Source organism: Mustela nivalis, assembly GCF_964662115.1.
Source record: "Mustela nivalis genome assembly, chromosome: 9".
Lineage (NCBI taxonomy): Eukaryota > Metazoa > Chordata > Mammalia > Carnivora > Mustelidae > Mustela > Mustela nivalis.
In genome coordinates this window covers 112,575,591-112,826,766 of record NC_139028.1, presented here as the reverse complement: position 1 = coordinate 112,826,766, position 251,176 = coordinate 112,575,591, and the positions used below count along the sequence as shown (strand labels likewise).

Genomic DNA, 251,176 nt, shown 5'->3' with positions numbered 1-251,176 from the left:
TTTTGTGGCCCAGGAATCATGCAGGTGGGGTTAGGACCCCGAACGAAGGGATTCTCAGCCAGGGCACCCCTGCCCCACCCGGGATCTCACCGGGCAGCCAGGGCCTGGGAAGGGCCAGCCACTCACTGCGCTATAGACACAGTCTGCTACGAGCTGTGTCCCTGCCCACGCCTGGGGCTACCTCCCTGCCCCCAGCTGTTGCCCAGGTATCAGCGCGTTCCATCAGGCCGGCTGCAGAGTACGGGCACCGTCCGCAGGCTGGACTCGGGGAAGATCAGCCTGTGTCCGTTTCACCAGTACTCCCAGACGGCCTCCTGAGCGCCAGACCCTGGGCTCACAGAGGGTCGGTACCAAGATATGGACCAGCTCCCAGTGAAGGCAGCGATCCTTGCCGGAGCCTGCATCGCAAGGGTACGTCTGTCTGCCCATGGCGGACCTTGGGCTTTGCATTGTCATTCTCGTACTTTTTCCTCTTAGAGGGCTCTGTATCCTTAGGCCAGGGTGCCCCACCCCGCCATTGCACTGACCAGGCTGCTCTCGACTGCTGGAGCCTCTGGGCAGGTGAGGCCAAAGAGGCAGGATGGCGGCTAGCCTTGAAGGAGAGGTCAGGTGCCCACACAGGACCCTGGCTGCCTAGGGTAGGAAGGCCCTGGGTTTGGGGAAGAGCTTGAGCAAAGGCCCAGCGGTCGGGTCTCCAATGTGGCCCAGTTATCTTCTGATATTCCAGACAAGTGTTTGAATGAAGAATTCCTCTCCACCCGCTGGGTTGCTGGTATTTGATAAATGGATGCACGGGGCAGCTTACGTGAAGAGCCTGCAGCAGCCCAGTCCCTACTGCCCTGCCAGGGGGCCCAGGCCATCCCAGGTTGTCCTGTCGTCCCCTTGTCCGCCCTCCTGCAGAGCCCCGTCTGCTCTAACTCCTAGGGTTTTTTTTGGCTGAAAGAGCTTGTCAGACCGGGAGGGAGACAGAGCTGGACATGGGCAAGCATGCCTACCCTCTCCCTGAGACCCGAAGGAGAGTAACAGGCACCTCCCAAGTTCGGACAGTCTGCGCCTGCCTGCAGGACGTCTCATGGACCAAATGGTGGAGGGACGTGATAGATCCCTACCTTCCCATTTTCCAGATTTCTTGGTGGAGGTGTGGGACCGAGTTGAGGAGTGCCAGGGATGGAGAGGTGGGATCCCACTCAGCAGAGGCACCTGACCCTCAGGCCAGGTGCCTCTCCAGAGCGGAGAGGATGGACCCTTCCCCGCCCCCGACAAAGCAGCAGCCAGCAAAGAGCGCCACCTTGTGGCAGGTTTCCCCAGCCTGTGGCGCCACCGGGGTTTGCAAAGGGGGTTTGGGGAAGTCGAGCGTGTAACATGCCAAAAAGTGGGACATTGGGGCTGGGGGAGGCAGGGGGCGGAACCAAGGGCTTCTGATAAAGTAGTCACTGGCAGCACAGGCTGCCACAAGCCAAAGAAAGGCCAGGAGGCTAGGAATTTGCACTAAAAAGACTAAAAGTGTTATTTTATTTATGTATTTTTTAAGTAGGTAGCCTTTGTCTGTGGCACACTATTTTTAAAAAAAAAATAGACACAATGAACTAGGTCTCAGTTACTTCGGAATGCTTGTGGAAGTATTTAAGCAGTTCCGTATATTTACTCTTCTCCCCCTTCTATGCGTGCAGTAACATTATTCCACACGCTATTCTGCTCTTACCCTTTTAAAGTCTGTCCTGGAGAGCTTTCCATCATCGGTGCCGCCCACCTTTGTCGTTTTCACGGCCAGGGGCGCTCCGCCGTATAGCTCTGCCGTGACTCCTGTTCACTAATTGCGATTAGATCCCTGCGGATGTAACTGTGTTGCTACGGCTCTGAGATTACGAGGGACACTGCAATAAATATCCTTGTGCAATAAACGCCATGCCCGTGCCACCCTGCGCCTTTGAGCATCCTGTAAGGTGACTTTCCGGAAGTGGCATGGCTGGGTCAGGGCGGTGGTGTCTGTTCTTGTAAGAACAAGACAACGGGCGAAGCCTCGGAGATGGGGCAGCTCAGCCTCTTGGAGCCATTCTGTGGGCAAGTGGAAGACGCACCCGGGAACTGACTCATAGCCAAGTGAGGGTCAGAGGTCAAGGCCACAACCCAAATACGCACTTCTGCACTTTGGAGTGGGGAGGGCCTGGCCGTCCTCCTGCGGCATCCTAGTGAAGGGTCAGTCACTGAGCTGTTTTCCCTATAGAGCAAATGCTAAGTCAGCCTGCAGGGCCACAAGGAGGACTGAAAATACCATAAAATACACAGAATGCCACAACCCAGAGGAGCCTCCGAGATCGAATAGCAAACTCAAACAACTAATTGCATGAAACTCCACACAGTACAGTCGCATTTTCAAAAGCTCAAAAAACCAGCAAAAGGAAACCATTTCTTGTCTGGTATGTGGGCTACAACTCTATTCGATCAGGGAAAGAAAAAGTACAAAATTCAAGATGATGGTCTCAGATGAGTAGAAGCACGATGGAGGAAGCACCCCAGGGGTTTGCAAGGGTTTGGGTCCAATCTTGGTTCTCAGGTTGGGAGATGGGTTGGTGGGCATTCGATGTATGTCGGTTGCTAACTCAGACAAGGTGCTGAACGTCCTTTCGTATGTATCAAAAAACTATATAATAAAATGTAAGTTTAAATATAATCACTCAAGGGGTGCCTGGGTGGCTCAGTGGGTTGGGCCTCTGCTTTCGGCTCAGGTTGTGATCTCGGGGTCCTGGGATTGAGGCTCTCTGCTCAGTGGGGAGCCTGCTTCCCCTCCCCTCTGCCTGCTTCTCTGCCTACTTGTGATCTCTCTCTCTCTGTGTCAAATAAATAAATAAAATCTTAAAATATATATATAGTCAAAAAATAATCAAAATACAAAACCTTGTGATGGGTTAAAAAACAAAGACAAAAAGCCAAGATAATCCTTTCCTGGATTATAATAATCAGTGTTGTGAGTAGAACTATGGGAGATCGCTCTCTCTCTCCAGTTTCCTCTATTGTTTCTTAAAACAGCTTTATTGAGGGGCACCCGGCTGACTCAATCACAAGAGCATACAACTCTTGATTTCAGGGTTGTGAGTTTGAGCCCCATGTTGGGTGTAGAGATTACTTAAATATAAAAGCGACGCCTGAGTGGCTCAATCAGTGAAGCAGCTGCCTTCGGCTCAGGTCATAGGCCCAAAGTCACAGGATCGAGCCCTGCATCAGGCTCTTTGCTCAGCGGGGAGCCTGCTTCTCCCTCTGCCTGCTGCTCCCCCTCCTTGTGTGCTCCCCTGGCCCAGAAAATCTTAAAATCTTAAAAATCTTTAAAAAATCTTAAAAAAAAAAAAAAAAGATCTTAAAGGGGCACTTGGATGCCGCAGTTGGTTAAGCATTTGACTTTTGGTTTTGGCTCGGGTTGTGATCTCAGGTTTGTGAGATTGAATCCTGGGTCCAGTCAGGCTCCGCACTCAGCTGGGAATCTGCTTGAGCTTCTCTCTCTCTGCTCCTCACCTCTGTGCACGTGCACACTCTCTCTCTTTCATAGAAATAAAGCTTTCAAAAAAAATAAAAATGAAATCTTAAAAGCCAGCTTTATTGAGGGAAAATTGGTATCCGATACACCGCATGAATTGAAAAAGTACTATCTGTTGAGGACACATGTGTATACACCTGGGAAACCACCACCACCCTGTTTCCCCCGCGTCTTTGGAACCCTGCCCTCCTGCTCAACGTATCCACTGAACTGCTTTCCATCACTATAGATGAATTTGCATTTTTCAGAATGTATATAAATACGATCGTAGAGTATACACTTTTTTCTCTGCCTCTTTCACTAAGCAAATTATCTGAGATTCACCCGTGTTGTTCGCCCATGTCGTCGCATTCATAACCGCTCTACCATTGCCAAGTACAAGTCTATTATTTCACAGATGTCCCATAGTCTGTTTGGCTAGTCACCTGTTGGACATTCAGGCTATTTCCAGTTTGGGACCATTACAAATAAAACTGCTACGAGCATTCACGTATGTGTCTGTGTCTTGTGTGTGGGCATGTCCTTTCCTTTCTCTTGGGTAAACACTTTGGAATACAAGGGCTGGATCATGCAGTGAAACATGGTTGAATTTTTTAAGGAACTGCGAAACTGTTCCAGAGTGGTTGTACCATTTTCTTTTTTTCCCCCCAAAGATTTTATTTGACGGAGAGAGATCACAAGTAGACAAGAGAGGCAGACAGAGGGGAAGGGGGAAGCAGGCCCCCTGCTGAGCAGAGAGCCTGATGCGGGGCTCGATCCCAGAACGCTGAGATCACCACCTGAGCTGAAAGCAGAGGCTTAACCCACTGAGCCACCCAGGCGCCCCTGTACCATTTTCATTTGGCATTCCCACCAGCATGCAGGAGAGCTCTAACCTCGCCACTTCCTCGGCAACACTCAGTACGGTCGGTCTTGGTTCATTTTAGCCACTCGGACAAATGTGTAGTGGAGCCTTACAGTGGTTTGCATTTGCATGTCCTTCACGACTGATGAACATGATCCTGCGTGTCTTTACCATCTGTACAACTTCTTTGGAAAAGAGTGTTCTGGGCACCTGTCTGGCTTGGTCAGTGGAGCGTGTGGCTCTTGATCTCAGGGTTGCGAGTCTGAGCCCCACGTTGGGTGTCACGATTACTTAAAAGAAGAAAAAAGGGGCACCTGGGTGGCTCAGTCGTTAAGCATTTGCCTTCAGCTCAGGTCATAATCCAGGGTCCTGGGATTGAACCCTGCATCAGGCTCCCTGCTCTGCAGGGAGGCTGCCTCTCCCTTTGGCTGCCTCTCTCCCTGCTTATGTGCTCTTGTGCGTGCTCTCTCTGGCATATAAATTTAAAAATCTGTATAAAAACGAGGTTGGGGGGGCCTGGGCGGCTTAGGGGGTTTAAAGCCTCTGCCTTTGGCTCAGGTCATGATCTCAGGGCCCTGGGATCAAGCCCTGCATCGGGCTCTCTGCTCAGTGGGGAGCCTGCTTCCTCCTCTCTCTCTGCCTGGCTCTCTGCCTACTTGTGATCTCTGTCTGTCCAATAAATAAATAAAAATCTTGAAAAAAAAAAGTGAGGTTGTCATCTTGCTGAGTTTCGAGAGTCTGGAAAGTCCTTCATCAGATACGTGATTTGCACGTACCTATTATCCTGTTATTTCTAATCTATGTACCTAAGTCACAAATTCCACTACTTCCCTCTCCATGGTTCAAATTACCTTTAACAAGGAAGTGGTAAATAAACATACTTTTCCAGGAAAAAGAAAATGATGAAAAGTTCTTAGTGCACACTGGATCCTTTGCTCCATGGTAGATGCTACTCCTAATTCACGTAATGGAAGCACGAGTGGGGCTCTCCCAAGTGTGGACACGGAGGCAAACAGCCACGGACTAGCTCCCTCTGTAGCGTCAACTAGCACATGATACTACTAATCAGTCTTGCCTACGGCTGGGGGTTCTGAACTATCAGAGGGAGTTAAAAGATGGAAAATGCCAAAGATCAGTAGGAAGGGCTGGGACTTTGTACCTTTTACATTCCAACACCAATTCTCTGACACCAATCGGATGTCCTACAATTTTATTCAATTCTGACATGAACTGCCCTGAGTTGGTGAAGACCCCACAGGTGAAGGAATTCAGCCTTAAGTCCTGGGTCTCCAGGTTACCCCCACACTTCTGTCCAACCTGGCTGCAAATTCAGGGTTCCCACGACGGCCCTTCAGGCTCAGAAAGTTGCCAGGATGACACACACAACTCGGGGAAGCACTGCGTTTATGATCGCCGTTTTATTATAGAGAACACAAATGACTAGCGAGAGGAAGAAATGCAGTGAGGTCTGGAAGGGTCCTGAATCCAGAAGTTTATGATGTCCCTGCGGAATTAGGGTATGTACCACATCCTGCCATATCAGTCTGTTCACCAGTCCAAAAGCTCTCCAAACATCATGGTTCAGAGTTTCATTTTATTAAAAAAAAAAAAAAGATTTATTTATTTAGATGAAAGAAAACAGAGAGCATGAGCAGGGGTAAGAGGCAGAGGGAAGGAGAGAAGCAGACTGATGCAGGGGCTCCCTGGACCCTGCAATCCTGAAGCTCTCCCAGGGCTCTCAGAGATGGCAATGAGTCACCTGTTAGCTTAAACTCAGTCATGACCCAAAGGGGCTTGTTATGAATAAGGAAGGATGGTCTTATCACTCAGGAAATCCTAAGGGTTTTTGAAGCTCTGTGCCCGGATCTTGGGACAAAGACAAGTTATATATATATATTTTTTATTGTACGGCAGCCTTGTAGAAAATCAGGAGGCATCTGTGTCGGAAATCTGCGTGTAGTTCTTGACCCTGTAGCTCAAGAAGTATCCTAGACAAAGCCACAGTGCTCTGATCTCACTGAATCAGCACTGTATCCTGTAGAGGCAGCATCCATGTCCGTGCTCTGCAGAAAAAGAAACTGAACCATGGAGAGATTCACTTACTTCCTAAGTTGCTAGCTGGTGGATGGCTGGCCTGGGTCTGTAAGGCTCCAACTTGCCTCAGAACTGGGAAGAGTTAGCCTGAGGGCCCTCAGCCAGAAAGTGGCATGGACTGAACTCCAATCCTCTTCGGAACAAACAGGGGTCTCGGACTGGTAGATGATACTGGTAGACTGTGTGACCTTGGGCTGGTGGCCTTAACCTCTCTGTGCCTCCGTGTTCTCATCTATAAATTAGAGATAATAACCATCTCTGAAGGTGGTTGTGACGATGAAATGAACTACTACGTAAGAAACCCAGAACAGAGCCTGGAGTAGCCAACATCCAGACTCTTAGCTTTTCATTGGTCCTTGGAACACATATAAAAATCGATCACGGGGGTGTCTGGGTGGCTCAGGTGGTTAAGCATCTGCCTTTGGCTCAGGTCAGGTCCTGGGACTGAGCCCCGTGTGAGGTTCTCTGCTCAGCACGAGTGTCTGCTTCTCCCTCTCCCTCTTCCCCCATTCCCTGCTTGTGCGTGTACTCTCTCTCTTTCTCTCTCTCAAATAAATAAGATCTTAAAAAAAATAAGAGGAAATGCAATTGAAATGACTAGAGAGCAGTGAGAAAGACTGCCCCATCAGACGTCAGGAGCTGTAACTTTTACCAAGTTTTGTATGGTAGCATCATTATGCTGGTCTAAGCCAGTAGAGCATGTGACTCTTGACCTTGGGGTTGAAGGTTCAAGCCCTGTGACAGTTTTAGAGATTACTTACAAAAAGAAAGTCTTGGGGCACCTGAGTGGCTCAGTCATTAGGTCTCTGCCTTTGGCTCAGGTCATGATCCCAGGGTTCTGGGATCAAGCCCTATGTTGGGGTCCCTGCTGGGCTCCCTGCTTCTCTCTCTCCCACTCCCCCTGCTTGTGTTCCTTCTCTCTCACTGTGTCTCTCTCTCCATCAAATAAATAAGTAAATAAATATTTTTTAAAAATAATAAAATCTTAAAAAAAAAAAAACAGTACATTTTCATTTGTGTGCTTGTCTTTCTCCTTTACTAGACTGATTTTCTGGAAGGCAGGAACTGTGTGTCATTTACTCTGGTACCCACCAACCTGTCTTGCACTCAACAGTTGCTCACACATTGAATGACTCCTTTCTCTCCTCCTCCAGAGAAATTGTATTTACTGAATAAATTAACTTTTCCTTCATTTTCAAACAGATGATTTGAACAGCTTGTATTTTTCCTTTCTTGTCCATAATATTAGCTTCATTTTTATTATACAAATACTTGCTCAGCATAAAAAATTTCAAGTAGAATACAGAACATATAGAAATAGGAGAAAAAAAGCAAAAAACTACCTGAGATCCCACTGCCATTAGAAATTTGGTGATTTTCCAGGGCACCTGGGTGGTGCAGTTGGTTAAGCATCTGACTCTTTGATTTCAGCCCAGGTCACGATCCCAGGACCCTGGGATGGAGCCCTGTGTCCGGCTCCGTACTCTGCAGAGAATCTGCTTCAGGATTCTCTTTCTCCCTCTGCTCCTCCCCCTACTCATCTCTCTTTCTCAAATAAATCTTTTTTTTTTTTTTTAAGATTTTATTTATTTGACAGGCAGAGATCACAAGTAGGCAGAGAGGCAGGCAGAGAGAGAGGAGGAAGCAGGCTCCCCGCTGAGCAGAGAGCCCGATGTGGGGCTCCATCCCAGGACCCTGGGATCACCACCCGAGCCGAAGGCAGAGGCTTTAACCCACTGAGCCACCCATGTGCCCCCAAATAAATAAATCTTTTTTTTTTTTTTAAAGATTTATTTATTTAACAGAGAGAAATCATAAGTAGACAGAGAGGCAGCCAGAGAGAGAGAGAGAGGGAAGCAGGCTCCCTGCTGAGCAGAGAGCCCGACGCGGGACTCGATCCCAGGACCCTGAGATCATGACCTGAGCTGAAGGCAGCGGCTTAATCCACTGAGCCACCCAGGCGCCCCCCAAATAAATAAATCTTAAAGAAAAAAGAAATTTGGTGTTTTCCTATCGATGCATTTATGTTTATAGTTATATGTTAAAAAAATAGGATTGTCATAAATTTTTTAAAAGGATGAAGCACACTTTATTATTTTTATTTAATGCTTTTTTCCCCCTAATTTTTAATTTAAATTCTAGTTAGTTAACATACAGTGTAATATTAGTTAGGATATTTATTTATTGAGGCACCTGGGTGGCTCAGTGGGTTAAAGCCTCTGCCTTCAGCTCAGGTCATGATATCGGGGTCCTGGGATCGAGCCCCGCATTGGGCTCTCTGCTCAGCGGGGAGCCTGCTTCCCCCTTTTTTGCTGCCTGCCTCTCTGCCTACTTGTGATCTGTGTGTGAAAAAAATAAAAAATTCTTAAAAAAAAAAGATATTTATTGAGAATGAGAAATATGTAAAGTGTGAGCGTGGGGTGGGGTAGGTGGGGGGCAGAGCAGAGGGACAGAGAATCCTCAAACAGACTCCCTACTGAGTACAGAGCCCAGTGCTGGGCTTGATCTCATGACCCTGAGATCATGACCCGAGCAGAAGTCAAGTGTTGGACACTTAACTGACTGAACCACCCAGGGGTACCAAGATTTTTCTTAAGTAATCTCTCCACCCAATATGAGGCTCTAATTTACAACCCTGAGATCAAGAGTCATGTGCTCTGAGTCAGCCATGAGCCCCATGAAGCACATTTTTAAAAAAAGGGGTGCCTGGGTGGCTTAGTGGGTTAAAGTCTCTGCCTTCAGCTCAGGCCATCCTGGGATGGAGTCCAGCACTGGGCTCTCTGCTCAGCGGGGAGCCTGCTTCCCTCTCTCTCTCTTTTTTTTTTAAGTATTTTATTTATTTGTCAGAGAGAGAGAGAGGGAGAGAGAGCACAGGCAGATAGAATGACAGAGGGAAAAGCAGGCTCCCTGCGGAACAAGGAGCCTGATGTGGGACTCGATCCCAGGATGCTGATGGGGATCATGACCTGAGTCAAAGGCAGCCACTCAACCAACTGAGCCACCCAGGCGTCCCTTCCCCCCTCTTTCTCTCTGCCTCCCTTGATCTGTTAAATAAAAAAATAATAAAAATAAAAATAAAAATACATTGAGTTCTTAAAACGTACTGAACAATGTCCAGGTAACCTGATTCCTCTCCAAGGTCCTCACTAATAACATGGGCTGTATACCCTCCTATAGCTTTGTCTGTCCTCAAATGCAGACATGCACATTCGCAGATACATGGGGTTTTACAGAAACAAAATCATGGAATATACATTTCTCTGCTTTTCTTATCTAATGACAGCACAGAAGTCCCTCTTGGTATGAATTAACTGATTTTCAAGTCTGCCTAATAATCCTGGTTAGGGATTCCAGTTTGCTGAACCCTTCACTTATTTTTTTTTTTTAAGATTTATTTATTTATTTGTTTGTTTGATAGAGACACAGCGAGAGAGGGAACGCAAGCAGGGGGAGTGGGAGAGGGAGAAGCAGGCTTCCCCCTGAGCAGGGAGCCCAATATGGGGCTGGATCGCAGGACCCTGGGATCATGACCTGAGCGGAAGGCAGACGCTTAACGACTGAGCCACCCAGGTGCCCCTAACCCTTCACTTATTAAAGGAAACTCACTTTGTTTCAAGATTTTCACTACTACAGAGAGCGCTACAGTAAAGGCAGTAGAGGATCATGAACGCAGTACATTACATAATTGCATGCCTTGTGTTGGGGCAGATTCCCAGAAGTGGGGCTAATATATTGAAAGCGCTTATTTTTAATTTTTCTTGAAAGGGATAGTTTTAATAGATGACAGAATGCTTTCCAAAAAAGAAATTCTCAGTAGAGTTAGCACATTTGTTGTTTGCTGTTTTGGTGGTTATATAAAGAGATTCCTCATTATTACCTTAATTTGCATTTCCCTGCAGAGGGCGGGGGCTGGTGCGGTTTCATGTTTTTTTGCTATTTGGATTTGCTCTTCTTAGACTAGCCTATTCAGTCTTGGCTCATTTTCCATTGTTTTTGTCTTTTTTTCTAACTAGTTTTTAAGACTTATTTGCATATTAGTTTTTTTTTGTGTGTGTGTGTGTTTTTAAGATTTTTATTTGTTTGACAGGCAGAGAGGCAGGCAGAGAGAGAGGTGGAAGCAGGCTCCCCACTGAGCAGAGAGCTGGATGCAGGGCTTGATTCCAGGATGATTCCAGGACGCTGGGATCAGGACCTGAGCCAAAGACAGGCTTTAGCCCACTGAGCCACCCAGGTGCCCTGCATATTAGCTCTTTATCATGTGTGGCAAGTATAGTTTCCTAATGTGTTACTGTCTGTTGACTTTTACAGTTTTTAATTTTTTTCTTTTTATTTTTTAAAGATTTTATTTATTTGACAGAGAGATCACAAGTAGAGAGGCAGACAGAGAGAGAGCCTGAAAAGCAGGCTCCCCGCTGAGCAAAGAGCTGGATGTGGGGCTCGATCCCAGGACCCCGAGACCATAACCCGAACCGAAATGACCCCAAATGAAGGCAGAGGCTCAACCCACTGAGCCACCCAGTGGCCCCTATCATACAGTTTAAAAAATATATATTTATTTATTTGAGATCGAGCGACCGAGCATAAGAAGGGGGAAGGTCAGAGGGAGAAGTGACTCCCTGCGGCGCAGGGAGCCCAATTCCGGCCTCGATTCAGATCCTGGGACTCCAGGATTAGGACTGACTGAAAGCGGTCGCTTAACCAACTGAGCCACCCAGGCCCCCTTATCATACAGTTTTAATTTCTTTGATGATCAAGTATATCTTTTAATACTCTCAGTTTCTTGTTTTCCTAAGTCTCTACCTCTAGATGATCCTGACAGTAGCCTACATAGCATTCTAGGTCTGTTTTATTGTTTAATTCAGGACCCTATACCATTTGTTAGCTCAATTTCTTCTTTACTGAATCTACTTACATATGGGGAATCTATTTCCAGTCTCTATTCCCACAACAAAATCACTTTGTGTCATTATCATGTCTTGTATGTTCCTATTGTTTGAAAAGCAAGTTCCTCTTCAACCTCGTTCACAAGTTTCCCCACTATTTAAAAAAAAAAAATTTTTTTTTTTTTTTTTAAGCAGACAGCCAACCAACTGAGCTACCCAGGATGTTACTTTTTTTTTTTTTTAAGATTTTATTTATTCATTTGTCAGACATATCACAAGTAGGCAGAGAGGCAGGCAGAGAGAGGAGGAAGCAGGCTCCCTGCCGAGCAGAGAGCCCGATGTGGGACTCAATCCCAGGACCCTGAGATCATGACCTGAGCCGAAGGCAGAGGCTTTAACCCACTGAGTCACCCAGGCGTCCCCACTATATTCCGAAATTATAGGATTTTAAGATGATGTAATCAACCCCCAATCCAGTTGATTTTAATGGAATGTAATGTATTTGTAAATTAATGTTGGTATTGACTTTATATTGTTTTCTGCCTAAGATTACGTGTTCTTCTCCAGGCTCAGATATTGCTTTGATCCTTCACAAAGACTATTTTACACCTTTTAATTTTTCTTCCTTTTTTTTTTTTTTTTTTTTAAAGAAAACAGGAAGTCCCTTTTTACCTGCGGCGCGTCAACGGATCCGGTTTACGGACGCGCGCCGGCCCCTCCCCCGTACCTCGGTTCCGGGTTACCATGGGAATCGAGAATTGACGTCACTTAGGGCTTCCGCGCCATACCCTGCGGTCGACCATGAAGCGAAGGGCGGAGAGGAAGCTTTGACCCGTCTACGCATGCGCGCCCTGCTCCACTCCTCCCCGGCGGCAAATCTCGTTCGGCCTGGGTACAGCCGCGACCTCTCGCTAAATCCCAGCGAAGCTGCTCCCCGTGGGAGGGGAGTAGAGGAAAAAAAAAAAAATCGAACAAGCGACAGCCAATCCCATGACACTACAACGCAACCGAGAATGATGGACTCAAACAGCATCAGCCAATGAGAAAGCCCGTTGCTCTCACGTCACAGTTTGCCCCACCCTATCCCCCTCCTTTCTGGACTCCAAGCTCAGTTCGCGCAGTAACAAATGAAGTGCGCGCAGCGCCACCTCCCAGCTCGCCAGGCTCGGCCGCCATTTCTTCGCCTGGCCTAACGGTCCGGCCAATCCCAGCGTGCATCGAGGAGAGCTAAAGCTCCACCAATCGCAGGCCGCCGATTCCGACCCTCTTGCCTTGGCTCGGCCCAATCCAGGCCTCGGACCCGTCGCCCCCGGCCCGCCCCCGCGGCGCCCTCTCTCCTCCCTCTTTGTGCGTCTCGCGCCGCCGCCGCCCGCCGCGTGAGAGGACGGGCTCGGCGCGCTCCGCGGCAGCGCAGTCGGGTCCCCTCCCCCCGGAAGGTTCGCGAAGAAGAAGAAGCCGCCGCCGCCGCCTAAAAGGAGCCGCCAGTGCCGGTCCCCGGGGGCGCCATGGCGACCGGAGCGAACGCCACGCCGCTGGGTAAGCTGGGCCCCCCCGGCCTCCCCCCCCTTTCCGGGCCCAAAGGGGGCTTCGAGCCGGGGCCACCGCCTGCTCCCGGGCCTGGGGCGGGGCTGCTGGTGCCCGGGCCGCCGCCACCCCCGCCCGTGGGCTCGGTGGGGGCCTTGACCGCGGCCTTCCCCTTCGCGGCGCTGCCGCCGCCGCCACCGCCGCCGCCCCCGCCTCCCCAGCAGCCGCCGCCGCCGCCGCCCTCCCCGGGCTCCTCGTACCCGCCGTCGCAGCCTCCCCCTCCGCCGCCGCTCTACCAGCGCGTGTCGCCGCCGCAGCCGCCGCCACCCCAGCCGCCCCGTCAGGACCAGCAGCCGGGCCCGGCCGGCGGCGGAGGAGGTGAGTCGGGCCGAGAGAGCGCGAGAGGCGTCGCGCGGACGGGCCCGGCCGCCTGAGGGGTGCGCGGCGGCGGCGACGGCGGCTGCACGCGGCAGGGGCGCGCGCGCGCACGGGGAGGCCCCGGGCGGAGGCGCCACGGGGCGCGCGGCCCGGTTCTTGGGCCCCGAGTGCGCACGCGCGCTGGCATGGGGGGTGGGGTGGGCAGAGAGCGGAGGCGCAGGCGCACTGTGGCGGCCGCGCTTTGTGGCCCGACTCTAATTTGGCGGGGGTCTGTGTGGCTCACTGGACCTTGGTATAGGAGAGGGGTGTCCAGTGGGTTGACTCGGTGGACGGGGTGGTGGGTGTGCATGTCTGGAGGGCGTGAAAGGGTCTACTGATGACGTGGAGCACTTCCTTCCTGTTTCTAGATAAGTCCAAAAAGCAGAAAAGTAGCAACTGTAGCTTTTTTCCCTCTATAGTAAGGCAAGGTTTTCACTACGATGAAATAAAGAGGTCGAAAATTCTCAGGTCGTGGTTGGGTCCGATGCACTTCTGGAGAAAGGAATTTTTTTCCTTATCTCCATTTATCTTAGAGAAGTCTGATAAGCCTTCTCTTGTTGGGGCTTTCCGGGTGGGGGTGGCAGTTATAACTGACATGGGTACCAGAATGTGTAGGGAGTTTATGCCTCTGATTCGGAGGAGACTTTGGCTGCTATTGTATGCATTTCTGTTTGTCGGACTTTGATACATTCCCTAGGAGTTCAGATGTTAATTGCCTAGTTGGCCAGGAAAATTGAATCCTTATCTCGGCTAAATTTCTGAAGAAAAAAAGTGATCTTGTTGAAGAACTGGGCTTTTTCACTTAGTAAATCATAGGTTTGGTTGTGTTCTGGCCCATTTGGAAAGGTGACTGGTGGGGAGCGGAGGTGAGAAGAAACAGCAATTTCCCGGGTCTTGCTTTACCAAGGTCTGAGTATTCAATGTACCTTGCCTCCGCTGGGGCTTTTCACACAATTATGGTTGATGTCACTTATCTGACGCTTCAGGCATGAAGGTGTATTTGCTCGTTCACATACTTTGCGGTTTTCTTGGATATGTGTTATAAATGTGAAATGTTACCTATTTGGTTCCAGAACCAGGTAGCCTTGTGGTGGCCGTTTGTCTCTGACTTCTCCGGTTTGTGTTCATTTTTTGCCATTTACATTTTAGGTCAAGTTCTCATTTTCCCAGTCTGTGGAGGTTGTGTCTAGTCCCATAAGTATCCTCAACTGCCTGTTGGTAGTTAATTTGCTGGTTTATATTTGCATTTGATGGACTTTATCTGCCTTTAGACTTCCCAAGTAAGAAGCGAAAGAGGAGCCGCTGGAACCAAGATACCATGGAACAGAAGACAGTGATTCCAGGAATGCCGACAGTCATCCCCCCTGGACTTACTCGGGAACAAGAAAGAGCTTATATAGGTAAATACACGTTCTGCATCCAAATACGTTTTCAGATGGTTAACGGTTTATTCTGAGCAACGTTTAATGTGTCTTAAGTTTGAGACCATAAAGTCTTGTTCTTTTAAGGTGAGGTATGGTCAGGTGTAATTTCACGACTGTAACATAACCTATGAGTTTTTACTCTCTTAAGTCCTGCATTTCAAGCTCCTTGTTCTGGTCTGTTCCGTAATAGAGTGTTCTCCATGAGTGCCAGGAAGGTAGGGGGACCCGCTTAGTGAGGGCAGTCCCCAGTCTAGCACCCCACCCCACCCGCCCTTTTCAGCTGCTGCTCATTGCCAGTTGGTGAGGTGAGTGTCTTCTGCCTCTCTGGACACGGCCCCAGTGGAGAACACCGCAGGTATTATAAACTAAGTACCTTTTTCACAGCATGGCCTTTCACCATTTTACATTCCTCCCTCCCCTTCAAAATGTGGTCTTTTACTTTTTATAGGTACTTTCTGAAAAGAAAAACTCAGTTTAATCAAAGAGTGGTCCTGAAAGTGTTGAACAGTGCACCCCTTCTTACCATTTTGTTGAATTTAACCTTTCCTTCAGCATCTTTTCTGGTTTGGTCTTTGGAGAGCTGTCTTAAAACGAGGGCTCTTTTACTATTTATTGTCAAAGAACTCCGCTGGGAAAGGGGTACTATTTGGATATGGAATGAGTGGTAGGATAAAGGATCTTAACTGTTGCGATAATTCAAGAATTAACGATAATTGTCCACAGTGTAAATGAAGTTAACCTCAAAATTACCTTTTTTTTTAAATACAAGGTTTTTAATGCAAGTTTCACCTTTATTCATGTATCTGCAGCTGTCTCCAAAAAGTTCACTTGCTAAACATTTCCTCCTAACTAAATAAACAATCCCTTTGGAGTAAATTAGGGCAAAGGCCGCCTAGGCCTCTGAGGCTGTATCCTTCACAGATAAAAAGCTTCAAGGCTGGCATGTGTTATTCTTGAGGATCGTATTGCTGAGAGGTTTTGAGGTGTTGGAATGGTTTATGTTGTTTTCATAGTACTAATATTTCTTCTTTCCCCGCTGTCCAATTTACTTCCATCCACCCCCTTGTCTCATTAGATCGGCCTGGGTCTTTACAACCTTGTGGAAATGTCCTTAGTGGAATGACTTTCCAAGAACACACACAGACTTAGGGGGCAAAACAGACTTACTCTCTAGGTCTCCAGTCCTCTTCCTGTGCAGGGAGTTAATGTACTGAGCCCTGAGGGTATCTCTAGTTATAAGCCAAAGTGGAAAGAGCCAAAGGCCAGTGTAGATCTCAGATCCAAGAACGAACGATCCATTTGATTGAAGTACCAGCTATTTCCTCGGGTCAGACCCCACACCCCTACAGTTCATGCCTGCCACCATGAAGCTGACTTCCACCTTGAGTTCTTGACCTTAGTACTTACTGTCAAGTCAGAAATTTTCTGGCATAGAAGAGGTTAGCGAGCCATGTAGTTTAATTCTTTGTCTCTCGTGGTACACACTGCTTTGTACAATATCCCCAGTATCTTCTCTTGTGGAGTGGAATGGTGTGTGGTATAGCCCTGTGAGATATATTTAAAATTAGAAGGCTGTCTGGGGTTAGACTTGCAGTAATCCTATTTTGGAGCCAGCTCAGCTTTAACCCAACCCAGTAAGACTTGCCCTCACTAGAGGTGCCTGCTCACAACTCTCAGATGCCACAAAGGTAAGAAAACAGGTGGTTCTTCAGCGCGCTGAAGGCCGTGATCTGGCTCTACAGTTGCCATTATCTTAAGTCACCGGGGTAGCATTTCCCTAGAGTCACTGAACTTTGGTGAAACCCTCTCTCTCTTTCATATACAGCCTCCTTTTGTCAAGGTCCGAGGGCCACACACACTGTCCTTGACCCACACTTTTTATTCTCTACATCCCTTACTTTTACTCCCTCATGAGGAGCAAGTCTGAGAACAGACTTCTTAACGTCTCACGGTTACTGGTTTAATTAAGGTATATGGATTGTCACCTCAGACTGGAATAAAAGCAACAGGTATCGGGAGATCCTTAATAATATGGATCTGGTTGTACAGAAAGAGTATGTATAATGGGCTTTTGAAGAGGTGTCAAACTGGTTATTAAATGTCTTAAATGTTTAAGGAATTTTGAACCTGGTATCAATGAAAATGATCTTTGCTCAGCTGGTATTTTTCCTTGTCCCATGTTAATTGGGTTTCATTTTGGGCTATGCTTAATATTTAATGAAGAAAAATAAACTCTCAAGAGTCTTGCCCTCAAAGTAATTTGGTTGGGAATAGGGTGTTGGCAATGACAAACATGGTCTGTTCTGGGTGCCAATTGTCTAGCAGGCCTTGGCGGGGCGGGAGAGGCGAGACTCCTGGTAACTGCTTTGATGTTAGCCTTAGGGGACAGTCTATACCGCTAACCCCTCTTCCAGCAAACTGTTTGCTTCCTTAAGTGATAACCATTTTGAAGTGAAAAATCCCTGTAGATGTAAGTGGACTCCTGCCGGTAGGTGGCTGGGGGTTGCCTCAATGTGTTCACTGATCAATCGTCCCTTTCAAAGTCTCCGAGTTCTTCATGCTTGTTATTGAGATTTGAGATGTTTTTTGGTAACATTGTCTTTTTTCCATCCTTTTTTTTCTTTCCTAACCTGGTTTCTTCCAGTGCAACTGCAGATAGAAGACCTGACTCGTAAACTGCGCACAGGAGACCTGGGCATCCCCCCTAACCCTGAGGACAGGTTGGGAAACAGTTTTAACCAGCTGACAGTAACGCTTTTACCTTTTTCTCAATACGTTTTACTGGTGGCAACATATTGTGTCAGTTCAATGAAATCCTAGTGAGTCGACTGGTAATACTCTGACCATTCTGGGGCCTAGGGTTTGATTAGCAATCTGTATGGTCAGTGGTCAGTTAGAGAATTGGAGTGGAACTTTTAATTACTAGCAGAATAAAAAGTTACGGGAAAATGCACACCTGGTTTCCAGTTGGTAAGCATATGCAGATTTCCACCTGACTTACCCGCCCGTAGGGACAGTGAGGTGGCCCGGTAACCAGCCTTTTCAGTAACTGCTTGGGTTGAAAGCCGAGGGGGTAGAGCTTTTCTCACAGGTACATGGGTGCAGGGATTAAGAATACTTTTTGAGCATCACTGAGTTTGAGCAGACCAGAAGCTCGGTCTGGTTAGCTCTTTGCTGCAGTCTCCTGCTCCTGGTTTTGAGATGGTTTTAAAATAGATGAGATTTCTAACCAGCTTCCTTCACTGCCAGTGAATTTTCCTGCCTTGGCCATTGCCTGGGGGTATTGGGAGGGGCCAGAATATTCTCGCCTGTTTTGGGAAGGCTAGCAACCAACCCAAATCACTTTTTTTTTTTTTTTTTTTAAAGAGTGTGGTCTTCAAACAACTATGGTCACATCCTTTCAGTTTATAAGTTCTCTCACCTTTGAAAAGGAAAAAGTCTGAGGAAAATGAACTTTTTAACCAGGAATTAGCTGGTTGAACTTTGAACAGCTAAAATCTGGTCCATTTAATGAGGGCAGTATGCCTCCCTCTCTGTGAAATTGTTCTTAATGCATGCAGCATAATTGAAAATATTTTCACTTTAAAAAGTAGTGTTTTTAGCTTTTATTACCCAGTTAATGGCTTGTTAAATCAGGAAGATGATGTAATGGTTTTAGAAGCCACACACTTATGCATCTTTCTGCTGCCCTTTGCAGGGAACAAGTTAACTTAATCTCTCCATATGGGCTCTATAATTTTACTTAATGAAATTTAGTAAATTTTTTACCTGTAGATTTCGGTTGGAGGGATGTGTTGTGTTTTATAAATACATATTTTTTTCTCCCCCCAAAGATTTGCATTGTAGGTTGTAGACCACAACTGTATAGTGCTTTTTTGGCCCATTTCCCTTTAATAATAATGTCTAACAGGTTACCAGGCAATACTCAAAAGGTTGAATTTTTAACAAACCTTTGCTTCCTGGAGAAACAGGATTAGAGTTTAGTTGATATATACGATTTGAAGTGAAGAAGTTGGGCCAATCTAACCTCTAGAATATTAGCTTTTGCCTTTTCACATCAACAATTTGGGAAGAGTTTTGTGAGGCTTTTAAATGACCAATTTGGTACTGTTAAACCTTGTTTTGTTGATTAGCCAGAAATGTTTAATTCTAGACAGCTACGGGGTGGGAATTAGAAATGTCAGTCATGTCAGAAATAAAATCAGAGCAGTTTTTTTCCTCCCTGTATTCAGTTTGAAAGAGGGCCTAATGCCTGATTGGTTTTGCTTTTGAGCCCAGGTTGGAGGGAACTGCATGGGTTTCGTACCTTTACTAAGGTTATTTCCTAAGAAGGTGTATTCTCAATATTAAGCCACTATGCTATTTTGATGTTGCTTAAGTTGCACAGTTAAAAATGTTATGAAAATACCTTGTAGACTTAAATGTATAAGATGATAGTCTAATGATCTAATGAGCTGGGGTATGTTTGTTTTTGTTCACTATTATTGGATTGTGTTAACAGTTTATATAAATGCTAGAAACGGAGGTGTCATTTAGCCGTCATTAGCCATGAACAAACCTGACCTTTTATTCCATCGTGTGTGTAACGTGGTATGACATGGTTCCCTTTAGGCTGAAGACAGTGGGAGCAGCCGAGTTCAGTCCTTGCTCTCCAACTAGGCAAGGTTCTCTCAACTAAACCAAGGGTGTAGGAGTCTTGACTACTTTCAGGATGTTTTTTTAATAACCTGATCCACATGGTCTCTTCCCTTCTTGCAGCTGCTACTAAATTTTCATTCAGAATATCAAGCTATGGTCCTTTTTGTAATCTCAACTCAGAATTCTAGGAGCGTAACTTCTCTTTTTTTATTACCGCAAAATCCAGCTGTGGTAAACTGACCATTTTATCATTACTATTTTTTACTTGTAGCAACAGCATTTTACTCCTTAAAAAAATGAGAGAGAGAAAATCTGCTTTCTGGACTTGTAAACATTGGTGGAGAATCCTAGGTTTTCCCCTTGCCGTTTGCAGGTCCAGACCTTAGACAAGTACTTGACCAAATCTGTATTTGCAGCCTCTAGCAGACGCTGCTTTAGCACGTTAACGTTTTTCTCTACCCAGACTCCCCAACCTCGAACAGCCAGAAAACAGGTTGACTCCTGGGCCTTGGACACAGCCAGCCAGGCCATTGAAGGAAAAGCAGAGACGAAGCCTTGAACCATCTCTCTCCATTGTGGGGCCAAGTAGCTGCAGCAGCCTTGAGTCCCAGTGGCATTGGGTTGAAGAGCTCATCCTTACTATGTGGCAGGGGTGCAGACACTCTTCCTGATAGGGCACGAGCTCTGCAAGAGTTCACGTTTTACCTAAACTTGGGGTTTCTGTGGTTCATAAAGTTGTAATACTGTATAGTTTTTTTTTTTTTTTTAAATGAAAAATCCATATTTGGCAAGAAGACGCCAGAGGATGATACTGTCCTTGCCATCTACAGTCCAGATATTCCCCCCAGCGGGGCAGACTTTTTTCTTCTCAACACTTAGAAGCAAGACCTTTTTTTTTCCTTTCTCACACACACCCCAGTCCCCCTAATGCTAAGCCAGCTTTCATCTCCCCATTCCACACGATCTTGAGTAGCACACGTTATGGTCGGTTCCTCCGAAGAGTGTTGTGTTAGGGTCTGAGAGGCAGAGGGGCTGGGGAAGACTAATTTTAGCCCATGTGGGATGAGAAAAGTGAAGGCAGAGCAGTAACGGTGATCTGTTTCCCACAGGTCCCCTTCCCCTGAGCCCATCTACAATAGTGAGGGGAAGCGGCTTAACACCCGCGAGTTCCGCACCCGCAAAAAGCTTGAAGAGGAGCGACACAACCTCATCACCGAGATGGTTGCCCTCAACCCTGATTTCAAGCCACCTGCAGATTACAAGTAAGCAGAGGGGTGGGTTGTCCAGGCCAAGGATTGGTACAGGTCACATGTCCTCTGTACAAATAGAATTGTTTTGGTAGTAATGTCGCACCTCTTAACCTCAAATCATGTATGGTTAATACGTGGTAGGGAGGTTGGTTTTGGAAGAGCTCTGGGTTGTGTCCTCTCTGAAATATACGCAGAGTCTGTGAGTCTTGTCTTTTTTAGACCTCCAGCAACACGGGTGAGCGATAAAGTAATGATTCCACAAGATGAATATCCAGAAATCAACTTTGTGGGGCTGCTGATTGGGCCCAGGTGAGTAACTGCTACCCTATGGGATATTGATTTCTAAGAAACTATGAGCAGTATCAGTCCCAGCTGGGTGCCATTGATGGCTTATCTTCCTGGTGTTCACACTTTCCTGTGAGAAATTCTCTTTGACCCTGTTTAACTGCAGAGAGCTCAAATCTTGAGGATTGGTGTGGCTGCCCTTAGAGATCACGGAGCTCTTGGTGGGAAACCCCAACTCTCTGCACTCACAGTTTCCTGCCAGTGTGATCAGCCTGCTCTGTTCCCTCGGGCATGTGAACTTGCTTGTCAAGTCTGTCAACTCATTTTTTTCTGCCCCTGATAGAGGGAACACCTTGAAAAACATAGAGAAGGAGTGTAATGCCAAGATTATGATCCGAGGGAAAGGGTCTGTCAAAGAAGGGAAAGTTGGCCGAAAGGATGGCCAGATGCTGCCTGGAGAAGACGAGCCACTTCATGCCCTAGTTACTGCCAACACCATGGAGAATGTGAAGAAAGCTGTGGAGCAGGTGAGGTAGCCAGAGAGGGAGCTTTTTGCTAGGAACCTAGTGGTGGTCCCAGCGCTTTATGTAACTGCCCATTGCATCTCCACTAGATAAGAAACATCCTGAAGCAGGGTATTGAGACCCCTGAGGACCAGAATGATCTACGGAAGATGCAGCTTCGGGAGTTGGCTCGCTTGAATGGGACCCTTCGGGAAGATGATAATAGGTGTGTGATTGGTTTGGAGTAGACAGAGTGAAAACCTGAAGAAATTGTGGAAGGAGGAAGCTTGGCCATAGCCCTTGATGTGACTTTTTTCTCTCCCTCTTCCATGACAGAATCTTAAGACCCTGGCAGAGCTCAGAGACACGCAGCATTACCAACACCACAGTGTGTACCAAGTGTGGAGGGGCTGGACACATTGCTTCGGATTGCAAATTCCAAAGGTGAGGGCCTGGGCTTGTGGCTTCTTTGGTAGCCCATGGGGCTCAAGACATTTCTTGAGCGTGTCGGTTGGTTGCTGTTAACTTTTGGCCCCAAGAGCAGCTTGTTTTCTGTGAGTGTGGTCTGTAATAGTGTGATGTTAAAGCCGAGGGTGACTAGAAGCAGCTTGTGCATATTTTGTGCTATATTTTGTGGATCATGTTGAGTTCAGGAAAACTAGAAATTTCCATCTTGAGTATAAATGTGTCCATTGGGGCTCATATTAACTATCTTTTGCTGCTTAGGATTGGTTTCAGAAGTCATCTGAATTTTTGACTATTTTTGAACCAGCCCTTGATAGCAACATATTTTTGCTTTTTTCTCTCTTGGAAAACCTGGCAGGTGCTCTAGTCTTGCATAGACTTTTCTGCCCTCAAACTGGGAATGTAGGGTTTGATGAAAGTTTCCTCTTTGGAAGAGCCTGTGCTTTCCTGGCTCGTGGCTGGCTGGGTGCTCTCGGTCTTCTCTGTTGTGGCAGAAAGCCACGTGGTCTCCCAGATGCAGAGGTGGGCATGGAACTGAGGACTTACTATATTGAGGAACAGTTAAAAAGGATGATTGAATTTCTCCAAACTCCTTGTCAGTTCTTCAGGATAGAACTTTCCTTCTTTTTTTTTTTAAGATTCTTTTCGTTTATTTATTTATTTATTTGACAGACAGAGATCACAAGTAGGCAGAGAGGCAGGCAGAGAGAGAGGAGGAAGCAGGCTCTCCGCCAAGCAGAGAGCCAGATGTGGGGCTCGATCCCAGGACTCTGGGATCATGACCTGAGCCGAAGGCAGAGGCTTTAACCCACCAAGACACCCAGGCGCCCCTAGAACTTTCCTTCTTAATAATGAATTTTTTCCCCCTCCTCTCTCTCTCACGTCCCTTATCCCACTTCAGGCCTGGTGACCCCCAGTCAGCTCAGGATAAAGCACGGATGGATAAAGAATATTTGTCCCTCATGGCCGAACTGGGCGAAGCGCCCGTGCCAGCATCCGTCGGCTCCTCCTCTGGGCCCGCCACCACGCCCCTGGCCAGTGCACCTCGGCCTGCTGCTCCTGCCAACAACCCACCGCCTCCGGTGAGTTTGGGGGCTGGTTCTTAGGGTCTGGCCCCCCCATTCTCTTCCGCAGAGATTGGGGGTTATGGCCAGGTGCTTTGGGTAGAGCACACTGACAGACATGGCTGGCAACATTGTTCTTCCGGTTGTCAGGATGTTCAGGGATCTTTCACTTTAGGAAGATCCTGTCCTTGCGTGTTTCCTGGTCCTCTTGGCACAGCCGGAAGGGCAGTGTTGCCACCAGGGGGAGCAGGCCGGGACATCGGCGGGAAATGCTCTCACATAGTCTCTCATGTCCACCACCCAGAGCCGCCCACCCTGGATGAATTCCGGTCCTTCAGAAAGTCGGCCCTACCATGGCATGCACGGAGGTGGTCCTGGTGGGCCTGGAGGTGGCCCCCACAGCTTCCCACACCCGTTACCCAGCCTGACAGGTGGGCACGGTGGACATCCCATGCAGCACAACCCTAACGGACCCCCACCCCCTTGGATGCAGCCGCCTCCACCACCGATGAACCAGGGCCCCCACCCACCTGGGCATCATGGCCCTCCTCCAATGGGTAAGTAAGTGTCAGACCAGAAACCTTGGGGCTTTGGGATAAGCAAGGGTGATACCTGGTTGCTGTGAACCGGAAGCAGCCTTCCACAGTGGCTGGATATCGCACCAGATCTCTTGCCAAGGCTGGGGCTCCAGAAGGAGCAAGACTTCATCGAGATTTAGGAAATGGTTTCTGTGTGGGGTTAGACACAGGCCTCCCTCTTAAAGGTCAGGGTTCCAGAACCGTTCATACTAGGGTATTGTATGGTTTCAAGCTGTGTGATCCGAATCAGCTGTCAGTGGGGGCATCTTTCCCGGCCAGTTCAAATGTCCTGCTAAGTCCCTGCTCTTTCCTTCCATCAAGATCAGTACCTGGGAAGTACGCCTGTGGGCTCTGGGGTCTATCGCCTGCATCAAGGAAAAGGTAATGTGGCCTGTCACCTGCTCGTTCTGGGCTGCTCATTCTGCACCTGGGAGTGGGGTCTCCGGCCCGGGTCCCTCTCCCCCGCCTCTCGCTGCCCAGGCCTCAACCTTGTCTCTGCGCACCTGCAGGTATGATGCCGCCGCCGCCTATGGGCATGATGCCGCCGCCGCCGCCGCCTCCCAGTGGGCAGCCCCCGCCCCCTCCCTCTGGTCCTCTTCCCCCATGGCAGCAGCAGCAGCAGCAGCCTCCGCCACCCCCTCCGCCCAGCAGCAGTATGGCTTCCAGTACCCCCTTGCCATGGCAGCAAAGTGAGTGCACTATTTTGGGCCTGTGGGGGTGGGCGGGATGGGGAGGTGGGGCTGAGAGGAGCAGGAGCGAGCACCTCCTGGGCGCCGGGAGGCAGGCAGACACCCCGGGAGGAGCGCTGCTCTCTGCCCCGGGGTGTATACGGAAAGGGCCTCGTGGCCCCTAGGGTTCTGGGGGAGGAGAGCTGATGTTTGGCGTGGTTGTGTCTGGGGAGTGGTTTTGGGGGACCTGGAGGGAACCTGCCATTGTAGGTGGGGTGCCAGAAGTGCAGGCTCGCGCCGGCTGGGCAGCTTAGCTGGGCTGTGGGAGCTGCCGGCTGCCGGCTGCCGGCCGCGGGCTTCGGGCCGCCCCGAGCCTGTGTGGAAGGCCTGGGTGGGGAGGGCGCTTGCATGCTGCGGAGAGGGATGTGACTGGGGCCTGAGAGACTGCAGGGATGGGAGTGGGCTGGCGGGGGAGTAGCTGTGGCCTTGAGGTTGAATGTGCCGTTCGGTGGTGGCGGCGGATGGGCGGAGGGATGTCAGAGCCGGTTCTTGTGTCTGGTACCTTCCCCTCAGCCCTTCCAGGGGCACTGGTGACAAAGGGCTTACTCTGCTAAGCCCAGAGACCTCGAGGCTGACCCCAGGGTAGTCCTGCCCACCCCTCCACTCCCCATCACCAGGACAGCCCCGCCCGCCCGCCCCCCACCACCGTACCGCATGCCAAGCAAGGAGCAGGCGCCCCTCGCCCCCCCATCCCAAGGCAGCCGCCGCAGAGAGCCGCGGTGTGCCCCCGCGCGTGTGACCTTGGGCTTCTTTACCACCCCAGATACGACGACTACCACCACGAGCGCTGGCACAGGGTCCATCCCGCCATGGCAACAGCAGCAGGCGGCTGCCGCAGCTTCTCCAGGAGCCCCTCAGATGCAAGGCAACCCCACTATGGTGCCCCTGCCCCCCGGGGTCCAGCCGCCTCTGCCGCCCGGGGCCCCTCCCCCTCCGCCGCCTCCGCCGCCTGGTTCCGCCGGCATGATGTATGCCCCGCCCCCTCCTCCTCCGCCTCCCATGGACCCTTCTAACTTTGTCACCATGATGGGCATGGGGGTGGCGGGCATGCCGCCCTTCGGGATGCCTCCAGCTCCCCCACCGCCTCCACCACAGAACTAGACTCGGTTTTTTTAAGAAAATATATATTATATATAGAGAGAATTGGTCTCGTTTAAACACACGCCGAACCTCACCATATGGAGCCAGACATTGGGATGCACGCATGTGATTTGTGTGCACGCATGTGTGTGTGTGCACGCACCGGGCTGGGCCAAGCGACTGAGGACTCGCTTGGGAACGGGCAGGTGGTAGTAGGGGCGCCAGCTTGGGCTCTCCTGGCGCCCCGTAGCATCGAGTGTCTTCTTTGTCTTCTTTCTCTCCTCACCCAACTCCCTTTGCCTCTCCCCAAACCGGGCCGCCAGGATCCCTCCCCGCAGCGGCGATGGCCCGAGCCATGAGAGTGAGGACTTTCCGCGCCCATTGGTGACCCTTCCAGGCAGACAGCCTCAGCAGCGCCCCTGGTGGACAGGATGGTTCGGCAAAGCAGCCTGAGTTATTTTTGTGGATGGATTCGGAACACGCTGGCTCCATATCGTGAAATTTTTATTAATTTTTTTCTTTTTCCTTTGTTGTTTCCTTATCTCTTCCTTTCTTCAGACTCCGTCCAAGGAGATGCTCTTCCCTGATCTTCTGCTGCAATTAGATTCCTTTCCTTTTTCTCCATTCCTTGTTCTTCTCTTCCCAAGGAGAGGAGGGAGCACATGGTTTCAGGCGCAAGCTTTGGCCATTAGTGTCAGTCTGTTTGTGGGGGGAGAGGGGCCTTTGGCTCTAAGATTTTCAAGGTTGCCATGACCACCCCAGAGTTGTTGAGTTTTGTTTTTTGTTTTTTTGTAGTGTAACATTTTGTCTTTGCCACCTTTATAGGGTAGTGGGTTAATTTCCAGGTCCGGGGCCGAAACCCATCCTGGCACCCCTGCCAGTGATAGGTGGGGCCACCTAAGCCACTTCAGGCTTGTCTGCCATCCTGGAGAGTCCTTTCCGTGCTCCTTGAGCACCTGAGCTGCCTCAGATTCCATTTGTTCTTCTCCTTCCTGGAAGGTTTCCTTTCAAATTTTATTTTAATCCCAAACATCTGAATGTTTTGCAGTGTCTAGGGGTTCGAGCCCCTTGTTTTTCGTTCTGCTTTTTTCTTCCCTTCCCTCTTCGTGGAGTGATTATGTTGACAAGAATGTATAACGCGCGTTCTCCTCACTGGTTTATCTGCAGAAATTTCTCTGGGCTTTTTTTTTTCGGTGTATGATTCAACACTGCGTTAAAGGGGGATGTTCCATTGAATAAAAGAGCAGTGTGGTTTTCTGGGTCTGTTTCTTTATTTTCTTTTCTCATCAGACTTGTACCACAGCAGCAGCTCCAGAGTTCCCTCACCTGCCTGCATTCAGCACCTGGCCCCAGCCATCCCGTTCTCTCTGGGGAACCCCTGGGACGTTCATTAAGGAGCCTCCCGCCTGTGTCCCTGTGTGTGGCTTTGCTCGGTGGCAGCCGAGTGTGTGGGTGGTCCCCCCCATCTCCACCTTGTTTACTAGTTCACAGCTGACAACCGGGTTCTTCACAACCACCCACCCCCATCACTACTCTATCCCCTGGTCCCTGTTGTTCTGAAGGCCTTTTCCTGGGCTTAGACCCCCCACATCTGCTGAGCTCTGGTTGCGATCTCTGTCTGGAAGCTGCCACGTGACTAAGGCCCTGGGCCTAGGGCGGCAGCAGCACTAAAGGTCAGGCCAACTGATCCCGCCTGCCAGGCACAGAGAGCTAAAATTAAAACCGCCAAGTGGCTTTTTCTTTTCCTGCGGGTGACTTGCAGCCTACCAGCCCCGCGGGCTTTGGGGATGGGTGGGGGCGGAGAAGAAAGTGCCCCGACTTGTGCTTTGTTAAGTGCTGCTTTGTGGAGGGTCTCAGGCTGTTGGGTTCTTTCATGTCTGGGGCAGTGCTGGTTCTGGCACCCAAAAAATCCACGTTTAGGGTTCCAGGAGGCATGAGGTACTGACCCAGCGGTTGCTGTGCTGCTCCTTCCCAGGGGAGAGCCACACTGAACCTGCCCTTCCCCTGGGGAAGTTTTCCTTCCTTTGGGGAGGTTAGGGGACAGCAAGCTCCTGCCGCCGCCAGCACCTGGCCAGTGGGGCCAACTCTGGCCTGGGCTGCTTTCCATCTTCAGGTGGGGTCTGACTACTGCTCTGTGTCTGGTGCAAAAGCCAGTTGTGTGGGCCAGGTCCCAGATGTCTGTCCTGCTCAGTGGGTTTCCCTAACCAAGCCCAAAACTTCAGTTGACTGAAAGAAGAGAATGATCTTTTTCTCTTTGTCCTTAACTGATGGGATGGGGGCAGGGCCTGGGGCCTAGCAACCCTCTTTGACCTTGGCTTCACCTCATTGCTTCCCCCACAAGCTCTGTTTCCCTGGTGGGCTCATTGGGCGGTTAATTAGCTCTTTGAAGCTCTGGAAGAGGCAAAGTGGCGCTCTGTGGGTTTTAGAAATAAAATCAATAGATGACTTAACCACAGCCCAGCTACCTCCTCTGTCTCTCTCCCCTGGGGCCAGCTCCATTCCTGTGCTAGCTCCCTCCCTGCTCCCTGCCGTCAGCTTTTGTTAAGGTTTTGGAGAGTAACAAAGTGGCTAACTAAGGCGCCCTGTCTCAGGCCTTTCTCCAAGCAGCTCCAGGCCCTGGGATGGAAGAGAGACAGCAGGAAGGTTTGGTCCTCAGAAGTGCCTGGAGCACCTGCCTTTGTGGCCGAGTGGGGGGAGAGGAGAAACACTCACCCACCTTGAGACGCTTGGGGTGGAGGAAGAAACCTTTGCTCAACCATGACTGTTCTGTGCCCCGCAGCAGCGCTGGCTCCTTGCCCCCACGCTTGCTTGGTGACAGGAATACCAGTTGGGAAAGGTCAGCATTAGGGCTCCGGAGAAACCCAAGATTGGTCCAGAGAAGGAGGCAGGATTTCTGGTCAGAAACCTAGTCAGACATAAATAACCTTGTTGTTCAAGCTGGTCAAGGGCTTCCAGGGTTCAAGATTGATCTGCCCATGCGGTACTGGGGAGTGAGGGGATTGGAGAGGACGTGGGGACACGAGGTGGCTCAGTTTGAGCCTTCAAGGTCTCATTGCTAGGCCGGGGCTTGCAAAATAAAAGGAAGGGCCCCAGGGTGTTGTCACCTCTGGAAAAAGCCTGGAAACTGCTTGAGTGGGGGGCACGGACAACCAAGATGGAAGGGACCCACAAGGGAGGTAGTTGGAGAAATCAAAAGTAATTTCTGAGTGCCTGACTGGCTCAGTTGGTAGAGCGTGAGACTCCTGATCTCAGGGTGGTGAGTTCAAGCCTCAAGTTGGGCATGGAGCCTACTTTAAAAAAGGAATTTCTGTTTCCTAGTAGAAACAGGCCAAGTCCCAGCTGAGCAGGTCCCTTGAGCACCAAGGTAGGGCGAGCACAGTGCTGAGGCACAGGAAGGGGCATCACAGCCAGCCAGCTGGAAGAAAATTGGATTCATTTGGGGAGTAGGATGAGGATTTGGGAATGGTTTTGGAGCAGGTCTTTACTGGCAGGAAAGTAAACTGGCCGGCAACTAGGGGTCTGTGCAGAGAAGGGCTGTGGGTCCAGGGCACTGCCACAGTGAGGGTGTGGGGCGAGAGCACAGGTAGCAGGCCCCAGGGAGCACTGCACTAAGGAGACTCAGCCTGGCTCAGAGCAGCCTCTTGAGAGCAGGTCCAGGCCCAGCAGCCCCAGATGCTTAGCCAAGTCCAGAGAGCAGCTTCTCCGAGGGTGGGTGACCCTGCAGAGGCACAGCCCTGGCGGAGGGCCCTGAGGACGGGAGCTTGGGAGAGACGAGGGAGCCGCCGGACACTACTGAAATAGAACGTACAAAAGACCAAAAGGAGAAATTGGAAAATACTGAGAAATTTCAAGTATTCTATATTCCCACTACATCTGTGTAGGCACACTTGGGTGTTTTCCTGATCTTTTTTCTCACTTTGAAGCATGGCAGCTATGGGAGATGAACACCGACCGTAATGTCGTCTGGGGGCAGGGGAGGGCAGTGCCCCCCCACTAAGACTGTTCCTCCAGGGCTGGGTCTGCTGTGGCTCAGAATGTCCTCCCAAGACAGCCCGGCCTTCCCCGAAACCAGGCTCTCAGTAGCACCCCACAGCTGTCTAGGCCTCTGACCTGCTTCCTTGGTCCTCAGACCAGAACACCCAGTTCCTCTCCACCAGCCCACTGCCCAGGGAGGCCCAGGCATCCTCTGAAATAGCACAAAGCCCTGGGCCCCTTTTGCTCAAAGAACAAAGCAGGAACCAGTCACCTCCACAAGAGTAGGAGGCAGCCGCTGGAGGAGGCAGGAATTTATATTCTCATTTGAGAGTATAAATTGGATGAAGGCATTCCCAGAAAAGTAAAGCAACCTGCTTGAGGTCACACAGCAAATCAGTGCTGGGGCTGGGGCATGAGCAGTGGACTGGGGACAGTCCCATACCTGCCCGGCCATGAAGATGAGTGGGTGGTGGTGGTCAAGTCCCAGGTGCAGAGGCTCCCATTTTACAGGTGAGGTCACAGCTGTGAATCCTGACCCATATGTGGCCCCGAGTGGGAGGGAGGTCTCCAGTGACCCAGCAGCTGCATCACAGGGAGACCTCATACCACTGGCCGTTTTCAGGAGTTGGTGGAGGATGCTTGTGTATTCTGCCACCGCAGGCCCAGGACTACAGTTCCCAGAGGCCCCTGCTCTAGGCTGGCCGCCCCTAGCCAAAACTGGCCTGTAATCTGACTATCAGCCCTCTCAGAAGGTCACTACAGAGCTCCTTGAAGGACAGCAACAGGGGCAACTCTGGGAGGCTCGACTTTGGTGGGGGTGAGGGGAGCAGGAGCCTTGTCCCAGGCGACCTCTTCCATACCACCCCCCGGAACCCAGTGTCCTGGTCCCCCTTCTCTCGGGCGCCCAGTGTCATTTGCTGGCTACTCCTCTTCTGTTCAGCTGACCCTCAGCCCCTGGCCCTTAAGCCTACATGGGGGTGTCGTGGTCCCCAGTGCCACCGCATAGGACCTCTCCTCCCCTGGGGCGCAGGCCTCCCCCCTTCCCTGGGGAGGGCCACCCACCATGGAAGCTTGGCCAGAGGTCTTCTGGATTGGAACTGGCCGGCTTTGGGCAAATGTCTAAAACAGCAGCCAGGCTGCTCCGAGGATGGCTTCGCCTCCTGCTGCCTGTCCCCCCCCCCCGACAACCCTCCTTGGCTTCTCCCGGAGCCCAGAACGAGGCCGAGGCCGCAACCTGGCTTCACTCTTCCTCCACAACCCAAGGAAAGGATCCTTTAGCCTCCTGGTTAAAGGCACAGTCCCCGAGCTCCAGAGAAGCCTCAGGCCTCTCAGGGGTGACAGGCAGCTGTACCCAGTCTCTGACCCCGCAAGAGGCAGAGGCGGGGGCAGCGGACCCCAGCGTGCGAGGCCTGCAGGAAGTGGGTCAGCACAGGGCTGTGAATGAGCCAGGCTGCCCGCTCTCCTGGCCCCTTTCCCTTCTCCCTCCCTTGCCCCCAAAATAGCTCCCTAAGCAGCCAGGCCAAGACCCTCCCATCGCAGGGGGAGGCAGGGCGGGCCTCCGGGGAGCCAGGCTTATAAAACCCCAGGCAGCCGGGGGATCTCCACCCCCTGGCTGGAGGCACGGCAGAGGCCGCTTGTCCACCCCCCCCCACCGTCAGTCCGGCCCGCCCTCCCGCAGCCATGTCCCGGCCCCTGTCAGACCAGGACAGGAGGAAGCAAATCAGTGTGCGCGGCCTGGCCGGCGTGGAGAATGTCACCGAGCTCAAGAAGAACTTCAACCGGCACCTGCATTTCACCCTCGTGAAGGACCGTAATGTGGCCACCCCCAGAGACTACTACTTCGCGCTGGCCCACACCGTGCGCGACCACCTCGTGGGCCGCTGGATCCGCACGCAGCAGCACTACTACGAGAAGGACCCCAAGGTGCTGCTTGGGGCGCCTGGGGGTGGGGAATGGGCTGTGGGAGGAGCCCAGGGATCTTGGCAAAGCAGCGGCTCTCTGTGGGGTCAGGGGTTTTTGCGGTGAAATAAAGGGGCCTTCCAGGTTGCTGACGTTGGAGGCGCAGGAGTGCCAAGGGGAGCTGGGGCTGGGACAACCCCGGGCCAAGAAACCTGGGTGGGGGGTGGCGGAGACAAGTTTGGGGAGCTCAGATCAGGCTGAGCCAGATCAGATCAGAGAGCGAAGGGGCTTCTGGTGGTCGGGAAGATCCCTGTGGCCTGGGTTGGACCTGGAGTGGAAGGCCAGGTCGTTAAATTTGAGAGTGGTGTCCCTGTGCCACCGGTGGGGCTGGTGCGCCGCTGTGGACAGCTGGGGTAGTGAGATCAAGTGTCTGCTGGGGTCATGGTAAATGTCAGCAACCCGACACTCCTGGGCAGGGGAGGGGGAGGGCCAGGCGAGTGGGCCAGGGAGGGGACCTAGGAAACCAAGAGGCCAGGCACCCTCAGCATCCTCTGTCCTCTTCTTGGGGCCGAGGCTCGAGGATCAAGGGGAACGGGGGAACCTCAAGGACAGGAAGTGGCCCACTCTAGCCATGAGTGAGTCACAGCGACCTTGAGCAAATGACTGGTTTCTCTGCATCTTGGCCTTCCCCTCTGGTGGAGGACTTGGAGGGGCTTCTCTGCATCCTGACTCCCCTGTGGGTCAAGGGGAGGCTTGTGTGCGCCGGTGGGGGTTCTCACCTCTTCTACGCACCTCAGTCACCGAGGTAGCTAGGGCAGCCCCATTTTCCAGGGCAGGAGACTGAAGCTCAGAGAAGAAAAGCGAAGTGTCCCAAGTCAGAGGAAATGCTAGACCGGAACTTTCCTGATGGGTTTGGAAGCCTGTAATGAAAAGAAAATAAGTGGAGACAGGGCTGGCACATGCTGGGCCTGAGGAGGGGACTTAAGGGGTGAGAGGCCTGGGCAAATGCCACTGGGCTGCCCTGATCCTTCCCCGCACCTGTGTCTCCGGGCAGAGGATCTACTACCTGTCTCTAGAGTTCTACATGGGACGGACACTACAAAACACCATGGTGAACCTGGCCTTGGAGAACGCCTGTGATGAGGCCACCTATCAGGTGTGGAGGGGGCTGGGAGTGGGGCAGGGAGGGGGGCAAGCTGAGGAATTGGGGGATTCACCTGCTGGCCCTTGGCCTTGACCACTGCCACACACCACCCCCCCCCCCCAGCTGGGCCTGGACATGGAGGAGCTGGAGGAGATTGAGGAGGACGCGGGGCTGGGCAACGGGGGCCTGGGCCGGCTGGCCGGTAAGCAAGTGGGCAGGGTGGTGGGGGGGGTGGACAGAAGAGCTGCTTTCTGCCAGGTCCCTGACACCCACCTCCCTACAAACCCCTAGCCTGCTTTCTGGACTCCATGGCAACGCTGGGCCTGGCTGCCTACGGCTATGGGATCCGCTATGAGTTTGGGATTTTTAACCAGAAGATCTGCGGGGGCTGGCAGGTGAGCAGCCTTGGGCCCTGGCCTTGTGGGGACCCAGGCATGATGGAGAGGACTCCCAGTGGGTCATCCACCTCCAGAGAGATCCAGAACCAAACTCAGCTTTGACAGAAAGCATCCTTGTCCCTTCTCCCTGGCACCCCCTAGCCCCAAAACCTGCTGGTCACTCTTGGAACGGGTGGTCCATGCCTGTGGACATGTCAGACTCCCATACACATGCTGCGTCCCATCGGTTACCCCACCAGTCCAGGGACCCACTCCAGGGCCCTTAATTTACACTTTAGAGAGGGCACACCAGGGCCTGGCTCCTGCCCTACCCACTATCCCCTGTGATGTGAGTCTGGGTCTGAGCCTGGGTCTGACGCTGCCTCCCTTTCTCCCCAACCTGCCTTGGGCTCAGATGGAGGAGGCTGATGACTGGCTTCGCTATGGAAACCCCTGGGAGAAGGCCCGACCTGAATTCACGCTGCCGGTGCACTTCTATGGTCGAGTGGAGCACACCAGCCAGGGGGCCAAATGGGTGGACACACAGGTGAGGGAGTGGGGGGAGCCCCCAGTGAGAAGAAAGTGGGGAGGAGGCGGCTCTGGAAGAAGTCGAGGAGATACAGGGCAGGAGCCTGGAGGCTCCTGGGCCCAGTACTATTTAGTGTGGAGGACACTGAGGCTCAGAGAGGTTAAGTGACTTACTCGAGGTCACACAGCTGGAGCCAGGAGAGGCGTGAGACAGGATCACAGAGGGGCCAGGCCAAGCACAGAGCCCAGGAGGAGGACAGAGACCACTCTGCTCCACCAGGACCCTTCCCCTGACCCAGCTCCTTTCTACCCCACAAGACTCATCCAAGGGTAATCACAGTGTCTTGACTCCTCAGCACCTTAAACCTGGTAGCTTGATGGGGAGCAAAGCAACAGCCCAGAGAAGGGAACAGGGAGAAAATGAAAACCCTGAGAGAGGAATTGACTTGTTCAAGGTCACCCAGGTTAGAGGGAGCCCAGAGCCAAACCAGGTATCTGAATCCCAGGCCTGTCAGTTCTCTCGTGGTGGCTGGCTGCGCAGAAACCTCTGGGCTTCAGACTCGGGCACCAGTTCCACTGATACGGTTCAGCAGGGGCTCCGGCAGCCTGCCTAGCTCTGTGCTCTTGGGTCAGTCCCTTCCCTCTCTGAGCTGCAGCTTCCGCTCCAATCAGGGGCTCAGTGACTTAGTGCTGGGGAGAAGGGGTGCCACCCCTGGGGGACGTGATGTGCCCCCCGCCCTGTGGTAGCAGGAGCCATTGGCAGCAATTACTGACATTGGCTCATCACGGGAGGTGGGGCCGGCCTTAGTCACTGCTGATTAGCCCTGTGGTCAACCAGGCATAAGCCCTTGGGATGGACTTGACATCTGTGTCCCCTTCAGCCGGGCCCCAGGCTCCTCCAGCCTTCTCATGAGCCCGGGGGCGTCCTCTAGGTTGCGCTCAGGCCAGACGGGCCAACTCATCCCCAATCCCTTCGGGGTGGCCCCCAACAGAGCCCACCTCTGGAATCTGGGCTCCTCACTGCCCCCTGTAACCCTCACAAGCAGTCAGGCAAGATGGGATGGGCGGGTATGGGGAGGTCCTGGGGGGCGTCCTCTACGGACAACATCCAGAGAGGTTCAGAGGCTTGTTCACGGTCACCCCGAGCTGGCACGAGAACCCGGGGTTAGGAGTTGGCAGAGCACAGGGACAAAGACTGGAACTCCAGCTCTCAGAGCCCCACGAGTCGCGTGGCCGAGACCCAGCTCCTGAAACCAAGCCCGACACCCCTGCAGGTGGTGCTGGCCATGCCCTACGACACTCCGGTGCCCGGCTATCGCAACAACATCGTCAACACCATGCGCCTGTGGTCGGCCAAGGCCCCCAATGACTTCAACCTCAAGGACTGTGAGTCCAGCCCCAGCTGCCAGCAGCCCCCCCCACCAACCCTGGCCGCCACTCAGCTCCAGCCTGACGCTGTCCCCACTGTCACCCCTTAGTCAACGTCGGTGGCTACATCCAAGCTGTGCTGGACCGAAACCTTGCTGAGAACATCTCGCGTGTCCTGTACCCGAATGACAACGTATGTCACCTCCTGGGCTGCGACAGGAAGCCTGAGGGCCTGGGAGAGGGCGAAGACCGGGAGGGACCGTCTCTGGGAGCCCTAGTCACACCCAGGACATATTTTTTGGTTTTTAAGTTTGTTTATTTTATTTTAAGTTTATATTTTAAGTTTGTTTACACCCAATGTGGGGCTTGAACTCGCGACCCAGAGATGGAGAGTCATGTGCTTTTCTGACTGAGCAAGCCATGTGCCCTGCACCCTGGGACCTGTGTGTGTCCTGTTTCCCTCCCCTACCTCGCCGAGTTCTTTAAGAGGACACCTAAGTCCTGGGGACAGCGAGTTAGGCAGGGCACTTTGGAGGGGCCGCTCTTGACCAGCGATGGCGCTGACAGTGCGCTCGGTCCTTGTGTGGCCCCTCCTCCTAACACCGTCCTCCTCACCACTTCTTGGTGGGTGAAAGACCCTGGGCGCCGGAGGTGCGGTTGTTCACGGCTCATGGGTCTCGGGGAGGGCAGGAGGCTCCTGGCCACGCCCACCGCAGCATTAGCAGCATGGCCCCCCAACCATCACCTCAACTTGCTTAGCCTTGCCTTGAACTCTCCCCAGTTCTTTGAGGGGAAGGAGCTGCGTCTGAAGCAGGAGTACTTTGTCGTGGCCGCCACCCTCCAGGACATCATCCGCCGCTTCAAGTCCTCCAAGTTCGGGTGCCGCGACCCTGTGCGCACGAGCTTCGATGCCTTTCCAGACAAGGTGCCAGGGGCCGGGGAGGGTCCCTCTCTACACCTCCCATGAAGTGTGCGACGCCACCTCTCCCCTCCAGTCTCGGCCTGCCCCACTCACTTTGTAGGTGAGGCAGTAGAGGCTGAGGGTGCCCTGCCCAGGATCCTCAATCCATGGGCACATAACCTGAGGACTGCCCCTCTCCTCCTGCCCACAGCTGCCCCTCTGAGGGCTTCTACCCCCAGCTCAGCCCTGGGGCCATGGGGGCCCTTAGAGGGGTGCGCTGAGGGGACAAAGCACAGGGATCATAGCCAAGGTTTGGTTCCCAAACTGACCCCCAGGCCCCCTCGCCACAGGTGGCCATCCAGCTGAATGACACCCACCCCTCCTTGGCCATCCCTGAGCTGATGAGGATCCTGGTGGACCTGGAGCGGCTGGACTGGGACAAGGTAGGCTTTCGGACCCCTCCTCCCCTGCGACTGACCCTCACTCTGTCCCAGGGTTCCCTTCCTGGTCTGGGAGGTGGAAAAATGCGAGTGCAGACCCCCCGGAACAGAGAGCAGTGTGAGGCCTCGAGGGAGAGTGTCCTAGAACCCAGGCTCCGGGCTGCATGCTGTATGGGGAGAGCCATGGTGGTTAGGCCCTGGGGTTCCTGACTCCCCCAATCCTGCCCATCAGGCCTGGGACGTGACGGTCAGGACCTGCGCCTACACCAACCATACTGTGCTGCCGGAGGCCCTGGAGCGCTGGCCCGTGCATCTCATTGAGACGCTGCTGCCCCGCCACCTCCAGATCATCTATGAGATCAACCAGCGCTTCCTGAATGTGAGCGAGGAGGCTTGGAGTCGGGTGGGGGCGGATCGAAGGGGAGGCATTGGGGAGGTGGGCTGTGCAGGGCTGCTGCCTCAGGCATCCTGACATTAGCTCGGAGGGCTGTGGGCGGAGCTCTGGGGGTACTGGGCTGGGGACCTGGGTTCCATGTCTGTACCTGAGCTCTGGGCTCTCCCGAACAGCGGGTGGCAGCTGCGTTCCCAGGCGATGTAGACCGGCTGCGGCGCATGTCGCTGGTGGAGGAGGGCGCAGTGAAGCGCATCAACATGGCCCACCTATGCATCGCCGGTTCTCACGCGGTCAATGGTGTGGCTCGCATCCACTCGGAGATCCTCAAGAAGACCATGTGAGACACCTCCCTTCCTCCCCCGGGCCCCGCCCCTCTGGCCCCGCCCCTCCCTCTGGCCCCTCCGTGAGATTCCCGCCTCCCACTGGCCCCACCCCCAACTGGTCCCGCCCCCGGTCCACCTCCTTGGTTTACAGGCCTGGCTCCCTTGCTACCTGACCCCGGCTGGCCCTTTGCACAGGTAGCACGGTTTTTTAGAAGGGTCATGACCCCGATGTCCAGAACAGTTCTGTCCCCAGATGGCCTCTCTCAGCAAGAAACCAGGGTAGGGCCTCAGGGAGGAGGCCTTCCTCCCACAGGGACCAGTACTGACCCTCCAACCCCATCCTGCAGCTTCAAGGACTTCTACGAGCTGGAGCCTCATAAGTTCCAGAATAAGACCAACGGCATCACCCCTCGTCGCTGGCTAGTTCTGTGTAACCCTGGGCTGGCAGAGGTCATTGCTGAGGTGAGAGGTCACTGTATGGCCAGGAGGGGTCAACACCGGTCACTGCAGGGATCAGTTGTGTATGGACCAGTCACTGTAGGGGTTCCCCCACCCCCAGAAGGGCTGAAATCTATCCTGCTCTGCGTTCCCCAAACCTGCCATGTGCCTGGAGGAGGGGGACCATTTTCTTTCTTTTCTTTTTTTAAAGATTATTTATTTATTTGACAGAGAGAGAGAGAAAAATCACAAGTAGGCAGAAGTAGGCAGAGAGGCAGGCAGAGAGAGAGGGGGAAGCAGGCTCCCTTTTAAGCAGAGAGCCCGATGTGGGGTTCAATCTCAGTCCCCTGAGATCATAACCTGAGCTGCAGGCAGAGGCTTAACCCACTGAGCCACCCAGGTGGGGTGAGGGATGGGGGACCATTTTTTTGTTTGTGTGAAGTTGCTCTGTGGGCTAGTGGAGGCCTGACTGTGGCCAACAAGGTGGGAGTTCCTAGTCTAATGGAGAAGGTCGTCAGCAGGTCCCATCTGAAGTGAGACTGGCAGGCGGCAGAGACAGTGAGCAGAGCCTCAAGGTCATTGCCCATCTAAGGACAAGGCCAGGAGGAAGACCTCCTGGGGTCAAGTGGGGTCAGTCATCAGAGGTCAAGGTCCGGAGGGAAGAGGGCTGTGCACACACCAAGACCCTGCTGGGAGGCTCTAGAAAGAGGGGCTATCTGCAGGGGACAGGGCTCCATTGACCTGGAAAGGGACCCCTCGATGAAGGTGGATGCGGCAGGGACAGAGGCCTGACTGCCCTCTCCCACAGCGCATTGGGGAGGACTATATCTCAGACCTGGACCAGCTGCGCAAACTGCTCTCTTTCGTGGATGACGAAGCCTTTATCCGGGATGTGGCCAAAGTGAAGCAGGTAGGCAGGGTGGCCCCCTGGGACGCTCACGCCGGGGTGGGAGGGAGCGTGCCAGAGGTGCTGCGTGCCTGGTTCCGGGAATGGCCAGTGGAGCCCATCTCTCCTGCAATCTCAGGCTCCTGGTAGAAGTTGCCTGGAGTCCATGGCAGGAAGGCATCATCTGATCGCCCTGGAAGAGTGCTGACATTGATTAGTGATGTCTGCTGTGGGGCAGCCATGGAGAGGGGTGGCTAGTGAGCCTCCCATCCTCTACCTTTCTGGAAAGGAAACGACACTGTGGGGTTTCCTGAGGCTGAGGCCTGTTGGTGAGCTCGTCCCCCTCCCTATCTTCAGGAAAACAAGCTAAAGTTTGCTGCGTACCTAGAGAAGGAATACAAAGTCCATATCAACCCCAACTCGCTCTTCGACATCCAGGTGAAGCGAATCCATGAATATAAACGCCAGCTTCTCAACTGTCTCCACATCATCACCCTGTACAACCGTGAGTGGCAGGGTGTCCCTCTGTCTCTTGGGGTTCCCCTCTGTGTGTACCCCATCCTTCCTGATCCATGTCTCTCTTTCGGCCTTGGGACACCTCTTGGGACATGGGATTATCCCCATTTCATAGATGGGCAAACTGAGGTTCAGAGAGGGGAAAATGGTGGCTCTGAGGTCACATAGCAAATGGTTGCCCAAATCAGGTCTACTGTGTCCTAGCCAGGGCCCAGGCTGGATGGGTGCTGTCCGGAGGTGTCACCCAGAAGGACGACCTGGCCCACTGACCTCTGTTTTCTCCACAGGCATCAAGCAGGATCCCAATAGGTTTGTCGTGCCCCGAACTGTGATGATTGGAGGCAAGGTGAGAAGCCAGGATGCAGACTGCAGCTCTGGTCCTTTGACACCCGGGCTGAGGTTGGCCTGGCTGGGTTGCAGGCTAGGGGGTAGGGGGCCGGGCTGTGGGGCTGAGCCCTGACTGTGCCCCCACAGGCTGCCCCTGGATACCACATGGCCAAGATGATCATCAAACTCATCACAGCCATTGGGGATGTGGTTAACCACGACCCAGTGGTAGGAGACCGCCTCCGTGTGATCTTCCTGGAGAACTACCGAGTCTCGCTGGCAGAGAAAGGTGGGGTGCCACCAGAAGGAGGCTCTGATGAGTACAGTGCCAGGAAGAGACATTGGGCACCTGTTCCTAGCCTACTGGCATTTGGAAGAATCTGGAGAGGACAAGGCTCAAATCACAAGGATGGCCCCCTCTCATGGTGGAATTTCAGGCAGATTTGCCCTTCAAGTCACACACACATAGTAGGGTGGGCGCGGGGATCTCCAAGCGGTGACAGGGGGCGGGTGGTAAGAAGGAGACTTGGACAGTGACTTCTGAAGGGTTGGGGTGGGGGTGGTGCTCGGAATCTGGGTAACTCCACAGTCCCCGGCTGAGGTGGGACTATTCCGGGAGCTGAACTAGTCCCCTGCTGTTGCCCCACAGTGATCCCAGCTGCTGACCTGTCCGAGCAGATCTCCACGGCAGGCACTGAGGCCTCAGGCACGGGCAACATGAAGTTCATGCTCAATGGGGCTCTGACTATCGGCACCATGGATGGGGCCAATGTGGAGATGGCAGAAGAGGCGGGAGAAGAGAACTTCTTCATCTTCGGCATGCGGGTGGAGGACGTGGAAAAGCTTGACCAGAGAGGGTATGGTGTGCGGGGGAAGGGCTCCAAAGTTCATGGTATGTGGGCAGGAGGCACCGAGGTGTGGCTACTGGAGGGTAGGGCTTGGGGGCCAGAGGGCATGCCTGGAAAGGCTGGCCCAGTCTGCGCAAGGTCTTGGTTTTGGCCCTCAGGATTCTGGAGAACTTTTGCAGTAACTTATGTGAGGTTAATCACGTTGGAAAAGAAAGGAGCCACACAGAACTGAAGGCAAAGGCAAAGAAAATTCTATCAATCCTAGGATATGATATTATTTCCAGAATTTCTGGAAGTAAATTTCAATTCTGAGCTCCCTGGCAGTGGTGGCAAAAAGGGAAATACGAGCAGAGTACATACAGCAGTGCTTGTGGTCAGAAATGCCATTCTTTGAAGCAGATATTTTCCTGGCTTTACATTACTTAAAATTTATTTCAAAAATATATTTTTTCCATATCATAAAAGCAAGACATGCTCCTGAATTGGAAACATACAAACTACAAAGAATAAAATAACTGTCATTCATCATTTTGTCACCCATTTTTAAAGCCACAGCTCTTTTTCTACGTACTTACATGTGTGGGGGTATCTGAAAAAGTTGGGACCCACGCCTGTACAATTTTGATGTCATCACATAATTTTGACTCCTGATGTCATTAAATAGTTTGTGAAATATTTTGAATGTCCGCATAGGGCTCCATTGTAACGGAGGTACCATCACTTACTGAACTGGTTCTATAGTGTTGGACATTAAGGTTGATTTCTGCTGTTCATCCTTGTAAATATCACTGCGTTGATCATCCTTTTATACCAATGTCCACATCTTTATTTCCTTAAGATAATGATCAGAGGAGATATTCCTGAGTCAAAAAAAGTATGAGTTCTTTTTTTGTTGTTTTTTTTTTTTTAAAGTATGAGTTCTTAAGGCTCCTGGTGCATGTTGCCAAATGGCTTTCCAGAAAGTTTCTACCAGTATACACTCCCACCAACTGCTTCTGAGGGCTGGCGTGAACTATGGAAAGGAAATTCCCCTTTTGGGCTTGACTAGGAAGTTCAGACTCTGTCCTTTGGACAGGAGGGAGACAGGACATGTTTTGAGCAAGACCCAACAGGCTCAGAAGCAGAGTCCCGATGGACAGTTTTGGCCATGAGGTGGACACTGGGTGGCAGGGATGTGGGGGGCGGGCAAAGTGCAGGTGGGGGCATGGAGGGGCTGACACCGGAACCCCTGTGAAGAGAAGGGCGGTGTCAGTGCTGGGATGGGGCTTAGGGATGTCCTCTGGCTCCCCACCCCCTTGTATTTATGGCTTCTGACCCACTGCACCCACTCCCTGGCCTGGGTGGCTGGACGGACGTGTGGAGGGAAGGAAAGAGACGAGGCTGGCCTTGGGGAGGGTTTTGAGCCCAGGTGGCTGAGGGGTCTCGTGCTGCCTCAGAAAGTGGCCCACAGGAGTCAAGCGGGTGCGGGGCCGGTGATGATGAGCTCAGCTGGACAGTGGGTTTAAGGAGGTTCCCGAGGACGTGCCTGGGGCCAGAAGGCAGGTGGACTTGGGAGAGGGAGGGAGACCAGCCATTCAGGAATGAAACACACGGGTTAGTAGAGGTAGTGTGTGTGGGAGGAAGAGTACTTGGTTTAGGGCCTTGGCTCTGCTGCTCTGCAGGATGAAAAGCTGAGCAGAGAAGGGGGGAGGCCTCCAGGGGAGGACCCCAGAGGCCTGTGGCAGCCCCAGGGAGAGCAGCAGCCGCGGGGCCTGGAGGAGGAGCCAGGAACTCCTTTCCAGGTGCAGACTCTGCTCTCCCCCCCCACCCCCACCCAGATACAACGCCCAGGAGTACTATGACCGCATTCCTGAGCTTCGGCAGATCATCGAGCAGCTGAGCAGTGGCTTCTTCTCCCCCAAACAGCCGGACCTGTTCAAGGACATCGTCAACATGCTCATGCACCATGACCGGTGAGCGGACAGTCCAGGGAACGTGCAGCAGGAGCTGCCAGGCTGAACCCGGCTTGTGCGCCATGTGGAGAGGCTGTGCAGGGGTCCTGGGCAGTGGGGGCTAGGCTCTTTTGGAAGTAGCTCCATTCTCCTGGCCCCCAGATCATCACTGGGACAGGATGGGCTTGGCCTTGACTTCCTGGAACTTCTTGCCTCTCTATTCCTTTCTAGGTTTAAAGTCTTTGCAGATTATGAAGATTACATTAAATGCCAGGAGAAAGTCAGTGCCTTGTACAAGGTGAGGCGTCCTGGGCCAGGGGTCGGCCAGGCTTTGGTGGCCCCGACTGGGCGATGGTGGACGTTGGGGCACCCACTGGCAGGATGAACCAGAGCTCTCTTTTGGCCTGTAGAACCCAAGAGAGTGGACGAGGATGGTGATCCGGAACATAGCCACATCTGGCAAGTTCTCCAGCGACAGAACCATTGCTCAGTACGCCCGGGAGATCTGGGGCGTCGAGCCTTCGCGCAAGCGCCTGCCAGCCCCGGACGAGAGCATCTGAGCCTCCAGACCCCGGACTGGCCCCTGAGTTTGTTTGCAATCCCTTGCGCCACCCCCAGTTCTTCATCTGGAGGGTGGTACTGGAGTTAGATCTCCCAGCCTTTTCCTGGAACCCCCCCTATTCACCCCCCTCGCCGGCATCAAGATCCTAGTGTCCGGTGTGACTAAGGGCACTGCTCCCATCCTGGCCTCTGGCTCCCTGCCCCCTCCTATTTATGGGTCTGACCGACTGCAACCACTCCCCAATAAATTGATTCTCCTTGGGAGCCTCCTTACTCCCCTGTCTGTTGGGAAATATTTTTAGCTCTGGGCAGGCATCACAGCAGCTGCGCAGTCACCACGCCTTACCGACCCCTCCACCCGCAGGTGCGTCCCTTGCGAAGGAGGGGGCAGCCCATGGGGGCGGGGCCCGAAACTCTCCAGCCTCCTTTCGGGAGTCACCTTCCACGCCTCTCTTCCCAGAGCTGTGTCCATACTAGGTCAGCGGCCTGCCAGGCTGGCCGAGGGCGGGGCCTCTCCTGGGTGGGGCCCCCCGGGGCCGGGAGCTGGGACTCCGGCAGAGGCCTCCGGGACTACCGAGGATCCACGCTGTCCCGGGCAGGACTTAGGAGGGGGAGGAGCCTGTGGGTGGTTGGCGCCTTTTTGACTCCGCCCTTAGCCCCGCCCCATTGCGGTGTTTAAGGGTCTCTAAGCAGGTAGCTACACTTGGTCTAAGGTCGGGGGAGTTAGGGAGGAGGACACTCACAGACCGTCTAGGCTAGGCCAGTGTTGCGCCCCCCCCCCACACTTTGGAGAAACTGAGGACCGGAAAGGGCCTGTTTCTGGGCCTCGTATTACCAAGATTGAGGTGTGGGGGAGGTACTGCCTCCCTAGCCCTGAGGCAGGAAAGGGCAAGCCTCGAAAGGCAGGTTTGGGGCCCGCGGTTTCGCAGTGAGTGTGTTTGAACCCAAACCGCCGGAAATGGTTACTGGCTCCCCTAGGCTCGGCTTGTGGGGACCCCAACTGCCTGTGGCTGCCCCTCCCAAGTTCCTCTCTGCCGGGGGGAGGGGCGACCCGCACACAGGTCTCCAGTCTCCAAGCTGCGCAGGACCCACCCGTGGCTTGCAGCTGCCCCTTCCCATCTGGCCCCGTGGGGAGCCAGGCTTCCAGGGCCCGTCCCCACTGTGTGAATTGGAACCCCCCGTCCCCATTCCCGAGTCATCGAGGCCACGTTTTCAGGTAGCAGCATTTTCATTCCCCTCCCACAGGCCCCTGTCCCCAAAACGTTCCTGGCCCCTCCTCCAGGCTATCACAAGGACCCGCTCTCCCCACGCCCCCGAACCTCTACCAGGTTTCTGCCCCCCTCTGCCCGCAGGAAGACGCCCAGCCCCGGGTCCGGGTAGCCCCGTGGGAACGGTTTGTCTCGAAAACAGGAACCCGGGCCGGGGGCGGGGCGAGGCGCCCCTTCCCCACCGCAGTCCGCTTCCTGCCCCTCCCGGCTTCCTCTGCCCAACACCAGGCAGGGCGGGGGGCATAGGGGCATCTGGGTGGGGGGAGAGGGCTCTCGGTTTGGCTCCCCCCTCCAGGAACCGCGAGGCCCGCCCTCCGCTCGCCCACCCTTGGCGCGGCGGGTGGCTCAGCCCCAGCCCGCGGCCCTGGCCTTCCGGGCGGCGCGGCAGGGGAGGGGTTAAGCTGCCGCAGGGACCGCCGCGTGCGGGGCGACAGGGAGCCCCCGATGGGGGTGGCGCAGCGGGCTGTGCGGAGCCCCGCGCAGGGGCGGGAGGGGCGAGGAGGGGAGGGGGCGGCCGCGGCGCGGGGGCGGGGCGGCGGGAAGCGGGGCAGCCGCGCGGAGGGCGGGCGGGAGCCGCAGCCGCAGCGAGGCCGGCGGGCGGGAGCGCACGGAGGTGGCGCCGGCCCGGCCGAGAGCGGGCTCCGTGCCGCGGGTCCCAAGAGTGAGTGAGCGAGAGCGGGCGGGGCGCTGGGCAGAAGAGGGCCCGGCCCCTAGGGGTCCCCCCGCGGGCGATACAGGCGGGCTGGGGGCAGCGGGTATGGATTGGTGGGTGCGGAGTCTGTGGCCGGGTCCGGGGTGGGAGGGAGAGAGCTGAAGCGCCCTGGACAACCCGCGAGAGAGGGCGGCATCCGCGGCGCAACCGGCTCTTCCCAGCCACGTCTTAGCTGGCCCTTCTCCCGCGGAACCCCCCATTTGACAGATGAGAAAATTGAGGCTCCGAGAGGCCAAGTGACTCTCAAGGTCACACAGCGAGACAGCGGCAGGGCTAGACGGGGTTGGCAAAGGGTGGCTCCTAGGAAAAGTCCGCCAGAGAACTCGGGAGAGGAGCCCCCCTCCAGCCCAGGGCAGTTTGTGTAGGGGCGGGGTACCTTTTTGTGGGGCCAGGCCCTGCCTGAGCCCGGGGATGAGGGTTGTCAGGGCGTTGTGGCCGCAGAGCTTTTCCTGGACTGCGGATGAAAGGGGGGGCGGCGGCGGAATGGGCGTGTGTGCTCACCCACGGGGGTGTGTGCGTATGTGGGAGTGTGCATGCGTGTAGGTGTCCTGTCTTGTGTGTGTGCACACGTGTGTGATTCCAGCGCCTCTGTGGCCGCGGAACTCCAGGCTGACCTGGCTTTAGTGAGCTGCAAGTCCGGGAACGGGCCCCATCAAAGGGCTGGCCGCATTCTGGGCTGGAAGGCTGGGTGTGCGCGCCGGAGGGTGCCTTCCTGCAGGTGTGTGCTGGCTGTGCGTGCCATTGTGTGTATGAGACAGAGGATGGGAGACCAGTGCCAGAGGCTCGGGTGTGTGTGTGGCGGGGGAGGGGGTCTTACACCCCAATGTGGGCCCCTGGCCTCGGGTATAGAACGAGTGTATGTCCCTGCTTGGGTGCGTCTGACCCTGCTGATGGATACCGCCAGGCATTCTCCACCCCTCACGGCGCTAGCGCCCCCTTCTGGGCACCCTGCTCAGTGTGCTTGAATGTGGTCGGCCTCTGTGTGCGCTCACAGTTGGACTGTGCAGTATGGGGGCCTGGAACTCGGGCTGGGGATGAAGATGGTCTGCTAAAGGGCTGAGCCTGGACCCCTGGGGCCTTCACTGAGGAGGTGGCTTGGGAGCGCGAGGTTCCCAGGCTCAGGCTTCCCGCTGACGCCTCCCGGCCGCAGCGGGCTACCCCCACCCCTACCCCCCACCCCGCCCCAGGAATGTTCTTCTCCACTACAGCACGCCTCCCCAAGGGCAGGCCCCTGGGGGCTGCCACAGCCCCGCCTCCCCTCCCCGGGAGCCCGGGAGGGGGCGATGCGGGCAGGACGCCTGGGTTCCTCCCTCCCTCCCATCCCAGGGAGAAATTCCTCCGAGGTCCCCTCAGGCTCTGGGTTCCCAAAATAACCCTGCGGGGGAAGGGAGGCTGTGGCGGGAGGGAAGCGGGAGGGGCGCGGAGCCGAGCCGCGGGGTGCTGCAGGTGCCTCTGGTGGAGAGGACGCGAGGGGAAGAAGGCCTAGGAGGGGCTGGGGCAGAAACCAGTCCCCGGAGTCCTGTCTCGTCCCCTTTCCCGGGGAGCCCCTTCGGCCTTCCCGTGACTCCGAGGGTGAGCCGGAAGCCTCTCGGCCGCTCGGTTTCCCAACTGGTGGGTTGCACCATCCGGGGCCAGACCGTTTAACCCCGGGAGTGGCCGCAGTGGACTACTCCGCCCCTGCCCAGCAGGGGGCGTGCCCGCCCCGCCCCGCCCCGCCCCTGCCCGCCCCGCGACTCGAACCTCCGCCCCCCCGCCTGCCCCTCCGCAGACTCCCTCACTGCCTCTCCTGGGACAGGGGTCCTGTCCGAGCCCTGTGGGAGGCTCCGGAGTGCAGCTGGGCCCAGCCTACCCGCTCCGGCAGTCATGGCGGGCACCCTAGACCTGGACAAGGGCTGCACAGTGGAGGAGCTGCTCCGCGGCTGCATCGAAGCCTTTGGTGAGTGGCACGCGAGGGCACACCCAGCCCGAGCCCAGCCCCGAGCCTGAAGCGGGGTCCCTGCCTCCCAGGACAGACCGCCAGCCTAGACCCACCCGGTTTCGCAGGCTGCAACCTTTTTAACGAAAGCCTGCTCTCCATCACAGGGTGGAGGGATCCACAGGCTTCAGAAAGGTTGTTCCCCTACCCTAGCACGCCGGCGTTGAAGGGAGTGGGACGGGGTCCCCAGACTCTGGCACATGAGGCGATTATCTGTCTCCCCGGAGATTCCGGAGGAACTCTCTATCTCCGGCCTGGGAGCTGTTTCCGGCTGATGGGGGGCGGCTTATCTGGTGAAGGGGTGCCCCTTCCCCCAAGCACACAGGAAATGACCTCTCGATTCCTGACTCTGGGGAACCCAGGCTTCTTCCGCCCCAGCTGGTTCCCCTCGGGAGGGTGGGCCGGATCGGACAGTCCCCTCTTCCAGGTCTTCGGATCCTGCCTTATCCCTCTCCCACTCTCCCTTCTCTCCCATATCTGCCTACTGGTTTCAGAGTCCCGGGAAAGCAGGTGATGGGCGGGGAGGGGGAGATATCCGGCGGGCGGTGAGGTAGGCTTGAGGGACCACAGCTGCGGGACGAAGGGTCAATCCCTCTCCTCTCTGACCCCTCGGAGTTAGATGACTCCGGGAAGGTGCGGGACCCTCAGCTGGTGCGTATGTTCCTCATGATGCATCCTTGGTACATCCCGTCCTCTCAGCTGGCGGCAAAACTGCTTCACATATATCCTTCGCAGGCCGCGCCATGGGCCCCGCGGTCCGGGTCCATGAGGGAGCCTGGCTGCCCGGCCCAGCCCAGGCCGAGACTGGGCTTTACTCCTACAGCGTGAGCCCCTCCTGTGTCCTAAAATTCAGGCTAGGCCCAGCCTCGCTCCACGGCCTAGGCTCCGCCCCTTTCCTCTTCTAGACTCAGGCCCCGCCCCCTCCCGCCCCCTCCCCAACCTGGGCTTTGCTCTCCTGCTCCCTACAGTCTAAGACCTGTCCCTGCTCCCAGCCCAGGTCCCTCCCCTGGCCTCTCTTCTGGAGCCCAGGCCATGCTGTCAGCCACCCCCAGAACCTAGCCCCCTCCCCATCTGTACACCCACCCAAACCTCACCCCTCACCCCACCCTTCAGCCCCTTTCCGACCGGCCCCGCCCCAGATCCCGCCCCCAGCATTTCTCCTCGGACCAGGCCCGGCCTTCAGCCTCCCTTCTGCAGCCTCCCTTTCTAGAATTCGTCTCCATTCTCGATTTCCTTAACCCCCCTTCACCTACCAGCAGTCCCGGAAGGACAACTCCAATTCGCTGCAGGTGAAAACATGCCACCTGGTCAGGTGAGTCTTCCTTTTGGGGCTCTGTCCCCTCCTTTTGCTCCCTTCTCTCAGGCTTCAGATTGGCCTATTGGAGTGGAAAGGGCCCGTTCTGGAAAGTCAGTCGTGTGGGTTCGAGCTCTGGCTCTGTCCATGGTGGGCTTGCTGCCCCCCGCTCGCCCCTTGCTCGTCTGGGTCCGGTGTTGGGATCTGCCCAGAAGGGATGGGGAAGGAATAAACCCGGAGGTAGGGGGACCACAGTCTTGGGGCTCTTTCCCTCTCTCTGGGGAGTTCCAGTCTCTGGGGACGGAGGGGGAGGCCTGCTTTGGGTGACTCGAAGCTTCTAGCAGGTACTGGATCTCAGCATTCCCAGCAGAGTTTGATTTGAACCCTGAGCTCGCTGAGCAGATCAAGGAGCTGAAGGCTCTGCTTGACCAAGAAGGGAACCGGCGGCACAGCAGCCTCATTGACATCGAGAGCGTGTGCGTGGGGCGAGCTAGAGGGCTGGGGAGGGCGCTCAGCGAACCACACCATCTGTCCTTAATAAATGTTTGTTGAATTGAATGAGTGAGGGTCATGTCACTCTCTTGCTTGAAAACCTGTGGCTCCCTGTCACCTTCACAATGTCTCGGCCGGGGATTAAGGCCTTTGGTAGTCTCCGGCCAGCTTGGCGTTCCTGCATCATCTTCCACAGCCCGCTCTCATCCCATGCCCTTCATACCGCAGCTGCACGCCGTTCCCCAGCCTTCCCTCCCTTCCCACCATGGCGCTCTGCTCATCTGGGTCCCCTTGCCTGCCTCTCTGGGTTGTGGAGACTCCACTCAGGCATGGAGCGTCCGTGGGCTCGGAGGGCTCAGAAGGCTTCCGGGGAAGAATCTGTCATTCCCTCCTGTGTCCCCTGCCACCAGGCGCTGTGCGGAGACCCCCCCCTCCCCCCCCCCCCCCCCCCCCACTGCTCCATGCAAAGACTTGCATACGTGCTACTCTGTTCTGTGGTTGTTTCTGTGTCTGTCTCCCGCAGTAGACTGTGAGCTCCTCAAGGGCAGGAACTGTGTGTTGCTCCTCTCTGTACTCCCCCAGTGCCTAGTACAGTGCCTGAGTGCATGACGAGGGGGGAGACTGTAGGAGTTGTGGGGACGGGGAACTCGGGTGTCCATCTGGCATAGTGCTTCAGATGGGGTAGGTCCCCCGGTGAGCCTGAGTGGTGCGTCTGCATGAGTGCGGGGGCCGCAGCGGATAGGGCGTCTCCAGCAAAGGACTCACGGCTCCTACTCCACCTCCCAGCCCCACCTACAAGTGGAAGAGGCAGGTGACCCAGCGGAACCCTGTAGGACAGAAAAAGCGAAAGATGTCCCTATTGTTCGACCACCTGGAGCCTATGGAGCTGGCCGAGCATCTCACCTACTTGGAGTATCGCTCCTTCTGCAAGATCCTGGTGCGGCCCGCGGGCCTTGGGGTAGGGTGGGCTGGGAAGAGTGTCCCAGGAGGGACAGGGTCCCTGGGATTAGGCAGGGTCACAGGGCCGGATGGGGGTTTCAGGGTCACCAACCAAGGGCAGCCAAAGGGTGAGGAGGGGCCATCTGTGAGGGGAGAGGCCTGAAGGGGCTGAGGCCACTCCTACCCCCAGTTCCAGGACTATCACAGTTTTGTGACTCATGGCTGCACGGTGGACAACCCGGTCCTGGAGCGGTTCATCTCCCTTTTCAACAGTGTCTCCCAGTGGGTGCAGCTCATGATCCTCAGCAAGCCCACGGCCCCTCAGCGTGCCCTGGTCATCACGCACTTTGTCCACGTGGCAGAGGTGCCTGCCCCGCCCCTCTCCCAAGCCCCGCCCCCTCCCAAGCCCCGCCCCTCTCCCAAGCCCCGCCCTCCCAAGGAGGGTGACTCCCTCCTTTCTGCTCACTCACTGCCTCCTCTCCAGAGAAGCCTGGCCAAATCTAGGGCCTTGTCCAGTGACTCACTGCCTCGCTCCTCCTCGTTTGCCCCCCCCCCCCAGAAGCTGCTGCAGTTGCAGAATTTCAACACGCTGATGGCGGTGGTCGGAGGCCTGAGTCACAGCTCCATCTCCCGCCTCAAGGAGACCCACAGTCATGTTAGCCCTGAGACCATCAAGGTGCCTGGGACCCCGGGGTTGAGGGGTGGTGTCAGGGGAAGAGCCTCGTCAAGCCTGGGGTCAGCCTTCCCATGTCTGGCCTTCCTGAGTAGTGCTGGGAGCTGGGCACTCCTGTCCCCATTTGACAGATACAGAAACTGAGGCTCGGAGGGGTTCAGTGCGCTTCCTAGGTTACACAGTGAGAGTGGCAGGGGGGCTCACAAGGTCTGCCTGACCCCAGAGTTGGCACATTTCTCCTCTCCTTATATTTATCTTCTCACATATCGGGTGATGTACATATAGAGACATATAGAAAGCAAATGTAGAGATTAAGGAAAAATTATAAAGAAAATGCCTGTGTAACTACCACACAGGTCAAGAAATAGAACATTGCCAGCCCCCGAAGCTCCCAGCACCCTAGAGCATAACTCCCTCCCCATCAGAGGTAACCCATGTCATGACTTTCGTAATGATGATGGCCTTGGTTTTCTTTATAGCTCTACCACTTACGTATGAATCTCCAAACAATGTGGGTTTTTTGTCGCCCGTTTTTGGATTTTCTATGAATGGAATCCTGTTGTATGTTATTTTATGTCTTGCTTCTTTCATCCTCACATTCTGTTACTTGGAGCTGTTGTTCATGCGGTTCTGTTGCCGTATGATATTTTATTGTAAGTCCTAACCACGGTGTGTGGATCTGTTCTCCTGCTGAACATCTGGGGGTCTTTCCAGTGTGGGCTGTCACAAACGGCGCAGCCAGAAACATTCTTCTGGATCTTTCTCCTGTGCTCTTTGCCTCCCTGAGCCTCGTTTTTTTCTCTTATGAAGTGTTGGTGGTAGTCCATGCTCTGCTGGTGCAGAGGTGTGGTGTTTGCCTGTGGGTGTTCCCTTGAGCTCATGACCTACGAACTCTGACCCCCTCCTGGGGCTAAGGGAGACAGTTCTGGGGGACAGTGAGGGAGGATTTTTAATCTTTTGCCCATTCCTGACTCTGACTCCTCATCCTCTCCCACATTTCCTGGGTGGGTGGGAGGGTAGTTGAGCCAGTGACGTGTGTGTGTGTGTGTGTGTGTGTGTATGTGTGTGTGTGACCATGAACCTCTGCCTTCTGCCCCCCCCCCCCCCAACCTCTCAGCTCTGGGAAGGTCTGACAGAACTAGTGACAGCCACCGGCAACTATGGCAACTATCGGCGCCGGCTGGCCGCCTGTGTGGGCTTCCGCTTTCCCATCCTGGGCGTACACCTCAAGGACTTGGTGGCCCTCCAGCTGGCACTGCCTGACTGGTTGGACCCTGCCCGGACCCGACTTAATGGGGCCAAGATGAAACAGCTCTTCAGCATCCTGGAGGAGCTGGCCATGGTGACCAGCCTTCGGCCACCAGTGCAGGCCAACCCCGATCTGCTGAGCCTACTCACGGTGAGCGGTGGGGAGCAGGGATGCTGGGTGGCTGGGCACCAGGGGTGACAACCATACCTGGTCTTGGGTTTGTGCAAGGCTGCAAATGTGGCCTTGAGTTTGAGGTCCTGATCGAGGGATGGAGGTCCAGCTTGGGCTGCAGGGTCTGGAGTGGACTCTGAGATGAGTTCCGGGCTCTGAATGGGGCTAGGGATGGAGGTCTGTCTCAAGGCTGCCATGTGGGCTTGTTTGTGTTGGGCCTTGCAGCTGGGCCTGGGTCCTGGGTTGAGTTCCTGGGACTGGGTTGTATTCAAGGCGTGGGGCCCAGCGCTGGGTTCTGGGTGTGGGAGTGGTTTCTAAACATAGCCTTGAGCTCAAGTCCAGACTTGGACTTAGTTTTGGGGTCTAGGATAAGAGTGAAGTTCTAGTCCAGATCTGGATTAGATTCTAGACACAGAGCTTGGGCTTGGGTTTTGGGTTTAGAGTGAATTCTTAGCTGTTTCTAGGCTCTGGACTGGGATCAGGATTGATATCTGAGCTGGACTGTGGACGCTGGGTTCTAGGTTGGGACTTAATCTCAGAGCTCTTGGCTGTGTTCTGACCTAGATTCTTGGCCAGATTCTTGGCAGTGCCTTCTGCTCCAGGATTGGGCCAAGATGTGGTCCATGTGCGGGGCTGGTGTGTGGTTGCTGGCTCGATCTCATGACAGCGAATCATGACCAGAGGCAAAATCAAGCCTCAGCCACCCAGGCGCCCTGCTGGGGTGTATTCTAAGCTGAACTTTGTCCTGAGTCTAGCTTCTAGACGGGGTTCCAGGCTGAGCTGTGGCCTCTAGGTGGACCTATGACCCTGGGCTTTGGACAGTGGACTCCTTAGGGCATCAGGGGGCAATGGGTATGATGAGACCTGTGTGTGTCCCAGGTATCTTTGGATCAGTATCAGACAGAGGACGAACTCTATCAGCTGTCCCTCCAGCGGGAGCCGCGCTCCAAGTCCTCGGTGAGATGCGGAATGACTGCTTCCCTACTCTGCCCAACCTCTTCCTCCCCTACCTCTGCCCTTCCTGAGAATCCCAGGATGTGAGGGCAAGCAGAGCTCTTAGAAACAACTTCACTTCTTCAGCTTGCTGGGCGGGCTCCCTTCTCCCCGGGGCTCCCCCCTCCTCTGCTCCCCTGGGCCCGGGGCTCCTTCCCTATGGCCCTCACTCAGTCCTGACCATTCCCATAGCCAACCAGCCCCACAAGCTGCACCCCACCTCCCCGGCCCCCAGTGCTGGATGAGTGGACCTCAGCTGCCAAGCCCAAGTTGGATCAGGCTCTTATGGTGGAACACATCGAGAAGATGGTAGAGGTGAGACTCTGTGGCAGCCCGCCCTGGCTCCTGAGGGGCTGGGGGGCAGGTCTGTAGTGGTCAATCAAGAGTGATTTTGCCAGGCCACTACCCTTGGAGCCATACCAGTGCCGTGTTCACGGGCCAGCGCTCTGTCTCCAGAAGGCAAGGGGCATAGCCAGTGGGTAGAGTTGGAGTGGGGGTCTGGAAGAGGGAGACAAAGGAGAGATGGGGAGGCCGCCGCAGCCGAGCCACCCTTCGTAACACGGGCTGGGAGATGGGCGTTTTGTTTTATGCTCTTGCCCCTGTATGTCCTTCTATGTGTTCCAGTCTGTGTTCCGGAACTTTGACGTCGATGGGGATGGCCACATCTCACAGGAAGAGTTCCAGATCATCCGTGGGAACTTCCCTTACCTCAGCGCCTTTGGGGACCTCGACCAGAACCAGTGAGGAGGGCTGGGGGCTCTGGGAGAGGGAAGGCAGGCTCACTTCCCCTCCTGTTTCAGCTTCCGGCTGTGCAAGAGAAGGCCATTGAACCAGATGATCTCTGCAGAGGAAGCTACCAGTGTGGGGAGGGCTCTTATTTGGGTGGGGGAGGCTGTCAGCTGTGGCAGCGCAGCGTCACCTCACTTCTTCAGGCAGATGGGGGGGGCTCCACCTGACTCTTACAAAGAGGGGGGCCTGGGGACAGTGGAGCTCGCAGCTGGCAAAAAGTGTGGGCAAGTTCAAGTCCTGGGTAGCCTGTTTTAATGAATAGAAAAGAAAGGCCTGTAATTAGCAGCACCCACTTGCTTATCAACAGTTCACATCCTGACAATTTGGACAAACAGCTGGTTTTGTGAAGTAGGTTAAACATGCCCCCCGCAACCACGTTCAGATCCCCATTTTGCTGAGCAGAGACAAAACGCTTTACAGTCCAGCTTGGGTTGAGTTATATTTTAATGTTATTCATGTTTCAAAACTCTGTTTTTTTTTTTTTTTAATTTTCCATACTGTAAAACTCAATGGTAAAAAAGAAATCCAGGTAGTGAAATAGATTTATTGTGAACAAAGCCTATGAATTAAGAAGCAGAAGTTCCCTTCTCTTCCCCATCTTTCCCATCAGAAGAGGTGCTATTATCCTTAGCAACACATTAGCAATGTTCCTGGTTTGACTACAGTGTATCCTTCCAGTCTTTTTTTTCCCATGTCCTGTATGAGTTGATCCAGATTTTGTCTGTCTGGGTCTGTTCCTTAGACAAACAGGATTACTGTATAAATCTGCCTCTGCCCATGGCGCTGGTTGTCATTGCCTTGTTTCTGCTCCCAGAACTGAGACCAAGTTCTAGGTTAGGTCTCTGGGTGGATGGGTGGATTTTTTTTTTTTTTTTTTCCAGGTCACACGTTCAGTGAGGGTGCAGCCCTTGGAGACCTTGGAAATAGCTTCACACAGGGGTCTCAAGCCTTAACCCCCCACCTTCTCCACACACCAAGCCTTGTGCCCAGCCTGTCTGGGTATCAAAACCAGCACCCAGCTCACTGGGGAGACCAGCAAGCCCCTCCTGGGGCAGCCTCAGCATCTGGTCCCCCCCCACTCCCTGCGTTAGCTTGAAGTTCACCCTTTGTTTCTGCGCCTTGGGGGGCATCCATTTGTTTCTGGCAAATTCACCTTTGCCCTTGAAGCAAGTGGATGTATTTTAATGCCAGAATCTATGTATTCATAGCAGTAGGATTGTCAGGTTTTTGTGTTGTTGTTCTTGTTGGTTTCTTTTTTTTTTTCTTTTCTTTTTAATCCCTGTCTCGATGGAATTGCACATCTTGGCTTTTTGCTTTTGTTTTTGTTTTCCACTTAACCCTTTATCATGGACAGCTTCCCATGCTGCTTCATGCAGAACCCGACCTCGTTGTTTAGAAAAGCTGCAGCAGAGCTCCACAGTGTAGCCGGGCTGTCACTGGCCTCCCTCTTCTCCTGCCGACAGACATGGAGACTGTTCCCAGTGTTTCGCTATTAATATACGCCGCGCTGCTGTGAGCATCTTTGTACCCATGCACTCAGGCCACTATTTCAGTAGGAGAAATTCCTAGAAGTGGGATAATTGGATCAAAAGATATGCACATTCTAAATTAGGAGAGAGACTGCCAGAGTGACCTCAGGCAAGGTTGTGCCAGCTTGCACCCCGATCAGCAGTGAGCAAGTGCCCATTTCCCAACTTCCTTGCCAACAGTGGACGCTATAATAAGCTTTACAATTTTGTCAGTCTAATTGGCAAATGGTGTCTTGGTTAAATCTGGATCTCTTCAATACTAGTGGGGGTAGGATATCTTTTCATATGTTTATTGGCCTCTTGTATTTCTTCTGTGGATTGCCTGTTCATAGTCTTTCTCCATTATTCCACTGGATTCATTGGTCTTTTTCTCATCAATTTTCAGAATCTCTGTTAATGGATATTAACCCTTTGCTGTTGAATGTGTTCGCAAATATTTCTCCCAGTCTGTCATTTATGTTGTCTTTTGCCATATAAAGTTTTTTAAAAATGTCGTGTGCTCAATATGTCAGTCTTTTCCTTTATGGCTTCTCGGATTTGTGTTATGTGTAGAAGGGCCCTACTCTCCTGGAAATTACAAAGTAATTCTCTTACACCTTTTCCGAGACTTTGATAATATTTTTTTTTTTTTTACATTAGTGTTCTCAGTTCAGTGAGGATTTTAGTGTTCATGCACGGTGTGAGATAGGGATCTAGGATGATATTCTTTTCTAGATGGACAGTGGACCCCATGCCCCATTGAACGGAAGGGTTGGTCACCGGATCATGTCACAGAACCCGAGATATAATGGACAGGAGTTTCCAACAAGGACCAACCCTGCTGGGAGTAGCTCCTGGTGGCCCAGGACCCACTAACTACAAAGACACAGTTGTAAATGCTTACTGTGTACCTGACTCACCAAATCCTCACCAAAACCCTCTGAGGGGCAGGGATGATCACAGTCCCCATTTGCAGAAGCAGAAACTGAGGCACAGGGAGATTAACTAGCCCAAAGGTCACACAGCCAGGAGTAGCAGACCAGAATTTGAATTGAGGTCTGTCTCCAGATCACATGCTCACTCTTGCCCTACAATACACTGATGGGTAAGAAAAGTGTTCTGTGGGCAGCCCTGGATTATGTGGGCTTCTCCTTCTCGCAGTCAGTCACATGAGAGTGAGATGCAAGTGGCTTTTCCCCATCTTTGCCAGTCTCGGAGCTCCTCAGAAATCTAATTCTCAGGGCTCCCCACTGGTGTTCCAAGGCTAATGATCTTGTAAGCAGGTGTACAGCCCTTTCAGTTAGTGTCCACCCCTTCTATGTGAAGTGCCCGGGGCAGAAATTCGATCCCCATTTTTCTGGGAAGGCGGCTTGGGGGTAGTGATTTGCCCAAGACCACACAAGTAGTTGGTAGTGGCCTGCGCGCCTGCCTCGCTCCAAGGCTAGCGTCTCCCTGCTGCACCAGGAGTCCCAAATCAGGAGTTGGGTGAGGAACTTTTTCCTGGTAGGCTGCTTGGTGGGTCGTCCCGGGGAGGGCCCAACCTGAGGCGCTCCCCCTCCCCCGACAGGGATGGCTGCATCAGCAGGGAGGAGATGATCTCCTACTTCCTGCGCTCCAGCTCCGTGCTGGGCGGCCGCATGGGCTTCGTGCACAACTTCCAAGAGAGCAACTCCTTGCGCCCGGTTGCCTGCCGCCACTGCAAGGCCCTGGTGAGCCCCCGCCCAAGCCACGCCCCCAGTCCCGACCCCTCCCCCCACTGGCCCCGCCCCTGCTGGAGCCTTCTCTACCATATTAATCCCGCCTGCTTCTCCTCCTGCTGTTCTGCGCCTACCCAGCCCTGAGGGGGCCCCAGAGAGGGCCAGCCTCAGACCCTGCCCTTGAGAAGGAAGATGGAGAGCCTTTAGCTCTAAAGACCTCTTCGCCAGCACGGCCCCCTTCTCTATTTCAGATCCTGGGCATCTACAAACAGGGCCTCAAATGCCGAGGTGAGCGGGGCAGGTGGGCTAAATTTGGGGGGAAGAGTTACTCCCTGGGTGGTGATTCTTACTTAGGTGGGGCATTTGAGGAGCAGTGAAGAACTTCGCAGCTCCAGAGGCACAGTGATTATATTGAAAGAGGGGGTACCCATCCAGTGGGCTTTTATTTTGGTGAGACAGCTGCCCAGGGAACCCAGCACTTTGGAGAGGGCAGGGACTGGCAAGTAGGATGAAGAGAACACTTTGGAAGGGGGTTCTTATTTTGGTGGGGCAGCTGCTCGGGAGCAAAAGAAACTGGGGAGAAGTACAGGCCTGGAGATGGGGATGAGGGTGTTCCGACCCATGGCCCTGGTCAGGGGGACCCCGCCAACTGCCTATCCCCTCACCCCGCCATCTGCCTCCCCCAGCCTGTGGTGTGAACTGCCACAAACAGTGTAAAGACCGTCTGTCAGTTGAATGCCGACGCCGGGCCCAGAGTGTGAGTTTGGAGGGGTCTGCGCCCTCTCCCTCCCCCACCCACACCCACCATCGGGCCTTCAGCTTCTCCCTGCCCCGCCCTGGGCGCCGAGGCTCCAGGCCTCCAGGTAAGAGGGGATCTCATTCTGTGCTGGTCTCTGAAGGGAGGGAGGCAGCGCCATGCTGGCAAAGTGCTCACTTACCCAGGATCAAACCATAATGAAGCTGTAGTTCTCTTATTTTGGTGGGGCGATCTGGCAGGGTTGGACAGGTAAGGGGGCCAGAAGGTGGCTCAGGAATCCTTGATCTTGGGAAGCTCAGAGAGGCTAATACATAAAGAAGAGTAAAAGGGATAGAGGTTTCAAGATTCCAGTTGCGGGGGCACCTGACTGGCTCAGCCAGTAGAGTATGTGACTCTTGATTTCAGGGTAGTGAGTTCAAACCCCATGCTGGGTATGAAGCTTACCTAAAAAAAAAAAAAAAAAAAAAAAAAAAAAAATCCAGTCACACTCTAATTTTGTTAGGGGGATTGACAATGGATCGGAGAGGGAATTGTGTGAGCCATTTGACTGTATTTTCCCTTTTTGGCTGCTCCGGAGGCCATTCTGAGACAAGTCCCTTGCCCTGAACATCTCCAGCGGCTCTCTTGGGGTCTCTGGTGGCTTTAGGCCAGTTTGCTGAATGACAATTCCCCCAAATGATTATTTTGCTGAGAACAGTCTGAACAGCCACGCTAAACGGGGGCCTAAGGCAGTGACCACAACCGTTTGGATTGGCATAAGTCCTGAAAAAATAGAGGCGGGCACCAGGCATGAGTCCTCAAAAATTGAAAAGATGAAACCATTTGCATTGAGCCTTCCAGAAGTGCTGGGGTCTAAAATGTGAAACACACACAAAATTGACATTTTAAGCAAACTGCACTGACAAATCTGCGGCTGTGGAAAAGCTGCGGCAGAATGAAAACTTAGAGAAAGAGCCTCAAAAATGGGGCCGATTGGTCATTCAGTGAATTGATTTTTGGTGGATGGGTCTGCTTCCAGGATGGGGTAGGCTGTCTCCTGTGAGTGGGGGAAGGGCTGCCCAAGGCACTGGGGACCCAGGAATTGTTCCTTGCCCCCCCCCCCAACTTCCCTGCAGAGATCCGAGAAGAGGATGTGCAGACAGTAGAGGATGGCGTATTTGATATCCACTTGTAATGGATGGTGAGTGCCATTGAGGGCTGGGGCATGGAGGGAATGGCAGGAGGGATCAGGGAAACAGGTGCTCTGTGCAAATGGCCCAGTTCAGGTGGACTCCTACTTTGGGGGGGGAAGGTCTTCCTTACAACCTTTGCATTTTTGCTTTTTTTTTTTTTTTCTTTCCCAGCTGTGACTGGATCAAACACTCATATCTGCCTTGGAGAAAAGACTTGGACCAGAGCAGAAAGCCTGGGGTGCTGGGGCAGCAGGCTGGGGCTGGGTGGGCGGGGTGTGAGGGTGGCATGCAACGGAGGGTTGGGCCAGGGCTGGCGTCCCTAAGGTTGTACAGACTCTTGTGAATATTTGTACTTTCCAGATGGAATAAAAAAGGCCCATGTAATTAACCTAGACCATCAGAGCCTAGAATCTTCACATGGCTGGGGGGTGCAGTGCGGGGTGGGTGGGAACTGTAATCATAGGGACTAGAGTCTTGGAGTCTAGAACTTTGTAGTCAGAGACTCTTGGGAATCTCATGTGCTGGGAATCGGAGGGGGACTAGAATTGGGGGCTGGAACTGTAGCGCCAAAAAACCTTGGAACATAGCAATTTGGGGGAGGGTCTAGAACCCCCAGGAATCCAGAAACTTGGGCATCTGAAACTTGAAGCTTATGCTTCCTTGCTCCAGAATTACTGGGTCCAGTGGTCATGGATAACCATAGCCTTCAGCCCATAGCCAAAATTCTCTTGCTTGACAGGTGACCTCTTAGCTCTAGCTTGAATCCTTCCAGTGATGGGGACCTCACTGCAGAGAATCATGGAGGAGAGAGGGTGGGACCCTGGGCAGCTCAGGCCCCATTAGCTCTCACTGGGCTTGCATGCCTCAGGGTGGGTGTGCACTCTGAGCTTGTAGCCTCCTGGCCTTGTGCTGCTGCCAGCCGGAAGGACAGTTACTTCCAGAGGAAATGCATATTGATCCTGCTGTCAGCCTCCTGTGGCCTCTCCCAGCCCAGCCCTTCCCTCCTGAGTTTACAGCACGGAGGTTTTGGGGTCACTGCTACCTGAGGAAGGCTAAGGCTGCTTCTAAGGCTGGTCTGGGTGAAGAGAGGGGCTGGGGGGTCTTCTAAAGGTTCTGAAGCTGGGCCAGGCTCCAGCAGCCGCCTTTCCCCCCAGAGAGTGGGGGAGATACCTCCTCACCCCTGAACCTAGGGTGTATCCTACAGCAGCTGTGGGTTGTCCTGGGGGGTGGAGGCTTGGGCGTCCCAATTTCCACCTGTGAAGCAACAGCCTCAGCCCCTCCCTCCGGGTTCCCTGACCTCATGCCCACCTCTCCCCTTGAGACCCCGCTCTTCGACCAACTCCTCATTGAGGTCACCCCCCCACCCCGCCCAGTTACTTCTCAGCCACAGCACCGCCCTCTATCAGGCCCCCCAGTAATGTCCCTGTGTCCCCCATCGGGTCCCTCGCTCTAGCGGCCTCAGCCCCCTCCTGGCCCTTCCCCCTCTGAAGGCTGTAATATCCGTTTCACGATTTGGGGGCTGAGTTGCTATAACAACAGACGGGGATTGTGTTGTGAAAAGCGGCTCGCTCTCTGTGCCGCCTCCACCCCTGCAGCCTGGTCGGCTCCCCTCCCTGCAGCCCTCCGCCCCAGCCTGGCCTATTCCCAGCATGTGTGTGTGTGTGTGTGTGTGTGTGTGTATGCAGATGTGTGCCCAAGGTCTGCCCTGCCCAGGGAGGGTCACGTGTGACTGTCGTTTCACGGTTGCATGTGTGAATGTCATGTAGAAGCTTCCACACTGCGTGTGTGTGTGTGTGTGTGTGTGTGCGTGCGCACAGATGCACACGCTCTGTTTGCTGCATTTTCCCTCCACCCTGGGTCCCCACTGGACTGTGCCTGGGTGAAGGGCCACACTGGGTGGGTGACTTTGGGGAGGGGTGCCTTCAGGTGGTGGGTCCCAGCTAGGTTGGGTCGCCTGAACCTTGGACCTTGGGGGGAGACGGTCCTGTAGCTGGGAGGAGGGGCTGGAGGTGCAGCAGCTACCAGGTGACCTTTCCTGCCCTTGATGGGCAAAGGTGGCCCAGGGAGCTTGGGGTGGGACAGGAGACAAATGCTCACTCTTCCATTCTCCCTGCCCCTGCCCTCCTGTCCCTTTTTACACCCATCTAAAAGGGTCTGTGAGAGTCTCTGAGTCACTGCCCCTGTCCGCCTGTCTCTCTGTGTCCTGGTGCCTGGCTGGACACGTCTGTGGATGTGTGTATGTGTGTGAGGATGTGGTGTGTGGGGATGTGGTGTGTGTAGGCTGCGGGGAGAGGAGCAGTGGGGGATGGGTAGGGCAGTGGGCTTTGGGGTCAGAGAGGCTATTTCACATCTACAGACCCTGACTCAGCAGTGCCCATTCTCTGAATCCTCTAGTGGCCTTGGTGGAGCCAGCTTGAGGGTTTTTCCACGGTCAGCGTGGGCCTCAAGTCTGGGAGCTGGCTTAGGGATAGCTCTTCCAGACCCCTAGAAATCGCCCCTTGCAGTCTGGGTCCCCTGCTCCCCCAAACAGTCCAGAGAGGAAGACCACTTGTTGGGGGGTATCCTCGCCCATCTATTCTCTGTAACTGGCCACTTTTGTGCAAAGTGCTTTGCGGGGGCGGAATGACCCTGTGAGCCAGTCCTCTATGAGCCCTGTTCCCCTGGCCCCGTGCATTCACCTCGGAGTGTGCTGGCGCTTGTGTGCTCAAGTTTGTATACATATGTGTATGTTCTTGGGCAAGCGTGTGCTTCCTGTGGGGATCTTGCCCACAGGAGATGAGCAAGGGGATTACTGCCCATCTCGCAGTGGGGTGTCCCTGTGGGTCTCTTTGGGAATGCCTGTGTGCACATGGATAGGTGCGCATGGCCGTGAGTGTGCTGCGCTGTGCCTGTGCATGCATTACCTCCGGCTAAAGAAACACCACCTACTATGGGCTATGCAAATCATGGTCCCTGCGACAGAGATCGGGGTTCTGGGTGAGGTGGCAGAATGGTGTGGTACGCGCACACACACACACACACACACACGCACACACAGCCTCATTCAGAAGCCCAGTGTCCAACTTTGTGGTACACACACTAGGTGCCAGGTCCACCTTTGATTGGCTGAGTGAGTGAAGGGGTGTCCCCTTCCTCCACACTCATCCACGCGCACATTCAGGGTGTCCTCACAGGGAAGGCCTCCACCCAGCGCCGCGCTCACTCTGAAACTCCCGGTTGTGGGGAGGAGCACAGAGGACCCGGCTGCTGCCAGCATTCCTTCAGGGATCCAGGCAAAGTGCAGCCTCGCCTCTGCCCCCAGACCTGCTCCTACCCACGTCCGGAGTTCCGGGCAGGACCGGGAACCAGGCTCCAAACTAGGATTCCCATCAGGCAGCGCTGGGAAACCCCAAGCCCTTAGGTCAAGCCCGCCATCATCGCTGCCTTTCCCTCTCCGACTGCCTCCTTCCTTAGAGACCCTCACGCCTCAGTTCTAGGGGAAGCCAGGGCGTCCTCGGGCGGTGGGAGGCGGAGGCCAGGCTAAGGGCTTGAAAAAAGCCCCCCACGGCCTCGGGCTGGTCTTCCTTCCCTGGGCTCCCGACAGCCTGGGCCCGCCCTGGGCGTAACCAGTAGAGGGCGCTGCGACCCGGGTCCCTCACTGGTCCTGCTCCCTCCGTGCCCCAAGTCCGGGCCCACAGCCTCTCCTTGGGCACGTCCCAGTCCTGGGCGCTGCTACACGGGGCGGTCGGCCGAGGGATGCGGGAACGGAGAGCCGGACCCAATAAGGGAGAGGCTAGGGCGTCTGGGTCGCCAGAAAAGACTTTGGGGCTGGATTGGGGGTCTGCCTGGTTGGGAGCCCCGGCGCCAGGGCTAAGGACCGCGAGAGGCGGGGAAGAGCTCGGATGCCCTGGGGCCGGGACGCCTGGGTCCCTGGCAGGGGAGGGAGGTGGGCCCGTGAAGCCGCGGGACTGGCGGCTTCTGCGCCTTCGCATTGGCTGCGCCGCTCGTCCGTTAGCGCAGCGTGGCCCAATGCGCGTGTCTGGGGGGCGGGCACTGGTGCTGATGCTGCCGTCAGTCGGTGTTGCAGGGATGCGGCGGCGGGAGCAGCCGCCCTGACTCGCAGAGCATCTTCCTCCGAGCGGCACCGCGGCGGGGCGGGCGGGCGGACGAGCCGGCGGGCGGGGAAGCGGCGGGGAGCGAGAGAGGCGCGAGGCGGCCGACACCGCTGGCCCCGGCTCTGCCACCCGCTGGAGACGGGGCGACCGTGGGGCTCTGATCCCCACCCTCCAGCTCCTGCTGCCCCCAGAACCAGGTACAGGGGGGGGGGGCTGCGGCGGAGACGGGCGGGGGGCGGGAGCGGATCGGGGGAGGGGAGCGATCGGAGGGGCGGGGGAGGCAGGAAGGATGGATTGGGGGGCGGGGGCGCTGCCGCGCTGAGAGGGCTGGCTGGGTGACAGCGAGGAGGCTAAGTGGCTGGGGAGGGGATTGGGGGTCGGAGGCTCCCTGTGGAAGGGGCACTGGCCCTGAGCAGGGGTGAATGGAGAGGGGTGGGATGGAGGGTCGTTGGGGGAAGGGATGGGGCAAAAAGGAGGGGTATCTGGAGGGCTGGGAGGGAGGCTCTGAATGGGGGTCCCCAGTCTGAGCTAGCCCCAAGGGCTGGAAGCAGTGTTCGTCCAGAGGGGCTGGGAAGCTGTTGTGCTCTGAAGGGTCTGCAGGGGAGGAACCAGTGAGGAACTGGGCTTGGTGGGCGAAGGAGAGGGCGCTGGAGAGGGGAAAGAGAGAAGTGGAGAGGCAAGGAAGGAGCAGGGGCCAGGCCAAGGGCTTCATACTGGGGGGCACCACGGAGGACCAGGCTTTACTGGGGGATGGGAGCCAAGGGGAGAGGAGGTTATCGGGAGGGAGCAGAGGGGAAGGTGCCAAGATGCTCGAGGCGGAGATGGGTCTGTGCTGGTGGAGAGCCGGGAAAGATGGGGGGGGGGCTGAGGGAGAGGAGCGGAAGCTTGCGGGGAAGGTTGGGGGCGATGGAGAGGGAGACTGGGAAATCAGTAGGAGGGGGCTGTGCTGGGGTGGAATGCGCTGGGGGCTGCGACGGGGTTATGGTCAGAGAGCGCTGCAGGGAGAGGCAGCTGCAGGGCCCTGGGCTGGCTCCCCCACCCCCAAAGAGAAGGGGACCATTTCTCATGTCCCAGCCTCTCCCCCAGCTGAAGGAGCCATCTGCCCTGGGTTCTTTGGGCTGGGTGTGAGCCCTTGAACCCTTGATGGGCCCTTGGAGGCGAAATGGGCTTCTCAGAGGGCGGCTGTCTTCTTTACTCTTAACCCCCACCTGAGTCCTGGGTGAAGGCATTTGGTGCCTCATTGAACGAGCCAGGGCTGGGAGGCGATTGTTCCTTGGTGCCTGGAGGTGAGAGGGGTAGTCGTCCAGACCTGGAGGGATGGAATAAGCCTCAGGGGGTGGGTCTTGGGTGTCCAGTCCTCTCCACTGCTTTGCGGGTTTCCATACAACCCTGGTTTTGTATGTGTTGGGGGTGGGGTGGGGTGGGGTGGGCGATGGCCTCCCACTCACTCCTGCCCCTGCCTCTGGCCACCTGCCTTGTGTCTGGGTATTCGTTTTGGGGGGCTTGGGGGTTTTGCATTCTCTATCTTCTGCCAGAGAAGTAGAAAGAGAGAAAGGAGACAGAAGGAAGAAAGAGTGGAGGGAGGTCGGGTGGTCTGTTAATTGTGAGGCCTTTGGATTTGTGGGGTGCTTCGGCCACTCCAGTCCCTAAGTCCTCCTGCCTCCAGGGACGCCCCTGGGGATGCTGGCATCTGAGGCTGGGTTGGATCATCCCGAGGGCAGGGCAGAAGGGTCTAGCTGGGGGTGCCTTCATTCCCACTGGAGGAAGTGTTCTCAGACCCCTCCTGTCCTCAGAGCCACAGGGGTGGATGGGTCTGACAGACAGGCAGAGGCCAGTGGTCACTGGGTGGCTGGGGAGCCCTCTCCAGGAGAGGTCCTGTCCTGGCTTCTCCGCTTGGGCTGAATCCACACTACAGGCTCCTGAGAGGCTGGCTGGGCTCTGGGGGTGCTGTTAGGGACCTCTCTGGGCAGTTCTCCGTCTCTGCCCAGGTCCAGCTGCTCCTTCCTGCCCGCCCTTGTCAGTGACACAGACAAGCTGACACTGATACATACACTCGGCGGCACCCACCCAGACACACACCTACACAGGCACACACACCTGCGTACACAATACGCCTCCCGGCAGCACCCCGCCTACACTCCCCACCCGGGGAGACTGCCACCTTGCTGCCTGCCTCCGAGACCTCCCCCAGGTGCCCTGCGCTCCTGTACACGACACACGCCTGGCCCCTACCTGGTCCCAGAGCCCCAGCTCTGCACTGTCAGCCCTCATCCACACACACACACACACACACACAGAGCCCCCCGCCCACCCATTCACCTCCCCAGGATGACGCAGCCGAGTCAGCGCACCTGCGCTCCTCCCTACACACCCTCGCCCCCGGACACACCCTCCTGGACACCCCCCTGCTCCAGTCAGCATCACATGGGTCATGGTGCCACTTTGCCTCAGGCCTTTGTGTGTGTGTGTGTGTGTGTGTGTGTGTGTGTGTTTGTGCACCCTGGCACATACTTATGCTCACTAACACCCTTTATGCCCTGGCTCACCCCCTATGCTTCTCCCCCACTTTCATTCACTCGCATATCTTTGTTCCTTGAAAGAGAGCACCGCCCCCTCCCAAGCCCCAGGGCCTCCCACCCGTCCCGGATCAGGACCGCAGTCCTCCCTGTCACTCAGCTACACCTGGCCTTCCCCAGGAACTCCCAGCCCACCCCTTCCACTAATCCTCGGGGGCCCTACTCCCGCCTGACACAGGGGCCACGCTGTCCATTCATTCCCAGCTCTGAGCTCAGCCCCCAGGGGGATGCAGACCATGTGTCTCACACGCCACCCACCCTGCCGCTCCATCTGTCGGGGCGGCTCCCCGCCTGGCCCCATCCACACCGGCAGGCAGGCCCGTGGGGCTCAGAGACTCACTCAACAGATAAGCCAACATAGTGGCACCCAAGCCATTACCAAGCCTTCTTGCCACCACCCTGGGGGGCCATGTGGGCTCCGCTCTGCCCCTCAGTGAGCCTCCGCTCCTCATCTGTAAAATGGGGAGGGTCCTTGTACCTATCTTGTGGGGTTCTTGCAAGGACCAAATAAGGGAGCAGTAATGGTAACAACTTTATGCATCGCGTTCCTACCCTGAACCCGCCTCTGGGCCAAGCACTCTGAAATTCACCTCCTGTATTTGTCAGGACCGGAGCGAGCCTCCGGCAAGCGGGGGCTGATTCCATCATGATCATGTAACCTTCCACACACCCGTGTGCACACACCTGTCCTGGGTACCTTTAGGAACTGACCCAGGTACCTCCTGCTGACTCACAAGGCTGCCCCTGGAAACCATCTGTTCCCTCTGCATCACTGGGGTGTGCCCACCCAGGTCGGTGTCTCCCAGCTGTGCACAGCTCAGGGATGGGCGTAGAGGTGAGCTCAGTGCTCCCACTGTCTGCCCCAGCCTCCTAGGCACCGGTGCCCCAGCCCCCACTTTGCCGAGTCATTCCAACGGACCTCCGCCCCCAGCCCACCCAACTTCTCAGCCCCACACCTGACAACAGCCTCGTTGTGTGTGCCTTGAGCTGCCGCCTCTTATGCCCAGCCCCTGATGCTTCTCTCCACGTGCACAGAGACCCACTCAGGGGGCCGCCATGTGTATGACATTCACTTCAGGCGGTGCCACTATGGGGGACTCCCTCTGGTCTTTAGACCTTGTCCCACCTTCCTAGGCAGGAAGAGGTGCCCAATAGAATTGGGGAGGGCCCAGGGAGCAAAATTTGAGTCCCAACTTTGCCACCTCCAAACTCTGTGACTTTGGGCGGGGGGTCCCTTTCCTTCTCTGAGTGTGTTTCCCCATCTGCAAAAGGGGGGAGTGAGAAGCCCTGTCTTGATTGCTTCCCTCACTGGGCCTGGTGGAATCAAAGGAAACAGGAGACACGTGGAGTTTTGCAAATTGCAAGATGCTGAGATGAGATTTAAATGTAATCATTAACACAACACATCCAGGCTACGCCAGGCGCTGTCATGAAGTGCTTTACATATATTAACTCTTAATTTGGACAACACCAGTCTTACCGTTATTTTACATGTAAGGAAACTGAGGCCCAGAGGGGCTAAGTAATTTGCCCCAAGTCACACAGCCAGAAACGGGTAGGGCTGGTATTTGAACCCAGGCTCTGGGGTGAGTGCCTCTGATCACTGCTTTGTTCCTGCAGGTTGCTAAGGTGAGGCCAGATGCCAACACACTCTAAGTCTCCCCAAAAAAGTCACCAGGGCTAGAAGGAAGGAGCGGAGGAGGAAGATCAGAACTGTTTGTGGCCCACCAAGCCTGCCTGTGGTTTTAAGGAGGAGAAGGGATCCTCCAAAAAACACATTGGGACTGAAAGGGACCTTAGGGCTCAAGTAGTGTGATGGCCCCTCCCATAGGATCCAAGGGCCCCCTCCTGAGCCGCTCTGAGCAGTAGTCATTCTGCTCAGAGCACACACCTCCACAGAAAGGGAACTCACCACCACCCCCCCGGAGGCAGCCTACTCCACTGTTGGAGGTTCTAAATTGCCAGCAAGCCTCTCTTTAGCTCGAGCCAAAATCTCCCTCCCCCTAACACGCACTTCTCCCACCTGTCCACGGGCTGCCTTCTGGGGCCACCAGAATGTGTGCAAACCCAGCTTTTCCTCCCTGGCGCCTGGGGGAGGCCCCTGCTGTCACACTCCCAGCTGGCATGAGAGGAGCTGGCGTGAGGCGCAGAGAGCCAGAGGGAGGCTGGCATTCCCATGGCTGGAGGTGTGTGTGCGTGCGCACGCGCGCGTGTGCTATCGAGGTGGCCTGAGATGGGGTGGGTGGGTGTGGGGAGAAGGCCCCTGGCCAGGGGCTCTGCCAGAGTGGGCACAGACTCTCTGTCTTCCTGGAATTTGCCTCTATTCGCTCAGGTTGACCTGATGGTCATGGGGAGGTGGGGGGGGGGAGGGAGCTGAGGCTTTTGGTCAGGCTGAAGGCCCAGGTCTGGAACAGTGGGTACAGTGGGAAGCATCTAGAATGGAAGGCCAGGGACCTTCGTTTTAGTCTCGCTCAGCTGGGTGGCCCCGGGTCAGTCATTGCCCCTCTCTGGGACTCAGTTTCCACCTCAGAGAAGCAAGAGGGTTGAACTCCAGGAACTCTGAGTTCTGTGGTTCTCATTCCCAGGGGCAGGCTCAGTCTGGGTTGTCTGAAGAGGGCAGTGGCCCCTGTGAGGTCCCCGTCAGAGAAAGGGGGACTCCGAGCTCAACACTTCCTTCCCTGTGGCCTGTGGAGCGGACCAGGTGGCAGGAAGGCCATAGGCATTGGAAACCGTCCACCCCTTACTTGCACTCACACTTGCGCGAATGGATTTATCTTGCTATGCTCTGGAAGCCTGGGGTGATGGGGTGGCCCATCAAACTGCCAAAACAGGGTGAGATGAGACAGTGTGTGTGGTTTCCAGCCAGGCGCTGGACGCAACTAGAGAGCCCAGAAGTTACAGCCCACGTGACACTGGCCTGGCCGTGGGAGATGAGAAGGCGGCTGTCAGCCTAGAAAGGCCTAGAAAGAGTCTGTGGGAGCGGGCTCAGTGGGTGAGAGAGTAGGCCTCTCAGAGGAGCCTAGTCACCCCACACCCCCGGCCCCCACGCGCCTCCCCTCCCCACCGGCTCCAGGCTCCAGGGGCCATCTGTGGGTAGGAGGCGCTAGGAGGCTGACTGGGTGCAGAGTCCCAGGGAACATGGGAGAGGTCAGGTCCCCAAAGGAACAGTGGCCGGGGGCCAGCCGTGGCTGGCAGTGTGCACTGCGCTGACGTCAGTCAGCCGACAGGATATCCCGAGGCTGCTCTGGCCTCTGTCCCTGCACTGACAGTGGGCATTGGAGAAGAAAAGTAGGTCTTGGGGAGCAGGGCCTGGATGGTGGGGGCAGGGGGCTCCCAGTGGGGGGGGGGCCGTTGCTCTGTACAACTCCAGGGGAACCATTTACTTAATGTAGTTGTGCAAGGAGATCTGAGGCCAGAGAGCCGTGTGCCAAGAGTAGAGGAAGGTTAGTGGGTCCTAGGTTTGCAGGAAACCCCTGCATCCTGGGCGGAAGGGGGGGTTGGAGGCTGGGTCAGCAGAAGCTTCATCCAGGGGAGGGGAGGGAGGGCGCGGCGGGTTTCCCAGGGAACTGTGGGGTGGGGTGGGGTGGAAGGGACCCAAGTGTCCGCTTAGCATATCCTCCTTCTGGGGTCATCTCTGTCTCCCGAGCCTGCAGCTGCCCCAAGGGTTTCTGGGTCCCTGCAGAGAGGACCCGGGGAGGACTGGGGCTTCCTCCTGGCCAGCCCGGCAGCCCCTGTGCCCGGCACTGAGCCAGCCTGGCCTGGGCTGTGGAGCTGTGGGCTGTGGGGAGAATGAGTAATGAGTCTTGAGGGGCCCTGGTTCCCAGACCCTGCCCTCACCCCTCCCTGGAGACACCGCCCAGGCCCAGTCTCTGCCCCCACAGCTGCCTCTCAGCACAGTGCCCGCTCCCTACTCACACTCTCCCTCCACAGCCTGGCACACACGCGCCCTGTGGAGTCATCCCCTCCCGAACTCTAATGCATTTTACCTCCCCTCACCCCCACTGGCCTCCAGGGACATTCCTTCTGGCTCCTAGGACCCAGGTGTCTACCGCCCAGCCTCTGGGGGCCTCCTCACCAACCTCCACTGGATCAGTGCTCTGCCGGCCTCCCGAACAAGGGAGACCCGGCCCCGGAGGCATTTTCAGTAAGAAGCCCTCTGCCCGCTCCCTGGAGGGTGGGGGATGTGAGTATGACAGGGGGACTGGGTTTCGGGGTGGGGCAGGGGAGCTAATTCCCTCCCTCTCCTGAGCTGAGGGGCGAGTGGACAGCAGCACGAAATCCTATTCCCTCTGCTAGTGGAAATCGATAGCTAATTAATTCCCTCCCCAAAATGTGTCCGGAGGTGGGGGTGGGGGTGGGGGTTGGGAGAGAGGCAGAGAGAGGCTGGGCCAGTCAGAGACTGAGACCCCTGCACGGGGAGGGAGAGAGGAAGGACCAGTCACTTTTCTGGTCTTCTGGCCTGTGCCTCCGCTGGGGGTCTCCCTGCCCCCTCTGGAGAAGAGGGGGTTTGGCTTTTCCCTTCCCCCAAGCCCGAGGGTCCCCTTCCCCTGCCCTGGGCCAGGGTGGGGGTGTATGTGTGTGTTGGGGGGTAAGGGCGTCAATCAGCCTGGGAGCAGGTGCTGTATTTAATTTGATTGGCTAATTAGCCCGCGCATGTTAATTATCTCCATTACCCAATGAGGAGAGGCAGTGACAAAGCTATATATAACCCGGACAGTGTTCGCAGGGAGAGGGGGCTGTCTGCCTGCTCTGTCCCCTGCTTGGGAAGGAGCAGCCCTTTGGCGGGGGCCGTGAAGCAGGACACTTGAGTCCCCACTGATGCCGGTGGGTCTGGCTGGGGAGTGGTGGTGATGGGGTGGTGGGCAGCAGTCAGAAGAAGCCAGAAGGAAGGACCTGAGAAGGGGGGTTTGAGGGTCTCTTGGGGATGGCTCCCCAGACTCTCCCGCTGTTCTCCTAGGCTTTCTGTGCCCCTTCTTCCTTTGGCAAACATGTCACTCCAACCATCCCTGCCCTCCCGTGACTCACTCCTCACTCCTCTGCTATTGTTTTTTTAGGGGTCTCCTAGCTTTCTCTGTCTCCCTTCATACCCCAGCTTTCTCCCATGGAGAAGGGAACGGCACCCACCCGAACTTCTGCCTCACCCCTCTTCTCTTGTTCGGGTTCCCGCTGCCCTGAGCTACACCCGAGGCTGCCCCACACTTTGTGTCCTTCGTGGGGAGACTGGAGTCTGACACATGAGGATCTAAGTCCCAGTTCTCTGCTGACCAAGCTGTGTGACCTTGGGCTAGTCTCTAGTCTTTCTATGAGGGCTTCCCCAGTGGTTAGTGGGAATAGCAGGGCTTCTGAGAGTGATTAGTAAAATGCTATTTGTAAAAAGGCTCAATATGCAGGGCCTTGACAAATGCTGTTAGGATTAATTTTCTCTACGGTCTCTTTCCCCTTCTCCCCTCAGGCCTCCTTTCTCCTCCATTACTCTTCTGTCTCTGTCACTCTTCCTGTGATTTCCACCCCTCAAACTTCAGTTTTTCCCTGTCTCTTCCTAAACTTTGGGCCTTCCCTGCTGCACTCCCAGGCTTCTCCCCACCTCCTTCCCTTCCTCCCTCCCCAAAATAAAATCAATGCAATATTCAGGAGGGTTGTTGGATATAAATAATTACGACTCGGAGTTTAACGAGATGCAAATTCCCCTCCCCGGTGTGGGGTATAAATTGCTCTCTGACAGCCCGTTACAAGGGTAATCATTTCAGAAAGGCAATTTTATGTAAATAAGGCTGCCTGCCTCCTGGTGGCTCCCCCAGCCCTGAATGGGGTGGAGGCCGAACTGAGGGGTGAAGAGAACCCAGGTACCTGGCCGCGCCTGAAGCTGAGGACTGGGAACTGGAGGTTGAGTGCGATAGACGTTTAGGTTTTGGAAGGATCTGGGCTGGTGAGCAGTGGGGTTGGGGCCCAGGAAGAGGTGAGTGTTGTTTGGGGGCATTTGGAGACATGTGTCTTTGCATGGATGGAGAGGGTTTGGGGCCTGGGTGCCTGGGTCCTAGTTGGCTTCTCTCCCTTGCCCCCTTCTCATCCAGGTTACCCAATAATCCCATTGACGAATTGCCATTTAATTAATCCCAATGAATTATTTAGCAACTTCATTATCCAGCATCAGGAGCTGATGAGAGAGCCCCCGACTGGATGGTTGGTGGTGGGAGCATCACCAAGGCCTTGGGTGGTTCAGAGAGAAAGGGGCGGGGGCGGGGCGGGGGAGTGGCGGGGGAGTGGTCGCCACCTGGTGGAGCCTCTCCAGGCCTCACCCACAGGAACTGGCCCTGGTCCTGACCGGAGGCGAGGGTGAAGGCGTCCGACTTGGGCTCCTACCGGACTTTAAGATGCTACTACCCACCCGCCCACATCTCAAATTAATAATTACCTTAATGAGCGCCATAACTCTGCAAGGGCTGGGCCCCCAGTCCTACGGTCTTCGGTGGCGGTGTCTCTTGCTCTGGGACCCTCTCCGGGTAGGGTAGGGCCGGCTCCTCGAGTCCTAAAGGGAAACAATTGAGTGCTTGCTGGTGTGATGGGGGAGTCAGCACTGCTGATCCCCTCCTTAACCCTCTCCCCTCCTCCGAACCCCTCATTAACCCTTTCCTCTCTGTTTCCCCCGCAGGCATCCCTCCCCCATCCTTCGTTGGAGCCCGCAGCGGGGGAGGGGCGCCGCCGCCGCCGCCGCCACCGCCGCCCGGGGAAGCCGGTACCTGGGCCTCTGCGCCTCTCCCCACGGCCGGGCCCATGGCACTGTGAGCCAGAGAGGGAGCCCCGCTCGGTGCGGGGGGCGCCCGGCCCCCTCCCCGCCCCATGCGCCCGCGGCTCTGAAGCCTGAGCGGGGCCGGGGGCCGGGCGGGGCCGGGGCCGCCGGAGGCATGGCGGCCGAGAGCCGGTGGCGGCCACGGTCGCCGCGGTTGCTGCTGCTGCTGCTGTTGGTGCTGGCTGCGGGCGCCGGCGGCCTGGAGTTCGGCGGCGGCCCCGGGCAGTGGGCTCGCTACGCGCGCTGGGCGGGCGCGGCGAGCAGCGGCGAGCTCAGCTTCAGCCTGCGCACCAACGCCACGCGCGCGCTGCTGCTCTACCTGGACGACGGTGGTGACTGCGACTTCCTGGAGCTGCTGCTGGTGGACGGGCGCCTGCGGCTACGCTTCACGCTCTCGTGCGCCGAGCCGGCCACGCTGCAGCTGGACACTCCGGTGGCCGACGACCGCTGGCACATGGTGCTGCTGACCCGCGATGCGCGCCGCACAGCGCTGGCGGTGGACGGCGAGGCCCGCGCGGCCGAGGTGCGCTCCAAGAGGCGTGAGATGCAGGTGGCCAGCGACCTGTTCGTGGGCGGCATCCCGCCCGACGTGCGCCTCTCGGCGCTCACGCTCAGCACCGTCAAGTACGAGCCGCCCTTCCGCGGCCTCCTGGCCAACTTGAAGCTGGGCGAGAGGCCCCCCGCGCTCCTGGGCAGCCAGGGCCTGCGCGGCGCCGCCGCCGACCCACTGTGTGCGCCCGCGCGCAACCCCTGTGCCAACGGCGGCCTCTGCACGGTGCTGGCCCCTGGCGAGGTGGGCTGCGACTGCAGCCACACAGGCTTCGGCGGCAAGTTCTGCAGCGAAGGTGAGCCCGGGGGAGCCACTGCTGGGCGCCTGGGCTCTGGAGTCAGGGCTTGCCCGCGCTGGGTCCCAAGGTCACTCATGGCCTTGGGGGTTGCCGGCGGCCAAGGACGTGTGAGACCGTGCCAGCCCACGGGGTCGCGAGGCGTGTCCTTGCGAGGGGTGGGTGAGGACGCCCGTCCTGAGGAGAGGGGGCGTGGCTAGCCAGTGACCTGTGTTGACGTGGCCTCTGGGTAGTACTGTGCCATCTGTAAGAGGTCCTGTAAGGGGCTGGCCGGAGCCTGAGGGTCCGAGGGCTTGAGGGTCTGTGGGTCGGGTGTGTGAGGGGGTGTGCCGACAGGATGGGTGCCGGCGGGCTTTTGTGGGCGGGGACTATGGGGCTGTGAGATCTACTGTGGGTGCAGCCTGGAAGGCTAGGCGTTGTGCAGGTCTTGTGCAGGTCGGGACGGTGAGAGGTCTGTCCGTGGTGGTGGTGGGGGGGTGGAACGGAAGGGCTGCGGGTGGGGCCGGTATGGGCGGGGCCTATGGAAGCGAGGCGTTGCCGGGCCAGGCCCGTGGAGCAGGTGCTGGCAGGTGCTGTCTGCCGGGGCCATCGGAGAATTTGAGAGTGAAGCCTGGGAAGTATGGCTGGTGAGGCCGGGGCTGGACGGGACAAAGAGGACCTGGGCATGGGGAGGAGGGCACGCAGCGAGGGCAGGTGAGGGACAGTGGGGATGGCCAGGTTGTGCCTGGAAAGGGAGATTTCAGGGAGGGAGAGCTTCCACCAGCTCCCCAGCTTCGAGGGGAGGAGCTGAGTGAGATGAGGGGACAGGTCGTGGGGGTGGCGCCGGTCCTGGTCCCTGAGGGCTGTGGTTCAGGGGGACAGGGAAGGAGGGACTTGAAGGCACCTGTTGTACCTTGGTCTGGCGGGGCGGTGGAGGAGGCGTTCCCCATCAGTTTGGGGACTAGGATGGGCATCTCCTTTGACCCTGGTCTGTGGTGGCAGGCATGCTTTCCTCTGCCCCAGACCCCTAGAAGCTGTTGGCCACCTAGCCACTGTGTGTGTGTGTGTGTGTCTGCCCCCTCCCCGGAGAGTTGGAGACTTTTGGGGAGTGTGTGTGTGTGTGTGTGTGCCCTCAGTGTGTGTGTGTGTGTGTGTGCCCTCAAACTAGTGCGGCAGTGGGACTGTTTTGGGGATGGGTGTCCTCCTGGCTGTCAGCATGTGCGCAGCCATGGGAGGAGCCGAGGCTGCCATGTGGCCCTGGGTTTGGGATGCGCTATATTTTGACTGTGTATCCATGGTTGTGGTAGAGGAATCCTTAAGGAAACGGTTTGGATTGCTTTTGTGGGGTTATTTGCATAAGGCGGTGGACTGTATCTTCAGGAACTGTGTGTATTAAGTTAACCTGACACCTTCTCGCCTTTTCTCCAAGGAATGCAGGTGCTCTCTAAACTGTGAAAATGTGTGTCTGTGTGTGTTCGGCTGCACACAGAGGCTGGGAGTCTGGCAGTGTGTATTACGTGTGAATGGTCTGCTTGTCTAGAGTGGGGTTTACAGACAGGAGCTGCAGGGCCCAGGAGAGTAACCAGTACACAAAAGAATACCCGCCTGCATGTATCTTAATGGGAGACCTCAGTAAGAGCCTGGAACTCCATAAGAAATCTTTCTTTCCATGACTTTGAATTTGATCCTCTGATCTCCATGACCTTTCCCCTCCAAGTCTTTCTAAGAAAACAGAATGAAGGGGCACCTGGGTGGCTCAGCGGGTTAAGCCTCTGCCTTCGGCTCAGGTCATGATCTCAGGGTCCTGGGATCGAGCCTTGCATCCGGCTCTCGGCTCAGCAGGGAGCCTGCTTCCCTGTCTCTCTCTGCCTGCCTCTCTGTCTACTCGTGATCTCTTTCTGTCAAATAAATAAATAAAATCTTAAAAAAAAAACCCCAGGATGAACCACCCATCTAACTTGACGGAAAGGGAATTCGAGCTATGGAGAGGTTGTAGTAGCCGATCCTTGGGCTCACTGGCAGAATCGGGCCTGAGTGTTTGAAAGATACAGCCAGAGGCACTTTGGTCAGTCAGAACCTCGTGTCCAGTCCCCAAAAGGATTTACTGGCCAGAGGCTCCCAGTGAGCCAAATAAGGTTTGTGCTTCTGAATACGGGTTGTGCGGTTGTGTGTCTGAGGTGTGTTGGAGTACCTGTGTGTGGGAGGGACAGTGTGTGTATCATATGTGTGTGTTGGGTGTGAATGAGAGGAATGTTTGTGTTAACTGTGTTGGAGCTGGGAGAGACAGCTGCCTATTTGACCCATTATGTATGTGTGTGTGTGTGTGTGTGTGTGTGTATGAGAATCATGAAGAAGAGGGAAAGGGGGCATTAGGTGGGTGTCAGATAGCTGGTTAGGGCAGCGTTGTCTCTGGGCATATGCGTGTGTGTGTGTGTGTGTATGTGTATGTGTGTGTGTGTGTTGGGAGCTCTTGAGGGAGGGGCGGCGCGTTGTCTGTGATAAAGGGGCGGGGATATGCCTCTCCCTATTCCTTGTACCTAATTATAGTACCAGGCACTTAGTGGGTGTTTAATAAAAAATTTGCAGGATCAATTAAGAGATATTAATAAGTATTGGGGAAAATAAAGGCTTGGGTGAGGCTGAATGGGCATCTGAAAATGCGTATTTTTCAGATATGTGCTGTGGGTGGGCGCGGGGTGGTGAACACTGACGGTGTCCGGAGGTGACAGACACAGTGACGGCCCTGCTGATTTGCATCCCTCTCCCCACCCCATGACCTCATTCCCTCTCCTTATATTTGTTCCTATTTGCTGGGCAGCCTTTGTAATATCTTGTGCTCGCTACACTTCTGGTACATTCCCATCCAGCCGAGGAGGGGAGGAATGCATACTCCCACCCTTGGGCTTGGGGTTGAGGAGAAAGACTTTAAGGGGAACAGGCCTGACTGCTCATTCCTGAGACAGAGCTGAGAGACCCAGAGTCCCTCTGAAGTTACCGTCATTTGGTGATTATCTTCTTTGAGGGAGGCTCAGCTTGTTTGAGATTGTGGGCATTTAAAAATGTCAGTAATTCATAATACCCTTTCCAAATAGGAGTTATTTTTATATCTGTCCGTTGTGAAAAGGGACGACTCAAAGCTACTATGAATTCAGGAAAGCTTTTAGAGGACTTCGATGTTATATTTGCCATTGTGGTTAATCAAATATACATTAGAAAAAAGTTTTCTAGCCTTACAGGCAAGACATATCAATCTGCCTTCAGCATCTGGTGTGCATATGGATTTGTGGGTGCTCTGGAATCACCCCCCCAACCCAGGCCTTCCTGGGTCTGGGCCTACCCATTGACTGAGAACCTCCCTGTTAGGAAATGTGCTTCTTTTTTCTCTGGGGCAGGGGGGAGGGAGAGTTGTCTGGCCACAGGTAATTGAAGAGAGAGCCAAGTTGGAGCGACTGAGCGACTGAGCGTGTGGACCCAGTGCTGATAATCTGTCAAAGCCAGGCTGAAGTCCACGGGGCACCGGGCAGGGATTTGCATGGGATCTCCGCCCGTCCCCCTCACCCTCAAGTGGAATCGGGGCACAGGCGTGTGGGACGGAGTGGCAGGGGTACACGTAGCCTGGGAGAGAAGAATGAAGCCAGGAGACAGAGAGGTAGATGCCCATTTATTTATGTGGGTCTCTCTTATGGTGGTTGCTGACTGAATTCAGTAAGTAGTTATCAAGGCCTCCTTTGTGTGAGGCCTCGTGTTGAGGGCTAAGGGGGAGGGTCAGAAATGAATAAGATGGAAAAAAAAAAAATGAAGAAGATGCTGCTCTGGGTGGTGACTGTTTACTCGGGGAAGCCGATAAAAAAGCAGTCCAGTGCATGGGAAAGAGCATGGATTATGTAGCCCTGCCTGGGTCAGTGACCTTGGACTTTAGCTCTCTCTGCCCTGGTTTTCTTTTCTGGAAAATGGAGGCAATAATAGTGTCCACCTTACAGAGTTATGGGAGCTAAATCAGCTAATTCATGTCAAGTGCTTAGAATAGTGTCTGGCATATAGAAAATGCTCAATAAACACCAGCAGAAGAGCAAGGCACAAAATCGTGTGGTATCGGCATGCCTGGGCTGCTCAGTTGGTTAAGTGTCTGCCTTCAGCCTAGGTCACGGTTCCAGGGTCCTGGGATGGGGCCCCACGTTGGGCTCCTTGTTCAACGGGGAGCCTGCTTCTCCCTCTGCCCAATGTTTCCCCTGCCTGTGCTTGCTTCCCCCGTCCCTGACAAATAAATAAATAAAATCTTGAAAAAAAAAAAAATAGTGTGGTATACGCCCAAAGAGATGCAGCAAGACGGTGCAGCTCAGTGGTCAAAACACAGACTCCTGAGTGTCAGGTCTGCATTTCAACCTGACCTTCTGCCCTCACCAGGCCCGAGCCATCAGGTGAGTGCCTAACCTTCAAACACGTTTTTCCTTACCTGTAAATGGAGATAAGCAGGCTTGTCTCGCAGGTCTGTCGTGGGAACTAAATGAATGTCTGATACATGAAAAGTGGTGAATAGTTGGTAGTTACTATTACCAGCAGGGTGCTACCGGTGTTGCAAGGAAGGGGATAGCTTTACAAGTTGGCGGGGATTGGTAATAAAAGGCATGCTTTTGAGGATTGACCTTGACCGTGGATGAGTAAGCTTGGTTTGAGGGCGCCGCTGCATGCACAGGCACTGGTAGGAGTCAAGGCATGGGAGGGAGGGACATGTACGGCCCGTCCATAGAGGGGGCTCCAAGAATATAAGGAAACAAGAGCAATCTAACACAGGAGCAGCAGGCCGAAGCCAGGTCTTGGAGTTTTGACTTAAATCATTCAACCAACATTTGTTGGATGCTGTGTCCCAAGTAGGGGCAAATGTAGCCACTAAGCCGCCACAGTTTTTTAAAAAAATATTTTATTTATTTATTTGACAGACAGAGATTGTAAGTAGGCAGAGAGGCAGGCAGAGAGAGAGGAGGAGGAAGCAGGCTCCCCGCTGAGCAGAGAGCCCGATGAGGGGCTCAGTCGCAGGACCCTGGCTGGGATCATGACCTGAGCCGAAGGCAGAAGCTTAACCCACTGAGCCACCCAGGTGCCCCAAGGGTCCACAGTTTTGAGCAGATATATGAATAAAAGCTATATATCAGAAGCTGGGAGTCTACTGTAGAAGGATTATGGGTGGCAGAGTTATGCAGTGGAGAAGTCAGTTGGGAGACAGTTCAGGAGAGAGGTTTGGGGCCCCCACATCTTGCTGGGCTTGGGGAGTGGCGAGGAAGGGTGGTGGCCTTTGTGACAGCAGGAGGAGCAGGTGCTTGGGAGCTGTTGCTGGGATGGAAGCTCTGGGACTCAGAGGGGATGTGGTTTCAGGTTTGCTTGGAAGGACGGTGGTGGCGGCGGGCCAGGCCGTGGCAGCGGAGGGGTGAAGGGAAAAGGGGAGGCCGTGGGAGAGGAGCAGCCTTGGGCCCCCGGATCGTGCACGTGTTGAACTGCGGTGTCCCTTGGTGTTCTTAGACAGAGACACCCAGGCTGTTGGAAAGGTGAGACCAGAGCTTTGCATTGAAGGCGGGGCTGTGGATGGAGACCTGGGTGCCACAGGGGTGTGCGTGGAGAGAGAGAATGTTTGTAGTTCTGGAATCAGAGGAGGTGGCCAAGGAGAAGGTGAGGAGACTTCATAGGAGCCCACAGGTGGAGAGGAGTGGCTGCAGACATTATGAAGGGGCAGTTAGAACAAAAAGAGACCAGATCACACAGTCAAGCGGGGGAGAGCCTGGGGCCTCACAGCTAGTGAGCGTTTGCTGTGCCTTGGGTGTTGCCGTGTGTGCCAGCAGCTGTCCCAGCGCCGAGAGAGGGCAGTGGAAATCGATCAGTAAAATCTCAGTCTTCCGGGGCCCTGGGGGAGAAACTCACCCTGGAAAGTGGAGCATTATCCCATTAAAATCCACAACTCACCAACACTGAAAGCATTTCAGACGGAAATCTTCCTGAGATATGTCGCACACCTCTCTGCCTCCCCGAGCACAATATTTGGAAAGTGATTTAACCTTTTCCGGATGACTCAGGATGTCGTGATTCCCCTTAGGTGTTGGACTGTCATACTGTGGTTCCTTCACTGAGGTTTGTCCCTGCCTGAAATGATGCCTGACTGCCGTATTTGGAGAGTTCTTAGATTAGCTTTTCCCGAGTTTTTCCACCTCCGTCCTTAGGAAGGGTTGTCATGCGGCAGCCTACATCTCCTCGCATTCGTGAACTTGGAAATCAGCATTCCCAAGTGTGTTGGGGTTGTGGGTCACCACCGGTAAGTGGGTTCTGGGTAAGGTCTGAGGGGTTCTCCTAAGAGGATATAATAGGTTTTTTTTTTTTTTTTTAAGAGTTTATTTATTTATTTGACAGATAGAGATCACAAGTAGGCAGAGAGGCAGGCAGAGAGAGGAAGGGAATCGGGCTCTCTGCTCAGCAGGGATGCAGGGCTCGATCCCAGGACTCTGGGATCATGACCTGAGCTGAAGGCAGAGGCTTTAACCCAGTGAGCCACCCAGGCACCCCTATATAATAGTTTTTAATGCATCACCATCAATGATGTTCATTGTGGCCGCTCAGAACTTTTTCTTTTCTTTTGTTCTGGTCTTTCTTACTGTCCTTGATAATGAGTCTAGTCTGTTGGAATCCCGAGTTCATGTTAGGCAAGACAATACCAGCTCCGCCCACTGGTGGGGCAGATAAGACTTCTGTGTGTGAAAGTTGAGTAAATGAGGTCACGTATGTGGAACCACTGTGTCAGCTGTTAATATCCGATGCCTGTGGGCCTGACAGTTTCTGCTGTGAGAGAGATGGCTCCGGGCTCAAGAGAGTGGTTCAGGGAGTGGCTGGTGTGAGAACCCAGAGATAAGACAGATACTCACAAGGAAAGCCTCAAATGGTGGAGTGGTTAAGAGCAAGGGGGGCCCGAGGTCTAATCCAAGTTTTCTACTTGCTGTGTGTGTCAGCTTGGATAATTTACTTAATCACTTTGTTCTTCAATGTCCTGCTCTGTAACATGGAGATTATGATGTCGTTACAAGGACACAATGAGCTATATGGAAATCCTTTACAATGGGCTAGGCACTGTTCTTTTTTTTGTTTTTTTTTTAAGATTTTATTTATTTATTTGACAGACAGAGATCACAAGTAGGCAGAGAAGCAGGCAGAGAGAGAGGAGGAAGCAGGCTCCCCGCTGAGCAGAGAGCCCCGTGTGGGGCTCTGGGGCTCGATCCCAGGACACTGGGATCACGACCTGAGCTGAAGGCAGAGGCTTTAACCCACTGAGCCACCCAGGCGCCCCTAGGCACTGTTCTAAATGATCCATAAAGGCGACTCTGATCATCAACCCTAGTGGTCAGAGAAGGCTGCAAGAAAGAGGCGGGACTTGGCTAGATCTTGAACGAGGACTGAGTGAGATTTGTGGAGGTGGAAAGGAACGAACGGGCAGGGCTTTCCCTCCTGGAAAACAGCCTAAATGCGAGGTCTAGGAGATGGGAGTTGGGTGTGTTGGGGTGCATGTGAGGAGACCAAGATGGTTGTACTTTGGGGGAGATATGATCAGAACTGTAGAGTCAGGTCAGCTTCTAAAAGTCTTGACTTCCAGCCAAGAATGTGGATCAGGGGAAGTTTTAAAGCAAGACAGATTCGGGTTCAGATTTTGACTCTGTCCCCTCACTGGCAGTGTGACACGGGTCAACTTTCTCCTGCTTTAGGAGGCTCAGTTTCCCCGTCTCTGTGAGAGAGTGATGGCAGCATCCCTTGACAAGGCAGTAGTGGCGAGAGATGGGAACAGTGCATGGAAAGAGCCCGGCACCCTTGAAGTACTCAGTATGTAAGAAGTGTTTTTGATTATTCATTCAACAAACATAAGCATTCCTTTTTCTGAGCCAGGAACTGTGCAAGCAGCTGGAGGTAGAGATGAATGAGACATTGTCCTTGCTTTTGGATATCACACAGTCCAGCCAGGAAGCAGAGATGGAAACGCAATTCGCCTTGGAGATACAATAAAGTGAAATAATGATACAATGTACATATTGAGAGCGGGCACAGAGGAGGGGCGGTTAGCCCTGCCTGTGAGGCCAGTTGGGAACACAGAGGTATACTGACCTGGTCTTAAAACAAGAGCTGGCTTTCTCAGGGAGCTAAGGGTGGGAAGAGTGGGACTAGGGAAGGGTCTTTCAAGCCAAGGGAACAGTACGTACAGAAATGTGGGACAGTAGGGAAATGGACAGCCTCTGGGTGTGGCTAGAACCCGGAGTGTCCCAGGAAAGGAGGTTGGAGGGAGGCATGGCCGAATTTCCAATGGACTTGCTTGAGAAGATCAGACTGCATCCTGGAGGAGTGTCCTGGGAAATCTTGAAGGGTTTTAAGCAGGGTTGTGACTTGGTTGGACCGCTTTAGTGGTGTGTGGACTAAGAATTGTAGGGGAAAAGACTGGTGTGGGGGGAGATCATTGAAGAGGCTTATTAATGTTCCGGGGAGAGGATCTGAGAAGGGTCTGGCTTTGGGGCCATGGTGGGGGGAGGGATGGAAGGATGAAAAACATTTCTAGGAGTTGTGTTTAGTTTTTAGGGGTTTAGAAGGTGGAATTGACAGGACCTGGTGATTGGTATGAAAAAAAAAAAAAAAAAAGAACAAGGCTGATTTCTGGTTGCTTACATTGACCAGGGAGAGCAGGTAGGAGGAGAGGGAAGGGTTAGGAGGTCCATCTTGGGCATGTTGAGGGGCGAGAAGCCCAGGTAAAACTCCTCTGAAAACAGGTGGGGACATAGGTTGAGAACAGAGAAGAGAGGTTTGAGCCACTGAAAAGTTTCGAGTGTGTGTGCAGGTGCACATGTGCCTCTGTGTGTGTGTATGTGTGTGTGCATGTGTGTGTGCATGTGTGTTGATCACAGCAGTATTTCGTCAGGTGTATCTGGCCCCTGGGCCATGAGAGCCTAGTTGTAGATAGGCAGGGCACCAACGAGCAGGAGGCTCTTGGAGGAAACCGGAGGGGAAGGGTGGTCTAGGATGACCCAGGAGCACAGTGGTCAAAGTCAGAGGTGATTCTGTGCTGCTGGGCCAGTCCGCTTCCTGCCCCCAGGAAGTAGGTAACACCACCGGTCTCCTGAGGTTGCTGGAGGGTAATGTGTGAGCCCCCTGCTGACGGCGGGTAGGATGTCGGCCACTTGGCTAATTAGCAACATCTCTAGCTTGGCTGAGTGGGGGGCACCTCGCGGGGGCTTGAGAAGCATTGGTTGAATGCAACCAACAATGCCTTTGCCAAATGCAGGGCAACGGGCCTTTGGTTGCAGAGGGTGGAGAGAAGCGTGGCTTTCGTGGTGGACTTTGGGTGTCAGGGAGCTGTCTGAGTAATCGCTGCGCAGGTAGACAGGGACCCACCATGGGTACCCAGGGGAGAAGCCCAGTCTACAAACACAGGCTGGGGAGTCCTTAAACCTCAGAAGTGAGCTATTGCCAAGGAGGGCAGGGAGAAGGAAGGAGTGTGGAGGGCATAGGACCCAGCCTGGAAGGGTCTGTGATGACAGGTGAATCAGCAGAAAGCAAAGAGCCACACAGAAGGAGAGGTCAGTGAGTCTCCAGGAGCTTTGTCCCGGAAGCCAGGAGAGGCAAGGCGCGCGCAGCCCACAAACCTCGCTGGCTCGTCGCGTCTTCGTGGGTATAGCGCAGCCCACGTTTGTGGCAGGTGGGAATACTTTTTGAAAGACCAGCCATGTTGGATTTTCTAGAACATCACCCTGCCTCTTTGTTTGTACAGGTGCTGGAGAGATGATTGCGCTGACTGCCTGGGTGTTTGCACAAAACGGGGCCAAAGAGGTTCAGACGCGCGGCTCCTCGTGAGAGCCCTGGGATTTTCCTGGGGGCCCCTTTCTAGCCCGCATAGCAACCCCTGCCTTCAAAGCAATGCGATCCAGTTTATTTAAGAACACTGTGTAGACACAGTTTTGGGGGGTTGCAGCTGGCCGGTGGAAGCAGTTCTGTGTGTGTAACACGCGCAGATAGGTAAAGGCTTGTGAGAAATGCAGATAGATGGTTGACGGACAGACAAAAAGGGGGCTGTGTTCATCACAGAGTCCTCAGCGGGCGGAGGGAGAGCTGGGCGTGGTGGCGGGGGGACACATCTAATATTAGCTCTTAGATCACCGTGTGGGTATTGATTCTGCATTCAGCCCCCGCGTGTGTATTAAGGAGGTGGGATAAGGTCTGATAAATGACAGCGTATGTGTTTCTGGAGAGACCTAACCCCCTAAGAGCCGCTGAACAAATGACACAAAATGACGCCGGAGGCCGGTGACAGTGCAGGCCTGCGGGAGGGCGTGTGCTCCCAGCAGCTGTGTGTGTGTGTCCTGTGGCCTGCAGGCCTATGTGCATGTGCATGCGTGTGCGTGTGTGTGTGTGTTTCTCCATCGGGTCTGTGCGTTTGTAGGCTGCGCTTTTCCTCTGCCACCTGTTGCTTCCTCCGAAGTCTCCCAGGAGGTGGGCGCGTGAGAAATGTTCAGGGAAGGGGGTGACCCAGCCTCACCCCGGGCAGACTAGAGCTCTGCCTGCCTGGGCTGCTGTCGCTGCTTCGAAGGAGCTGTCTCCAATTTCTCTTGATCCACTGGGGTCAAGACCCAGGCCCAGGCAGAGCCCCTAGGTGAGGGCTGGCGACCCAGAGGCTGCGGTGGGACTTAGGGACCGGTCCGGTGTGGCCCACTGTGTTCTGATCACCTCCCCCAGCTGCTTGTCCCTAGAATCACAGAACCGGAGCCAGAGGGGCCTTGGAAACATTCGAGTCCGCCTGCCTCATTTTTACAGAGGAGGGACAGGTGGCTCAGAGAGGTCCAGCGACTGGGATAGGATAGGAATCACGTGGCACTTTGAGGCAGAACTGGGCTTTCTGACCTTCTGACTGTGTGGGGGTGACTTTTCTCCCCTGGGGGTGGGGTGTTGCGGGGGGGTGGGTGGTGGCATCCGTGTGTGCAAAGGCTTCGAGTGTGGGTTGCGTGAGAGATGACACGTGTCTCCGGATCGCTGAGCGCCTATGTGTGTCAGTGTGTCACCGAGTGTGAGTGTGTCTCGGGTAAGCCCTATGTGAGCGTGTCCCCATCTGTCTCCGAGGCACCGTGGAATGAAGGGGAGGAGCGTGCCCGGGAGAGAGGCAAGCCGGCCTGCCTGCCACTCCAGGCTCTGCCTCCCGAGTCTCTGTGTGACCTTGAGGGTCACTTCCCTCCCCTGGGCCTCAGTTTCCTGAAATGTAACATGAGATGTGGGGCCTCCTGGACTGAGTGACCCCGTGTGTGAGGCCTTGACTCAGATGGCCGCTCCGTCTCTGTCCCCTTTCAGCCTGGGTGGGGCTCAGGGACCTTGAACTCCTCACCCCCCTGGGAGCTCTGTCCTTGGTACCCCCACTAACCAGCCCTCCTTTCTTCTCTCTCTCTGCCTTTCCCTTTCCTGAACCTCGCCGGCCTACAGAGGAGCACCCCATGGAAGGTGAGTGATGCTTTCTTGTTTTTGGGGCGGTGGTCAATCACCGCAGGGTCCTCTGTGAGGGGGTGTCGTTGGCCCCCGGAGGGCTCCCTCTCCTGCCCATGTTTGGGGAACCCCTAGGGGAAGGATGTCTGGGGGTCCTCTTGGCTGCCTCGGCCCCACTTCTCGCCTCTTCTTTATCGGTTTGCTGGGGAGAGCTGCCGGGCAGAGAGCAGGCCTTCCCGTGGGCCGGTGCACCGTCTGGCATGTCCTCTTCTTTAGGGAGGAGACGCGGCAAGGACGAAGGGGTGGGGCTGGAGGAGCTTAAGTGCCCAGAAGGGAGCGAGGAGACACTCTTGGCCAGCCCAGCGCGGGGAGCTTACAAGGGCCATGCAGCTGGGGGTCTTGGGGCTGCTTGGGTGGGGTCCGCTCTGAGTCTGGAGGAGGCAGGCAGAGGGTGGGGGGCCGTGTCCCCAGGTCCGTGGGTGTAGCTGGGTGGCAGCTTCTCCGCTCTGACGGACACCTGGGCTGGACGGCAGGGGCGGTCTGCTTCTTCTCTGGGCCCCGGCCAAGGGCCAGCGCTAGGCCCGGAGGCTGCCCCTCTTTGCAGTTCCTCTGTCCATTCCTCCCCTGTCCTGTTTCGTCTGCCTTTCCTTTCTCTTTCTCTCGTTCTCTCCCACTCTCTCTGGTTTCTGTCTTAACCTTTCTTTTCTCCAGGGCTCCATCTCTGGGTCTCTTTCTCTGTTTCTGTCTTTCCCCAGGCTCTCTCTCGGGGCTCCTGTCAGTCTCTGAACCGCCCCTCCCCTCTCGCGTCACGGTGTGCCCTGCTCCTTGCCCTCCTCTGGGGTGCACGGGAGACGGGAAGACTCGGTGGGCTGGGCGGGTGTGGAGCCTGGGTGGCAGGGCAGCTCACGCGGCCACCAGGAGGAAGGCAGGCAGCGAGGCGGGCGGGAGGTGGGATCCGGCCCCCAAACCTGTCCCATGTTCTTTTCCTGGAGAAGCAGGAAGAGGGCGGGAGTGGGAGGGATGCCGCGACTCTGCTCCCTGGGCCTGGGCCCTGGCAGGGCAGGGGTAGGGGGGCAGCACTCAGGATGGGGGAGTCCCGGCTGGGAAAGAAGGGGAGGGCTTTCGGCCGGAGTGTGGGCTGGAATCCATTTTTCCTTGTGGCGTCCATGGTTTGGCTTGTCTCTTACTGATGTCTCTTTTCCCTGAGTAGCTTCATTTCCCCAGTCCCGGCGGGCAGGCACCCATCTGTGTGTGTGTGTGTGTGTGTGTGTGTGTGTGTGTGTGTGTCTGTGCAAGAGAGAGAGAGAGAGAGAAGAGAGACTGCGTGTAGCTGTGTGCACATGTGCCCCTTGGGCTCGGCTGCTTGGTTGCCCATGTGCCTTTGTGCACGTCTGTCCCTCTATGCTCTTGTGCTCGTGCCTGAGCGTGTGTGTGTGTAGGTGCGTGTACGCCTGTCCTCGTGTCATCTGTGGCGTGGTCCGCATGGCTGTGTGTCTCTGTAGGCGCGTCTGCGTCTGCCTCTCTGTGTGTCAGTGTTTACCTCCGCGTGCGTGAGAGAGGGAGTCTGTGTGTCGTGTGGACGCAGCCGTCTGAGGGCTGGAGATAAGATTTAGTGCTGATGTGACTTTTACTTGCTCTTGATGTCATGTCTCCTCCGGGACAAAGGGAGAGAGGGGAGGGGAACGAGCCAGAAGGGGGAGGCTTGTGGGGAGGAAGACAGGGGCAGAGAGGTGGCGGGAACGAGCCGGGTAAGGAGAGGCAGGAAGACGAAGTGGAGGGAGGCACAGGAAGGAGAGAACTCAGGGAGGGAAACAGCCAGGCCAAAGAAGAAAGCAGGAGGGCGCTGGGGGAAGGGGACTGAGCCAGGAGGGGACAGGAGAGGGACCGTCAGTTCTTTCCCAAGCAAGCAGGATAGACAGAGACAAGAAGAGAAGCTGGGGCTGGGGACAAGTGCGGAATGAGCCCCTTTGGATGCCACGGACCCATTTCTTGGGGACGGCATGCTGGCCTGCTGGTTTGGAAGGGGCAGTGTGTGTGTCTGCGTGTCAGTGTGTGTGTAACACACCCAGGGGTGTGACGAATCTGTGTGTCTCTCTGCGATGTGTCTGCTTCTGTGTCTCTCAGTCTTGTCCCCTGTCGCCCTCTTTCTTCTTGGGTCATCTTGGGCTTCTGGTAGAAGGGCAGGGAGTGAGACTGGGAGTGGTTTTGGGGGGCTGGGGTGGGCTGGGGCCTCCTCTGGGGCGCAGTGCTCTGGACTCGGCCGCTGAGATCTTAGAGTCCTCCGTGCCGCCTTCACCCTCTTTTCCTGTCCCTCAATGCTGTGCCCTCCTCCTGGCCTTCTCCCAGGAACCCGGCCAACCAGCTCCCCAGCCCCTGACAGCCTCTCCTCCGTCCTCCCCAGCCTCTGGTAACAGGGAGAGAAAGGGCCCTTGGTAATGCCATCCATCACGGCCGGCCTCTTCTCCAGGGCGTGGGAGGAGGGGCCGACGCCACAGGTGGACGTGGGGAGGGCTCAGCCCGGCCCGCTGGGCGCGAGGAAGGAGCCGAGATTTCAGGCCTGGGGGAGGGGAGCGGGGGCTGAGGAGACGTAGGCTTTAGGGGGGCGCACCCGCAGGCCAGGCTGGCTGGAGCCAGGGGGTAGCCAGGGCAGGGAACCGGCCTCCCCTTCCCCAAGATGGCTGGTGCTGTCACGCCTGAGGGAGCTGAGCAGCTGGTTGCCGTGGTGACGGAGGGAAAGTGCCGCATGCTAATGAGGCTGCCTGGGAGCTGGGCAGTGGAAGGGTCTGTGAGGGGAGAGACTTGGCTCCGTCCCCACCCCACACAGCCACACAGGCCTACAGGGGGGACAGAGGGCCCGTCCTAGGGCCTCTAGCCCCTGGGCCTGGATTTCCAAGGATGGGAGGCCACAGGCAAGGCTATTTCTGCCTGGAAGAGTTGGGTCTGGCTCCTGGGTTTAGGGGGTTTGGAAGAAAATGCTGGGAGACCTTGGGGAAAGTTCGTGGGGGGCACTCAGAGCCAAGAATAAGACTCAGTCCAAATGCTGGGTCCTCCCCACTTTTGTGGCTAAAACCTTTGTCTTCCCAAGAGCTGTTCTCTGCTGATGCAGCCCTTTCGATGCAGGAGGGATGTACCCCTCCCCCGGCCGGCCTGAGCTGCAGAGGTTGGGGGCGATGATGCATGCCTTTCCCCGAGAGAGCAGAAGGGGGCGATGTGAACCTCTGCTCACATTTTCCACAGGGTCCAGGCCTTTGGCCCCTGGCCATTCCCTTCCCGGCCCCTGGAGATCTTTACCTTGATAATCCCACTCTGGCCTGACTTTTTGTCCCGAGGGCCACCCTCTCACTGCCATGATGGCTTCCAGGTTTCCAAGGACTCTTCCTTCCCTGCACTTTTGGCTAGAGACCTGGGATGCAGGGGCCTGGGAGAGGGAGGGCCTGGCTGGTCGGGTCAAGGAGGCCTGGGGCTTCGGCTTCGCTGTGGGGCCTGGGGCTGCCAGCCTCAGTTCGGGGGTGGGGAGGGCTTTCCGTGGCGGGTGCCTTCCCAGGACTAGGGTGCTGGTCCACTTGGCCAGACTCTTTCCCGCCTAAGGTTTAGGAAGGCCCAGGTCAGGGCTGATGAGGCTTTTCCAAGGGGCCGAGGTCACGGTGGTAAAAAGTCCCAGCCCATCTTGCCTTGAGTCTTGGAGCTGGAACTTCTGTTTTCCATTTTCAAAATTCAGCTTCTGGCTCATCTCAGGGAGGGCTGGGCCAGAGAAAAGGGGTCCGCAGAGTAATTTGGACCTCTCAGAGAGCCAGACCTCCTGCCCACAGGCCTTGGCTGTCCCCGAGTGCGGGCCCCAGTCTCCTAGCTCTGCTTGTGGAAGGACCCAAGCTCAAGCCCTCTGCTCCAGCTTTTCCCATCTCCGATCTGCTTCTGCTCTAACGTTGTCCTCCTGGGCCTCGCTTTCCTTGTAGAGTCCAGGAGCGCAGCGATCAGTGTGGAGGTTGTTGGGGAGGTGGGCATCTGAGAGGACTGAGGCTGGACAGAAGCCTTTGCAAAGCCCACTTTGGTGGAGGAGTCCTTCTAGACCCAGGCCCCCATGCCCGCCTCCACCTGCTGTGCCAGGCTCACAGGGGTGAGGTCGCGGGGTGGAGGTGGGGTGGGGTTGGACGTCCCCCCTGTCCACTTAATCCCGCGCTAACAGGACACTCTCTCTCTCTCCAGGTGGCTTTGATTTTTGTGTCGTGTTTTATTTTCTCTTCCATCCGAATCGTTTTTTCTCGTTGACTGTTTTTTTTTTTCTCTCCGCCTCCCGGAAGGAAAAAAAAAAAAAGAAAAAAAGAAAAAGGAAAAAGCAGCCTTCCCGGCCTCATGCTTCTCCTTTTCCTTTTTTTTTTTTTCCGGCAAGAAGAAAAAAAAGAAACCAAATTCTCTCCCCGCCTTGCAGTGACTCCCTGCCCCGACCCTTCCTCTGGTTCTGCCTGTACCCCCTCACCCCCTCTGGTGCTGCCTCTCTCACTCTCTTTCTGCCTCTCTCTGTCCCCCCTCCTCGTGCCCTCCACCCTGTTTCCGGCATCGGGGGCCCCTCTCCTCAGCTTCCGGGGCTGGGGGCTTTCCCCTCGATGCCTGTCACAAGTTAAAAAGGGTTTTTAAATTGTGGCAGCAAAAGCTTTTTTCTCCCCTCTCTCTGGCTGATTTTGATGACTTGTGTTTTCTTTGTTCTTTCCCCTTTTCTTTCTTTTTTCTCCCTTTTTTTTTTTTTTTTTTCCTTTCTTTCTTTCTCCCCTTCCCCTTTCCAAGGTCCGGCTCACCTGACGTTAAACAGCGAAGGTATGGTTTGAAGTTCTGGTTTGGATTGGATTGGACTGGATTGCCCCCAACCTGCGACTGCATTTTCTGTTCCTCTCCCTACCCCCCTCTCCCAGGCTCCACCTGCCCCACCGCCTTCCCGCCCTCTCCGCCCTTCTGGCCCCGCTGCCTCTGTCCTCTCCGTGTTCCGGGACTGGGGCGCTGGGGTGGGGGCGGGGCCGACCCCCCCACTGTGCTCTCCCCTCCCCCGCCCTCCCTGCCGCCCTCCATAGCCCGCATCCCACCTTGGTTTCTGACATCAAGAGATGTTAAAACTCCTGCCGCTGTCTCCAGTCACCCTTTTGCGTTTTCCTGGTACTGTATCTTCTTTTTTCCCTCCTCATGATGGTGTTTTATTTCCTTCCACTCATTCTGATCATTCTTTCTCTTCTGTGGACCCAAGTACAAGGAGAAAAGCAGGGGCCTGAGGCAGAGGCTTCTAGGCAGCCTCGCCGCCCTCCCCCTGCTGCTGCGTGGTGTCCCCTCTGTCCGCAGTGGCTGCATTGAAATGGGGAGAGGCAGGGGGCTTGGAGGTGCGGGACACCCTCTTGGCACAGCTGTCCCGCCGTCTGCCCTCACCAGCATCTCTTGACCCTGTTTGACAGAGGAGGACAGTCAGGCACAGAGGGATGTGACTTGTTAGTGATTAGATGGCCTTTACTTGGTGGTAACATTGGGGCAGCTTCTCTATTTTTAGCCTCCCTTCCTTACCAAGTCCCTACCATCTTTAAAAGCCCTAGCATTGAGCAAACCTGACTCTGATCCCCAGGCCCTGCCCCACCCCCCACGCCCCCAGCACTGAGCTCTCCTGGGTCTCCCAGTCCCTGATTCTTGAGCTCAGGTGTTCTAGACCCTTAATCATTGTTCCCCATGCCCAGGAGGGGGTCCTCTGCCAGGGCTCCTCTCCCGTAGAGGGGGGCTTTTTAGCCTGTAGGCAGGAGCGGCCTAGGGGACGAAGACTGGACTGTGGGGAGAGGCTCCGCTCCGGAATTTGGGATGGATTTAGGTCTGGGAAGGTAGGGGTCTGGGATTCTTGCAGGGATCTGAAATGTTGGCAAAAACGGTGGGATAAGGGGCCATCCCGCGGGAGTAGTCGGGACCGGGGTGGTTCACTCGCATCCTTCTTGCCTCTCAGTGCCTGTTCTGGGTCTGTTGGTGTCCAGAGAGGGTGCACCTTGTCATAGATGAAGCCCGAAGGAACCAGCGCCCCACTCCCCTGACCCCGCTCCTCTGTCCCCCTCCCCTGACAGGTCCACAGCCCAGGTGGGATTCCCGCTTTGCTTGTGGGGATTTGGGGTTGCGATAGAGTAAGGACCCAGACACAGACTTTTAAACTCCGTTCTCCAGCCCTCCCATGGGCTCTGGCAGTAGCTGTGGGGGTCTGAGAGCCAGGCGTTGAGTGCCTGAGTCCCTGGCAGGGGTGGGTGGGGAGCTCAAGCCAGCCTGGAACCCAGATGTGATGACATGTGTCTGTGGGGGCTTTGGAGAGGAGGCCTGGTGTTTTGATGGGCCGCCTGGGAGGAAGTGGGAAGTCAGCCCTGAGAAAGGCCTTGCCTACATACATGATAAACTCCGGCCAGGAAGAGCCTCTCTTGGTGGGCCTAGCCCTGCAGAAGACCATGACAGCAACCATGGCCCTGGCCCTGGGAAGCCCCATGATCTAATTGGCAAAGCAGGGGACAGAGGGGACATCAGGAACGCTCACCACTAAGTGAACCAGGTGTAGACAGAGAACCAGATTTGCCTTGAGGGCAGGCCAAGAACATGAGAGGCCTTTGGTGTGTGAATCAGGACGGTCTGGGAGGAGGGCGCCTGTGTCAGGCTTTTGGAGGAGCGAGAAGCATGAACTCACGCCCAGCAGAGAAGGTTCCAGAAGAAGCAGAGTGGGGAGGCGAGTGAGCGGGCATCTGGAAGTGGAGGCTTAGGGTCCCCAGGGCTGGCCTGTCTGCATGTTCTTGGGAAGAAGGAGCTTCTGAACCATCAGGGCCCCTGCTTCTGCCGCAGTCTCCCCAGCCCTGGGCCAAGGGCAGAAGTTGGTGGCTGTGACTTTCATGGGCTCTGCGGGCCTGTTGGGGTTGTCATCTGGCCCCGAAGGTAGCAGCAACCCCTGCCTCACCTGTACCTCCAAGCAGGACCTTGACCCTGGAGAGGGCCTTCTATCACCTCAAGGCTGGGGTGGGACTGGCTGGGTAGCCCCCCTGTGCCTGACTCCCCAATTCTGCTTCTCCAGTAGGGTCCTTACTGTTCTCCGAGGGGGGGGCCGGGAGAGGAGGAGCCAGCGATGTGCACCAGCCAACGAAAGGTCAGTGACCCCACAGTCCCCAGAGAGCCCAGCCCCCTTGCAGGCTAACTGCACTTCTGGGGGGGACAGATGAGTCAGCAAAGGTGTATCCCTTTGTCCCCCCTCTGAGGTCCCCGGCGATGGCTGGGGCTGCGTCCCTGGGACTTGTCCTCGTGTGAAGGGCCACAAATCCCAGTTGTCCTAATGACCTTTTTCTAGAACACGCATGTCTTTTGGTGGCAGATGTTTAAGCCCATCCCTTGAAACTATCTGGGAAGTAGGGTAAAGAAGCAGGGTGCCTTCCCCATTGAACCACCAAATTCTGGAAGCCTGCTAGATGCCAGCAGCCCAGGGGGATTCTGGTTAGGAGACAAGGCCTCTATAATATGTGTGTATCCCCTAAATGAGCCTTCACTTCCCTTTGTGGATGGCCTCACCACCCTGGGCTTACAGATGCGAAAGGTGACGCTTGCCCGGGCCCGTGCAGCCGGCTCGTGGCCTCTCAGTCCATCCTGGGGCTGTCTAGGTTCTCAGTGACTTTTTCTGCTCTGAGGCTGCCTCCTGTAAGAGATCCTCTTTCCTAAGGAGTTTGGGGGTGGGGGCAGTCTAGCAGCCCACAAGGCGCTCGCTGGGTGCCAAGCCCTGGGGCTATCACGTCCCGATGTTGGATCCGTCTGTGCTCCTTCGTACGTGCCGTGCGCGCTGTTGGCTTGGCTTTCCACCACCCTGGCCTTCTTCCTGACTATTCAGTATCTATCTCTCTGATACTGAATCTTTTTGAAAAAGTGGCCGGGCCCTCCACCCCAGCGGTCTCCCCTGAACTCTGCAAGCAGATCCACACGCTGCTCAGTGCCTCCATTTTATCTTCCTCGCTTCCCCTATTAGCCTCCCCCTCCCCCCAGACTGAGCCCCTGCCCACCCCTCCCCAGGGCAGGGGTGGGGTGTTGTCACCTGTACACCAACAAGGCTTCAGGCAGCTCCTAGCACGAGCTCCGTGACTTTATTTGAAATGGGTAAATGGTCTCTGTTCTCCAGGGGCTCGTTGACATTCTAACAAGTAACCACAAAAAAGGGTGGTCCATGCAAAGTGTCTGAAAAGTGCAGACTTTGTCCAAGAGGAGTTAACATATTCGTTCTTCTAGAGAGAGAGGCAGCAAGTGTGCGCGCGCGCACGCACACGCGCACACACACAAAGTTACACATCAGCGCAAGCATCATTTATTAGTGGAATAGGTCACAGTTTACGAAGCTTCATCCCAGCCGTTCTCCTTCTAGATGCCACAGCAGCCTGTGAGGCAGGCCGACGGTCAGCCCCTTTGCCCAGAGGAGGAAGCTGGGGCTTAGAGAGTGGCCTCTTGGTCAAGGTCACCAAGCTGGTGGGAGAGCCAGCATTAGTGCCCAGGTCTTCTTTCTCACATCACACTTCCTCTCGAGGGAGCAGTACAAGAGGTTACTAGGCAGTAAGTGCCAAATGAGCAGAACAGACAGCTGGAGCGCTGCAGGGGAGGGAGGGGCCCGGGAGGGCTGGAGTGGAGACCTTCCCAGAGGAGGGCCTCGAGCTGAGCCTGGAACGGAGGCCGGAGGCCGGTGCTCTGTCTCTCACCGCCCTTAGAACTCCAGGAGCCTGGGTCTCTAGCTGCCTTGGTCCTGACTGGAGACGCTTGTGGGGCTCCCCACTCCCTGACCGTGGGAGGTGAACACAGATCAGCCCTGGTCCCTCTTCTGGAGCCGGGGTGGGGGTGGGGCATCAGGAGCTGCCAGTGTTTCTTCAAGGCCCCTGGGAGCTGTAGCCTCCCCCAACCCAGGGTCTGAGGGTGGTGGTGGGGGAGAGAGTGCCCCCTGGCGCTTTGGGTCTGGCTCCTCCCAGGTCTGTTTTGCGGCCCCCTGAGCACCCTGGGCACCCTTACAGCCACAGAGACCCCCGTCAATCCCTTAGGTCCTGCTGGCCTCCTCCCCATGCCGGGTCTGCTCTGCCGTGCCCGCCAACCTTGGGCTGTCTGGTTCACATTCGCTCACCTCCTTTCTGTCCCTCTTTTCCAATTCTTTCCCGCTCTCTCTGGCGGCTCCAAGCCTCTGTCCATCTCTGGGCTTAATCGGAGAACACGGAGACTCCTCCGACTCCATGGCTGGCTCTGCCTCCTCTCCTAGGAGATCCGAGGCAGAGCCCCGAGGAGTCGAGGAATGGCCTTGTTTCTTCGTTTCGCCGTGGCTGCCACTCCGTTCTCTTTTGTTCTGCCCCCATCACTTCTTCCCAGGACGGCTTTCTTCTTTCTTTCTGTTTGCTGTCCCTTTAATGACAGTTCCTTTGACTGCAGTGAAGGTGAGGGAACGGGAGGGGAGGCCTGGCTTCTGGGAAGGACTGGTGCGTGTGGCAAACCCAAGGTCAAACACATCCCCTTCTCCAGTCCTTGAGCCCCCTGGCTCTGCCCAGACTTGGGCAGCAGGCCTGGTTGCTATGGAAACACCCAGGCCCTGAGAAAGCCTTGGCTTCCATTCCCTAGAGGCCCCTGTCCCCCTTTCCTTGCTGGTCCCATTCCGTCCCCCTCACCTGTCCCCCCTCGGCTTGCGGCTCGTCTTTAATCAGGCCGCTTTGCTCTGTCACCTCTTGCTGCGTCCTTGCTCTGAGCCCGCTCCATGTCCCTTCTGGCCCCTGTGGCCATCTCTCCCCCTCTCTGGTTCCCCTCCGCGTCGCCCTTCTTCCCCAGGACCCCTTTCCGCCTCTGCCTGGCTCCCCTTCATTTCCTGGCCCTTCTCGCTGGAGCCCGGAGGTAGGCAGAGCGGGGTTCCGACTGTCCCCGTGTTGTTCCTGCCCCCACCAGCTCTGCGGCCCCGTGGCCTCAGGAAACCGGGCCTTGCCAGCTGCAGCGAGCGCAGTGCCAGGCTCTGGGGCAGCAGCTGGTGCCTTGGCATCCGGAGGCAGCGAGGACGGAGTCTCCGGGCAGCGCGCCCGGAGGGAGAGAAGCGGGGCTGTTGTGTGCTGGGGAGGGGCGTCGGCGGAAAGCGCACCCGGGTCCCGGCCGCTCCCACACGTGGTGCTGCTGCTGTGGCCGGGCTCACAGGGGCGCAGGTGTCCTCCGAGGGCTGTGCGTGTGCCTGGCATTGTGCCCTGCTCCTTCCTGGGCCTGGTGGCCTGGGTTGAGGACCCTGCACTCCACGAGGGCCTGAGGCCGGCCATCCCCACCCCAACCCACAGTGGGAGGTGGGCCCAGTGTTGGCAGAAGCGAGTCCCTGTCTTCATCCGGGTCCTCTGCTTTGCCCTGACTCCACTTCCCCTCTTCTTCCTCCTCCACAAGCTCGAGCTTGTGGCAGTACGGGGTTGGGACCCTCAACATCTCTCCACACGGCTGTCGTCCTGTCACTTGTCACCCGCTTATAGATGCTACAAATCCCTAAGGTCTCCCAAGTGTTATTTTGCTTCTGCTTGAAAAGTACCTTTGGAGGGAGCCCCGCATTGGGTGCTTATACACACACACACGCCACCGCACCGCACGTGTGCCCAAGACCCAGAACCATCTGCTGGCACTCAGGAGTCCTACCCCTGCCCTCTGGGGCCCCTCAGAGGCTCTCGGCCTAGGGCCCATCTGCACTGTCCTCTCAGGTTGGAGTGGCCAGGGGCTGGCCTGGTGGCCGGCCTGCGGTCATCTGTGTAAGCCCCACCTGGTGGCCCTCAGCTCCCTTGTGCTTATCGCTGTCACCCGCATTGTCCTCCCGTGTGTCTTCCCTACGTCTTACCCCACCCCACCGTTCCCCAGCCTCCTCTTCTCCCTGCCGCCCACCAGGCCTGCTGGGCCTCTCCCCACCACGTGAGGCCCGAAACTGCCCCGGGCCCTGAGAATGACCAGCAGCAGAAAAGAGGCAGGGGTGGGAGGAGGCGGGCTGCCATTAGGAGACCCTCAGCGCCCCAGTCTTAGGGGAGACGCTCCAACAACCCTTGGTTCAGGGAAGGGGCCGGAGGCCGGCTGGCTGGGGATGGGGACGGGTGTGCGGCGAGTGTAAACCTCAGGCTTGTGGCAGCTAAATTGTCAGCTGTCTGTGTGAGCGCCGCTTAGCAGCCTCCTGCCTTGGCCATGGACACAGGCAAAGGCGACTTCTGACAGTCCGTGTCCAGAGGGAGGGTGGATGGGTGGGGGTGGGGACGGAAGAGGGCCTGACACTTGCAGAGGGAGCTGCCGGGCTCCCTCTGGTGCCCAGGACCTGTGCCCCGGGCCGCTGGAGGGGCAGCGGCAGGTCCGGTGTGCCCTGTCCCGCTCAGCCTCTCCCGTTTCCCCACGCCGCGGCATCCAGGCAAGGAGGAATTCGTGGCGACCTTCAAAGGCAACGAGTTCTTCTGCTACGACCTGTCGCACAACCCGATCCAGAGCAGCACGGACGAGATCACGCTGGCCTTCCGCACCCTGCAGCGCAACGGGCTGATGCTGCACACGGGCAAGTCGGCCGACTACGTCAACCTGTCCCTCAAGTCTGGGGCTGTCTGGCTGGTCATCAACCTGGGCTCAGGAGCCTTCGAGGCCCTCGTGGAACCTGTCAACGGCAAGTTCAACGACAACGCCTGGCACGACGTCCGGGTCACCCGAAACCTGCGCCAGGTAGGGGGGGCGAGAAGGAGGCGAGGGCGGGGGGGGGGGGTGGCAGCTGTGCTGGGGTGGACTGGAGTGCCACGCAGGGGGGCGGCCTGTAGAGGGGCGTGGACGGGGGGTGGAGGGGTGGGGAGGTGGGGGGCGTGGTGAGGCATCAAGGCCCCGCCCAAGAGGTGTGGTTCCGGAGAAGTTCCAGGCTCCCCGTGCAGGGCAGCAGAGGGCGGGGGCCAGGTTGCAAGCTCCAGGAAGGCGAGTGGAGAAGAAGTGGCAAAGCTGCCTGGGGTGTGGCCTGAGGGAAGGGGAAGGACCCGGCTCTCACTGGTGTCCCCCGCTAGGCATTCAAGGGCCCCTGGGGTTAAAAAGTCAGGTGAGCTGGCAGGAGAGCAATTTTTTGGGGAGAGGGCAGTAGAGCCTGGGTGGGTGGGTCCTGGGAGCCCGTGGAAAGGTTCTGGCCTGGTAGCTGTGGGTTCCCTGACTCTGGAGCAGAAGGGCACCGGTGTAAGTGTGGGGCCAGAGTGTGGCCTGCCCACTGGCGGGGCCTTTCCAGGGCAAGGCAGGGATGGGGTCCGGGCAGGGTAAAGGTGCGGCACGTGTGAGGGAGAGCAGGACTGCTGGCCGTGCTTGGCTGCGCCTCTCCTCCAGGGCTGCACACTTGTCTTCTCCTCGTCCCTCCCGCGGGGTCCAGCAGCCAGTGGCGATCTTTCCGCGGCCCCCAGGCGCCTTGCAGGAGCCCAGAGCAGACCCCGCAGGAAGGACGAGATTCTTTTCTGCAGCGGCTCCCGGATGGTCCTCCAGCAGGGGCAGCAGCTCTAGAGTTCTCCCGGTGGCCTCTGTGCTACTGACTTCTAAGGCCCAGGGTGGCCATGGTGGGTCAGGCCATCTCTCTGGCCGGGCTTCTGCTTGACCCCCACTCCCCTCACACACCCCACCCCGTTTGTTTCCAGCCCTGACAACTTCTTGCCTTAAGCAGCCTCCCAGCCAGACCCCTCTTCCTCTGCCAGCGCAGCCACCGTGCCTCCAGCAACACCCGTCTATACCTCCTGACTCCTCTCCGTGCACTCGGGCAGGGGCCGGGGGCCCGGGCTTCTGCTGGTCCTCTTCTTTCAGACCCACGGCTTTCTCTTGCAGCGAGTGGCAGGGAAGCTCTTCCCGCTGTTTCCAGCAGGCTGAGGGCCACCAGGGACACGGACGCCTCTGTCCCAGGAGGTGCTTCACCGCTGCTGGGTTAGGCCTCCTCTTGCTAGGTATCGTCTCTGTCCTTCCTAGTTCCAACCTCGAGGCCACTCGCCTTCCGCCGCCTCTCCTGATGGTCCTCCCCATGCTGCTTCTCCCCGCTGTCTCCCGGACAGGATCCTCCATGGGCAGGGGGATCCCGGCTGACCTCGAGCTCTTCCTACCTGTTCTTTGCCACCCCTGGGGGATGACCGCATGGGGGCTCCTCCTTTGGCAACTTCCCCCTTGCTGGGAGGTCTCTGTGACTAATCCTGGGGCTCTTTCTCGAGCCTGCTGCTCCCCGTGGCTTCGGGGCTCCTACCCACATGCCTCTTCTCCATGGTCCCTGTGCTCTGAGGGGTACCAAGCTTGGGGGGACCCTCCTCAGGGTAGTGCCTTGTTTCATGTCACATTGTTCTCTGACCCCGTTGGAGGGCGGTCTTGTGTTGTCACTATTGTCTGAGCACACCTGAGTGTGTCCTGTGCATTTGTCCTACTCGTAGGTGCCACATGCGTGGCACCTGCTGGGGGGAAGGGGCGTTGCTTTGGTGCTTCTCAATGACTCTCCCTTTGAGGGACCAGGACTGTCACCTAGTACTGACCTCTGGGAACATGCTGCAAGCCCAGGGTCCCTATCCACATGTCGCTGGTCAACAAACACATCATGCATCCACGGTGGGTGTAGAGGGGAAAAAGGCAGTCCGTGCCCTGCCGGCCCTCCGGCTCCTGGGGACACAGGATGAATCTGTTAAAAGCGAGCAGAGCAAAGCTAGTCCCATGCCAGGGAGCAGCAGAAACCTTAAAAGTTCTGGAAACTTGGAGTGACTGAGAGGAGGCTGGGGGAGGTGGGGGAGGCCTGGCTCCAGCAGCACCGAGTGGAGACAGGGACCCATGGTGGGCTCTTCCTGGGGCTCCCAGAGTTGGGGGTTCAAGCTGCTAACTGCTGGAAATCACTTCCCCTGGCTTTTTCTCTTTTTTTCTTCTTCTTCTTCTTCTTTTTTAAGATTTATTTATTTTTTTGCGAGTAAGAAAGCAAGCCTGGGTGGGAGGAGGGGCAGAGGGAGAGGGGGAGAGAGAATCTCAAGCAGATTCCGGGCTGAGCACGGAGCCCAACATGGGGCTTGCTCTCAGGATCCTGAGATCATGACCTGAGCTGAAATCAAGACTCGGACGCTTAACTGTCTGAGGCCCCCAAGTGCCCCCTCCCCTGGTCTCTTTTATGACGAGTCCGAGCAGAGTCCGGTCGTGGTGACCTGAGCCCAGGCCTTCAGGGCCAAAGAAGGTGTCTGGTAAAGACTTGGATTGAGGTGGTCTTTAGGAAGGGTTTCTGGAGGGATCCACATGCTTACATTTGAGGTGCAGTCCCGTTTTGGTCCTTGTGATGGTTCCCGAGTAGGTCAGCCTCGGGCTTGCGCTCTGGACTCACTGTCCCCACTGTCCCCACTCAAGACCCAGCCTATGGCCGAGTCCATCCTTACCAGGCCCTCCGAGTCCCTGACTGTTTTCTCAGGGCTCCTCAGCCAAGATCCTGGGTCCTGTGAGGCTCCCAACCAAGGACAGTGTGTCCCCTCAGGCCCCCTGGGGAGACTCTGCAGATGAGACACTGTGTTCCGCCCGTCATCACGTTCCTTACACGTGGTCAATATCTGTGTTAATTTCTTTTTTCTGTGGGGGGGGGGGTCCTGCTCCTTGAGGGCTTAAAACCAGCAGCTAAAGCACGTTTGTAGTTGTTTTCCAAGCAGTTTTCCTGGTTCGTTAGGTGCTCTACTGAGGCCGATTTTGGACACGAGGCCCCAGCAGATCTATTTCACGTGCCCTGGGAACAACTCCTCTTCTCTTGCAAAGTCAGAGGAAAGAGCACTTCTCCCTACATCCCTTCAGAATTGTCTCAGGACCGTGTCCCTTCTTACAGTGTTTTTCAGAAGACACTGGCAATCTCTTTTCTGTTTTGTATCTCGCCTAATTCTCACGAATCATCCTGTGTCGTGGGACGTACTCCTGTTTCATCAATGAGCAAATCGAGACTCCGCAGGTTAGAGAACTTGCCCAGTTATCCCCTCAGGAAGGGATAGGATTGGAAGTCTGACCTCGAAGCTGCACCCATTTCCCTACCTCCCCGGGAGAGCCCTGGTTGGTGTCCCTTGGAGCAAAATAAAAAGACCCCCAGAACTCCTAATTTGTCTTGTGGATCTTCCATTCTTGGGTGAGTCTTGTCTCTGCTAGCTGCTCTAGCATTAGAGCTACAGCCAGAGTTCAAGGTGGAGAGGGGGCTAAGTTGCCCCTGGATATAATGGCTGAGTCCCCCGCCCCATGACTTGAGGCCTTCCTTCTTCATGGGCTGTCATTCTTGTGCTCTCGGACTCCAGGAGCCCTCTCTGTTCCTGGAGCGGGGAAGAACCTTCACCACTCATGTGCTAGTGGGAAGCCTTAGTATTCTGCATCCTGGCATTCTGGAAGGCACGGGCTGCTGTGGACCCCTCTTTGTGCTGTGTCCGGGGCCGCCAGGAATGGCTTCCAGGAATGGCTTCGAGCTCCACTCGACTTACTTTGGCCGCAGTCGCCTTGGGTTTCGGGTTCCGGGTTCCGGACCCACCCCTGCTTCAACTACTCCAAACTTGCTGTTTTTCAGAGGAAGCCGGGATGTCCTGACATTCGTGGCAGGCCCTGGCTTTGAAACTCACCTCCCTTTCTTCTCAACCCTGTTTCTGAATTTGCCGTTCTACTTGTTAAAAATTAAAGTTGTCTCAGAAAGTTGAAAACTGTTTTTTTTTTTTCTTATTTTAGTCTCCACAACCAGTTCTAGTTCAAAAAGAGTAATAGTAGTTGGATTTTTACCTCTGATCCCCACCCCACCCCCATGCCCTGTTTTTGTCCTGTGTTGCTCGACTAGGCAGGGATATCAACGACTCTTACGTTTTGGGGTGCCCTTGATTTCGCTGCCCTGAAACGAATTGTCCCTCGTCCTGACTGGTTGGCTTCTTCACTTCGCCACAGTCCCGCCAGCTGACAGGGCTAATCCTCGGACCCCGGGTTAGCCCCTCGCACTGGTCCCTGCACCTGCGGTTTGACCCCTGCCTTCCTGTTTTGTCAAGTGCTTCGGTATCACTAGGAATCGACACTCGTTGTCTGGATGTCTCCTGGTTGCTCAGTGTTGAATTCTGTTATTTTTCATTATACGAGGCCCTTATTAATTGTCTTTCTGAATTGGTCCCAGGCTCGCTGGTGATAATAATGCTGTAATGATCTGTCCCTAGAATACTTCTTCTTGAAATCACCCTCTCGGGTGTGCCTTTAGTCTTTAACGGACATCCAGCCAGAGTGTCCCACCATCTCGGATCCCCTCAGCCAAGCCACCTCTGTCTCTTTGATTTCTCCTCCACAAACACAAGGGTTATTGGAAGGTGATGGTTGCCTCTGCCTTTGGCCTCGAGAAGAGAAAATAAACAAGAGCCACGTGGGGATGGGGCCTCCAGAGACTGGGTTAGAAGATGCTGGTTTATGGCTTAGGGAGGAGTAAGGGGTTTTAGAAGTGAATGGGCCTCCGTGTTCCTTTTTATGGTGCGGTGTGTGGGGGGCTATGGATTTCTGGTGCTGGCTGTGGAGAGTGGAGGCTCGGGGGTCTGTGGCGTGCATGGAAGGAGGCTGGGCTGCTGGGAAAGGCTTTCCAATTCCAGGGCTTGCAGGGGTGGCGGTGGAGGGGGGCATTTCATTCCAGGACGGATAAGCTGCCCAGAGGAGCATAAGAGAATGAGGGTCGGGTGTTTGAAGAAACTGGGGAAGTTTCGGGGGAAAATGGGCTCTGGAAAGTCAAAATTAGGGAGGAAGGAGGGATCAGCCATGAGGGGGAGAGTTGGAGGAGGGGGAGGGGGTCGGGGATGAGATACGTGGTGAACGTGAACGTGAGCCCTCGGCCAGCCCATGGAGGGCAAGGTTTCGTTTTCCCTGTTCAGGTGGCGACTCTCTCTAATTTTCTCAAGGAAGAGAAACAATAAAAGAAGAGTTACCCCTCCCTTCCATGACTCCTGGATCGATTTGCCTCTCCTCCATGCCCAGGAAAAGCAGACCCCAATATCCCTTCCCATGCTCCTTGGGGAACCTCTTCCCTTTGCCTCCAAATGAAATTGCCTCTCATTCTAGCCAGTCCCGGGTCTCTCTGGGGGGCATTGGCCACCCTTCTCCCAGCCTGACAGCCAGCTGGGCCACCACCAGCCAGTTAACCCATTAACTTGATATGGTCACTGGTCAGCCAGGAGGCCGGTTCTCTAGAAGGCCATCTGGTTGACCAGTTAGCCAACAACTCATCGTCCATTCCCCAAGTCAATAGCCCGTCCCTTTCTCGCATCCCTTGTCTCTCCCCTTCCTTCCCTCCAACTCCCTAACATTCCAGCTGAAAGGACTTACTAATACTGCATAAATGGGTCTGCTTCTTAACCCCCTGCCTTCCCTCTCTCACCCTCTGTTGGAAAACCCCGTTGCCGACTCTGTGTGTGTTACTAACACGCTTATAACCCAGGGGACCAAGGGATGGGCAGGGACAGGTGGGATGAGGTATGAGTGAAAAACCGAACTAACCTTTCTGTCTCATTGCGGAATGTCGGCCATCTTTAAGTCTTTGCTTTCCTGGTCCAGTTCTTTTGTTGTTTTCTTCTCTACTAACCAAGGTCTTTAACTGTTCCCCTTCTCTGCAGCCGGCTCTTCCGGGAGGGGTGTGGGGGGCAGAGGAATCCAGGGGACGGGGTGGGAGGGGGGACTGGGAGAAGAAGGGATTTAATTTTTTGTGTGTTTTATTTCTCCCTCCCATTATAATTTAATTTTCTTTAAACGAAATGCTTCAGCGGAGCCTACGGTGGGAGGGTCTGAACAACCAACCAAATACATATGGATATATATTTTTTTCCTCCTTCCTTGAGTTTCACAGTTGGTCATTTTATTTTTCTTTTCTTTTCGTTCTGTTCTTTCGTTGTTGTCTTTGTTGTTGTTGTTGTTATTTTTTTTTGACCCCCCCACCCCTCCCCCATATCTCCGGTGAAGCACGCAGGGATTGGACACGCTATGGTAAACAAACTGCATTATCTGGTAGATATCACTCTAATTGTCTTACCGTTTGGTTTGCCGTGGGTTTTTTTAGCTGTTCGATTCTCCCTCTTTTGTTTCCTTTCCCCGTTTGGTTTTGGTTGTTTTGCTCTTCCGATCGTTTTTTTGGCGTCCTGGACAATCTTCAGATTTTGCTTCTCTCTCTTTTAGTTTTTCCTCTTTCCCTTTTCTTTTTTCTTTTTTTTTTTTTTTTGGCCCAAACTCAAATCCAAAAGACAAGTGGAAACCAAGGAATTTGGCCTGTCCCTGCCTTAACCCTGACTCCTGAATTCAGATTCCTGGCCAGAGAGACCTGGGGGGCAGGCCCCATGTTCATCGGCTCTGGTTAGACCAGCCCCGATGCCAGGCTGCTGATTTCTATTGCTTTATTTTGTTCCTTTTCCCCTACACCCCCTCGCTCCCTCGTTTTTTCTCTTTGATTTAGTTTCTTTCTTGGTCTCCTGAAAATCCATGGAAAACACCATCCCATGACATGCTACGCTCTGCTCACTGTCAGCTCCCGGACAGACCCCTCCAGCTGGGAGCTGGGGGGCTGGGGCTGAGCCTCCTGTGGCAGCCAGCTGGGCAGGTTCCTAAGTGGAGGGTGGTGGGGATGGCCCTGGGAGACGCGGAGTGGCCTGGGACCAGCTCATACCGTTTGGGCTCAGTCCCATGCTGGCTGCCAGCGAAGAGGTGACATCCCCTCCCTCACGCCTCAGCCTCGAGGGTTCCTGGTTCCGTCCCCCCCACATTTGCATGGCATGAATGGTCTTTCCCCCCCAGGAGGGATAGTGGCCAGTTCCCCCACCGCTCTGCTGTTCTGACTAACACTCTGTTTCACACTGTCTTCCTTCCCCCACATCTCCCCCCGACCTTCCGTCCCCTGCCTGTCCCGCATGGCCTCGGATGGGGGTGGTTGCCTTCCCTGGTGAGGGGATGAGAGGAGGAGGCGCAGCAGGGGTGAAGCGGGGCTAGTTGTTGCCAAACCCCTCTGTTTGGGTTGGTCTCAGTCCCCGTGAGTGTCGGTGTGGGTGTGTGTGTCAGCGCAGCTGGTGTGTGTTGGTGTGTGGGTGCGACTGTGGGTAAATGTTGGTGTGGCATTTAGGGGGTGTTAGTGGGAGACTGTGCTGTGTGTCTGCGGGCTTCTGCTGGTGACTCCACACGTATAAACGCTGGTGTGAGCTGGGGTCTGTGGGACGGGGTGGAGGTTTGAGCCTGGGAAGGGCTCTGGGTGGAGGCGGGCAGGAGCTGGCCCTCAGGTCTGGGGCCGTGACGGGCAGGAACAGGGCAGGAGCAGAGGGCAAGGAGCTGGGACGGGCCCTTTGCTCCTCGCCTTGCCTTGGAGTGTGTGCCTGCTGGCTGTGCCGTGCGCCATCCCCTGGGATTCACTCGTGCCCGCCCGTCCCGGCTCTGTGGCGGCAGGCTGTTAGTCATCGCCTATTAATAATGCAGAGTGATTGAGCACCAGGCTGGGGACCCTGCAGATGGACGTGTCTGCTCCCGTGGGGCCCGCGCTGCTGGGGGCAGCTGCCTGGCCTTCCCAGCCTCCCTGATCTGCGAGGCTGCGTGGCTGGCCACGAGGGAAGCTTGCTAGCTGGGGCTCCCAGTGGGCTCCCTGACCTCCGCAGAGGCTCAGATTGTGAGGCTACGTCGGGCCTGTCCTGATGCTTACACGGGCTATGTCTCCCTGCACCCACATCCCCGTGCTGGCCCTGTCCTCTGCCCTGTCCCCAAGGCAGTGCGCACAATCGCAGCCATGCCAGCCCTCCCCAGCCAGGGTCTCATCTGGTCACTCCAGGCATCCCAGTGCCAAACACAGGCTCCGCTCTCCAGCTGCTGCTTCTAGAAGTTAGCCTCTGCCCACCCCTCTGGCCAGGCCGGGAGCTGGGCATTTGGAACTCTTTCTTTATGCAGCTTCACTGGACAGTCAACCTGTGACTTTGGGGACAGAAAGGAGGCAAGATAAATCCGTGTGGTGCACCCCAAACACCAGGGAAAAACCATCTGAGACTCGGGACTCCGTAGATCTTCCTTCCAGTCTCAGTTCTGTTAAAAATTGATCACATGGACGTGGGCTAAAGCTCAGTTTCCCCATCGACTGAACAGCTGGTAGAGTCCATTGCCTCCTTCCTGGGGTGAGTGTGAAGATAAAGCAGGGTAGTGGAAGTGAAAGCATCTGTACTCTGTAAAGGAAATTATGGTTTTATTCATCTTTATGGCATGTTAACTGATTATCTATCTCAGTGTTTCCAGGGTGAGGATGTTTTGTAAAGAAGTGATTCCCTTCCCATCGTAAACCCTGGAGAATACAGCATCTTTGGCCCTATGGGAGAGAACATTATTGTCCCTTCTTAGGAATCAGTCTCAAAATAACTTCAAGAGGCCCCAGAATGCCTCTGGAATTGGTCCGGGCAGGAGGAGGAAAGGCGGAGGAACATGGTTAACTTGGTTAAGAGGCAAATGGCCTTGTCTGGGTTCAGCCCTGGCAAGGAACGTTCCTGCAAAATTCCAAGTTTTTAAAGTGCACGGTGTGAACATTACTGTTCGATGATCAGGGCTGGTTGCCTCCTGGTGACCTGAGGAGCCTCATAGACCCTCGAAAACCTGTCCCCGGGGATCAGCCTTTTCAAGGGGACTGGAGTCGGAGCATGGGGCCCCGAAAGAAATGGGGTTTACCCTGTTCTTACTCCCAGGCATCCCTCTGCCCCAGTTCTAGTTGGCTTTGAATTTATTTTTACTAACTCGTTTTTATATGGTCTCTTTTGTTGTTATCGGTACGCTTCTCCTCGGGGCAGAGGGTGGATACAGACCAAAGAGGCTAATCCATTGAGAGGTTTGGGTCAGGTGTGGTAAGGAGGATGGATGTTGCCTTGTAAAAATAATAATAGGTGTTTTTTGTTTGTTTGTTTTTGCGCACACACTGGGGTCTCTGATTCTTCTAAATAGTCCTCACATCCTGCATATAATTTAAACTTGGCAAATGGCTAGGTTGAGGCATCAGGCAGAGACTGTTGTCCGTTAGCCAGTGGGGAAACTGAGGCCCAGAGACAGCAGTGAGGGGCATGTAGCAGTTCTGGAGGGTCGGGTGCCTTCCCTCCTGTTATCTCATTCGATCCGCGTCATCACCCTAAGAGAAGCATGAGTGGTGGAGGTCATTACACCCCCTTGGCAGACGAGAGGCACAGATTGTTGTGGAAAACAGGAAAGGCGGAAGAGGACCTTGAGTTCTCTGACCTGAAGTCTTGCCCCTCTCGTCCCAAATGTTATCAAATCCAGATGTCAGGAGTTGCTGTAGGGCTGTAACTGCTAACCGAGTCATTTTCCTGCGAGGCTTCAACCTGATTCTCTTTAGCTTCACCCTAACCCCAGACAGATGGCTGAACTTGAGCCGGAAGCAGGCCTGCACAACGTCCCTCAGCCATCCTGTCTTCATGCCCGACTCCCACCCCACTTTGTCCTAAGACGAGGCCTGGGTCTTCTTCCTAAACTAGTTCTTTTTTTTTTTTTTTTTTTAAATATTTTATTTATTTATTTGACAGAGATCACAAGTAAGCAGAGAGGCAGGCAGAGAAAGAGGGGGAAGGAGGCTCCCTGCTGAGCAGAGAGCCCGATGTGGGGCTCCATCCCAGGACTCTATCCCAGGACCCTGAGATCATGACCTGAGCCGAAAGCAGAGGCTTAACCCACTGAGCCCCCAGGCTCCCTGCTAAACTAGTTCTTAACCGCCTTTGGCTTCTAGATCCTGTTGAGAATTTGTTGACAGCCATGGACAAATGAGACACTTTTGCATACAATGTCCTGGAAACCCATCTAGCTCCTCCATAAGTTAAAAACATCTGCCCTCTATCCTATTCTCCCCTGAATGAGTCCCCCTCCCAAGGAGGCTGGTGACCCTGTGATCCAAGCAGGCAGCTGGGGAAGGCTCTGGATGATGCCAGAGGGGTTCTCCCTCTTCCTCAGCCTTTCTTCCCAGGTCAGGACAGGCATGGAGGGCGCCTGTGGGGACAGTTATGGCCAGGACCTGGTTTCATATCCTACCAGCCTCCCTAAGAGCGACACGCAGAGCTCAGAGCAGATGAGAGGTGGGCCCAGCAGGGAGGGTTGGGACCCCGCCTAGGTCAGTGGCTGCCTAGCCACCCTCCGAGCTCCTGGAGCAAGGAGGGAGGCTGGGTTCCCGGGTCTTCCATGCCTCACTCCTTCTTCCCTGGCTGCACATGGCTGTTCCAGGGCAGAGCCATGGCTCATTCCCGCTGGCCTCCTCAGCTCTCACTCTCTGCCTGTCCGTGTTGATGGGTTGGTGTGGGTTGGGCGGCGCGTCTGCTGTGTCTCGGGTGCTAGCCGTGGTGCTGATGACCGAAAAGAGGATGCTTGGAGATGAGCGGGTCAGGACTTCCGCCCACTGCCTTCAGCAGGATGTGGTGTGTGAGCTGGTGTGTCTGGGTCATTGATCAGTAGTGAATGGGTGGTGGCAGTGAGTGTCTGAGTCACCCCCTGGTGAGGAAGATCTGAGCCTCGTGTCCCTTCCCTTTCTTTCTCAACCCGTAAATGTCTCTGTCCTAGCGGTGGCTCCTCTCTCCTCCTCCGTTGGAAGGAAGCTTCTCTTTCCTGCACCCACGGCTCCCTCGCCTCCATCTCTGCTCTTCCCCATCTCCCCTGGCCCCGCATGCCCTCTCACGTGCGGCTGCCTCTCTCTCTCCTCTCCTGCTGGGCCTGGCTCCCAACCCTGGCCCTCTAACCCGCATGTATCCCAGCTGCAGAGGCTGTTCTCTCGCACGGCCCCCCTGCCCTCCTCCCCCGCCGGCCCCACCCCTTCCAGAAGCTGCGCGGGGAGGGGGGGTTGGGGGGCAGGGGCATCATGAACCCCTGGGGTGGAGGGGGACGGGGGAATTACTCCCCTGATTCCTGCTTTTACTAACGAACCCGCCATTTTTGTGTCTGGACTTTGGTTTGTCTGAGGGAACAGTTGGGTTTTACTAATCTCCGTCATCTCCCTCCTTGCCTTCCCCAGAGACTGTCCTCCATTCCCCGTACTCTCGGCTTCCTTTCCACCTGGTGCCCCCCCCCCACTCCCTCTACGTCCTCCACCCCCAGGCTGACCCCCCCTTCCTCCGTGCACCTCTGTATGTCACCCTTCTCCTACTTCCCTCTCCCACAGCCCCTGTTCTAAAAAATAGTCGTGAATTTGGGGGGACAGATAGGAGGGTGATGAAGGCATCCCTTTTCCAAAAGGGGTACCAGATGGCTGTGATTTGCTTAAAGCCATAGAGGGCAAGGTCAGATTCATGCCCAGTGTGAAGGGGAATCCTGGAGGGTGTTCCCCACAGGTCAGATCCTTCTAACTCTAGAATGGCAAAGGCAGGTGAGCTCCCTGCATGGACTGGGCCAAAGAGCCGACAGGATGAGGATAATGGCTGGAGCTGGTGCCCTGGCTGCTGGGGCTGGGGGGAGGGAGGACACAGCTGAGAGGCTCAGGGGAGCTAAAAGGTCGAGGAGGCCAGGAAGCCTCTTCCTGAGGACTTTGGGGGCCAGCCGGGGCCTCCCCCATACAGAATCAAGGGCACCTGGTTAGAACAGGCTCGGAGGAGGAAGGCTCTGTCCACTCAAGTCTCCCGAGGTGCTGTGCCTATAGATGGGATACAGGCAGGGAGAACCAGTGTTTCTCTGGGTCACGAAATGACTTGACATTCACCTTTAATGATCATGATGTGTCTGTCTCCTGGATTGTGATGGGATTAACGTGGTTCTAGGGACATGTCAGGTCGGGTACCTGCCCTTCAGGAGCGGACTGTCTAGCTGGGGTGAGCAGACACAACTCAGGAACTAATTAGTGGCCCATTCCCTGGTCTTGGTGTGGCATCAAGAGCGGAGGTGCAGGGTGGGACAGAGCTGAATTTGCCCTAGGGAGACCCCTTCACCTATCACCCTTCCCTGTCCTAACCTACCCCTTCACCCCAATCCCCTTCCTCCCTTTCCGTAGCCCCCTTCTGCCCATCCTAATCTTGTCTGCATGTTTTTGTGACTAATACTTTGACCCTTCCCTCTTCTACCCCAACCCCTACTTCCCAGCCTTAGGTGGGTAGAGGGAAGAAGAAATAAACAATAATGACCAGCCCTCCCCTCAAAATAAGACTCAAAAGCTTTTGAACTGCCCCCTCCCACAAAGACCTCTGTCCTTGAACCTGGTCCCCCAGCACAAGGTTTGATGGTTCCCAGGAGGGAGCCCTTCAGCCCTCACTCTGCTTAGCTGTGCCCCCAACTCACTGTGAAGGAGGGGGACTCGAGGGCCCTGTGGGGGAAGTCCCCCTTGCCTCATTCTACCCATGTTCTTTAGGAGTCCCTAACATCCTCGCCCCATCCCCAAGACAGTGGAACCCTGGAGACCAGTCTTGGGGAAATGGCTGGTGGCATGCATGTGGGCCGGTGTGGGCAGGGACACACAGGATGTGACTGGAAGACCCAAATCTCCAGACTGTGCCTAAAAAGGGGGTCCTGAAGCATGTTTGGGGACTGGGAAGCGGGGGTGAGCTGTGGTCTGCGGAAGCACAGTGTTGGCTTCACTGTGATCCAGCTTCCTGAAGACTCCCATAGGAGCCTGCCTCCTCTTCCCAGGTGACCATCCTGAGCCACAGCTCCCCTCCAGTGGGGCGCTCACAGCCCTGAAGCCCTGGATTCTTCCCCCATGTCTTGCTGGGTTTCTGGAGCCCTTGTAGGCTGCTCTTATGGCTGAACTTTTCAAGGCCAAGTGGGGATTTGTCTGGGGAGGGGTTAGACAGAGAGTTCCTTGCATCTGTCCCTTCTCCCCAAGGTCACTTCCGCCTTCCCCAGGCCACTGCTGAGCCCCTGTCCTCTCCTTGGAACATTGGGTACTCCCCACTCCTTTCCCATGTTGCTTTCTAAGCTGACTTTTCAGCCCAGGATTAAGATATCATGAGGTTAGCTCTGTTCCCCTGTTCCCTAACCTGGCCCTTAGTAATGATCGTGGCGTTAGTAGGGAAGACAACAAAGAAAAGAGGGCAGGCTAATGAATAGGTAAAGAGCTACACTCTCCGTGGGAGAGAAGAGAGCCACCAGTATATGGAGGGACTGGGGAATAAAGAGACAGACTCAGGAAGAAGGCATGGACCAGTGGGACCCCTTGAAGTTAGGGTGGTGGTGGTGGGAATCAGCCCCGAAGGCATTATGCGTCCCCCAGGAAGTTCCAACGCTCTCCAGTACTGTCCCCGTGTTCTGGATGCCCTTGCTGTCTCCCACTTCCCTGCTGGGCTAAGGCTTCAAGGACTCTTCGGTGTCCCAAAGTGACAGCTGCAGGTGAGGCAAAGCCACCAGGATTCAAGGAGAACTGGTGCTCTCTATGTCCTTTATGAAAAATGCTCTGAAATCACCCGAGGCTCCAGCAAGCACCTGAAGAGGGGGAAGGGAGGATGCTATTTGGATCCCCCCATAATGGGGCCTTGTCCTGAGGTCCCTACTCCTGTTTGGAGCCATTTCCAGGCCCTGCTTCTTGCTGTTCTTCATGGTGAGCTCTCCAAGTACCCCTCAGGCCTCTGCTTGCTGAGTTGGGGGCTGTGTGGCTGGCCTTAGCCCACCCTGAAACCATCAAATCTTGTGCTACCTCCTCTCCTGCCTTCCCTCTCTCCCCCCACTGTTCCTCTTCCAAGACAAGCAGACATAAAAATGGGGGTGTCCCCCTCCCCCGCAGCCCCCCGGCCCCTCCCTTGCCCAGCCCGTGGCTTTTCCCAGGGAGTTGATGCCGGTTGTCTCCTTGTCTCTCTCCCTCCCTCCTTGGGCTGGGCAGGTGACCATCTCGGTGGACGGGATCCTGACCACCACAGGCTACACGCAGGAGGATTACACCATGCTGGGCTCGGATGACTTCTTCTACATCGGGGGCAGTCCCAACACGGCTGACCTGCCTGGCTCGCCCGTCAGCAACAACTTTATGGGCTGCCTCAAGGACGTGAGTAGGGCTTGGAAGGGTCTGGGCTCAGCCAGGAAGCCCTCTGGTCCCTGTCTTCAGTGTGATTTAGTCTGAGCTGGCCAGCTGCCTGCCTCCTCTGTTGTGTCCAAGGTGTGGGGAGACCTCCCCTCATCCAAACCTAAGTCTCATTGATTTTTATCAAGAAGCTTCTCTCTCATTTCCTTGAGCCCCTGTCCTCTCAGAGGACTCTCGAGGGCAGCGGTGGTGCAGAGGAAAGAATGTTGGATGTGAAGCCTGAAGACCTGTGTTTGGTCTTGGCTCTCCCACCCACTAGCGCTGTGACCTTGGCCGAGTCTGGCGGCCTGTCGAGTTCTTAGTTTCCTCATCTAAAAAGGGAGTAGTCAGTACCTACTTCTCAAGGTAGATGTGAGGGCCAGACGAGAGTGTAAATGACAATACTCTGTCAGTTGGAAGATGTCTGCTAGATAGGAGCCGTGATTGTCTTGTCACTATTAGGAATCCCAATTCAGCAAGTACTGAGGGCTGCCCTGCTCGGCTGGGCTGGAGGACAAAGCACCAGACCATAAGTGGGGCAAGGGAGGTGCTTGGTCAGAGCCTCTGTATGTGAAGTTCTAGAACAGAGGTCCAAGCCAGTGATCCGGTGCAATGAGCAGCTCCCCCCCCCCCCCGACACACACACAATGGCAGGGTCCCGTGGTGGCTGCTGCCGGGCCAGAGTGGCCAACCCTGAGTGGCTTTTGCTTCCTCATCCCTGACCCCACCCCTCCCCGCAGGTGGTCTATAAGAATAATGACTTCAAGCTGGAACTGTCCCGCCTGGCGAAGGAAGGGGACCCCAAGATGAAGCTTCAGGGGGACCTGTCATTCCGCTGTGAGGATGTGGCTGCCCTCGACCCCGTGACCTTTGAGAGTCCTGAAGCTTTCGTGGCCCTGCCCCGCTGGAGTGCCAAGCGCACTGGCTCCATCTCCCTCGACTTCCGCACCACTGAGCCCAATGGGCTCTTGCTTTTCAGCCAGGGCCGGCGGGCTGGGGCTGGGGCTGGCAGCCACAGCTCTGCCCAGCGGGCTGACTACTTCGCCATGGAGCTGTTGGATGGCTACCTCTACCTCCTGCTGGACATGGGCTCTGGGGGCATCAAGCTGCGGGCGTCTAGCCGCAAGGTCAATGATGGCGAGTGGTGCCACGTGGACTTCCAAAGGGATGGGCGCAAAGGTGAGATGGCCTGGGGGGTGGGGGCCCGTTCCACCCTTCCCCCGCCTGACTTCTTTTCCAGACCCCTCCCACTCACCTCCTGGCCTCTCCCCCATCCTTTCTGGACCCCTCCCATTCTCCCGGCCACTCCCCATCCTTTCCAGGCTCCTCCCACTGCTGTCCTTTCTCTCCTCCCATTGGGGCTGGTCCTGTCATGGTGCATCACAGGGAAGAGGGTACTGTTTGGAGTCAGCAGAGCTGGGTTCATACCTCAGCTCTCCACTTACCATGTGTGTGACTTCAGGCCCTTACTCAGCCCCTTGAAGCCCCAGTTTTATTATCTGTAAAAGGAACCATTACACTGGGGTCCTTAAGGGGAGAAAATAAAAGAATATCTATAAAAGCACAGTGCCTAACACAGTAGAAATCCTATTCTCCTTTAAACAAACAAACAGGGGCGCCTGGGTGGCTCAGTGGGTTAGGCCACTGCCTTCGGCTCAGGTCATGATCTCAGGGTCCTGGGATCGAGTCCTGCATCGGGCTCTCTGCTTAGCGGGGAGCCTGCTTTCTCCTCTCTCTCTCTCTGCCTGCCTCTCTGCCTACTTGTGATCTCTCTCTGTCAAATAAATAAATAAAATCTTAAAAAAAAATAAACAAACAAACAAAAATCTTCCCAACCATGCCTTCCTCCTAGCTAGGCCCATGCAACCTTCTTTTATTAACTCACTCACAAGTGCTTAGGGAGCACCTACTGTGTGCCAGGAGCTGTCCAAGGTGCTGGAACGGGAACTGTGGGGAACAAAACTGTCTTTGCTGTCATGGAGCTCATGCTCTGGGGGGTCGGGGTGCAGAGTAACACCCAACAATCCCACCTGCTGAGGTTTCTAGCACAATGAAGTGGAGGGCAGAGTTGCTTGGGCCAGGCGGGTGCTGCTTCTCGAAACTTCTGTTGCTTCCGACCACCCTTTCCTCTACTCTTCCCTTTTGGTCTCCTTTCCCACTGTCTTGCTTTCTGCCCAGTTCTCTCTTCACTCTTCTCCATCTTGTCCACGAGAGAAGGAGTTGATGTAAAGGAGAACTGACACATTACCCAACGTAAGCACTTATCACATCAGCTACATTGTTGCTACTGCACCAGGCCTTTGAGACTGGGTGGAGGGGCTGTTTCCCCCCACACACAGGGAGGAAGGAGGCCCTATGCTCCCAGAAACACCAGCCTCTCATGGCTGGCTGTTGCTTCCCTTCTCTTCCTCAGAGATGTCACCTTCCCCAGGCTTTACAGTATGTGGGTTCATCCCCTGGTGTTGTCTCTTGATGGCACCCGGGGTTCTTCTCAGAGCTGGCTGCCTCTCAGGGTTTCCCCATAGGTGACTTGTGACTCTCTAGGTTAGAAGTCTGCCCAGGCTTTGCGGAGAACCCCAGGGCCTTCTGCTCCTCTCTCCCTTCATGAGGTGGTCTCCTTAGCGTCCCACAGAGCTCTAGAGCCCACACACCAGGACTGACAAGTCCTTGGGTCACTGTTTGACCAGCTCTGGCCATTTCTGATGTCCCATGTTCATTTGGGCGCCTAAGCCCGGACTTGGGGCAGCCATCCCAACAAAACTCTCCTTGACCTTTTCTGTAACTTTAAAAAAAAAATTGTGTTAAATTACACATAACGTTACCATTTTAGCCATTTTTTCAAAGTGCACAGTTCAGTGGCATTAAGGAACTTCACACTGTGGTACAACCATTACCACCATCCACCTCCAGAACATTTTCATCTTCCCAAACTAAAACTCTGTCCCCACGAGACACTATCTCCCTGTTCCCCCTCCCCCAGGCCCTGGCAGCCAAAATCCTTTCTCTTTCAATGAATTGACTACCCTAGGGACCTCCTGTAAATGAAATCATATAATGTCCGTTTTTGTCTGGCTCACTTCACGCAGTGTGATTTCAGCTTTATCCATGATGCAGCACATGTCTCAGCATTTCCTTCCTTTTCATGGCTGAATAGTATTCCATTGCATGTAAATACCACCACCTTTTGTTTGTCCTTTCACCAGCCGATAGACGCTTGGGTTGTTCCATTTCCGTGTTTTGGAGCAAGGATCTTGGAGCAAGGCCTATACTCACTTTAGTTTCCTTTTGCTGACTCTCTGTTATACATTCTGTTCCCAATTCTTCCTTTCCCTCCCTCTTTCTTCTCCCACATTTGATTCATTTACTGAGAGTCTAGCTGGGTAGCGCCCATGGCCAGGAGGCCCCACAGCAGGTGGGTGGAGCAGGCATCTGGGGATCTGCTACCAGTAGAGATGTGGGTGATCAGAGGGCCGTGACTGGGGACCTGCTGGGGGAGTGGGTTTTAGCAGGGAGACCCTGGAGCATCTGACACCTAGTCAGGGGAGACAAGCGAGGGCCATGTTATTAAAATGGGATACAGGGGAGTGACTTCTCTGGTTCAGTAAAGGTTTTGAGCAGAGGAGAACGTGCTCCAGATTAAGAATCCCAGCCATAGAGGAGCTCCTAATTCTGCTTCCTGAATTTGACACCCCGTATTCATGCTTTGATCTCCTGCTGCACCCACACCCTGTTTAGATCTCTGCCTGGTCAGGCCTGATGTAGACCAAACCCTCCTTACCTCTCTTTAACTTCATGGACATATGCAGACTTTATTTTATTTTGTTTTGTTTTATTTTGTTTTATTTATGAGAGAGAGAAAGTAAGCACACAAGTGGATGGGTTGGGGAGGTCGGAGGGAGGGGCAGAGGGAGAGGGAGAAGCAGACTCCCCGCTGAACAAAGCCCAGTGCACCCTCAATCCCAGGACCCTGGGATCATGACCTGAGCCGAAGGCAGACACTTAGCCAATTGAGCCACCCAGGCACCCAAAGACTTTTTTTTTTTAAGCATTCCTCTTGAAAAAAGACAGAGGAAGGAAAAAAGTACAGAAAAAAATAAATGAACAGAGGAGTTTCTAATGTATAGTCTTCTACTGCTTAAAGATTTCAGTGAAGGTTTTGCAGCTCCCACTTGATCCCAAATATTTTTTCTAAGATAACCAGCCTTTCCTTCCAAAGAAGCCGTACAACTCGGGAGCTCTGTGCTCAGCCACCCCTGTCCTGGCTGTCATCCTGTGTCAGGCCCAGGTAGCAGATCTGCCTGCCTGTCTCGTCCAGCCAGACAGAGGGTGGGACCATGCGGGCTCCGGATGGCGGTCTGCTCTGCTCCTGACCCTCCCTGGTGCTTTGGGCAGCTTCCCCAATCTCCTTAGGCCTCACATGCCGCTTCAGAATGGGATCGTAAAGGGCTCCTTTCCTTGAGACTCTGACATAAGAGAACTGCTGAGGGTCTGACATGCGGTCATACAAGTTCAATAAGTGATAGTAGGAAGAAAACGCTTTGGAGTCAAAGCTTCCAGCCTCCATAGGTTTCTCTGCCTCTGGTTTCTGGTCTAAGGCACTGGCCAGGGCAATGGTCCAGGCCTTTGGGGGCATGTCCACCTCCTGTGCAGACCCCGAGGACTCACTCGGGTGCAGAAGGAGGTGTGTGGACAGAGGCCCCTCACACCGCAGCTCGGCTGGGGCTGGTTCACCTGAGTTCTTGAACTTGACATCTTTGTCTAGTAGTATCCCTGGCCCAGGGCTGCTGTAGAGCGTGGAGTGGAAGATCAGGGGTCTCTTTCTGGCCCATGTTGACTCTAGATCCTGCCTTCGTCACTGAGGCCCGCTCTCCTTTGATCCCTAGGCTCCATCTCCGTGAACAGCCGCAGCACACCGTTCTTGGCCACCGGGGAGAGTGAGATTCTGGACCTGGAGAGCGAGCTGTACCTAGGCGGTCTCCCTGAGGGGGGGCGGGTAGACCTCCCTCTGCCCCCGGAGGTGTGGACGGCGGCGCTCCGGGCTGGCTACGTGGGTTGCGTGCGGGACCTCTTCATAGATGGGCGCAGCCGAGACCTCCGGGGCCTGGCCGAGGCTCAGGGGGCGGTGGGCATCGCCCCCTTCTGTTCCCGGGAGACGCTGAAGCAGTGCGCATCTGCGCCCTGTCGCAATGGGGGCACCTGTCGAGAGGGCTGGAACCGCTTCGTCTGTGACTGCATCGGGACCGGCTTTCTGGGGCGGGTCTGTGAGAGAGGTGAGGCCTGTTTCCATTCCAGGCGTCCCCGCTGCCCATCCTTGGGCCCCTTCCTCCGCAGGGTGCCCCGCGGAGACCAGGCCCGGGTTTGTCATCCTTGTAACGATCCTCTCCGTCTTCTCTCTCTCTCCACTGGCTTTCCCCTGTCCCCCGATTCCCTCTTCTCCCACTTCCGGGGCAGAGGCCACGGTCCTGAGCTACGACGGCTCCATGTACATGAAGATCATGCTGCCGAATGCCATGCACACGGAGGCAGAGGACGTGTCGCTGCGCTTCATGTCGCAGCGGGCCTACGGGCTCATGATGGCCACCACCTCCAGGGAGTCCGCCGACACCCTGCGCCTTGAGCTGGATGGGGGCCAGATGAAGCTCACGGTCAACCTCGGTAACCACCCCGCCCTGTGCTCTGGTCTCTTCCCTGTCCCTGCCTCTGACCACACCCCCCTCTGTCTGGAGAAGCTGGTGGTGGCGCCACCAAGGGTGGGAAATGGGGAGGGGCCAATCCCGGGTCAGCACCCCCGAGAGCTTCATCCCCAGCGAGGATGCTGAGTAGGGGGTGCTGGTATTTGGCAGCCCTGGGTATGGGATACCCCCACTATGGCTGTGTCATCCACCCAAGTGTGTCTTGGTGTGACAGCCGTGCTCCAGGAATGCTCCTTTGGGTTGGACGGTGTCTGTCCTGTATCCATATGTGATGACGTAGCTCATTCTTGGTTTAGTCTTTCACTGGCTCATTCTTTTGGCAAGGACTTGCAGATGCCTCCCGGGGCTAAGCCTGAGCTGAGCGCAGCTCACCTGGAGATGAGGAGGACCGGGCCCTGTACACAGCTACTCTCACCAGCTCTGCGTTTAAAGAGCCGTGACTGTCTGTGTGCACAGGTGCCCACGTGATGCGGGACGCCTCAGGACATATCTTCCCTTGTCTGCTTTCACGTTTGAGTCCCATAGCTGCCCTGGGAAGCCACGGGTTACCTGCTGGGCTGTGCTTTGCCTGTTTTACAGACTGTAATATTCACATGGCGACACATCCAACGTGGCAAAACCAGCATTTGTTGGGGAAAGAGCCCAGATTCAAACCCAGGCCATTTGCCCTAATGTACAGTGTTTTCCCATTGCCTCTAACAGACCGGTGGGTGGAGGGCCACGGGGACCCTCGTCATCTCTGCTCCCGCCCAGAGCAGGCTGAGGCCCCACATCACCGGGCTGTCCCCAAGGCGTCTGTGCGGGTGGGACTGTCAGGTCTGTTGGTACAGGAAGAAGACGTCAGGTGCACTCAGTCAGCTTGCGCCAGTGTCTTCTGCCCGGCACTCCAACAGCAGCGAAGGCGAGGATCTCGCTTCGGTGGGGCTGTCAGTCAGGGGACACTGGAAGGTGGAGGTCCTGAGCTGTCCAGGCTGGGCTCACGACTGTCCGTTTCATACTAGCCTCGCTAGCACATGCAAGTATAGGACCCAAGAGCCTGCCACAAAGGAAGATTCAGGCCATGAGGGTCACTCGTTGCGTCCTGGGCAGGAAGAGAAGCAGGATTCTTCTGAGCAAATTAGGGTCCTCACCCAGAGAGAACACAGAGCTTTGAGTTTTTATTTTTTTAAGAAATAGGGAATTTTTAAAAAAGATTTTATTTATTTATTTGTCAGAGAGAGAGAGGGAGAGCGAGCGCAGGCAGGCAGAGAGGCAGGCAGAGTCAGAGGGAGAAGCAGGCTCCCTGCCGAGCAAGGAGCCCGATGTGGGACTCAATCCCAGGACGCTGGGATATGACCTGAGCCGAAAGCAGCTGCTTAACCAACTGAGCCACCCAGGCATCCTGAGCTTTTAAATCTCGATCTGGAGTTTTAACCTAACTTTGGTTGCCAGATCATTTGTGGGACAGGCTGTGGCCTTTTGGGGCCACATTAATAAATTTATACTATGTCTTTCCCTTTCCCCTTTGGCCACTTGATCTTTGCCCTCCCAGGACAAGGATTTGCCAAGCAGGGTAGGGGCTGGAGGCAGGGAGGTGTGTAGGCGGCCAGGGCCACAGAGTTGGGGGGCCATAAGGGCTCCATGAAGCTCTGCTTTGGGCCATCATCACAGCCCACAAAGTGGGTGCTGGGTGTCAGGGCTGCAGGGGGAAAGTAGGAATGGAGACACCCTTTGGCCAATGTCCCACAGTCTGTACAACATCCCTGGGCCATCTGAAATGGTCACAGGAGGGAGGCACCAGCCCAGGACCCCATGAGTGGCCCCTTGCTTCTTGGTCTGAGTATCCAGACCTAACGTGACACACTCCATCATCCTGGCGGGGGTGTGTGTGTGTGTGTGTGTGTGTTCTCCGCACAGTAGCACATGGCTCTGTGCGCTGGGTAGTGATGCGGTAGGGAACATCTCTAGCATCTAGCAGGGAAGGCAGATGCTTCTTCCTGACCTGGGCTATCTTAGGTGCTTGGGGAGGAAGTTTGGGTTCCTTTAGATTAGACAGAAGACGGTGTCCTCAGCCAGGAAAATACTCTCTGGGGGTCCTCGGGACAGTTTTTTCTTAGGATCTTCTTTCTCCTTCCCATCAGCATGCTTTTCTGTCTGTGCCTTGTAAGTACCTAGAAGGCAGAGAACATAGGTGGCCGTCAGGATGCCAGCCAGCAAGACCGGCCTTCCGCCTCCCGCCTGTCCCTTGCTCCCACCCCGGCTGCCCCGAGCCCCATGCAGAGACGCCGTCTCTAAAATAGCTCATGACAAGCCGTGGCCAAACGCTCGGTGCAGACATATCTGTCCCCAATACCGAGGGACACATGTGCAGGGAGGTGGGTGGCTGCTCCGTGGTCCTCCCCCAACTATCAGCCTCAGGCTCTGATGGGACAAGCCCTGGGTCTGGGGCCAGGAGATCTGGGTTTCACACCTGGTCACTTTGCTGACCAAGTCAGTCCCCTCTGCTGGCCTCTGGGTCATCTGTAAAATGAAGTTAAGGGTCCTCACTCTGTTAACCTGTGGCAGTTTTGAGACTCCGGTGGAAAACAGGAGTGAAGGCATTATACAGAGGCAGGACATGTGTGGACACTCACCCAGCCTTCTCGAAGGAAAATATGACCGGGATAGGGTCCTGAGCTCTGAGCCAGGCCTGGGGGCTTGCTTCCACATTGCATGGCCCCGTCTGGCTGCCGCTTCCCCATCCTGCTTGCTACCCAGGGCCTGTGGGGTCACACAGGCAGGGAGCACCACCAAGGCTCTGGTCCTGGGCTGGACTTACTGCTGGGAAAAGAGAAGCCTGACAAATCTTAGTCTCTGGCCTCAAGGTTTCATCCTGTAGGGAAGGAAGGCAGGCAGAGGGGGGCAGCTCTGCAACCTGTTGGATGCTCCGTGGAATGTCGCAGACTTGGTGCTGTGTCCTAGAGAAGAGAGGGAGGCTGCTGGTGGTCACTTGGTGGGACAGCTGGGAGGAGGCCCTCCATGCCAGCCTCAGGAGGTGGGGCGTTTGCTGGGCCAGAAACGGCCAACCAGGAGCTGCTACCTCCTTCTGGGCAGAGGATTCTAGAAACACTAGACTACGCCTCCTGTCCTCCTGTGCCAGCAGTCAGTGAGCGGGGTGGTTGATTTCTGTTTCTAGAAAATGCTGGAGTCCCCTGGATTCTTTGCCCTGTTCCACTGTGACCTGTGTTCTTGGGTCCTTTTGCCCTAGATACGGCCTCTTGGGCCATTGTCCAGCCTGTCCTGTCCCGGTTGCCCTCCACCAGGCATGCCCCTGCAGACCCAGGGGTTCATGATGCTGACTCGAAGGGCATATTGTCATCAGAGAATCTCCACGCTGGAGATACCATTAGTGGTTATTTCCTCCGACCAGCACGCCCCGCCCCGATGTGTGAATTACCCGTTAGTTCTTCCATCTGTGCTCACAGGCCCATGTCAGGAGCTCCCCACTTCCAATGCCACTCTAATCCCTGGGTCCTTCCTCCTTCTTGTCAACCGCCCCTTCTGAAATTCCCACTTGTGGACCTAGTTCTGCCCTCTCAGGCCATACACAGTGAGTCTAACTCATTCTTGTCCTAAGCCAGGCTCGATACACAGGGTGCCTCATTCCCACGGGGCGGGGCGGCTGCTGTCAGTGGTTCTCAGGCTCCTGCCATAGTCTGGACTGCTGGGAAGATTGCTCTGAACAAGGACTGCATGCTTCTGCTCATCCATATCACTTCTGAGATGAGCTTCTGGCCAGTGGGCTCCTGAGGCTCCTTGCATGGGAGTCTCGGACCACCATCTCCGATCTGCGCCATCTGTGGGGTCTGGGTGGGGGCAGGGGATCAGGTGGGGCATGCGATGGGAAGCCTGGGTTCTTTACCCTGGTTTCCTTACCATGCAGGTGACCTTTCTCACCTGTTTCTTCACACACACATCCCCTCGTGCTGGTTGCTGTGTCCAGCCAGGACTTTGACGGGTCTGCACAGACCTGTCACTTCACTAGCTGAGTGCAGCTCACTAGCTAATGCTGCCTGAGCTGGGCTCCAGGCGGGTGTGTGCATGGGGGGCTGGTGCCCGCCCCATCCCAGCCCCCACCACCACCGTTCTGCCTGCCTCTGGGACGGTGCCGGCTCTTTCCCGCAGTGCCCATTTTCACGGGGTGCTCAGTGTCCTCAAACGCCACTGGAGCAGGGCTTCCGAGGGTGGGGTCCTTGCAGGGGGTGGACCTGGAGCTGACACCTCTTCTCTGGACAGATGGACCCTCATTCCTGGCCCCCCCCTGCTGGGGAGGGGAAGAACTGAACTTTTCCCAACAGGGGATCGGCCTGCCCTTCCTACCCCTTTTTTCTTTTTTGGACCCTTCATTGGTGAAGACTCTGCTGGCCCGAAGAGAGCCTCCGTGACCCAACTCCAGGCCTGGCACCCTCCCGCGCTGCCCCTGACATTCTCCCCTCCCTCTGTCTAGCTTCTCCTTCCCTTGGCTCTCCCTTCCTTCCTCTTTTCTCTCTACACCCTCTCGACCTTCTGCCTCCGACTTCCCCCTGAATCTGCTCCTTGGCCTTCCTCTACTTCCCTTTCCCTCCCTTGGTGCCAGGCTGTGGCTCAGGGTCCCGGCTGCTCCCCCACTCTTCTGCCGCGGTTGACAACGCGTGTAGAGCTCAGCCGTACTACCCGAGGGGCCCAGGCCCCCAGAGCCACAGGGGAATCTGTTCACCTCCACTGCAGGAACCTTCAGGGGCCCCAGGGATGCCAGATGCCCCCACCCACCTTTGTTTCCATGGTGTTGGGGTGCGGGCAGTCTGCCCCGGGGAGAAGCCATAGGATACCCGGCTATTGCCTGACACTGCCCCTTTGCTGAAAGACAAAGTTCTCCTCGCTGAAGCCCTCTTTCCTGTGTACAGGGAGGAAAGCTGAGGCTCAGAGAATAGAGGTTAGGGCCCAGCTCCTCTGCCTCAGAGTGTAGGACTTTCTGCAGCCCTGAGGCTCTCCAGGTCAGATGGCATGGTTCAGGAGTCCCAAGAGGCCTAAGCCCTTACTTTCTAGGACCCTAGTGTTTCATTTCCTCTAAAAGGCTGGCCCACTAGCACGTCGTGGGTAATGTGTCCCATCGGAGGCAGGTAGCGGGGGAGAGGCTGGTCCAAGGCCCCGGGGCCCTAGGTTGCAGTTCAGTGTGGTGTGCTTTCTGGCCATGTGGGGCCCGCTGATCCTGGAGTCACAGGAGAGCAATGGTAGGGCTGGGGCAGGGGCTGGAGATTTAGCCTACTGTGCCTGCCTGTCCCTGACTTGCTTTGTATCCTCGGTATCCACATCTGTGAGGCCCTGGCCCCTCCCTAGGAGAACAGATCGAGGCCAGCTGCTTTCCAGGGTGAAAGATCCCTCCAGTCCCCAGTGGTAGCCTGCCATCCTCCGTGTTAGGAAGGGTAGAAGGAAGGTTCCTGGAGGGGTGGTGCTGGCCCCCTGGGACTTTGGGAGGTGGATGGCCACGGGAAGGGAGCCCTGGGGCAGACCCCTCCATTTAGCTCAGAGCCCAGGGGGCATGGGGACAGACGTGTCACCACTTGGGCTCTGAGCAGGGAGTCGTCCCAGAGCAGGGGATGCAGGGGTTTTGACCCACCCCAGCTGTCTCCCTCCCAGAGATGCGGAGATGTGGGGTTGGTCAAGCCTGCAGCCCCACTATGATCCCCTGTACGACTGGGATTCCCAAGGTGCCCATCTTCCTCAAACACGAGAGGCCTGGGCCCCTCCAAGGGGGACGCAAGCCCTCTTCCCGTCACCCGACAGCCCTGCCTCCCAGCTCCAGGGAGGGTTGGAGCCCTCTTGGGGGCAGGAGGGACAGGGGTCCAACTGAGGAAGGGGAGAGGGCACCTGGGCACGCGTGGTCCCCGGAAAGTGGTCCCGGGGGGAACCCCCGCCCGCAGACACCCCTGCCTGTGAAGGATGTAAAAAAAAAAAAAAAACAAAAAAAACTTGTTCTGCCTTTTTGTCTCCCCTCCCCCTCTGCCCGCCCCATGGCCCCCCCAGACTGCCTGCGTGTCGGCTGCGCACCCAGTAAGTGGCTTCCCTCTTCTTCTGCAGAGCCCCCAGGGGCCTGAGATGCTGATTGCTGGGGATCTGGGGAGGGACGGAGCGGGGAGGAGAGGCTTCCTCACTAGCTTGTGTGGGGGGTGGGGAGGGGAGCAGGCATGGGGGTGGGGGGGTGGCTGTGGAGGGCAGAACGGGCCCAATGACGCTGAACCAGGAAGCGTTGGGGGAGGGCTCTGGGTCAGCATGTTCCCTAGGTCTGAGAAAAGGAAAGCCAGGAAACCTTATCACCTCAAGTCCTCAGGAGGGTGGGGCAAAGATTTGGTGGCACCTGTGGGAGGACGGCCCACCACCCTCTGGCCCGAAGAAGCCAGAGAGGAGCTGGGACATTGCACTGCATCTCCAGAGGTGGCCACAAGGGGGAGGGCGAGGCACGCAAGAAAGAAGCTGGGGATGGGGAGCAGGGTCCGGGCTTCCAAGTTCAGCCCTCCACAGCTCCTGCGGCGGGTGTGGGCCGAGTTTCTGCCAAGTTTGGGGTGCACTCAGAGGGGACACGGGGAGGCTCTCAGCTGGGGTGAGATGGAGAGCAGGTGCGGACATTTCTGAGCATCCCACCGTCTCCGAGAGAGTGTTTCTGTGTGGTGTGCCCTGATGTCATGGGAGAGGGCACAGGAGCGCAGCAGATGCTGGCAGAGGGGCCATGTGTGCTCAGCGTGTCTGTGCGTATGTTTGGTCCCTGTGCACGCATGTGTGGTTAACTCTGTCCCTGCTGGCCTGTGCACTGGGGGGCCAGTGGCGATCTGGGCGTGCCGAATGGCGTAGCATCATTCTACAGAAAAATATATTTTGTTTTGGGATCGGATAATCCCAGTCTTGAATAAACGGCCATAATTCCTAAGAAACATTCCCCTCTGGCCACGTTGGCTACGTGTGTGGTCGCATGTCCAGGTGTGTGGAGTTAACCAGCTGTGTACAGGAGGGTCCCACGGGGTCCCTCTGTGGATGGGGGAGCTGTGTGTCTGTGCGAAGGCTTCCCTGCCAGCAACGGAGCTGTGGGTGCAGACTCACATGGGGGCATGGTAATGCTCTGTATTTTTTGGAAATTATAGGTCTATGCCTATAGGCTGGGAATGTCACTGCTGGCTACACACCTTGACATTGAAGTTCCTTAGAAGACTTGGAAAGAAAATGTTGGTTATCGGTATGAGTGTCCATGTGCAGGGCCTTGGGGCACCAGTCTAGAGGCACCTTTCCCATCTCACTCGATTCCAGTGACGCCCTTGGGAGTCGTCCAGGGCGGCAGTACCGTTATCTGGATTTAGGACTGGGTGTGTAATCACCGTGTAGTGTGTGTCCTGGTGTGTGTGGGTGCGTGGCACAGCTGAATAGAAGCCGTGGGCTGTCTGTGTGCACCTGTGCACACCTGCGTGTGCAGGGGCGGGTCTCTGTGTGCTCCACGCGGCACAGGAAGCCCCACGCGGGCACGCAGGAGCACGGGGCTCACTCCCCCCTTGGTGCCACAGGTAAAGGCCCCGAGACACTCTTCGCGGGCCACAAGCTCAATGACAACGAGTGGCACACAGTGAGGGTGGTGCGGCGTGGCAAGAGCTTGCAGCTGTCTGTGGACAACGTCACCGTCGAGGGTGAGTGCTCAGAGACCAGGGAGTGGAGCCATCCCTAGCCACCTGTGGATGGCTCTCTTTTCCGTGACAATGGCTTGGGCCTCCCTTCCTGGGGCAGCTTTCTGGCAAGCTACTGCTGGCCTTTCTCCTCGAGGGGTGGCATATTAGGGTGGGGGGCTCCTAGCAGGTGGCACGGGCCTGTGAGCGCTGGACCAGTGAGCCACCCAGCTCCTCCAGGGCCCAGCTGCTGGAACCCCTCATCCCCATCACCCCCCCCCCCCCGCTTGGCCCACTGAAGTTCTTGTGTAGAGTGGAGACTCCTGGGGGACCTGAGGCCCAGCCCTGGAAATGCCCCCCAGTCTGCCCGCCTCATCTCTGTCTCTGGTCCCGAGCAGGACAGATGGCAGGAGCCCATACACGGCTGGAATTCCATAACATCGAGACGGGCATCATGACGGAGCGCCGCTTCATCTCCGTGGTGCCCTCCAACTTCATCGGGCACCTGAGCGGGCTGGTGTTCAACGGCCAGCCCTACATGGACCAGTGCAAGGACGGCGACATCACCTACTGCGAGCTCAACGCTCGCTTCGGCCTGCGGGCCATCGTGGCCGATCCCGTCACCTTCAAGAGCCGCAGCAGCTACCTGGCGCTCGCCACGCTCCAAGCCTACGCCTCCATGCATCTCTTCTTCCAGTTTAAGACCACGGCCCCCGACGGGCTTCTCCTGTTCAACTCGGGCAACGGCAATGACTTCATTGTCATCGAGCTGGTCAAGGGGTGAGGTGCTGGGCCCGCACGGCTGGCGAGGAAGGGCTCCCCTTCCCCTGCTGACCACGACCTGGCCCCCAGCCGCTGGCCGAGATGTCCAGTCCCCTCGAGCCGCAGCTCAAGGTTCAGGTCCCCAGCCACCGGCCAAGATGGAGAAGCAGCACCCCTTCTTCCACTCGGGTGACCCCAGTTACGACCTCGCCGGGTTTTCCCAGTTGTATCTGTTTTCTGTTCACTGTCTGGGCTCAGGCGGGGCCTTCCTCCAGGCAGAAGGCAGGGCCTGGCCTCTGAGGCCTCTCTTGCCTGAGAGGACCCCATCCTACAGTAGCTCTGTCCTGCCCCCCTGAGGGCCTTGCTGTCCCCACAAACCTGTCCCCCAACCAGCTCCTCTTCTGCACCTGTCATGGGAGTTGGCTGCTCCGTGGCCTCTCTCCCCACGTTCTCCCCGTGACGGGAGTCCTCCTGCCACTGGGCCGGGTCCCTCCACTCTGGGGTTCCCCTCTCCATCTCTCCATCCCTCAGTCCCTGGGACCCCTGTGAGCCACGGCTCCTCCTTACCCTGCCCTCGCAGCGCAGCCCCCGCCTTGACCCGGTGTCTCCTCCCCACCGTGGGACAGGTACGTCCACTACGTGTTTGACCTGGGGAATGGCCCGTCCTTGATGAAGGGGAACTCAGACAAACCAGTCAATGACAACCAGTGGCACAACGTGGTGGTGTCCAGGGACCCGGGCAATGTGCACACGCTCAAGATTGACTCCCGCACAGTCACGCAGCACTCCAATGGCGCCCGCAACCTCGATCTCAAAGGTGGGGCCTGGGGCCTGTGGAGAAGGCCTGGCCCTAACCCAGAACCACCCCCCCAACTCCCCTTGGTCGCAGTGAGCTCTCTGCCTGGGCCCTGGGCCCTGGGCTCCTCTCTCCCTCTGCTGCCACCGCGGTTTCCATCCTATTCCCAGTCTCTGCTGGGTCTCGCCGGGCATTTCCTGTTCCGCTCTCCCGTGAAACTGATCTCAACACAGAAAGCCTGGCCGCAGGATGGGCCTCATGGGGACCTTGGGGCCCTTGCTCTAGAGCTGGGCCGCTGAAGGCTTCTTGGGCCTCCAAGCTGGAGAAGCTGGCCTTGGCTGTGGGCTAGAAAGAGGTTGGAAAGAGAATGGGGAGCTTAGCGTCCTGGCAGGTGCCTCCCCTGGATGGGAGGAAGGGGACAGTTCATAAGGGGAAGAGGGAGCAGCCATGGCGGGGTGGTGGGGGGCTCCCTACCCGCTGCCTTGGTCATATACACTGGGCATTGGCTAGGCAAGCTCGTGGGGGATCTTCGGGACCCAGGCTGCCCTGGAGTCTCTGTGTCACACCGGGGTCACGCGTTCCCCAGGGGCCTCGCGTGTCTTGGGAATGGGTGCTCGAGGGCCCAGGGAAGGAGGAGACTAGAGCCCAGCCTGGGTGAAGGAACAGGAATGAAGCCAAGGCCTGTAGCTTCTCCAGAGTCCACTGGGGCAACGGAGGCGACCTCCTCCACCAAGCAGCCCTCGGCCCCCTGGGGACCCCTGCGTGTCAGTGTGACTCAGACCATCTGGGCTTGGGGAAGGTCCTCAGAGACCCTCTTGAATTCACCCCCCCCCCCCACCTCTGGGAGAGGAGGAAATGGGAGCTTCAGAAGCTGGGAGCAGGAGGCAGAGTTGGAGCTAGAAGCTTGGTCTGGCGCCGGCAGTGCCGCCAATCCCCCCAGCTCCCAGAAGGGGGCAACGTGTCACAGATAATCCTTGGCCGGCCGGCAACCCGGAGGGGTCTCAGGGTTGGGCTGGTGTTGCTGGGAGCCAGTGGCTGAGCTCCAGCGGCTAGACGCTGCACGACTTCCAGGGAGCGAGGTGTGATGTGGCTGGGCACTGCTTCCAGGAGTCGCTCAGAGTCGCCCAGGCCCAGTCCTAGCTGTTGGGGAAAGGGCAGCTGGGTTGGAGCACCAGGAGGGGTGGGAACGGAGAGCTGGCTGAGAGAGGCCCCCAAAAGCTCTGGGAACGGGGAGAAGGGAGGGAGTGGGAGTGGGGCGGATAGGGCCTCACGGCTCTGAAAGGCCCTGATTACAGGCCGGAACTGGAATCAGATGTGTGGGAGAGAGCATTGGAGCTGTTCTTCCAGCTGCTCCCCCCCCCCCGCCCCCCACCGCAAGCCCGCCCTGGGCATCTGGGCTTCTCTGGGAGGGGAGCAGACAGATGGCAAAGTGGAGAAGGAAGGAGGAAGAGGGGGTGGGCTGTGGGATCTCTGCATGGAACCGAGCCTGGGAGGAGACGCTGCAGGCTGGGACTGCTGGCCAGCCAGATGCTGGGATCCTGGGAGGGGCCCGGGGACCCGGATGCCGAGGTCTTGACCCCCCTCCCTCTGCAGGGGAGTTGTACATCGGTGGTCTGAGCAAGAACATGTTCAGCAACCTGCCCAAGCTGGTGGCCTCCCGGGACGGCTTTCAGGGCTGCCTGGCCTCAGTGGACCTCAATGGACGCCTCCCAGACCTCATCGCCGACGCCCTGCACCGCATCGGGCAGGTGGAGAGGGGCTGTGACGGTGAGTGTCCGGAGGAGGAGTGAGGGGTGACTCTGCAGGCTGCAGGAGGGCCAAGCTGCAGGGGTGCATCCCGGCGGCCAAGTGCCCCCAGAGCTCTGGGGCAGGGGTGCAGGGGTGAAGGGTCACTTGGCCTTCCCGTTGCCTCTCACCCTGTCCCCTGATCACAGTTCAAGGCCTGGCCTCGTAGTCCCTGAGCACCTGTCTGCCCCGCATGACCCTGGGAGGATTTGGCCCTTCCATTCTGGCAGGGCTGAAAGCGGGACCTCTGGCCTAGCTCGGCACCTTCCACGCCTCCTGGGGAGGGAGGGGGCTTGGCTGAGTGGGGGGTGTTCCTTCCTCCCGCTCTTCCAGGCCCCAGCACCACCTGCACCGAAGAGTCCTGTGCCAACCAGGGCGTCTGCCTGCAACAGTGGGATGGCTTCACCTGTGACTGCACCATGACTTCCTACGGAGGCCCTGTCTGCAACGACCGTGAGTGCCCAGGGCAGGGTGGCAGGGGGTGGTGGTGGGGGGCATCCTGGCCTAGGCCCAGCCGTGGGGACTGAGTGGGGGGGGGGTCCTCCAAGAGCCATGCTGCCTGCTCCCTTCTTATCTCTTTCTGGCCCAAGGGCCCAAGGGGAGCTGCTGGCTGCTGTCCACTCTTGGAGTCTTCTCTTTAGGGCCATGCAGGATTGTGACTGCTGGGTCTCTGGGGCAATCTGTTGACAGATGGCCTTTCTTCTCAGTCTGGTTGGACCCTGCTCCCTTCACATATAACCAAAGGCATCAGCCTCTGTTTCTCTCCCTGTGAGATGTGGGTGATGGTCTCCCGTGTCTTATTTGTAGCTCCCCCATCCAGGCTATGGTGCAGGATGGGGGACAGGCGTTCTGCACCCCCTTTCTGCTGGTGCCCTCGGAAGTGCGCAGTGCAAGTCTCTTATTTCCTGCCCAGAGTGGGCCCACTCCCAAGGGGGCAAGCTCAGGAGGTTCCCAGGAGGCGAGGTCTAGCTGGCATCTCTAGACCTGGCTGTGTGGGTCCCTGGTACCCCCCTTCTTCCCCCTAACCCCCGGAGAATCTCAGCAGCTGGTTGATCCTTGGAGCCACAAGGACACTCTTTCGTGTCCTTGTCTGGTTCTTCTCCTCTCTGTCTGGGCATCTGTCTGCCAACTTGCACGCTGTTTGAGGCCCCTCCCTGGAGAGGGCACGGTGGCCAGCAGTCTCCACTCCCTCGTGGTTGGTGGCCAGCAGCTGGTGAGAGCTGGGGCAGGCAGTGGGGAGAGGTGACCTACCTGGGGGGAGTTGTGGAGTTTCTCTCAGATGGTTGGGCTGGGGGCAGCAGCTGTGGAGAGGGCAGCCTTCTCCGGCATCACCTGAATGGTCTTCCTTGGGGCAGCCCTGTTGAGAGACCAAGGATGTGACAAGTCAGAGGCCCGTGGAAAAAGACACACACACACACACACCCCATGCAGCACCAAGCTTCTTCATTTTCCAAAGATGGAAACTGAAGCCTGGAGGGGTCAGTGGGTTTTTGGGGGGTAGGTAATAGCAGATCTGGGCTTAAAACTGGGGTCAGAGACTTTGCTTCTGCGCCAGGCCTTGGAGCCTTTGTCCTCTGGGCCTGAGTCCTGAGTTTCTTATGGGGTAAATCTGCCTGTTTCAGGGCTTGGGTTCTTGGGCAGGCCTTGGCTTTTTCTTTTTCCTCTGGAAATATGTCCAGCCCGTCTTCCTCAGTGTTATCCTGTGCTCTCAGGCATGGCCCAGCCTGGAGAACCTCCACATCCCTCTCCTGTCTCCAGGATTCTCTCGTCTGACCTGCTGCTCTCTGTTCCTTCCAAAACCCCCAGGTGATGGCCAGCTCAGGGACTCTTGGGCCCGGGCTTTAGGGGAATAAAGACAGGCCCGGGCCTCTTTCTACCCTGCTCGCTCGCTGTGCACAGGCATTCTGCAAATGGTGGTAATTTTGCTGCTTAATAGTAGCAATGCCCGCTGACTGTTTTGTGTTTGGCAGCTTACAAGGCCCTTTGAATTTGTTCCTCAGTGAAGGCAGGGGCATGGAGACCGACAGTCCTGTTTTAACTGATGAGGACACTGAGGCTGCGTACCCTGAGTCCCAGGGTGCTGGGGGCAGGGTGCAGCCAGGCCTAGGAGCTTGTGCCTTTGCGAGCTCCTGTGGCTCTTTTAGGCCCAGGGGTGGTGGTGCTAAGAGTGGGCATCTCTTGTCTAGGGTGCAAGGGATCAAGTCAAGAAATGTCGCTGCCCCTTGTCACTATGGCACTCCCACACACTGGAACCTTCTGGAAGCGGGCACAGTGATTGATGGGGGTTTAGGGAATCATGCCATCTTTTAGCAAGGGTGGGAAGAAGGGCCGGAACAGCTTCTCCAGATCCCAGGCAGGTGGGAGGCAGGGGACATCTTGGGAAGAGTCACCATCCCCGAGCACTGGTCTGTGTGTCTGGCCAGAGCAGAGCCAAACAGGTAAACACAAGGTGGGTGCAGCCTGGCAGCTGGCGGGAATCTGACTGCTGTTTCTCCAGATGCCAGTCCTGGGGGACCTTCTGAGAAGGGCAGGGCAGGAACCTGGAGGTGGGGGTCTCTGCCCTTGCCTCCCAAACCATACTTTCCTCTCCTCTGGGGCTGTGCCTCCTAAGTCTGCACGCTCGGCTCTTCCTCATTCGTACTGCCTCTCTCAGGCTGATCTTGTCCCGGACCGACTGAGAGGCCTGCTCAGTTCACTCTGCCCCTGGGCACCGAGGAAACCTGTACCTGGAGACGGGGAGGAGGGTGGGCATGGCCAGGGTGTCCTCAGAGGGTTGGGGTTGTCTCGTGGGGGAGGGACTGGGAAGAGGAGAGGTCTGACCTTCACTCGGGACAGCCCTTCCCAACTTGTGGCCTCAGTTTCTCCACCTGTGACATGGGATGTGAGGGACCTCCGTGTCCCCTTAAAGCTCACTCTGGGAAAGCCCATCTCTGCTGGGAGAGAGAGGAAAGCGGGGAGAGAATGAAAGAGAGAATATGAAGCGAGAGGAAAGGAAGAGAGAAGGAGGGACTCTCGCTGCCACGAAGCTGGGGTTCGGGGCCCAGGCGGTCCTGTCAGGTCTGCTGGGGTTCTGTCTTCCAGAGCCTTCTCCTTGCAGGCAGGCTGTGAACTGAGTCTGCCCCTGTCTGTTTCTGGGCTCATCCTCTTGCTCTGTCCCTCTCTACAGCCTCTGTTGATCTCTCGCACACCTTTCTCTCTTGCACCCTCTGCTCCCCCCCACTCCCCAACGTCACCCCCTCCAACTCTCTCCACTTCCCACTCACTGATATTGATTGGCCTCTAGGCGGTTTCCCTTCCTCTTCTCTCACCGCCACCGGCTCCTCTCTCCCTCCCTCTGGGACCATACATTTTCTGCCTGCTCAGAGCTCTGTCAGTCTCTATTCCAGAGCCAGGGACATAAGAATGGGACGGAGAGGCCAGGAGGACAAGGCTTTGGGGGACCCCAACCCTGCTTTGCAGGCTGCCATCTCTCCTCCCTCCTGGAGCCCTGTAGCACCTTGAAGCCTTCCTTTCTGAGGACCCCTTTCTTCACTTCTGAAGAACCTGGAGCCTAACTGGAGGGGAGGGGGCTCTGTTGGCTCACCGGGTGGGGGAGGGGCGCGGCAGCAGAGGAGCTGTCCCAGGTGCTGACTGCATTCGGTGGGGCAGTGAAGCACTGTGCCGCTCTTGGTGACAGTTTTTGCTCCAAGATGGAATTCAGAATCAATAATCAGGAGCCAGCCCTCTCCTCCCTGGGTGCCCCCATTCTCTCTCCCCTTTCTCACGTCACCTCCCCTTTCCTTTTACCCATTCTTCACCATCTCTCCTCCCCGCTCTACTACATTATTTCTTTGACTCCTTCCAGGTCCATCTCCGCCTCCCTCCCTTTTTCTTTCTCTACCTTCTGGCTCTCCAAACCCCCTCCCCCCGCCATCCTTCCCTGAGCCTAGCCCAGCCCAGATTGATGTGAGTGCAGAGGTCACATCCAGACGAAAGGAAGGGAGCCTCTCTGCACTTACCTCTTGACCAGTGCTTTCTAGAGGTCCCCAAAACTCTGGGGAGGGGGCTGATCCTAGTGGAGCGGCACCTAGAGGAAGCGGCTCCCTCAGCTGAACATAAATGACCCACGAAGGGTTTTTTCCTACGTGGGACACTCAGTGGACAGGTGTCCTGGAAACTCCGTGGAGGGAGAGGTTGAGGCTGGGGGAAGGCCTGCAGGGGGAGTCCAGAGGAAGGATTGGGGGAGTCGTGCAGGGGGTAGGGGAACATCTTTCGGGGGAGGTGGTGAGAAGACACCATGCATTTGTGACATGTCTTACTCTTGAGTACCTCTGAGGCTCTGGGTCATTATTTTTGGAGGGTAAGATGAGAGGAGGTGTCTGTGTGTTTGTCAGCTGTTCATCACTTGTGGCCAGACATGTGTGTGTGGGCGCATGTGTGCCTCTGTGCATGTGTACACTCCGTGCCCCTCCCCTGCGCTGAGTGTGAGTCCATGGGCCAGTGTCTATGAGCACATGTATGCATGTATGTGTCTGAGTCTATGTGTGCCTGCGCGCTCCCGGGCGCCTGTATGGGCACGTGGGTGTCTCCATACGCGTCCACATCCTAGCGAGCACGTGTGTTCCGAGGGGTGCGTGCAGAGGTGGCCGTGGCCACATCGCTGCGCGCTGGACCAGAGAGCACTATTGGGGTTCGTCCAGGTGCAGGGGAAGGGAAGGAGGAGGAAGAGAGCTGCCTCTCCTGCTAGTCTCGGTCCTGTTCAATTATTCAGCAGGGCCCCTTCTCCGGAGCGGGCGGGAGGGGAGCGCGCGCCCGGGCGCGGGGGAGGGGCGGGGCGCGCGCAGAGGAGAGGCGAGCGCCTAGCGGGCTAGCCAGGTGCCGTGCGGCGGAGCTGCCCAGCGCCGCCCGCAGATCGGGAGCCGCTCGGGTCCCTCTGCCCTGCCCCCTCCTCCTCCCGCGCTCCCTCTCCCCTCCCCTCTCCACTCCTCTCCTTTCCTCCCTCCCCGTCTCCCTCCCTCCCTCTCCCTTCCAGCCCTCAGCCTCTGCAGCAACACTCCGCTGCCTCCATCTCTCCGCCGGAATCTCGCAGGCTCGCGCCTTCCCTCCGCTCAGCCCCGCTCCCCTCCTCTCCTCTCCCCTCCTCTCCTGCCTTCATTCCCCCTCACCCGGATTTGCTTCCCTCCTCCCTTCTCCCGCCCCCCCCCCCCACCTCGGCCGCTCCCTCCTTTCCCCCGGCCTCCGTCGGGCGGCAGCGGCAGCGGCAGCAGCGGCGCGGCCGGCCCTAGTCTCCGTCGGTCTCCCGCTTCTCCCCTCCAGTCCCCCTCCCCCGGCTCGGTTTTTCCGCAGGATTTCCCCCGCTCTCCCATCTCTGCTTGGCCCCCGCGCCTCCCCTGCCTCTCCACCCGGCACCATGCCCCCTCCCCCGGGCGCTCCCCCGGGTTTCTGACGGCCCTCTGCGCCGCTCCGACCCCGCCGGGATGCGGGCAGACCCTTAGCTCCTCGAGATGGACCCAGGCGTCCTGGACCTTGGCGTTGCCGCTCCGCGGACCTCGGATTCCCCGGCGGGATCCAGTTGATTTCGTTGGCTCCGGACCGAGGCTTGGGCTCTGGTTTTCCTTCTCTTCACCCCCTACCCCCCTCCCGGGGCTCGGAGCCGGAGGGGGGCTTCGCGGGGCTGCGCAGCCCCGCGTCCCCGCCCCCGGCCATGGGGCTGTGAGGCGGCCGCCCCCGGGCCGAAATGCCCCCCGGGGGGAGCGGGCCGGGGGGGTGCCCGCGCCGCCCCCCCGCCCTAGCCGGGCCCCTGACGCCGCCGCCGCCACCTCTGCTGCCGCTGCTGCCACTGCTGCTGCTGCTGTTTCTGGGGGCGGCCGAGGGGGCCCGGGTCTCCTCCAGCCTCAGCACCACCCACCACGTCCACCACTTCCACAGCAAGCACGGCACCGTGCCCATCGCCATCAACCGCATGCCCTTCCTCACCCGCGGCGGGCACGGTAAGTGGCGCTGCCGTGGCCGGCCGGGCCCCCCCCCCCCCTTCCCGGGCCTCCCTTGCGCGCGCGGCCCTGGCCCCGCGGGCCGCACCCCGGCTTGTGCGCGCCAAGCCCGGCCCCTCGGCTCTGCGGGCCGCGCTCCCTCACCTGCCGGCTCCGGCTCCCATCCTCTGAGCCCCGCCCTCGCTCTCCATCGGCCCCTTCCTTCCTCGCCCTCTGCTCTGCCTCCATCGCTCATTTCTTGCCTCACCTTCACCTCCTTCTTCCCATCTCGGGCTTGTCACCACCTTCCTGTTTCCGCTCCCGTCACCCCCCCATCTGTCCTTTCATCCTCTGTCCGGCTCTTCCCTACCCGGTCTCTCTTCCTCACCATCTCCTCCAGCTCTGCCCCTTCCCATCTCTCCAGACCGCTTCCCTTCCCCGCTGCCTCTCCCTGCCTCCCCGGGGCGGCTCCCACATCTCCGCGCCCGGGTTCTTATCCGTGTCCCCCCATCTGTCCCATCTGTCACCTCTGCCTCTGACATGTCCCATCTCTTCCTCCTTCACCTCTCCATGCCCGTCTCTGTCTCGCCTCTGTCCCTCCAGCAACCTTCCCTTCTCCCCCAACGCCGCCACTGTCCCTCCGTACCGCCCCAGCCCTCTCCCAGTCTCCTGTCTCCTTCGCAGGCCCCTTGGTCGCTGCCATACCTCCACCTCTGACCCCAGCATCCCCCCCCTCTGCAGCTCCACTGCTGGGGCTTACAGGCCCCCCTCCTGGGCTCCCCATCACCTTCCAGCCCAGGCCTGGAATCTCCCAGCCATCTCCCCGTCACCCCTCATCCCAGTCTCTCCCTCACCCCCATTCCAGTCTCCCTGTCACCCCATCACCCCCACTTCACCTCCCTGCCTAGTCTCCCCATAGCCCCTCGTAGCAGTCCTCTGTCACTTTCCACGGTCTCAACCCCTCATAACCTTCCATCTCAACACCTGCTTCATCCTCCCTCTCAGACCTCATCACCTTCCATTTCCAACCTCTGTCACCTCTTGTTTCTGGCCTGGATCACCTCCCGTCTCAGGCCCCTCATCCCTTCATAGCTTCAGCCCCAAGGTTCCCTGTATGCCGTGTCTGACTCTGTACCTGTCGCCTTCCATCTCTGTCCTCCCTGGTCTCTGTGGCCTATCACTTCCCATCACAACACCCCACACCTCTGTCTGTGCACTTCCCATCACTTCTGCATCCGGTTGTCTTTCCGTGGCACCTTGTTTCCATGCCAGACCCCATCACCTCCCGTCTCAGTCCCTGCACATTCCACCTCAGACCCCTGTCCCCGCCCATCGCCGGGGCCCCATAGCCTCCCGTTTTAGTCCACCCATCATTCCCCTTCCCTGCACACTGCCATCACTTTCCATAGGGGCCCCCGTCACCTCCCACCTCTGTCCGTCCTTCACCTCCTAGCCCGGCCCCCCTCACCTCCCATCTTGACTCCCATGGTGTCCTGACATCTCCAAGCTCCCATCACCTTTTATCTGGACTCCCCAGGGCTCTCATCACTGTGCTGTCGCCAGCTCTCACTCTGTACCCTTGTCGCCACCCATTTCTTTGCTTCCTTCATTTTTTTTTTTACTCCATTTTTGTTCCTCCCTCATCTTCCGTGCTTAGATCTTCCTCACTTCCCAGCCATGCCTCTCTGGGCCTACAAGGTCTGCGCTCACGTCGGCCTCCCAGTCCTGCTCCACATTTGTCCATGCTTGCCTCCAACCTTTGCCCCCATGTCCCTTCCAACCGTCTCACCCCATTTCTACTCTCCCCTGTTCCCCCACTTTGTCTTAACTCCTTTTTCATGCCTCTCTGCTGTCTTTTTCCACTTCCCAAGTGTGTCCCCTTCCCAGCCCCCTCTCCATGGCTGTCTTCTCTCTTCCCCAGTGCAGGGTCCCTCTGCTCATCTCTGTCCCTGTCCCAGCGGGGGTCCTGTCTGTAGAGCACTCTCTCTGCTCGCTCTTCCTCCACGTCCCCAGCCCACACCTTCTCTGGCTCTTGACACTCTTTCTTTTCCCCATGAGCTCTCTGGCCCTCTACCTCCTGTCTCTTCTTCATTGTCCCCTCTGGCTCCCCAGAGGCCCAGTGTTGCTCCCAAAGGGGGCCCAGAGGTCATGGTTCTTCTGGGCACTGAGGTGAGGCACGGAGGGGTGAGATAGAGAAGGGGAGGCAGGAATACTGGAGGAGAGTGTGGGGGGGCAGGGCCGGAGGTGAGAGAGGAAGGGACCAAGAGAGGAGCTGGCCCCGGGGCAGGTGAGCAGATTGGAAGGAGGGACCTTCCTTGGCACTGAGTGGCACAGGGAGACTCAGTGAGGGAGCTCGAGTCAGGATGCAAAGAGCTGGGAAAACAGGAGAGAAAATGGAGGAGAGAGCATGGGAGGGTGTGTGTGTGTGTGGAATGTCGGTGTTGGGGTTGCCTCAGAGATGGCCACCCCCTTGCTGTGTGGAGAAGAACAGCCCCATGAGGGCTAATGGCTGCCCAGCGCCACATGGCAACAGAGGAAGAGGGCAGGAGGGCACTGTAGGACAGGGATGGAAGGTGGTGGGAGCCTGGAGGGAGGAGCCCGGAAGGGTCAGGCAGGTGAGGAAGGGAAGAGGGTCAAAGGGCAGCTAGAAGAGATCAGAGAACGCCACCTGTTATGGCTGGCCTCCACCTCCGCTGACCTTAGTCATGAGGAGAGGTGAAGTGACAGGCTTCTCTTGGGGCCCCAGGGTTGGCTAGAGGAAGAGGCCAGCTTGGGAGAGTTTTCTGGCAAGGGAGGGGAGATCCTTCCTCTCTGCCCCAACATCTCCCCAGCTTCCCCCAGTATGAGGGAGCCTCTCCTTCTGCCCTCGCTTCTCCATGTTCCTTCTCTTGGCTTCTCCCCTCTGCCTTCCTTCGCTCCTTCTCTTCACTCTTTCCTCCATGTACTTTCCATCCCCCGATGCCTCCTGTTACATAATATCCCCACCGACCCGCCAGACACCCATTGACACCCCTGCACCTGATGTCAGTCTGGCCACGAGGAGGGGGGAGACTAGTACACCTGGCTCCTAAAAATGTCCCAAGGGGGTGACATTCTACTGGTCCTTGTCCCCAATTTTGGTTTTGGAGCCTTTCAGCCCCTGCGACCTTCATTTCTGCCTCATTTCTGAGTCAGTGGCTTCCAGGGTTCTGGGTTCATCACTCCAGCTTGCTTCTCAAGGGGACTGGCATTGATCTGGATTCTGAAAATGGGTGTGTTAACTTGGGTTTCTGATGGATGGTCATGGCCAAGGATGGGCACAGGAATTGAGGGAATAGATCAAGTGAGCTGAGCCCAGGGCTGTGGATCCGTGGAGGTCCCCCTGGGTTGTGGAGATCCATATGCAGAGTCAGCACGGGCTATGGACACCCCAGACCGTCGCTTTTCTGGATTGGACAGGAGTTTTTGCCTTTCATCCTTCTGGGTCTACCAGAAGGTTTTTGTCATGGCTTCTGATGCTGCGGGGAGGGTCTGCACCTGTAATTTCAACTACAGGGACATCACTTCATGGTGGTTTTTGTTGTTGTTGTTGTTTGTTTTTACATGGAATGTGTTTACTGTTTGGGTCTGTGTTAGCTAACCATTATTAACCATTATGGTGGTGTTCTCTAGAATGCAGGTGTGTGCGAACTCTCTGGAACATTCTTGATCATTTAGTGTTTGACTAGGATCCATGAATTTTGGGATCCAGGAGGCCCAGACGATGTTGGGTGTGGACAGAAGGTGCCAGAGCTGGGCCGTTGGTGGTGGGCAACAGGGCCCGAGGCACCTTGCTTGTGGCCAGAGGCTCTCTTGCCTTGGGCTTCAGGGTTGGGTGACCTCTCTCTTCTCCTCCCCCACTGCCAGGCACTATGTAGCTCACTGGCTACAAGGGGAGGTCAAAGACAGTGGGTCTGGGCCATCCTGGAGTAACATTCTGGGCCTTGGCTTAGGCCCCTCCCCCAGAGTCCTTTCTGGAGCCTTTCAGAGGTTCTGGATGCCTGTCTGGTGTCCCAGGCTCCCGGTCCTCAGGCCCCAGGGAGTCTGGTGGCCAGGGCCTTGGAGGCCAGCTTGCAGGGGGTGGGGTGGGGGAGAGGGCCGCCCCCCCAGTCACAGGAGGGAGCTGGGCCAGGGTCCCCACCCGCTGCCTGCCGGCTGCCCCCTCCCCCCACACCAGGCGGAAGCGCCCTGCTGGGGGGAGAAATGTCTCCCCAGGGTAATTACTGCTGTCCCAGTCCAATAAGTCATTCAACCTGGTCGGTGCCAGTCGCATCCCTCCACCCGATTCCCCCACCGTGTCATCACCGCCCTTAGGCTTCACCAGGCCCGCCCCGAGTAATGAAGCGGCTGCGGTGTTAGAACAGTTGGGTAATAAACCCCGGGGGGGAAGCGGGGCTGAGCCGAGCCTGGCCGGGCTGGGGACCGGGGTGTGGGGGGGTGCCCTTTGGCCTCGGGGGCGGAGACAGGCGCAGGTTCGAGGCCAGTCTTTGTGCGCTCTCGCCATGTTTGCCGGCTGCCTCGTGTCTCCGCTGCCTGCCTCCCCACACCGGGGCTTTGTGTGCGGCTGGGTGTGTCGTCGCCGGTGTGTGGGTGTGCGGTCTGGGATGGGGCTGCTTGGACGCCGGGTGGGGGGCCTCTGCTCCCGGAGGCCTGGCTGCGGCCCCTCTGGGCTCAGGCAGGGTTGTCTCCAGGGTGAGGCGCTGTCTGGGTTCCTGGGGTGGGGAAGGGAGGAGAAAGGGCCTCCTTTCTCTTAGGCCTGGGAGGCTTGGGAGCAGGCCCCACGGACATGGGGTTTGGCGGGTCTGAGGGACCAAGCGGCCCAGTGAGCCCCTCCTGCGCCTGATCTAGGGGGCCCTGGGGCCGATGAGGCCAAGAGGCTGCGGCCTCTAGTCAGGGAGGCAGGGAGGGGGGCTTCGGCAGGGGTGTCCTGTCATCTCCCTTCCCCTGGCCCTCCCCACCCCCCAAATTTGGACTTGCAGCTTGTGAGTGGAGGGGGAAGGGAGGACCCTGGGTATTACGGTTGCCATGGAAACAGCCGGTTTTCCAGAGTGCTGCAGTGTTGGGAGTGGAGAGGCTGTACCGGTGGAGTCCTACCCTGCTCCTGGCCGGCAGGCCCAGCCCCTTTTCGGGCAAGTCACCTGCCTGGGGGGGTGGGTGTGCCTCACTGAGTACCCCACTTCCCCGCCAGCTCTTCTTCCTAATCCTGCCCCCCCAAGAGCCTCCAGACCCCCACACCATAAAGGATACGGGATCTGGGGGCAGGGGGTGGAGCCAAGCTCCCCGGGTCTGGGGGGTACTCAGAGTGGTTCTTTCCTGCCTGCTGTGCTCTGCCCTGGGGCCCCGGGTCATCTCTCCTCTCTGGCCAGATCTCGGAAGATGGAGGCACTGATGACAAGTGCTCTGGAGAACAGCTCCTGCTCCCCCTGACCCCCAGCCCCGAACCCCTGCGGGCCTCGCTGCCTCTCAGGGACCCAGGCAGCAGGCTTTTCTTCCTGCCTCAGCTCCGTCCTGGGTCTGCGGGTGATACAGATGCCCCGTCCCTCCAAGGCCCTCGGAGTCTAGTCTCCTTCGGGGGGCCCAGGAGCTTCTTCGGGTAGAGCCCCCTCATCCCGGATGGTCCAAACGGCACTGGGGCTCCTAGTCCCTGTGGTGAGAGGCCCCCATGGGGCTGGAGAGGCCTGACCTTAGTGTTAGCAGCTGGGATGCCGTCTTGAGGGAGCAGGTTGGCCGGCCTCCGGATTCCGAAGTGTCTCAGGCCTCAGGCCCTCCTTGGGGTTTGGCCTCCCTAGCTCCCAGCTCCCTAACCCCAGGGCCTTCCCTCCCACTTGCTTCCCAGCCTGCCTCAGGCTTTCACCCTCAGGCCCCACCTGCCTTTGTCTCCGGATAAGTCCTCCCTCCGCTGAACCCCACTCCCCCAAGAAGTGCTTGGAGAGGAGTCGTTAGTGGCTAATTATTTAATTAAGCATTTTATGAATCTCATCTGCTCCATTTATGTTCTAAAGAATGCAAGATTGTTCTCCTCCTTCTCTGAAGGCCCCAGAGTACTAGTCCTCTTGGCTTCCCAGACAAGGCTCCTTTCCCGGAAACTGGGTGACCAGCACCCAACCCCCACCCCAGCCGCGGGTCTGCTCCTACCCCCCACCCCACCCCCAGGGAGCCCAGTCAGCCGCAGGAGGGAACATGGCGACTAATGGGGTTTATTTTGGGGCTGAGATCGTTAGGGACCTCACACCCGCCCCCGGCAGCCGGATGGTGGAGACTGAGAGGGGGAGGGAGGGTGGGGTGGGGGAGGGCAGGGAGAGGGAGCCTTCATCTCTGGCTTCCATTCTCCCACTTTCTCTCACCTACACCCCTCTCCGTCCCTCTCTGTCCATCTGTCTCTCTGCCTCCTTCCTCCTCTGGCTGTCAGTCTCTATTCCACACCACCGCCCTCCCCAGCCCCAATACCTGTCTCTTTGCCGGGTAGGGCTTCAGGCACCCCGTCTTTGGGGACCCTGACAGCCCCCTAATTGGGAGCAGAAGCAAGGAGTCCTGGGCAAACTGGGACCAGGATTTCCAGAGGGGCTTGGGAGGGAATGGGGGCAGGTGGTGGAAGGGTGCCAAGCTGTGGAGTGTGAGTCAGAGCTGAACACAGCCCCTGCGCCTCCCGCCGTCGCCTGGGGCTCCTTTCGCCTTCGTGCTGGCCCAGCTTGGCCCCGCAGAAGGACACACCTTGGATCTGTCACCTCCACCAGTGCTGGGAGATGTCAAGCTGGTAGAGCCCAGCCGCCCCGCCCCCCAGGGCCTGCCTGCCCTCCGTACACTTCTTGGTCCCTTTGCAGCCTCTCTCTGGGCTCTCTCTCTGTGTCACTCTCTCGCTTGCCTCCCTGTGTTGCTGTAATTAAAGCTAGAATTCTTGATGAGGCAGCTACATCTGTCTGCGCGCGTGCACCGGCTCTCACCGGGCACCCGCCCGCCAACTGTTCCTGAGGACTGCAGGGCCCGGCGGCTGGTATGGGCATCACAGCCCTCGCCCGGTGGCCCTGCGCTCTGGTTGCAGCCCCACAGACCTGCCAAACTCGCTCTCCTGAAGTCACATCTCCCTTTCTCCCTTCTCTCTGCAGCTGGGACCACATACATCTTTGGGAAGGGGGGAGCGCTCATCACCTACACGTGGCCCCCCAATGACCGGCCCAGCACGAGGATGGACCGCCTGGCCGTGGGCTTCAGCACGCACCAGCGCAGTGCGGTGCTGGTGCGGGTGGACAGTGCCTCCGGCCTTGGAGACTACTTGCAACTTCATATCGTAAGGATCCAGGGCCCTGGCCCCCGCCTGCCCCCCATACCCCTGCCCCCACTCCCGGTCTTTGCACCCCAGATCTACTCGGTCCCCTCATGGTCATGGGATCAGCACCTCGAATCTTCCCTCATGTGTTCCCCAACTCCTGGAGGTCCCTCTGCGTGGCTCTGCCTCTGAGACCCACTCCCTTTCTGTCCTGCTTCCCCAGAGCCCCCCTAGCTGGTTGGAAGCTCCCCAGCTCCCCGCTCCCTGACTCCGGCTGGGTCTTCTGACCTTCCTGGTCGCAGGACCTCCTTGAGCCTTCTGGGCCATTCTCCTGCAGCCCATGTAGCGTCCCCACATGGTGACTGCTCTGGGCCACTGCCTGCTCACTTCTAGACCACCTGGGGCGGCCCACTGTGTCCTGGCCGGATTTTCACTCAGCTTCTTCATACCTCCCAGCCCCAGCACGGTCCATGCCTGCTCCCGCACCTTCCTTGGAAATCCAGTGGTTGCCTGTGCTCTGCCCTTAACCTCTGCTCCCATGACCTTTACCCTCCCGACGGCCCCTTTTCCCCGCCTGCCCTATAACCTCTCTGGCCATGCTCACTCTTCTCGGAGCTCTTGGCCCAGCGCCGCATCCCCACCCGGAGCTCCTGTCCCACTTGGCTCTGCTCTTCGTTGCCCAGCTCCCCACCTCAACCTCTGCTGCTTCCCCGTGCCTCCTTCTGCCTCTATCTGCCCTACTCGCCTGGCCCCCCTACACTTCATACCCCCTCTCGCTCTACCTGCCATACCCCGCACCCTCCGTATCCCTACCCCACATACACCCCCACTTGTCATATCCCTCAACCCTCCATACCCCCTACCCGCCATACTTCCCTACTCGGCATACCATACCCCGACCCCCCCTTACCATATTCACGGCCCCTCTCAGTTTTCATCCTAACTCTGGCCTTCAGGCAGCGCCTTTTCTTCTTTGACCCTTTCCACATCTCTGGTCGTACCCCGCACCCTTCCCAGTGGCCTCTGGCCTTGCTCTGATTCCTGTCTCCTTTCCATGGTCTTAACCCCTGGGCCTCTGAGCTCCAGCTTCAGTCCCACCTGTAAGCCCCCTGCTGCCTGCATCCCCCACGCTGTCCCTGGCCAGGACCCTCCTGGGTTGCGGGGGGCGGTTCGAGCAGGGTGGCCAGGCTCTCTGTGCTAAAAAGATCTGGGTGGGGGGCCCTGGGCTTTAGGGGGAACGAGGAAGCATGTTTGGGCTCTTGCCCCTCCCCATCTGACTGGACCGCGGCAACCGGCCCCTCCGAGCACATCGGCTTGTCCAGGGTCCCCCCCTGCGCAGTCCTCCCCCAACACCAGGGAGCAAAGGAAGGAGGTGTGAGATGTCCCGTGGGCTGAGTGCCGCTGGAGTGGGAGTAACAGCCGCTGGGCGCTGGACGAGGGAAGCTAGGCAGAGCAGTGTGTAAGGAAGGGGTGCAGAGGGGCGAGTCGCCTGGAAGGTTTGTACCTGTGTGAGCAGGACAGTGTCTCCAGCAGAATGTGAGAGACCGTGGCTGTGGACTGTGTGTGGCGTGTGGGGCTGGGTGCATACTGATGGTATCAGGAGCGACACTGAGACCTCGGGGGATGGTGGAGGACAGGCTCACCTCAGATCACGTGTGTTGCTGCTCGCGTGCCTTCCCCGGGAGAGTGGTATTTGCTGTTACTCCAGTCTCCTGACCCTGTGGCAGGTGTGGCTGTGTCCATGGCCTTGTCAGTGAGCGAGGGCTGTGTTCTCTCGCTGGCCGGGCGTGGCTTCGGAGCTGATGGCCTGGGTTTGAGTCTCAGCTCTGCCAATCTCTTGCTCTGTCCTGGTGCAGTCACCAGCCCCTACTCCCGTCCTGAGCCTCAGCATCCTCATCTACGGAGTGGTCCAGTAACCAGGACGGTGAAAGGACAAGAGGGAGTCTGGGAGGTTCCAGGGAGACTGTGTGTGTCAAGGCCTAGGGACACGGCCCGGCGACAGGAAGCACTCGGGGTCAGCCTGTGCCCGATCATCAGGGACTCCAGATCTGCCCGTGCTCTGGGTCTGCCTCACTGACCACACCTACGTGTCTTTGTGCCTGCGAGGTTAGGAGTTGGGGCTCCCCAGCACCAGAGACAGCATAGGGGCTCAAGGTGCAGGGAGAGGGGACCCTCCTCTTCTCCCCCAGTGGTTCCTCTAGGCCTCACCTGGCTCAATGTTACGGAAGAATGAGGGCTGATGCCTAGTGCTGCAGAGGGCAGGGGTGGGGCGCCTGGCGAGGGCAGGGGCCTTGGAGGAAGTGTGGGAGCCCTGGGAGAGCCCACCTCTGAGGGCGGCGCGGGGCCCAGACAGGGCTGAAGCCTCTGGGGGGCCGCCCCCAAGCCCCTCCTCTCCTGGTGACACACCAGCTCCCACCGCCGCGTCATTAACAGCTCTCAGAGAGCGGGGAGGCGGCCGCAAAATAAGAGAAAAGCAATTTGACGTTTCTAATAAAGCGTCGCTCCACTTTGCCAAATTAATTTTGACTCCCATAATTATTTGCTGTAGGAGCGGCCGCGTTCTCCCCACCGCCGCCTAATGAGGTAATTGGGGAATTAGGAATTAATGACTTTAACAGAAGTGACAACTGACTTCACGTCGGGAGCAGCTCTGGGAGCTGCCTCTCCCCCGGAGCGTATGGCTCTGAGCTCGGCTGCCTCCTAGGAAACCCTGGTGTCCTGCCTTCCAGTTGCCCTGGCCAGCCCGCCTGGCACCCCAGCTCCCAGGTGGCCTCTGCTCCTTGACCACCATCCCTGCCTCGCCTGAGCCTCACGGGGGAAAGACCCTCGAGGTGACCAAGGGGCTGCTGCTATTCTGGGCGATGTTACTGCTAAAAATAGTATGGAGGAGCATCGGCTGTTTCCCTCCTGTGTGTGGGGAGCATGTGATCACCCCGTCTCTCTGGGATGCTGTCAGTCTGTGGGTGGTGGGTGCGTGGGGTTTGAGTACTCTGTTAGGCGAGCCCAGCCTCAGTTTCCCTGCTTTACTGCACCTGAGGAGAGATGCTGTGTGCGTATATGACTGTGTGTGTGTGTGTGTGTGTGTGTGTGGCTTTCCCAGGTTCTAGGAGGGGGAGGACTGGACCCACGACGGGGGAAGGGATCCGGCCTGGATCTCTGGGCGAGCCATAGCTCTCTTGTGCCAGCTCTCTGCAAAACCCCAATCCTTGTGCCATCTGGGAGTCTCCCTATCCCGTCCTCAGTGCCACCAAGCTGCTTGGCTGAATGGGCCCTCCTGCCCAGGCTGGACTGGAGTAGTCTTTCAGGAAGAGCCGAGATGTGTGTGTGTGTGTGTGTGTGTGTGTGTGTGTGTGTGTGTGTGTATTCTCTGATGACCTGGGTCCTGTGACTGTGTGAGCTTCAGGGGGCCTAGGTGAGCCTAAGTGAGCCTGTATGGGTGTCTGTCCTGAGCAGGAGAAGGAGTGTGGGGGGACCCAGGAAGCCGAGTCAAATGCTGCTGGGAAGTGCAGGGGAATGGAATAGGAGCTCAACTTTAGGGCCTCCTGGGCCTTCCCCTGACTTCTTTAGAGGTCTCTGGTCTCTCAGGTGGGTTGGGCTCAGTAGCTGCTCAGATCATGCCCCTGCCGTTTGAGTCAGTGTCTCCCTAGACTAGTGGGCAGGAGAGAGTGAGCACTGGCTTTGGAGTCAGGCCAACTGGGGTGCAAACCTGGGGTTCCTTTCCTTGTGATGTGGATTTGGGGTCACTACTCAACCTCCCCGGACCTCAGTCTTCTCCTTGCTGAATTGGGAATGCCATAGCTTCCCAAGAGGGTCACTGTGGGGATGAAGAGAACGCGTGTGTATGCTCCCCTCAGAGGGCCGGGCACCTTTTAGGGGTTCAGCGAAGCACTCCCTCTCATACCGGTGCCACCAACGGAACTCTTCTGGGGCTGGATCCTGGGTGGCCTCTGCAGGGTTCCCCAGGCCCTGCCCTGTCCAGAGCATGGGACCTAGGTCCCAGAGGTTGCTGAGACTGACTCTTTGCTCCCCTCCTCCAGGCCTGGGTCTCTGACTTTCCGCTCCTTCCCCAACTCCCAGCCCCATCCTCTATCCCTACACCCACAAGCCCACCTTTCCTTCGTAAGTCTACGGGGATTGACCTCCCTGATCTCTTTCCATACTCATCACTCCCCAAAATCCACAGTTCAGACCCCCCCCCTCTGCTCCTGTGATTTCGCACTCAGGCCTGACCAACACGGGGCCTGATGAGCTGCCGGAAGCATGTTGACGCGCTAGTACAGGGGCCCCCCGGGGACCCACTCAGTGCCCAGCGGGCAAGGAAAGGGAGTCTCAAGGCTGGGGGTGGTGGGAGCAGGGAGGCCAGATTTTCCTCAGGCACAGGGATGGCTTCCATGGACTTCTCTGTTGCTCATGCCCTAGGGAGGCCCCCGCCCTGAGCTCTCGTTGGCCCCCAGCTCAGTCCTGGTCACCTTGTCTGGGGCCTGGGCTCAGTGACCCTTAGCACAGAAGGGGTGCCCTGTGAACGTCTTTGAATATTCTGAACGAACCAAAAGGCAAGAGGCAGGTGTGGTTAGTGGGAGCGCTCCCGCTCCAGGCTCTGCACCCCACCATGGTCCCAGCCTCTCTGAATCTTGGGTCACTCCTTTGCCCACGAGTCAGGGAGAGGCAAGCCCGCCAGCCTCTTTGGGCGGGTCATAGGGTCAAAGCATGACTGGGAGATGTGCGTTGAAAAGCTATAAAGTGCCATAGATGTGGGCTGGGTGCGGTCCACAGGTGGAGTTCTAGAAAGAGTGAGTGGTTATTCCCTCCCGTTGCTGACCTCTATCTCCTTGTCCCCAGGACCAGGGCACCGTGGGGGTGATATTTAACGTGGGCACGGACGACATTACCATCGACGAGCCCAATGCCATCGTGAGCGACGGCAAATACCACGTGGTGCGCTTCACTCGAAGTGGCGGCAACGCCACCCTGCAGGTGGACAGCTGGCCGGTCAATGAGCGGTACCCGGCAGGTAGGCGGCGCCGGCGCGCGGAGGAGGCGCTGAGGGCGGGGAGAGGGCGGGGCGGGGGCGGGGCGGGCAAGGCGGCCTCTGATAGGATCGCTGCCTGCACGCCCGGGAGCGATCTCCTGCGGGGCTAAGCTGGGAGGTTTCTGGTCGTGCTGGGGCGAGGCCACGCCAAAGGCGAGGCTAATGGGCACCCAGGGTGGGGGCGTGGCTAAAGCGAAACCTCGGGATTCGCAAGGCAGAGCTAGACCTAGGTGGTGGGAGTCTGTGGGCTGGGAGGGAGAGGGCGGAGCTGAGCTGGGAAGGCTGCAAGGCCCCGGTCCAGGTGGGGGTAGGGGAGAAGGGAAGAGGAAGAGGGGTAGAAGTAGGGAGAATCTGACACGACTGAGGAAAGGATGGGTTTAGAATTGAGGGACAGGCAGAAATGAGGAGGCAGATGCAGAAACCAAAGAGAGAAGATCCATAAGTAACCCAAAATATATCTTGCCAAGGAGGCAGGGCTGATCCCAAGGACAGAATCAAGGAATGAACCAAGGTCTTTACGAAGAGCCAATCAAAGATCTGTATCAGGAGATCCAGTTAAAGGAAGAGAAGTGACCAGAGGGGCTCAGAGAAAAGGAACCCCAGGGTCTCAGGGCATAAGGGACACAGTGAAAGGGGGAGAAAGTCCAGAGACAGGAGTGCCAGCTCATTCCACAGACCTTCACTGGGAGCCTCCTGGGTGTCAGTCTCGGGGGACGCACAGGAGCAGGACACGGCCTCTGTTTACAGGGGCTCGCAGTCTAGGAAGGGGGAGCACGAGCATGCAACCGGACCCCATTCTATAGTGTCCCACAGTGTGATGGCTATGGCGGCCCAGGACAAACCAAGGTCTGAAGAGTGAGAGGAAGGAGGGGATGAGGACATGGGAGAAATGAGGAGGCAGAGAAAGAGCCTCAGAGTGCGGGGGAGCCAGGGGAGAGGCGATGGAGAGATATGGGAACAGTCACTGGGAGCAGAAACGGAGGCAGCCCCGGAGTGATGCAGAGAGATATATGGAGACGTCGTGGCACAGACCCAGCCAGTGGGAGAAGAGGTGGCCAATGCCTCAGGAGGAAGAGGAAGAGAGCCCGGTGCGGGAGACCGAGAGGGAGGGGAAGGGAGCCACTGCAGGGGAGAACTGCAGAAGTGCAGACTTGTGGAGGTATAATCTGCCTGAGCGACCGCATAGTCACACACGGGGGCACTGCATAGTCACACACGGGGGCGACTGAGGAGAAAGGAGCATCTGCAGGCTCAGTCCCTCTCCAAGGCCGAAGCGACAGCCGAGGCGGGGCCTGAGAGGCTGCCCCATGCTGGCTGAGAGGGGTGGGGCTAGAAGGACACGGAAAGGTGCAGGTGTACAGACCCTCATGGGCCCGCTTACGCTGGCAGAAAGATGCCAGAGTCGATTCCCAGGTCCCCGTTGTGCAGGTTTGTGCCCAGCCCTCTCTGGGGTTAAAGAGGACCACATCCCCCCCACCCCCCGCCCAAGAAGTACAGAGGCTGATGGACATACAGGCCAACCACAGACACAAGGACAAGTGCAAAGACTTGTAAGGTCAGACTGACATAGGAGAAACGAGAGGCCGCCCGAGGGAGGCCAGCCTACACCCAGGTTCTGGGCCTGTGTGGGATCACTGAGGCACACCAACCCTCCCATGTGAAGTCTTGCAGGTGCCCAGGCCAGGCACCTGCCATGCGATCATCAGTCTCTCTCTCTCTCAGCCACACACACACACACACACACACACACACACGTGAGGGCAACTTCGGTGGCTGTGAGGACCCCCGCCTGGGCCAAACGAGGTTGTACTGGGAGGACATGAAGGCTTCACCACATCAAGCCATGATGTGGGTCCAGAGCACCTTCCCTTGGGGCCCAGCAGGCTAGAGGCCAGGGCTTGGAGGGTTCATGCCTGCTCTCCTCTGCTCAGGGACCCTTGGGTGGGGGTGGGGAGACTGCTGGGCGCCCTCTCAGCCGCCCAGCAGGGTAACCCAGTGCCCGCCTGGGTGCGGCATAAGGGCAGGTGACCGACCAAAGCCGAATGTCCTCCTGAGCTACACTGGCGGTCTGGGCTGGCAGAACACTTCCGCGCAGAGCTTGGGCCTCCAGACTTTTCCGGAGCACAGAGACTCAGCTCTTAGCCTCTGGACCTCCTACTGATAAGTCCTTGGCCTTGGGCGGGTCGTCCAGCCTCTGAATCTGTCTCCACCTCTGAAAGAAAGGGATAATAGGCTCCTCCTAGTAATACCTGAGAATCCCACAAGATAACCCGAGGAAAGCCTTACAGTGGCATGGCAGAGGGGAAGTGATCAATGAGAAGAATTTTGGTTAGAATTGTTACGTGCTCCAATGAGGCAGGGACACAAAAAGGGACAGCTACACAGACACCTGCCTTCCTGAGTCTTCGACTCTGCATATGTGCCCCCGACCCCTAGCCCTGCCAGACTCCCTTCTGGCCCATTCACCCCTCCTGCAGTGTCTTCACTGGGGTCTCTCACTCCCAGCCCCGGGCAGGGATGTCCTGTGCAACCTTCAGCAGAACAAAGAACATTGCCAGTCACTCGCCAGTCTCCCCTGCTTGGCTGGGGCGCTCAGCGGGTCAAGGCCAGGCCTCTGTCTCTGCATCTCCAGTACCCAGCATGAGGAACAGAGCAGGCACTCAAGAAATGTTTGTTGAGTGACCAAACGAGTGAACAATCCATTTTTTACTGAAACAGCAGTGACCTGAATCTGTCAGGAAGGCAAGGTCTTGTTGCGTCAGAAGCACCTAGGGAGGCAGCGGCCGTGCACACACACGGACACGTCGTGTGCTTGTTGAGGGGGGATGTTCAGGGCAGGCCCGGGCCCTGGCCTCACTGGGGGCACACACAGCCCTGTGTTGCGAGAGGAACAGGAAAGCTGCCCCCCAACACCTTATTGAACACTGTACGTGGTTTCAGTGAGAAGAGTGGCCAGATTCCCAAAGGAAATGATTTCCATTTCCACTGCAACAGCCTGGCATAATCCACAGCCCGTGGGTGCGGGAGGAGCACACCGAACTCCTAGGCACACTGAAAAACCCCTTTCCGTGGTCTGTTTGTCACACACACACACACACACACACAGTATCTTTGCTCCCCATCTCCAGGGCCTGGACAATGGTGTGTGGAGAGAGGGACAGGCAGGGTGGAGAAGGAGTGAGGTTAGGAATTGTGGGGAGGAGCTGGAAGGAGAAAGACTAGTAAGTGACAGCATGTTGGGAGCTGGGCTGCCCCCCCCCCCCCCCCCCCCCCCCCGGTGCAGAGGCAAAAGTGGACCAGAGCAGCGCTGAGTCTGAGGATCTTGGAATGGGGCTGAGATGGTGGAAGGGAGGCCCTGTCGGGAGGGAACCAGGGCAGGCTTGGTGGGTGGGGGCGGGGGAGATGCCTGCAGGAGAGGTGGAGAAGGGCAGAGGGGTGGGGGTGGGGGCGGCAGGGCGGTGGGGTGACCTGTAGGGATGGTGGGCTGGGTGGCAAAGCTGTGGTGGTGGGCCCTCTGGGGAGGGAGGAATCGGGGTAGAAGCTGGTGGGGTGGGGTGCGGGATGAGCTGGCAAAGAGGGCGCCGCGGAGAGCTGAGCTCGGGAAGGGAAAGGGAACTGAGTGCCTGGAGAAGTGGTTGAAATGTCACTGTTAAGTGCGAGGGCCGGGCCACCCCCTAAATGCCGCATAAACCCCACTTAACCCAACCCTCCCACTTCTAAACCACCCTCTAAACTCAGTAACCAGCTGGGCCACTGAGGCCCCCCATCCCCCAACTTAAACCCGCTAAATGCCCCTCCCTGCCCCCACTGCCCCACTCTGGGATGGGGACGGAAGGTGGGCGCCACAGCCTGAACACAGATAAACCTGTTTAACCTCTGACCTTTGACCTTCCAGCGGCCTTTTCTTTTCCGTCCCCTTTCCTTTTCTTCCACGTCCCTGTCTTTTTCTTTGGGTCACTCGTGCCCCTCGGGTGGGGCTGGCTCTGGACGGGAGCCTAGGGAGGGGACGGGAGGACGAGGGACCCAGTGCTGCGTCTCCCGCCTTGGGTGGACCTTCCCCCCCCTTCCGGTGGATGTTGCTGCTTTACTCTGAGTCTCCTGAGAAACGCGTCACTACTTTGCTAACTCCTTTGGACTTCGCCGCCTGAGAAACCTACTGTCTTTCTAAACTTTTCCAAGGAAACTTTGATAACGAGCGCCTGGCGATTGCTAGACAGAGAATCCCCTACCGGCTTGGTCGAGTAGTAGATGAGTGGCTGCTCGACAAAGGTAATTAACCAGAATTAATTAATTAATTAATTAATTAACTTTAAAAACACTATCTTAAAGGTGCAGAGCTCTCTCTTTCCCCACCTTGCCTTCCCCATCGCCCGCCCCTTAGCGGGACGCCCCCCGACTTTCCTCTCAGGGTGCAGATCCTCTGTGTCTCTAGAAGAAGAGGGGTGGTTTCAGACAGGGCTGGGGTTTTGCTCAGAAGAGGGAGAGTCCTGGCGCTCTTTCCAAAGCCGGGATGGGATGGGTTAGGATAATCCGTGAGATTGTGGAACTGAGCCCCCCCCCGCGCCTGCCCCTACCCTGGAACCGCCTGGTAAAGCAGGCTGGAGATGGAGAGTAGATCAGGAGCCGGATTTGGTGAAGGGCTGGCCAGAGAGGGCCGCAGTGCACTGAGAAGCAGAAAATGCTCATCCTAGGATCCCGAGGGAGGGTGGGAAGGCTTCCCCAGAGTCATCCCAGGAGGAAAGGCAAGTGTGGGGTACTCACATCTTACTGGAAAGACCTCCCCCCTCACGCGCCACCAAGGGAGTGGCTGTGGGACACTGTCTCTGGAATGGGCCCACCTGGGTCCAGAAGACCTCTCAGAAGTAAACAAAGGTGGGGGTAGGGGGATTCTAGGAGGTAGGGGCAGGGGTAGCCATCCCCCAGGGCTTTCTGTGCCTGCTAGAGCTGATGAGGAAGACAGAACAGGCCCCTGAGTGGCTACAGGGAGTGGCAAGGCACTGCTGGGTGTGAGGGAGAAGGCCACTTGTCACCAAGGGAAGTTGGGGCCAAGGGCCAAGCCATCCCTTCCCTCCGGAGAGGGGGCGAGCTCTGTACCTCTAAGGCTAAACTCTAGGGGGGAGTAGAACTGTTAAACCCCCACCTAACCAGCTGATAACTGTGCTTTTAAATGTCGCCCAGCTAAACCCCCAAATGTCCCCTGCAGCCCCCCGCACAGCCAGCGGGGACTAAACACGCTGATAACCAGATGTGATAAATCCATAACAGGACAAAAAGTTAAAGGGACTGTAACAGACATCGCTAAAACCTACAGCCCCCAGCCGCACTGGGTTGCTCTCTCCAGCGGGGCGAACTTTAACCCTTTGAGGAGTTCGTGGCGGGCGGGGCTGCAGTGGCCAAGTTCGCAGACCTTTGTAGCTTCCTCTCCATTACCCACCTCCCACTCCCAGAATCAGAGAGGCCAAGGGAGCAGCTTGGGCTGAGGCTGGGACAACTTGTGACCCCAGGGAGACAGGCCCCTGGGGGGGCTTTTTGTTCAGGTGATGATGAGCCCCAGAGGTCCCTCCCTAGGTGCAGGGCCACGCCGTCTCTTTAGACCTCTGTTTCCGCTTCTGCAAAGTGAAAGATGGGGCAAAATGCTCTGGTATTTTCCAGAGTGTGGAAGGAGGAACTCGCTTCCCCTTTCTCAGGAGGGGTGAGCCCCCCAGCCCCTCAGCCTACCTCCTGGGGGCTGCTGGGAGAACGAGATGAAGTGAGGAGCAGGAAGGTATTTAAGAGCAAGATCTGGGCCCTCTTGGAGGGATGATTTTAACGTCAGCTTCCGGCATGGGGTAGGTGCTCAATAAATATTTATCGAATGAGCCAATTTCCAGTTCCAAAATGTGTCCGGAGCAGCCTAAGTCCCATAAGAGGCTTCCCAAGAAAGAGACTTGTGGTAAAATGAGCTTGGGAAATGCCAAATCCTGTTTCTTCCTCTCGAAGATACACAGGGACGTTGGTTTAATAAAGGCTCTGAGAAGTCCTGCGAGAACAAAAGCCGTCGTTTGTGAAGCGTTCACTTCCCAAACTCATTGGACCACCATGAGGCTTCTCCTCTTCATGGTCTTCTAACTCTTATGCCTGGGAATTACCTGTGGACGGTAGTCCTCGAGCACCTCCCTGGGTCTGGTGTTCTAGCTGCTACTGACGAGGGCTCAGCATTTGTGGGTCCCGGCACCCCCATTTGTAAGATGGTGATGCTGGAGTAAGAGCTGGGCAGTGGGAGGGGGCCAGACAGCCCAGCAGAGTCCCCGCCAGGGAGGGTCAGACAGATGGTTGGGTGGCCCCGGGGAACCCGTTTCCGAAGAGAGTTTGGGTTTCACAAGTTGGACGATCCTCAGCCCAGGTTTTGGGGGCAGGATGTACAGACACCTAACTCTAAACCAGATCTTTAAAGAGACACTAACCAGAGGCTAACGAGGGCTAAGCCAGGTCTTAAACCCCCCAGCGCCCGCAGCTGAAGGTCCAGGGGAGCAGGGGGGGGGGCCGTGGAGTCAATCCTCTGTCCCCCTCCTCCCAAAATAAGCAACACCAAAACAAAAGTTAAATCTAAACTTAAAACACAATAAATCTCTTTTCTAAAAACCAAACCAAAGCAACAAACTCAGAGGGTTAAACTGACCCCCAGATTCACTAAAACCAAAAAGAACAGCCGAACCCCACCCAGGGGGGGATGCTGAGGTGTCAGCTGCTGAGTGACGAGCGAGATTGGAGCTGGAGCGGGGTGTTTTTGGCTGTCAGCGAGCGAAGCAAGGTCCCTTTAACGTTTTCCATCTCTGTGCTTGCACATCCGGGCGGGGAGGAAGGCCTCTGCTCTCCAGGGCCTGGTCCCCCTCCTGGGCAGGGCAGCGGCCGGGCCTCGGAGGGAGGCGGGAGGAGAGAGGGGAGCCTGGCCAGAGGTCAGAGGGCTTGGTGTGGCTGGCAGGGCAGAGCGGGGTCTGCGTGGCTGCTCCCACCCTCACGCACGCCGGCCCTCCTCCCGCGCACCGTCCTCACCTCCGGCACGTCGGTGGGTGGCGGTCGCTCCCTCTCTGCTTTGACTGACCACTCAGCCCGGCAGTCTCCTTCTCTGTGTCTCTGCCTTTTTGTCTCCTCTGTCTGCTGCTTCTGAGGGCTCCATGGCTCCGGGCTGGACACTGGGCGTGGGACGTTTGGGGAAGCAGGGGGAGAAGACGGGGATCAAATTGAGGGATGGGGAAGAACGGGGTGCGGTGCCCCTGGAGCAGGAGAGGAGAGGGGGATGGGAAGGTCAGAGGCATGAGCATGGCGGGGAGAGGGGGGAGCTGGGCTCCCTTTCCCAGCCCATGTGTGCCTTGGGGACCCTCCCCCTCCGGGGTCCCCGCCTGGCCGGGCCGGGGGCTGTGGCTGACAAGGACTTTCCCTTTGGTGTCTGCCCCTTCCTCGCTTCTCCAACCCCCCACTCCTGCCCCTTGCTGGTTTCCCCCTCCGTCCTCTTTCCTTCCCTTGGCTTCCCTCCGTTCTCCCTGTCCCTCTCCGATCTCTCCCCGCTGCCTGCCCCTCCCCTGCCCATCGCCCCCACCAACTCCCCCCCACACCCCCAGGCCGCCAGCTGACCATCTTCAACAGCCAGGCTGCCATCAAGATCGGGGGCCGGGATCAGGGCCGCCCGTTCCAGGGCCAGGTGTCCGGCCTCTACTACAATGGGCTCAAGGTGCTGGCGCTGGCCGCCGAGAGCGACCCCAACGTGCGGACCGAAGGCCACCTGCGCCTGGTGGGGGAGGGGCCGTCCGTGCTGCTCAGCGCGGAGACCACGGCCACCACCCTGCTGGCCGACATGGCGACCACCATTATGGAGACCACCACCACCATGGCTACCACGACCACGCGCCGGGGCCGCTCCCCCACGCTGAGGGACAGCACCACCCAGGTGAGGGCCCTCGGGGCCACCAGCGAGGCCTCGTGAGGCTTTGGGTGGGGGGCGGGGCTGATGTCCGGTAGCAACTCTGGCGCCCAGGGGAGGGTCTGGGGGGTCTGGTGGGATGCTGGAGGCTGCCGTCTCCTCATCATCATGGAAATGGTACAGGTGAGGTGGGAAAGGCCTCCCTTCCCAAAGTGGCCTGGCGACCAGGGATGTTGTCTGTGGGAAGGTGGTCACTGTTTCTAGGGCCCGGGCCCAGTGTTAAGGGGGAGTTTGGTCCTCCAGCGAGACCAGGGGAGACCGCCTAAGAGGGGAGAAGTCTGGGCTGGGCTGAGGGAAGGACGGCCCCGTCTGCCTGCCCACACCGGAGGCCAGGCCCAGTGGGGTGCGGGCAGGGAGCGGGCACAACTGGGATGGCGTTGCTCTGGCTGGGCACCTAGGACACAGCCCTGGAGGGCCCAGGGGCCCAGCTGGGGGTGGCCGCCGCTCTCTGGGGGCTCTCGTAGGCCCGCAACAGTGTCCCCTGGATTGCTGGTGTCCTCGCAGTGGGACTCCAAGCCCTCTGCCTTCTCATGTCTTCTCCTCGGGACCTGGAGCGGGTGTCCCCACCTGGCAGGGTGCCCTGTGCCTGTGTGTCGGAGGGGCTGTTTCCTAGTGCTTTACCCTCCGTGCTGCCCACCCCACCTGCTCAGGCGCTCTCTCCGGATCAGGACAAGCCCAAGTGATTTGAGTTTATCTTCTCTTGTAGTTGGAGTGGGGTCGAACCTGGGGAATGAGGCTCTCATGGGGCAGGACAGGCCTGGCTTTCCGGGTCCCAAAAGCCATCTGAGCATGTGTGACTTACGGTGGCAACTCAGGGGCCCAGCTGAGTTTCCCGATTGTCACCATCAATGACTGGGGCCCCGGGACGGTTTACTCAGTCACTCAGTCCCCCTCGCCCAAGCTACTTCTGTCCCTCATCACCCGTGGCTGCTGACTCTGTGCCTGGAGAGAGCTCTGAGCTCCCAGGGTGAGGGGGAGGTCTGAGGGCAGTCTGGGGGGTGGTGTCCCCACTCCACCACCAGCCTGTCTTCAGTGTCTATAAATGAGGGCCGGACTCCATGAACTTGAAGTCCCTCCTCCCTACTAGTCTGTGCTGTAGGGGGCCTGGCACTGGCTGACAGGCTTATGCAGGGGAAGAGAGAAGTCTGGACCCCCGTCCCCTCTGCTTTCACTGCCAAGAAAAGCTAGGGTCTCCGAAGGCCAGGCCTTGTCCCAGGGAGCAAGGAGCTCTTGGGGAAAGCCATGGTCCTACCCAAGGTTGGGCACTGGGCACAGCCGGCAGGAAGGGCGCCCCTGTCTCAGTGGGAGGTCACAGACTGACCATCCAGATGGAAGAGGGGGTGGGGGCCTTCGGGGTCACAGCTGTGCTGGAAAAGCCCCCACAGGAGAGGCTGGGGCTGGTGGGGGGCAAGGATGCAGAAGGAAAACCAGTTTTCTGAAGATGGGATGGAGTGCGGGGGTGGGGGAGTGGAGAAAAGGCACCATTCGGCCCTTTCACCCCTCCCCACCCCAGACTCCTTCCACCCTTGGCTTTTAGGAGCCCTCTCCCCGCTTCCTGCCCCTCTTGGGCTCCATTCCTGCCTGGATTCAGGGTTTCCCTCCTTGGGTCTCTTCCCCAACACACCCTGAGCACACTGCCCTCCCCGCCCCCTTACATTCACTCATCTTGGGGATTCTCTTTCTTTGCAATCAGGAGGAGAGAAAATGCTGACAAAGTCGACTCCTGTTGCCATGGCAACCACAGCCCTAATTATTGTGTGCAGCCTGGTTCCGGGCTCTGGAAAGGGGGTTGGGAGAGAGATGATGGGTAGTGGGGTAGTGAGTTTGGAGCCACGAACCACCCGCTACCCCCTACCCCAGGTCCTCCTCCCCTTCTCTGCCTGTGCTGGCTTCCAGAGGCCCCCATGCCTCAAATCCCTGATGCCCTGGGTCCCCTTGCTCCAGCCCTGCACCCCCAGGTCCGGCGTCCAGCCTCTCAGCTTCCTAGAAATGAAAGACACAGCACGTGCCATCCCACTGATCTCCAGGAGCTGTGGGAACTACTGCAGGGTGGGAGCTGGCCAGTCTGTATTTGCACGTGGGGAACGGGGGGCTCTCGGTCACCCAGCCAGCAATGGGAGAACTGGGCAACAGATCAGGGTGTGTGTGTCTTAGCCCAGGACCCATCTCCTGTGTGGTGCCACACCTCCAGAGGTGGCTTTGGGGCCGACTGACCCACCCCCGAACCCTCTTCCCCACCCCTCCCTCCTGTCGCCCACAGAACACAGATGACCTCTTAGTGGCCTCTGCTGAGTGTCCAAGTGATGACGAGGACCTGGAAGAGTGTGAGCCCAGTACTGGTGAGTGCCTTTCCCCCCTCCCCTGCCCCGGGCCCAGGTGACGCTGATGGGAGGGGGGCGACAGTCCCTGCCACCTTCCCCGAGCCCAAGGGGCCTGCTGCCAGGCCTTACCTTTTCCTGATAGCTTCCTCTGCCTTCCTGCCATTCCCCTCCAGGTCCCTCAAATTGTCCCTCTGGCAAGGCAGTTTCTGGCTCTTCAGTGCCCCAGCCCTCGGAGGTAGTGAGGTCCTTAGCTTGGGATCCTGGGGTTTAGGGCCAAGGACTGCCGGGAAACAAAGAGGGAGACTTTTCCCAAGCAAGATGAGTAACTGCAGCTCCCATGAGTCTTTATGGGGCCGAGGGTAGAGGGAGAGGGTAGGTGGGAGAATGCAGACCTAGAAACTACAAATCCCATCAGCTCTTGCGTCCAGAACTGCAACTCCCATCAGTCCCTGCGGCTTGATTTTTCTCCCTGGGTCAGCAATAGAGGAGATCTCCGCTGGATCCAGAACCCTCCTCTTTCCTGGTCTCAGGGAGGTGGCCAGGCCAAACTGGGGCTGTCTATCACGCAGCAGCTCTGTGCCCGGCAGTGTGTGGCTGGGAGGTGCGCCTGGCCAGATGTGTGGTCCCCTGGGGAGATCGGGACCCGAGTTCTGGTCTAGATGTCTAGTGGAGTTGCTGCTGTTGCAGGAGAGCAGGGCTGGGAGGGAAGGCTTCCTGCGGGTGGCGGTGGCGTTCCAGGCCTCTGCCGGATCCTTTCAGCGGGAGAGAAGGGTGGGGCCCCAGAGAGAGACCCTATTGGCAAAGGAAGGATGGGGTGGGCCTCCAGAGCCGATGAGAAAGGTGGGGTGTGGAGTGGCGCAGTGGGTGCAGGGTTGGGGGTGGCTGAGAGGACCCCGGGGGGAGGGAGCGCCTGGGAAGCTGAGGTCCTGCTGCTTACAGTCGGCAGCGAGAAGGGAGGAAGGACTGAATGTGGCCAGATTTCCCAGCGAAGGGTTATGGGCCCTGGTGGTGGCCTGGAGCGTCATTCCTGGCTGGAGTTTCCAGAGACTTCTCCTGGTTCCCTTGGGATGCGTGGCACCTGGGCTATTGCTGCTGGAAAGCTGGAGGCTGGGCAGACTCCTGCGGGGTTGGGGGAGGTGACTGGGCAGGTGAGGTGGGCAGTGTGACCGGGACAGTGTGAATCTGGCCTGGGGTGGGGGCGGTCTGCCAGTCCCAGAGGAGACGCCCCAGCTGAGGTAGGCTGCAACCGTGGAAGGAGTGTGGGGAGAGCAGGAAAAACTGCAGAGCCCTGGGGTAGAGGCTCAGCTTCTAGAGACAAAGGGGAGAGACAGTTCTGGGCCACAGGCCCCCCGACACCATCAGCTGGGGCTGAAGAAGGTTGTTTGGTGGTCCTGGGCCCTGAGGCACTTGGAGGAGCTGTAGGCTGCTGGGTTGGAAAAGCCTCCCCATCCACAGCCAAGAGCTGGTGCTTTCTGGAACAGACGCCCTCCACCATGGGGGCGCCCCTCTGCTGGGGGGCCATCTGGCTCCATCTCACTAGGCCGTCTCAACTCAGGGATGCACCCCCCATCCCCGTGCTCTGCCATTGCTCTGAGAGGCTCTGGGCATCTGGCAGCTTCCATATGGCCCTCCTCCCTTGACCCTGCTTTACTCCTTTGACTCGTCAGGACTGGGCTTTCCTGGACATGGAAGCAGTGCCTTGAGCCCAGGCCTTTGGAAACTGGCTGTGATGAATGGCCCCATGAGAGCCCTGGGATAGGACTCTGGGGACCAAGGGCTGGCAGATCATGAGAGAAGGTCACTTGGCCCCATCCCATGTGTTTGCATGCCTGTGCTCACTCTGGGGGGCGGAGGGGGGAAGGGACTGTTCTCCCTGGACCCCACGGAGAAAAGTGTTGGGCCAGACTGCCACGGTGCAGGGACATGAAGCCCACCCTGGGCCGCACCAGGGCCACAAGCTAGCTACCCAAGTTCTAGCTTCCCAGCTGCGGTGCCGGTGCAGAGTGTGTGCACCGGGCCGAGCGCCCTTAGGTTGTGTGGGGACAAGGGAGCGAGCTGGAGCTGAAGGAGGCGGGTCAGCTGCCCTGCCCCGATCAAAGGGCTCAAAGGGCGAAACCTATGAGGGGAGAATGGAGGGCAGAGGAGGAGTGAAGCTGGGGGAGAGGGTTGCTGGGCTGCCGGGCCCCTGGCTTCAAAATGAGGGCGGAGTGCATGCCGAAGCCTCCAGAGGAAGCCGCCCGAAGCCCCCTGAAGCCCCCCAGTTCTCCCCAAGATGGGCACAGCACACGTCTGCATTTCCATACTCGTGCGGCTCTGAAATGCTTCTGCTTGGATTTTTATCTTGATGGGAGGCCAGGCGAGGACCAAGACAACTCCAGAGCCCCTCAGGCTGATTTAGACCATGTCGTCCCCCTACTTAGAGGAAAAGGGGACTCCAGCCAGAGCCCCTCTTGTGTCCCCAGAGGAAAAAAGGAAGCTTTTTCTTCTAGCCAAGGGCCAGGCCTCCTTGGGCTCCAAGGTCAGGGTTAGAGTTAAGGGCAGCCCGGCTGGAAACAGTGGCTAACCAGGGGCTCACCCAACGGACCCCAGACACTGGCGCGCTTCCCACCTGCCAGGTCCTCCTCCCTGCGTCCAGATGTCAAGCCTCGGATCATCCTGACTTGCTTCCCTTTCTTTCCCTTGACCTGGGCCCCTTCAGAGACCCGGGGCCCCACTCCTCCTCTTTGTGGCTTGGTGAGATCATCCAGGAATATGGGTATTTCACCCGAGGTTGGCAATCCAAGGATATTTCATGGGTATTTCACCTGAGGTTGGATATCCAAGGATATTGTTTGGCCGACAGCGTTTAGATTGCTTGGAATGGGAGTGCCTTTAGTGGGGTCGTACTCTGCATAGAGGATCATGTCTTACCGTCTTAGCCCACCGGATCCACACATCATGTTGTGGGCCGGGCCCCTGTAGGGATCGGAGTGTGCCCTGCCTCGGGGTGCATGGGAAGTGCACGCCCAGACTCAGATCCCCAGAGGCACACACTTCTATGCACACACAGAGGCACACACACACACAGCCATGCACATACATGTAGGGATCTCCCAGCAAACGCACACCTGCCCACTCGCTCACCAATGCCCACCTGCTCAGACCCACAGTGTTTCACACTTATGTGTACTCGTCACACAGGGTGTGCACCGGGGGCGTCTTCAGCCCGTGGAGGCACGCGCTCCCACACACGCTCCGACCTGTTGAGGCGCAGACCAAACGTTTGGGATGCAATGCACACTCTCAGAAGCTCCCGCCCACTCCAGACCCTTGCAACGGGCGAGTGTGTTCAGGGTGAGCTTGCCCACACACATCCTCGGACGCCCAGAGATCCACACCTGCGGTCAGCGCACAGAGGCGCACACGTGTGTACAGATCCCGCTGCGTAACACACGTGCTCCTACCACGTCCTCCGTGCGCACCCAGACTTACAGATGCTCACAGAGGGTTCCAAGGGGCTGTGTGCTTGTGTTCAGAACAGGCATGTACAGGGCACCCGGACCCCCTGAGTTGTAGCCACACACGTGCATGCACACGTGCACACACGTTCACATGAGTTCCGGGAGGCACACACCTGTGCCCAGGCTCTCAGTTACCTGTGGCGCAGCCCCACCCAAGTGTGCCCCCATGCTTAAACCTGCAGCATCCCGCAAGTAAGTTCACAGGCACTCGGATGCACAGACACACCCTCAGAGGGATGTTGTGGCCTGGCACGTGTGCTTGTTCCCACAGAGGCACACTTGCCCCCCTCCCATTGCCCCATGAGAGGGGACCCTCCGAGGCCCCGAAGCTCGAACCTGCAGAGGCTCATTCTTACGTTCATACCCTTGTATTCAGAGACACACACATGCTCACACACACACACACACACACACTCACTCACTCACTCATGTCTACACCAGCCCATGTGGGCCCACACAGGTATTGACCCACTTACTCCTGTGCTCAAACGTACACCCCAGCTGCACGGGGAAGGGTTTCCTATCCTCAGGCTCTTGGGCCGTGCAGACATGCTCAGACCCAGCAAAATGCCCACCCCCGTGTGCATGCACACAGCTGATCAGACCCGCAAGGGTGCACGCGGGCTTGTGTAGTCAGGTTCCCAGATGCGGGAGCAGCTCGTGCGCTCACCCCACAGGTGCACATTGCTCCTGAGGCTTGGCCCCCAGGCATGCGTAGACGAGACCCCCCCGAGGCGTTCACGGGCTCAGGTCCACAGACACACAGACACGCTTGCTCAGACCCACACACAGCTCAGAACCCAGGGGCACAAAGGCCCTCCTCGCCTCCTCGCCCTCCCCGGGTGACCTCAGTTGTGGTGGAAGGTGACTGAAGGGCGGGGTCCCGAAGGGGCGGGTGCTGTGGGTCAGGCCCAGGAGGGAGACCCATGTTACATCTGCTGCTTCTGCCCAGTCCTGTGGCCGCAGCTCTGCATCCAGGAAGTCCCCCAGGAAGGAAGCACAAACAGATTTGGGGACTAGATGGCAACTTATCTACCTGATGTGGCCTTTGGGCCGCCCATAATCCATGTCAATCTTCCTGACACCCTGAAGCCCCTCCCACTCAGGGCTGTCAAGGCAGAGGTAAGGGTATCTGGCAGGCGGTGGCCCATTGTCGGTTCCAGACTTGTTCCTGAGGCCCATATGTGGTCTGGGTCCCTGTGAACTAACAGGATAGCCGATCTCACTGTCCACACAGCTCCGCACACCCCGAATCCAGGGGGTGGGCCAGAGGTGGACACCATGGCCACTCCAATTCAAGAAAGGGAAGGATGAAAGAAGACACACAGAGGCTCTTGGTTTTAAGGAAACTAGTTGAGGAAATCCAGCCCTCCACCCCTGCAGGGGGAAAGTTTCTTCCTTAAATTCAACCTCTCCCGTCTCCAAGAAACGCCCTCTCCTTTGTGACCCTGGTGCTGGCCTGTGTGAGGTCCTTCCCAGTTCTTACTCTCCACGGCCATCTCTGAAGTGGGTGTTGGGAAAATGTCCTTCTTGGGGGCCCCATGGTGTTGACAGCCACTTCCTGCTCCTGCATATTTGGGGGCCCAAAGGCTCAAGCTGTCGAGATAACTGCACTCAGCGTTCTTTCCTAGACATACTTGTCAAGCGCTTTGTTTCCTTGTTTCTCCGAATCCTTGCTTGTCTCTTAATTTAGACATGACTATTTTGAGGGCCTCGGAAACAGTAGGTGGGGAGGCCATGTCCTTAGACTGATCTGTGGGGCACGGCCGAGCCCTCCTTATTCAGAGGGAGGTTTCGCTGGGTCATGTTCCCTCAAAGCCATTACTGACCTCTCTTTGATCTGCGGGTTGGAAGCAGGGGCTCTCTTGACACTTGGCACTCCCCTCCCCTCCCTAGGCTCTCTCTGTTCCCTTCTCTGCTTGCAAACCTACCCACTCTTGCCTAACTTTGTCTTCTTGTGATATGTGGCTGAAAGCAGACAGTAAAAGCCGGCACTGGCACCCCGACTTTCTGGCATGTTCCTTTGGTGCCTCAGCCTCAGCAGACACCTGGCCTTCCCTGTAGGTCATCACAAACAGGGTTGGAAGCGGGTGTCCTGCCACTGCTTTTCTGTGGTTCTGCATCTTTCCAGCCGTTTCCTTGGATTGTTACCGGAAGGCCACGGTTCTTGTGATGCACATTTCTGGTTCAGTGTCTGTATTAGTTCAGGTAACATTTGTTTCTGGAACAGATGACCCCCAAATCTCAGTGGGTATCTCAAGGGAGGTTTCTCACTCAGGGGAAGCCCCACCAAGGTGATCCTGGTCAGCTGGTGGCTTGGCCCCAAGGGGTGCTTCAGGAATCTAGACTCCTTCCATCTTATGGCTCCTCCTTTAAATTCACCATGTGGTTTGCAAGGTCACCGGAAGGAGGAGGAAGAGCACGGCAGATCGCACATAGGGGACTTCCGGTGGGCCAATATTGGCAGTGCCCCTGGCTCAGTCATGTAACCGTACCTAGTTGCAAGGGATGTCTCAGTGGAAAAGGTGAAAATGAGTTTGGGAAAAGGGGCGCTCATGAAGCCTACCTCATATGCTCAGACCCGTGGTGGTGTGCTCACATGTCCTCAGCAGCACAGGCGTGCATTCACACCACACACACACACGAGTGGCTCAGGCTCAGGCGGGTGGACACAAGCCCCATGAAAGGCTCACTTACATGCATACGTCTGTTCTGATTCCCTAATGCCCAAGTCCATGCACTTGGATCCATTGAGGCTTGTGTACACACACACACAGGCTTAGAGATGTGTGCCCAGGTGCACAGGAATGGACTTTGACGGTATATTCTTGCATGTAAACACACACACACACACACACACACACACACACACACACACAAGACAAGACAGAGCCCTGCCTGACCTTGGGTCCACCTTGATGTTTGCTGTGGCTATGCTGGGGTGTCCAAGTGGGGTGAGGCTCCATCCTCCAGGCTACCGCACCCAGTGGCATAGGTGGTTGGTTCTGGGCTGGAACAGGTGAGTAAGGGCTGAGAGCTAGCCGGCGCTCTGTGCTCACCCAGCTGCTCATCCTGGTCCTGGGAGCAGGGTGGTGTCCACCAGGAAGACAGAGTGCCTTATTCTGATTGTGTCCAGAGAGACCATGTGCCAAGTCAAGCCCCTGACAAGCCGTGGCCACACTGAGGGGCTCCCTTTTTAACCCACATGAAATGCCCTGGGGGCTATGGCTTTCTGGCCCTCCCAGCCCAGGGCAGGTACCAAGAGCTTATGGGTGGGGCTTTGGCCTCAGTTCTCCATGCTGTGGGTGGGCCCATCCTGGTTGGGTGGGAATGGGGTTCTTGGGTAGGTTTCTAGTCAGGAGCCTCTGTGTCCTGAAGGGAGAAAGAGCTCAGCAGACTGGTGCAGCAGCCCCTAGAGGTAGGGGAGCAGGGGGAGGAAGGGGTGCTCAGGAATGGCTGCTGGTCTCCTTGGCCAGATGGAATTCTCTAGCAAGTGGGGCTTACATGCCCTGACATTCAACTTAAGAGTAGAGGAGGAGTGGGGTTTGTGTTTGTGATAAATGCGCCTGTGAGTTCTTCCAAGCGCCGCAGCCCCCTGACGTGGGGTAGGGGAGGAAGTGGCCTAGGCTCTTCATCAGACTCCCAGGGGCACCCCATCTCTGGGTGCACCCTTGGAGAGCTGAACCCGGTCCCAGTCACCCCTACAAGTCTTTGCGAGTCCGCTCCCTCCAATGTCCAGTGGCCAGGGTGGCCCAGGGAGCCCCTGGTTGGGCTTTCACAGTGAGGAGTCGCTGAGGGGCCTTCCCTTGCTCCAGATCCTCACCAGAGCAAGCTTGCTTGACCCCTCCTGGACCAGTGTATGACCCCCAGGAAAGCCCAGTACTCTATATTGCATGTGACTTGTTGGCCACAGAGCCCAGATCGGCTGGAATGAATCTGGAGGAAGGAGAGAGTGTGGGGTCTTGGCAGCATGCTATCTTGGAGACAGAGTGGGAGCGGTGAGGGGCAGAGGTGACAGCTGGTGTGGAGGACGTGGGTGAGCGCAGGACACCCTCAGGAGATGCTGTCAAAGCCGTGGACAGAGCAGGGCCTAGAGAAAGCTCCTAGAGAAACTAGGCACGTAGGGATAGGGCTAAGACCTGGATATGGAGGCCAGGACACAGTGGGGATAGAAGGACAAGGACGAGAGTCAATGTGACTAGGCCTGGGAGGGCTCTGGAGCTTGGGAGAGACTGCACAGGGGAAACCTGTGTGCCCCCAGGACCCAAAGAACCAGTGTGTTAGAGCAAATGGCTGCAGAGGGCTCAGGCGGGGCAGGAATTGTCTGTGGCCTAAGGCCTAAAGCCCTTCCCCCTGCCCTCCCCAAGTCTATCTGGGGGTGAGAAAGAGAATAGAAAGATAAGGTCTGTGCCCTAGCATCCTGGGCCTTAGGTATGGGCAGCTGGTTGAGGGACACGCCCGCCCAAGACAAGCCTGATCCTGAAGCTTCCAGGAGCTGCTGGTGGCCCCATGGAAGACGGAAGGTAGAGATGGCTGTAGGGGAGGGCTGGGGCCATGGAGCAAGGCGGTATCAGGCTGAACTCCACAATGCCTGCTGTCTTAGGCCAGGAGAGAAAGGCCATTCAGAACCCAGTTGCTCTGGCCCATGAGAGGGGGCTTCCATGCCATCCCTGGATACGAGGCACCGTGCTGGGTGCTAAGGAGATGGGCCTCAAGCCTTCCTGGAAGAAGAGGTATTTGGTTGGGCTTGACAGATGAGTGAGATAACCACAAGGGCAAGGTGTTCTCTGAACGGAAGGCAAAGTTCAGGAAGAGGGGAGGGGTATGGTCCAGCAGGGAGGGGAACCCTGGCATCACTGGACACAGGCTGCCAGCCTCCCCCCAGGAGCTGAAGCGGAGTGTTGTCCTTACCCAGGGACCAGGGTGCTGGGCTGTCCGTAGTGGGTCCAGAGCTCAGGAGGGGCCAGAGGGACAAATTGCTCATCCATAGGCTGGAGGTCTGTGGGAGCCCGGCCTTGGCCTCGCCCTGGGCCTGGAGCCCAATACTTTAATTTTATAGATGAGGAAGCTGAGAAGAGAGAGAGAAGCTTGTCCACAGTCACACAGCGTGGCCTCCCGGGTTAGCCACTGAGCTAAGAGTCAAGCAGATTATTGCGGGCATGGGGAGGGGGAATCAGACCATTCCAGGCTCCTTGAGAGACTCGGCCCTAGTGACCTCCTCCATAAAAGACCGATGTTGGACAGTCCCAGCTCCACAGGACCTGCTTGTCTGCTTTTGGCTCAGTTTCTCAGTGTGGCGGAGCCCCAGGAAGGCCAGGTGCCCTGGGGCTTCACAGTCTGGGGTGCAGGTGAGCCCTCGCCCAGGGGGAGAGTGGAGTCTGGTGGGAGGAGCAGCCTGAGGAGCTCGGCAAGCTACAAGTTCAATGGCAAGATCTTGGCTGTGGCTGGCTGGCGTGGCCAAGGACAGCACTGCCCGGTTGCTGGCGCTTGGGATGTGAAGATCAGCAGTGTTTGAACAGCAAGCGCAGACCCTGGCGGGCTTAGAGTGCAGGAGGATGTGGCAGTGGCACGTGGCTGGCTTGGCTGCAGTGGGGCCCTGGGATACTTCCAAAGGAGGGGGTAGGGGGTTGTGGAGTCATGAAAACCACACCCTGCAGAGACCAAGGTTAGGGCAGGGCTTGGGTGGAGGGAGAGCTAGAGAGGAAAGCTTCAGCCCCAACCAGACCTAGAGATGCCCCCTCTAAGAGGAGGAAGACTTCCCCTCAGCCGCTTAGAGCCAGACTCCTGCTGGCTCTACCCCACACCAGTGGGTTGCAGTATTTGGGAAGGGGTAGTGGGCTGATGGGAGTCGTAGTTGTTGACCCAGGGGCTGATGGGAATTGTAGTCTTTATCCCTCCAAGAGCTAATGGGAGTTGTAGTTCCCACCCTTTAGGGCTGATGGGAATTGCAGTTTATGCCCAGAGTACCTCAGTTATAAGACCTAGGGAGAGAGGAGACCTAATCACCCCCCACAAACCTTGCCCACTAGTGTCCCCCCGCCCCAACCCTGCCCGGGGCCCTGTATTAGCAAGTGCTTCCTTCCCAGATGGCTGTGTATGTATTTTCTTTTCTTTTTTTGCTTTCTTCTTCTTTCCGTTGTTTTATTATTGTTTGAACAATAATAAGAGGGCCAGAGGCAGTCAAGCCCTGGTCAGGTCCTGGCGGCCCATGGGGGTTCTGGGGAGGGGGAGGGGGGAAGCCAGTGGGGGTCAGAGGTGGAGGGTGAAGAAAGAGAAAGTCGGGGAATTAGGGTTAGCTCAGGACTCACGTGTCCCAGTCCACTTCCCTCCCTCATTCCCACCCCCTCCCCACCTCCCTGCCTCTACATGGCTTCTCACCACCTTGCCCAAAGTCCTATGGGACAGGACCCTTCTCCAGTGTGTCTGTCTCCTCCTTGCCCGCTCTTTCTCATGAACCTTGTCGCCTCCCACCGTCAAGTTCTCATATTCCCATGGCCGGCCAGCAGTTAGCCTTCAAAGCTTCCCATGATCATCCCCTCTCAAGTCCTCTCACCCATGTAGCTGCCGGCCATGAACCTCTTCCCCCAGCCCTCCTTTCCGCTGCCCCCCCCCCCCCCCCACACACGCTGACACCAAGTGGCGGTAACAGGTTCTCAATGCCAGCCTGCACTGTGAAGATTTTAGCTTTGTGTTTAATGAGGGGGAGAGGGCACAGTGAGGGAGGAGAGAGAGTATTCAGGAGGAAGCAAGATGTCCAGGGAGAGAAGAGTGAGGGAGGGAGATACCAAACAGATAGACAGAAAACGTGGTACGGAAAAGTTGTTTTTTTTCTTATTTTTTCCGGGAGAACCCGCTTACACAGCTCTGTTTGTAATTTTTTTCTTCATGCTAAAATCACACGGCCTATTTGTTGATGTAAGTTGCCTGAATTCCGTGGTATGCTATCTTCTTTTTTAAAAACAAAAGAAAAAAAAAAAAACAAAAGCAAAAAAAGAGAAATATCTAGAAAAAAAAAAAAAAACCCTAAAAGATACTGTTGTTAGGTTTGTTTAAATGCTGCTCTTGTATCTGTTTTTAAGCCTTAAACCGGTAGAGTTGTTTTTTTTTTTTTTCCGTTTCTTTTCGATTTCCTTTTCCTTTCTGTTCCTTTTGGTTTCTTAAGACAAACAAAAGACCAAAACCCAGTGAGCCACAGAGCCCGTGCGTGGGGCGCCCAGGGCATTTGAGCCGCTGCCCGCTTAAAGCGCAGTGCTCCGGCCGGCTGGCGGGCGGGCGCGGCCCGCTCTAGTCTCCGCCAAAGCCAATTGGAACCGATTTGGGTGTGTGAGGCTGTTGTTTCTCTCTCGTGCCGGCCGCCTGCACCCTGGGCCCTCGCTGACACCCTGTTTTTTCTCTTCTCTCTCTTGTTCTAGGAGGAGAGTTAATATTGCCCATTATCACGGAGGACTCCTTAGATCCCCCTCCCGTGGCCACCCGGTCCCCCTTCGTGCCCCCACCCCCCACCTTCTATCCTTTCCTCACGGGCGTGGGCGCCACCCAAGACACCCTGCCCCCGCCTGCGGCCCGCCGCCCGCCCGCCGGGGGCCCGTGCCAGGCCGAGCAGGACGACAGCGACTGCGAGGAGCCCATCGAGGCCTCCGGCTTTGCGTCCGGGGAGGTCTTTGACTCCAGCCTCCCCCCCACGGACGACGAGGACTTTTACACCACCTTCCCCCTGGTCACGGACCGCACCACCCTCCTCTCGCCCCGCAAACCCGCTCCCCGGCCCAACCTCAGGACAGATGGGGCCACGGGCGCCCCCGGGGTGCTGCTGGCCCCCTCCGCCCCCGCCCCCAACCTGCCTGCGGGCAAAATGAACCACCGAGACCCGTTGCAGCCCTTGCTGGAGAACCCCCCCCTGGGGCCCGGGGCCCCCACGTCTTTCGAGCCGCGGAGGCCCCCTCCCCTGCGCCCCGGCGTGACCGCCGCCCCCGGCTTCCCCCGTTTGCCCACAGCCAACCCCACGGGGCCTGGGGAGCGCGGCCCGCCGGGCGCCGTGGAGGTGATCCGGGAGTCCAGCAGCACCACGGGCATGGTGGTGGGCATCGTGGCGGCGGCGGCGCTCTGCATCCTGATTCTCCTCTATGCCATGTACAAATACCGCAACCGCGACGAGGGCTCCTACCAGGTGGACCAGAGCAGGAACTACATCAGTAACTCGGCCCAGAGCAACGGGGCCGTGGTGAAAGAGAAGGCCCCGGCCGCCCCCAAGACGCCCAGCAAGGCCAAGAAGAACAAAGACAAGGAGTACTACGTCTGAGCCCCGGCGCCGCGCCCACTGCCAGCTGCGCCCCTCCCGGGAGGGCCCGGGACAAGGGTGCAGCCCTCTCCCTGCTGGAGCTCTGGGGACCCACTCCCTGGCTGCCTCAGACTTCTCTCACGAAGAGGAAACGCAAAAAAACAAAACAAAACAAAACAAAAAAACCAACAAAAAAACAAAACAAAACAAAACAAAACAAAAAAAAGAAAGAAAAAAGAAAGGAAAGAAAAAATGAAAAGAAAGAAAAAAAATGAAAAGAAAGAAAGAAAAAAGAAAAAAATAGAAAAGGAAACCCCGTGCTCGTCCCCTTCCTCCGACGGTCCAGTGAGGCGGCGCTGTCCGTCCTGGGGCTGTCTGTCCCTCTCCGCTCTGCGCCCGCCCCGGGCAGGGCACGTGCTCACAGCCCTGGGTTGATTTATTTTTTTAAGGGGGGAGGGTAGTTTTATTTTGGTGGGGTTGGGCGGGAAGGAAGGCTGGGGGTTTTGTAAAGTGTCCACTACTCGTCTTGTTCATTTCCTCCATTTTTCTTCCACCCTTGGTCCCTCCTGCCTTCCTTCTCTTCCCAAGCCCTCCGGCCCCCACCCCAGGCTTGCTGTGTCTCTCTGTCCCCTCCCTCCCTCTCCACTTCTTCTTCTGTGTGTCTGGTTTCTCCCTTTCCTACCTTTGGGTTTCCAGAGTCGGTGGGAGAAGGGTGGGCGGGTGGGCCCAGTGGCCCAGCGGGAGGGGAGCAGGGACGGGGCGGGGCAGTGGGGTGGCCCCCCCAGGCGCCCCCGACTCTGCCCACCAGGAGGAGGCGCTGGCCTGGTGCCGCCCAGGGAAGGGGCTCGGGGCCTGGAAAGGCCTGTTGTGTTGTGTGCCGCCGGGCGACGTGCATTGATGGGGAAGCTGCTGGAGGAGCAGGGGTGGGGGGGGCGGGTGGGAGGGGAAAGGCAAATGCAGATATATATTAAAGACAAATTATCTAGATACCGCGAGCAGCAGCCTGTGGCACCCGTTGGGCGCGGGCATCAGGGAAGAGAGAGAGCCGGGCGTTGCCCGCTGACTGCTGGGGTCACTTCTCTGCCCACGGGCTCCCTGCTCCCCCAGTTTTTTTTCTCTCTTTGTTAACAAATGTGTCTGAGTCTTGGAAAACACCCCAACCCCGGAAATGTGTGGGAAAAGAAAACAAAAACTTTCCAAATCCAACGGTCCTGTGCAGTTTTTTGGGGGGATGGGTACTGTTGGGACATTGGTCCTGGCTCTGTGCTGGGGTTTGGGTACAAACTGGCCAGTGAGATCTGGTAAGTAGCCTCCAGAGTTTTGGGCTGATCACGGTTTTGGGTTCCTGTCTTTGTCTCACCCCCATGTCCCTCCTGGCCTGAGGATGGGGCTGCGGACCAGCTGGTGGGTGGCCTGGGACAGCCCACCCACCTGAGAGCCTCAGGACAAATCCCCAGAGGCAAGAGCGTCATGTTGCCCCCTAGTGGTTAAAGTGTGTCTATTCTGCTTGTGCGTGGGTCTTGCAAGAGCCCTGGGGTTTCTAAAGCCCTTGGGGAAGCTGGTGTTATTCCCGGGTGACAAGAGCTTCAGTGGCTGAGTCTGCATTGACCCCCCCTAGTTCTGCCTAATTCCAAAGTCTCTGCTTTTTCTGCATCTCTAAGGATTTGGATCCTATCATTTGTAGCCCTTCCCCCTACCCCCCCACCTCCAGCTCCAGAACCTCCCCCTCCCAGGTGTTTGCTCCTTCCTGGAGACACTGAACAGGGCCACGGTCCCAAACACACTGCAAGGCCTGTCTGTATTTGCTAAGCTCAGTGGCAAGGAGTAGAAACTTACGGCGAGGGCTATACGTACCTGAGGCCCCGGGCCTATGGGCATTCTCTGGGGAGCAGAGTGTGGGAAGTCCTCATCTCCCACGTGGCAGTGGTGGATGGCCACGCCACTGGACACAGGAGCCATGACTCAGCCCTGCTTCTGCCACTCGGGTCTCCTCCACTTTGTGCTGGGGGATCTCACCTCCTTCTGTCTCTGCTTTCTCGTGCCTTTGGCTGGCCATCACCCTTCACCCCTCGGATCTGCTTCTTGGGCTTCCAACCACAGGTGGCTCTGTCGCCGGCCAGTTCCCTCTTGCAGCTTCCAGCTCACAAGTCCAGCCCATGTTTAGGCGTGGATCCCTCTCAGGGTCCCTGGGCTTGATGTCCACAGGAGCTGGGGCTCCCCCGCTTCAGCTCCCCATTCCCATCAGGGAATGAAGCTTTTGCTTGAGGATCCTCCTTAACCTGGGGTGTTTCCCTGGGGACCTTTGAAAAGAGCTCTTCCCCAGACTCATGTCACTGGCCGGAGAGTGGGCTCTCCTGTAGCCACCCCCCAGGTGTGGATTTCCATAGACTTTGCCTCTCCTTGCCCTTCTGAACCAACCACCTGGGGAGGCATGGGCTCTGCTCGCCCCCGCTGCTCACAGTCTTGGAAACTGAGGTCAGCTCTAACCCCCGCTGTGGAAGCCAGGGGGAGGCCCTGACTCAGGGCAGTCTTACCAGGACATCCTGTCCCTATGCCAGAGACGATCTTGCGCCCGGGTCTTTGACGGCGGCTGCTCTCTCTGTCCAAGGGATGGAAACATCTCAGTTTCCTCTGTCCCATCACCGCTAGCCAAAGAAAACAAAAAGAAACTGGCAGGAGTTCCGTGGTGCCAAGAAGGGAACATTCTTTTCCAGAAATTTCTAGAATTGTCCTAAACAGTCTATCAGAGTAAGGGACCGGAAAGAGGGACAGTGCAGGAGTTGGAAGAACAGGTCCCGGTCCTGCTCACTGCCATGTGGCTATAGGACTGGGTGTTTTCCTCTCTGTGTTGGGAGCTAAGTGCTCCTATGAGGGCTTGGTTTTAAGAGGAGAGATTTCTGGACTCTACCATGGACTCAGTTTATCCGTCTGTGAGATATGGTCTCCTCAGTCTCAGCTCCTTCGTCTGGGTATCTGATGTTGAACTTAACACTGGGCCTGAGCTGAGCTTCTTGGGGTCTGGCTGGCCTGGCAGTGACCCCCAGGAGTGTGCAAACAGCATCTGGGGGTGACTGGAACTCCAGGAACCTCACTCTTGGACACATGGTACTTGCAAGGATATGTTAGGGGAGTCCACTTGGGGAGGATCAAGGACAGAGTTGAGGAGGAAGCTCCAAGTGGGGTCTAGCTGATACCTTGACCTTGAAGACCACACAACCCCCCAGGGGAAGGAACACGAGCTCAGCCAGGGCTGGAACCCTTCTGGGAGGACATCCCTTTCGTCTCTGGAGCCGAAGGAGCCTGCATTACCCTCCCCACACCCCCTTCTGGGAGAGCTGCAGGCCTGGCTGGAGATAGGAGAATGGCTGGAGAGGGTCCTGAACCACTGTCCTGTCCCCAGTGCCTGAGGCCTCTACTGCCATGGGGGGGAATGAGCCTGTGGGGGTAGTCGATGGGTTCTTCCCACACCCAGTTCCCATGGCTCTTCCATTGCAGGGTGCTGCTGCCACCTCTGGGCTCGGGAGAGACCTGTGGGGAGCATCAACAGAGAGGGTGTGGCCCAAGGCCTGCTGTTTGTGTGACGGTGTCCAGCTGGAAAGCGGGTCTGTGACCACTGCCAGGAGAGTCCCCACTCCACCATGGTGATGACACCCCCTAGCTGCCCGAGAGGGGCGGGGCCCTGGGAGGTCCCAGGTTCTGGGTCCTGTTGAGTTCAGTGAGGGGAGGACATGTTGGAAGCAGGTAGGTCCTGGGTTCTAGAAGACTGGGACCCCCTGGGAGGGCCAGGAGCAAGTCTGCTCTGAATGTGGGCAGAGGGGTAGCTCTGACCACTTGGTGAACCAGAGAACACTCTAGGGGAGAAGGGGAGCCATTTCTCACCAGCCCTGTGTTCTCTCTTCTGGAAGCTTCTGGACACCAGGGGTCCCCAAGAATGCCGAGCAAGGCTAAGGAAGTAGCTGGGGCTCAGCTGGGCAGCAGGCAGACAGGACCAAAAGTTCCGGGCAGGCTGAGACAAACTTGCCTTTGGGCAGCTTTACAAACGGGATCCCCACTGCCTTTGTCCTGGGGTTCTGCACTGAGGGGCAGCCTGTGATGGCTGAAAGACATGATCCCAACCTCTCTTCCCCTGAGAGGCCCCTGGGCTGTGCTAGAAAGACCAGGCCAGTGAGTGATCCTGTCTCCCGGGGGCAAGGAGCAGCTTTCTGTTTTTCTGCTCATCTGCGTGTACGAGCACAAGTGTTCCCATCACTGGTGTGTGTGTGTGTGTGTGCGTGCGTGTCAGGGCATAGCCCTTCGTGGAGCTGCCCAGAAAACAGTGACCCAGGCAGAAGCAGAGGTCACCTGAGCACAGCTCTGGGGTGGTGAGGACCCCGAAGGGTCGCAGATGGCTTCTGCCTACACCCACGTTTGTGTTTGGGGGCTCGGGTGTCCACCACCTTCCATCTGAGCCCTTGTCTGGGGTTTTCCTGTAAGGGGTGCCAGGGGACTCCACGGGGCCCTGGCTGGTTCTGAGAGCGAGGTGTCAGCTTCAAGAGGCTTCACTGGCTGCCCAGTTTTACAGTCTGAGGCCTGGGGGGGAAGGGGGTGTCGTAGCCAGGGCTCTGGAGACCGGGGCTGAGCTCTTGCTTCTCTGCTCCCAGCTGCAGGTCGCAGACAGTCGCTTTCTCTGAGCCTTACTTTCCCATCTGTAAATTGGGCTGTCTTCCTTGAAGGGTTTGGGAAAAGATAAGGCGATGCCTTGAGGTACCAGGGGGATGCCCAGCGCACAACAGGCTGGAAAGGGCCGACGCTTTGGCCTGGGAAAGGGCCAGCCCCTTGAGGAGCTCCCCAGAACTCTCCGCCTTCCCCACCATCCCCACCCCTGACGGCTCATCCCTGGAGTCAGCTGGGGGCTGTCATTTGTTCCTTTATTTCCTCTTTTGTCTCCCTCGAACCAGGGGGCCTCCTGCCAGGCTCAGTGTGGGAGCTGGGGCCAAGGGGTGAGCAGGCCACCCCAACCCTCTGGGCATGTCGAGGCTGGCCGGGTGGGGCTCTGGTGCGGGGCCAGGACTGCGGGTAAGGATTTCACTATGCCCTCGGGCTGGACCCTGGGCCCCCGGGTGGAGGCCATTGCCATGGGTCTGGGAGGGACTCAGTCAGGTAGAGGAGGGGTGGGGAGGATTGGCTCTGTGTCTGCAGTGTGGAGAAGGGGACCGGAGGCCAGCACTGTCTTTTGGGAACTGCTGAGGATCTGAGACTTGTGTGGGGCTCTGGGGCCAGCGCGAGGAGCTGGGGAAGTTTTGACCTTGGGTGATGATGCCCTCCGAGCTTGGAGGGGGGCCGTGGGCCGCTGAGGGCCGTGAGCAGTGGGGAGGGGAGCGGGGGGGTGACAGCTTCCCAGGGTCCCTGCTCCTTCTCGCAGTCACGAGGGAGAGTCCTGTGAGGGTGCACAGGGCAGCCGGCAGCCAGAAGCCATCCTCTTGGGCTTTCTCTGTGGAAGGTGGCTTCTCAGGCAGAGAGAGGCCGCCCCTGCGTCCTCTTCTAGAGATGGGGGCCTTTGCGGTCCTGCCTTCTCCAAAGGAGAGAAGTGCCTCTCCCCGTGTCACTTTGCAGAATTCCCGGGAGGCTTAAAAGTGTGTGGATTTCAGGACAGTGGGTCCTGGAGCGCTGTGCGTCGTCTTCTTTACCGCCCTGTTCAGACACGAAGTTCAAGAGGCTTTTGTCTCCTGGGTGCAGCGTGACCTCTGAGCCCTGCACTGTGGCCCTCCTGAGGACTGGGGCAGGACTCCTGCCCTGCTCTCCCGAGCCCAGGAAGGAGCTCCCTGAGAGCGTCCTGGGGAGGGGGTGACGGTGACAGCCCTGCCAGCCATCCAGGGGTTTCAGCAGGAGAGTCTGGGGCCTATGAGGCCACCCAACAATGCCCATCGCACCCTTGGCCCTCCCCCTTCCGAAGGACTACACACATCCTTCCCCTTGACCTCTTGTAAGGTGGAGCGGAGGGCGGGCCAGCCATCAGGGCTTCAGATGGTAGCATGAAGGGCCGGAGACCGAGTCCACACTGTCAGCCAGGAGACCCAGCCTTTGGCCTCCCCCCTCCCACAGATGTACGATGTGACTGAGCCAGACTTCTGGGTCCTGTCTTCTCCCTCTGCCCAGGGGAGGGGGTGGGGGGCAGGGCTGCCCCATTCGGGGCTTCCCTGGGGGTACAAAGAAGGTGGCCCCGGGTGGAGTTCACTCACTGGTTCTGCACATCTTGAATGGTGTCGGGCAGCGGCAGACTCTGGGTCTCCGGGAGCAGGAGAGCAGCCAGGCCGCTGAGCACAGGCACCGCGCCGTACAACAGCAGGGGCAGTGCGCGCCCGTGGATGGCCAGCAGCCGGACCAAAGGCCCCAGGATCGCTCCCCCACGGGCTGCCATCTGGCCCAGCCCCACCGCGGTCATCCTGTCGTCGCAGACACACCGGTGAGGGCCCCCCCCACCCCCTGTACAGGGTGGCTCAGGGGTCCAGGCTGAGCCGGGACGCACCTGGGCGGCCCTGAGACCACGTGGAAGGGAGATGGCGGTGGGAACGGCCGAGGCTGGGGAAGGCTGTCCCCACCGTGCCCTCCCAGCCCCGGGCACCCCCTTACCTGAGGACGGTGGGGAAGAGCTCCCCGGTGTAGATGCTGGCGCACGTGAAAGCAGCCCCTACGCTCCCAAGCCCCAGCACAGCCAGGGCTGAACGCAGGGCCCTCATCTCTGCGGACAGAGATGGGCTTAAGCAAAGCCGGTGGCAGGGCCCCGAGGTCAGATGGGGGCTCTCTCCAGCCCAGGCCCCTCTCCGACCTCCCAGTGTCTGTGACTCAGCTTTACCTGGGTGTCCCCAGAGCACGTCCCGAGGGACCTCATGGCTACATTCACTGTCACCAAACTGCCGCCCACCCTGACACCCGGAGCCAGACCCTGGGAACACTCCTGGCCCCCTGCTCCCCACCGTCTCCCTGCACTCGGGCTCTGAGCCATCTCTCCCGGAGGCCCGGGCAGCCTCCTTCCTAACTGGGCCCCAGCTCTGGTCCAGCGCCCTCTGTTCCTGGCTCAGCGCCCCCAGGTCGGGAAGCCTCGCGCCCCTGCCATGCTCACTGAGGGGCACGAGCGTGTTGGCCAAGACGCAGAGTCCTGACAGCACCAGGAACCCGGCCTGGGTGGGCCGGCGGCCCAGACGGTTCAGCAGCAGCAGGGTGACTATCTTGGCCGGGATGTCCGCGACCCCGATGAGGACCTGGAGCAGGAAGATGTTGCTACCCAGAGCCTGCAGATCCAGGGCCAGGCCGTAGAAGGTGAAGCCAAAGGCGAACCTGCGGTGGGGGGCCGGTCGCATCAGGCTGGGGAAGAGCTGCCCAACGGCTCCTGTGTTCCCAGACCCATTTCCACCCTCCTCCAGCAGGCTCCGTGTAGCGGTGGGGTGGCCTCTGTAGACCACCTTTCCCTGGGCCTCTCTGTGAGGTTCGGCCAATGGGGAGCCCTGATGGGAGGCACAGGTGCACCGGCCCGGGAAGCCTGGGCGGGATATTCCCTCCTCCCTCCCTCTGGGTGCCACATCCTGTCCCGTCCATGCCTGCGGCTTCTGCTGAGTGTGTCTTTCCCCCTGTGACCTCAGCGGTGCCAGTCCTTGCCGGGTGGCACTGACTCTTGGGCTCTGATAATCCCCCTCCCTCCTCCCTGACCCCTCCAGACCAGGCAGGTGGGCGCTCTCCTTCCCAGCTGGCTGGGTAGTTCAGTACCCGCCCCCCAACTTCCTCCTGGAGCCTGACCACTAGAGGGGAGGTGGCAGTGCTGGCAGGACCGTGGGCCGACAGGGGAGTCATTAGAGGCCCCTTGACTGGATGCCAGCCAGAGCCCTGATTCCAGGGTCTCCAGTGGGGGGATGGAGGGTGCCAGGGACAGCCCGAGGCAGGCCAGAGGCAGAGGCTGGGGTGCCAGGCAGGGCGGGGTGGAAGGGGCGTCCGTCTACCAGCACAGAGTGGAAACGCAGGTCCGCAGGCGCAGTCCAGGCGTGCAGATCAGGGTTCCCAGGCTGGGGGGCGCCTGGCTCGCACTCAGCTCCTCCTGCATGGTTGACAGCAAGACCTGCAGGGGTGGGGTGGGGGCGCCCCGTCAGCACTGGGAGCCCTGCGCCAGCCCTCCTCCCCTTGGCCCTCCTCCTCGGGGGGCTGGGCGGGGGCAGGGACAGGGTCCAAGGGTTGAGCTCACCTCAGTGGTCAGCGCATCCTCCACCTCCCTCTTCCCGTTGATGGCGGCCACCCTCCGCAGCTCCCGCAGGCCCGGCTCCAGCCTGCCTGTGATGAGAAGCCATCGGGCAGACTCTGCCAGCCACCTGCAGGGGGCGGGGAACGGTGGGGGGGGGTGACATGGGAGGAGACACTGCCGGTGGCTCCCAGGGCCTGGCCCGCAGCCTCACTGCCCCTCTGTCTCCTTCCGTCCCCGGGGGTGGTATCACTGGTGCCCACAGGCCCCAGGCTCCGGGAGGCCACGCCATGTGACACCCTCCTCTCCCTATAGGCCACCCTTTCTGCCTTTTTCCTTCTCCCTTTCGGATTGTGGAGGCCCTGTCCCCCACCAACAACCCGGTGGCCTTTCCCTTGCCTCATCTGGTAACCAGGCCTGGAGGAACCTGTGTGCCGTAAGGACCCCCCAGTGGTTACAGGACAGCAGGCCTGTGAGATCCCCCCCACCCCGCCAGGTTCCCCTCCTGTCCTGTGCCTCCCTGCTGTCACACAGCCTTCTTGCGGGCTCCTCCCCCAGGGGCCCCTCCTTGCAAACAACTTCATGCCCAGCCAGGGGCTCAGGCCTGGGGCAGGGTCTTTGGTCCTGATGTCACCAGGCCCCTCCACCTGCCCCCAGGCAGCCACCAATTCCTATCACCCTCCAGTACACCTTGCACCTGACCCCTCCCCACTGCCCTTGCCTCACTTTGGACCCTGTGGTCCATGCCAGGATGTTAGCGAACCCGACACATCCCAGCTCCCCCTCCTCACGCCAGGACTCAGCCCCTAACTCTAACCTCATCCCTGCAGCCCTCAACAGCAGCCCAGACTGCTTGCACTGGCCTAGCCCACTGAGTCCCCGGTCGTGCCCACTGCGCTCCACTGGCTCTTGCCTCCGGGCCTCTGCTCATGCAGGCCCCCCCAGCCAGGCCCCCCTTTCTCCCAGGAGCAGCAGCCAGGGGTGGGGCCACCTGCTCCAAGTGTACAGGGCCCTGAGGTCCTCCAGGGTTGGCAGAACCAGGGAGAGAAGGGGGACCCAAGGCACACGTTAGAGTTGACAAGACCCGGTGACCTGCTGAACTTGAGGTGGGTGGGGGAGAGGGATGGGGAGGAGGTGTCATGGTGACCCTGACTCTGGGACCTGGTGGGTGGGGGCTGCTATCCCTGCTACAGGAGCCTTGGAACAGAGCCGGTGTGGGGGCGTGATGCCAAGACCCTGTCACGGAGATGTCACACAGCGGATGGCAAACGGGAGGCTAGAGTCCCGGGAAGAAGCAGGACCCACGAGGGAATTCGGGGTCTGCAGCACATGGAGGGAGTCAGAGCTGGGGGCCCCCAGTTGGGTGGCCTGGGAGAGAGCACTGGCACAGGAGCACCCCCCTCACCGCTGCAGGGGCCATGAGCCGTGCCAGGCGAGCATCAGCCTCAGACAGCCAGGAGGGGTGCCCTGGACTCCATTTCACTGACCTTTGCCCTTCGCCCTCCGCCCCCCGCCCCCTGCCTCCACTCTGCTGGTACGGGGCTTAGCCCGCAGAAGGCCACCTGTCAGGCAGCACCATCTCCGAGCCAGCGCGCCAGGTGTGGTTGTCTCCTGCTCTGGAGAGTGACTGCGAGTTAGGTGCTTAAGGCTCTGTTGTAAGAGCTTTGGGCTCCATCTCGTTGGGCTTGAAGAGGTGTGTGAGTCAGCTCTCCTTCCGGTACAGGAGCCCCATCCTCCCCTGGGCTTCTGCTGCCCTTCCCTCTGCAGTGACCACAATGGCCATGCAACTAAGTTGCTGGCTGTGTAGGTGAATGAGCCAGGCTCAGCTCTGCCCTAAAGGGCATCCAACCATCCATCCATCCATCCATCCATCCACTCACTAGTTTATCATCCATCCATCTCTCTGTCTGTCTGTCTGTCTATCCATTTCATCCATCCATCCAGGAGGCCATCCAACAAATATTTATTCCGCACCTACGCTGTCTCAGGAGCTCAGCAAGAGTCATGCCTGATTTATTTCAGGGCAGCGCAAGGGCTCCCTGACCACTCACACGCGAGAGCCCGGTGTGGGTGCCGGGAGTCCCCTCTGACCACTGGGTCTCCATCCCTGTTCTTTAGTAACAAGGTCGGTACATAAGGCTGCCCGGGGTTGTGTGGGCGCACGTGTGCGCTGTATCTTTGCATCTTACCCTACACGTGCCAAGGCGAGCAGGAACTCAAGAAGGAAAAGGGCCAAGAAGTGATGGGAAGGACGGGCTGGCAGAAGGATGAGTCGAGGAGGCGGCACTGGGAGCAGCAGGGAAGGGAGTGGCGCCGCCAGCACTTGGGTGAGCATCGTGGACCGGTGGCCGTCAGTGGAGCCAGGCCCCTGGGCCTCCCGTCTGGCTGTGCTCCCGGCCTCCTGCACCCCCAGCCCTCGGCTCCCGGGGTGGGGGGGGCAGGTCTCTGAGGAGGGGGGATGGCACCCACCAGGAGTACAGGAAGCAGAGGAAGAAGGGGGCGGAGACCGTCAGCTGCAGCAGGGCCCAGTCCCGCACACCGTAGGCCACGCTGCCCATCAGGACGTGGCCGAAGCTGAAGCCCAGGGTGTTTAGGGTCATCATCAAGGCTCGGGCACGTGCCGACGTCCACTCCATCACTGCAAGGAGACCACCAGGGTCAGCGGGGAGCCTGAGCCAGCCTTCCCTGCAGGGCCCGGGCCAGGGGACCTACGGAGCGTGCTGGTGTTCATCATGACGCCTGCCACGCCAAAGGCCGCCAGGAAGCGGAGCAGGCAGTACACGGGGAAGGTGGGTGCGAAGGCGGCGGCCGTGCCCGACACGGCCATCTGAAGGTAGTTCCAGGTCAGCACCAGCCTGCGCCCGAACCTGCGGGCACACAGACACACAGGTGGCTGGATCCACGGCGCCCCATAGCACTAGCCACGGAGCTCTGGACACCCCTGGTTTTGCCTGTCAGGCAGAGGTGGAAGGGACCTTAGTTATCCACCCACGGAAGGCTTGGCTGCACGGGCAGAGTCACCAAAGTCCAGGCAGCTCTAAGGCACGCTGGGCACAGAGGAGCTCCCTCCCAGCGGGAGCAGCACCGGCAGGCAGGCTCGGGTCTCAGCGGATTTCAGCAGGGAAGGCGGGATCGGACAGATGACCCTCTCCAACCCCAGAGACTTGGGGAAACCACAGCCCAGGGTGAGTCTGAGGCTCGCCCAGCGCCAGAGCCAGGAGGTGTCCGGAGCGAGACCCATGCAGATGTTGTGGCTGGCAGCGGGGCGCTGTGGGAGCATGGGGGGCAGGGCGTGAGGGAAGGGGGGCTGCCAGAGCCAGGGGCACTCACCTGTCGGAGATGTGGCCACACACGGCAGCTCCCACCAGGATTCCTGACAGGTAGAGGGACTGGGCCATGGGCTTCAGGGCGTGGGAGTCACACACCAGGTCCCACTGGTGAGAGAGGAGTAGGAGCTGAGCCCGGAAGGGAGGGGGCGGAGGCGCTGGGTGGGAAGCCCCGTGTGAGCTAGGTGGGGGAGGGTGGCCTGCGGACCTCTAGGGTGGTAGGGCCGGGCTGTCACCCTGTTGTCCTCTGGTCCAGGGTCAAGCCCTCTCTAGACTTGTTTGCTCTCCCTGCTCGCCCTGCCCCACTCTGCAGGGCGACCCTGAGCTGGGGCCTCGCCCCCACTCTCCTGGGCTTCTCTGGTTCTACAAAGAGCCCCCTTCCCCTTGCTGGGATAGGCTGCCCCTTCCTCTTGCCCAGATTTGACTGGATTCTGGGGGGGGGGGGTCACCTGCCCCCTGACACGGGCGGTGGGGAGAGCTCCCTGAGTCACAGCTGATCAGGTCCAGCCCGGCTCTCGGCACCATCCACTCTTCCACAAGCCCAAGTCCCCTGCTGACTCCCCAGACTCCCCCTCTCCCGTAGGGCAGGAGATGTGCTGGAAGAGGGGCTGGAAAAGCACCTGTGGAGGAGGTAGGTCCCTCCCAGGACTGGGCCATTCTGAGTCCAGCCAAATAGGAGCTCTGACCTTGGCTTCTCAAGTGCCGGGACTCGGGGAAGGTGTCAGGAGAGGCTCTTACCTTGGCCACGATGGTGGAGGTGAAGGTGCTGCGGTCATAGACCCAGCCGTCCACGCACGGCTCCGTGGCAGCCTCGCTCCAGTTGGTGGCCGTGGCGTTGGGGTCCAGGAGCTGCCACTGTGGTTGGCGGAAGCGGCGACACTGGTGGGGTTCATGGTTGGGTCCCGGTGGGATAGAAATGGTCAGGAGGTCCTTGGGGCCCAGGGCCCCAGGGACACTGGCCTGGGCAGTGCTGTTGTCCAGGAGGGGCACCCAGCAGCGGTGGTTGGGCACGGCAGCTGAGAAGTTCTCCAGCATGCTCTGAGTGGTCAGCCACACAATGGGGACCACCAGAGCCACCATCTGGAGAACCTGAAACCTACCCAGGCCACCCACTTGGTCCAGGAGCTCAGAAAAAGCCATGGAGCCCACTCGGGGGGACCAGTGGAGTGCCCACCTCACAGAAGCTGGCCCAGGGCCAAGGAGCCTATGCAGGGAGGTTGTTTCTCCCACAGCAGCACCTGCTTCATCAGCCAAGAAGTCTGGAGCATGGCAGAGGCCACCCTCCTCGCTGACTCTGGGTCAGGGTTCTTCGGAAGTCTGTCCAGCAACGGTCACTCGTGGTGGCTCTGACTGGGACCAGGAGCCGTGAGGTGTGATCCTGAAGCCACCAGCATCCTTCCAGAGATGCAGCTGGCCCCAAACCTCCAGGAGAAGCTGGTTATAGGAAGCAGGGAGCATAGAGACTGAAAGCACCCAGACTGGAATTAAACTGTGACCAGGTGACATTTACGGAACAGGGGTCAGAAATCAGTCAAAGTTTAACCCAGCTCTGAGGGAGGCCCAGGGGCAGAGCACAGTGGTTCCTGCCTGGCGGGGAGGCCTGGCCAGGGACACCTGGTCTCTGACAGGTGTGGGGGAGGCTTTGGCAGGGCTGCTGCTGCCCCCAGCGTCCCTGCCCGCCTCACAGTGCGGACTACCCAGGGCTCGTGCAGAGAGCTGCTGGCCGGGGACCTTACAGATCCTGGGACTGGTGTGAGCCAGGAGTGACATCTGTGGGCTTCAAGGACTTCAGCTTGTGTGTGTATGAGGGGGGGTGCTGGGCCCAAGTCAGCCACCTGCACCCCCACCTCCCCCGATGTGGCCCTGCCCTCCCCCACCCTCTACCTTCCCCTCTGTTGTCTGCTGCCACTGATGCCCATGCTCCTTAGCTGTCCCTCTCTCTGAGCCCTTCACAGGGCTCCGCCATGTCAGCAGATGTGTGTGCGTGATGTGTGGCAGCTGGAGGAGGGGCAAGGGAGCAATCACGGTTTCCCAGCCATTTCTTCTCCTGCGCTTTGAGGTATGAGGCCGCCTATTTCAGGAGTAACTCCTTTCCCCCGGCTTTCTGTCTTGCCCACCCTCCCTCTGCCCGTCCATACAGCACACCAGGTACAACCTCTTTGCCTTCCTGGCCTCTGTGCCCCGACTCCCCCCATCACTTCCCCAGTGTCCCCTGGGCTGGCTCAATGGGCTCCCATCCTTGCTCCTGTCCTTGCCGATGCTCCCAGCCTGGGCTCAGCTTTGGGCCACATCCTATAGACACTACAAGTGCCTCCTCCTCCAGGAGGCTCTGCTGGCTTATTCCTGCTGCCCTCCTGGGCTCTAAGTCAGGAGTGGAGCCCCATCTTCGCACTGGCCTGCACCTTTCTGTCACTGTCCGACTGGTCCCATTTCCAGCCAGGTCCTGGAGGGCAGGGACACTTCTGTAGGGCGTCTTTGGGATCAGCACAGATTTGGACAGCAGGTGCAGGCCTGCTGGTTTTCATAGCAACTTCTTTTTTTCTTTTTTTTTTTCCCGAGGATCAAATCAACATATACACCTTCTGGAAATTTCAGAAAATATGGAAAGGTACAAAGAAAACAAAGATCAGTCCTAAACTCAGCAACCAGGGATCGGCACTGTTGACACTTGGGAGTAAATACATCAGGAGCCTGCTCTGGTCATTTATACATTCAGCTTCTTCATTCTGGGCTGCAAACCAAGCTCAACCTCTCCTCTTGTAAAACCCAAACAAAAAGCCTCTGACTTTAACTAGCGATTCTAACCTGTTCACATTTATTGGAATTACTGTCATGTGTGGACTTCTGGTATGTTTTCGTCTTTGCCGTATTTTCCCTTTACATCTTGGTTTCCTTGTTGCTATTGTCTACTGAACCCACTGCATTTTCTTGCTCTATTTTTCTTCTGTCTTGGTTGGGCGATGGCGCATGGCATTTCAGTTAGCCTTCTATGGGAGCAGAAGCTCCCAGAGCTATTTTATGCCCCTCCTCTTCCATCCTCTCTCAAAAGGTGTCCTTTATCCTTATTTCACTAAGGAAATAGAAGTCATCAGAAGCCAACAGTCTCGTTCTCTGACCTGCCTCTGGCCCCCCCCCCCATTCTGCCTTTTTTCCTGCCATCTTGATGGCCCATGTGCTTCCCTCCTCATGGTCCCTTCACCGTGTGCCCTGCGGCCCACCTCTCCACCTGCTCCAGCCTCCTTGGCTTCTGTCTTCCCCTCCCTACTGGATAGTTCCCTCCAATGTACACATATGCCAGTTTCTGGGGTGCCTGCCTGGCTCAGCTAGAAGAGCGTTTGACTCGTGATTTTGGGGTCATGAGTTCAAGCTCCACATTGGGGTAAAGTTTACTTTAAAAAAATAAATTAATTTAACTTAATTTTTTTTTTTAAAGCCCAAATATGTCACCCCCCCCCCATCCTCAGGAAAATCCTTCCATTTTTATGCCTCTCTTCGGCACCCACCTCTTTTCCTGTTACCATTTCTAAACAATTCCACAAAAGAATTACCGGCCTTCACCTCCAATTTTTCTTCCCATTCTTTTTGGGATAGATTCCCATCGGGTTTTTGTCCGTGTCACACCCCAGTCCCCAGTGACCTTACTGCTGCTGTATTTGGTGACTTTTTCAGGGCTCCCCTTACTTGAGTCAGCACAGCTTCTGGCCCGTCTCCCTCTGGACGGTGCTGCCCAGGCCAACACCTTCTGAACCTGATTCTGTCTCCTTCGCTGGTTCCTTTTCTTCCCCACACAGTCCCAGTCCTTGATCTTCTTCTCTATTGTTGGCACAATTCACATCTTTGAGGACCTCTTCTTGCAAGGTTCGGCTTTAATCCAACCGCCTAAGCTTGGGGGTCTGCTGGAAGAACTTTCTAGGCCCCAGGCAGAGCCACTCCTGCATGGGAGCACTGTGTCAGCAGGTGGGGGTCCTGGGGAAACTGACAGAAGCTGGCAGAAGGGCGAGAATTCTTCTTTTTGCTCTTTTTTTAAAATTTAAATTCAATGAATTAACATATAATGTATTATTGGTTTTAGAGGTAGAGGTCAGTGACCACCAGTCTTATGTATCACCCAGTGCTCATTACGTCACGGGCCCTCCTTAATGCCCGTCACCCAGTCCCCCGTCCCCCTAACCCCCTCCCCTCCAGCAACCCTCCATTTGTCTCCTATGATTAAGAGTCTCTTATGGGGGGCGCCTGGGTGGCTCGGTGGGTTAAATAAAGTCTCTGCCCTCGGCTCAGGTCATGATCTCAGGGTCCTGGGATCAAGCCCTGCATCAGGTCCTTAGATGGAGCCCAGCATTGGGCTCTCTGCTCCGTGGGGAGCCTGCTTCCTCCTCTCTCTCTACCTGCCTCTCTGCCTACTTGTGATCTCTGTCTGTCAAATAAATAAATAAAATCTTAAAAAAAAAAAAAAAGTCTCTTATGGTTTGTCTCTTTCTCTGGTTTTGTCCTGTTTTATTTCTTCCTCTCTTCGCCTATGATCCTGTTTTGTTTCTTAAATTCCACATATGAGTGAGATCATGTAATAGCCTTTCTCTGACTGACTTGTTTCACTGAGTGTAACACCCTCTAGTTCTATCCACATCATTGTAAATGGCAAGATTTCATTTTCTGATGACTGAGAAATATTCCATTGTATGTCTACACATACAGACCACATCTTTATCCGTTCATCTGTCGATGGACATCCAGATTCTTTCCATAGTTTGGCTATCGTGGACATTACTGTTATTAACATTGGGATGTTGGTGCAAAGGGTGGGAATTCTTACCAGAGTCAGCTCTCCCGGATCTCTGTGGAGCCATGTTGAAAAGGAAGGGACAATTTCACACTGTCCCTTCCTTCCCAAATCCACACTCTTGTGAATTCAGGTTCCTGTTGGCTGTCCATCTTTTCTCTCCCGCGGACAGCTATAGCCTCCTTGTCTCCGGTTTCGTGTCCTGAGAACTTGCTTGACTTCCTGTCTAGAAGGGGGTGCAAGTTATCAGTCCTTGCATATGCAGCCATCAGGTTGGGGTCCCCCAAATATGGCCGGACAGAAACTTGGGTTGCACGCCATTTGCAACTGGGGCCGTCCAGCCTGTTGCCAGCTCTCAGGGGATTAATCTCAGTCCTCCTTCTTTCGGCCATCTTTGGGGGTGGCTCTGGATCTTGGGAGGGTCCTATCTTTTGAACTGTCTCTGGGGACACCTCTTCCATCCCTGGAGTCCTTCGGTACTGCCTGGAGTCTTTTCTCTCTGTTCCCACTGCAACTTCACAAGATACTCGGTCAGAAGTTGATCACAGTGGAAGCTGATATTCAGAACGGGATAGGAAATTTTTTTTTTAAAGATTTTATTTGACAGACAGAGATCACAAGTAGGCAGAGAGGCAGGCAGGGAGGTGGGGGAGCAGGCTCCCTGCTGAGCAGAGAGCCCAGTGTGGGGCTCCATCCCAGGACCCTGAGATCTTGACCTGAGCCAAAGGCAGAGGCTTCACCCACTGAGCCACCCAGTCGCCCCAAGGGATAGGAAATTTTTGAAGGAACTTCTCCCCTAAGCAAAAATGAAACTGTAGCCAGAGAGAAAGAAGTCCTTCCAAAGACAGACAGTTCTAAATTTAGAGCACAGGAATTTTTGATTTCCGTCCCAGCGCAGGATCTTCTTCCTGATGAGAGGAAGCAAATTGAATATAATGTAGCTGGACGGCGTGGGGGGTGTGTGGTGGTGTGATCCCCTGGATATGGTTAGGACTGACAGGCATTTTGAGTCCTGGACTGGTGAGCTCACCTAGGGAGCAACCTTTCCCCCCCGCAGAGATGGGGTCTGAAATGGAGCCCCCGGTCTCTAGTTTTTAGAGGTCTGGAAGAGGAGGAGCCTGCAAAAGCGAGTGGTTTCAATTACGATGGAGGGGGAAGAAAGCGACAAGGAGCACAGAGTGGGTCAGGAGGGCTGAAGACGGAGGGGAGATCACGTCGTAAAAAGGCGTAGGTAGCATCCCCTGCCCAGAACCAGCCTCCGAGAGCATCAGGTGTTCCCAAGAGCTTGCGTCCGGCCCCGAAAATGGGCACAGACACCGTGTTCGTCAACATGGGTTTTTTTTTTTTTTTTGGACCTGGGGATGCACCGTGGACATCTTTCTGGTCGGATCGTGCAGCAGGGTTTTTTTGTGATTCCTCCCAACCCCCGATGTCCTGCAGTGACAGCAGCTGCCTCTGGTCCCAGGCCAGGCCAGGAGAAAGGGCAGGCAGGAGCACTTACTGTCAGTGACTCAGCAAATTCCCCAGGCAGCTAGCGGGGCCGGCGGAATCCAGGCAGGTGGCTGGAGGAGGCGGTGGCCAGAGCCAGCTGGGCTTGCTTCTGCCTCCAGGGCCCCCAGAACTCGGGCCACAGTATGCAGGTGGCATTAGAGTCTCTGCTCTCCTTCCGCCACCCCTGCCCCCGCCCCGCCTTCCCTCATCTCCGTGGGCTGGATTCTTGATGACTCTCCTGGACGAGCACTCTGGGTCGGGCCCTGTGAAGGTGTCAGCCGGCCTCCAGCTTGTCATCCCTGTGCGAGGCCTTCGATGACACCCCAGTGCTTCAGAGGCAGACCAAGTGGCCTGGAGCCTCTTTCTGACCCCCAGGGCACCCTCAGAGCCTTCACTGTGCTGCCTTTTTCCCAGGGCCTGCGCCACAGAACACGGCTCGTTCCTAAAATGCCCTGCACGCTGTCTCCTCTTGTTTGCTCTTCGTCCGTCTGTCCGGGAGCCACTGCTGCCAGCCCCACCCCACCTTCCCAGCTTCTCCCCTGCTGCCCCTGCTGTGGCTTTGACCTCTTCCCTCCGCCAGATAATGGCTCCATACGTCCTAAGGGCCTAGTTCGAGTCCTGGTGCCCCTGACAGTGCCCAGGGCAGGACCCAGTGTGCAGACCAGGAGCCTGGGCACAGTGCGGCTTGACAAGCCTCTAGTTCCTCCTCTGTGGAAAGAGCATTACAGACCCCACTTCACAGGGTTGTTTCTGGGGTGAGAAGTCCTGGTTCTCACCTTCTCCAGACACCCCAACACCCACGCGCTGGTACCTAGCGTTCCAGCGTCTCTAGAACCTCTGAAGATCTGGTCTCCTAGTGGTTCCTGGTTCCGAACAGCTATTTTGGGCGGGTCTGAAAGTCTGGAACGTTCCTTTCCGGAAGAATATGGTGGCCCCACTGCTTCTCATCACTAAAAACTATGCCCCACACGAGGCCACAGGCTCAACTCAGAACTCCCCTTGGAACAGCTGAGAGATAACCCAGTGTCTCGTGAAGACGATGGTGAGGGGCTTGTACCTCACGGTCGTGGAGTCTTTATTCTGTGTTGGAGACGATTCTAAATTCCCTGCCTGTATCAACTCATTTAATCCTTCCAACAGCCCTTCCAATGAGATATCCCATTCTTTTTTTTTTTTTTTTTTTTAAAGATTTTATTTATTTGACAGAGAGAGAGAGAGAGAGAGGGAACACAGGCAGGGGGAGTGGGAGAGGGAGAAGCAGGCTTCCCGCTGAGCTGGGACCACCTGCTAGAGCCATCGTCCACGCTGGCACCGCTGGGCAGGGGGCAGCCGAGAGCGGGCAGCTCGGACCCATTGTGGGGAGGTGGCCACGCTGTGGCTTTAATTGGCCCCCTTGTGCGAGCTGCGGCGGCCTTGGCCGCAGCCCCCCTGACTGCAGCCCCCGGCCCAGGTGCCTCCAGCCTGTTGAACAAAATCGCTTTAAATAGGTCAAGGAGAGCGCTGGGCAGCTTCCCTTTCATGTGCCTGACGGCGCACGTCTGGCCCTCCTGCACCAAAGGGACTTCGCTCTCCTTACTGTGTCAAAAAGATATTTCATGTTAAAATTCAACGGAGAGATGTTAACCAGCCGTCGGAATAAGACTCATCAGAGCACGGGCTGCTCCAACAGGCTGAACTTTGCCACGCTCTGTGCAGGGCTGGGCCCACCGCAGCCGCTGGCTGGCACATTTTAACAAGGTCGGGTGCAAACACCTCCCCCGCCCCCCGCCACCAGGCCGCAGAGCTTGTAGTCCAGAGAAGTGATTTTAGGGGGGTGTGAGGACAAGCTGGAGGTTTGGGGGGTGGGGGAAGGCAAGACAGGGATTTTGGCAAAATCCCTCTCATTTCGCCTGGAAAACACAGTGGCGGGATTTGGCCGGTGGTGGGCAAACACACTGTGAGATCGGGAGTTTTCTTTTCTGCTTCTGGGGATGAGAAGCGCACAGCTAGCGATCAGAGCAGCTGGCGCCCGCCGGGTTTTTAACAAACCCATGAATTCTTCTGAAACGAGGGGCCCTGTGGTCCGAGGTTATGCAGGAAGACTCTGGAGTTGGCCGCTTGGGTTTAAATCCCTGTTCTGCCCAAGCTGCGTGGCCTTGGGTAAAAGGAGTTTAACCTCTCCGTGCCTCAGTTTCCTGCTCTGTAAAATGAAGGTGATGAGAGTTCTGATCTCATAAAGCTCCCGTGAGGCCAGTGTAAGTGGGCACAGATCACCTCTAACAGCCCCCAAAGAGCAGCGAATGGCCGTTATTAATGCGGTCACCAACATCTTTTATTTTTCTGACAGTGAGGATGGGGAGACACCTGGCCGCCCCAGGAAGCTACCTTGAGAAGGGTTCATGGGTGGCTGGGGTTGGCCCAGATCAAGCCTGGGTAGATGTTGTTTGAAGGACAGGCCTCAAAGGCCATCCACGGACTCAGGCTGCTGTAAATCTGGGTCAAACTGTGATTCATCTTTCCGAACCCGGCTGGTATCTGCTTGGCCGTTTTGATGGGGAGCTCTTACTTCTGGAGGAACAGTGAGGGGACTGGACCTTGGGGCTCACTCCCCATCCATGCTGTTTGAACAAAGTGCAGGAGGGGCAGCATTTTGGGGGGCAGCGGGCAGTGAAGTCGGGGCTTCCCAGCTTCTGGTTACTTCTTGTCCCTGCTAAAGTCTCTGTCTGCCATGTGGCTTGTGGCTCTCCCTGTGTGTCTGTACTCCATCGCTCTGTATCCTAGAAACCCAAGGCCAGCTTCCAGGCTTTATACGCTCATACTCGCACACGCGTGCCTGCACGGACACACTCACATGTGCGCACGGCTGGCCTCAGTCAGGCAGGTTTGAGGAAACAGAGGGCGCTTTGCCCCGTAGCCATGAGAACATCTGGCTGGAACTCAACAGTCTGGCCTCCTCTCTCCCTCCCCTCTCTCTCTTCTTGGCTTCCTCCCGCCCCAGAGGTCTGCTCCTTCTATCCCAGGACCCTTCTGTCCTCTCCTCTTCTTTGCTGTAGTGTCTCCTGCAAGACCAGGTGTCCTCAGGGTCTCGCCTTCCCCCATGTGGCCTGGAGCGGGGTTTGGAGGGGGGTTCCTCATGGAGACAGTGTATCCCTGAGGGGCCAGTTCTCAGGTCCTATGGATACCCCGCCTCCATGGGGTACCCGGCTCCGGGCCCCCAGCCCAGGATCATCAGGCACTTTGGGGAGGGGTTGACATTGCCTCAAATCCCATGAGCTAGGGGAGTAACCGCACCCCACTAGGTCTTAAGGCAAAGTGAGTTAACAACCTTCCCTGCCTGCTGACCTAAGGCCTTTGATCTGTAATGGAATCAGTCTGCTTTTCTTAGGAGTCACACACTGCTGGGCTTGGGGAATCAGGGACCAAAACAAAACGTTCCCAGGCCACAGAGGCCAGCCTGTCTGCTTGAAGCCGCCTTGGCGCTCTGGTTAGTCCAGCAGTCTTTTAGCGACGTAGTTTTTCTTTTTAAGATCACACCTAGGACTTCACTGACCTCCCTCTGTGCATGTGTAGATGTGCCCCCTTTTGCAGAGAGAACAGAATCATCTTGCACCACCAGCCCTGGGGGCACCGAGGGAGTCCCCACATAAGCAAGAAAAGCCACAGACCTCCCCCCCAATACTCCCTTAGCTGATTAAACCCCTTTAAAAACCTCTGGGCCAGGCAGAAACCTCGTGTTGGTTTTGGGACAAGAATCCACCTTCTCAGGTGACCAGCTGCCTGAATGAAGCTCCTTTTCTTTGCCAGTCAAAACCTGTCTCTTCAACATTGGTCTCCTGAGCCACATCGGATGACAAAAGTCGGGCAGCCAGACTTGGGTTTTGGTGACAGGAGGAGTGTGTACGCTGGCGGCATGGGGCCCTGGGGCTGGCCACTGCCTCTGCCCCTTTCTTCTGCTTCTCTCTTGGCTTCAGTCTTTTTTCTCGCCCCTTTTAAGAACAATTTTATTGATTGATTGATTGATTGATTGATTTGAGAGCGAGAACGCACGTGAGGCACGGGAAGGAGCGGAGGAGCAGAGGGACAAGGAGACGCGGTGCTGAGAACAGAGCCCGACGCGGGCCCCCATCCCATGACCCTGAGATCATGACCTGAGCCAAAATCAAGAATCAGATGCTTACTGGACTGAGCTCCCCAGACGCCCCTGTTTTAGCTTCAGTCCTGCTACAAATCCATTTCCTCCACACAGAGGAGAGCGTGGCAGCCACTGCCCCAACATGTCCGTGTTTGCTGCTCCACCCCTAGAAAAGGGCTGATTTTTTTTCTTCCTGTGCTTAGAAATAGATTGGTGGTGGGGGAGGGTGGTTCTGGTGGGCCAGTGAGGACACGTGTTGCCTCCTGGACTCAGAGGACATGGAATCTTCCGGTGATGCCACGGGGAGAGGGAAAGGTAAGGGCAGGGAGCCTGATCTGACGTAGGTACCTGGAGGTGGGCTGGAAAGAGGATGTTTGTGGAAGGGGGGGGGATCTCTGGAGCTTTAGGCTTCCAGCAGGTGGAGGCAGAGAATGGAGACGCAACTGAAAGATGGAATGTTCTTTTTGGCCCCTTCATGCTCTCTTCTTTGCCATTCATTCATTCACTCATTCTTTTGTTCATCCCACCAACAATTATTTAGAAAATACCTTGAATCAGGCTCTGGAGCAGAGTTCTGGGGACACGGTGAGAACACGACAGACGCATTCCCGCCAGCAGGTGCACCAACCACTAACTCTGTGAAGACAGAACCCAGAGGGTGATGAAAGACATCAGGAGGGCTCGGGAGTAACAGGGAGGGGTGGGGAGCCCCCCCGCCCGAGCAGAACAGCAGGGAGCGGTGTGTGTGAGGTCCCTGTGGTGGGCAAGGACCTGTGAAGTTCATGGCGTTTCGTGAGCCAAGTGAGCGAGGGGGAAGCCTGCAGGGGCTGAGACCAGGTCATGCAGGGTCCTGGGGGTCTCGTGAGAAACCACAGAGCGTGGGGAGCCACTGGGGTGTTTCCCGTGGGCAGTGACCGAGAGAGAGACAGAAAGAAGACACAAGCAGGAGATCACGTGGTGGATGGTGGCTGTGTGTGGAGGGCCGGGGCGGCCGTGGGAGCTCCTGCGGGGTCCAGGGGAGAGGGGACAGTAGCTTGAGAGGTGGCCATGGTGAGAACAGACACGGATGGACCGGATGTATGTTTCAGAGAGGAAGACAATGAGACATGGTAACATGGGGCGAGAGAGGGAGGGTTCAAGGACACCTCCTGGGTGTCTGGCTTCCACGCTGACTGGAGTTAGGGCCATCTTGGGTCTGGGGGAAGGTCGAGGCTTCACTGTGGGCCCTGGCGAGGTCCTGACGTCAGCAAAGAAGGGCAGGACGTCTGCTGGGTCACAGCTGCTGTGAGAAGGGTTGCTAGGACACAGATGACCCCAGTCTTGGGGAGTCTGGCTGGGGAGGCCTGGGAAAGTGAGCGGTGGGGAGCCTGGGTGCCTGCTCCAGCCAGAGAGGCCTCGTGGGGCTCCTGGCGCAGCTGGGACGCAAGAGAGGCTTGGCTGCTCCAGACGCACGGGGTGTGGCCCAAACGCTGTGTTGTAAACAAGTGAGCCAACGGAATATTCTGGAGATTTCACATAAAAATTGTGGCCTCTTGGGGCGCTTGGGTGGCTCAGTGGGTTAAGCCTCTGCCTTTGGCTCTGGTCGTGATCTCAGGGTCCTGGGATCGAGCCCCCCATTGGGCTCTTTGCTTAGTGGGGAGGCTGCTTCCCGCCCCCTCCTCTGCCTGCTGCTCTGCCTACAGAGCAGATCTCTCTGTGATCTCTTGTGATCGCTCTAAAATAAATAAATAAAATCTTTAAAACAAATTGTGGCCTCTGGCTTAAAAACCCTTGGGAGGCTTGGCAACCCTGGGCTCAAGCTTCAGGGTGACGCTGTCTGGGCCAGAGTGGCCTTGGGCCCCTGATGCTGAGCCTTGTATTGCAACCCCCAACCCCCTGGGCTCTCCCCAGATGTTTGAGTTTGTGAACCTCACTCTCCTGTTTGGGGAAACCATCTGGTAAATCCCCACCAGGTGGCCATTCAGAAAACCCCAGGCTTGGGGTGCCTGGCTGGCTCAGTGAGTTAAGCCTCTGCCTTCAGCTCAGGTCATGATCCTGGGATCGAGCCTCGCATCAGGCTCTCTGCTCATCGGGGAGACTGCTTCCTCCTCTCTCTCTCTCTCTGCCTGCCTCTCTGCCTACTTGTGATCTCTCTCTGTTAAATAAAGAAATAAAATCTTAAAAAAAAAAAAGAAAGAAAAAGAAAACCTCAGGCTTCCTATCTTTCAAGTACTGCTCCTGAATTTCAGCAAATCCAAGGGACTCCATCCAAATTACGCCCTCCAACCACTCTCACTGGGTGAAGCAGGTCATTTCTTGCCTGGACACAGCTGCCTGGACAGGGTTCCCTGCCCCCCACCCTGCAGCCCAGTCCCAGGTTCTCCCGACACCCCCACCCCCTAACCTCCCTACCCCTGTCCAGGACCACCTTTCAGAATCTTGGTCATAGCAAGTCAGCCCTCACTCAAGACCTTACAGGCCCCCTTCTCACCCAGAATCCAGTCGACACTTCCCACCACGGCCACCGGCCCTGTGCCTTGTGTGACCACCGCGCCAGCCTGGCCCCCCCACACTCACAGCCCAGCATGCGTGGGCTCGGGGCCTGGACTGGGGAGCTGTCTTCCCATAGATGCTCCGCTCCAGGCTGGCTTTCAAGCTTGATAAACATGTCAGGGAGCCAAGTGCCACAGCCATCAATGGGAGGGATGTGTCACGTAATATTGGTTGAGAGTCGTGACCAGTGGAAGGCTGTAGAATTCCATGCTGGCATTGCTACAGCAAAGTTCTGAGGGCTGGGTCAGGGGCAGGCACGTAGCCGGGAGACAGTGACGTCAGTGGAGGCCATGCGGGGGCTTCTAAGGATGAGTAAGGCCCCATTTCTCATACACAGGCATTTGATAATCATTTTTTAACAATTTTATTCATTTATTTGACACAGAGAGAGGGAGATCACAAGCAGGCAGAGGGTGTGGCGGGGGAAACAGGCTCCCTGCTGAGCAGAGAGCCCAAGACTGGGCTCCATCCCAGGACCCTGAGATCATGACCCAAGCTGAAGGCAGAGGCTTAACCAACAGAGCCACCCAGGAGTCCCTGATTAGTTTTCCTATTTAAGTTTATAACTTAATGGTTTTTGACATATGTACACACCAATGAAACCATCTTCATAATCGAGAAAATGAACGTATCCATCACCCCAAAGAGCCTCCATCACCACTTTGAAATCCTTTTTCCCTCCCCTCCTCTTGTCTTGAGCAACCACAGATCTGCTTTCTGTGCCACAGACTGGTTTGCATTTCTAGCATTTTCTATGCATATATTTTATATAAATTATAATCCAGCGCATAGATACACTAAAATCTGTTTATCTGCTCATCTGGTGATCGACATGAGGGTAGCTTCCAGCTTTTGGAACCTGCAAATAGAGCTGCTGGGGTCATCCACATGCAAGTTCTCATGGACACGGTTTTCCATTTCTTCTGGTAAATATTTAGAAGTGGAACAGCTGGGTGATAGGGTTGGCATGTGGGTAACTTTCCAAGAAACTGCCACCCTGTTTTCCAAAGTGGTTGTACCATTTTACATTCCCACAGCTGCCCCACAATATCGCCAACGTTTGGTCTCTTAAACTTTTGCTCTTCTAGTGGATATTTGGTGGCATTAAAAAAAATTGTTTACTTATTTGACAGAGAGAGAGAGGCAGGAAGAGAACAAAAGCAGGGGAAGCAGCAGGCGGAGGGAGAAGGAGAGACAGGCTTTCCCCTGAGCAAGGAGCCCGGTGCGGCACTCCATCCCAGGACCCTGGGATCATACCCTGAGCCACAGGCAGACCCTTAATGACTGAGCCACCCAGGCACCCTAACATTTTTGTAGATTTCTTAGGATTTTCTACAATTTTGTCAACTGCAGATCAAAGATAGTTTTATGCTTTCTTTCTTGTCTAGATGACTTTTATTTTTTTTTCTTATTGCACTGATTAAAACCAATATTGAATAGAAGTGGTGAGAGTGGACATCCTAGCTTCAGTCCTGATTTTGACAGGAAAGCATTTAGTCTTTCACCATTAAGTATGATGTTACCTGTAGGTTTTTTCAAATACATCCTTTGTCAGGTTGAGGAAATTCACTAATTTTCCTAATTTGCTGAATGTTGTTTATCAGAAACGAATGCTGAATTTTGTTAAATGCACTTTCTGTATCTATTGAGATGATCCCATGGTTTTTCCTCTATAATTTTTTAATAATTTAGTTTGTTAATCTTGATTTTTGAATTTTTTAAAAAAGATTTTTATTTATTTATTTGACAGAGAGAGATCACAAGTAGGCAGAGGCAGGCAGAGAGAGGTGGGAAGCAGGCTCCCTGCTGAGCAGAGAGCCCAGTGCAGGGCTTGATCCCAGGACCCTGAGATCACAACCTGAGCTGAAGGCAGATCACTACTGAGCCACCCAGGTGCCCCTTGATTTTTTTTTAAAATTTTTTTAAGATTATTTATTTTTTTATTTATTTGACAGAGATCACAAGTAGGCAGAGAGGCAGGCAGAGAAAGAGAGGAGGAAGCAGGCTCCCCGCTGAGCAGAGAGCCCGATGTGGGGCTCGATCCCAGGACCCTGGGATCATGACCTGAGCCGAAGGCAGAGGCTTTAACCCACTGAGCCACCCAGGCGCCCCTGCCCCTTGATTTTTGAATGTTAAAGCAACTTTGTGTTCCTGGGTTAAACTCCACTTGGTCATGATGCATTGCCCTTCTTAGCATAATGTTGCATTTAATTTTCTAAATGTTTGTTAAGAATTTTTGTGCCATGTTTTAAAAGATACTGATTTATCATTTTCTTGTTATATCTTTTTCTGACTTTGGAATTAGGGTGATGCTGGCCTCAAAAAAATGAGCCAGAAGGTGTTCTCTCTTTTTCAATCTTCTGGAAGACTTTGAGAGTAATTGTTACTATCTTTTTGTTTAGTTGTTTGGCAGGATTCACCAGTGAAGTCATGTGGGCCTGGAATTTCCTCTATGGGAAGGTTTTAAACCACAACTTCAATTTCTTTCACAGAAATGGGGCCAATAATGTTATCTATTTTTCCTTAAGGAAGCTTTGCTAGTTCATATCCTTCAGGAAACTTGTTAATTTCATCTAAGTTGTCAAATTTGTTGGTAAAATGTTGCTCATAATATTTCCTTACCATTTTAATGTCTGTAGGATTGGTAGTGATGCTTCTTCTTTACTCCCAATATTGATAATGTGTTCCTTTGTGGGTTTTTTTTCCCCCTGAGCAATACATCTAGAGATTTATAAATTTTATGGACTTCTCAAAAAACCAGCCTCAGGTTTCATTGATGTTCTCGATCATTTTCTATTTTTCTGACTTCTGTTTATTATTTCCTTTTCTACTTACTTCAGTTTAAATTAGCTCTTCTTTTTCTAATTTCTAAAGGTGAAAGCTGAGATATTGGATTTGAGACTTTCTTCTTTTCTAATGTAATCACTTAATGAAATAAATTTCCCTTGAATCACTTCTCTAGTTTCATCCCACAAACTCTGATATGTCATTTTTAAAAAAAATTTTCATTCAATTCAAAATATTTTCTAATTACCTTTGTGATGGCTTCTTTTGGTCCCAGGGTTATTTAGAAGTGTGTTGTTTAGTATGAAGGAGTTTCCCCGATACCTCTCTGCTACTGATTTCCAATTTCTCTCCATAACGATCCAAGAACATACTTTATATGACTTGAATTTTTAAAAACCTTTATTACATGTGAAGCAAGGCTAGAGACCCATGGAAGCCTGTTGGTGGGGGGAGGTGTGGTCTTTATCATGAGCCCCCAGAGGGTGTTAAGCAGATAGGGGATTTTATTTGAATTGTGTTTGATTGGCCTGCCATGCATTGGATTTGATGGGGGGAAATGGAGGTGCATGGGATGGGAAGCCTGCGACTTGAGGCTTCTGAGTCATCCACTTGAGGAGAGTGGGCAGGTGTCTAGAGGGTCTGGCTCTTCAGGGAAGGTTGTGGGAGTAACTCTGTGACACAGATGTGGGTGTCAGGCCTGGGGGGGGGGCGGGGCTGGAGGTGAAGGTGAGGAGCCTGGTGTGTGGGAAGGAGCTCTGGACTGGGAGCCCAGCCACCTGGCCAGGGCTCAGCCATGTGACTCCAAGCGTATCCCTCCACCTCTTTGAGCTTTACTTTTCTTACCTCAAAGTAGGTGGTCAGCCTCCATGATCCCCCAGTTCTATCAACAAGGGCTGCTACCAGCACAAGGAGGAGGGGTTTTGTGTGAATTAGGCAAAGGTGACCCCTTTAGTTAGACACCAAGGGTGCCCCTGTGATGTAAGAACTCAAATGAAGACCCAGTGTGATGTGTTCCCTTGACATGTAAGGGAAACCAGGAGGGTCTCGAATGGCTGAACCCCACTCCTGCCCCACCTGATCCTGTAGATATGGTCCCATAGCCAACAGCACTTCTCATCAGGCAACCAGGGGCCATTCCTGTTATTCCTGAGGAGGGGGCCTCAGTCCCCTGTCAATGGGTGGGATTCCTCAAATACACCAGTCACATCCTCCCTCAGGAACCAGCAGTCACTCTGCAGGCTTTGTAATGCCTCTCATGGCTCCCAGTAGTTCCTGCTGTTCCCATGGGCTGCAAAGGCAGCAGGTTCTACGTGTTGGACTGTGATTTGTGCTAAGATCTGTTAATCCTGTCACACATACACACACCCAGTAGGTTCTGTGATTATTTCCATTTTACAGATGAGGACTCTGCAGATGGTGAGGGAGGGGCTGGGACTCCGGTCTGTCCAGATCTTTCCGTTTGTGTCCTAGGATCCCCTCTGGGAGACCGGAGGTGAGAAATCTGCAGCTTCCTTCCAGTTCAGTGAAGCGAGTCTGGAGTTTTGAGTGAAGGTATGAAGATGGGAGCCTGGCGAGGAGGGGACAGAACCCATCTTATGAACCGGCCAGACTCTGCAGAGCTGAGGTTGGGTGGGGAGGTGGGGGACAGAAGTGAGTGGGAAAGCAGCCCTCAGCCTCAATGCTGCCTCTCACCCCGGCCGCCCGACCCCAGCCACGCCAGGCCCTCGGGTTTCTCCAAATTGCCTCCTTCCTCCACTGGAGAAGAGGTAATTCCCTTCATGGGGATCTTCAGCCAAAGGGGCTCCATGCAGGCAGAATTTCTAGAACCAGGTACTCTCTGTAATGACCACCTCTTGCCGCTTGCCCTTGGCTGCTGCCGATTTCCTAGAATAATCAAAAGACAGAGAGTGGCGTTGTGCGGTGAGATGGCTGGAGGGCTTGGAGGGAGGAACTGGGGGATGGAGTCTATGAGCAGGTAAACTCCATGGGATTAGGGATGGATTCCCCGCCATGTCCCCAAAGCACAAGATAGTGCCTGGAAACACAGTAGGTGCTCAAAAAAGTGAAAGAGTAGGTTAAGTCCCATCTTCCCTGCTTCTGAGCTGAGCATCCTTGGGTAAGTTACGTGACCTCTCTGTGTCTTCATTTCCTTGGCCATGAAACTGACCCCAACAGCACTTTGTGGGGCTGTTGGGATTAAATGAGATGCTCTCCTGACACAGGAAGGGCCCCCTGAGAACCAGCTGTTGGTATTACTATTTTTTAAAAGGTTTTATTTATTTATTTATTTGAGAGAGGAAGAAAGAACGAGGAGGAGTAGAGGGGAGAAGGATGAGCCGACACCCACTTGGGCGTGGAGAGCCCGATGCGGGGCTCACCAGGACCCTGAGATCATGACTGGAGCCCAAGTCAGGAGTGGGATGCTCAACCCCCAGCCATTAGCATGACCTCGGTTCCCGCTCAGCGGCCTGTTGCCGCTGCACGACCACCTTCACCCAGGACACAGCAGCCTGGGGCCTGCGCTGTGGGCCCGGCACTGTTCTCGGTGCTTTAATAGAATAACTTTAACTCAAAAAGTGGTCTTTGAGCTTGGGTGGACATTTTGTTCCGTTTTGTTTTAAACCCATTTTACAAATGAGGAAGCGGAAGCATCGTGGTGATTCAGGCCACAAGATAAACTTGAGGAATGTTCCGTCGTTTCTGTTCTCTCAAAGGATGGCGTGAGGGTAGCAGAGTGTGTTCCAGAAACTGAGCTCTTGATCCCTCTGGGCCTGGGATTCCTTGAGGAAGACTGAACTAGGGCGGTCAGAGTCAGGCTCCAGCCTCGTGGGTGAGTGCGGTAAGGGAGGTCAGTGCGCGGCGGGGGAGGAGGGATTCGGTCCCAGAAGAGTCTGGCTGCAGAGCCTGGTTCGTAGCCTTTGAATTTCCCTGCCCAAGGAATGAGCGCTTTCTACCTGGGAGACCTTGATTTGTCCCTTCATCTCTCTGAGCCTCTAGTAAAGAGGGTTGGAAATAGTCTCTTCCTGGCTGTGTTGTGGCAGTGATTACGTGGTTTCAGACGCAAACCTTGATGCCCACTGGGTCGCTGCCCCGAGGCACCGGGGATGCTGTTGGCTCTTGGAAAACTCAGGCGGCTGGTGTCATCTCGATGACCAGCCCAGCTCCAGCCTCTTTGTCTAGCATGTCTCCCGGATCCTTGGGCTCTCCTGTCCCATCCCCCACGTCCACAGCCCTGCCCAGCTACCTCCTGGAAGCCCAGCCCTACTCCCAGGGTGGCCAAGGATCACTCACTGGTTCTCCAGGTCCTGGATGGTATCAGGAAGTGGGAGTCCCCGGGTCTCCGGGAGGAAAAACAGGAGGATGAGGCTGGACACGATGGGGATGACACCGTAGGAGACGGGGGCCAGCAGGGGCACGGCCTGGCGAGTCATCCTGACTAGGGGGCCCATCACAGCCCCTAGACGACCTACCGACTGCAGGAAGCCGTCTGCTGTCATCCTGTGGGTGGAGAGGAGAGCCCAGACCTTCGTCACCGCTGCCACTTTCAAGAAGGAGGCTTTACTGGGTGGGTGGAGAGGAGGGGGAGGCATTTGGCTAGGCCAGGATGTGCCAGGGGAGGGAAAGCGGGGTTGAAGGAGCTCTACTCCTCAGAGTCTCCTGACACTACCTCCTCCACAGAGCCCTCCTAGATTTTCCCACCCTCTGCTTCCGAGAACATCCAATCCAGAGTCCTTCACGGACTCTCAAGGACCCACCCCATTCTCCCTGGTCTGCTGTGCTGTTCCTGGATGCCCAGCCCCTCTCTGCCCTTCCCCTGCTGGCCTTTCCAGGGACACCCTTTTCTCATGCACCCCGGGGTCTGGCCGCCCCTCCCGGGTGCAGTGCGCCGCTCAGCCTACCTCAGTGTAGTTGGGTAGAGCTCGGACTTGTAGACACTGATGGAGGTTAAGCTTATGCCAAAGCATCCCTTTCCCAGCACAGCGAAGACCACACGCACGGTCTGCAAATCTAGGCAGAGGAAGATGGGGACGGTGGGGTCTGCCTGCGGGGTCCCCAGTCAGCCCGGAGTGCCCCTGCCCTTGACTGTGCCCCGGTGCCCCACGGTGCTGACTTGGTGCCAGGCTGCCCAGGGTGGACAGGGATGTGGGTGCAGAATGACATCACAGTTGGGGGGCTGGAGGTGGGGGGGCAGGGCCAGAACCCAGCCCAGCCTGGGGTGGGCGAGCCTGGGGCAGGCAAGGTTGGCTCTCGGAACTTCTCCCTCCAGTGTCCCTGGGGCAAGTCTCTTTGGGACCTGGGTATGGTTCTTCTGTGAAGGAGAGGGTCATGACAGGTCCTCCGCACTGCCCTTGGTCTGCTCGTGGGAACGCTGGTCCCGCCGCTGGCTTTCGTGGGAAGCCCCAGCTAGAAAGCCAAGCCTCGCCTTAGCTTTCCCTCCCACACATTGTAATGACGAGTCTCCTGAACTGTCACACACCTGTCGCGGCAAATTTTCCCCAAGCACTGCCTTGTATGGGAGGTGGTCCCTCTGCCTGCCTCCCCGTTTGGCTCTTGGCCCAGAACTTGGGATCCCCGCCCTTCGACCCGCCGCCCTGCTTTGAGCCATAAATGGAGACTGAGAGGGTTTTCGGGGCATTAGAGCTTCATTCAGAAAGAAAAGAGTAAGACAGGGGCCCAGGGGCCGTCGCCAGCAATCTGCACACCCCAGCTTGCCAGGCTTGGTGTTCCTGCCTCACTGCAAGCCACCTAGAGCGCCCAGCAGCTTCCCCAGCCCCTCCGCCCACCTTGGGACCAGCCTCGGGCTTGAAGTCTGGTCCCAGCCCTGGACTGGTCACTGGCTGGCTGAGACACCTGAGGCTTCACCTCTCTGGACCTCGGTCGCCTTAGGGGGTTGGTGGGGGACCGATGGGGGGATTCGAAGCCTGAGGTGAAGTGGCAGGTGTAGGCTTGGGCGCAGCTTGCACACAGGGCTGCAGGGGTGCTGGGCTAGGTGGCAGGAGAGGGGAAGGACCCCAGGAGGCCAGTACACCAGGCTCTCAGCCGCTCAGCCCCCTCAGGTCGACCCCGCCCTGCCTCACCTTGTGGGACGAAGATGTTGGCCAGGATGGAGAGGCCAGCCATGGCCTGGAAGCTGGCCAGCGTCATGCGGTGACCCAGGAAGCTGAGCAGGAAAGTGGTGGTGGCCCGGCCCAGTAAGTCCACAGCTCCAAAGAGGACCTGGAGGAGGAAGATGTCACTCCCCAGGTTTTGCAGGTCGAGGACCAGCCCGTAGTAGGAGATCATTTGGGAGAAACTGCAGGGCAAAGCCAGAAATCAGATCCCTGCCCCACGGAGGAGAGGGCACACACCTGGGCTGTCCCCAGGGACACAGGCTGTCCTGAGCAGGTCACTACCGGACCCCACAAAGCCTTTTGGATGTCGGACAGTCTCTCGAGAGTGGGACTGACCCAGGAGAGACAGGGCAGGCTTCATTCATTCTGCCTTAGGCAGTCACCTCTCAGGCTCCTGGCCACCAGTCGGCCACCAGCCAGCGGGGACACATAACTCTCCAGGCTGATGAGGCTCTGTGGGTCAAGCCGAGCTCCAAGTCTGGCTCTAGCATTCTCTGGCTTTGCTTCCAGTCGCGGCCAGAACCATTACCTGGCGCAGCTCTAGTGGTCATGAACCTGGGCGAGTCTCTGCCCTTCCCTGGATACCAGTTTCTTTATCCTGAAAGATGGGTTCATCGTAGAATGAGGTGGGCTGTGTTGTCCCAAAAGAAAGATACTTTCCCAGTCTCTGGGAATGTACCTCTTAGCTGGGGAGATCATCCCATGACATAGGCCAGAGGGACGGCTCAAAAGGATCACCCCTGCTCCTTGAGCCCTCCATGGGCTTGTGGGGGGTGCTGCAGTGCCCGTACCCCTGGGACAGCTCCCCTGCCCCATCTGCTTGCTTCTCTCCTCAGCTCCCCTGCCCTGCCCTAGCCTCCCCACCCATCCACAGGAAGGGATCCCAAGAGCCCCCTGCAATGAACTTCCTGCTTACTGACCTGCACCCCAAGTCTGCTGGCAGGAGGGTGGGCGGGAGGGAGGGGTAGAGAGTGGACACGAGGCAGACTGCCCTGCCACAGACCCCCCAGGCTCCCCAGTAGCCAAAGCTGAACCTAGAGTAGCGGGATTTCCGCAGTTTGGAGATTAAATCTGGGTCCAGTGATGGCCATGTTGTGAAATTATTTGCTACCACTTTTCAAATCAGTCCCCAGCCCGGCTTCATGGACACTCCCCTTGGGCCACACCCCGGAGTGTAGCACTCAGCCAGACAGCAAGATACCAGCTGTAGACTAAAGCTGCAGTCCCTGGCTTTTCTCGAAGTTTGTGGAAGCCCCGTGGGGGAGGGGCTCAGCTCCGGCTCAAAGCAGCCAAAGGGGTTAATGGTAGAAGCCCAGAAACCCACCAGGTTAGCAGCTTCCCAGCCTGTGATCTGAATAACAAAGGATGCAGAGGGGCTCCTGGGAACGCTGAGGAAGCCTTGAAGGTTTTGAAAGAATGGCCCCCTCCACTTTCCGGGCACCAAGCACTCCTTTCCATTTGTCAGAAAAAATGTAAGCCAGGGCAAAAAAAATAAAAAGCATTTGATCCATTCTCTAAGGTGTAGCAAATATTTGCCATTGGAATCCATATGTGGTTAAATATAGCAGAAAATAAAACGTTTTCCTGATCTTTAGTTTCAAGATCCTGTCTCCATCAGACCTGACCCTCACTTGTCAGTATGGTCCCTGCAAGTCCCTTGAACTGAATTTGTTTTATTAGGAGCCTTCTCCTGCTCCCAGGTGCCTGTCGGGGCGCTAAGAAGGGGCCTGCTGGGGAGTCCGTGCTCAATGTGGGACCTGGGGGGGCTGCAGTGGGCAAGGAGGGGGCTCAGCCGAGGTTCAAATGACTGTTCTGTCATCTTGGGTGAGTTACCTGCCCGGCTGGGCCCTGCTGTCCCAAGGGTGGGGGGTGTAGTGAACTTGGGTTCCCCAAGCTCTAGGGACATAGACTCACCTCCAGTCTGGGCTTCACCGTGCCCCTGTCCCTGCCCTTCAACTGGTTTCCCAAAGGAGCCCCCATAGCCCCTCCCCAGTGCTGGCTGGGACTCCTGCCTCCTGGGGGAGCGGCCTCCCCGGAACAGGAGCTGTCCCCCATCCCCACCCTGGAAATGACCGAGGCCGTTTTATAAGCGACGAACTTGAGCAATTGAAGCCCCAGGAAAGCAGAAGGGCCAACAGCAAGACCACCCGGATGAAAGCAAACAGATCCATTGGGACCCACCTCAAAACAGCCACTCGCTGACCTGTTGGCTGCTTGCAACTGGGCACTGTTAGCAAAAAAGGAACATTCCACTCGTTCCCTACCTCTTCCCCTCCCCCATAACTACAGTCCCGTACACCCCCCAACCCCGCCACCTGCACCACTGCCTCCTGGCACTCAGTGTCTCCTCTGCTGTCCTGCCTGCCGCTCCCTTGCAGCGAATTCAATAAACTTCTATGTCTTTCGTTCTGCCTTGGGTGACCACTTACGTGGCCCTGTCCACCGGCCTCCACTGACCATCAGGTGGCCCCACGGATGCCGCCAGGCTCCCCGCTCAGCCCTGGCCCTGGGAAGGATGACCAGGGCGCGTACCTCACCAGGAACATACTGCAGCTTCTCCAGCGGAGCGTGGGCACGAGAAACAGGTCCAGCACCGACCTGCGGGCCTTCACAGAAGCCACCTCCTCCTCCACGCTGGCCGTGAGCACCTGCGGTGAGAAAAGGACACAGTGGGGGGGGGTGGACATTGGCCCTGCCCTGCCCCCAGGCCAGGGAATGGCGCCCAGGTGGGCAGAGTGATGGGAGGAGCCCAGCCTGGAAACTGGAAAGCCTGGGGGTGGGAGCAGGGACACGGAAACAGAAAGATCTCTCTCTGTGGGAGATCTGCCTTTGGCTCAGGTCATGATCCCAGGGTCCTGGGATCGAGCCCCATATCAGGCTCTCTGCTCAGTGGGGAGCCTGCTTCCTCCTCTTTCTGCCTGCCTCTCAGCCTACTTGTGAAGTCTGCCTCTCAAGTAAATTAAAAAAAGAAAGAAAGATCTCTCTGGCCCCCCACTGCAGCTGGCCTCCCACCCCCGGCAGAGCTCCCTTCTGCACACAGGGACCCCCTACTCTGAGCCATGGAGTCAGTCTTGTGTCCCAGCTCTGACTCTCTTAGCTGCGGGCTACGTGCTACTCTCGGCAGTTCCTAGGCAAACCCAACCACCCGCCTTGCCCCTCATGGCTGGCACCAGGGTCTGCCTCGTACCCCAGCCACACGGGCTCCTCACTGTACACAAGTGCCCATTCAGATTCTTCCTGCACCTCTGGGCCCCACCCTGTGTTCAGCTCACTCTTGGTCAGCTCACCTCCTCCTGGAAGCCTTCCCTGATCCTCCCAACCCCAGACTGAGTTTTCTTGTTTCTACTGCACATCCTCCCACACCTGCTTCTTGAAAGAATCGCCACCCAAGCAGCACATCCAGTCCCCCCCGCCCAAAACACCGAGAAGCCCCGTGAGGTCACTATGCAATGCACGTGGTTGAAAGCCCCTGACAAGCCAGCTGGGGGAAGAGTGTCACTTCTGTCGCCGGAGTGGGCAGTGTTGAAGTTGGCGGCGATAAGGCATCTGTGGCTGTTGTCTCCCTGCTATGTCCCACATGTCACAAACAGAGGCTCTCACCTCGACGGTCAGTGACTTGGTAGCTTCCTTGTGGCCGTTTATCCTGGCCACTTTTCTGAGCTCCTGGAGTGCTCGTTCTGGTTTGCCCGTGATAATCAGCCAGCGGGCAGACTCCGGCAGCCACCTGGTAAAGACCCAGATGCTTACCTGGGCCCCTGCACTCTTCCAGGATCCTGGGCCCTCCTCGCCGGGATGGGAGGGGGATGCGGACAGCTGCTCCCCCAGCAGCAGCGGGAGAGAAATGGCAGCCAGCTGCTCTTCCCTCGGCACTGCTGGTGCCAGGGCAGGAGACTGGCAGGCCCCCACGGCTCCAGAGAAAAGCTAGGTCCCCATGCCCGGCTGCCCTGTGCCACCCCATCTGGCTTCCCAGCAGTCAGGGACTCACGTGTGGCCAGTGCACGGGCTGCCTGGGTCTATGGCGATGCGGAGCCCGTTTCTGTGACAGTGCACAGTGTACTACATCCCCAGCCAGAACTGAGTGGTTCTATAAAAGTAGCCTGCTTCCTCCCAGCCTCAGGGAAACGGCAGGGAGAGTCATCTCCTGGGTGAAAAGGTCTGGCGTTTACCCAGCCTGGAGGGCTCAGCCCTGTTTGCAGGGAAGTGCAGTGGTTCAAAGAGCCAGCCTGCCTGGGTTCAAATCCTGCCTCTGGTGCTTACCAGCTGTGTGGCCTGGGGCAAGTCACTGAACCTCTCTGGGCCTCAGTCCCTCACCTGAAAATGGCGGTCATTGTATCACCTTCCTCGTTAGAAGAAGTGAACACACATCTGGTATGACCAACAGCATCTGGAATGCACCCCACACAGGTGACCAGAAGGGCCGATTAAGTGTGTTTATGGGATGTCCTCCACCTTGCTCACTGATTCTGTTGCTGTGCCAAAACTCTGCGTAGTCAGTGGCTTTTGATCTGTTTTCTTTGCTGATGTGTCCCCATGACCTAAAACTGCGTCTGGCACGGGGCAGTAAATGCTGGAGAAGGAATGAATGAGTCCTTGCTACTCTCCGTACCGCACAGCGGACTTACGGGGTGCAGGTGTACTCAGCCCCGGTGCACAGACACGACAGAACGGTTGAGGTCATGAGTTTGTGTCTGTTTCCCTCTCCCTCACCCAAGCACGTGTTTCCAGATCTCAGGGCATGCTACGGCAAATAACCGTAGTAATTGTATCTTTCCATATCCAACGCCAGTCTGCACTGACCCAGGTACCTGCAGGCGGTGGGGCCAGTGATGCGAAGGAAGGGGTCCGGCCGGCGGGGGTAGCTGGGGCTGAGAAAGGGAAGACCTGGGGGCCGGCTGGCCAGATGGGAGCCTCATACCTCGGGCTAAAATGCCCACCCCGGAACTCTGAACCCCGAGATGTTTCTCCTGAGCAGGGGCACCGCACACATCCTTGCCCTCCATGGCTCTCAGCCCCTTGGATCCACGCCCGGTCAGGGCGGTGGGGTCGAGGGGCACCCTGGCCCTCCCAGTCTCCCTCCTAGTGAGTGATGTCCTCTCCAAGGGCAAAGGTCTCACACTGTACCAACCAGGAGATCAGGAAGACGGCGAAGAAAGGCATCGATACGGCTGTCTGGAGAGCCCGCCAGTCCCGCAAGGTGAAGGCCAAGGCCCCTAGGGCCATCTGGCCCAGGCTATAGGAGCACCCCAGCACTGTTACGGTGACGGCCCTCCTGCGGGTTGTGGTCCACTCCACCACTGAAACGTGATGCAGACAGGCAGGTAAGGCCCACTTGGTGGTCTCGGTCCCTGTCCCCCCCCCCCCCCATCATGGCACGTATTGCCAAGGGAGGGACTCACTGAGCGTCGCCGGGATCATGATGATGCCGGCCGCTCCAAAAGCGCTCAGGAACCGGAGGCCACAGTAGATGAGGAAATTGGAAGCGAAGATGGTGCCAGTGTTGGCCAAAGCCACCTGCAGGCAGCACCAGCTCAGCACCGGCTTCCGCCCAAACCTGGATTGGGACACAAGCACCGTGGGGGCCTGGAGAGGGGCGCTGGGGACTTGGGCCTGGGGGTAGGTGCTTCAAGGGAAAGGAGGGTTTGAGAGGGTGGGGCACCTGTTGGGGCCCCTCGGTGCAGACAGCACCTGCTCCCCACCGCAGATCTCCCAGGAGCGGACTCCGAGTCTGCTTGTTATAAAAATGGCAAATGCTTGGATTTCAGGGCCAACATCACCTCAGGGTGAAGTATGGGCTCTGAGCGCCCAGGTGGCTCAGTCGGTTAAGTGTCTGCCTTCAGCTCAGGTCATGATCTCAGCGTCCTGGGATCGAGCCCCGCATCGGGCTCCCTGCTCCGTAGGAGTCTCCTTCTCCCTCTCCCTCTCTCCCTGGCTTGTGCTCTCTCTCTGACTCACTCACTCTCTTTCTCAAATAAATAAATAATTTTTTAAAAAATTTATTTATTTGACAGATCACAAGTAGGCAGAGAGGCAGGCAGAGAGAGAGAGGCAGAAGCAGGCTCCCCACTGAGCAGAGAGCCCGATGCAGGGCTCGATCCTAGGACCCTGAGATCATGACTTGAGCTGAAGGCAGGGGAGTAACCCACTGAGCCGCTCAGGCGCCCCTCAAATAAATAAATAAAATCTTAAAAAAAAAAAAAAGAACAGGCTTTGATTGAATCACTGTTTTGTATACCTGAGACTCATAGTACAATGCATGTTAACCAAATGGAATTTAAATAAAAACCAAACAAAGATGGGCTTTAGGCATCAGAAGCCTGGGTTTTGAGCCCAGCTACGTCCTGCCTGGGTGACCTTGGGCACAGGACTCAATGTCTCCGAGCCACAGTTCCCCTGTCTGTGCAATGGGGGTGTGTGTGATGACGGCCTTACAGAGCCGTGCAAACCGTGATGCCGAGCAAGGAGGCGGCGCGCCCGGGGGTGGAGCGCACGTGGCCTTGGGCAAGCTGGCCAGCACGCGGACCAGAGCTCCCGTGAGACTACCCGTGTCGGGCCCTCGGACATCTACCAGCACACCCACCTTGCTGCTCCAGCCCCAAGGCTGGCTTAGCCCGAACCATGGCCTGCACTTGGCCAAAGCATGCGTCGGTCCAATGGGAGAGATTCAGGCGATGGTTGGCCTGCCTGTCTGAGCACTGCCCAGGAACAAGGACATGTGGCCCAGACCCAGGGCGAGGGCTGGATGCCCACACCAGGCCCCGACGCCAGGCTCCCTGGGTAGGCTGCAGACTGATGGTGATTTGGCTTCCAGCATGGACAGCCCCAGGGGAAGGAGCCAGAGCCGCATGGCAGCTGTCCTCTGAAAGTGCCACCCGGACCACGTCCTTCCCTGCTGCTCGGGCCCCCCACCATGCTCAGGATTAAATAAGGCCCACCGATGATGATGATGGTAGCAGAGCCTCAACAGGAGGAGCCCACACCACGCCCCGCCCGGCCCAAGGTCTGTCTGTGATTGATGTCCTTCATGTGATTAACCCACAACAGACCCTCGGACAGAGCCAGGTCCCCAGAACAGGAAGAGGAGACATGGGAAGCAGCACACCCGCCTTCTAGGGAACCAGGAAAGAAAGGTGGGGAGGGAACCCACGGGCCAGACCCAGAGCCCACAGGGTGTGGCAAAGGCGGGAAGCTGTTCGTGTGTTCACTGAATAAGGATTGGGTTCCTGCCACGTGCTGGACGCTGGGGACCTGGGGATGCCGTGCCCCTGCCTTCTGGGAGCTATGTCCCCGGGGGACGCCCCCGATTGACCAGCGAGTGAGCACTGTTAGAGTAGGTGCAGCGAGCAAGGACAGAAGGCACAACCAGGGGACCCATGGTGCCGGAGGACAGGGCGGGGGTCCCGAGGCCCCCGGTGGGGCCTTTTGCCTGTGGTGGGAAAAGGCTGCCTAGGGCTGAGGTCTGCGCACCGGGCACAAAGAGACCAGGGGAACAACCTTCAGAATGAGGCTCAGCCACCAGCCACTGACCATGGGCCCCCTCCAAGCTCTGCAGCCAGGATGTCCAGGGCGCCCCAGTAAGGGCCTGCATGGGTGTGGGGGAGAAGCCAAGGGCCAAGCAGAGGTGGAGGAGGTGGGGAGCAGGAACTGTCCTCAGTGCGGTGGCCCTGGAGGACCTCAGGCTGGCATCAACCAGATCCACATAGAGGATTTCGCAAAGTCACTCCGAATGGAGGAAAGAGACCCTCAAGGGGGCCAGGGCCTGCCCCAGGCCAGAGAGGCAGGTGGCTTGGGCAAGGGGAAGGTATGGAGAAGAGGGGCCTGGGGGCTGGATCTGCAGGGGAGGGCAGGAGACCAGGGCTGGCTCCCATGGTTAGGGGTGTGCCATGGGCAGGGGGGGGGGCGGTTTCCCAGATGGAGTCCGGTGCCGAGGGGTTGGGCTGGCGGTGGGGGTCACGAGGCCAGCGTTGGCCCTAGCAAATGTGAGGCAAATGCTCCTCCACCTGGAACCTCAAGTCGGGGTGGTGGTGGGGGCAGTGGCCAAGAGAAGGGACGGGGCTAGGTCCTGGGGGCACCTGGGTGGCTCTGTAGGTCAGGGGTCTGCCTTCAGCTCAGGTCATGATCCCGGGTCCTGAGATTGAGTCCCGCATCCAGCTCCCTGCTCAGCATAGGCGCCCTGGAGCCTGCTTCTCCCTCTCTCTCTGCCCTTCACCCCCCACCCCCCACTCAAGCTCACGCACATGTGCACGCTCGCTCTCTCGCTCTCTCTCTGAAATAAATAAATAAAACCTTTAGAAGAAGGAGGAGGAGGAGGAAGAGGGGGCTGTGCAGCGCCTGGCACAGAATGGGTGCCTAGGAAGGTTGGCGTCTCCAAAGGAGAGAGCGTGGTGTTTGAGGGGATCACGCACAATGTAGCTTAATCTGGCATGGGATTCTTGGCCGTCGCTGTTCCCTGGGGACCTGGGACTCTTGTCTAGACCCAGAGAGCCCCATCTCTCAAGAAATGTGGATGTTCATGGTCCATTTCTGTACTCCTGTCCCCGTGGAGCTCATTCTGTCAAGGAGAAGCCGGCGGGGAGTGAAGGTACTCACCAGTCAGAGAGGAAGCCCCAAGAGATGGACCCCAGCAGGACCCCAGCCATGTAGATGGACTGGCCCATGGGCTTCAGGCCCTGGTTGTCACATACTAGGTCCCACTGGAAGAGAAGGAGGGCACAGCAGCTGGGCTCAGGGGACACAGAACAGTGGGGCCTGGGCGGCAGAGGGAGACCCAGGTTGGGAGTTCCCAGCCAGGAGCACCTGGTTAGCCTAGGTCCTGGGGGTGGTGTCCCTTGGGCCAGGCGTTAGAGACGGGACTGGGTGTGCTGGGGTTGGGGGGCTCCGCGCTCTCCTCCCAGCCAGCTACACGGCACGCACGTGACTCGGCCGCTCTGGGTGCGCGGGGGTGGGCAGTGGAGCGCGGTGGCTGAACCACAGGCTGCGGTTCTAACCCTGCGGCTGGCTCCTCCCGGGGTTTTCTGCACCTGCTGAGCCCGGCTTCTCATGCAGAAGGGGGGCGGTGCAGCTGCTTCCCTCGCAGGGCCGCCGGGATGAGCAGAGAGGGCTAAGTACGTGCGACTGTAATTTCTGAGTGCTCCTGCCGGGGTCCGCACATCCATGGCCCCAACACGCCCCACTACGCAGTCCTCCACCAAAACCTGACGGCTTCGCTCTGTTTCGGCTTCTCTAGCCAGGGCCACTGAAGCAGGAGCCCCCTGTCCCCACGGGGCAAAGTGATCACTGGAAAATGCCAAGCAGATCCTTGCATTGTGGCCTGGCTCCTAACTCCTTGTGCCCAGACACCATGGACCTCCTTCTGCACCCCAGACCTGGACTCTTGTCCCCACTGGGCTCTCTCTGCACCGTCCTTGTCTCATCCAAGTCTCCCCTCCAGAGAGGCCTTCCCCACTTGCCTCTCAGCCCTGATCCCCAGACCTCCTTTCCTCCTGGGTAGCCGCAGGACAGGCCGTGATGGAGACCCAGCTTCCGGCCCCTGATGGTCTGTCTGGGCTGAGGCGGCTGCTGGAGTGTGTGAGCTGTGTGTCCTGGCCAACTTATCTCCCTCACTCTGCTTCTCTTTGTTCCTTCCCAGACGCACACAAGGCCCCCTGCTCGTGAGCTCGGAGTGAGACTAGGGGGAAAAGCCTCTAGAACAGTGCCTGTCACTGTCCCTTTCCTGCAGGGTTAAATGGTGACCAATTCTAAAATTCCTCAAAGTCTTCCTGCTTATCCTGGAACTCGGGCCTCGGATCAGGGTCCGGGCCAGCATGTGTTGAGCAAGTCGCCTCCAATTCAGTACCACTGCTGGGAACTTCCAGGCATGGGTGGGCGGCCATCCCTGGGAAGTCGGGTCAGAGAGCCGTGGGGTCGGCAGGGGGGAGGCCCTTACTTCCGACACGATGGTGGAGGTGAAGGTGCTGCGGTCGTAGACCCAGCCGTCCACGCACAGCTCCGTGGCAGCCTCGCTCCAGTTGGTGGCCGTGGCGTTGGGGTCCAGGAGCTGCCACTGTGGTTGGCGGAAGCGGCGACACTGGTGTGGCTCACGGTTGAGGCCCGGTGGGATGGAGACGGTCAGGAGGTCCTTAGAGCTGAGGTTTGCGGGGGCCTCGGAGCTATTGTCCAGCATGCGGACCCAGCAGCGGTGGCCTGGGACGGCGGCCAGGAAGTTCTCTATGAGCATTTGCGAGGGCACCAAGATGGAAGGAAGGAGGAGAGTGAGAACTTGCAGGGCCTGGAAGAGGCCCACTCCCCCTGCTCGCTCCAGGAGCTCGGCGAAGGCCATGGGCAGAGCCGCAGGTGGCCAGGGCAGCTGTCCCAGAGGTCAGGGAGCCCGCGAGTATCCGAACCTCTAGCAGCTGCCGGGACCCTTGCAATCGGGCCTCGCTAGCCTGCAGCTGGTTGGGAGAGCCGGCTCACAACTGGTTAGTCAAGTCAGTCCTGAGATGCCCCAGATGCTTTGAAGAAACTCCCCCTTACCCTGTTTCAGGGAATGACGCTTGGGTGCCCCACCCCTCTGGAGAGGGGACATCAGGGACAAAGCTCACTGTCCCCAGGCTGCCTGGGGCCTCCGAGGCGCTCTGGTTCACCAGCACCAAGAGTAAAAGATCAAGCAGGTGTGGAAAAAGAAAAAAAAAAGGATGCACTGAGCTGTGATGTTACTGAGCTCCAGTCGTGGAGGAAGTGGCACCCAGCAGTGACCTTGGTTAAAGTTCAATCTCACCGTGAGCTCCCAGGCAGGAAAGTCAGGTGCAGCTACTGAGGGAAGCTTTGGCAACTCTCTGCTGGGGGCCTGCTCACATTCCTGAACGAAATTTTCAGGTCCCTCTCCTGTGGCTCTTTAAATCAGGAAACAGTTGGTTTGAGTTTCAGCCGTGCTGGACGAAGATTCAGGCCATTTGGCTACAGCACAGAGGTGGGGGACTGGGCAGGGTCCTCCGTAGCTGCCCCCACCCCCGCAGGCTGCAGGGAAGCAGGTGGGATCCCAGCACCAGGAGGACCCAGGCCTGGGCTCATTCCCTCCTTATTGCGCGCCTCCGGCCAGGCAGCCCGGGAGACCAGCTTGCAGACTCACTATTTTGGGAAGCTTCTATTTCCAGGTACCAGGTTGCGTTTATTAGACTGGAAGCCCTCCCAGGTGGAAAGCAGGGCTGTGATCCCTTGACATCCATTTGAAGCCCCTCTTGGGCCTGGCGCTGAGCAGGTGTGCAGACCAGGAAAGTGAGTGAAGCCATACCTCCCTGACCCAGGGTCTAACTCTAGCCCAGCCTGGCTTGAGGAGGGATGAAGGCAGCCCCGTCACCCTGCACCCTGGGTGAAGCCAGACACCTAGACTGAGCCTCTTCGTAGCAGCTGCTCCTGGCACTGGGGGCTTGCTGTGTCCAGCTCTGGGCTGCCCGTGCAGTCCGGACCCTCTCCTCTCCTCATAGCAGCCCTCGAGCCCTTGGTGCGAATTCCTCCAGACACGGAAACTGAGGCCCAGAGAAGGCAGGCAGCTTGCCCCAGGTAACACAGCAGCGTGGGGATTAGAACAAGACACCAAAGCCAGAGCTCTCTCTCTGAGGCCCCTGGCCGGCTGCCATGTGGCCTCTGGCCCATCATGGACCAGATCCCAGCAAAAGGCTGGAGTTCAGGATTGCCATCAGACTTAGGGCCAGCCAGGGAGCCGGCAGTCATCTCCCAGGCTAGGAGAAGAGTGGGCTGAGTCAGTTCTGGAGAGAAGTCTGACAAGTGCTGGAAGTGTGGGTGAGCTACGGGTAGGCATCTGGACCCTGAACTTCCCAGAGGCTTGGAGAATCCGGCCACTGTGACACCCAGCCAGGGGGCCGAGGAGCGAGGGGTGGGGTCTGGGCCTGGATTTCAAAGCTGGCTCTGTGGGCAAGAATTCATTATGAATTTCATTTTATTTCTTAAGATTTTATTTATTTACTTAATTTGTTTATGGTTTTATTTTATTTAAGATTTCCTTTAGTTTTAAGGTTATATTATTTTATTGATTTCTACTTATTTGTTTATGAGAGAGAGAAAGAAGCAGACTCCCTGCTGGGTGGGGAGCCCAACATGGGACTCGATCCCAGGACCCTAAGATCATGACTCAAGCCGAAGGCAGACGCTTAACCCACTGAGCCACCCAGGCGCCTCTCCTTGTGAATTTTAAAATAGCGAATAGAGAGAGGTGAAGAGAAAAACCAACCCAAATTAGAGCAGGAGGCCATGAGCGAGGGGCCGATTAGGCACAGCCCTCGTCCAGAAGCCCGAAGGCTGAATCTCACATGGAAAGAACTGGGCTTTATGCCATGTTTTTGCAAATAGCATCTTCACAAGGGAAGGCCTGGCCCCCGGGGGGCAGTGACTTTGAGGCCTCCCATCTCCGGCCCCTGATTTCTGGCCCATGCCAGGAGGTGTTCCCATGTTGGTGGCAGCCTGGCTCAAACCTGAGCAGGGGTCAGAAACCACAGGAGTGCTGGCATTCCACAAAGGGAGGCCCCAGAATTTTCATTTAAAAATAAGCCCCCAGGTGATTCTGGTGGCTGGGACCCACCCTGGCCTCACTTGGAAAATTGGAATTCTGGTCTCTATCTCCTTCTTCTATATGCGTAAAAAATGTTCTCTTCTCCCCTGCCCTTTGCTTGTCATGGACGCCCCTAGGCTTTGCTTACAGCAGAAGGTCAAACCTCCCAGATTTGCCAGAAGGCTCCCGGAATCTCCAACTGACTGTGGGTTCTCAGGCCAAGGAATTTTTTAAATTTGGGTTTTTGGTTTTTCTGGGGCTGCTTGGGGGCAGGGCTTGGTGCAGCTGTGCCGCCACCTGCTGGTCATACCCGGGACTGCAGAATTCCCAGCCCCTGGGGCATTCTGGCCTGGGCATCCTGGGGGTCCAAGGGTTCCCAGGTGGAGCGCGCCCAGGGGCGCAAGGGAGAGACACAGGCAGCCTCAGATCATAGGCGCCAAGTTCCAGAGTGTCTTGTTAATTAGTCTGACTTTTGCCCCCTTTTTTTTTAATGAGTGAGGTTGAGCAACTTTTAATATATTTTAAGATGTATTTGCATTTCTTTTTTCTATGAACTGCTTCTTCACATCCATTACAACTTTTTGATTGCAGTTTGTGGTTTCCATACAATTTCTATAAGTCCTTAGGTATCAGGAAGGTTGGCTCTTGGCCTGTGGTGAGAGTTGCCAGTATTTTTTCCAGTCTGTTTTTCGATTTTGTTACTGTGCTGATTTTTTTTTTTTTTGGTAAAATTTCTTTTTTGCCATCAAATTTTCAATCTTTTCTTATTTGACTTTATTAAAACGGCCTCTCCATTTCATGGTGATAAAGGAATTCTTCTATGGTTTTCTTTTTAAAAGATTTTATTTATGGGGCTCCTGTGTGATACAGTCAGTTAAGCAGCTGACTCTGGGTTTGGGATGGGGTCATGATCTTAGGGTTATGAGATCAAGCCCCATGTCAGGCTCACGCTCAATGTGGAGTCTGCTTAAGGCTCTCTTTCTCTCTACCTCTAAACCCTCCCCAAAATAAATAAATAAAAAATTTTAAAAAGATTTTATTTTAAGTAATCTCTTTGCCCAGTGCAAGGCTTGAACTCACAACCCTGAAATCAAGAGTCACAGGCTCCTCTGATGGAGCCAACCAGGTGCCCCTCAACAACCATTCTTTTTTTTTTTTTTAAAGATTTTATTTATTTATTTGACAGACAGAAGTCACAAGTAGGCAGAGAGGCAGGCAGAGAGAGAGGAAGGGAAGCAGGCTCCCCACTGAGCAGAGAGCCTGATGCGGTCGTGATCCCAGGACCCTGGGATCGTGACCTGAGCCGAAGGCAGAGATTTTAACCCACTGAGTCACCCAGGTGCCCCAACAACCATTCTTGTTTGAAAAAGACAGACCAGGAGGCACCTGGCTGACTCGATCGGTAGAAAATGTGACTCTTGATGCCAGTGGTTACGAGTTCCAGTCCCTCATTAGGTGGAGAGATTACTTAAATTAGTAAAACTTAAAAAAAAATAAATAAAATCTTTAAAAAATGGTTGTTGAGTCTACCACATGCCTTTGCAGCACGTATGAAGTTCACGGTATGACTCTTCTTATTAAACTCAAGAATATGATGAATTACCTTCATGGACTTCCCTGAATCATATTAATGAATTTTCCAAAATACGGCGAACCACCCTTTCATTCCAGGAGGGAACATGCTGAGACAAGTTGTGCTATTCCTTTAATGCACTGCTGGATTCTGCTTGTTAATGTTTTCTTTAGAGGTTTGTTTTTTTTTTAAGATTTTATTTATTTATTTGACAGAGAGAGATCACAAGTAGGCAGAGAGGCAGGCAGAGAGAGAGGGGGAAGCAGGCTCCCTGCTCAGCAGGGAGCCCCATGTGGGGCTCGATCCCAGGACCCTGAGATCATGACCTGAGCTGAAGGCAGAGGCTTAACCCACTGAGCCACCCAGGAGCCCCTTCCTTAGAGTTTTTCACGAATCTTTACACGGGACGCTGGACTGTGATTCTTCTGCCCCTCCCCCTCCCTTCCTCTTCCCTTCCTTCCTTGCAGGTTTTGATACTGATGTTATCCTCACTCGATTGAAAATAATGTGGCTTTGTTCTCTGGCATCTTGCCTCAGTTTACACAAGGGAGGGCTTTTCTTCCTTCCTCTGCCCACTTGAATTGTTGTTCCATAAACTGCTATGGGTTGGGTTTTTTTGTTTGATTTTTTTAAAAAGATTTTATTTATTTATTTGAGAGAGAGAAAGAATGAGTGGGAGGGAGGCACAGAGAGAGAGGGAGAAGCAGTCTGCCTGCTGAGCAGGGACCTCCCCCCGACTCCCAATGTGGGGTTCCATCCCAGGACCCCGATCATGACCTGAGCTGAAGGATAGACTGAACCACCCAAACACCCCTAAAAACTGCTGTGGTTTAACAAGGTTTGGGGAGGCTGTGGGAGAAGGAGGGGAGACAGCGGAAGAGGGTGTAGGCTAAGCTTGCACTTTCTGGGAGGAAGGATTTTGATCAGACAGTCTCATACCTGGGCTTTATTTCCTCAAGTGGGTCTGGGCTGCTGAATGCCTCGAGTCAGGGGGTCTGTCTCATTCTCCCGGGCACGTGGCCGAGCTCTGATCAATGCAGAAACTGTAAGGCCTGGAAAGTCTGTCGGAGTCCCCTTGCAACCCTCGCCCTTGTCCACTGGCCCTTTCCAATGCGGGCAGCCTGATGTCTACACCGTGATCTCCAGACCTATTGATGAGAATGCCCGGGGTTATCTGGGTGGGTCCTAAACCCAATGAATGATAAGGGTCCTTATAAAAGACACGTGGAGGAGACGTATGGAGAAAAGGAGTGCATATAAGGACGTTCTGTAGTCACAGCCAAGGACTGCCAGGAGCCACCAGAAACCAAAGATTATCGGCTGGAATCCTTGGAGGGAGCATGGCTCTGCAGAGAGGCACCTTGATTTTGAACTTCGGCCTTCAGAGCCGTGAATGGAATAAACGTCTGTTGTAGTTTTGTGGTACTTTGTCCCCCCAGCCCTAGGAAACCCACACACACGTTTCGGCATCCCACTTAGTTCCTGACGTTGTTTTCTAGCAATTTCCCTCTTGCCTATCCAGCCTCAGATCCTCAAGGTGGTGGGAGAATTTGTCCTCACTTCGGCTCCCCGAGAGCATATCAAACGCCTACTGGGGATCAGGCCCCGGGCTGGGCCCTGGGGACCCGAGATGAGTCAGCAAGGAGGCACAGCCAGGGGAGCACCGATGTAAAAACATTGTCACAACATGGTCTGATCACACCATGTCAGCTGGACCCGACACACAGCAGGACAAAGCAGAAGATATTCACGGTATGGGGGCCTCGCTGGAGGACAGAGCAGGGGAGATGAGATGAGTGTTCTGGAAATGGGCAAAGTTTCTGAGCCTGGGAAGGAGGGGTGGAGAAGGGAGGAATGTGGGGGGCGTGAAAGACCACAGGAGGACTGGGGCCCGGGGGCATGAGCAAGCATCTCCAGGAAGGGGGGCACACAGCAAGCTTTCTGGTTTTGAAAGATCTTCTCGGCCACAGTGTGGAGATGGACTTGGGTGAGGAAGAAAACCAGTGAGAGGCTCTTGCCCGGTGCAGGACCCAGCCTGAGCTGCGGGTGGTGAGAACCGTGTGGTCCCATAAACGTGAGCCGGTGAACTGACGTGACACAGCCCCACGGGGACGCGTTAGGCAGTCTCCCCAGAGTCCAGAATAGGTGTGTTCATGTGCAACTCTTCTGGGGGTCCTGGCCTCTGGCCCCTGGCAGAGCCAGCCTATCTCAGTCACAGGCTGGATTAACCTTTAAGCCTCTTAACAGGGGGCCAGTCTTCTGACTTGAAAGCCCTCGAAGCTCCGTGGATGGGGAAGCGTCTCCCGGCTTACTTCCAAGGATGACCGCACCTGACCTGGTCCTGAGCCTCTGCCACTGCCCAGGGGCCTCTACCCTGACCTGGAATGAAGCTGCAGGAGTCAAGCATCAGGGCAGTGGCCATAACGCTACAGTTATTTGCCAGGAGATAAGCAAATGTTCCGGCACCCCCCGCCATGTGTACTCACTCCACACTCAGGTCTCCGCACTCACCGGGACGTTACTATAAACTCTGAAATCCGAGGACCCCCCTCTGACTGCGCCCCCCCCCCTGCAGATCTGAAGAGTGGTCTCCCCTTCCCCAGCTCTGAAGCTGATGGGCGCTGTTCCACCCAGGCAAACCCACACCCCAGTGCTTTCCCTCTGCGGTGGCACGAAGGGCCAGTGTAATGCTGGGCAGTCGGGACCCACAGCCTGGCTGACCCACCGACAAGGCTCAGTTCTCGCACTGGGTGTAGGGCAGACAGCACCTTCATCAGAACCCCGGTGGGGTGCCCACATCACCCTCAGCCCAGAAGCAAGTGTGTAGCAGGAAACTGTGGCTTCCCTCTTTACTCGCTACTCAGTGTGGTCCACGGACTAAGAGCATCAGGGCATCCAGGTGCTTGTGGAAATGCAGACATTAAACATCTGCCTTCAGCTCAGGTCAGGATCCCAGGGTCCTGGGATTGAGCTCTGCATGGGGCTCCCTCCTCAGCAGGAAGCCTGCTTCTCCCTCTCTTACTCCCTCTGCTTGTGTTCCCTCTCATGCTATCTCTCTCTCTGTCAAATAAATAAATAAACTCTTAAAAAAAAAAAAAGAAAGAAAGATATGCGATAGCTCAGCCCCACTCCAGACCTCTTGAGTCAGAATCTACATTCACCTCCCCAGCACCCAAGCCCTGTTTGCGCACAGAGGCCCCTGGTCAGTGTTTGCTGAATAAAAGAGGGACAGGGCGTCTGAAGGCATGATCACGGAGTGCCGTGTCACGTTGACTTCTGTCCTCTGCCGCATCGGGCAATGGCGCAAGGAGCTGGATGACGCAGGAGGGTGATGGCACATGTGTCCCCGCCAGGCCGGGCTAGAATGTGCTCTTTGCGTGGAAAGCCATAGAGACAGATGCCTGGGGACATGTTCCTCACTGCACCCCCACCCCCAGCCTCCCCAACACGCAGCCCCTCCGCCTGGCAGCGGGTAAATCCCAGATCGGCTCTTCATCGACTCAACCCAGCAGCTGGGACCCACTCAGCCCCTTCCTCCCCAGCTGAGGAGCCTGATTTAAGGAACATGCCCAGTGGCATCACTTGGGGCACCGGGGGGTGGGGCGTGAGGTTCCAGATGGCTGACAGGGCACTCGTCTCTCTCTCCCCCTCCCCAGATCCAAGTGGATTGAGAAGCTAAGAAAAGGCAAAGTAAGAAAGGGATATGTACGCGCTATAAAGGTCACGGGACAGATGGGCAGGGAAAGCCCCAGACTGAGACTTGGCGGGATGTCTAAACCTCGAGAATGGGAACGGTTTCTGCACAGGATCCATGACTCTTGCAACATACAGGAGACGCTGGCCTTCGTTCACCCATCCCTCCATCATTTCGAGCACCAGTCTTCACGGAGGACCTGGTCCTGTGCCGATGACTACGGCTGTAAAGGTGAGTAGAGCAGATGCTCAGACAAGAAGGAGTCGGTCGGCCATGACGGAAAGCCTGGCACCACGGTCAAGGGCACAGGGCTCTGGAGCCAGACTGTCCAGGCTTGCTTCCAGCTTTACCTCTCACCAGCTCAGTGACCTCGCCTCTCCGTGTCTCAGTTTCTGTCTCTGTAAAATGGGAATTATAATGGTAGTTTCTGTCTCGTGGGTCATTTTGAGGCTCCATAGAGCGTTTGGACCATGACTTGCACATGGTAAAAGTTAACACCCGTAGGTGTTTGATGCGACGTCAAGGCAGCAATAAATGTTAAAGATCAGGGATACGGGAGCATCAGAGAGGTGTCTGACCCTGCTTGGGAGGACCTGGGAGGTCCTGCAGGTGCAGGGGAAACCCCCTGATCCCCCAGCCTGGGTGCAGTCCCACTGGAAGGTTGCAGACCCAGGGTCCCTGAAGCAAGCACTAGGCTGCCTCCCCCGGACCCAGCCGTGTGGTGCACCCAGTGCATGAAAGCACATCGGGCTGGCTGCTCTGGGCCCTGGGCTGTCACATGCTGTCTGGGTGAAGCTGACAAGGACCGTGGTGTCACCAGCGCCGGAGGAAGCGGCCTGGCAGCCTGGATGTTTCACATTTCATTAGGGATCATTGCTCATCCACAACCTGATTTCCTTTCGGCACATCACACTTCCTCAGCCCCAAGGCCAAGGGCCAAGGCCAGTTTGTGGGCAGGGAGGGCCCCGAGGGATGAAGGGAGAGGGGGGTGTGGCTGTGTGTTCATCTGGAAGTAAACCAGGTGGCCCGTGATGGGGGCTGACACTCTGGATGGAAACAGTTCAGGCAGCCAGGAGAAGGGGATTTAGGCCAAGGGCCCACGAATGCAAAAGACGGATGTGCCTCCCCAGTGGCTGGGGACTCTGTTTTCAGGGGACCTGCAGCCTAGGCTTTGAGGCTCTGGACCAGTACAGGAGGTCCCATGGCGCATGGGATGGTCTGACGCCACGCTGTCAGCTGTCCCGTGCTGGCCTTGCATCACTGACCACAGCCCTCCAGGGCTCTCTGTGGGCAAGGGGCCTCCTGCTACTTGCAAAGGCCGGCAGACCACCATCGGGAGCTGGGGGAAGATCTAGAGCCTGCCCGAGACCAGGGACAGGCTATCCCAGCCCCCCTCCCGGGGACTTCTGGGCTTTCTCTGAGCTTCCCCTCTCTGTGATTTTGTTACCAGAACCTCCCTTCTATTTCCCCTCCAAGAATCCCACTTACTGTCCCCACATCCTGGGTGGTATCTGGGAGCAGAAAAGGTTCCAAGAACACGAGCTTCCCCCTCTCCCCAGCTGGCAAGGCTGGGAAGGACACGATAGATAAAGTAAGGGCTAGAGACCCTGTACCCTCCCGCGACCCTTCAGGAGCCAGGTGGGGCCGCTCCCAGGCTCCTAGAGGGAGCCCAGGATACCCGGCTCCTGCTTTAGTGGCATTTCTCCCCGAACTCTGCCCTGGAAGGAGAATGACCTCCACTCAAGGCTGTGGGCTTGCCTGACCAGGGGATGAGGCCGGAAGCACCTGAGAACTATTCCCTTCCCCCAGTCCCCAGAATGCGGGGGCCCCCACTCCATGCCGCAGCCCTGGTGTACTCCAAGAGACTTGAGGCTTTTCTGCAGAGCATCCTCTGTCCAGAGACACATTTGAAAAGGCTACATGGGGACAAAATGGCAGCGTTGCCATGGAGCTGCTGGGCACCCGGACTGGGAAGCCGGCCCCATGGTGCGAGCTCACAGCACAGACTCTGGAGCCAGCCAGCCGGGGTCCCAACCCAGGCTAGCCTCACCGTGCCTCAGTTGCCTCCCCTGTATATAGGGACAACAGCACAGCTCCCCTGGTTCATATGAGCAAAGCAGTCAGCACCCCTCCCTGCTGCCCCCAGAAAGTGCCATGCACCTGTTTAATATGGAAAGAGTTGTTTCTGGCTTCCAAAACCCCCTGAGCCCAGGTCCCAGGCAAGAGAAGCCCAAGAAGACATAACAGGAGGAGCTCCTGACCCAGAAGGCGACAATCGTCTTGCCTCAGAGCAGTGAATCCAAACTTCTGTCACCGACACGTCACTCCGGCTCCTGTCATGTCTTCTGTTTACTCCAACTGCTATTTAATTCATGCTTTTTTCCCAGTCAACCGACTTCTAAATAATGTAGCTTCCGCAGAATGTCAACTAGCATAACTGGAAAATCAGCATCACTTGTCACCGATAGAGGAAACTGTAAAAGCACATCCTGCGGAAACCGAACCTTATGAAGTTCTGCCTGGATCTCCGCCTGCCCAGGGCTCTGAGCCCCACGGGCTCTCTCTTTGCTTTAAGAAGGTACTAGCAAGGACAGGAAGATTCTCCCACCTCGGCCAATGGGGGGCGGGGGGAGGGGCGGCGCTGAAAGATCAGGGACCCGGGAATAAACTTCTTACTCCCCATCCCGATGCTACCTGCCACCTGCAATGGTCCGTGCCCCACCTGGGCCATTGCTCCCACCTTGGGGGGCTCAGCCTGACAGTGGAGGAGTGAGGGTTATTCCTGCTCCCCGAGGCCCTGGGAGGCGCTGCAGGGATGAGGGGTAGGGGAGACACAGGGTATAGACCCGGAGGTGAGGACGGAGGGGAGGGCAGCTGCAGGTCAGGGCTGGATGTGTCGAACCTGAGGACCTTGGCGGCTGCAGGTCTAGCCTCCTGCTGCCTTTGGGCAAGGGGAGTACCTGTGCTGGGGGTCTCTGTGGAGGACCTGGTGAAACAGCACCCCCCCCCCCCCCACCGCACTGAGCACCCCAGGATATGTAGTTAAGGAGCAGCCGGACTCTGCTCTGTCCCCCAGGGCCCAGGCCCGCCGGCTTTTAGAGACTCCTCCCACTTCCAGGACCTATCAGGCTGGCTCCGCCCCAGCGCCTCCAGCAGTCTTTCCCCATCAAGGAGGACCAATACATGTGAACCACTCACTACCCACTATCCAGCTCGGAGAGGAGGGAGAGACTGGGCCCCAAAAGCAGTGATGGTGCCTCGCCTACCCAGCACACTCCCCTGGGCACCCAAGGGATAAAGAGCACGCTGGTTCCACGCAGGTGCAGTTTCCGCCTAGGCACGCCCCGCGGCCGGTTTACCCGCAAGCGCACTGCGTGAAACAGTGCCGGGAGCAGAGCACGCGGCAAGGCCCGGTGGGCTGGCAGGAGACTCTGAAGGACAAATCAGGAAGCAGGTGCAGAGGCGGAATCTGGCAGGCGTGGGGACAGCCTTGGGCGCCCCAGCACCACAGACTGCCCAGAAAGAAAGAAGCAGGGCACAGGGCAAGCCCCAGGGCTCTGTGGCTCATGAGAGCTGAGTGTACACGGACACGGACGGAGGCCAGACCACGTGTAAATATGCGCAAGCAGCTGCAAGCCGCAGGGGCAGCCAAACCAGCACCGACCCCAAACTGCGGGCTGTGGTCTCTACCAGCTTCCATAATTTGTTCCCCACTTCCAACTTGGGAACAACCAAGGAAAGCCAAAACTGCTCTTCCCAGCAGTCCCACAAGCTGCCCATCCCTACTTCTAATTAGTCCACCTCCAGCTTCCCCATGCTGAGGGCTTTCAGGTGGGGGTCCCCTCCCGCGCCCAAGGTCCCCATTCATTCAGTGAACACTTCCTCTAACACGGAGCCTCCTTTCCACCAGAGGAGGAGGGACAATGAACCATAAGCACTAAGATACAGAATGGAGGGCAGGGAATGGTACCAGGGAAGGGGATGGAGAGGTGGCGTGGAGGGAAAGCCACTGTGAAAGGTAGCACAGTAGCCCCGCTCCTCCCCTGGATCTAGCAGCGGTCTCCCTGCCCTCATCCAACATCAAGCCTGCACCCACACCGCCTCAGAGCCCCCCGAGCCCGTACTTGGCTCCCCAGGCACAGGAAGGACAGACAGACAGCTGGCCTCAATTCATGGGGACAAGGAGAGCACGTGAGGCAGCAGCACCCCCAGGAAACCGGGTGCCATGGGGGACGCCCAAGGTTGGTTTAGGGCTGTATGAGTCGGTGGCTTCATGGGACCCAGTGAGATACCAGCCTGGATGTGTTTTCTGACTTCCAGTCTGTAAGTAGAGGAATAAGGCTCAGCTTTGGAAAGAACTGGTGGAATCTTGCTCTGGGTGACATGGGGCCAATTTTTTAACCCCTTTAAGCCTCGCTTCCAGCGCCTGGAAAATGGACAGAAACAGCTGCCGTCTCGGGGGGTGGGGGGGCTGCGAGGTTTCCATGAGATAATGCTGGTGATGCGTGCACACAGAGCCTGGCTCCTGGAAAGCCCCCAATGACTGATGGATAGCGCCATGGGATGACTGCCAACTGGACCCCCAGCAAGACCAGAGGCTAAGGGAGGCGTGGTGGAAACTGAGGTTGGAGAGAACTTAACGAGACTCTGTGGAGCCTCAGAGCCAGGATCTGTGGATCCCTACCTAGAACCTTCTCCAGGGCACCTCTTGACCTGTCCAGGGTCTGTCCTGAGTAGCACCCCCCAAAGGAGGCTGTGGTTTTCACTCTCTTGCCAGCACCGTGCCTTCCATGGATTTGTAGGTGTGGGTCATATATTCTTTTCTTCCTCCTTTTTACAAATGGTAGCTTCCAGCCATTTGCACTACCAGTATTTCTTGGAACTCATTCCTTATCCTTATCCTTATCCTTATCCTTATCCTTATCAAGACATCCTAAAGCCTGAATAGTGCCCCATGGTAGAGATGTATGTCATTTATCTCTTGCAGATGCGTGTATTGGTAGGTGAATTCCCCAGAGCTGAGTGGCCAGCTCGGAGGGCATGTGTGTTTGAAACTCTGCAGCATTGCCACTACAACAGATGACCCATCCATCTCACTATCGATACACAGGTGGTCACACTTGTGGATCTTGGCCAACCCAACCGAAGAGAACTAATATCTTATCTCGGTGTTCTTTAATACACAGCTCTCCTACAATGAGTGAACCTCTTTCACCTGTTCAACAGCCACTTGTGGTTCATTTCCGTGGATCTCTTCCGCCCACTTCCCTCCCCACTAGGCCATTTTCTTGTTGCCATTTCTTGTTGATTTGTAAATGCTCTTTACATGTTAGGGAAATTAGCCCTTGCCTATGATATGGGTTACAGATATTCTTGCAGTTTGTCATTCAGAGCAGCACTTCTCACCTCTCTGCTAAAGACCATACCCTCTGCTCTCCATCTGTTTAAAAATTTCCACAGCATCTCACCCCATTCTTTACCAACAGTAGATGATCGATAAATACTTGTTGATTAGATCAAGAGTGCTAAAGCTTTCTTTACTCATCGTCTTCATAAAGATGTTTTAAAAGCATTACCCCTACCATTTGCTTTTATTTAATTATAAATACATACTATTATTGTTACTGTTCTAATATCTTACATGTAATACAAAAAGCTCTTTAAGAAATGGAAGTTTAAAAGAATGAGCCAAGAAATACAATACAGGTGGAGTTCTGACCTTTCCTTCCACGCCCCAGTAAATTGTCTTATACCTGCTCCCATGCATAGCACCCTCCTTTGGAGACTTCTAGATTGGACGCAGGGACATGGATACACCCCACCTACTGAGAACTTCAGCTTAACCTGGACATGAACTGGTGTGGCCTCTAGGGTTTGTTGTGAAATGTTTGGCTTGTCTCTCCAGTCTAATGCCGGGCATCTCTGGGCTGTCAGGCTCCCCAGACCATGTTTGCCAAGAGTGCAGGAAGGAGGTGCTGGGGTAGAGAAGGTGAGATGCAGGAGTATGAGTCTGGGGCACAGCAGCCCTGGAGTACCCAGCAGTGTGAACCCCACCAGTAGATGACGATGGCCACCATGGTGGTCCCAGCCCAGTTTGCGAACTACCCCCCAACGGAAGGAAGCCTGCAGGGGAGGGCTGCCTTTGGGACAGGTGGGCAGAGAAAAGGACTGTCAGCCAGCACACCAGGCCCCAAGGGGTGCTGCCTGCAGACTCGCAGAGAGGCCCTGAGCTCATTATCTTGCCGGCCATGGCCATTGGCAAAGGCGCCATTACCAAGTTCAGGAACGTTGCACCAATGACCGAAGGCAGATACCCATCCCTTCAGAGAGATGGGATGTCAACAGCTGCTAAGGAAAATGATGCCTGGAATCTTTTCAGGCCTCCTACTTGGTCCAAGAGGTCAGCAAAGGCCCTGGGGCCCCCCTGGCTGGAGCTCTGGCATCAAAAGCCAAGAGCAAGGAAGTCTCTCCGCAGGTGTATGTCTCCCGTTGCTGCTGTGACAATGACCAACACTCATTTACAACAGGGCTCGTTTCTTCTGCAACACTCAGCAGCCCAGAAGCCCGGAGTTAGTTTCCCCGGGCTGAAGTCAAGGTGATGGCAGGGACTGCTTACCTCCAGGGGCTCTAGGTGGGGAATCTGTTTCCTTGCCTTTTCTAGTTTCTAGAACTGCATTCCTTGGGGTCAGCGGCACAGCCTCCTGTTTCGGTGTTCATATGTCTGCTTTCTTTCATCAAATCTCCCACTGCCTCCCTCTTGTAAGGAATCACATTTAGGTTCCATCCAGATAATCCAGGATCATCTCCCTTAATCTCAAGAACCTTAATTTAATCACACACTCCCCCGAAAGTCTCTCTTGCCGTGTAGGTAATCTTCGAAGGTTCCAGGGATTACGGCATGGATATCTTCAGGGGCCATTATTCTGCTGACTGAAGCATCAAGCAGACAAGAGGCTTTGAAGACTGGGCTGGTTGGTGAAGGTCAGGGAATATCTATGCTCATCCCCCGCAGAGGCTGTGAGGCGTGCAGGCAGGGACCTTCTGTGCCTCCCAGGTCTCAGCAGTGGCCTGATGGCTGCTTTGAGGGGTACCTCCAAGCTGAGGGGGAGGGGAAGGCAGAAGGCTGGGTTGGGGGGTTCACTGACCCCCGGAGAAGGCAGCACCTGCCATGCCTGTTGCCCTCTATGTCCTGGCATTGGCGGGTGGGTGGTGGCTTGGTCATCCTCCCTTAAGCCACCAAAGTCCGACTCCAAGGAGCTTTCTGGTGTCCTTGAAGGCAGCTTTGGACAGAGAAAAGACTTCAGAAATACAGTGATTTTTAAAATTGGGTATTTCAAAAATTATTTATTTATTTATTTTATGTTTTAAAGGTTTTTCATTTTTTTTAAAGACTGTATTTATTTATTTGACACACAGAGAGAGATCACAAGTAGGCAGAGAGGCAGGCAGAGGGGGAGGGGGAAACAGGCTCCCTGCCGAGCAGACAGCCTAATGGGGGACTCAATCCCAAGACCCTGAGATCATGACCTGAGCCAAAGGCAGATGCTTAACCCACTGAGCCACCCAGGCACCCCATAAAGTTGTTTTTTTTTTTTTTAATTTAAATTCTAGTTAGTCAACATATAGTTCAATATTGGTTCAGGAGTAGAGTTCAGGTGTTCATCCTTTAATATAACGCCCAGTGCTCCTCCCAACGTGCCCTCCTTAATGCCCATCCCCCACCTTGCCCATCCCCCCCCCACCTCTCTCCACCAACCCTCAGTTTGTTCTCTGTCATTAAGAGCCTCATATGATTTGTTTCCTCTCACTCTCTTTTTATACCCCTCCCAAATGTTCATCTGTTTTGTTTCCTAAATTCCACATATGAATGAAATCAGGGTATTGGTCTTTCTCTGACTTATTTCGCAAGCGTCGTACACTCTAGCTGCATCCACAGTGCAAATAGCAAGATTTCACTCTTTGGGATGACTAAGTAATATTCCATTGTGTGTGCGGGGGTGGGAACGGTGGGTAGTTCATACCACATCTTCTTTATCCATTCATCTGGCAATGGACATTTGGGCTCTTTCCATAGTTTAGCTATTGTTGATAATGTTGCTATAAACATTGGGGGTACATGTACCCCTTCAAACGTGTATCTTAATATCCTTTGTGTAAATACCCAGTAGTGCAGTTGCTGGATTGATCAGAAGGTGGTTCTATTTTTAGTTTTTTGAGGAACCACCATATTGTTCTCCAGAGTGGCCGTACCAGTTTGCATTCCCACCAAGAAGGCAAGAGGGTTCCCTGTTCCCTGCACCTCTGCCCGTACCTGTGGTCTCCTGTTTTGTTGATCTGAGACCTTCTGACCAGTGTGAGGTCAGTCAAACTGTAGTTTTGATTTGTATTTCCCTGATGATGAGCGACGTGGGGTACCTTCTCGTGTGCCTGTTAACCATCTGGATGTCTTCTTTAGGAAAATGTCTGTTTGTGTATTCTGCCCATTTTTTAAGTGGACTCTTTGTTTTTAGGGGTTTTTTGGGAGGTGAGTTTAATAAGTTCTTTATAGATTTTTGGATACTAATCATTTATCAGATATGTCATTTGCAAATATCTTCTCCCATTCCGTGGGCTGACCTTCAGTTTTGTTGATTGTCTCCTTCACTGTACAGAAGACTTTTATCTTAATAAGGTCTCAAAAGTTCATTTTTGCTTTTGTTTCCCTTGACCCCGGTGACGTGTCTAGTAAGAAATTGCCTTGGTGGAGGCCAAAGAGGTTGCTGCTTGTCTTCTCCTTTAAGTTGGTTCTTAAGTCCTAATTCTTTGTTGAGCTTTTAAATGCAACTTACAAATCCTATTCTATGAATAGATCCAGACAATTTTAACAATCATCTTTAAGGCGAACTTTGATTAATGTTTGTACCATTTACCTACTTAGTTAATTAAACTCCTTTAAACATTTTAAGCTGCAATCAGAGTTTATTATATTCCGTTTCTAAGTTTTTCAATTATCTGACTAACAAATCTTCCCAAGTCCTTAAGTGATTCTTATCAATCAGAGACACTAAACTTACAATTATGGGGGTTTTTAAATATTCAAAAACTGTTTACCAACTTGGTAAGATTTCAACTTACAGTCACAGCTCAAAGTCAATGACTTGAGCACATTTAAAATTAGAATCACAAGTCTGATGTGAACATTCAAATATATTCAATTCTCTTAAAGTTTATAAGTCCTTAAAATGCCAGAGATATAAAGTAGATTTCTGAGCTTAACACAAAATGATGAAGGCGGTAGTTTTGATCTACTCCATTATCATTATACTTGATTTTAAATTTCCCTGGGTTAAACCTGTTCCCCAAACAGATTTGGGTTTTCCTTTTCAAGCATATTCCTTTCCCGGGATATGTTTGAAACATGTGTTCCTTTGAACACAAAGGAACCTCTGTGTTCTGTTTCAACCCCCCAACTGCTGTACTGAGTCAATTCCTACACGAATTTTCTTTCCGTTTTGTGAATAGTCCAACCTATTTATCCATTGTCCAGAGGAAAGCATTGGGTCGTTTCCAGCTTGGAGCTGTCTTGCTGTCGTGAGTATAACTGCTCTAGGAGCTCACGTGATGTCTCAGTGGGCATGTGCATGCATTGCAGTTGGGCACACACACAGGAGGACTTGCTGAGCCAGAGTGAGCCTCTACCTTTCCTAGACTTGGCCAAACACTTTTCCACAGTATGCACCACGAATCTACCCATTCTTGAGAAAGACATCTCTGAGCAGAAAGGACTCAGGGCCCCAGCCTCAGTTTCCCCTCTGTCTGCCTTATGCCAGTGCCATCCCACAGCTCACAGATCTCTCAGTTCCTTGGAGTTTGGAGTTTGGAGTTCCCAGCTGCTGTGCGCCAGGCCCTGTACTGACCAAGAGATGCACACCTGAGCAAGGCAAGGTCTTCCTCCAGAGCTGAGGCTGTGCGGCAGTCAAGCAAGTCAGCCACTAAGAACTCAATACGGTCAGTGCCAAGGCTGAGCTACATGCTGAGGGCTCTGGACATCCACAGGGCACCAAGCCCATGCCGGTGTGTCAGAGGGGGCAGGTGTAGACTTGACATTGCCCCCAAGCATCCAGCATCCTTTCTTCTTGTGCTGACAACAACTCTCAGGGGACCACCCAGCCCCCACTCATGTGGACCAGTCAGAATCAGTTTCTGTTGCATCCACAGGATCCCAGCTGATCCTGAAGATTCCCCAGAGCCCTGAAAGAAGAATAGGAGTTGGCAGATGAGGGGGTGGAAGGAAGGGTGTCAGGTAGAAGGAATCCCATCTGCAAAGGCAAAGAGGCCAGAACACATCTGGAGCAAGGGGGGAGAGAGGGGGTGGAATGCAATTGTCTACACACTCTGGGAAATGAAGTGAGAATAAGCCACAGGCCGTGGGGGGCTGCTCTGTGAAGCTGGGGATGTAGGGCTGCCTCCTAAAAGGTAACCCAGAGCTGTCCCAGAATGTTAAGCAAAGGAGGAGTGATTTGTTCAGCTTTCTGACTTGGAAGGCTCATTCAGGCCACACTGTGGTGGGCCAGATGGAGGTGGGAAACCAGCCAAGAGGAAGTTGGCATGGACTGAGGCCAGGCAGACCAGAGGGGACAGAAGAGGATTGGCACCAGGACATTGAGGGCTTCTGCATTGGGGCCAGTTGCACATGAGGAGGGAGGGAGGGAGGAAGGCTGTGGGTCTCAGACTGGGGCCCCTGGAACCAGACTGAGGGCCCTCCAGACCCAGTTCTCCACAATGTTGAGCTGACAACCATTCCCTGAAACCAATGAGCCATGGCCTTTCTCAGAGGTTCCTAGCTCGACCCTGCCCCCAGTTCCCTTCCTTTCCCTCATTTCCTGTCCCACACCCACAGGCTGAATCAGCTGCCCTTTACCTGGGACATCAAGGTAAATATTTGGAGAAATATTTGGCCCTGATCCCCAGAGATTTTGCAGCTGTGACTAAGGTAAAGACCTTGAGGTGGGGTGATCATCCTGGATTATCTAGTGGGCCCAATGTCACCACAAAAATCCTTGTAAGAGAGAAGTGGACATGACGACAAAACCAGAGAGAGATCTGAAGTTGCCACACTTCTGGGTAGTTGGCACTGGACAAGGAACAAATTCTCCCCTGGAGCCTTCAGAAGGAGCCAGCCCTATTGGCACCTTGGTTTTAGCCCAATGAGACCCATTTCAGACTCCTGACTTCCAGAACTATAAGCTAAATTTGCATTCCTTTTCAGCTGCTGAAGTTGTGGTAACACATCTGGGTGGCTCAGCCGGTTAGGGCTCTGGTCATGATCCCAGAGTCCTGGGATTGAACCCTGCATCAGGTTCAGGGACCCTCCATCTCCCTCTGTAGCTCTTTCTGTCTCTCAAATAAATAAAATATTTTAAAAAACATAGTTGGAGTAATTTGTTACAGCAGCAATAAGAAATAAATACACCAGAGTAACAGAAGCTACAGGTTTTCCCCAATGGGTGAGGACTCTTTATTCACACCCCCCACTCTCTGCCCCTGATCTGGGCTCTACAAAGGCAGCACAATGCCCTCTACCTTCTCTCTGTGGGGTCAGGAGGGGGTGTGGCCAGCCAGTACTGCTGGGAAAGTTTGGACATGCCTCCCACCCTACTTCCCACAGGCTGAATAATAAGCTCAGTGAGAGAACACAGCCGCATCTGGGAGATCAAGCTGATGTCTGTTTGCTTTCTCCTTGTGCCAGTGCCCCTGGCAGCATTCTCTCAGGGGGACTATAACCCCACAGTAAGTAAATCCAGAGGTGAGGGTATGTGAGGACTTGAGCCCACACTTTTATACCCAGCCCAAGGTTAACATGATTCTTTTAAGGCACTTAGGACCACCCAGTGACCCATTTTCCCAGCTCCCTTTGCAGTTCAAGGAAGCAGCATGTCACTGGGCGCTGGTCAATGAGACATAGGCAGAAGTCAACAGGGAGTTTCTGGGGAACCTTGTTTCTGGTTGCTGCTGGCACCCCCTTCCCCACTGCATTCTTCCTGTTCTAAAGCAGAAATGAAGCCTGGCACGATGGCAGCAGCCTTGCTGTTATGGAGGTGCAGGAGGTAACAGACAGGATTCAGACAATGGATGCAAAGAGAGAAAAGCCTGGTGCCTCATGGCATTGTTTGGTAACCAAACCAAAGCCAGGAACTGTCCGTTCTGGACTTATGTAGGCATAGCTGGGTAGGTTTTCTGCTTGTAGCCCAACACACTCACACATTGTGCACATGAAGGAACAGCACAGCTTATCAGAAACAATCAGTCCATCATACTCAATAGGCAAGAGTGGGAGTCTTTAGAAAAAGCACCAGGACAACTGGCTAGCAATAGAGGGGAGGAAAGTTGGATCATACCTCACACCACACATGAAAATAAATTGCACACATATTAAAGACGAAGAAACAATAAACCACAAAAATCTAGAAGGAAGCAAAACTAAATCTTCCAAATGGTAACCAATAAGTAAAGAGAAATCACTAATCATGTAGACTATATTTCGTGGTTGGGCGGGCACTGCAGGCATGTACCTGTATCACAGTGATTTTTTTACCCACATATCTGAGCCATTCCCCTGCACCCACTATGTGTCCCACCGTGCATCTCGATTCTTTTTCTTTTGGGGGGGGGTGATTTTAGAGAGGGGCAGAGGGAGAGAGAGAATCCTAAGCAGACTCCCCGCTGAGCCCTGAACCCCACACAGGGCTCAATCGCACGACCCTGAGATTGTGACCTGAGCCGGAATCAAGAATGGGACGCTTAACCGACTGAGCAACCCGGCCGCCCCTCAGTTGGGAAGCTTTCTGCGTAGAGGGAACACTGGACCCTGTAGGCTGTGTCCCCACCACCGCAGATGAAACCACACAACTGGGGCCCTATCTCCTGGCTTCAGCCCCTTCTCTCGGCGGAACCCAAAGGAGCAGGAAATGTGGTCATGTGAGGACATGTGACTGACTGGCTTGGGGTCTGAGACCCAGAGCAACAGAGTCTTTTATTTATTTATTTATTTATTTTAAAAAGTGTTCAGAGAGGCCCCCAAGTTTGAAGAGCAGCGTTGTTATAGATCAGATAACAGTCAGGGGTTAGGCAGCAAGCCCTGAGGAGGTTTCCTGAGGAAATGGTTCATCAAGAGAAGTAATTAGGTGGCTCAGTGGGTTAAAGCCTCTGCCTTCAGCTCAGGTCATGATCCCAGGGTCCTGGGATGGAGCCCCACATCGGGCTCTCTGCTCAACAGGGGGCCTGCTTCCTCCTTTCTCTCTGCCTCCCTCTCTGCCTACTTGTGATGTCAGTCTGTCAAATAAATAAATAAAATCTTTTTAAAAAAAAAAAAAGAGAAGCAATTAAAAAAAAATAGAATAACAGTTCGGGGTGAGGGACAGAGTAGCTGAAGACACCCCTTTGGTTGAACCAGGTCCATTTAGACCCTCCGGCATATGTTTCCCCTAATAGCCATTCCTTCAAGTTTATAGATTTCTCTCAGAAAATGTAAAGAATCTTTTTTTTTTTAAGATTTTATTTATTTATTTGACAGAGAGAAATCACAAGTAGATGGAGAGGCAGGCAGAGAGAGAGAGAGAGGGAAGCAGGCTCCCTGCTGAGCAGAGAGCCCGATGTAGGACTCGATCCCAGGACCCTGAGATCATGACCTGAGCCGAAGGCAGTGGCTTAACCCACTGAGCCACCCAGGCGCCCCAGAAAATGTAAAGAATCTTTAAGGGTTCATTCTTTTAGCCATTTCCTACTTAAATTCCTCTCAGCAGCCTGTCCAAACGCAGAGACCCACAAAGATAAGACTTGACTGGGGGACCCCTGAAGCAGGGACATTCCCTACAGTGGACACATTAAGGGATGAAACAGGGAAATGGCCAGCCCCAGGAGATGGAGATTCTCAGGATCCCCGGGGCAGGAAATAGGGAGCAAAGTCCCAGAAGGAGGGACAGAAGGTTTGGAGGAAGGGCTCCAGCCAAGGCCACCCACTTTGGAGGGCTGACCACTGTGTGCTCCCTTCCGGTCTGTGTGTGTACACGGAAGACACGCACAGAACAGGGTGCTTCAGAGGGCACCTTGACTTTCCCTTTCTTTCTCCAGCTAGCTCTTTCAAAACAGCCCGAGTGATTTATAATCTTAACCACAAACTCAGAAAATGTACCTGGAGGTCCCATAACATACAGGACTTGAATGTCCACTAGGTTCATATTAACAATCTTTTAGGGGGCACCTGTGTGGCTCAGTTGGTTAAGCATCTGCCTTTGGCTCAGGTTATGACAGGGTCCTGGGATCGAGCCCCGTATTGGGCTCCCTGCTTCTTCCTCTCCCCTCTGCCCCTTTGCCTTGCTGTGTGCATGTGTGCTCTCTCTCAAAGTCTTTCCTAAGTCTTAGGAAAAAAAAAAAAAAGAAAATATTAACACCCACACAGAGTGTCCCATGGTGTAAACAATGTTCAGGCAAAAAAGTAGATTATCTTCTTTAGAGCACATATATGAGAAGTGATGGTTTCTTTTGCAATATCAAGAATAATGGTATTAGCATCCACGCTTTTATGGAACAGGGAGACATTTTTATTACTACTCTTCATAGGTTGATAGCTGAGGACTTATGAATCCTCTCATACAAACTTGTTTCTCAATAGATCTTGTCTTTTTTCCCTCGTACAACCTCAATGCATTCAAAAAGGTGAGAAAAGTGAGATTTTAAAAGGAGTACAACTTTGGTTCTTGACAGAGGAACACAGGATAGGTGCAGGGTTGGCTGGGTGGTTTCAAGACCTAAAAGAAACACCCCAAGGGCTCCGTTGAGTAAACATGTTAATGAGAGAACCGGGAAAGTAGATAATCTCCCAGATGCATGATCTACTTTTAATTCAAGGGGAAACTGCTTGTTTTTCAATGTCAAGTTTTCCGGGACACATATAAATGTGATGACAACTTTAAGAAACTTCTAAATCAAAATTTGTAATGGAAAAAAGAAGTCCCGAAGCTGTCAATTCCGAGAATAGTGGCTTCCCTTGTTCTGACTGTGGTAGTGTTCATGAACACACAGTGCCATCCCATGTGGATAGAAACAGAAAACAATTACTGTTCTCTTCCCCAAAAGAGAACCCAACCTCCCTTTCTTCTTTCGTCTGGTTTTGATACGGTACTATTCTGAGTCCGAGCTGCTGTAGCTTGTGCTGAGAAGTTAATTAGCAGAGGCTTGTGAATCCCTTCGTTAAGTTGATGCAAGAGAAAATTCTATGTCACAGGCAATAACAATAAAATGAACCATAGCTGGAACTGGGTTTTGGAAATTTCAAAACAAATACACGCATCATTGTTGGCAGAGCTGAATTTAACCTCAGACTGCAGTGACGATCAACAAAATGGGGTCAGTGGGAGTAATCGTGACCATGTCAGCGGGGGGGAGGTGTCTCTGTCCAGACCCTGTGACTGTGGCTTTTCTGCAGAGTACATTTGTTCTTATCACAGAGTCACAGGACTCAGCTGTTAAGAAACTTGTGTAAGGTCTCAGAGATAGGGCAAGAGTTTGACCACCATTACCATTTGTCTCTCTCCAGATCAATGTCCTTTTATTTTATTTTTGATTTTCTTTAAATATTTTATATATTTTTCAAAGTCATCTCTACACCCAACATGGGGCTCAAACTCACTATCCCGAGATCAAGAGTTAGATGCTCCACTGATTGAGCCAGCCAGTGCTGGGCCAAGAGCAATGTTTCATCTTTTTTTTTTTTTTAAGATTTTATTTATTTATCTGACAGAAAGAGATCACAAGTAGGCAGAGAGGCAGGCAGAGAGAGAGGGGGAGGCAGGCTCCCCGCTGAGCAGAGAGCCCAATGCGGGACTCACTCCCAGGACCCCGGGACCATGACCTTAGCCAAAGGCAGAGGCTTTAACCCGCTGAGCCATCCAGGCGCCCCACCTTTGGTCTTTTGGAACACACCTTTTTAAACACACGCTATTGTCTTTTCACTAATACACCAAGTTGTCTGACTATACAGTAGAAAGATCTCAAAAGTCTGCATAGAGAAAAGATAGAGCATCGATAAAAGAATGACAGGCTGAAAACAGACTTACCACCAACAACGCTGAGAGCCAGGAGGCCAAGTAAAAGCATCTTCAGAGTTTCATGATTGTGTAATTAACTCACTATGGACATACAAAAATTTAGGGTTCACCAGCAATAGATCCCAAATAAAGGAGGTCCAAGAGAATGTGCTCCAAGAAGAGGGAAAACAATCCCCTAAGAAAAGTTCTGACATGGGAGAAGGAATGACAGGCAAATAAATCAACAAACGTGCAATGTGGGTAGACCTAGTCCAGCATCAACTCTACACAATTGTAATGACACCATCTATTTTGAGGGACTAAAAAAACGAATTAAAGCTAAGATGCTTTTAGGTGGCTACTGTAATTGGCCAGTCCGGTGGAAGAGGGAAGAAGATGGCCAGAAGTGTGCACAAGTCACTGAAGCAAATGGATCAGTTGTTAAATTATCTGCTCGGCTCCGAACCGCCCTTCTCTATTTGGCATTTCTGTGTGGCCGGCAAGGTCCCTGTTAGGTTCCGCCAACAGGGGGCACTAAAGAGACCAACTGCAAAGCTAGAGAAGGAAGAAGGGATTTGCGCCTCCCTGTTTGCTTCCTGTGCAGTGAACAGTATGGCAGCAAAGCCTGGTCACCATGCTGGAATCCAGTTGCTTTTTCCAAAACTCGCAAAGCAACTTCACCGAGCCTTCACAAGACTCCTCTGAGACACTCGCACAGCCAGCTGTGGCTCCTCAGAGCCTGCGTGTGTCCCAGGCGCAGAAGCACAGAAGAGGGGACCCTTCGTCTAACTTTCTGCTTGGTCATTCCAGCCTCTTCCATTTGACCCCGCAGCCCTGAGCCTGGCAGCTGCTTCCTGGGGTTGCCAGCCCCCTGAATACTTTATAGAGTTCTCTTTTTACCTTTTCTGTTCCTTAGTTAACAACTGAGTTCTTTATAGTAAATCCTCTCCATTCAAATACCCATGTTGTCTGTCTCCTGACTGCTCCAATGCGGCTTTAGAAATTAATACATTTCTAAGAATTTCTAAAAGTTGGTGTCATACAGACTATGTTGGAAATGTAAAAAACCCACATCTTAAGTAAAAGCACTTGAGTAAACCATGCGAGAATTATTTTATAATATTGGAGGGAAAGAGATTTTCTAATTGTAATATAAGTTAAAAGCCACAAAAGAAAAAAAATGAAAATTTGATTAAATTAAAACATTTCCGAATGGGAAAAAAAGTAAGTAAAATCAAAAGACAAATTCAAACTGGGGGGAATATGCATAATTCATATTATAATCAATGCCTAATATATAAAGAGCTTCTACAGATAAACAAGAGACTAACAACCAAAAAAACCTTGGCAAAAGAAATGACCAAACTATACATTTAAAAAAGAAGAAATACAAGTAACTTTTTAAAAATGAAACTTTTATTGAGGAATAATTTTAGATTTATAGAAAGTTGCAAAGATCATACAAAGTTGCCCTACATGCTTTTCCCAGTTTCCCTAATGTTAACACTCACATAACTTGTGGTATATTAATCAAAACCATGATAATAACAATAGTACATTACTATTAACTAAACTACAGGCTCTGTTCAGATTTTACCAGTTTTTCTACTAATGTCCTTTTTCTGTTCCAGGGTCCAAATCCAGGCCCCCACATTACATTTACATACCTCCTAGGCCATCTTTCCTTGTTTATCACAACCTCGACAGTTTGGAAGAGTCATGGTCAGGTATTTTGTAGAATGTCCTGAGTCTGGGGCACCTGGGTGGCTCAGTGGGTTAAAGCCTCTGCTTTCGGCTCAGGTCATGATCCCAGGGTCCTGGGATCAAGTCCCACATCGGGCTCTCTGCTCAGCAGGAAGCCTGCTTCCTCCTCTCTCTGCCTACTTGTGACCTCTGTCTGTCAAATAAATAAAATCTTAAAAAAAAAAAAAAAAGAATGTCCTGAGTCTGAGATCATCTCACTCATCTCACGTTTTGTTTGTTTGTTTGTTTGTTTCAGGATTCCACTGGAGTTACGAGTTTGGGGGAAGAGTACCGCAGAAGTGAGTGCCCTTCTCCTCCTGTCAGATCAGAGAGTGCACCAGAGCCAAGCGACATCATGCACAATAGAAGCCCGGATCATTGGTTAAGGTGGTGTTGGCCAGGTTCCTCCAGACAGACTTCTATTTTCTCTTTCCATTCTCTATTCGTAGGAAGCCATTCCCTAAGTCCAGTAACTCAAGAGAAAGGGAATTAAACTTAACCTTTTGAAGAGGAGAGTGCCTACATAATGACTCAGAATTCCTTTATGAGAAAAATTTGTCTGTTTTCCCCTATTTATTTATTTATACAATCATTTATTTGTCAATGTGGGCACATGTATATTTAATTTATATTCTTGCCTATAGTGTGGTACTACATTATTTATTTTGCTGTTCGAATTGTTCCAGTTTGGGGCATTGGGAGCTTTTCCAGTTGGCTCCTACCACCCTTTAATGTACCCCTGCCACGGTGGTGGCTGGGTTGTTTTCATTTACTAGCACTTCCTTACTTCTTACACTACAAGATGCTCCAGGTCTATCTTGCATTTTCCCTGCCCCAGGGAATCAGCCATCTCTCCAAGAAGTCTTGGTTCCTTTTATGAGAAGAATGGCATTTAGAAACCGAGATCTACTTGAATGGCTTTAAAATATATGACAGATGCTCTACTTCATAATAAGGGAAATGCAAATTAAAGCTAAAATGATACCATCATCATTAGTAGAGCAACAGAGGACCAAAATTTTATAAGACACTCTGTTGGCAAAGCTGAGGGGTAAACAGAACCTTATACTATGCCTGGAAATGTAAAATGGCAGCATTGGAAGGCGTGGAAGGGATCTGTACAAGGCTTTCAGCAACAGCTATCAAAATCCAAATGCACATACACTTGACCTAGCAATTCCACATCTATGAAATGACATATTTCGAAATAAGTGTTTTTTTAACATTTTATTTACTTATTTTTTTGAGAGAGAGCACAAGCAGGGGGAGCAGGAGGCAGAGGGAGAGGGAGAAGCAGGCCCCCCTGAGCAGGGGACCCAATTAGGGACTAGATCCCAGGACCTGAGCTGAAGACAGTCGCTTGAGCCACCCAGGTGCCCTAAAAAAGGTTTTTATGACAACATTGTTTATAAACTTGAAAAACCATAGTCCACAGAAATGTTCTTCAATAGAAAACTTGGTATTTAGATTTGGTACATACATTTGATGGAACACTATGCAGTTATAAAAAAAAAATGAAGCAGCCTTTTCCATATGGATGTAAAGGAATAGGATTTGTCTAAGGGGGAAAGGGATATATGCATATTTACATATGCGCATGATAATTGTTTATATGCTCATCTATATACATTTTGCCTTGTGCACATAAACAATGGGTGGGAGCACACTCAGTTAATGACCAGTATTCACTGCCTACAAATGGGTTCCTGGTGGATGGGGTAGAAGGATTAGTTTTCTGTGTTGACCCTTTAGGCATTTTGGATTTTGAAGCCTTTAAATGTATCCCTCACCGCCACCATCAAACTATTTTAACCCTATGCCTCTAAATCATTCTTAAGTCAATTAAGAAATGATCTTGGATCCACAATAGCTAAACTATGGAAAGAACCTAGATGTCCATCAACAGATGAATGGATAAAGAAGATGTGGTATATATACACAATGGAATACTATGCAGCCATCAAAAGAAATGAAATCTTGCCATTTGCGACAACATGGATGGAACTAGAGCGTATCATGCTTAGCGAAATAAGTCAAGCAGAGAAAGACAACTATCATATGATCTCCCTGATATGAGGAAGTGATGATGCAACATGGGGGCATAAGTGGGTAGGAGAAGAATCAATGAAACAAGATGGGATTGGGAGGGAGACAAACCATAAGTGACTCTTAATCTTACAAAACAAACTGAGGGTTGTTGGGGGGAGGGGGGTTGGGAGAAGGGGGGGTGGGGTTATGGACATTGGGGAGGGTATGTGCTTTGGTGAATGCTGTGAAGTGTGTAAACCTGGCGATTCACAGACCTGTACCCCTGGGGATAAAAATACATGTTTATAAAAAAAAAATTAAAAAATAAATTAATTAATTAAAAAAAAAGAAATGATCTTGGAAATTTAAAAATAAATAGAACTGAACGGTAGTGAAAATACTATCAATATATGTAGGATACAGATAAAGCAGTCCGTACAGGGAAGTTCATAGCCATATACAGATATATTAGCAAAGAACTAAGGCAGAAAATGGATGAACATTTCAAATGAGGTCACCAAAGAAAAAGATGTCTTGGATGTCTGCTAAATCTGTATAGAAACCACTGTTTTAAAAAATATACAGGGGCGCCTGGGTGGCTCAGTGGGTTAAGCCGCTGCCTTCGGCTCAGGTCATGATCTCGGGGTCCCGGGATCGAGTCCCGCATCGGGCTCCCTGCTCAGCAGGGAGCCTGCTTCCTCCTCTCTCTCTGCCTGCCTCTCTGCCTACTTGTGATCTCTGTCTGTCAAATAAATAAATAAAAAATAAATAAAAATAAAAATAAAAAATATACAAACAAACAAATCAAATTTTGATTCTATCCCCAAGTAGTTGGAAGAGCTTAAGGAATACAACTAGTACAAACCACTCATTTCCTGGTTGGAGAATTAAAGCCCAGAGACGTTTGGAGACTATCAGTTCTCATGGCGCTGCCTTCTCCTGACCATGTGTTGGATCTCCGAAGTCTCCCTTCCCCTTCTCTGATTGTCCCACTACCCCCCCCACCCCAGTAGCTTGTGCTCAGCTGTGCCAATCAAGAAGTAACATCAGAATGATGTCCCAGGGAAGGGACTGGGATAATCAACATTTAGAAATACAGTTAACCAGGCGACAAGCTTTGCCAGACTCAAGGAAACTTTGTAGTCCAAGTATGGTGAACTGAAGCAAGCTAGAATGGAGAGGTTTCTGGCAAATGGTGAGACTGCCCCAGAAGTTCGTTTCCTTGAGGAACAGGGAGTAGAAGCAGGTGACCAAGAATGATCCATCAACAAGAGTGGCACCACAGAAGCCCCAGATCACAGCCAGGGGTCTACCCTTCAGCCTGTCCCCTGCCCAGTCTGGGGCACATCTGGCTTCTAGAGACAAAGATCTCTTCTTGATCTGGGCACAGAGGGCTCAATCCCTACTTCCTTCTGCAGACTGGGCAGGGGGCCTTCTTCCCCACCTGCCCCCTGGAGCACTGGGAGGGCAGAAGCCAGGAGGCTGGGCTGAGGGAAGGGACAACCTGGCCCGGCAGAAGCAGGCACCTATGGGCTAAGCATCAGTGGTGCTGGTGCCTGGCAGATACCAGCTGGTAGCTAGTTGCCTGGGCTTGAGCACTGGGATGCCCAGGAATATTTTGGAGGAGGATTAGCAGAGCTTACAAGGGAGCTGAGACCCCTAAGAAAAATGGGACAAGAACTCGCCATAGTTGGTTTTTTTTTAAAAAAGATTTATTTATTTGAGAGAGACAGAGATCATACATGTGAGTGGGGGAGGGGCACAGGGAGAGAATCTTCAAGCAGACTCCCGGGGGAGTTGGAAGCCTGACTCAGGGCTCTATCCCACCACCCATCAGATCATGACTTGAGCCGAAACCAAGAATCAGATGCACAGCTCACTGCGGCCCCCCAGGTACCCCTTCCACCGCAGGTTTTACCAGATTTGTGACCCCTGCCACCCCTACCTAGGCACCCACAGCTGTGGAGGTTTGGGGTAGGGCCAGCAGCAAACGCTCTGAACTTACGAAGTACAGGGAATAGCTTTTGAGCCGATCTCAACCCGGGTAAACAGCAATTCCAGTCTTGGGAAAACACAGGGCAATTGAGACACACTCGAAGAATAGAGAATAAAACACTTGGTGATTTACGGGACAGACAAGATCGCACATAAACGGTTACTTTAATCCTGAATTTAAAATTTACACTGGTTCTAAAAAGTACACATTTGCAAGTATCTTCACTTTAGGATATTACAGAAACAATTTCCCGAGGACTTAAAGATCCCGATTTTGAATTACAGAAGGTAAAGTGGAAGGAGCCGCTACTTGAAAATTGGAATAAATGTCAGCTGAATGGCATCAACAGCAGAACCATGGTTTTATGGGCAAAACAGATTTCTTAAAGCAGTATCAAAAGGCCCGAGTTGAGTAGTTACTTTGAATATCCTAATTTCAAAGAAATTTGCCTCCTCTTTGCCAAAACATTTTGCATTGTCAGAGCACAAGAGCACAAAGACCCTTCACAACAAGTACGTTATTAAGCAAATATTTTCTTTGGTTCGATGCCTGTAGATCTGCCAAGCCAACTGCTGGCAAATTGCCGGGGCAATTCTGGCCGGGGATCGGCCCAGGCACCGCAATTCTGGGGCGGAGCAGGGCTGGAGCAAGGCTCAGGGGGTCTCCTTCCCCAGGTCAGGTTCAAGTGCACATCCACAGACGGCCAACCGGACATCAGGGACCGAGTGGGTACAATTTGCTGGTCAGCCAATCTCCCGCTGCTGCTTTTATGCACAACTGAGACCCCCTACAGCAAAAACAAGGGGCTCCCCTCCAGAAACATCCTGGCTAAAAGACACTGACTCCATGGTGGAAAGAAGTGCTAGGAAACCACTGTCCCCCTCAAGCCAAAACCACACTCAGGACAGCAATCACTCCTGAGAGAAGGGTCGTGACCAAGCGGTGTCTGGTGTAGAAGTGAATTTGGGGGTTTTGAGTTAGTCCCTACAGGAATCCTTTCACCAGCTGCTTGGGGCGCAAATTGGCATCTCTGTTTGGAGAAGAGTCTGGGTGCCCCTGATACCTGAAGATGTATATACGCTTAGGTCCCTGCCTCGGTCCGTCCCCTGGAGATGGCCACCCACAGCGCACACACACCACACACACACATTCATGTTTGAGTGAAAAGCATCCGGAAGGCCCAGTTCTAGGGGAATGGATGCATAAATCGTGGTATATTCGAACAATGGAATAGTAACCAGTCTGGTAAAATGAATGAACAAAATCTACAAGCTTCAAGCATAATGTTGAATGAGAAAAGCCTATGATGCTGTTTCTCTAAATTTAAAAATGTGCAAGATAATACTATCAACTAGTTACAAGGACATTCGTATGGAATTAAAAGGTGCATTCCTGCCTGAGATGGAGAACACCGATGGAGCAGACAGAATCCCCCTGGGAAAGGGGAGACACAGGTAAGGCACAAGGAGGCTCCAGGGAAAGTCAGGGCAGGAGGTCATAGGTGGACATTCATTACTCTTGTTACTTCTTTTTGCATGCTTGACATATCTCGTGTTGAGAAAGAAAGAAAGAAAGAAAGAAAGAAAGAAAGAAAGAAAGAAAGAAAGAAAGAAAACCACCATAGCTGGGGCACCTGGGTGGCTCAGTCGGTTAAGTGTCTGCTTTGAGCTCAGGTCATGATCCTGGGGTCCTGGGATCAAGCCCTGCATCAGGCTTCCTGCTCAGTGGCAAGTCTGTTTCTCCCTCTCCTTTTGTGATCTCTCTCACTTTCACTCTCTCTCAAATAATTAAAACCAAACTCAAAATGAAAAAAAACCAACAACTGCCAAAATATGGAAATCATCCAAATGTCCCCAAATGGTCCACTGACAGATGAATGGATGCCTACAACATGGTTGTGTTAAAATGTACCAAAGACACGCGAATTCGAAACCCATTGTCATGAAGGAGGAAGTTCACACTCACAGATCTCTGGGAACAGGAGGCAAGGCCATGCGGGGAAGTACAGTGTTGGTCAGGAAGCAGAGAGGCAGGAGCATGGCCCAGTGCCTTTACTGGGATTTTTGTGGCAAGAAATGGAACAAGAGGGTAAGTCCCCAGGTAAGGTTAAGATTCGATGGTTTGAGTAATTTCGGTGGGCTCTGGGCCATAGCGGTGACCCCTAGTGGGCCGGAACCTGGCCCTGGGATGGTTTAAGTGAGGGGGAATATTGGCGTGGCGTGTGAGTTTGATAAAGAGGATGGTTGGAGCATGAGCTCTGGGTTGCTGGTTTGTGTATGAAAGGTGCAATTATGGGAAAGTCCTTTGCTCCCTCTATGCATTAGCTACCCCTGGGGGAGGCAGTCTCTCCAGGATCAAGGTCCCAAGTTTCAGAAAGACAGAAAATAAGAAAATATAGTCCATAAGGGGACGATATATACAATGGAAAATGATTCTCCCCTAAAAAGGAAGGAAATTCTGCTGTGTTACAATATGGATAAAGCTTGAAGGCATCATACCAAGTGAAATAATCCTGTCACAGAAGGACAAAGACTGTATGATTCTACTCACATGCGACCCTTACAATCGTCAAGTTCAGAGACAGAAAATAGAATGGTAGTTGCCAGGGGCTGGGGGAGGAGAGAATGGAGAGTTAGTGTTTCATGAGACGGTTTCTGCTGGAGATGATGGGGATATGCTAGAGACAGATGGTGATGATGGCTGCACAAATACACGAAGGGATTTAATGCCCCTCAATGGTTAAAGTGGTAAATTTCACGGTGTGTATGTTTCACCGCACTGAATAGAACCACTACATGTTTAAAGACTCCTTTCATACACATAAGTGTACGTGATTCTTTTGGGTTATGCTCAGCTGACTCTCTTAAACATAACTGGGGTATTTTCTGAGATCACTGAAACTTTCAACACCTGCTAGATAAAACACACTGATAAAACAAAACAGAACAAAACACTCTAGTGATCTGTAGGATTTATTCCTGAGAGGGGGTGATCCATCTGGTCCCGGATCCTGGGAGCAGAGGCTGGGGTTTTTATACGGTTTTCTTGTCAGAGAGACTGCTGGACACCAGGTGATGATGGGCTGTCTCTTTTCAAGGTCCGGGAACACACACACACACACACACACACACACACACACACACACAGAAGAGCCCAGCATCAGCTTGAGTCCATTCCACCCACACTGATCAGTGGACATCAGGGCTGGGCTCTGTTCCAGGATCCAAGCCTGCCTGGTTGCTGCCCTCAGAGAACAAAGAAGGCGAAGGTAGATTTGCCACGTGTTCCAGAAGGGCTGAATGTGTTACGGACTTTATGGGCAGGTATACAGAGCAAGAAGAAAAGAAATACAGTCCTTGCAGGCAGGAGGGCTGGGGAGACCCACAGGGGCAGGCATGTGGAAGGACTCCTGAGATATGAATGCTGCCAGCGGTTAGCAATGGGGACAGCGAGGCCCGCTAACTGGGTCACACGGCATCTGGCAGAAAGGGAGGGTGAACCATTAAATCTGCATAAGGCAGAGAATATCTCCACCAGGGATACAGCTGGACAAATAGGTGGGTTCCGGGCAGCGGATCCAATCTCTAGCTAAGGCACATGGGCTTTGCTAGGGGAGCCATGGGGACCCAACGAACGAGCTTCAGTGTCAGGAAAGAATGAATCACAGCAGTGCCTTCAGGAGCTCCTTCCACTGCCAGGCAGGGAGGAAAGGGGCTGAGGGCCCACTGGTGGACCAAACCCACAAAATCACACAAATAGATAGAACCTGACAACTGCGGTCATTGTTCCCAAGGAGAAGTACAAGTTCACAGGCAGGGTATACAGGGGGCTTCCGTGTGGCCATGAAGCTCAGAGACACTTCCCCGAGGAAGCCATGGGAGAGTCAAAGACTTCAATATAAATAGAAATCAACCAAGTGGGGAGGAGAAGCAAGAGATTCCCAGCAGAAGATGCAGCATATGCCAAGGCCCTGTGACAGCACAGAACACAGGGCATCCTGGGAGTCAAAGAAGGGGAGTAGAATGAGGGACAGGGTGGAGAGGGAAATGGGGTCCTTAAATAAAAGAGGCACCATCATTTATCTGACCAGTCAACTCCACGTGGTCCCATGGCTTCAGACACCAGCCATGCGCCCAGCCGATGGGATGACTCCCAGGTATGTCTCTAAGGCAGACCCCAAACCCACACCAACAGTCTGCCTGACGTTGCCACTGCTGACGGGCCTCTCCCACCTAGCAAGTCCCCTCCTTGATCCTCGGCCAGTCTTCCTCCATCTCGATGATGGTGGCATCAACCACCTGACTGCAGGTGGCTTAGGTGCTTTCCTTGGTTCCTGCTTTTCCTCTCCTATCAGTAGTGCTGTTGGCACTCACCCAGATGTCCCCAGATCCTCTTTACTCGTTGTGTGTCTCTCTCTAGACTCTGTGCTCTCCCTTCCCAGGCTGGCACCTGCTACTATTTCCAGCTCCCAGAGCCAGAGCTGCCTGAACTGCATACCCTGAAACTATACCTTTGTTTAGCTTCATCACCCTGATCCTGCTTCCTCACTCTCCTTCCTGCTTCCCACTTCCTGCCTCTCGTGGGGGCACTTCCTTAATGAAGCTTTGCATTTAAGTCCCCATCTTACTGTCAGCATCTGCAAGAACCCCATCTAACCCTTCTCCCCATCTCCATGGCCACCCTCTCATGCAGAGAACCATCAGCTCTCAGGTGAACAAGTGTAACAGCCTCCTAGCTGGCTTCTCTCTTGCCTGCCCTTCCCTTTCCATATTTTCCACCCAAACCCTGCCGCTGCCCGAGGAAAACCATCCTCTCCTCCTAGGTCAGCCAGGAGCATCTGCTTGGGTTGCTCTGGTACCCACAGGGCAGAGCCTGGCCTGTCATGGTCACTGCCCAGCGCCTGGCAAGAATGCTTTCACCCGGCACTGACATGTACTAGCTGTGTGATCTTTGACAAGTTCCTTAACCATTCTGTGCCTACGGTTGCTTATTTGTAAAATGGGTTTATTAAAAACTTCCTTCAAGGGGCGCCTGGGTGGCTCAGTGGGTTAAAGCCTCTGCCTTCGGCTTGGGTCGTGATCCCAGGGTCCTGGGTTCGAGCCCCACATCGGGCTCTCTGCTCAGCAGGGAGCCTGCTTCCACCTCTCTCTCTGCCTGCCTCTCTGCCTACTTGTGATCTCTGTCTGTCAAATAAATAAATAAAATCTTTAAAAAAAAAAAAAACTTTCTTCAAGAGGTGTTGGAAGAACATAAAGTCCTTAGAACAGGGCCCATTCAATGAATATTGGCTACTCTTCATTCATTTAATTCATCAGACAAAACTGCATTGAGTGTCTGCCATGTGAGAGGCTCTTTTTTAAATGCTAGAGGCACTCCCATGAAGAAACAGTGAAAAACCCTCCCGTGGGGCTGACAGTCTAGCAGGGGAGGCGGGTAATAAGAAATGAGTTTAACAAATAAAGAAGTTACTTAGAATGCTAGAAGGCAATGAGCAGCACAGAAAAAAGACAAAGCAGAGCAGAGCGAGGGAACCAGGGATGGGCAGCAACACAATTTAATTAAGGTGTTCAAGGTCAGCACCACCAAAAAGCTGGCATATGAGCAAAGACTTAGAAATGAGAGAATGAGGCATGCAGATGTCTGGAAAAAGGCATTCCAGGCAGAGGGGAGAGCCAGTACAAAGGTCCTGAGGTAGGAAAGGTGGTGACTGAGGAGTAAAAAGACAAGTAAGAGGTGGTGAATTCGTGGGGAGTGGTAGGAGATACACTCCAGTTCAAGAAGCATGACAAAATGGGGGGGTGGGGTGGCTAGGATTAGTGTCTGACTCTTGGTTTCAGCTCAAGTCATGATCTCAAGGTCATGAGACTGAGCCCCGTGTTAGGCTCAAAGTTCAGTGTGGAGTCTGCTTGAAGACTCTCTCTCTCTCCCTCTGCCCCTCCCTGCTGTGTTCTCTCTCTCTCTCTAAAATAAATAAGTAAATCTTAAAAAAAAAAAAAAAAGGAAGAAGAAGAAGAAGAAGCCATAACTATAAAAAAAGAAACATGATACAGTGGAAACAAATATATAATCAACTTTCCCCCTTTTTTTAGATTTTCAAAATTTCCTTAATGGGCTTCTCTAACCGGTTTTTAAAATCACACATTTCAAAACTTGCTAAAGCTTGGAAAAGGAAATCCTTTTACAGTAAAGAAAGCTCTGGGGTTGTGAGGAAGGAAGGAACAAACCTCACAGCATCTACAGACTTCCTGCAGGCTTTTAAGAATCTACTATTGGGAAAAAAAAAAAATGTATCCTTGGGAGCTTGGGCCATTATGGCAGTGTGGTAGGGCCTCCCTACTGGACGGGCTCCTCTTCTCCCTCCCCCATCCACAAGCAGGTCCAGGCACCCCCTGGGGGCCATTTGGGGGCCTCACAATCCACAGGATCTGTCATTAAGGACCTGGTTGGGGGCAGTGGACCCAACTCCACCAGAGTGCTGGCCCCCAGGGGCCATTCTGAGCAGCTGATTCATCCCTTAACCATGGCAAGGCTGGGCTTGGTGGTCACAGTTTGGTGGGGTCAAGTGTTCATTTGAATGAGGTCATTGCATCTTGGGTCTAACTCAAAAGTTGGAAATTTCTTTACATTCTTCTTCTTTGGTTGGTTTGTCTTCATAATGATATCATCTGTCGCCAAATGGGAAGCCATCTGGGGGATTCCTTCCCCAAAAATGCTGTGTTTCGCTGGGATTTCAAAATACCTTTGGTAATTAACCAACTCCCTTGCTCTGCGTTCTGGACCCCTCCGGCCTGGATCTCCCTCTTCTCATTCTGGTCCCAACCCTTTCCTCTTTGTGAAAAGGCTTTTAGGACCTTGGGCTCCAAGTAAATATTCCAACACCGTTAGCGTTGGCAGGACCCCAGCCACCTCGGGGCCCCAAGCCCCTGGTCCCTCCCTGCCCCTGAGAAGTGACGATGAGGAGGGACAGAGACCTCCCCATGTGGCAGCCCCCAACCTTCCCTTCGCAGCTTTCAGTGGCCACTGGATTCTTCTGCAGCGTTCCCTCACTGCCCGGCACCTGCTCTTCCCTTCCCTGTCAGTGTGCACATGCGTGTTTCGCTGTGGGTGGTCTGCCTACCCCACCCCAGGCCCAGTCAGCAGGTTTGCTCTGGGAGGACAGGACTCTGCCGGTCGCCCTACTGTGTGGCACAGTGTGGATCGTGGGAGGCACCTGCGAGGTGTCTTCTCTCCCAGGGGAACAGTGAGGAAGCAACTATTCCTCCCTTCACCAGCTCCTTCCCAGCCTTTCTTTCTTTCTTTTTATTAAAATTTAATTTAATTTTTTAAAGGATTGTATTTATTTATTTAACATAGAGAGAGCACAAGCAGGAGGAGCGGCAGGCAGAGGGAGAGGGAGACGCAGGCTTCCCACTAAGCAGGGAGCCCCATGCAGGGCTCGATCCCACGACCCTGGGATCATGACCCAAGCCCAAGGCAGACCCTTACCCGACTGAGACCCCCCTCCCAGGCGACCCTGGATTTCTTTTTTCTAACTCTAGCTTTTTCAAAACTGCGACTGTCATGTGAAATGAGAGACAATTGCACTTTGCCATGTTCTGATGTTCAGTGAGAATGAGCCACCTTTCGGAAGGCCACGCAGAGGGGCCACAGCAGCACTTTCAGCATTTGAGTGGGACACTGTGCCCCCTGTGAGACTGAGTGTGAGCAGCCTCACAGGCCTCTGGCGACTTGTGGCAGCTCGATGGCAGACTGGGTACCTGGAAGAGATGGACGGAGCAAGGAAAAGAGCGAGGATACCGGAAAGCCCACTTCCTACTGCCGGAGAAGGGGGTTACAAATCCGGGAAAGGGAGAGAACAGGTGCACCACCCTGTGGGCTCCATGATCATTAGAGAGATGGATGGATGGTTTTCAATATTCATGGACACACACAGAAATGAGTAGAACTAAACGTGTGGGGACGCCAGGCTGGCTCAGTGGGTGAAGCGAATGCCCTGGGTTCAGGTCACAGTCCCAGGGTCCTGGGATTAAAGACGACATCGGGGTCCTTGCTCAGTGCGGAGCCTGCTTTCGCCTCTGTCTGCTGCTCCCCCTGCTTGTGCTTTCTCTCTCTCGAATAAATAAATAAATAAAATCTTATTAAAAAAAAAAAAAGATTCTCTCTCTCCCTCTCCCTCTGCCCCACTCATGGGTGTGTGCTCTCTCTCAAAAATAAAAATAAAACTCTCATATGAGTCTGAAGTAAAGCCAAGGCTGAGGAGGGAAAAAAATGCTTTATTAAAAAAAAAAAAGAAGAACGAAATGTGTGTATACATACCCTTACTTCTAGCTCCCCCCGACCCCCCACCCCCCGGGAAGGCGTGGGAGGAACAGCAACCAGCACACCTCACAGAGGGACCCAGTTTCTCCCCTAAAACAAATTAGGAGTTTGGGGGAAAATGGCCAGTTCCAGGTTGTAACATCCTTTGTGCCAGAAAGTAAGGATGCACTCAGGAACTGATGGGGACAAAACTGTAGGACAGAGGAGCCAGCTCTACGGGGCTCCCACTGGCTCTGAGACAATTTGAACACCAAAATAAGTAACAACAATAACAGGTTACAGCCCAGTGAGTGAAGCAAGAGAAACATTTACGTATAAATGAGTGGATACGCTGATGAGGGAAAGAAGAAACCTTTTAAAAAAAAAAAGATTTATTGGGTGCCTGGGTGGCTCAGTGGGTTAAGCCTCTGCCTTCGGCTCAGGTCATGATCTTGGGGTCCTGGGATCGAGCCCCAGATCGGGTTCTCTGCTCAGTGGGGAGCCTGTTTCTCCTCTCTCTGCCTGCTTGTGATCTCTGTCAAATAAATAAATAAAATCTTAAAAAAAAAAAGATCTACTTACTTATGTTGGGGGGAGGGGGGAGACAGAGGCCAAGGAAGAGAATCTCAAGCGGACTTGCTACTGAGAACGGGGCACAACACAGGGCTCGATCCCTCCACCTGGAGATCATGGTCTGAGCCGAAATGAAGAATTGGATGCTTAACCCAGTGAGTCTCCCAGGCTCCCCAGAGAAGAATGTTTCTTACACTAAATGCCAACTCATAAATGTAGAAGGAGAGGGAATTAGGAAACTTATCATTTGATGACCACCGTGGTTACCAGCCACTTAGCCGAGAAACATACTGGCTACTAAAATAGGTCAGTGGAAGTGGAAGAGGTGGGATATTTATGTAATGTCAAAGTACTTCCCCATAGAACACCTTATCAATTGCAAAGGGAAAAACAATAACTGCAGTGGGGAGCCAGGCAGACATCACCTCAATCAAGTAGTCGAAGTCATGACGTCACAACCCCGTGTGGACGGCATGGGACAAATTCAAATCCTGTTCTCTCTGATAGGGTATAATGAGACAGACCCGACATGTTCTGTGGGATTCCTGCCAAAAAGGCATCCTCTGAAGTGAATGAAAAGGAAATCTCCAACACACCCTAGCAAAGGACATTCTAGAAAACAGCTGACCTGTACTTTTCCAAAGTGTCAAGGTCATGAATGTCAGGGAGAGACTGAGAAATGGTCAGAGCTTGCAGGAGACTAGAGACATGACAGCCAAAGACAGCTTGTGACCCTGGATGGGTTCCTATGGCTGTTGATTAGGAGGTAATAATGCATGAGGGTTAATGCCCCGATTTTCATGTTGTGTTGTGGTTATGCAAAAGAATGTCTTTCTGTGTAGGAAACACACACTGAAGTACTTGAGATAATGGGGCATCAGATTGGCAATGTGTTCTCAAATGGTTCAGGGAGGGGGGAAAACCCACAAACTATTTGCAGCTTTCTTACAGTTTTGGATAAGTATGAAATCATCCCAAATTAAAATTATAGGGATGTCTGGCTGGCTCAGTCAGTAGAGCATGTGACTCTTAATCTCAGGGTTGTAAATTCAAGCCCCACGTTGGTTGTAGAAAGTACTCAAAAATAAAATCTTTGGAGTGCCTGGGTGACTCAGTCGGTTGGGCATCTGACTTTTGATCTCAGCTCAGGTCTTGATCTCAGAGTCATGAGTTCAAGCCCCGAGTTGGGCTCCTCTCTGGCCAAGGAGTCTACTTAAAATAAAATAGGGGCACCTAGGTGGCTCAGTCAGTTAAGCGTCTGCCTTAAGCTCTGGTCATGATCTTGGGTCCTAGGATGGAGCCCCGTGTTGGGGGGGAGGTCCCTGCTCAGTGGCGTGTCTGCTTCTCCCTCTACCTCTCCACCCCCTCATTCATGTACATGAATTCATGTACACTCTTTCTCTCTCTCAAATAAATAAATACAATTTTTAAAAAAAATAAAATCTTTTAAAAAAGAAGAAATGATCGGGACGCCTGGGTTAAGGTTAAGGTGCTGCCTTAGGCTCAGGTCATGATCCCAGGGTCCTGAGATCGAGTCCCACATTGGGCTCCTTGCTTGGCAGGGAGCCTGCTTCTCTCTCTGCCTCTCTGCCTGCCTCTCTGCCTACTTGTGCTCTCTCTCTCTTTGACAAATAAATAAATAAAATCTTAAAAAAAAAAAAAGAAGAAGGAATGATGAGCAAGGAAATTGGGAAGTATGTGGGCAAATCCAAATACTATGAAACAATAATAATAATGTCTAATTTTAGCAATTAAAAAATAAAAGCCCAGACAACAACAGCATATAAGTTGGATGAGTTATGATAGGAATGAAAGCATTCCAAGGCCCCTGATTACCAAGAAGAGTGGGGATATTTTTTAAATTTAGACTTTGTTAATTTCAGGATACACGTGAGAAAAATCTAGGGTTACCACAAAAAGAACAAACAAGCAATTAGGAAAAGAAAAAAGCAAAAATTAATCCAAAAGAAAGCAAGCAAAAGGAAGGATGAGAAGAGTAAAATCATGGAAAACCCAAAATAAGACTTACACAATCAACCCAGACAGAAACGAATGCAGACACGCATGGTCCTGTGAATAAATAGAAGGTGAACTTCAAGGCTAAAGCTACTGTTGTTGGGGGCCCCTGGGTGACTCAGTTGGTTAAGTGTCAGACTCTTGATCTCAGCTCAGGTCATGATCTCCGGGTCGTGAGGTCAAGCCCCACATTGTGCTGGACATGGCACCTGCTTAAGATTCTCTTCTTTTCCCTCTTCCCCTCCTCCCTGTCTAAAAAAATAATAATAAATAAATTAAATGAATAAAAATGGCTCTGGCTGTTGGGCGAAGGCAGGTCTGTAGGGGGTGAGGCATGGACAGGGTACAAGAGGTTGTTCAGTGGCCCTGATCACATGGATGGTGGCAGAGAGGCGGTGTCCGTGGGCAGCTGATGGACTGTGCCAGCATTCTGAAGGGAGGTTCCCAGAGGATCAGATTCAAGTGGGGCCAGGTGGGATCCAGAGTTTGTAACTGTCAGCAAAATCCCCCAGATGATTTTCTCAAACAAGGCCTGTGGGTGCACCCACAAGCCCCCCAGGGGCTAACCTCAGGGAACCCCCGCTGGACTGTCCAGTGCCTCGGCTGAGACTGTCGGGCCATTCTTCCCACCTTGATATCCTGCGGCTCTTGCCAAGACTGTGTTTCAGAGAAGTCTCTCAAAAGGCCGAAGGTGAGTTGATGGCCCCAAACCAGCACAGCCTCGGCCCTGACCCCCTGCTCATGGCTGATAGCCACGAGTGTCCATGGTAACCACCGCTGACCACAGAAGAGGATGCGGACCTCCCTGGAACCAAGACCACATCAGAGTAAAACCAAGGGGATGTGGGTCCAGCTTGTGTGGGGCGCCCCCAAGTGGTCAATTATGGCAGAGGGGGCTGGGCGTCCCAGAGGGTGTCCCAGAGATCAAGACTGAGGACTCCAGCCGAGGGGCCAAAACAGGACTTTTCCTGTGCATGTGGCCTGGGGAAGTGAGTTTCCAGGCTGTGGGTTGCTCCCCCACCCACCTCGGCATCCCGGCATGAGCCATGCTAACCACGTGTTCCTTCATCCTTGCTTCCCCTGAGCTCATCTACTCATTGGGCCCACAAGACCCAGAGATGAACAAGGCTCGTCAAGCCCCTTCTCTTGACAAAAGCGGGTGTGTCTACTTCACTGGGGTGAAACCATTGGGCGCATGATTTCAGATATATTTTTTTAAGATTTTATTTATTTATTTGACAGACAGAGATCACAAGTAGGCAGAGAGAAAGGAGGAAGCAGGCTCCCTGCCGAGCAGAGAGCCCGACGCGGGGCTCGATCCCAGGACCCTGGGATCATGACCTGAGCCGAAGGCAGAGGCTTTAACCCACTGAGCCACCCAGGTGCCCCTAAGATAATATTTTTATAGCAACACCAAAACAGAGTTTATGGAGTAACATGAACAATGTCCAAGAATTTTGAAGGTAAAACAGGAGACTTTCAAAAAATTTTATACTTGGGTGGGTCATTTCCAGCCCCTCCTCTCTATTCCTCCGGACACACGTTACTCTTCTATGTGGAGGATGCTTCAGTGGAAACATCTGGTCAGTATAGCAAGAATTATGGAATCAAAAAAATCTGGGTTCAAGTTTCAGCTCAGCCTGTCATCAGAGATGGAACAGTCATGACGAGTTGCTTCATCTGAGCCGATTTCCGTATCTATAAAACGGATACTGCTTCCCACAAGATAAAGGAATCTTGGACACATCCCTAACCCTCTAGGAATCTCAGAT

At 55.5% G+C, this 251,176-nt stretch overlaps 7 protein-coding genes and 2 long non-coding RNA genes across 100 annotated transcripts; 4 read left to right on the top strand and 5 right to left on the bottom strand.

Annotated features, from left to right (window-relative positions):
* Positions 1-5,974: 5,974 nt before the first annotated feature.
* LOC309873212 lies at positions 5,975-12,187 on the bottom strand. 2 transcript variants are annotated; one of them, XR_014316238.1, is made up of 2 exons: positions 12,078-12,187; positions 5,975-6,699 (listed from the first exon to the last, which is right to left on the bottom strand). It is a non-coding gene; the product is annotated as an uncharacterized lncRNA (long non-coding RNA). The 2 variants fall into 2 exon arrangements; XR_014316239.1 differs by having other exon boundaries at positions 12,023-12,091.
* On the top strand, positions 11,972-26,563 carry SF1 (splicing factor 1). 26 transcript variants are annotated; one of them, XM_082748374.1, is made up of 14 exons: positions 11,972-12,886; positions 14,563-14,691; positions 17,360-17,435; positions 20,463-20,615; positions 20,823-20,912; positions 21,232-21,415; positions 21,502-21,617; positions 21,728-21,835; positions 22,758-22,938; positions 23,225-23,477; positions 23,820-23,879; positions 24,008-24,187; positions 24,990-25,194; positions 25,630-26,563. In XM_082748374.1, the coding sequence occupies exons 1-14, from the start codon at positions 12,856-12,858 to the stop codon at positions 25,757-25,759; spliced, it is 1,896 nt and encodes a 631-aa protein (XP_082604500.1). In that variant the 5' UTR covers positions 11,972-12,855; the 3' UTR covers positions 25,760-26,563. The 26 variants fall into 26 exon arrangements, with proteins under 26 accessions (XP_082604500.1, XP_082604498.1, XP_082604485.1 ...); XM_082748372.1 differs by having other exon boundaries at positions 23,204-23,477; XM_082748361.1 differs by lacking the exon at positions 24,990-25,194 and adding an exon at positions 13,096-13,252 and having other exon boundaries at positions 12,462-12,886; positions 23,204-23,477.
* A 4,148-nt stretch (positions 26,564-30,711) lies between these two features.
* On the top strand, positions 30,712-42,435 carry PYGM (glycogen phosphorylase, muscle associated). The gene is made up of 20 exons (XM_082748327.1): positions 30,712-31,204; positions 32,235-32,336; positions 32,448-32,526; positions 32,616-32,719; positions 33,117-33,248; positions 34,504-34,615; positions 34,708-34,790; positions 35,379-35,522; positions 35,849-35,941; positions 36,171-36,317; positions 36,506-36,669; positions 37,003-37,117; positions 37,902-38,003; positions 38,337-38,484; positions 38,783-38,841; positions 38,970-39,111; positions 39,472-39,679; positions 41,488-41,622; positions 41,833-41,899; positions 42,012-42,435. The coding sequence occupies exons 1-20, from the start codon at positions 30,962-30,964 to the stop codon at positions 42,159-42,161; spliced, it is 2,529 nt and encodes an 842-aa protein (XP_082604453.1). The 5' UTR covers positions 30,712-30,961; the 3' UTR covers positions 42,162-42,435.
* Positions 42,436-43,481: 1,046 nt separating this feature from the next.
* Positions 43,482-58,245, top strand: RASGRP2 (RAS guanyl releasing protein 2). Of its 21 annotated transcripts, none has more exons than XM_082748332.1 (17): positions 43,482-43,555; positions 45,938-46,078; positions 46,737-46,839; positions 47,367-47,429; positions 47,756-47,887; positions 48,690-48,840; positions 49,033-49,206; positions 49,402-49,518; positions 50,633-50,914; positions 51,815-51,892; positions 52,121-52,243; positions 52,553-52,668; positions 55,793-55,934; positions 56,174-56,210; positions 56,609-56,785; positions 57,795-57,859; positions 58,023-58,245. In XM_082748332.1, the coding sequence occupies exons 2-16, from the start codon at positions 46,006-46,008 to the stop codon at positions 57,851-57,853; spliced, it is 1,827 nt and encodes a 608-aa protein (XP_082604458.1). In that variant the 5' UTR covers positions 43,482-43,555; positions 45,938-46,005; the 3' UTR covers positions 57,854-57,859; positions 58,023-58,245. The 21 variants fall into 21 exon arrangements, 20 of the variants coding, with proteins under 20 accessions (XP_082604458.1, XP_082604474.1, XP_082604460.1 ...); XM_082748348.1 differs by having other exon boundaries at positions 47,753-47,887; XM_082748334.1 differs by having other exon boundaries at positions 45,911-46,078.
* Positions 58,246-61,927: 3,682 nt separating this feature from the next.
* On the top strand, positions 61,928-167,746 carry NRXN2 (neurexin 2). Of its 31 annotated transcripts, none has more exons than XM_082748295.1 (23): positions 61,928-62,142; positions 71,171-72,153; positions 83,608-83,625; positions 88,387-88,416; positions 90,668-90,736; positions 95,000-95,301; positions 101,536-101,559; positions 109,373-109,534; positions 110,290-110,728; positions 114,433-114,819; positions 115,001-115,204; positions 121,264-121,290; positions 122,787-122,906; positions 123,281-123,662; positions 124,271-124,461; positions 126,034-126,207; positions 126,559-126,678; positions 139,295-139,476; positions 144,295-144,466; positions 148,664-148,753; positions 152,083-152,408; positions 154,702-154,780; positions 166,257-167,746. In XM_082748295.1, the coding sequence occupies exons 2-23, from the start codon at positions 71,424-71,426 to the stop codon at positions 166,559-166,561; spliced, it is 4,533 nt and encodes a 1,510-aa protein (XP_082604421.1). In that variant the 5' UTR covers positions 61,928-62,142; positions 71,171-71,423; the 3' UTR covers positions 166,562-167,746. The 31 variants fall into 31 exon arrangements, with proteins under 31 accessions (XP_082604421.1, XP_082604420.1, XP_082604419.1 ...); XM_082748294.1 differs by having other exon boundaries at positions 90,665-90,736; XM_082748293.1 differs by having other exon boundaries at positions 90,665-90,736; positions 101,536-101,580.
* LOC309873211 lies at positions 91,918-93,600 on the bottom strand. Its single transcript, XR_014316237.1, has 3 exons — positions 93,264-93,600; positions 92,732-93,003; positions 91,918-92,088 (listed from the first exon to the last, which is right to left on the bottom strand). It is a non-coding gene; the product is annotated as an uncharacterized lncRNA (long non-coding RNA).
* Positions 116,109-156,331, bottom strand: LOC309873209 (uncharacterized protein). 8 transcript variants are annotated; one of them, XR_014316231.1, is made up of 4 exons: positions 154,892-156,331; positions 151,517-151,737; positions 127,477-127,582; positions 116,109-118,041 (listed from the first exon to the last, which is right to left on the bottom strand). XR_014316231.1 is itself a non-coding variant. In XM_082748407.1 (4 exons), exons 1-4 carry the CDS (start codon positions 154,923-154,925, stop codon positions 117,265-117,267), a joined length of 408 nt encoding a protein of 135 aa, XP_082604533.1. In that variant the 5' UTR covers positions 154,926-156,331; the 3' UTR covers positions 116,109-117,264. The 8 variants fall into 8 exon arrangements, 2 of the variants coding, with proteins under 2 accessions (XP_082604533.1, XP_082604534.1); XR_014316232.1 differs by having other exon boundaries at positions 116,109-118,038; XM_082748407.1 differs by having other exon boundaries at positions 116,109-117,392; positions 151,517-151,656.
* SLC22A12 (solute carrier family 22 member 12) lies at positions 166,626-179,545 on the bottom strand. Its single transcript, XM_082748385.1, has 10 exons — positions 178,808-179,545; positions 178,074-178,177; positions 177,456-177,610; positions 177,213-177,381; positions 174,750-174,873; positions 174,511-174,626; positions 173,640-173,854; positions 173,150-173,258; positions 172,759-172,962; positions 166,626-172,210 (listed from the first exon to the last, which is right to left on the bottom strand). Exons 1-10 carry the CDS (start codon positions 179,207-179,209, stop codon positions 172,147-172,149), a joined length of 1,662 nt encoding a protein of 553 aa, XP_082604511.1. The 5' UTR covers positions 179,210-179,545; the 3' UTR covers positions 166,626-172,146.
* Positions 179,546-194,153: 14,608 nt separating this feature from the next.
* Positions 194,154-209,476, bottom strand: SLC22A11 (solute carrier family 22 member 11). Of its 9 annotated transcripts, XM_082748208.1 has the most exons (12): positions 209,388-209,476; positions 208,801-209,081; positions 207,465-207,568; positions 204,275-204,429; positions 204,004-204,172; positions 202,479-202,602; positions 201,427-201,526; positions 201,060-201,105; positions 198,846-199,060; positions 197,667-197,775; positions 197,059-197,265; positions 195,447-195,651 (listed from the first exon to the last, which is right to left on the bottom strand). In XM_082748208.1, exons 1-12 carry the CDS (start codon positions 209,437-209,439, stop codon positions 195,588-195,590), a joined length of 1,626 nt encoding a protein of 541 aa, XP_082604334.1. In that variant the 5' UTR covers positions 209,440-209,476; the 3' UTR covers positions 195,447-195,587. The 9 variants fall into 9 exon arrangements, with proteins under 9 accessions (XP_082604335.1, XP_082604334.1, XP_082604333.1 ...); XM_082748207.1 differs by lacking the exon at positions 209,388-209,476 and having other exon boundaries at positions 198,846-198,984; positions 201,411-201,526; positions 208,801-209,373; XM_082748205.1 differs by lacking the exon at positions 209,388-209,476 and having other exon boundaries at positions 208,801-209,373.
* Between the last annotated feature and the right edge of the window lie 41,700 nt (positions 209,477-251,176).

Bases quoted from the DNA above. Each gene is read 5' to 3' on its own strand.
- SF1 (XM_082748351.1), top strand. From the start codon at position 12,856: ATGGCGACCGGAGCGAACGCCACGCCGCTGGGTAAGCTGGGCCCCCCC. The intron at 22,939-23,203 runs GTGAGTTTGGGG...GCTCTCACATAG, and splicing joins CCAACAACCCACCGCCTCCG to TCTCTCATGTCCACCACCCA. The intron at 24,188-24,989 runs GTGAGTGCACTA...TTACCACCCCAG, and splicing joins CCCCTTGCCATGGCAGCAAA to ATACGACGACTACCACCACG.
- PYGM (XM_082748327.1), top strand. From the start codon at position 30,962: ATGTCCCGGCCCCTGTCAGACCAGGACAGGAGGAAGCAAATCAGTGTG. The intron at 32,720-33,116 runs GTGAGCAGCCTT...CCTTGGGCTCAG, and splicing joins AGATCTGCGGGGGCTGGCAG to ATGGAGGAGGCTGATGACTG. The intron at 34,791-35,378 runs GTATGTCACCTC...AACTCTCCCCAG, and splicing joins TCCTGTACCCGAATGACAAC to TTCTTTGAGGGGAAGGAGCT.
- RASGRP2 (XM_082748343.1), top strand. From the start codon at position 43,875: ATGGGGGTGGCGCAGCGGGCTGTGCGGAGCCCCGCGCAGGGGCGGGAG. The intron at 46,079-46,736 runs GTGAGTGGCACG...CCTCGGAGTTAG, and splicing joins CGGCTGCATCGAAGCCTTTG to ATGACTCCGGGAAGGTGCGG. The intron at 49,207-49,401 runs GTGCCTGCCCCG...CCCCCCCCCCAG, and splicing joins ACTTTGTCCACGTGGCAGAG to AAGCTGCTGCAGTTGCAGAA.
- NRXN2 (XM_082748285.1), top strand. From the start codon at position 71,424: ATGGCGGCCGAGAGCCGGTGGCGGCCACGGTCGCCGCGGTTGCTGCTG. The intron at 90,737-94,999 runs GTCAGTGACCCC...CGCGGCATCCAG, and splicing joins TGTGCACCAGCCAACGAAAG to GCAAGGAGGAATTCGTGGCG. The intron at 115,205-121,263 runs GTAACCACCCCG...TGGCCCCCCCAG, and splicing joins GAAGCTCACGGTCAACCTCG to ACTGCCTGCGTGTCGGCTGC.
- LOC309873209 (XM_082748407.1), bottom strand. From the start codon at position 154,925: ATGGCAGGAAGGCAGAGGAAGCTATCAGGAAAAG. The intron at 127,583-151,516 runs GTGAGGACGGTG...GTCTCTCAACAG, and splicing joins CACCCACCGACGTGCCGGAG to GGCTGCCCCAAGGAAGACCA. The intron at 117,393-127,476 runs GTAGGTCACCTC...TCTGCCTTCTAG, and splicing joins AACTCCACAACTCCCCCCAG to GTACTTACAAGGCACAGACA.
- SLC22A12 (XM_082748385.1), bottom strand. From the start codon at position 179,209: ATGGCTTTTTCTGAGCTCCTGGACCAAGTGGGTGGCCTGGGTAGGTTT. The intron at 177,382-177,455 runs GTAGGTCCCCTG...GTCTCCTTGCAG, and splicing joins GATGAACACCAGCACGCTCC to TGATGGAGTGGACGTCGGCA. The intron at 174,874-177,212 runs GTGGGTGCCATC...CGCCCCCTGCAG, and splicing joins CTCTGCTTCCTGTACTCCTG to GTGGCTGGCAGAGTCTGCCC.
- SLC22A11 (XM_082748205.1), bottom strand. From the start codon at position 209,193: ATGGCCTTCGCCGAGCTCCTGGAGCGAGCAGGGGGAGTGGGCCTCTTC. The intron at 199,061-201,059 runs GTGGGTCCCAAT...TTTGCCCTGCAG, and splicing joins CAGCGAGTGGCTGTTTTGAG to TTTCTCCCAAATGATCTCCT. The intron at 195,652-197,058 runs GTGAGTGATCCT...TGATTATTCTAG, and splicing joins ATCCAGGACCTGGAGAACCA to GAAATCGGCAGCAGCCAAGG.